General features: G+C 46.1%; 4 protein-coding genes across 7 annotated transcripts; 2 read left to right on the top strand and 2 right to left on the bottom strand.

The window, feature by feature from the left end:
• The first annotated feature begins 54,550 nt into the window (after positions 1-54,550).
• GPM6B (glycoprotein M6B) lies at positions 54,551-208,748 on the top strand. 3 transcript variants are annotated; one of them, XM_075539129.1, is made up of 7 exons: positions 54,551-54,673; positions 195,917-196,103; positions 197,241-197,397; positions 202,459-202,630; positions 203,207-203,280; positions 204,342-204,407; positions 205,133-206,713. In XM_075539129.1, the coding sequence occupies exons 1-7, from the start codon at positions 54,670-54,672 to the stop codon at positions 205,211-205,213; spliced, it is 741 nt and encodes a 246-aa protein (XP_075395244.1). In that variant the 5' UTR covers positions 54,551-54,669; the 3' UTR covers positions 205,214-206,713. The 3 variants fall into 3 exon arrangements, with proteins under 3 accessions (XP_075395244.1, XP_075395245.1, XP_075395243.1); XM_075539130.1 differs by lacking the exons at positions 54,551-54,673; positions 205,133-206,713 and adding exons at positions 164,500-164,920; positions 206,742-208,748; XM_075539128.1 differs by lacking the exon at positions 54,551-54,673 and adding an exon at positions 164,500-164,920.
• A 2,358-nt stretch (positions 208,749-211,106) lies between these two features.
• OFD1 (OFD1 centriole and centriolar satellite protein) lies at positions 211,107-243,069 on the bottom strand. Its single transcript, XM_075538195.1, has 23 exons — positions 242,726-243,069; positions 242,460-242,558; positions 239,919-240,119; positions 237,897-237,965; positions 237,780-237,810; positions 232,481-232,588; positions 230,505-230,641; positions 230,000-230,173; positions 227,193-227,299; positions 224,128-224,247; positions 221,806-221,879; positions 219,827-219,918; positions 218,769-218,958; positions 217,902-218,032; positions 217,308-217,419; positions 216,329-216,925; positions 215,776-215,902; positions 215,497-215,597; positions 214,292-214,393; positions 213,084-213,238; positions 212,274-212,429; positions 211,553-211,623; positions 211,107-211,249 (listed from the first exon to the last, which is right to left on the bottom strand). Exons 1-23 carry the CDS (start codon positions 242,834-242,836, stop codon positions 211,207-211,209), a joined length of 3,108 nt encoding a protein of 1,035 aa, XP_075394310.1. The 5' UTR covers positions 242,837-243,069; the 3' UTR covers positions 211,107-211,206.
• Positions 243,070-243,133: 64 nt separating this feature from the next.
• On the top strand, positions 243,134-259,560 carry TRAPPC2 (trafficking protein particle complex subunit 2). Its single transcript, XM_075538196.1, has 5 exons — positions 243,134-243,289; positions 253,283-253,394; positions 256,195-256,343; positions 256,683-256,764; positions 259,360-259,560. Exons 2-5 carry the CDS (start codon positions 253,302-253,304, stop codon positions 259,456-259,458), a joined length of 423 nt encoding a protein of 140 aa, XP_075394311.1. The 5' UTR covers positions 243,134-243,289; positions 253,283-253,301; the 3' UTR covers positions 259,459-259,560.
• A 3,807-nt stretch (positions 259,561-263,367) lies between these two features.
• Positions 263,368-286,874, bottom strand: RAB9A (RAB9A, member RAS oncogene family). Of its 2 annotated transcripts, XM_075539137.1 has the most exons (3): positions 286,706-286,874; positions 267,434-267,535; positions 263,368-264,478 (listed from the first exon to the last, which is right to left on the bottom strand). In XM_075539137.1, the coding sequence occupies exon 3, from the start codon at positions 264,453-264,455 to the stop codon at positions 263,850-263,852; it is 606 nt and encodes a 201-aa protein (XP_075395252.1). In that variant the 5' UTR covers positions 264,456-264,478; positions 267,434-267,535; positions 286,706-286,874; the 3' UTR covers positions 263,368-263,849. The 2 variants fall into 2 exon arrangements, with proteins under 2 accessions (XP_075395252.1, XP_075395251.1); XM_075539136.1 differs by lacking the exon at positions 267,434-267,535.
• Positions 286,875-287,392: the final 518 nt, after the last annotated feature.

The following is a 287,392-nucleotide window of genomic DNA, read 5'->3' as shown; positions in this document are numbered from 1 at the left end:
AGGTTCCCTACAACCTATGCATCATAGGTCACTCTGCTGGTATATTGCAGTTTCAGCACCCCAGCAACACACAAGCCACCATAGCACAGCTAACAGATATACAGGTGGAGGCGGAATGCCTCGAACTTGCAAATCTACTGAGACAGAAAGTACATTTGTGGTTGCCAGAAACCAGGGATGGAGGGGGAAATTGGGCTTTCCTTCTGGAGGAGTGAGATGATTTTGGAATTGAATAGAGGTGATGCTCATACAACATTTCAAATGTACACAATGCTACAGAATTGCTTGCTTTGAAATGGTTGCTTTTAAGTAAGGCGAACTTCAACTCTACAGGGAAAATGAGTAATAATGAAAGAGAGACTAACGCAGTGGTCTAGGGATAGGAGGGGGACCTAGGGAGTGGGGGCAGACGCCATGGAAGGTTTCCCAGTCTTTTTGTTGTTGTTCTGGGTCATAGAACAGTTTTCCCACAGGCTTAGCATTAATATATGACAAAATGCTAGTGCTTTGTAGAACACACCTGGGGAATCACTGCTTTATTGCCCAGTGCCCCATATTAACAAAGAGAACAATGCCAGGGTCTCAACTGGCCACTTGCTCTACAGTAGTCACCCATTTGGCTTCTATAAAAAGCAAAATATTGCTCAGGCTACATCAATCTCCCCTACATATAAACGGATTTGTAACATTCACCATTTTCTAGGTCCCTGGAAGACAAAACGGACCTGAAATGGATACTATAACAAACACCATGCAGTTAAGAGAGAGAATAAAGAAACTTAATGGCTGGAGAGCTCTGGTGGAAGAGTGGTTACGCATTGGGCTGTGAACCAAAAGATCAGCAATTTGAAACCACCAGCCACTCTGAGGGAGGAAGATGAGGCTTTCTACTCTAAAGAATTACAGTCTCAGAAATCCACAGGGGCAGTTCTATTCTACCTTATAGGGTCACTATGAGACAGAATTGACTCATTGGGAGTGGGCTGAGTTGAATTGATGAAAAAAAAGTATGAAAGAATCTGTAGAGAGAAAGATGTAGAGATGGAGTGAGAACACAGCGGAGAACACAGCGGAGCAGCGTGAGAGTGTATTTCTGGGGCCCAGAGTGAAAGGGCTGGACTTAGACATTAAAAGATGCCTGACACCCAATCCCATCAACACCTCATGATCACACAAGCTGATGTGCTTCGTCCATGTGGGCTTATTGCTTCTCTGCTACATGGCCGCTTATTTAGCTTCAAGCTTTTAAGACCCCAGACACTATATCTTTTGATAGCTGGCCACCACCCATTTTCTTCACCACATTTGCTTATGTACCCATTTTTTCCTCAGTGATTGTGTCGGGAAGTTGAGCATCACAGAATGCCAGGTGTTGATGGGGTCAGATAACTGGAACCAGAAGACCCCAAACAAACAAACTAACAAAAAAACATATTTTTGAGAATGAGGGGGTCAGAGCAGAGACCCTAAAACCATCTGTAGACAATGGGACATCCCTTCACAGAAGAGTCACACAGATGGCATGAATCAACCAAGGTGCAGAATAGCACCAATGAAACACACAGTATTCCTCTGATTCCTTGAGGCTTCCTCACATCCCACTATCATGACCCCAGTTCTGCCTTTCACTTCGGGCCAGACCAGAGCATGAACCCAGGTATAGATAAGGGATAAGATCTCACGACACAGGGAATCCAGGAACATGAATGAGCGTAGCGATACCAGGAGGGTAGGGAGAAGGTGGGGAGAGGAGGGGAGGAAGGGAAAACTGGTCACAATGATCGACACATAACCACACACACACACCCCTCCAGGGGAATGAACAACAGAAAACATGTGGGAAGGGAGAGAGTGGTCAGTGTAGGAGATGAAAATAATAATAATAATAATAATAATATAATTTATCAAGGGGCCATGGGGGTGGGGGCAGCTGACACCAAGTGCTCAATAGAAAATAAATGTTTAGAAAATAATGATGGCAACATATGTACAAATGTGCTTGATATAATTGATGTATGGATTATTATAAGAGCTGTAAGAGTCCCTAGTAAAATTATCTTTTAATAAAAAAATATTTTAAAATGATGTATGGATGAGAGCATCAGGTAGAGAGACCAGCTCAAAGAAAAAAGAATACAGTTGTGCTAGGGAAACAGAGCATGAAAACATCTGTCGGATGCTGATGCCATTGGTCAGAACCCCACAATAAGTAACTGATATAAGTAATTTGATATAACAATAATGGGGGGTGTGAATAGTTTCTAAAGACCTCTCATATAACAAAAATGAATTAAAGTTCTTGCGTAGGAAAGTGGCATTTGGGATTTATGAATACCCCCACGGCTCTAGAAATGGCCAGTACGTGAGAACAGCCTTCTTCATATCACGCTTATCACGGTTTGTGGAAGGGGAGAAGCCCTGAGCAATGGGTTCATAAAGGGGCTGATCACATCGAAAGAGACAGTTGACAAATGGTCTGCCATCTAGACTATGGATTGTGTCAGCAATGGCAAGTTCTTTACCAGGGCCTGCACTGAACCCAGCCATTTCTCAAGAAGAAGTGTATGTTTTCTATATGTGAGAAGGCGATTACAATAATGAGAATGAATGGGACCTGAACTCTCAAAGCTGGTGGTGGAGCTGGAGTGAGGATGAATGGGAGTGATGGCACAGGAGTGGCAGCTCCATCCTTTCAGGTGCTCCAGCAACTCTGCCCGCTCAGTCCTCACAGCACTCCATCAGGAAATCCTACTGGCTCTGCTTTCTGCTCCATTCCACTGCCCTCTCCCTGTCAAACCACCACCATCCCTCACCTAGATTTGTTGGGGAGCACCCTAATCCCCCTTGCCCTCCTATGATCAATGGCTAGACAATGGTTTTCAACCTTCCCAATGCCGTGACCCTTTAATACAGTTCCTCATGTTGTGGTGAACCCCCAAACCATAAATTATTTTTGTTGCTACTTCATAACTGTTATTTTGCTACTGCTATGAATCATCATGTAAATATCTGATAGGCAGGATGTATTTTCATTGTTACAAATGGAACATCATTAAAGCATGGTGATGAATCACAAAAACAATATATAAGTTACATATTGTGAAATATTTATTTCTAATGACAAATAAATGAATTTTTGTCTTGAAGTATGGGGTAGCATGGGTAACAGTCTTCACGCCAGGTACTCATAGGTGGTATATCTATGGAAACACAGCGGGAAAATGTGTTTTGTGATGGTATTGGGCAACCTCTGTGAAAGGGTCGTTTGACACCCCCAAAGGGGTCGCAAGCCACAGGTTGAGAACCGCTGCTCTAGAGATGCTTCTAACACATAAGCCAGCTCCCATCACTTTTCTGCTCCCACTGAGTTTACAAGAAAAGCTTGAGACCTATGGTGGCCTATAGGCATGGCAGAATCCGGTCCCTTCTTGACCAGCAGTCATTCTCCTTGCCCACTCATTGAATCGCCTACTCTTGCTTATTGTTATCATGTGCTGTCCAATCAATTTCAGTGCAGAGAGACCCTGTAGAACAAAGGAGGATGGTCTCAAAGATTTTCAAGCTAGTAATCTTAAGGAGCCTTGGTGGTGCAGTGGTTAGCACTCTGCTGAGCACTGAAAGATTGGTGGCTGGAATCCCCCAGTGGCCCATGAGAGAAAGGAAGGCACACAGAGTCCAGCTAAGGATGCCAGGTTCCTGAAGAGACTGAAAAAAGCAACTGGCCCAGCCTGAGGCAGCTCAGCCTTGCTACACACAAGTCCAGCGCCAATACCTTCCCCTTACTCTGAGGTACCAAGCCAAGGGGACTAACCCCTTGAACAAACAGACTGAAGGAAGACACATGGAGTTTCCCCTCCTTCCACACCTACAGGGGCTGGGGGAGGGACTTGTCTGCCCCTTGAGGTAACTCCAGCCATGGGGCTGCTTGGCTAGTACATTATGTCCCTCCCCATGTGTCCTGAGTCCCAAGGTGTGAAGACACGGAGCACCACCCTGACTGCAGGAGCAATGGACCCGAAGTCTGAAAGCCTGAACAAGACATCCTCTGCTGCTGACATGACTGTTGTGAAGCGATTCCTACAGCCCAGGCTAGCTTTTCCCAGTGGATACGGGGATGCCGCCCAAGGGGGGAGCGCATCATGTGGCATCTGCAAGAGATGAGAAGGAGCCTCAGTGGACTCTCTCTCCAGTGCCACCTCCTCACTGTGAGGGTCCTTGCACAAATATGTAGGACACAGGTGACCTACAAATGAGATTTGTTTGACCAAGGCAATATACCTGTTTAAACATGGAAGATGGTGGGTGCACATGCATGCTGGTGTGTGTGAGAGATATCTATCTGTATAGATAGATAGATAGATGATAGATAGATAGATAGATAGAGAGAGAGATAGAGAGATAGAGAGAGAGATTTATCCTTTCTTAGTTAATCTCCACTATTCCCTATACTTCCAAAGAGCCTCTCTTGGCTTAAGTACTTGCTTGATTGGCTCCTAAAGGCATTTGGGTTCACAGCCCAATGGTATTATCATGTTCACCAAATAGGCAGGAAAAAAAAAGGAAGACCTGAGAATGAAGAGACTTTGATGATGTAGAAAGTTTCAAACCTGGGTGCCCTAGTTCCTCCATGTACGACCAACTGCTGCCATCGTAGAAGAAGAATCCATTGACTGCATGCTCTATTGTCTAATCAGCCTCTTCCCCACCACCCTAACACACACACACACACACACACACACACACACACAGAGTTTATCACTAGGAAATTCCCATTGCTTTTAACAGGAAAATCCCGCCATCCTGAAAAACAGTCCTAACAGAGCTTGCTCTTTACATCCCTAAACAAAACACAAATCTCGCTGCATTCGTTTAGCCAAGCCATTGCAGCTCTTTTTGCCTTTCGTCTTGACCTTGTTCTTGACAAAGACAAGCAAGTGGAGGAAATGAAAGAAGTGACCCCAGTGAGATATCTCCAGCATCGCTTATTTTTAATACAGAAAGCCAAGGCAGAAGGGCATGTGTGGCATGGCCCCATTTGAAGAATTAAAATGAAGAAGGAGAAATGCCTATAGCTTTGCTTATACTGATGTCAAAAATGTCTCTAAGGAGGTGCGGGGAAACAAGATGGTTGTATCTGGAGAGTGGGTTGAGGGCTAAGAGTATGAGGGGCCAGATGCTGTGCCCCACCAATATTTCCACAACCCCGTCTAGAATTTTCATACTCTCTGGCTGTGCCACCTCACAACTATCCTCTCTGTGACTCTGCCTGAAGTCTCTCTGGCCACCTAGAGCCTTGCGTACCCATGCTCTGGATGGATGGAAGTGTTGTGGTGGCACTGCCAGGTAACATTGGACTGTTCACGAGATCAGTGGTTCAAACTCACCATCTGCTCTGTAGGAGCCAGGTGAGGTTGTCTGCTCCCATCAAGATGTACTACCTCCTAAACCCTATACAGGGCTGCTGTGTGTCACAATGAATTTGGTGGGAGGTTTGACTTGGTTGGTTAGGAGCCATCATCAGTCAATGAGTGATGGGAATTGATGAATAAATACACTGACTTCTTCACCTCTCACGTGGGCAGTTCCGGGGATGTGCTTGACCTCTTGCATGGGGTGGCTTTGGGGGTGTGCTTGACACTGGTTCCTTAAACTCCCTGCTATTCCGAGTTGCATGAACTGCAGACACGCTCCATCACATACCCTTTATTTTGCTAATTGTTCCAGTAGCTTGTCCTTGCACAAATGTCTCAGGGCCTGTCTCTGGAGGAACACCACTGTCCAATATAACTTTCTTCAGTGATGGGGACGTCTAGGGCCTGCACTGCCTAGGACACTCTCCACCACCCATGGCTTGTGAAAGGTCAAGGTCAGGACTAGTTTCTTTGTAGTTCTGCTTTCTGCATGTCACACTCTTCCTTGGCCATGAAAATAGAAGGACAAGGCTTGAATTGATAACTTATGAGGCGGTCCCAAGGAGGGTCTGGTCTACCAGGAATATCCATTAAAAAATCTCAAAAAACCTACACACCAATTGTGTTAGCCTGGGTACTTTAGAGAAACAAATCCACATAAACCCATGTATAAGAGAGGGTTTCATATAAAGGTTAAGTGCACATCAAGAAAGCATCCCAACCCAGTGCTGCCCAAGCCCACAAGTCTAACATTAACCCATATGTCCAACACCAATCCACAAAGTCCTCCTCCATCTCACAAAACAGACGCAATGATGCTGACTAGAGGAGGAAAGCCGAGTCAGTGAATGTGTCAACATCTCAGCGCTGGCAGGGGTCTCCACACGGCTGCTCCAGCACCCAGGCCTGCATCGGGGTAGGTCCATGTGGCTTCTCCTCAGGGATGTCTTGCAGGAAGTGAGCCTTGCCAGCTAAAGCAGGGAACTGGCTAAGGCAGCAGCACCCTTGTCTGACCATCAGAAAGCAAGAGACCGGAGAACTAGAAAGACTAGGCTCACGGGGCTATTTATCCCTCCACCTTTCAATTAACCCCACATGTGTTTATCGGCCAGGTTGGCACAATAACCTAACTACCTCACCAATGTAGGTAGTTAGGTAGATTGGTAGATAGAACATCTACCACAGTAGTACTGATTTCCAAATAACTTCCATATTCCACTAGGTAAATTAGTGATCAAATGTCACCTGTCTCTTTATCTATAACAGGATAATGACATGGCTACATGATGTTGTCCATTTAAATGACAAATACGAATCCCCCGGAGTCTGTTTAACTCCCACTTGTCACTGCGGGGGCTTGCATGTTGCTGTGATGCTGCGAGCTGTGATGCGTGTACTTCAAATACCAGCAGGGTCACAATGTTTCAGTGGAGCTTCCAGACTATGAAGAGACTATGAAGAAGGATTAGGTGGTCCATGCCTCAGGGATTAAAAAAAATGTCTTCTAGTTCTATTCTGACTCATACTAATTCTTTATAGGGTTTCAGGGATGTAAATCTTTATGGAAGCAGACAGCCTCATCTTTTGCTTGTGCAGCAACTGGTGCTTTTGAACTGCTGACTTTGAGATTAGCAGTGCAATACTTACCCAATAGTGGGTTAGCCAGGAAGAGCAGCACAGCAAAGCACTGACTGGTATAATACTGGAAGATAAGCCCTCAAGTTGTAAGACACTCAAATACAACTAGGGAAGAGCTGCTTCCTCAAAATAGAGTTGACCTTAATCACACAGATGGGGGAAAGTTTGGGGGACCTCCCCCTGATGATGGGGTACGACTCAAAATGAAAATAAATAGCTGCAAACATCCATTACTAATCAGAATGTGAAACATGCAGAGTATGAACCTAGGGAAATTGCAAGTTATAAAACATGAACCGGAATGCATAAAGATGGGTAGTGAGTGGCAATCGACAAGTATGGGCCATGTTGAATCAGATCATCATGGTGTACTGTGGCGGTCTCGATGAATTCCAGAGGAATGACATAGCATCCATTGTTAAAAAGAACCTTTCAAGATCTATCTAGAAAAACAATGCTTTATGTTATAGCATAGTATCTTTACTCCTACCAGTTACTACAACTTTTATTTAAATGTGTGACTCAATCACTAAAACCAATGATGAAGAAACTTCTTCAGTCTGAATTGACTAAGCAGTTAATATAGTTGCATCGATAATTACAGATGACTAAACTGGAACTCACTCTCACTGCCAGTGAGATGGTGCTGACTCATTGTGACCCCCCGTGGGTTTCTAAGACTGTAACTGTTTATGGCAGTAGAAAGTCCAATCTTTACCCCACAGAGCTGCTGGTGGTTTAAAATGGCTGGCTAAGTAGATCACAGTCCACAGCCGGACTACTATACCATCAGGACCCCAGAACTAAACAGTAGTTGGAAAATATGACCTGCATGATAGAAATGTACCTGGAATTCATAAGACAGAGTTTTGCAAGACCAAGGACTTCTTTGTTGTCAATATCTTTTGTTAGCAACATAAACAGTGATTAAACACATGGAACTTACCAGATGGAATATTTAGGAATTAAATGAGCGAAATCTGTGGGAACAGCTGATGGTAAAGCTCAAAATCATCAACCAAAACTGGGCCAGGGGCCAACTATGAAACAGATAATTAGTGACTCATATGTAAATTCAGGTTGAAGCTGAAGAAAATTTAAACAAGCGCATAAGAGCCAAAATACAACCTTGTTTGTGACCTATCTGAATTTTGGGAACATTTCAGAAACAAATTTGACACACTGAACACAAAAGACAGAAGACCTAAGAAGCTGTGGGGTGGCGTTAAGAACAAAATAAAAGTCATCAAAAAGAAATGAAAGAAAGGTCCAAAGTGGAGGTCAGGAGAGGCCCTGAAAGTTGCTTTTGAACATAGAGTAGCTGAAAGGATAAAGGAGCTGAACAGAACATTTTAAAAGACAGTTTGAGAAGGCAGAGTTAAGTATTATAATAAAATGTGCTAAAACCTTGAGTTAGAAAACCAAAAAGGAACTATGCACTCGGCATATCTTAAGCTGAAAGAACTGAAGAAAAAATGCAAACCTCGAGTTGAAATACTAAAGAACTCTCTAGGCAAAATGTTGAATGAAGCACAAAGCCTCAAAAGAAGATGGAAATGATACACAGAGTCACGCTACTAAAAAGAATTGGTTGACAAGGTAGCATACAATAAAGAAGTGATGCTATCGAAGGTAAAAAGTCTAATGAAAGCACAAAGCTCCAGGAATTGACAGAAAGACAATTGAAATGTTTCAATAAACTGATGCAAGGCTGGACGTACTTACTAGATAGTGTCAAGAAGTTTGGAAGACAAGTACCTGGAAAATTGACTGAAAGAGATGTATATGCATGCCCATTATACTTCATTCTTTTGTACAAAAGGCGTGGAAATTATCTACCAATACCACATACAAGCGGACATTTTCCTGGAGATAATTAAAAAATAGTTGCAATAGTTCATCGACAGGAATGCCAGATATTAAAAAGAGAGCATGAAACAAAGAATATCATTGCTGACGTCTGATGTTTCTCGACCAAAAGCAGAGAATGCCAGAAAGATGTGTACTTGTGTTTTACTGAGTGTGCAAAGGCATTCGACTGGGTGGATCACAACATGAACAAATTATGCATATCCTTGTGAAGAATGGAAATTTCACAACATTCATTGTGATACTGTGGAACCAGAGAGAAGAGGCACTTGTTGAAACAAACCAATGGGATACTAGCTGATTGAAAACCAGGATTGGTTTCTGTACCATATTTATTCAATTTATATGCTAAGCAAATAATCTGAGAAACTGGTCTATATGAATCAGGATTGGAGGAAGATTCATGAACAAACACCTTCTGATAAAGAAAACAGTAATTCTCACCAGTGGACCAATAAACAACCTCATGATAGATGGAGAAAATATTAAAGGTGTCAAGGTTTTCAGGTTGCTTGGATCCAGAACAAATGCTCCTGCAAGCAGCTGTCAAGAAATCAAATGAAGTGTTACATTGGGAAAATCTGCTACAAGAGACCCCTTTACAATGTTAAAGAGCAAAGGTGTCTCTTTGAGGATTAAGGTGCACCTGACCCAAGCCAGGGCATTTTCAATGACCTCATGTGCATGTGACAGCTGGGCAAGGAAGGAGGAGGACCAGAGAAGACTGGATGCCTTTGCTTTATGGTGTTGGGGAAGGCTCTTGACATTACCATGGACTATCCGCAGAACCAACAAACTGGTCTTGTAAGAAGCACAGCCAGAATGTTTCTTAGAGGTGAGACAGCAGGACTTCACGTCACTTACTTTGGACATGTTATCAGGAGGGAACAGTCCTTGGAGGAAAGCATCATGCTTGGTAAAGTAGAGCCAGCTGGAAAGAAAAGAAGACACTCAATGAGATGGATTGACCCCGTGGCTGCAACAAGGGGCTCAAACCCAGCTAACTTTGTAAGGATGGTGCAGGATCAGGCTGTGTTTCATTCTGTGGTACATATGTTCACTATGAGGAGGAACTAACTGAACTACACCTCATAAGTCTGATTACCTGTAGTAATGCTGCTGCACATGAAGATGATGAAATGCATGACCCCATACAATACCTGACGGTTGTCTGACTCCATCTATATGAGCCATCCAGAAGAGGGAAATCGATCGAAAGAAAATAGATTAGTGATTGCCCGCAGCTGGAGATATTTGGTAAGAACAGGGGAACAACCCCTAATGAATTCCTTTGGGGATGATGTCTATACGTTAAAATTGCTCGTGGTGAATATACTATGTACCATTGAAGTGTGCATGTTTAACGGATGAAGTGAGTGCCATATGAATTCTCTCTCAATGAAGCGATCATTTTAAAAATTACAAAGAAGACCTTTTCTACATTGAGAAGGAAATGTTAGACTAACTCTCTATCACTCTATCTTTGAGCATCTCAACTCTTTTCAGGTGTCTTCCCGATAGAGACAACTGCCTCTGACTCCTCTATGTTAAGAGTTTTGCATCCTGGGGGTGGACTATCACTCCCTAACTGTTCTCCCTCTCAGAGCGTAACAATGTGCATGGAGACAAGGAACTCTATGACCCGATTCTACCGTTTTCTATTGTAGCAGAACACTGTAGACAACCCCTCCTGTCTTGAACCTTTTCCAACTTGTTGAAATGTTCTTGCCCTGCCCTTTCTTTGATACCGACAGTGTCCTGTTACTCCTCTGTCAACTTAAATGCTCTTCTATTTCCCTTGGTGTCGCCTAGTGAGCCTCACCTTTCTGATCTCAGTGTTCTCTTTCAGGAAGAGTAGAAACGTTTGGGAACCTGAAAGCTGATCTGTCCTGGTTTATGGATGCAAAGGTTAGTGTTCAGACTTCAATGATGCCCTTTCCTGCCTGTGGTCGAGGCCTTTTCGTATGCATTTATTGGTGCCTCTAGTGAATTGCCTGCAAGTCAGCTCCGACTCCTAGGGACCGGATGTATAGCAGAACACAATGGTTTCTGGTTTGTTGCTACCTTCATAATCATTGGAACCCTGGAGTCCACAGTTGGAGCCAGAGTGTACTTTTAGAACTTTCCAGCCTTGGATGGGAATAACCTTCCAGCACTCTATTGGACACTGTTCTGTTCTGTCTGATCCCTAGGGCATTCGTTCATCAACTAACTTTCAGCAGTAGATGGCCAGGTTTTCCTTCCTAGTCTCTCTTAGTCTGGAAGCTCTGCTAAACCCATTCTTCATGGGTGACCCTCATGGCACTTGAAACACTTTCTCCCACGGAGCTGCTGGTGGTTTCCAAATGCTGACCTTGAGGATTGCAACCTGACACAGAACCACTACGCCACCAGGACTCCTCCTCCAGCATCAAAGTAACTAACAAGTCCCCACAGCCTGACAGATGGACAGATGTATGGTGGACGTGTTTGCCAGATGCCCTCACGGAGCTAGGGCCTACTGAGGGGCCAGATGACTATGGGGTGAAATTCTGCTTTGTGGGCCTTCCCCACTCAGTCAGTCAAGGACTCAGGGCGGAGCTAGAGGGTGGGGAAGAAATCCACAAAAACTGGAAGTCATCATTACTTTGGGCTGTTTTTGTTTTGTTTTGTTTTTTAAGGAGCCCTGGTGGTGCAGTGCAAACCCACCAGATGCCCCAGGGAAGAAAGCTGAGACAGTTTGTTCCCGTGAAGATGTACAGTCTCCGAAATCCGACGGAGCACTTCCATTCCACTCTGGCATGTCGGGTTGCCGTGAGTTAGAATGGGCCTGACCACAGGGCACTGGTGGGGTTTGGGTTTCTGAGGTCCAAAAGCCTAGCACTCAGGGGGGGATAACTACCATGGAGACTAGAGCAATTAAAACCCTGCTTTGGTGTCCCCTCGCAGAAGCTCTGTAACAGACACCATTGATTATCCTGAGCCCTAAGATGCTTCAGCTACTGGGGGGACAACGGGTTCAGTCCTAGGGAATGAATCAGGCTGATTCAAAGCCAGCCCTGGTAATCCTGCTAAATGATTTTGGCACTTCTTTGGAAAGACCTAGAAAATGCACGGCATGCGATTCTCTTTTATATTGCGTTCTCTTCTTGCTGCTTGGAACTCAGAGATAGTGGCTAAGTGGGGGTGGGGGTGGGGGGCAGGTTCCCCTTGTTGTGAAATCATAGATGGAAGGTAACATCCTGGGCCTGGAGGAGCAGCAAGATGAAAGAAGCCCAAGCCCTGGAGGACTTTCTGAAGCACAACGTCAGCACCAGCTCTGGACTGCTCCCTCCCGGCTTGGACACAAGAGAGAAATACATTGCTGTCTTGTGGATTCACTCAGATTGGGAGCTTCTTTTACCCACAGCTGCTACCTGCAGCCACCGCCATTCCATGAGAGAGCCAAGTATCTTGCTGGCCATCTCCCATCATCATGCACACCTCGACTACCCACCATCTTCCTCCCCAGCTTCTCCACTGCTCTCCGTGGAATGATTTCTCTTTCTGTTCTCTGTGAGGGACGTTTCAGGGGATGGCCCCAGCTATGTTTATTTTTAACCAAGTGGAAGCAGAAGAAACAACCGGATGGAAACAACACAAGGAGCAGAGTGAAAAGCGAACGACTCCAAGGACTAAATTGCTAAACTGAAGGTGTAAAAGGCATCGCTGTTCTCTCTGTTTGGGTTGCCCCCTCTCCTCCCCTCCCCTTTCTTTTAGAAAGACATGCACATCTGTTCTTTCGGGTTTTGCATTTAGCATGTCTCTTGAGGTCACAAAAGGTCATTGTTGCCCAAGTGACGAAGCCTATTAATCCATCAAGAACATTTTCCCATACACAGCACTTTTCTGTCTTTTTTGCAGGAAAACAGCTGTGTGGACTATTGCACAAGCAGAGCTTTGGGACAATATTCCATATTCTGCACCTAACCTTCTTTTAATAAGAAAACCAGTGTATGGAGCAAATACAACCACAGACAGCCATTCCACCAATTGACCCTTGTCCCAGCCTGTCACGAGACTTATGCTAAGGATATCTGTCCGTCCATAGAAAGAAGAAAGGTCATTATGAGTTGGAATCGACTCAATAGCAATTAATTTAAGGAGCCGTGATGGTGCCATGCTTAAGTGCTCGACTGCTAACCGAGAGCAACCCCATGGGAGAAAGATGTGTCAGTCTGATTCTGTAAGGACGCCTCACCTTAGACACACACTGAGGCCGCCCTACTAGGTCCTGCGGGGGTCCTTATGAGTCAAGATGGGCTGGATGGCAATGGACCAGGTTGGATTTAAATGCCCCGTGAAAGAGCCTTCTTTCCCACTCTAGTTCAAGACCAATTGAAAAATACATTCAGGAGTTCAACCAATGGAGATGGATACATCAACTTTGCTGCGGATAAGCTGGTTGAAGAATGGGGCTGTAACATCAAGACCCACTGGGCTTCTCTATACACCCCCGCCAACGGAACTTCACGCAAGCTCCCCTGTTTCTGGAGGCTGACCTCACCTGGAGCACCTCTCCTGGTGGAGAGCAAAGCAGATGTGCTAGGTGAGCAGGTAGATATGCAAAAGAAATATCCCTAGGAACAGAGCATGCATCCAGCATGTCCATCTACCAGATTCGCATAGTGTATGTGCCATGCTTTCTCCCAGAGAGGGATTCCTAAGGTGCAGGGTGAGCAGGGAAGCTAGACCCAATTGGAAGTACACGAAGCACACGATGTTCTCTCCTAGCATTGACCATAATCTTTCAGGTCTTTGCACAGAACCACACAGAAAACCCATAGATCATTTATAAAATGGCGATCGAGTATGCCATGGGATGAGGGCAGTAGAATTTATTGATCCACTGTTGCCTCACTGTGGAAAAATTTTGTTTTTATTTTCTTATTAAAACAATGCCACATGGGACATTTTGGAACAAAACTCCTTTCTCCTCTCTTTTGTTGCTGTAGGGTTAATGACTAGGACTGAAATTGGCAGGGCCATGGGTGTCTGGTTTAAATTTCCAAAGGACTCTCCAGAGTGTGCGCAGTGACACTCCCCGCAGCTAGTCCTCTTCCTCGCCAGTATTAGCCACTTTCAAATCTTTGGCTCTTTCCCAAGCTGATATTGGGAAAATGTCTTTTCCTGCTATTTTAATTTGCATTTTTAAAAGTATAAATGAGAGTAAGCATTTTTCCCTCAATATTTATTGACCATTGGGATTGCTTCTTTGGAGACTTGCTTATTCATATCCTGCCCTATTTTTCTGCTGGGCTCTTAATGTGTTTCATAGTGATTTATAGGAGCTATGGGTAATTTAATAAAATTAATCCTATGTCATATGTTGCCAAGTTTTCACTAGTGCATGTTTTTCTCGCAACTCTTTCTGTTTAAGGTCATTTTCCTTGCAAGAGAGTTATAAAGTTTAGTGAAAATTATGCCGTCTTTTTTCTAGCTATCTTCTTAGTTTTCCATTCCTAATCAAAAGGCTGTCTCCATGATTACAAATTAGACCCCTCAGTTTTAATCTTGCATATTTGTGCTTCCTATTTTACATCTATGCCTTTAGTCCATTTGATATAAAGGGAGATATTGTGTTGCTCTTGTGTTTTTCTTCAAAATGGTCCAAACTTGTTTCTTGTTGTACTTTTTGATATGTAACATTGACCATATAGTAAATTCTCATGTTTATCTGGGTCTATTTCAGAAATCTTTTTTTCTGTCCTTCAGCCTAATTGATTCCAGAAACTAAACTGCTTTCATTATTTCTTTCCTATAACATCTTTTACTATCTGATGAAGCAAGATGATGACCCCCCTCTCATCCATTAATCTTTCTTGTCCAGAGTTCTCCAAGTCATTCTATGTATGGATCTCAATCAATAAATGTTGAGTGAACACATGCTGAGGGTCAGTATTCAGAGCATTGTGGGGAGATCGCAGTAAACAGAAGGGTGGAAAATCTATCTCTGCCCACCTGATGCTGCCATTCTAGTTGTGAGAGAAAGACACGAGCAAAATGTGACATGAGTTAAAAATACACAATGTTAAAGGATGGTAAAAGAGATGGGGAAAGACAGACTATGGAAGGAAGATGGGGGGTAGGGTCATTTCCATTACCATCGAGTCATTACTGACTCATGCAGGACAGAATAGAACTGCCTTTGTGACTTTTCAAGGCAGTAAAAAAAATTAACAGTTTTATTGACAAACAAATCATATATCATAAAATTAAATAATTCAGTCATACTTAAAAAGAGTTGCGCAACTATTACCACAATCAATTTTAGTGCATTTTCTTCTTTCTTGTATTCACTGTGTTAGCTCCTCAATTCTCCTCCACCTCCCCTGCCATCCTTTCACTCACTACCATCAAGTTGGTGCCGAGACGGTAATCCTTTTCATGAGGATAAAGCCCCATCTTTCTCCTGTGGAGTCTCTGGTGGCTTCCAGCTGCAGACCTTGTGGATTACAGTGCAGCGCATAACCACTACACCACCCGGACTCTAGATAACAATCCAGGTGCTCTACCTATAGATGTACCTACCCTGGATTTCTAATACAGGAAAACATACAAAACAAAACAAAAAAAAACCACATAAATGACAAGATAAAACACAGAAAAACCTCACTAGAAAAGAAAGCAGAAAATATTAGAAACTGAAACAAATATAAAGTAAGCCAAATGGGGAGAACCAATGACAAAGTATGGTATTTTAACCTAACTATAACTGCAATAACCCTACAATGCACTCTGTCTGATCCCAATGCCATTCACATCCCGGCCCATAGGGGGAGTCACTGGAGGCTTAATCCCCATTGGAAGCCTGCAAAAGGATGTTGAGCTTTCACTGTGATCCATAGCCTGCTGCCAAACTGGGTGTTGAGTTTAAGCTCTAATACTGTTCCCATGTTCAGACTGAGGTTTTATTATTTACAGTCCTTGGATCACACAAGCTAGTGTGCATTTTCCGTGTGGACTTAGCTGACTCCTCACTCAGATGGCTGCTGCTGCTTCTTTTTTAATTAAAAGATCATTTGATTAGGGGCGCTTACAAGTCCTATAACAATCCATACATCCATTGTATCAAGCATATTTGTACATGTCTTGCTATCATTCTTTTCTAGAAACTTACTTTCTATTGAGCCCTTGGTATCCACTCCTCTTTTTCCCTCCATCCCCCACTCTCCCACCCTTGTGTCCCTTTGAAAAATTATAAATTATTATTATTTTCATCTCTTACACCAACCACTATTTCACTCCCCCCATGGTTTCTGTTATTCATCACATCCTAGAGGGGGATGTGTGGTTATTTGTCAATCATTTTGATTGGTTCCCCTTTCCTCCCCTCTTCTCTACATCTTTCCTCTACCCTTCGGCTATTGCTATTCCCATTCCTGTGTTTCGTGTGTTGTGAGCTCTTATCTCTTATCTGTACCTGTGTAACATGCTCTGGTGTAGCCCGAAGTGAGAGGCAACACTGGGGTCAAGATGGTGAGGAGTGAGGAAGCATCAAGGAACCAGAGGAATATTATGTGCTTCTTTTAAGAGAAGCCTTTAATACCCAGAAACTATTCTTTCGATAGCCGGGCACCACCTGCTTTCTCCACCACACTTTACTATTGCATCTATGTCTTCAGTGATCTCTTCATAAAGGCAAGCATCAACAAGGACTGTGTCAAAAGAATTCATTGTTCTTAGATTAGGCCTACAAGTAAGTATGAGATCAAATTCCACTCATATAGCTTTGCTTTCTAGATGGGTAGTAAATCTTTATGGAAACTAACTGCCCTCTCTTTCTGTCACAGAGCCATTGGTGGATTTGATTAACAGTCACAATTGAGCACTAAACCGGTGTAGCAAAAACTCCTTGTATTTATGAGAGGACTTCAGAAAGTTCATGGAAAATGGAATTTCAAAAATCAAGGAATGTTTCAGTGAAATTTTAAAACCCCTTCAGAAAATTACTCCGGCTGCTATTTTGAGAACAGGCTGTCAGGTATCAAGAGCAGAAGGAGGAACATGAGTGACAAAAAGATTCCCACTCATTCCTGAAGCTCATTCTGAGAACTACTCAAAGTAGTCCTGGAGGAAAGCCTTACAGTTAGTACACAAGCCAAGTCTTTATTTAAAAAGTGCTTTCTTTAAATAATAAAAATAACACACACTTGCTGTAGAAAATATGGATGAGAGAAAAATATATATATATCAATATAATTAGCTCCCAGATAAAATGACCACTGACATTTTGGGGGTATTTTTCTCTCAGCTATGTTATTTTACATAGCTAGGTTTATCACACATAGATAATTTGGTATTCCACTTTATCACAAAACCTGAAATAATAAGCACTTTACCTCTAAAAGAAATCTTTGTTCTAATGGAAGCATAATATTCCATTTTATGACTCTACAAAAGGCAACTCAAGTGGTGCACTAAATTATTTGCTTGGTGGATTAATTCCTGGTTTGGGCTATGATAAACGGCATGGCAATGAAGACTTTATTGCAGGCATTTTGGTCTACATTTTTTATTTGTTTTCCTTAGGACAGAGTCCAGATATATAATTAGTAAATTAGAGAACATATTTTAGGTTTTTGATGCTCACTTTCAAATTGCACTCTGAAGAGGCTGTGCCAAGGTTTACATTCCCATAAGTTTACTAAAGTCATAAACCACCTTTTAGAAGAAAAAAATTCCTTATTACCATCATCCTCTTATTATTTTTTCCTTTAAAATGAGAAGGTGCCAAAAGCTCACACATGACATGCATACCATCGAAGGGAAAAATAAGATTGTGGGGATGAGAGTCATTAGAGGGCTTAGAATTTAAATCAAAGTTACAGTTAATTTATGATCCAGCTCCGGGAATACATATGACACCCAGCGCACAGTGGAATACTTTATGGGAATGGAAGTAGTCACCACTAAATAAATGTGGTTGCTAAGATACTCAACGGGAGGCTAAGAATTAAATTTAACATCTTCCCCTCAAACTGAGCTATTCCAGGACTAGCCTTCTTTTCTCTTTCAGTAGGAAATCTCGGATCCATTTATTGCAAATTGGCACATGGCCAAAGGAAATAAATATGCAGAAAGAGGATGAGATGAGGTGTGGATTCTAGAACAATTACTTCCTCCCTTACTCTGGGTCAATCACTTGGCCTTTTGATTCAAATAAAGTGGGACTAAGAGTGTCTGCTGTGTCTTATCTACTTCACAAAGCGTTTATGCGCATCAAACCCAGGAAGTCCACAGATTACAAAGGAGTTCTGTTCCTAAACCAGTCTTGAAGACAGATTTGCAAATCTGACCTTGAGGGACAGTTTGTATCTACTTTCAGTTAGTCAAATGTTTGTCTGAGGATATCATGTACCTTTTAATGTATCAAAACTGTTAAAGAATCACTTCCATCTACACAAAGGATCTTTAACACAGCAATACAGGAATGCTTTGACACATATCACAAGGCATCTCACAAAGTAGCAACTGTTTGTTATTATGCATCATTGTCTGTACCTCCTATTTTTAATATAAAAAATGGGCTTTATTGGTTTTGGTTCACAAATACGGGTTGTCAGTAAGTCGCTGGAACCCTGGTGGCACAGTGGTTGTGCATTGGGCTGTGATCCACAAGGTCACCAGTTCGAAACCACCAACCACTCTGTGAGGGAAAAAGAAAGGGTTTGCTACCAGTTCTACCCTGTCCTATCGGGCCGCTATGAGTCAACATCAGTTCTATGGCAGTAAGTTTGGATTGAGTTTTTAAGTAGGTTCCACGTTAATTAGCTGTTCATACTCTGGGAAATGCCTGTAAACTCATTATGTTAGACTGGGTTGACTAGAGAAACAAATCCAGGGATACTCATATATGTGTAAGGAAGAGCTTTGTATCAAGAAATAATTGTATGTCTGGAAAACATCCCAGCCCAATCCAACTCAAGTCCCTAAGTCCCATAAGTCCCTCTTTAGGTTAACAAAGCCACATGTAATGATGCAGAATGCAGGAACATCACCGGCTGTCAGGTGCAAAGTCTTGTGGATCCCAATGGTGGTGGACGCATCTCTAGGACTAAAGCAGGTCTCCATGTAGGGTCAACAGGAAGGTGAAGGCAGAGGGAGAGAGAGAGAGTGACCAGCCTCCAAAGAGTTATTTATCTCGGTGGCACCTCAAAAATGAGGTCATCATGCTGCGACCTGACTGACAGGCTAAACTCCACCCATGTCTTCATATGGGTAGCTGTTAGCACACACACAAAAATAACCCTACCTATCACACTAATAAATGGTAAAGAAATAAACAACTGTAAGTTGTTATTGCCATAGTAAAGTCTCAGCCCTACTGTTATGGATGCTCATATATAATCAAATTCTTTTATTCCTCTCCTTGGGGGATATCTTGTACTCAATTGTATCAGATTCAATTCTGCTTTGGGAGCTATGGTAATACAAGTTGTAGTTCGAAGCCTGGCTATATATTTTTCTCATGAGGCTGAAATTTCCTAGAGGGCAAGGGTCATTTCTTATTTGCCCATGTGAGCCACAGTTCAAAATTTAGAAAAAGTTTGTTCCAACAGGTTTCTAATAGCCTGAAGAGAACACCTGTCCCCACACCACCGGGGAGAATAGTCCCTCCAAGGCCAATACCAGACCCAAGGTGAATGGGGCTGGGCATGGAGTGGAGTCCCAGTGCCCATCTGTAGACAACAGAGTGTCACAGGGAAGAGGTGAGCCAGGCAGGGTGCAGTATAACACCAATAAAACACACAACTTTCTTCTAGCTCTTTGGTGCATCCTTCTCCCCCACTATTATGACCTCCATTCTACCTTACAAATCCAGCTAGACCAGAGCATGCACATCCCTACAGATAAGAGCCTGCAACACAGGGAATCCAGCTTCCTTTGAGGCAATAGTTTTCAACTGGTTGTAATTTTGCTCCCAGAAGATATTTTTCTTGCATATATAATTTGCTTTTGTTTTTTAATTGATTAGTAATTGGGAGTCAAAACATATATCATATCATTCCATAGTTAAATCACATCTAACAGCATTGTACAATTGCTCCCACAATCAGTTACCAAACATTCATTTTTCCTTCCTGGACTCCTTGACTTCATCTCCCTTTATCCCTCCCCACCACTTACACCCCCCACCCCAAAACACTTATTCTACTTTCTCTCCCTATGGGCTCATCAACCCTAGGTTTCATATACTGAAAAACATATGACATAACTTCAAGAGGGTGACCCCGATAACATAAAACCTCTGAGATAAACCCTAATATTAAGAAAGAAAAATCAAAACAAAAATACAGAAGCTGTAACGAACCATATCAGGTCTAGTGTGCATCAAAGAAGGGATTAACTTACAAAGTTTTAACCGTTCAAGTCAGGTTGATCCCATCTGCTATACTCATCTCTCCCATGCACTCTGTTTAATAATCACTTTCATCCCATCCCTCAATAGTGGATACGGGGAGAGCACCGGAGGCATGTTTCCTGTGTGGTTTCCACAAGTGAATCTGGGGCTCCCACTGTCATCATAGCCTTCTGCAAACCAGATCCTCACACTTTAGGCTCTGATACTAATCCCTCCTTTGATCTTGGATTATGTGCTTTACAATCCTTTGGTGGCTGATGATGGTGTGCTTCCTCCATGTTGATCCCAGAAGATATTTGGTAATATCTCGAGACAATTTTGGTGGTCACAGCTGAGGGAAGGGTGCTTCTGGTATCTTATGGGTAAAGACCAGTGATGATAATAAATACCCTACAGTACAAACAACAGCCCATATAACAAAGAATAGTCTGTCCCCAAATGTCAGCAGTGCTGAGGGTGAAAACTCTCTCTCAAGAAACTGTGAGGAATGGTGGTTCTCCAAGGAATTGCGCCATACCCCAGCTCCTTACCAAGAAGCCCCAGGGCTTGGAGCCTCACGCCCAATCTATACAATCCATCTTCCACTCTGCCCTTAAACCCATCAGCCCACTTTGTCTGAACACTCCACCTTCCTAAATAGGAGTCCAGACATGGTTCTCGGTTTAGGGGACACAGGCCAAAAGCAAGGGGCCAGCAGGACTGCAGTTCTTTCTAGAGGCTCTGGGGAAGAATTGAGTTTTGCTTATAGAACTTAGGATATTATTCCTATACTGATCGCTAGCTAGGGGCTGCTTTCCTTTCCTACAGATCATTAGCATTCCTTACCACAGGGCTCCCTCCATTTACGAGACAACCATGGCATGTGGATGACTTTGGGGGCTATGAATTCTCTCTGTGTTAGGCTGGATTCTCCAGAAAAGGAAAACCAGAGATACATGTATCGATATCAAGGAAGTACCTCACTCAATTGTTGAAATAAGCCCAGTCCAATCAAGTCTATGGTCAGATGTTAAGTTGGGGGGGGCTTTTTCTGACTTACAAAACTGGAAGGGCTGATTAACCAGGAAGCAGAAAGATGAAGGAGGAAATCCACAGGTGGTGAATGCAGAGGCAAATGAGTCCAAGATCAGCAGGTTATACGTTAGGTTGAGGATCCCAGGGTTGGAAGACAATATGGCGCGTCATTGGCTCAAGTCCCAAGGACCTGAGGTCTATAAGCCAGACTCAGGTCCCAGACCAACAAGAAGTACAGTTTTCCAAAGTGGCAACTTAGATAGCTAAAATAGGCCAAACCCTCAAGGAAACATGGCTAGGGTTGTAACTTGAGTACGGGGTTGTCCTCCACCCAAATCTTCCCCCAGCTGCTTGAGTGCTCACAACAGATCCTGTCATGGAGTTACTTACATTGTGTTAGGTCACATCATGGGGAAGGACTCCATCACCAATCTACTGAGAATCCTGACCAAGTTGACATAAAAGTTAATTATCACACCCTGACTGCCCCTTCCACTAACAGAGAAAACTTTTTTATTCTTTTAAAAATAACTTTAAAATTGTGTTTGAGGAAAGAACTTGAAGAGCAGATTAGTTTCCCGTTTATATAAGTTGTTCTGTGACATCAGTTACCATTTTCACTATGTGTCAGCATTCTCCTTATCTCCATTCCATTCTGTATGCATTATTCTAGATCCTTTACCCGTCCTTGCCTTTCCGTCGTTGCTTTTAAGTAAATGCTGATGGTTTGGGCTCATAAAGTTGACTGCTTAAAGGAGAATGTTTTGTTGTTCACTGTGATATTATTTATTTTATAAGCCAATTTATTACTTGACTGAAAGGTAACTTCTGGACCTGACTTCAGGTCCAAGTTCCAAAGGCATCATAGGGTGAGAGTCTCAGGGTTACCTCATATCTCTGGCAGTCCAATAAGTATATTTTTTCTTTTTAGGCATTTCACTTTGTTCTATATTTTTTCCATTCTTTTTTAAAATCGTTGTATTAGGGGCTCATACAACTCTTATTGCAATCCATGCATACATCAATTGTGTAAAGCACATTTGTACATTCATTGCCCTCATCATTCTCAAAACATTTGCTCTCCACCTAAGCCCCTGGCATCAGGTCCTCATTTTTCCCCTCCCTCCCCACTCGGCCCTCCTCGATAATTTATAAATTAGTATTTTGTCATATCTTACCCTGTCCAACGTCTCCCTTCACCCACTTTTCTGCTGTCCGTCCCCCAGGGCGGAGGTCACATGTAGATTATTGTCATTGGTTCCCCCTTTCCAACCCACCTTCCCTCTAACCTCCTAGTATCGCCACTCTCACCACTGCTCCTGAAGGGATAATCCTCCCTGGATTCCCTGTGTTTCCAGTTCCTATCTGTACCAGAGTACATCCTCTAGTCTAGCCAGACTTGCAAGGTAGAATTGGGATCATCATAGTGGAGCGGGAGTATTTAGGAATTAGAGGAAAGTTGTATTTTTCATTGTTGCTACATAGTACCCTGACTGGCTCATCTGCTCCCCGACACCCCTCTGTAAGGGGATGTCCAGTGACCTACGAATGGGCTTTGGGTATCCGCCCTGCACTCCCCCTCATTCACTATGATAAGATTTTTTGTTTTGATGATGCCTGATCCCTGATCCCTTCGAAACCTCATGATCGCACAGGTTGGTGTGCTTCTTCTGTGTGGGTTTTGTTGCTTCTGAGCTAGATGGCCACTTGTTTATCTTCCAGCCTTTAAGACCTCAAAAGCTATATCTTTTGATAGCTGGGCACCATCAGCTTTCTTCACCACATTTGCTTATGCACACGTGTGTCTTCATTGATTGTCTCAGGGAGGTGGGCACCCATTGATATGAATTTTAGTTCTTTGATATCTGATAACTGGGCCCTTCTGCACCTTGTGGTCAGACAGGCTGGTGTGCTTCTTCCCTGTGGGCTTTGATGCTTCTCAGCTAGATGGCCGCTTTTTATCTTCAAGCCTCTAAGACTCTAGATGCTATATCTTTTGGTAGCCGGGCACCATTAGCTTTCTTCACCACATTTGCTTATCCACACATTTTTCTTCAGCAATCATGTCTGGAAGGTGTGCATCCTGGAATGAGACTAGGGATCATCTTAAGGCCTATAGTGCCATATAACATCACCTAATTTGGGGAGGATACTCTATCATAATCATAGTTTTGGGTTATGCAGAGCATATACAGAGGGGTGGGAAATCTTATAGCTCATCTTAGAATTCTGCCCACTACATTCTCCTTACAGAAGTATCAAACACTTTCCATATTAGAAATGATCTTTCTACATTAGAAAACAAAGAAGCAAATCATAATATGGTGGAAAATAAAAAAAGAGAAAGTACAGAAATAGCAAAAATAAACTATCTCAATGGAACCCTTACTATAGAACAGACACAATATCATGACATTTAATCTTAACATTCATTTCATAAAGCAGACATTTTGCAGAGATGGAAAGCTCTGAGGCCAAGACACACTAGGAACATTCTCTAGGACAAAGCCATAGCATGACTTCATACAGCTTAGTATCAGAGTCCGTAGTTTAACTTCTTTGTTAAGGAGAAACAAGGATTCAAAACCCCTGCATTGCCTGGCTATTCAATGGTACATTGTAGATAAGGACAAGAAAGAGGTATAGGTAAAGCAGTCCTTTTCTGCCTGTGCTTCATTGAACTCCTTCTTGCTTTTCTATCTCTACCATGAGTTCTCAGGCAAACTCTTTCTCAAGTCTCAGGAAAGTCAGATCGTCAGACTCTTTCCCTGACCCTATTATCAAGCTTCATGCTCTTCAGTGCCAGTGCTCCTCATTGGATCCGAAAACGTTCTTCTCCCCCTTGAACTTTCCCTGATGACTTACTCCCAGTCTGCTTCAGCACCTAGCACAGATTTGACACTTAGATCAATGGATGGAATTTCAACGGTCCAGGGCACAAAAGGAAGCAAATGCCCACCTGTAGAGAATGAAGTCATTGTTTACACTGGTTCCAGAAACTGCATCATACACCAATCTATGGTGGTACAAATCGTTGATGTACTCTGTTGCTAACTGAAAGGTTGAGTCCATTCCAGAGACATCTCTGAAGAAAGACCTGGTGATTTATTTCCCAAATATCAGCCATTTAACACTTTACAGAGCCACAGGTCTACTCTGGCACAAGTGGATCACTGGGAGTCTGAGTGGACTCGATGGCCACTGGCAATAAATTCAAGGTATTTCTAAGGCTGGTTCCTTCTGTCCGCACTAGAGGAAAATTCATTTCCTTTTTTCAGCTTCCAGTGGCCACTTGGATTTCTTAGATGTGGCCCTTTCTGCCATCCTCCATCTTTATATCACATCCTTCTAAGCTCTACTACTGACATTATAATAGCCCCTCCACCTTCCCTTCCAAGCATGTCATTCTTAAAATGACACTTGCGATTTTATGAGGCCTGTCTAGATAATCCAAGTTCAACTCAACAGCAACGAGTGTGCATCTATCTATACAAGGGCCCTTAATTGCCTCTGAGAAGAAGAAACTGAACTTCTTGAGAATCTGTAAAGTCAGCCTTGCTGGCTCCCTTCATCTGCTAAATTTTCAATCCAAGCAGGTTAAGGACCCAGAAACTGTGGTTCAAATGGTGGTATAAATCATGGCCTATGAGAGGATGAGACAAAACTCTTTTTGTTTAAACATTTTATTAGGGGCTCATACAACTCTTATCACAATCCATACATATACATACATCAATTGTATAAAGCACATCTGTACATTCTTTTCCCTCATCATTTTCAAAGCATTTGCTCTCCACTTAAGCCCTTTGCATCAGCTCCTCTTTTTCCCTCCTCCCTCCACGCCCCCTCCCTCATGAGCCCTTGATAATTTATAGATTATTATTTTGCAATATCTTGCCCTATCCGGCATCTCCCTTCACCCCCTTCTCTGTTGTCTGTCCCCAGGGAGGAGGTCACATGTAGACCCCTTGTAATCAGTTCCCCCTTTCGAAACCACTCACCCTCTACTCTCCCAGTATCGCCCCTCACCCCCTGGTTCTGAAGGTATCATCCACCCTGGATTCCCTGTGCCTCCAGCTCCTATATGCACCAGTGCACAACCTCTGCTCTATTCAGGCTTGCAAGGTAGAATTTGGATCATGGTAGATGGGGGGGAGGAAGCATCCAGGATCTGGGGGAAAGCTGTATTCTTCATTGGTGCCACATCGCACTCTGACTCATCTCCTCCCCTAGACCCCTCTGTGAGGGGGTCTCCAGTGGCCAACAAATGGGCTTTGGGTCTCCACTCTGCACTTCCCCCTTCATTCACTATGGTAAGATTTTAATTTTTTTGATGATGCCTTATCCCTGATCCCGTTGGCACCTCGTGATCGCACAGGCTGGTGTGCTTCTTCCATGTGGGCTTTGCTGCTTCTGAGCAAGATGGCCACTTGTTCACCTTCAAGCCTTTAAGACCCCAGACACTATCTCTTTTGATAGCCGGGCACCATCAGCTTTCTTCACCACATTTACTTGTTCACCCGCTTTGCCTTCAGCAGTTGTGTCAGGAGGGTGAGCTTCATAGAATGCCAATTTAATAGAAGAAAGTATTCATGCGCTGAGGGAGTGCTTGAGTAGAGTCCCAAGGTCCTTCCGCCACCTTAATACTAAACATATAAATATAGACACATAGATCTATTTCCCCATCCTCATACATAAATGTATTTGCATATGTACATGTCTTTGTCTAGACCTCTATAAATACCCTTTGCCTCCTAGCTCTTTGCTCTATTTCCCTTGACTTTCCTCCTGCCCCACTATCATGCTCCGTCCCCACCTGAGTTACAGCTATAACTCTTCTTTACGTAACCTTACCCTTGTTCATTCCCTACCAGGCCTGCCACTCCCCCCTCACCACCAGTTTGGATCCCATGTTGTTCCCTTGTCCCTGGGTTTGTTAACACCACTTCCTTAGCCCCCACCCCACCTCCCCCTATCCCAAGTCCCCCCAAAACTGTTGGTCCCGTTGTTTTTCCTCCAGTTAGTTCATCCAGCCTGTCTTATTTAGACAGACCTGTGGAGATAATAACATGCACAAAAACAAGACAGAGGAAAACAAAGCAACAGTATACAACCAGACAATAAAACAACAACAACAAACCACTGACAAAGAACAAAACATAACACATCAAGAAAGAAAAGCTTGTAGCTAGTTCAAGGATCGTTTGTTGGACATTGGGGGTGTTTTCCAGTCCAGTCTGTCGGGGCACCACGCGTTGGCCCCAAAGTCCACCTTCAGCATTCCCTGGGGACTTTGCCGCTCCATTCCCTTGCTGTTCCGCTGCACTCCCCCTGTGCTTTGCCTCGGTGTGGTGGGATCAGGTCAGGTGCAATTCGCACACTGTGAGACAAAATTCTTAATACTTACATCTATTTCAATTTGTATTATGTGTGGGGTTTCATAGATAGAAGGAGACAGGCAACACCTAGAGAATATACTAATGTACCAGGACTGGTAAAAAAATCTTTGTAATATTTCACTCTTGGACTCAGATTGAGACTGAGATAATACCTGACTCCCGTGTAGTAGTGCCTTAGGACAAATAAATATCCCAAGATTCTTTGAACCACATAATTTCTGCCTTTTTGTTATAAGTCTCAGGAGACTAAAGAGCCATGACTCTTGGAAGTGGTGGGATACCCTAAGATGTGTCTCAGTATGGGTGATTAAAAGGGGTAGCTCATGTGAGATCATCCTTTCTTGAGATGAGTTCATCACAGCCCCTCAAGAACCAACCTTTGAATATTCTTTTTGGAAGGCTGAGTCCCAGTTTCCCCTAGTCCTGATCATCACTGTACTTCTCAGGGAAATGATTAGTCACTAGATGCTCAACAACTCTCAATGTAACAAATGCCAGCCAATTTCTCCATTTTACAACAAATGATGGAACTTGCATGTTTCTCTCTTTTCCACAGGACCTCTTTAAAGTGTTGAAGAGCAATGATCATGTTGAAGACTACATTGCACCTGACCCAGGCAAGCCTTTTATGAATGCGAATGTTAAACAATGAATAAGGAAGACCACAGAATAATTTGAATTATAGTACTGGTGAAGAATATTGAAAGTACCATGAACTTCCAGACGAACAAGCAAATGTGTTTTGGAAGAAGTATAGCCAGAATGCTAATTTAGAAGGGTGGTTGATGGGATAGGTCTCACATCCTTTGGTCATGTTGTCAGGAGAGAGCAGCCTCTGGAAAAGGAATGATACTTAGTAGAGGATCAGCGAAAACAATGAGTTGACATAATGGCTGCAACAGTGGGCTCTGACATAACAATTGTGAGGATGGCACAGTGTTTGTTCCTTCGGTTACACAAAGGGTCACTATGAGTGAGAAGCGACTCAATGGCACCTAACAACAACCACCATCAGGAATGTTCCACCTGGAGACACACAGAACTGACATTTGTCCTTTTGGCTTTCTTGTTGTAGTTAGGTGCCATTGAGTCAGTTTGGACTCATAGCGACCACCCTATGCACAATAAAACAAAACACTGCCCGGTCCTGCACCATCCTCACAATCGTTCCCATGCCTGAGCCCATGTTGCAGCTACTGTGTCCATCCACCTTATTGAGGGTCTTCCTCTTTTTCACCGCCCCTCCACTTTAGCAAGCATGATGTCCTTCTTAGAACCATAAAATATGACCCACGAGGGGAGGCACCAGGAAAGCACTGAAGGTCACTGTGGGTCTGAGAAGAGACTGCCCTATTCCGGGCATATTGATGGACCAGGCTGTAGGCTCACTGGCAGCTGCTTGGCTGGCTCCTTCTCAGGATCCCTTCATAGTTCGTCTTCCTGACTACTAGCATCTCTGTAGGATTCTGATGAACATTACTTCTAAAGCTCAGACATGATAATTCTCCCTATTCTGGGAGCACATTCAATGGTAAGGCCACTTGAATCTGAGGGCTGCAACCATCTTGAGGTTGAGAGCATTAAAATTCCAGATAATCCTGCTACTTTTCTGACACATCACATGGTGAGGTTGTACCATGTCTGTCTTATCTGGGGCGTCTTAGGTTCCAATTTCTCCCCATTGATTTCTTTTGTCATCTTTATGTGCATAATACCAATAAAATCTTTTATGCTAAATGGAAGGACAAAAAAGGGTACAATTTCCACTGCCTATGAAAGCAGAAGGACCTAGGCCTAAGGCTTTTGCTGGAAGAAAGCCCTAGTTCTCTTTTCATTGGAAGGTTCCCCAAGAGCCTTGGGGAGACTCCCTCAAGGCTGTGATGCCAGCCTTCTCTCCCCCTCATAACACCAGCTGATGTGCAGGCAGATACATTGCATGGGAGCTGTGAAATAGATACATTTCTCGGGGTCTTTTTCTTTAGCTTCATTTCTTGCTACTTTAGGAACATGCTGTTCTCCCAACAGATAGCAAGGCTTCTAATTGCTCCAGACAGCCTAACTCAGAGACACGTGTGCAGGCTAAGCAGGGAGCTCGCCAGCCAGGTCCCTTCCAACCACACTCACGTGTGAACTTGATTATTGCACCAGCTTCTCAGCCCCCCAAACCTGTATCAGCATCTGATTGGGTTTTAATCGTCTGCCATATATAGGCAAGTGTTCCCACGGGGGAGACAGCTTTCTGCCATGAAGAGTTTTAGGAAAACTGTCAGAGCGAAACTTTATCGTTTGTTTGTTTTTTTTCTGTCTGTTAACTGAAAACACTTCCTGGCTGTATAGACTATTGAGTCTGCCTGAATTAAATTGAGACCTATGTAGGTTTGCTCAAGGTGATCATGTTAATGGCATTTATTAAATGTCCTTCCCTTATGAAAGAGATAGTCATTTGCATGACACATCTATCCCATGGCCAGGGGCAAGATTCCTGAACAGAGAGTCAAGAGACTCAGTTCTAGTGCAGACCCTGGCACTCACAAGCTGCCCTAGGCTGGGCAGACACTTTTGAACTTCCTTTTCTCTTCCTTCTTCTTTTAAACAACATTGATTGCGCTTTAGGTGTACATTTACAGAACAAACTGGTTGTTGTTGTTGTTGTTGTTGTTGTTATTCTTCATTTTTCTCCTGCTCTGACTAGGCCCCTCTGTTGTGATCCTCATCAGTCATCAGCTGTGGTAGCCAGGCACCATCTAGTTCTGGTCTTACTTGAGAGAAGCCACTGGTGGGTGGGAACCACCGACATTGCAGCCCAGTGTCTAACCCCCAGCTCTACACCAACCAAACTCACTGCCATTGAGTCCATCCTGACTCATAGCAACACTATATAATGGCATTTTATTCTTGGGTTCCTCTCAGTGTCTCCCTTTGCTTTGCTCAAGCTGTGCTGACTTGCCCCATAGTGTGCATGGCCTAGCCCTTAATCATTATGAGCACTTGTCTTCTATCTAGTTGGTGATTTTCCCTCCCTCCCTCTCCCATTCCTAGCAACTATCAAAGAACCCACCCCCCATGTGTAGGCAGATTCTTCGTTGAAAATAGCAGTGGTCTCATACACTCTTTGTCCTTTTGTGATTGACTTATTTCATTTAGCATAATGTCTTCTGTTCTGCTGGTCCATGTTTCTGCCATTGTTCCAATATCAAACTCCCATAGCTGTAGAGTAAGTTCTGAGATCAGATAGTATTGGGCCTCCTTTGTTCTTCCAAAATGCTTTACTTAGCTGGAGTCTCTTTCCTTGACATAAAAAGTCAGTGATTATCCTCCCCCACCCCAACTCTTTAAAGAATACTGTGGAAGCTTGGCTCAGAATTGCATTTTATTCATAGATCCCTTTGTGTAGTGTTAGCATTTTCTCAATGTTGTCTTTCCTGTCCATAAGTATGGTATGTTTAGCCATTCAGGTAGCTCTTTGGGGTTCTTTCAGGAGCCCTGGTAGCAGAGTGGATTACATGTTGGGCTGCTAAAGGCAAAGTCAGCAGTTTGAAATCACCAGCCTCTCAGTGCGAGAATGATGAGGCTTTCTACTTTCATTAAGAGTTATAGTCTCCAAGGACTCCCTTAACACAGGAACACTTTGTTCTAACAATCTGGCATTCTGTGATGTTCACCTTCCCGACACAATCACTGAAGACAAAGTGGGTGCATAAGCAAATGTGGTGAAGAAAGCTGATGGTGCCCAGCTATCAAAAGATATAGCATCTGGGGTCTTAAAGGCTTGAAGATAAACAAGTGGCCATCTAGCTCAGAAGTAACGAAGCCCACATGGAAGACGCACACCAGCCTGTGTGACCATGAGGTGTCGATGGGATCAGGTATCAGGCATCTAAAACCCAGAATAAAACCCTACCCAAGGTGAATGGGGGCATGGGTGGGGCATGGAGTGGAGACCCAAAGCCCATCTCTAGACAATTGGACATTCCCTCACAGAGGGGTTACAGGGAAGAGATGAGCTAGTCAGGGTGCAGTATAGCACTGATGAGACACGCAACTTTCCTCGAGTTCTTTGGTGCTTCCTTCCTCCACTAACTTGATCTCAATTCTTCATTACAAATTACATTAGACTAGAACATGCACACTGCTGCAGATACGAACCTACAGCACAGGGAATCCAGGATAGATAGACCCCCTCAGGGCCAAAAAGGAGAGTAGAGATACTAGGAGAATTAGGGGAGGGTGGGAGGAGAAAGGGGAACCGATCACAAGGATCAACCTAGGACCCCCTTCCAGGGGAACAAATAATGGAAAAGTGGGTGAGGGGCAACGGAGAACGATGTAAGATATGGAAAAACATAATCTATAATTTATCAAGGGTTTGTGGGGAGGTGGGCAGGGAAGAGAGGGGAAAGAAATGGGAAGCTGACATCAGGGGCTTGAGTGGGAAGAGAATGTTTTGAAAATGATGATGGTGGCATATGTGCAAATATGCTTGACACACTGGTTGAATGTATGGATTGTGATAAGAGATGTAAGAGCCCCCAATAAAAGTATTTTAAAACAGAGTTGCAGTATCAGAAATCCACAGATGCAATTTGATCTTGTCCCCAAAGGGTTGTTATGAGTCAGAACAAATTCAGAAACAGTGAGTTTTTTGAGTTTTGTTCTCTTGAAGTAGTGCTTTGTAATTTTCTTTGTTTAGGTCTTTCATATTCCTATTTAGAGTTATTCCTACATATTTTATATTTGGGGAGAGGCTATTGGAAAAAACATCATTTTCCTGATTTCCTTCTCAAAGTTCTCTTAATTGGTGTCGAGAAATTTAATTAATTTTTGTATGTGGATCTTGTATCCGGCTGCATTTAAAAATCCTTCTATTATTTCCAGTAGCTTTTTGGTGAAATATTTGGGATTTTCTATGCATAGGATCACATCATCTGTAAATACAGATAATTTTACTCCTCCATTAATAATCTGGATGCCCTTTCTTTCCTTATTTTGCTAGCTAAGAATTCCTGTACAATATTGAATAAGAGCGGTGATACAAAGAATCCTTGTCTGGTTCCCATTGTCAAAAGAATGATTTCAGTCTCTCTCCATTGAAAGCAATGTTGGTGACTGGTTTTGTATAAATGCCTTTTACTATGCTGAATAATTTGCATTCTATTACTATTTTGCTGCGAGTTTATATCAGGACTAAGTGTTGAAATTTATCAAATGCCTTTTTCTTCATCAATTGAGATGACCATGCGATTCTTTTATTTATGTGGAGGGTTATATTGATTGATTTTCTAATGTTGAAACATTGTTACATACCTGGTATAAATCCCACTTGGTCACAATGCATTGTTTGGTTTGATATGCTGTTAAGTTCTATTGGCTAGAATTTTGTTGAGAATTTTTGCATCTAAATTCATGAGGGATGTTGGTTGATTTAGCCTGAGTTTACTATCAGGGTTATCTTAGTTTCATAGAATAAATTTCTATTATTTTCACCCGAATTGGATAGCAGAGTTATGCTGGTTTCATAAAATAAGTTCAGGAGTATTCCTTCCTTTTCTATCCTCTGATACAGTTTGAGTAACATTGGTGTGAAATCCCTTCTGAACGGTTGGGAAAATTCTCTGGTGCGGCTGTCTGGGGTAGGGCTTTTTTTCTTGCTGGTGGGAGGTTTCTTGTTGTTTACTCTCTTTGCTTCTTCTTTTATGATGCATTCGTTCAGTTTTTCTACCATGGTTGTTATAGTGTGGATAGGTAATGTGTTTCCAGAGTTGTATCTGTTTGCTCTAGAGTTTCAAGTTTGTTCATGTATAATTTTTTTATCGTATTCTCTTATGATACTCTCTATTTCAGTTGGTTTTGTTGTAATGTCACTCATCTTGTCTCCTATTTGGATTATTTGCTTCTTCCCCTGCTTTTCTGCTGTCAATTTGGCCAGTGGTTTGTTGACTTTTATTGGTCTTTTCAAAGAAACAATTTCTGGCCTTGTTTCTTTCTACTGTTTTTCTGTTCTCTGTTTCATTGATTTCTGCTCTAATGTTTACCATTTCTATTCTTTTGGCTGTGTGCTTGTTTTGTTGCTCTCTTGTTATTTGTTCAAATTGTAAGATTAATGTTTTGATTTTGGCCTTTCTTTTCCTAGTGGATGCATTTGTTGCTATAAATTGACTTCAGAGTCATTTTATGGTTCTGCTGTTGCTGTGTCCCAACGGTCTTGGGATGTTATATTTTCTTTGTCATGTGACTTTAGAAAAATTTTTAAAGTGTTATCTTTGATTTATTCTATCAGCCATGGGTTTTCAAGCAAGGTGCTATTCAATTTCCAGGGATGTGAAGTAGACATGCTTTCAGATATAACTCAATCTTCTGAAGCAAAGATTAGAGCTCTAGTTAGTGAGTCAGGACCAGGAAGACCCAGGGCAGGCAGGCAGGAAGTACTTGGATCTGTATGGGCCTGCAGGGTCCTGGAAGGTGCAGGGAAAAGGTGGTGACTTGATTGACCTCAAGGACTGGGTAATGAGAATGTTTGCAAAGAAGAACAGGAGGGAAGGACTTTCTACATTTTCTCTTGACCTTATTCCATTCCATGGCAGGGATCATTGGGGAGAAAAACCCTCCATTTTGCTTCGGACGCTTGAAAACCCCTTGCTGTTGCCTTGATTTTGACTCCTGCTGACCCCCTGTGTGTCACAGTAGAACCATGTCCTATAAGGTTGTCACCAGTATAGACACTCAGAGGAGAGCATTTCCCATAGTCCACTTGGTCACAGGGTGATGATGATGATGATGATGATGATGGGAGTTTATGTTTGGGAGCCGGCAGCCCTTCATGCAACATCAGTGCACACCTCATAGGTGGAAACCTGGCAGGCATGGGTCATTTAGGAGCTCTGTTTTAGACTCTAGAATTCAGTGGTTTTCAACCTTCCTAATGCCATGACCCATTCATACAGTTCCTCGTGTGGTGGTGAGCCACCCCCCACCATAGAATTATTTTAGTAGCTACTTCATTACTGTCATTTTGCTACTGTTATAAATTTGGCGACGCCTGTGAATGGGTTGTTCAACCCCCAAAGGGGTCATGACGCACAGGTTAAGAACCGCTGCTCTAGTGGGAAATGATTCAAGTCTGTGGTTGCAAAACAAGTTCTTGGTATTTACACACTTTCACCCACAGCGATTCACACCAATGCTGTAACCTGTGCTTCTCTGCGTGCTTATTACCAAGCCCCCAGAGTTATCCATTCTACAGAGAGAAACTGGGCTTCAGAAGACAAGGATGATGCACTAGGCCTTTCTCATGATTGTGCTTGTTGTGAGAAGCCACTGAGTGGGTTCCCACTCCCAGCAGCGGCCCTGGGTGAGAGACAGAAGAAACGAAACGCTGTCCGTTGCTCTGCGCCCACTGCTCCATTTTGTTGCAGGTCTTCCCCTTTTGTGCTGCCCTGCTACCTTACCAAGCCTGATGTCCCTCTCCATGGACAGGTCCCGCCTAGCACGCCCAAAGTGCAGGGATACTTTGGGTGTCGAACTCCATTCGTTCCAAAGTCGTGATCACCCATTGGAAAATTTGAGTGCTGAACGTATTTTTCCATAAGACATAATGGAAAATCAAATGATTGGTTCAGAGACCCCCAAATGACGCCTATAAATTCAATTTTCCAGAACGTTAACACAAAATGAACAGGCTGTAGAAATAACCCCTAAAACATTGAAACAATAAGTACAGGATGGCAAATACCAAAATACCATATGACAAATAAAATTATGATATTTTATGCAAATAAAGTACCCAAAAAAAGGCACAGGGACGAACGTTCATACTCACTAACACAGGCACTCTGGTGGCTGAGCGACAGTGGCGCTCTCACTGAAGCGTTCCCCTTGGTGTCTCAGGTGAGCCGAGATGCGTGACTCACTCTCAGCCCAGATTGATTTTTCAAGTTGGTAATCTCGGTCGACTCTCAAGGGAACTTTTGAACAATGAGCAGATTTTTCTCCAATATAGCTGGGCCAGTACTGGCAAGTTCGAGCTTGGAGCTGTTCATCAACTGAGGTGTCACAGATATGAGATGAAGGTTCACCTACCGCATTCTGGCCCTACTTCTTTCAAGAAAACTTTGATTTCTCACATCTTGTATGTATGGATTGTGATAAGAATTGTATGGGCCCCCAATAAAATGATTTTTTTTAAAGAAAATGTGATTTAGGTTAAGTCCTGACTCCAGGCTTGCTGTTCCTGTTATTGCTATTATGGGTTGAATGAACGTCCTCTCTCTCTCTCTCTCTCTCTCTCTCTCTCTCTCTCTCTCTCTCTCTCTCTCTCTTGTTTCCGTCCTCTCTTCTGCCAAAACTGTGACTATTGGTTCAGTACCTTTTGTCATCCATGGCCCAAAGGACCTGCATTCAAATCGACAAAGGTCAAAGTCTAATTGCATGTTAAAGGAATTAGTGGTATTCATTCCCAGCTTGGAGGTTCCCTAGGCTGGGTGGTACTGTAAAACCCTAAAAGTGGGTACAATATCATGTGGTGCTTTAGCATCTAATAAAATTTGGAGCACCTCAAATGGTCTAATATAAATTCCATTTTATGCTTCCTTGGATAAATTCTTGCAACTGAATAACCTTATCAACGAGGCCTGGGGGCACATGTCTGCTTATTTCTAAGTAGTGTGTTTCAGTTCTTTGCCAACTCAAGAAATCATTCAGAGTAGCCAATGACATTCTACCACAGGATCCAGAAGGAATTCCACCCTCTTGTTACTAGCAAGCCTGACTCCCATTGCCTCTGTTTAGTCACTCTCTTTCCAAGCACATGGCCCTGCATGGGAGGTGGTATTCTTTTCTGGGCTGTGGGTATATGTGACTAATAATAAATAGCTATCATCTCATTTGTCCAGTGCAGGGTGTCTGTGTTAGTGTGGGTAACCAAGAGAAATAAAATTCATGGACACTTATATGCATATAAGAGAGTTGATATAAAAGGCAAGTGTACATTCAGAAAGCATCCCAACCCAGTGTTGTCAATGCCCATAAGTCCAACATTAACCCATATGTCCAACACCGATCTAAAAAGTCCTCCTCGATATCACAAAACACACAATGATGCCAACTGCAAGAGGAAAGCCGAGTCAGTGAATGTGTAAGCATCTCAGCGCTGGCAGGGGTCTCCACATGGCTGCTCCAGCACCCAGGGGTGCATCGGGGTAGGTCCATGTGGCTTTTCCTCAGGTATGTCTCGCAGAAAGTGGGCCTTGCCAGCTAAGGCAGCTGCACACTGGTCCGACCATCAGAGACTAAGAGGCAAGAAAGGCAAAGCTCGTCAAGCCATTTATCTCTCCGCCCTTCAATTAATCCCACATGTGTTCATTGGCCAGTTTGGCACAGTAAACCTTCACTATCACAGGTGTCATATGTTCAGACATTCTCATAACCTTAGGATAAAGATCAATAGAGTGACTAGGATGCGAGAAAGATTGGGCTAGATCCCTTATTCTTTATGTTCTCAGTCCCTACTGAATAATTGTTGAATGAACACTTGAATAGGAAAAATCAGGCAGAACTGAGTGCACACCTTACTTTGAGTCCTTATTAGTTGAGCTTCCATTTCCTGAACTAGGAGACCTGGTGGCGAGGGGTCAGGGGTTGGGCTGCGATCTGCAAGGTCAGTCGTTTGAAACCACCAGCTGCTCCTTGGGAGAAAGATGGGGTTTTCTACTCCTAGAAAGAATCATAGTCTCAGAAACCCACAGGGCCAATCTTATAGGGTCCTACAGAGTTGCTATTCATCACTATTGACTCAATGGCAGTGAGTTTGGTTTGGGTCCATTTCCTGATTTTTGCACTGAGGATGATAATGAAAATTGAAATTGCTGCTACTGGGCTATTTTTCACTTTCCCACATTCAATTTCATCGCCTCACTTCCCTCTTTCATGGTGTACCCATTCTACAGCATGCTCTTCTTCCTTTGCAATATTTGCTCCTTCTCTGGCATTTCATCTTCCCCAAGCGCTGGCTATTTGTCCTTCCTCTGTCTAGTCAGGGCTTTACAAATATCTTTTGTGCTTCATGGGTCACAAAGAAAAGGATAAAATAATAGCAAATCAATCAACCTACATAAGATTTTTTAAAAGGTAATCAAAAGCCACCATTCCAATTTTTAAAAAAACAACCTGTTTCCATCCCCTTTGAGTTCTTCAAATACAATTGAACTGGAGAGAAAGAATCAGATCAGAATGCTTGAAAAGAATTATGCAGAAGTCCAAATGGGTTATATTGGGGGCACAGTGTCCCAGTATGTAAATGAATAATGATTGCTTTAGAATAATCATAATTACACCCTGCAAAGAGAATTGCATCTTAGTTAATGTTTTTTTCTTCCCCTCTTCCTCTGTACTGGCAAATGACTGCTTCCCGCAGCAATTAGAGAGCACTGCATTCGTTTTTTACCACTGAAGGGCACACCCATTCCCCTTCACAGGTCCCTGTTGTTCTCAGCTATGCACACATTTGACAATGGCAGACTTGTGATTTAAACTTGTCAAGCAAAATAACCATTTAGGAAGCCAATTTGCTAATTGGCCTGTCAGTAGGCATGTCCTTTGTGCCACAGCAAAGGGCCAGGCATACATGTGTAGGCAGATGGTTGCTGAGGGGCAATTCATCCGCTCTCTCCATTTGGTTGCCACTTCCCTCCAGAGTTCTGCGTGGGTAGTAAGAACAGATTGGCGGTGGTGGAGAGCCAGGCTCCTCATCCCGTGCGGAAGAGCTGCCCTTCTCAAGGGCTGTGCACAGGGCTGTGCCGCTCCTGGGTAGGCCTTGGCATTCTGGGCCCACCTTCAGGGCCAAGTCTCTGAGGATGCTGTTCCTAATGCCTTCCCCACCATGTCTCACCTCCCAATTGGTCCACTTGAACCTGGCCACCTCGCTGAGAGACCTCTTCTTCTCTGATCTGAGCAAGAATGGCCGATGGCTCTGCTGGAGGAGCTGCCTGCCCCAGCCAAATTCCAGGACTTGAGAGTACAGCGAAGCAGGAACACCTGGCAATTCAGCTAAGTACGTGGTCTTTGAATACAGGTGGGCCTGGATTCGAGTCCTAGTCCTGGCTTCACGTGCATTTCAGGATTTGGGTCGTACCTGAGGATACTTCCTCCCTTATAGAATGGGGCACAGAACTGTGCCTCTCTCCAAAGTTCATTAGGAAGATGAAATGAGTCGATGCATCTGAAGCATAAAGCATCACTCTGGGAAAGTGTTCAGCAAGCAGCAGTGGTGATGGAGGCCCCGGCAGGATGGCGAGGGCTAGACATCCCTTCTTCACTCCTGTGCTTCCCTTCTTCAGAAGGCCACTTTCTTGGCTTATTCATAGTTGGTGTATGAATATGTGTGTGTGTCCATCCCAAAATATACCTTTCTACTGTACAGTGACCTCAGTTATCAACTTTATAAATAAAATCATAGAAATCTTGACTAAATGAAAATATCAAGATGTGAAGCTTTTGTTTCTCGACAGGGCTCTCCCCTTCTGAAGGTGGCATTCCCATCTCTCTAACCGTGCCTTGAAGAATTCTGAATTCTTATATTGGCACCACAGCAATGGAGTTTTCCAGAGCTTCTCCGCTCATCCCATTTCCTCCCTGTGTTTCCGGGCTCCACTCCTCCTTTCCTAGCCCTCACGAACTGTGTCCTAGGGTCAGTGCTGCCTTTTGATCTCAAATGGCTGATGATTCTAAGGTGTGGGTGCCTCACTAGTGGGATTGTTCCCCTTACAGACCTGTCTATTGTTTGGCTGAAAACTGAAACACTGGTGTGCGTTCCCAAGTTTGTTTCCAGACATGAAGGGGGACCATGGGCCTCAGTCTTAGGGGTTCCACCAGTCTTTGTCTCACCAGTAAATTTCCCATAAGATCAAACCACTTAGCAGCTTGTTGCTTCTCTCAGCAGGTAATACCCACGTGTGTGTAAAGGGAGAGGTGGGGGACAAGCAACAGGGTACAGCCCCAAATGCTGTGATGAGAGTCACCGGCTGCACAAACCACGTTCCTCCACCCGCACCCTGTCCTTGGCTTGGACCACACAACAGTTGTCTCCAGCACTGTTCCCAAGTCTTACTCATCGTCACTGACTGTTCTCAATCTGTCCTTTTCTGATTTTCTAATTCCGCCCCCTCCTCCTCATTTTTCTCCCCCATTTCTTCTTCCGATTTCCACCAGTTCTGGGCCCCCAACTTGCACTGCTTATTAAGACTGTGCATCTGCTTCTTCGGTCATCCTTGATGTTGGCCAGTGGCTAGGCTGGCCACACCACACAGTGCTGGTAGCCCTGAAGGTCTCTTTATTGAAACAAAGCCAACAGGTAGTGTTGCCTTGGGAAGAATTTATCCAGCCATTTGTTTTCAGTAGGTGGAAGCCAACTGATGTAATGTGCCTCTTGGGCTTTATTGCATGGTCAGCTGCCATTGTGTTGCCCCTCAATTCATGGTGACCCCATGTAACAAAATGAAATGCTGGCCAGTTGTGTGCCATCCCCATGATCCATTTCAGATTGGGTGGCTGTGATCCATAAGGTTTTCATTGACCGGTTTTTTGGAAGTCGACCTCTTGGCCTTTCTTCCTGGTCTATCTTAGTCTGGAAGCTCTGCTGCAACTTGTCCAGCATCAAAGCTACATGTAAGCCTCCACTGGCAGATAGGCAGTAGATGCATGTGAGGTACTTGTCAGAAATTACATGTGGGTTTCCCGCATAGAAAGCAAGCATTCTATCATGGGGAACACCAATGGGCCTAGACATTTCTATTGTCAAGTTTCTCTTGGTTCTAGAAATCCATGCTTTGCATGAACATCTCTGGGTTCCCAGTGTGTGGAGCTTCAAACATACAAACCAAGATGGCAAGACTATGTGTTTTCTCATTTTAAGGTTCCCGCAGCACCGCATAACCTCTCTGGGGATCCACGGAGTGAGAGGCAGGCCATGAATGGCACAGCCCAAGGAAGAGAGGACACGGCGGCCCTGGTGACTTTTATGATGAACATTTAGGTTCCCTGAACCAGAAATACAGTGAGTGTCCCCTCCTTAGAGATGAATGGAGAAGTGAGTTGGGGCCTCGACACCCCTCTGCCACTGGGCTGCCAAAAATCCGATACTCCCGCGCTCAGAGCAGCTGAGGTTTCCGTGCTACTAGCCAAGGCTTGGGGATGGATGGATGCCTGTGAAAAGGCAGGCTCCTGGTCTTCGGAATCAAAAGAGGCTACTCCAGAGTTTATCAGATGCCTCAAGTTACTGCTGTTCTACGCAGCAGCTGAGCCTTGTTAGAAGTGCAGATCCCCATGAAGGGCCTCACCCCAAACCTCCAGCAGGAGAGACTCTGGAGGTGGGGCCTGCCTCGTGGATTTTTTCACGCATGCTAATATGGGTCTCAATTAGAAGTGAGTCTTGATTTCCAACTGCAGCTGTAACACATTGAAAAACCTTTAGACTCTGTTAAAAGGGAGATCAAGGGTTCAACAACCTGGTTCTGACGACTCTGTAGAAAGAGTGAAAGTCCAATGTTAAATGGAGTGGGGCAATTAGGAAGAACTCAATGCTGCGCTCAAACACGTGTAGATGATAGATCCCGCGATTCGGGTTTCTTAGCCCGTGCCCTGCCCTCCATCCTAAAGCGCATCACTCTTAATCTCTGCCTCTGGCTTCATCTCCAACCTGTGTTTGACCTCACATCAAAGGATCTATTGCATTGAGCCAGTCTGCTGCACAAGCATCATAATGAAAAAGCAGAGGTGTTGCCCTGAGGACAAAGATGCCCCTGGTTCAATCTCATGTACATGTGCAAACTGGACAATGGATAAAGAAGACCAAAGAAGTACCGAAGTATTGGAATCATGGTGTTGGTGAAAAATCTTGACTAGACCACGGCCTGCCAGCAGAACCACATTTGCTTATGCACACATTTGTCTTCAGTGATCATATAGGGAAGGTGGACAGCCATTGATATGATTTTTTGTTCTTTGATGTCTGATACCTGGTCCCTTCTACACCTCGTGATCACACAGGCTGATGTGCTTCTTCCATGTGGGCTTTGATGCTTCTGAGCTAGAAGACCGCTTGTTTATCTGCAAGCCTTTAAGATCCCAGATGCTATAAATTTTGATAGCCGGGAACCATCAGCTTTCTTCACTACTTTTGCTTATGCACATATTTGTCTTCAGAGATCACGTCAGGAAGGTGTGCATCATGGAATGCCAAATTAATAGAACATCGTGTTCTTGCATTGAGGAAATACTTGATTGTAGGTCCAGTGTCCATCTGCTTCCTTGATACTAAACCTGTAAACATATGCACGTAGACTTATTTCCCCACCATCCTATATAAATATATTTACGTATGTACATTCCTGTATTTAGACCTCTATAAATACCCTTTGCCTCCTAGTTCTTTCCTCTATTTCCTTTTATTTTCCTCTTGTCCCACTATCATGCTCAGCCTTCATTTGGGTTTCAGTAATTTCTCTCAGTTACATTGCCCTTGCTGAATCCCAACCAGACCTCTCACATCCTCCTTGCCACTAGTTTTGGATCACTTGTTGCTCCCCTGTCCCTGAGCTGGTCAACACCACCTCCTTACCCCCGCCTCCCCCTCTCCCATATCCCCCCAGAACCATTGGTCCCATTGTTTTCTCCTCCAAACTGTTCATCCAGCCTAAATCATTTTCAAACACTCTCTCCCGGGCCTCCTTTAATATCTGGGATGTCCTATGGGCCAGTAGTAGTCCATCCTGCTTTTCAAAGATGTGAAAGCAGAATAAAAGGGGTTAGATAATTTCAGATGCTGACATGGCAGATGGGAAGGCAAATTGACTAGCAATAATTTTGATTAAATAATTTTGAGATAAGTTCTAGTTCTGCAACACATGTGACTTCATACTAAGTGATGCTAAGGCATCCCTTTCAGTACCAAAAATAATATTTCAAGACCCATTTTGAAGTACAATGATGTGTGTGATAGGCTAACATTTACACACCTACAAATAAGACCAGTTAATAAAACTAGTATTCAAATGTGCCCACCAACCAGTAAGCTGATGATGAAGAAATTGAAGAATTCTACCAACTTTTTCAGTCTGAAACTGATCACACATGTAATCAAGATGAATTTCAAAAGTTAGAAACAAAGCATGGATCAGTAATTGCAAAATATGGACTCATTGTTAGAAACAAAAAAGGAAGCCATGTGATAGACTTTTGCAAGGGTAACAACTCCTTCAGGAGCCCTGATAGCTTAGTAGGTACATATTGGGCTGCTAACTGCAAGGCTCTGCAGTTTAAAACCGCCAGCTGCTCTGAGGGGGCTTTCTACCCTATAAACAGTTTTAGTCTCAGAAACTCACATGGGCAGGTCTACCCAATGGCAGTGTGTTTAGGGTTTTGTTGAAACTACTTCATCATTCCACATACCTTTATTTCAGCAATTGTACATGTAGAGTTTACTATGTGGAATACATAGGAATCAAATAGACTACATCTGTGGAAAGGGACAATGGGCAAGCTCAATATGCTTCGCCAAGTCAAGGTCATGCGATGACTGAACAGACCATCAATTCACTCACTGCCATCAAGTCAATACCAACTTATAGAGACCCTTCAGGGTAGAACTGCTCTTGTAAGTTTCGGAGACTGTTAACTGTTTATAGGAATAGAAAGTCCCATATTTCTCCCAAGAAGCTTGCTGGTGGTTTCAAACTCCAGACCTTGTGGATTTCAGTCCTATATGTCTCACTATGCCACCAAAGTTCTTAGGTTGTAGCTGGGGAAAAAATGGAAACAAGTCCATGAGAGCCCAAATACAACCTTGCATATAGCACATCTGAATGTAGACACCATCTTAAGAACATATTTGAAGCATCTAACATTAATGACCCAGACCCAGAAGAGTTGTGGGATGGCATTAAGAATATCATATCTGCAAAAGGTTATTGAAAAGACTGGAAAGAAAGAAAAATCCAAAGTGGATGTCAGAAGGCATTCTGAAGCTTGCTCTTGAACAAATGGGATGGAATAAAAGAGCTGAACAGAACATCTCAAAGGGCAGCTGGAGAAGACAAATTCTTGTGATGAACTATTTGAACATGGGTTGTTCAAAATAAAAGGGTAAGAACACGCTCAGTATTTCTCAAGCTGAAAACAACTGAAGAAAAAAAAATCAAGCCTCTCCTTGCCATATTGAAGGTTTCAAAATCTGTCTCAGGGTAAGTGTGACTAGAAGGCTCCTGAGAAACAAGGATAGCAACACGGCAGCTCATGTATTGGGGGCATCTAATTAGGAGAGCCAGCTCCTAGAAAAAGACAGCACGTTTGGTAAAAGTAGAGTCTGCCGAAAAGAGGAAGGTCCTCAAAAGATGGAGCAGTGGCTGCAGCAATGGACTCCAACAGCACTGTGCAGGCCTGGGCAGTGTGTCCCATTGTGCAGAGTCGTGGTGAGTTGGAAGGGGCTGTCCAGCGACACCTAACAACAAGGGACTGTACCCTTCTGAGTTTTAATGCTCTCTTCTGCCGAATCTAGACAATACTGTTCTTGCCTACCTCTATTACACGAGTCCATTGGGGAACAACTCAGGGCTGTGTATACAGCCTAGTAGCTCTGGTGGCATGGGGGTTACGTGTTGGGTTGCTAATTGCAAAGTGGGCAGTTCAAAACCACCATCAGCTCTGGAGAAAGGCAAGCCTTTCTACTCCCATAAAGAGTTTGTCTCAGAAACTCACAGGTTATGCTATCAGTCAGTATCAACTCAGTAGCAGTCAGTTTAGTGTATACCAGCACTGCACATGACTAGTAGAGTCACAACTAGGTCTCTGAGTGGTTTGAAAAGAAAGCGTTGGTACATGAACCAGCATGTATGAAGCCACAACAGTTGGCCTTTGTCTTTGACTTTATTGATTTTTCTGGATAAGGTGTCTGGAGGGGAAAGAGACATGGGTTCCACATCCTGTCTGGCCTTCAGGAAGCACTGAAGCAGAAAGAGTCACTCATGTGTGTGTGTGTGTGTGTGTGTGTGTGTGTGTGTATGATATTCTGAACCCATGTCTTAAGCAGAAATTACCCCACTGCAGATATTGATTGATCTTGGTTTCGATGTGGTATAAGAACTGGTTCCTTCTCTATGAGGAATAATCCAGGGTTTGCAGAATTGTGCTACCTGTTCCTGTCTGGAGTTTAAATGGGTCAATCTCATGACGCCTTTTGGAAATCACCCTGTTGCCAGGTGGCTGCCCCAGCTGAGCAGCTGAATAAAGCTCAAGGTTAGTGTGTGCTAAACAGACAATGGTCTTTTTTCCACAACAAGTTATTTCCTTGTGTATAGCATACAGCGATGTGTGCTAGGTGTCAGCACAACTCGGGGATTACTGAAAACAGTCATACTCACGGAATCTTCAGCAATGCATCGAGGTCAACCTGTAGAAGAAAATCAACAGAATCAATACTTTTATCCACAAGGTAGATGCAGAGTTTGAAGGCTTTTTCACAAAAATCGGATGGGTTAGCTAAGTTGGTAGGGAGAGGAATCAAAATTCAGAATGGCACTTATAAGGTACAATGATATTTTTTATACAAAGGAGAATTTAAAAGAGCTTTAATGAGAAGATCTTTATATCAATTCGAATGGAGGAATTATTCATTCACTCAACAAAGATTTGAGCATATGATATGTTGGCTGCCCAGTCTTACTTCGTCTATGGCTCCCTTTTCAGAAAAAAAAAAAAAAAAGAAAAGGACTCAGCACTCCCCTGACATTTAAAAGCCCACAATCCAGGAGAAAGTGTAGGCATTTTCTTTTGCAGCTCCAACCCCACCCCTGCCAGATCATTCCAGCATCCCTCAGGAGGCAGTATTGACAAATACCAGTATAGACAAACAGTATGGATAAACAAGGTCCCTGCCCTCATGGTGTTTCCAATTGACTGAAGCTTTTAAGATGCCAACCACTACTCACAAAACTTCTGAATGGTTTTTAACATGTCGATTTTTCTAAGAGTGCAATTACCATGCAAATTGAGAGAAAGACTGCACTTTGTTCCACTTGGGAACTGTAACCAGTTGTTCATTATTTTGAAAAATCATGCCTGCGACGATGAAGCTGATCTTGATGTTTGATTTCCCAACACAACACACGGCAACCATTGTGCCTCTGCATTTACACATTGGAGTGATACTCTTCATTGTGAATGACTCTCAGTTCTCTTTTTAAAAAAAATCATTTTATTGAGGGCTCTTACAGGTCTTACAACATTCCATACAGCAATTGTATCAAGCATATTTGTACATATGTTGCCATGACCATTTTGTAAAAATATACTTTCTATTTGAGCCCTTGGTATCAGCTCCTCTTTTTCCCTCCCTCCCTGCCCTCACTCTCGTGACCCCTTGAAAAATTATAAATTATTATTGTTTTCTTATCTTACACTGACCACTGTCCCCCTTCACCCATGTTTCTGTTGTTCATCCCACCCACCCCTGCCCCTGGGAGTGGTGGTAGTTATGTGTCAATCATTGTGATTGGTTCTCCCATCCTCCTCCCCCCACCTTCCCCCAAACCTCATGGTATCCCTACTCCAATTTCTGTTCCTGAGGGGTTTATCTGACTTGGATTCCATTTGTCATGAGCTCTTATCTCTTATGTGTACTGTGTACATGCTCCGGTCTAGCCTGCAGTGAAAAGCAGGACTGGGATCATGATAGTGGGGGGTGAGGAAGCCTCAAGCAACCAAAGGAATATTGTGTGTTTCATGGGTGCTATCCTGTGCCATGGTTGACTCATCCCTTCCTTGTGACCCTTCTGTGAGGGGATGCCCCATTGTTTGCAGATGGGTTTGGAGTCTCTGCTCCGACCCCCCTCGTTCTCAACAATGCTTGTTTGTTTGTTTGGAGTCTTGTGATACCTGTTACCTGATCCTGTTGACACTTCATGATTGCACAGGCTGGTGTGCTTCTTCCATGTGGTCTTGTTGCTTCTCTGCTAGATGGCCGCTTGTTTAACTTCAAGCCTTTAAGACCCCAGATGTTATATTTTTTGATAGGCAGGCACTATCAGCTTTCTTCAACACATTTATTGATGCACATATTTTGTCTTCAGTGATCTTGTGGGTAGGGTAAGCATCTCAGAGTGCCAGGTTGTTAAAACAAAGTGTTCTTGCATTGAGGAAGAACTTGAGCAGAGGCCCAAAGTCCATTCATTTCCTCAATGTGTTGTCACATAAATATACAATATGTATATAGGCCAATACCTCTATTTTTAATGGATTAATATATTTACATAAGTGCACACCTATAGTTATACCTCTATCCATAGCTTTGTTTCCTAGATCTTTCCTCTGTTTCCTTTTACCTTCCTCTTGCCCCACCATCACACTCACCCTTCTTCTGCCTCTTAGCAATTCCCCCTCAGCTACATTGGCTGTTGCTCCAACACCACCGGAATCTCTATGTCCTCTTTGTTGTTGCTTTTAATTCCCTAGTTGTTCCCCTGTCTATGGTGTTGTTTGCTCACTGCCTGCTTATCCTGCTACGTCCCTCCAGAAAACTGTCAGTTCCATTGCTTTTTCCTCATGCTTGCTTCCTATACCTATCTAATATTTGGTAGGCAAATCAACAATAACAGAGACAAAACAAAAAGAAAACAAAAGATTGAATAAAAAGAGAGAAAAACAAAGCAAAACAACAAAACTAGCCCCCAAATGAAAAAGCATACATAATTCGAGGTCTGTCCACTGATCTTTAAGACTATCGCCTCACTGGGTTTTGGGGGTTTCCTGGGAACTGTCCTTCCTCGTTTGAAGTCTATTTCGGAGGCTCCTCAGGTGGGGGTTGTGGTTTTGCTTTGCTCCCGTGGCTGACCTGTTATGTTCCCTTCTTGATTTTCCCCACTGTGGGAATGGTCAGATGAACTCACTGCCCACCATGTATCCACAGTATTGTCCTCTGTCGAGGTGTGTCCTCCAGTAGGCAGACATCATATTTCAAGTAGTTGTCGGCTCTTCCGTTCTCTTTGTGTCTTAGTAGCTCCATGCAGGGCTGTCTTCCCGAGGGCTTGGTGTGCCGATATGGAGTCTAGTCTCTCACTCTCTCTTTTGCCTTCTTGGTTTGCTTCTCAGTTCTCGTTTATGCTGGGCTTGGGGAAGTATACTGAATTTTCTCTTACTTGGATAAGCGGGCTGAAGTCTAATGGCACTCATCTACACATATGCACCACTCTCTCTTTCTTGATTTATCAACATTTGATAATACCTAGCAACATCTTGATATTAAAAAATAAGGATTTAAGACCCTTATAGTATCCCTCTCCCCAAATCATAATTATGTTTTCCATAAAACCTTGATGATGTTGTCTGATCCCTACCAAAGAAGCTGAGTTGATTATTAAAGGTCCTTTTGCACTCCCACTTTGGGCCTAGTGTGTTTTCTTTTCTTTTTACATTTCAAAGTTTGCTCACATTTCCATCAGTTCTCCAAATAGAACTACGGGGTTTCTGTTATTGTTGTTTTCTTCTTTGTGTTGTTGTTGTTGTTAGGTGACATTAAATTGATTCTAACTCAGAGCAACCCGATGTACAATGAAAGGAAATGCTGCTTAGTTCTGTGCCATCCTAACCATTGTTCATAGGTCTGAGCCCATTTTTGTAGCCAAAAAAAGGCTTCTTCTTTTCCCACTGCCCTTCTACTTCACCAAGCAGGATGTTCCTCCTCCAGAGACTTGTCTCTCCTGACGACATGTCCAAAGTAAGTTCAAACCAAGTTGGGGACTTCCTAGTAGTTTCATTAAGCAAATATCTTTCTTAGGGATAGGAGAGAAAGCTGAGATAGAAATCGTGCTCACGGACCTGAGAAAACCCTCAGACCCAGAGAAAGCAAGAGGCAGAGGTGAAATTGCAAGCATCGAGCATCAAGCCAGTTTCCTACCCATAAGGAGATCTCACTTGACTCTTGAAGGCTTTTGACATAAGAGGGACTGAGGTTTATTCATGCGACACATGCTGATCCCACGTATAGAGAATAATCCTGCTCCATAGGGTTTGCAAGGCTATGACCTGCTCCTTAGTAATCAAGCGCTTAAACATGTATGTGACACCCAGAACTCCATACATGTGATTAAATGCCTCCAAATGTCTGGAACAGGGAATCATGCATCACATGATGGTTTATAATTTTTTGTACTTCTGGATGAGATGTTTAAGGTCAGTGAGAGCCCATGTACACTTCACAAAAGCCCATTGTAAAACATGATTTTTTAAAAAAAACAGTTTAAAATAGAATTATTTAGAAAATGTCTCTTTAATTGAGTTAGGACAATTCTATATATTTTTTCTGATTATAAAAGTAATTATCACTCATTGTAGATGCCTTAGAAAATCAGAAGGGCATAACAATAAAATTCCAAACAAATAATGGAATATCCTAGAGACAAACCATGTTAATATTTAGGTGTATATATTAGAAAAGGTAGAAAGATGTATTGCCATCAAGTCGTTTGTCACTCACAGCAGCACTGTAGGACAGGGTAGAACTGCCCCAGTGACTTTCCCACACTGTAACTCTTTGTTGTTTTTAACATATAATTCATATATCATACAATTTAATAGTTCAATCACATCAAGAAGAGAGTCATAAAAGAATCACCAGTATCAGTTTTAGAATATTTTCTTCATTCTTATCTTTATCGTTATTAGCTAACCATTTCCCTTCAATCTTCCCTGGCATACTCACAAGGAACCACAAATCCCATTACCGTCTGTATAGATTGACCTATCCTGGATTTCAGATACAGAAAAAAAAAACACATTTTAACAAAACTAACAGAATAACAAAGTAAAACAGGTAAAAAAAACCCTCAATAGAAAAGAAAGCAGAAAATAATAAAAACCTAGAACAAATTTAAATGGATCTTAAGGGAGATCAAATGATAGGGTGCTAAATTTTAACCTAACTTCATCGACCACAATCCACTTTGCAATGCAGTCTGCATGCTGGCATGGTTATCCACATCCCTGGCCCATGGTCAGAGGGGACACGCTAGGAGCTTAATATGTATATGTTCCCTTCACTTAAAACAAAACTAAACTAAAACAGCTTTCAAATGGGTCAAAAGAGAGATCAAATGATAAGATCATTTTGACCTAACTACATCGGCCATAATCACTTTATAATGTTCTCGGTAATTTTATGATTTGTTGTACTCCTGCATGAGACACTGAAGGTCAGTGATAGCTCATGCGAATTTCACAATGTTCTCTGTCTGACAGAAGAGCTATTCATACCCCTCAGCCATGATCACAGGGCATTCACTGGAGATTTAATCCATGTGTGGACCCTGCAAATGGACTTTGGCCTTCCACTGTCATCCATAGTCTTTTGCAAACCAGGTGTTGACAATTTAAATTCTGATACCATTCCCTCCTTTAGATTTGGATTGCCGTCTATTATTGAACAGTCTTGGATCATACAGGCTGGTGTGCTTCTTCTATGTGGACTTAGTTGATGTCTCACTTAGGTGGCTGCTTGTTTGAAGACAAGCCTTTAAGACCCAAATATTATACTTTCTGATAGTTGGGGCACCATCTAGTTTCTTCAGCACACTTTACAATAGCACCCATATCTTCAATGATCTCTTCATGAGGGTGAGCATCAAGCATGGCCATGTCATAAGAAGCAATTGTTCTTAGATTGAGGCTAGAATGAAGTGCAAGTCCAAAATGCATTCATGCATCCATGATTTATGTATGTCTCTGGTTCATCTTATCAACATCATTGCTATTTTATGTTAGAGAACATTATCAATCATCCCCCCTGGAACATCATTTCCACTGCCATCAAGTCAATGCTGACTCACAGTGACTCTATGGGGAAGGGTAGAACTGCCCCTGTGAGTCTTCAAGCATACAAATCTTCACAGTAGCAGAAAGCCTCATCCTCTCCCTGTGGAGCTGGCTGTGGTTTTGAACTGCTAACTTTCTGGTGAGCAGCCCAATGTGTAACCACTATGCATTATTAGTCTCATTAGTTTTGCCAATGGTAGAGAATTTAAAACGCTGTTGAGAAAAGGAAATTACATGCGTATATGCCAGCCATGAACCACAAGACATGAATTATTGACTTGTACAAGTTAAACTCTTAAGTGCTTGGACACTATTAACACAAACAACGGGGGTCAGTGATAGGGCAAATATTGCAATAATATTCATTCACAACAGCAAAACCACACCTACAAGATTAATACATGCCATAATGAAGCACGGCAGGCATTAAGTATATGGGTCAGCATCCATTGGGCACCCTCAAGGCAAAAGATTCAACCCAATGTCCAATGTATATATACCAATTCTATTCTCTTCTCACACTGAGGAGTTTCAGCCGTAAGTACAAGGGCTACATTGAACGGGTAAAACCCAGTTCACTTAGTAAGGTTTCCACATTGAATCTTTCTGGTGTGGCCTATGAAGAATGTGTGTACCTCTAAAGAACAGAGTCTAAATCCCAGTACATGGACTGAATCATCAAAGGCAGGATAGAAACTAGGTCAAAAGGGTCCAATTAGGAACCTAGTATCAGACATATTCCCCTCTGAGTTCCACATAAGTATTGCTAAAAAAAAATTTTTTTTAATTCTGCTGGAAGGTTGCTCCTCCCCGTTTTCCTACCAACAGAGATGTAATTGCCTTCTCCAAGACATATATGCCCCTCCCCATCTTGACTTGAATTTCCAAAAAAGTTTCCTTATCACTCTGATAGGAGGGTTTGTTGGTTTGGGGTGACCTTAGCAGAATGTGAGACTGTAATCAAACTGCTGAACTTGCAGCGAGGAGCCCAAGGTACAGTCACTGCTATAACAAATAGGCCCCCAAATACATCAGGGCTCAAATATTACAGCCATTTATTTCCAGCTCACACAAGAACACGGCAATCATGGCCACGCCTACCAATTAAGGAGGCTGGGAAACGTAGTCTGACTATGCCATGGCGGGTAAGGAGGCTTCTGATACAGTCCTCCTTACCTTGTGGAAGAAGAAGGGGTAAAGCTTTCTTTCTTCATGGTTATATTTGGAGAAAACTAATAGTCTTCACTACCGTGCAGTCTTTCTCTCTCTCTCTCTCTCTCTCTCTCTCTCTCTCTATATATATATATATATATATATATATATATATATATATATATATATATATATATATATATATATATATATATATATATATATATATATGTAAATTATTGTCAGCTCAGCTTAAAAATTTTTTAACTCTCCAAGCAATTTCCTAAACAGATATTTGCAAATCAGACTGCATGATATATGATCATCTTCAAAACTTCTGGAACTGTGGGCTTGACCCCATATAGGATCATGTAACTGAATTGGGGGTCATGAAAAATGTGGTAAACAGTAAAAGGTTTCTGAATGTGCAACGACCAAAAATTAATGCAAAACAAACACAGAAAACATGTCATGATTCCGAGGTGTTTCCGGCAGTGTTTTGCATGTGTTGCAAACTTCTCAGGCGAAAAGAGGTCGAGAATGTAAAAGGTTTAAGAAGCCCTGTAGGGATTCACACCCTTGCCACTTGGGCCTGAGTAATGTTCTGTGGTGGGGGCTGGCCTGTTGATTGTAGGATGTGTAGCAGCACCCCTGCCCTCCACCCGCTGGAAGCCACTAGCACCTCCCCACCTCTCGATGTGACAGTCAACACTGTCTCCAGATATTGCTTGAATGTTCCCAAAGGGCAAAATCATTCCCACTTCAGGACTAGCTGCATTAACATGAATGTATTTACCGGAAACTCCTCCTCCTCTGTTGAGCAGTTGTTTCCTTTTCTGTTAGTAGTTTTGTTTGCTAGTACAACTAGCTTGATGATAAACTTTCATGTATATTAGTTTTGACTGAAATAGTCATTATTTACATAGGAAAGAGTCCTAGAAAAGCTATTAGACCTAAGGCTATAACTACTTTTAAAAAGTCTCCTGAAACATACTGCCAAATGGCTTTCTGGAAAGGGCCCCCTGCAGTGTCATACACTCTCTTCTCTACTCTATTGCACACCCTTTAAAATATTTTAGTTCTGTAACATGTGAACAAGTGGTTGCCCTAGTAGCATTGTGCTGCAGCAACACAGATACCACAGGTGGGTGGCGTTACAGAACAGAAACTAATTTCCTCACATTTCCAGAGGCTAAGTCTCACTCAGGGTCTGGTCCAGGTTGTCCGTACCTCCAAGCGTCCTATGGTTCCTTGGGGCTCCTTGGTTTGTAGTTGGTCCTCAGATGCCATCTGATTATCTTCCTCCAGATGCATGTGTCTCTGTTACGTTTTTAACTCAGAAGTGATTAGGTTTAGAATCCATTTTACACAGCTACAACCTCATTCACATACAAAAGAAAATCCTATTTCAAACAGGGTCAAACCCCCCAGGGACAAGGGCCAAACCAAACTCATTGCCATGCAGTCAGTTGTGGCTACTGGCAATCCTCTAAAAACAGGGCAGAACTGCCCCTAAGGCTCTTTCTGGGAGCAGAATGCCTCAGCAATCTCCCAAGGAGTGGCTGGTGGGTTGGAACTGCTGGCCTTGTGGTTAGCAGCCCAATGTATAACCCACTACACCACCAGGGACAAGGGCCAGGATTTCATATTTCAGAGGGCCACAATGCACTCCCTCACATTGATTTAGCCTTAGTTTAAAACACCAATTCTTAGAATAGTCCAGGTGAATCTATTTAATAGCCATCTGCACATGGCCTTTGCTGATTTCCCAACTGTCGTCTTGTTTTCTGAAGGGTTTTATGAGCAATCGTTTTTGAAAATCAATCCATGACATCTCCAAAGTAACAATTTCTATTAAAATGAGACTTTCCTTCAACGTAGTTCACACAATTGTTCTTTTTTTTTTTTTTAATCACAAGCATCCCATTGTGACTAGCTCCAATATTTGGACAGCTGGTCTTTCTTTTCTTTAGTTAAAACAACAGCAAACACACACACATTGAAAAAACCTCCACCAAGTCTACTAGGGAATGACAGAAAGTGGGCCACAAGACTTGCTTTTTTTATCTCAACGGATAAAACCTCCCAATCCTTGCTCCTGGTGTGATAGATTGAGGTCCTATCTTGCCAAAATACCTTTGCAGATCGTCAAACTCCCAATCCCATCGCTGTTTTCCTCTCCTAGGAGTCCCCCCAAATGCTGTACAAACCGACCAAATGTGCTCTCCTCAACTAGGACTTGAAGGGAACTTCCCTGGCCAAACCCCACCTTTGCCTTTCTTAAAGGTCTCTGCTAGGGACATGCTTACTATTGCCTGCGTGTGGAATCCGGAATGCCAAGGCATACACGAATAGTTCAAGTGGATTATTTTCCCGGAACAGGAGGACAAGCTGTTAAACCCCTGAGCTCCCTCCCTGCTGTTTGATTTCTGCGGGAACACTGGGCTATTCCCGTGGGATTGTGAAAACGTGCCCGCGGTCCAGCCACTCAGCAGAAGTGTCTTTTGTGCAAAAGTTTATTAGGCTTTGCTAGAGCAGTCTTGATCAAGTCTTTCATAATCCAATACATTTCAATAGATGAAATATTCGCCTTCACCCTTCCGCAGTCCCTAAGCCTCTCTTCTAGCTTGAATGTCCCTTTAAGTGTACTATCTATTGTTACTGTTTATGTAACCCTGCGTTCAAGTAACATGACGTATTTTCAAAAACAAAGGCAACATAAAATATCAGGGGGGGGGCTGTGGCGTTTAGAAATGCCAACTAAAGCATTAATGGTACAAAATTTGCAAGGGTCTCATAGCTTTCCTAATACCTTTGGAGGTAGGAACATTTTTCTCAAAGGAGACAGGAGGAATTTAAACCTCAGTATCAGTTAAGCCCTTACTTTCCACGCACACAGGCTCAAGCGCAGGGCTTGCGTCACGCCGCGAGGAGTGGGAGCCTCTTGGGATTTTATAAAGCCTCAGTCTGTTTAGAGGTGGGCTTCGAGGGCTCTGACGCACACCACGTAATCTAGCATCACCCCAGGTTGCTCCCTATGTTCTTCTAGGCCATGTGTAACCCCAAAGTAACGGAAGGCATTGGTTTTCAACCTAAGAGTCACCTGTGACGTTCCTAGGAGCCTCCTTGGTGCAGTGGTTTCAGCGCTGGGCTGCTTTGAAAGATGTGACTACCGGCTTTCCTATAGATTCCATACACCCTTGGCAACCCTCTGGGGCAGTTCTGTTCTGTCTTTATAGGGTCACTGTGAGTTGGAATCCACTGGATGGGCAGTCGTTTTGATGTAGGTGGTTTTTTCCATCTCGGATGCCCTTTGAGACCCTGATGAAATCCCTCTGTGGCGCAGGCCAAAAGCCTCCCAGTTGATTCTAAAGTACTGGCAGGTGTGCAAAATCCAAATGAAAGCACCACGCCCCGAACAACACAAGGATCCAGCCCTGCAGACAGAGGCAATACTGCCCAAATCCCGAATGCCCTTGAGCCTCAGTTTCGGAATCTGTACAATGGGCGTGATCTCCCAGCTTCCCTCTCAAGTCCCTCCAGCTAACTCAAATCTCTGCATGGACTCGGCGGGGCGCCTCTGACTCGCAGCTCCCCCGGTCCCTACTCTGTCTGACCGCTCAGGTCTCCGCACCTCTCTTTGCCACCAGCTCCGGGGGGTGGGGGTGCAGGAGGAAGCAGAGAACATTGCTGGCAGCCTGGTGCGCCAGTGCCCCCGTTCGGCCCCTTGCTCCAGGCGCACAAAGCCCCCGCCGCTGACGTCAGGGCCCCTCTCGGTGTGGCCGGCCCCCAGTGCAGGCGGAGCCCCGCGCGTTCCCCTCCCCGCCGGCCAGCAGCAGCGAGCGGCCACCCATCCCAGCACAGCCCTGAGCCCCACCGCGCACGTGCCGCCCGACCTGCAAACTTGTGTCACCATCGCTGCCAGTCCCCGGGGAGCCCTCCCGCTGTCTCAGCCATGGGTAAGCGAGCGCGCTGGCCTCGCGCCACCGCCACGGCCGGCGCCCCAACCCGGAGGCGCGCGCCCCACTGGGCCCGCCCCAGCCCGCTCAGGTGTCGCCGCCTCGGCCCCGTTGTCTGAGCTCTGCAGACGGCAGGTGGCCCGGCCGCCCAGGTGCTCTGCCGGCCCAGCTGAGGGCTCCTCCAAGCCTGCTGCCTTTCTGGGAGGGAAGGGGTGGCGGGCGGAGACGATGCGGTGCTGGGCCACTAACCCGGGATGCCCGCCCGGAACCTGGTGGGTTCGGGGCTCACCGCCGCCGGGTGCAGCCGCCATCCTCAGAACCTGTTACCCACTCTTTTTAAAGAGGTCACCCATTTCCCGGGACGTTCGCCCGGTCGTTTGAGTTCCCAATAGGGAGTCCGTCTTGTCCCGCCCTGCAGTCCTCCCAGGCGCCTGAGACACCCCCACCCCAGGAAATGAATGCTTGGACCCCTGGCCTGTGCCCTCTGAGAGTCATTTGAGAATCATGCCCCCTTGATCCCCGGGAAGTGGAGGAAAGAAAGGGAACCTCCTGGTGTTTCTCCCCCATTGGCACTCTCAAAGAGCTGGCCCTGGCGCAGGTGGAGGCTAGTGAGCGGGTCCTCTAACCCTGGGCACTTTCCACCTCTGCCAGCCGCGGCGAAAGCCTCAGCTCTGGGCAGTGCCAGCTGGAGGATTCTTGTGGTCACTTCCTAACACCTCGAAATGCTGCCGTCAGCCACGCGTCTTTAAATGAGGACTCCGTCGGAGAAAAAGTCGGTCCGAATTCCGTTGTACTCCTGGAAAAGTCTGGAAGCGGTGTCTTGGAATGGCTTTCCCCTCTGGGCTCCAGCAGCCCTTCTCTGGGGACAGACAGGCTCCAGCCACTACCCCCCCAAAAGCCACAAAGACAGCAGAGGCAGAGCCCTGGCGAAGCTTTTGTCAGGGAAAGTCGGCGAGGGCTGGCCTACCCGCCCCCCTTCCTCGCTGGCAGTGGAGGTGTGTGAGGGAAGCTCCGGAAATCTTTGCATATCCACCTCAAGTCTGGTGAGAATAAGGAGAGCATCCTAGTTCCCATTTAAAGAAAGCTCAAAGAATTATACAGTTGGAAAAATTTTTTCACTTTACTGGATGATCAAAATAGGAAAGGAAATCAGGTCCCAGAATCCAACAAGAAAACTTTAACCAAAAAGTTAGTGAGGGGGTGGTGGTGGGGGGGAGGAGTGAAGGGTTGTTCTATTCCCTTAATCCTCCAGGGGGGGTTGTCATTGCCCAGTTGCAAATGAGGTTCACAAATCTGAGGCTGGCTCAGCGGGTGACTACAGTGGCGAACTGTGCGGCCCAAGGTGTTAGAGTGACGCAAGCGCGCAGCATTAAGGAAAAGCATAACGAACTCTGTCGAAATCAACTTTTTTTGGTTTGTTTTTAATGCCAGGCAGACCGGTGGCAATCGGCCGACCTCAGACCCGTTAGAAATTGAGCATCCGATTACCGCATGGGGACCTTTTCCAAAGCGGCTTTCACAAAACTCTGGGCTTAATCGGGCGGCTTCATTTTTCAATACGTGTGGAACTTAGAGGCCGCTCTCATGAGGCAAATGCCCAAATCAGAGGCCTGTTCTCAAGGAAGTACTTTGTGTCTGAGACAATCACTGTGTCTCCATGTCGGCTGCCAATTTATGTTAATTTGTGCATACTTCACTGAGTCAGCAGTATCCTTGGTTTGAGTTTTGACATTAAAAAAAATAAGTTCCCTTCATGCCAGAAAGGAAACATACTGATTTCTTTCAGTAGATTGTTAGTAAATACACCACAGGACCATGAACTGCTTTTATTTTTCCAGATGTATTTAATTACCGAACATACCATGATGAATGTGTGAATGGAACTGATTTGAGCTTGGGAACCTTTCTGACTGTGGGGACCATTGAGAGCAGACTGTGGTCCCATACAAGTTACTTCCTTTTCCTCTTGTCAATTCCTTCATAAGAGGGAGGTTTGTGGAAATAAAACCCCCTTCAGAGCCTGGTTCTAAGGCTGTCAGAACCTTTCAGCTGAGAAATAAAATATAATGAGCAGTATGGATGCTTTCATCTTCCAATGCATCTTGAAAGAAAACATGGGCTTTGGGCCGTTGAGCCATTTTTAAAGTCTTATTGAGATATGATTCACGTACCATATATCTACCCATTTAAAGTGTGCCTATCAGTCGATTTTAGAATATTCAACTACCACCACAATCTAGTGTCAGCATATTGTGAACTCAAAAAAATCCCCCAAAACAAACCCCAAACCTCGCTGCCATCAAGTCGATGCCAACTCATAGAAACCCTACAGGACAGGGTAGAACTGCGCCCCCCCCCCCCAGGTTCCGAGACTGTGGGTATTTGCGGGAATGCAAATCCCCATCTTCAGAGGAGCAGCAGGTGGTTTTAAACTGCCCACCTTGAAGATGGCAAACCAGTGTTAAAGCTAGACATGCCCCCCCCCAAAAAAAACCACAACAAAACTATAGTTTTCCTCATACCTCTGGAAGACCCTAGTAACTAGGTTTGCTTCCTCTCTAGGCTGGCCCAGCAAGGAAGTTCAGATAAGTGGTATCATATGAGCCGATTGATGTGCATGTGACTAACAAGTGGTTGGTTTGTGCAATGGGAAGATGTTGATGTATCATGTTAGTCTGCGGTGAAACCCAAACCAGACCCATTGCTGGTAAGCCAATTTGGACTCAAAATGACTCTATAGGAGAGAAGTGCTGACTCATGAAGTTTCTTAGGCTGTAATCTTTACAGAAGCAGACTATCAGATCTTTCTCCCTCAGAGTGGCTGGCGGGTTTAAGAACCTGTGACCGTTCAGTTAAGAGCTGAGCTGCTTACCATTTGAGTCAGAGGGCTCTTTTCACATGCAATAACCACAGACATGAGTGATTACAATTTTCCTGGCTGAAATTTCATAGTTGGCACACACATGCACACACACACACACATTCTCAGTGTTACTCTAGTTTTAGCTGATGTGAGTTCACATTGCCCCAAAGAATTGTCATGCCTTCAAAGGCAGAATGGAGACATCCTCTCGTGTACTTGAGATGTGTTATCGGGAGGAACCAGACCCTGCAGAAGGACCTCATACTTGGTAAAGTCTCAAGTCAGCGAAAATGAAAGAAAAACTTTCAACAAGAGGGCTTGTCAGAGTGGGGACAGCCATGGCCTCGAGCATCACCACTAGGAGGATGGTACAGTGGACATGTAGGGTCTCTGAGTGGGAACCCACTAGACTAGGTGGCACTGAACAACCACCTTCTTCATAGGCCTGAAGATGTCACAACTAAGTGGGTTCAATATGAGAACCTCAGCTAAAGTGTTTGTAGGCCCTGCAGCCAGATTGAAGGCGGCTCATGTACCCTGATAGAAATGCTGACTTTGTGTCTGTTTGCTCATCTTGTACCTGTAATTGGAAATGAAAGTTGTAGGCGAAATGACTGTTTTGACCCAGTTGGTGTAGAGGAGTTTCTATAAACATTGTCAACTTTTTTAATGGAATGGGAAAAAATGGATTTAGAGCAGTTGTCAAACTTATGTGCACAGGAATCACATGGGGATTTTGCTAAAGTAGCAGATGCTGATGCAATGGGCCTGGCTGACACCCAGAAGGTCCCAGGTGCCACTGATGCAGCTGGTCCCAGGACCCCACTTGAAGCAGCAAAGCTTTAGAGCTAAATAGCAAAGTGGTAACCAGAAACTCTGGAGCTGGCCCCAACTCTTCCACCAACTCTCTATTTGAGCCTGGCGAAATCATTGTCTTAATCTCAGTTCATTATCAAATGAAGGATTTGAGGAAATTTGGGGCGGGAGGGGGGCGCTAAGAGATCCTCTCAGTATGTAGTTTAGAAAAGAGGAATGAAAGGGTAATGTTAGGCTTGAAGGACATGAGAAAACAACTCCTTAATTGTTTAACCTCTTTAGTTCCCTGCAGGAAGCACTATAGGCACCAGTGGTAGTTGTGTTAAACCCTGGCATCTCTCAAGCGCCCGCCTACAGGACAATTGGCCCTTCTCCAAGGAAACTGGTGGTGGAAACCATAATGTTCACCCCCTTTAATGCTTCCAGCTTTTGGCTGCTCCTGCCCATTTCTCAGGAAAGTCGACAGTTCCGGGAAGCCTTCCCAAATCCCACACCCAGGGCTCAAGTTGTCTTCAGAGGCTGAACTCAAAAAGGAAGCCCATTGAAGGCGCACAGATGCAAAGGTTCCTTGGTTGCGTTGCTCATTCAAATGCAATTGAAGACAAAGGAGGGGTTGCCTGATGAACAGCAGGGGAACACTTAGCCGTCAGAGAGGAGCAAGTTAGGAATAAAAGCCACCATGTGATCTTGGAGAGACAAGACTTCAAGACTTTGGTCCAGTACCTGCCTCATTTAAGAATTCTCCAAATACTTGTTGAGTGAGCCTTGGTCTTATATTCCCTGGAGACCCTTCATGGTGCTTGACATGTAATAGGGATCCCCAGGCTTAAGAGGTGGGCACAGAAGGTGGCAGAGCATTTTGCTGGGTGCTCATTTAACCCCAGCACCGATGGTAGAAATGGAGTGCAGTTGTCTTTTGACCCTTAGGGACAGAATGGATTTCACTAAGAGTGTTCCTAGCTTCCAAAGTCTTAGCGAGAAGGACCACTCTTTCACTGGAAAGAAGAAAATATTTTTATTGTGATCAGAAGATAAAGGCTAAAGGCAACAAAAGTAATGAAAGAACATTCTGACTGATTTTCAAATGGCTCTTTGGGTCTGTGTGGGCCCGTTGCCGCCGGATCTCTTCTAAAGTGACTTTTGGCTCTGAACATTCTGTCATTCCATGACAATCAGAGCTGAACGTCTTCATACCATTACAAATGATGCCATTTGCCTTATTTAATTTAGTAGAGTTGATCCTAGGGTTTGAAATACCTAAACAAACATCATGCTACATACTTTTAAATCTTCATATTTACAATGTGATGCTGCTTTGTGACACTGAGTCAATTGCAATTCATAGTGACCTTGTATGACACAGTCTCTGCTCATTGCCATTGAGTCAGTGCCAACTCACAGCGACCCTATAGGTAGAACAGTCCCTGTGAGTTTCTGAGACTGTTCACTCTTTATGGGAGTAGAAAGCCCTGTGTTTCTCTCTTGGAGTGGCTGGTGGTTTTGAACTACTGACCTTACAGTTAGCAGCCTAATGTATAACCACTACTCCACCACGGCTCTTTGTATGACAGAGTAGAAGCTGCTGGTAGAGTTCTGAGGCTGTGATCTTTACAGGAGAAGATTGATAGATTTTGTTCCTCAGATCTGCTGATGGGTTCAAACCACCAGCCAAGTGCTAAATGCCCATGCCACCAGGCTTATGAGGATAAACAAAAACTCACCGCCATCGAGTTGATTCCGACTGAGAAGGACCCTATTATGGGTATAATAGGGTTTCTGAGGCTGTAAATCTTTGTGGGAGCAGATAGCCTCATCTTTCTCTTAGGAAGCAGCTAGTGGATTTGAACCACTGAACTTGTAGTTAGCAGTCCAACATTTACCTGACAGTGCCACCAGGGTACCTTTTAATGGGTAGACCCTTACATTGTATTTCATATGTATAAACTTTCATTCGTCCAGCACATAATTGTTGTGCATTTACTGTACACCAGTCAGTCATATAAACATTGAATAAAGCTCCGTCCCTGCTCAGGAGATATCTGATACTTGAGTAGAAAAGGAAATATATTAAATACATGAACAAACCACCTAATTGTAACCAGAAAAAAAAATCATGTTAAAATTATTAAGTGAATAATGTTGGCTTAGAACCATAGGAGGCTTCAAAAAATGGCGGAAAACTGGAATTAAAAGATAATGGCACACCAGCCTGTGTGATTATGAGGTGCCGAAGGGATCAGGTATCAGGCATCAAAGAGCAAAAAATCATACCATTGTGTGCTCATCTCCCCGATATGATTGCTGAAGACAAATGGGTGCATAGCCAAATGTGGTGAAGAAAGCTGATGGTGCCTGGCTATCAAAAGATATAGCCTCTGGGGGTCTTAAAGCTTGAAGGTAAACAAGCGGCCATCTAGCTCAGAAGAAACAAAGCCCGCATGGAAGAAGCACACCAGTCTGTGTGATCACGAGGTGTCAAAGGGATGAGGTATTAAGCATCAAAGAACAAAAAATCATATTGTGAATGAGGGGAAGTGCGGAGTGGGGACACAAAGCCCATCTGCAGGCAACTGGACAGAGGAGAGGAGCCAGTCAGGGTTCAGTGTAGCAACGATGAAACATACAACTTTCCTCTAGTTCCTAAATGCTTCTTCCCCACCTACTATCATGATCCCAGTTCTACCTTACAAATCTGGCTGGACCAGAGCATGTACACTGGTACAGAGAGGAACCGGAAACACAGGGAATCTAGGACAGATGATCCCTTCAGGACCAGTGGTGAGAGTGGCTGTACCAGGAGGGTAGAGGGAGGGCGGGGTAGAGAGGGGGAACCGATTACAAGGATCTACATGTTACCTCTTGAGAATGATGAGGGTAACGAATGTACACATGTGCTTTATACAATTGATGTATGTATGGATTGTGATAAGAGTAGTATGAGCCCCCAATAAAATGATTTTTTTAAAAGATCCAAAAAAAGATAATGCCCCTTTCTCCAGTAGCAGCTCTCTTCCCAATCTTCCCCTACCGACCCCACCCAATTTTAGAGAGGTAGCTATCCTAATGTGACAGAGAGGGAGAGGTTACCCTTACGCTTATGCGGAGCATTGAAGGATGAACACTCAGGATAAGGACAGTCAGGATGTCTGAGAGAGGACGATCGAGACCCTGGGTACGGATGTGCAAAGGCCGAAGAAAGTGCAGAGGCTGCTGTAAAGACGTGGCTGTGAGTGGAGAGTAGACTGAAGGCAGAGAGAGCTGAGGCTCTGAGAGAGGTTTGGATCAGAAGGCAAAGACCTAGGTTATTACCAGATTCTTCCCAGAGCAGCAGGAAGACCCTTTGGGGGTTGAATGACCCTTCACAGCAGTCGCCTGATTCATCACAGTAGCAAAATGACAGTGATGAAATAGCAACGAAAATAATTTTATGGCTGGTTGTTGGGGGTGGGGCGGGGGGGGGGTGGTCACCACACCATGAGAAACTGTATTAAAAGGTAAGAAAGTTGAGAACCACTGTCCTAGAGAATTATAATGGGGTTTTCAGCAAGGAGGTGAAACCTGAAAGGATATGATACTTGATTTGAGATAAATGAAGCCCACTGAATGTCATTAAGTAAAATTCTGAATAAAAGTCAGTTGGAGTTTAGAGAAGGGTGAGGCTTTGTGGTTTTATATGGTGCTTCGGTTGGAGTTCTGAATTTGAGGTGTATTGAAAAGGGTGGACAAGACAATGGTAACCCATGGAGGCTAAGTAGGAGCTATCAAGGTTTCTTGGTGGGATCCTGAAAAAATTGGTCAGGCCGGAGCAGATAGTAGGTGTTAGGGAGAATAGAAAGTAAGATTGGGAGAGGACATTTTGACTGATAGCCAAATGGGGATTAGCACGTTCGTGGATTATAAATGAACAAATATATGTCAGGGAATTTCACACGCAAAAAAAAAAACATTTTCAAACTTGTGCTTTGCTTCCTCCTTTATAATTTTTGTGGTCAGGTAAAATAGAGAAGGAGGGGAAATCTCTTTGTGGGATGGCAGGAGATAGGTGACGTTTTGGTGTGACTCCATGGAGAGAGGGAGGCTGAAACAGAACCTGGTCCTTGGTTATTTACTATTAGTTTAAAAAGTGGTATGATTTTGACCTTAAATATTGGAAAGAATACACCGCTCCCATACAATCTATTTATCTCTGTTGTCTATATGATCTGTAGCGGTGTTCCTTTGTTCAACCCTAGTGATACAGGTAATTTATGTTCTCTGTATTTCCCTTAAGGAGCTCTGATGATGCTGTGAGTTAGGCATTGGGCTCGTAACAGCAAGGTGGGTTGTTCAAATCCACCAGCCACTCTGTGGGAGAAAGACAGCTATCTGCTCCTGTAAAGATTTACGGTCTCTGAAACTCTACATAGGGTCGATGTGAGTCAGAATGGACTCAATGAGTTTTATTCCTCTTGACGAATCTGGGACAGTTCTTCTTAAAAAAAAAACACATTTATTTGAATAGCTTGATACTTAATAGTTGACAATTACATCTGATAAGATGAGTTGATGAATAAAGAAAAGCAATACATATTTTCACAGTAGAAAATAGGATTTGACTTGATAAACATTGCTTTAGGGAAAAATAAAATAAGGGGAAAATTAAACCTCATCTTGGAATTTGACTTTTAGTAAATATAATTCCATATATTTCAAATTGTTGTAACAAAATCTATTGTTACTGACTTATTGTTACAGTTAGTGTGTAGTATTTGTATAGTATTCATTTGTTTTTGTAGGACTGTTATAGTTCATTTTCTTCTTTGGAGCCATGAGAGACATTTGGAAATAAAAGAAATTCCTCTTCCTTTTTAAGTGCCCTTTTAGAGCAGGGCTTCTCAAGGGCAGCACTTAGGGCAGTTGGGGCAGTTTATGGTGTGTTGGGGATAAAGGCCTGCCCTGTACATTGGAAAATGTTTAGCAGCATCCCTGGCCTCTACTTACTAGATACCAGTACCACTGGTCTCACTGCCCTGGGTTGCAATAACCAAAAATGTCTCTCGATCTTACCCTGTTGAAAACAGGTACTTTAGACTAACTCCAAACCAAAACCCACGTCGAGTCATTTCCAACTGACAGTGACCCTGTAGGACAGAGTCGAGCTACCCAAGAGGATTTCCGAGGCTGTGAATCAGACTGCCATGACTTTCTTTCACTGTACCACCCAGGTTCCCACTGTGGATGAAGAGGGATTAAAATGCCTTTATGCTTTATAAGGGTATAAAATCTGAATAGTAGCGGTCGTTCCAGATTTGGCTGATTGTATCCTTAGAATGAGAGGGTCTCTGGCTAAAGTGCTTCTCCTCCTAAAATGGCAGACGGCGTTTGTGTGTGCATGCATGCTGAGTCTTTTCCATCATAACCATGGAATCTGCAAGTCGAATGGGGAGCCCTGTGGACCACCCAATTCACTCTTTCTGTTGAGTAAAGTGGTACCTAAACCATTTCAATAATGAGGCCACCCTCTCCTGGGAGCTGAGTGCGTGGCTTGCCTTGGTGATTTATTCTGATGCTAAATGCGCTGACTGAGAAGGCGGAATCTATGAAGTCCCTCTTTGCTTTACTAAAATCGTTTTCATTATCTCCGTTCTTCATTAAGTAGGAAGGGATGAAGGATCTCCTCACATTTCTGAACATCCTTAATTACTTTGATGGCCTTTCCAAATTTAGAATTCATCTCCTTAGTCATAATCAAATCTACCCAGATGAAGCCTTGAAGGCAGCCTTTCAGCAAGTTCCATCCTTTGAGCCTATAGTCAGATCTGCATTACCTGCCTCCGCTGCCTCCACCCCCACTCCCTCCCTCCATGTTGGAGAGAAGTGGGAGCTGGAAGAGACAGGGCTCATTTCCCCCCTTAGTCACAGCTCCTCCACCCCATCCTTAAGCCCCCCGCCCCCCACCAGATGGAGAGCAGAAGTCGGTGTTTTCTGAGTGCTCTGAGCATATTTAAAAGCTCGGAAGGTTGGAAGTAGCCTAGAGACTCTGCTGTACTGCATGAGCATCCCGTTTAGGGATGCGCCGCTGCACAGTCGCCCAGAAAAGGACGTTTCCGGGATGGTGGAAAAAAAGGCTGCGGCGCTTCAGGCCTGTTGCTTCCCACAACAAGCCAAAGGATGAAGATGTAATTAGCAGAGATCCAAGCCCTTCAGAGAACGTGATTTGATGCAACACCTGTTTTAGTTCCCTTTGAGTTTTCTCATTTGGCATATTTTGGCAAGTTCCCAGGGGCCGTGAAACAGAATTCAGAGCCTAAATGAGAGGCATTGCTGTTCCATGAATTATTACTTTTTTGCAAACCTATTGTGCTGGATCACCAGCAAACTGATCTGCTATGCAATGATGTCTTGTCACAAATATTTGTAGATGTTTTGCAAGAGCCATTGCTGTTGTAAAATCATTTTGAGTTTGTTATTGGTGTGTAGTATACATACAAAAGAGGAGACAAATCACGAGGGTACCATTTGAAAAAGCTTTCCTCATGTAACCAGGCCTCAGATTTAAAAGCAGACCAGCTCCATCTCCTAGGAAGCCCCTTCAACTTCCCTGCTAGCTACCCCTCTGTCCATCCCCACCCCACCCGAAGGACAGCCACTCTCTTAATTTCTGCCAGATTTTCCTGTTTTTGTAATTGATATACACAGAATCATATAGTATAGTGTGCACTCATGTCTGATGGCTTTTGCTTACCATTCATAATATTATTTTACAACATGGTGAGGTTTTCTGCCCAGAAAATAGATCTGCTTCTAAATTCATTATTGCTAAAAAGCATTTGTGAAACAGAGATATATGAAGCATCAGACTAGGAAGTACATAAATGTCCAGTTCCTACCCTTGATTTTAAATGTGGAACATGGACACCATGTGTTTGAGAAGGGCTTTGAAGATCAAGGATGAGTGAGGAGATAGCCACGTGACAAACGCACAGAGCACTGAAGAGATTACCAAAATAATGTGTCCTCGTTATCCACCTCAGAGATGCAAAGTGTTTTCTTAGGGTTGTGACTGGAGGAAGTGTGATGTATTTAGGCTGGATAAGATCAACATCAATACTTTCTGCCTCTAGGATTGAGCCCATGTTGGGGTACCTCCCATTGGTTCCCTGAAGAATGGGGAATTGTAGTAAGTGGAGCTTGGGCACTGTTGGCTAGTGGGTGTCCCAGGTGGACTGCAGTGAGCCTTGGAAAGAGGTTCAAGGAGGCTGTAAGGATTTTGTGCTTTCATCCTGAACATGTGTGGAAATAGAACTTAAGTTGTTTTGGGGGTTTTATTTGTGCCAGATTCACTTTTCTCACACTGTCTGGATAGATGAGGCTTTCTACTCCGCTCAAGAGTCACAGTCTCAGAAACTCACAGGGCTAGTACTACTCTGGCCTGTAGGGTTGCTATGAGTTCGACCAGACTCGATGGCAGTGAGGTTTTGAGTGTTATTCTCTCTTCAGGATCACTGGTGGTGAGGTGGTTAAAGCACTTGGCTGAGAATTAAAAAATCAGTACTTCGATCCCACCAGCCCACCAGCTGCTCCTCAGGAGACATAAGTGGCAGTCCGCCTCCACAAGGATTCCAACCTTGGAAACTCTAAGGGGCCAGTTTTCTTCTATCTTATGGAGTCGCTATGAGTCCAAAGCAGCTGCAGGGGGTGGTTGGGTAATCTCCCCTTACTGCTTTAGTGACGAATTTGGCCTTCTCTTATTGTTTGAAGGAATGATGTCGTCAGCAGAATGACTACTTTGTCATCACACAGAACTAGCTTTACATCACAGTGTTACCAACAGCTTTCCAAATAGGGGCATCAATCTGTCCTCTCACCAGGAGAAAAGGAGCTCTTCCTTTTCACTGTATCAGCACCAGCATCTGGTTATGATTACTACAGTTTCTAATTTAAAAAAATCTGATAGCTGTAAAATGGTTGCTGTGGGGGAGGGGTGGGAGTGGATTGTGTGTGGAAAGTTCCTAGAGATGTTAAAGATTTTTCATAGATTACTAACCATTTTGGAGTTCCTGGGTGGTGTAAATGGTTAAATGCTCAACTACCAACCAAAAGGTAGGTGGTTCAATCCTACACGGAGGCACCCCAGAAGACAGGTCTCTGCACACATAGGGTCTTCATGAGTCAGGATCATCTCCCTGGCAACTGACAACAGCAACAATGGACAACTTGGGTTTTATCTTCCATTCATATTTGTGCCTTTCCCTGATTGATTTGTGGCATTTTCTCACAGGTTGTGGATACTAATCAATTAAGTCTATGCCTAATATAATTTTCTTCTCTGTGACTTATCTTTTAACTTTTCAGATGAGATCTTCTCTATTTCTCTGTTTTTTATGGTTCATAAAGTCTTAGTTACCAATATTTAAAATTCATGCTTATTATTTTTACTTTGCTTAAAAACTCTGTGCCTATTCCCAAAGTCATAAAGATGGTCTTCTATTCCCCTGGTTTTCCTTCTAAATTTTCATTTAAAAAATGTAGAGTGGCGACACGGGGAGGGAAAGGGGGTAGAAAGGGGCAACCGAACTCGAGGATCTACATGTAACCTCCTTTCTGGGGGATGGACAACAGGAAAGTAGGTGAGAGGAGACGCTGGGCAGTGTAAGATAGGATAGAGTAATAATTTATAAGTCATTAAGGGTTCGTGAGGGAGCAGGGAGCGGGGAGGAAGGGCAAGAGAAAAAAGGAAAATGAGCTGATTCCAGGAACCCAAAATAGAAGCTGAATTTAGAGAATGATGAGGGCAACAAAGGTATAAGGGTGCTTTACTCAATTGATGTTTGTATAGATAGTGATAAGAGTTGTATGAGCCCCAATAAAATTATTTATAAAAATGTAGACATTATTCCATCTGGATTTTGTGATTGGGTATAATATAAGGTAGAAATCTATTTTTATTACATTTTCTATATGTAAGCCACTGCGTAGTTAATCGTTCATTCTTTTTCCCACTGTTTTTAACCTAATACCTCCTCCCCATATGAAGTATCCCTATGTAAGTGGACACAACTCTGGACTCTACTCTGGTCCAGTCGCCCATGTTAACACCTTCCTGCTAAGGCGGCACTGTTGTTAGGTTTCTAATAAGCCAGATTATCTCTTAAGCGAAGTCTCTTCATGTTCTTCTTTAAACAGCTGAGAGATAATTGAACCTTTCAAAATCAACTTTCTACTTTTTATGATTTTGAGTGGGATTGTCATGAATTTACTGGCTGGTTTCACGAGAATCAATGCATTTATGACAACCGTGGAATCTTCCCATTTTTACATGTTATATCTCTTTATCTGCTGAGCTGTTCTTCATATCTCCCAATAAACTTTTTGAACATCTTTAAAAAATGCATTTCAAGGTCTCTTAACAGTGTTTTTTAACAGTTGTCTTGTTTGTTTTTAAGATAAAATGTAAACTGACCAAACAATCCCCACTGCTGTTGAATCGGTTCTGACTTGGTCCCATAGGACCAAGGAGAACTGCCCCCATACAGTTTCCAAGTCTGTAAATCTTTAGGGAAGCAGACTATCACATCTCCCTCGCATGGAGTGGGTGGCAGGTTAGGGCTGCAAATCTTTTGGTTAGCATTCAAGTGCTTAACTGATCCTGTACCACTATAACTCTTCTAAAAAGTAAACTTCATGAGGGTTATTTAAAATTCCATGCGCTAGCATGGTTTCCTTCCATAAACCTATGACTTCTGGAAGTCCAGATGGATGGACAAATTTGTTCTGCTTTATTTAGAAGCTGTATGGGGAAGTTGATTCGAAATGATCACATACCAGCCCACCAGCCTGTTGTAGGTGCTATACATGGTAGAGCCATCGCAATGTGCCAAATGCTATAAGTAGCAAACTTATAGGATATTTATGTGCAAAAGTTTTCAGGACAATTTCATCCCTTCTTGGAGAAAATGAAATTTACCATTCCCAAAGAACTAAAACTACTGCTGTTGGTTCAATTCTGATTCATGACATCCCTGAACAGGGCTTTTGAGACTATAAATCTTTACTGAAGCGGACAGCCTCATCTTTCTCCCATGGAGCAGGTGATAGATTTGAACTACTGACTTTGTGCTTAAGCAGTGTAATGCCTAGCCCACAGTGCCAACAGGCCTCCTGGCAATCCACCATTACTGAGGGGAAAGCCAAGTTCTAAACAGAGTGAGTTTTTTTTGTTGTTGTTGTTTTTTTTCTACTTACCTATGCCATACCTCCCAAGTGTATTTTAATGAAAAATATTGGTTTCGTGGTTATTGTGATGCACAATGAGAAGCTGAATAGTCTCTTTTGTTAATACATGAATAATATCTGTTTGTAAGGGGAAGACAGAATCAGCAGATGTCCGTGAATTATTTTTTCACTTTCCTGATATTTTCTCCCAGACTGTGGAGCCTGTTGAATGTTAAAACATCTACACAATCAGCAAGTTCACCACTTAGTCAAGAGGGGACCTCGCCCAGGTCCACAGGGAATGCCACAGACGGGACTGTCCTCTTTCGATATTTGTATAGAATATAAGCAAGGGGGAAATCACATTTGACATTCTCTAGAACCTTTTCTCCCAGGGAAAATGGGTGGGCAGTGAGGGAGACTGCCACTGTGGTGTGGAGTCCAGTAAAGATGGGCTTGCTTCTGACTCTGGTCACCACATATGTACTGGGCTGGGTGTGACGCTACTGAAAGGAGGGTAATTCAGACCTGATTTTCACCCTCAGCAAGTCACTCATTGACAAGTTTTTGAACTAAATAGTTGTGTGTGTGTGTGTGTGTGTGTGTGAGAGAGAAAGAGAGAGAGAGAGAGAGAGAGAGAGAGAGAGAGAGAGAGAGAGAGAGCAAACAAACAGATGCGAGTGCCCACTGTGTGGCCAGGCAATGTAGTACCAATGTTAGTAAATGCTTTCTCCTTTCCAGTTGCTTTGCCAGCACTGAGGCTATTCAACAGGGAAGCAGCCTGTTGTAAACTCGTGTGATAAGTGGTATGGGGATGCACGGGCACTCTTGGAAGATGAGTTGAAGTGAGCACAGGGATCCTGATGGAAACCAATCTTTAACAGATTGCAATGAAATAAGCAAACATCTTCAATAGGTCAAAATGTAGATGTCTTCTGAAAAAGAAACATGCCCCATCTGGGGTCAAGAGGCATAGTCTTAATTGAAAGGGAAAGACACAAAGGACAATCTTCCATCCCTTCCTATCTGGACTGATGATGCAATGCAGGTAACCCCAGAAAGTGAAAGGAAGCGCTGCCATGTGTGATGATAGGATTTGTGCAAAGAAAGTTTTCTTAGTTGATTCAGGATGACCTAGTTTCCCAAAGCAGTTGAATGGAAAACTTTGCCTGGCTGCTTGACATCGCTGCTCACCCCTGGAAGAGGCCAGCCCAGGGGCTGGAGTGTGAGGGTGATTGATTCCAGAAGGCGACTTAGTCAGCCGTCAGCTGAGATGATGCAGGCAGCTGTGATCCATTGCTTCACAGAAAGAGGCTTGTTTCTCAACAGGCCCTCAAACTTGTGTTTATTTATTGGAAGGCAACAGAAATCACGAATGTAAATTCTCTGAAAACATATCCCTGCAAAAGCTATTTTTAATCAGGGATTACTGCTACCTTAACTGGCGATGACGGTCAGAGCCCACCTGGTGCGTTTATGCTGTTCTCTCCCTACTGGGCGTTCCGTCCTTCTGACCACCCTCACGCGTGGGCCTACACCCCCACTTGCCACTGTCTGCATTGTCTCCAGCCATTTCTCTTTCTGAAGTGCTCCTTGCAACTAGCCCACACTCAAATGCATCTCTAGTGCCTGCTTCAGGAACCCGGTCGAGCTCCTGCTCTGAATCTCGCAGGATGGCAACCCTCAGTCCGTTTCATTCCTGGAGTAGTTTGTAGCCCGCCCTTCCATGGCATCGATTGGAAGCCACTTTGTATTGTAGGTATTGGTATAGTTCTAGAGTTGTCATGTCCATGTACTAAATGACGGGGATAAAACTCACTGCCATCGCGGACATTCCCGTGCCAAGCGACCCTATAGGACAGACCGGAATGGCCCCTGGGGGTTTCTAGACTGTAAAAATATGATGGGAGGAACATTTTTTTCTCCCACAGAGCGACTGGTGGTTTCGAACTATTGACCTTTTTGTTAACAGGCCAACGCTGACTCATGACACCAAGATGATGAGTCTCTTATCTCTTTGAACCATGATATTCCCTGCCAACACTGCCTTATACAGAACAGATTATACACATATGTGTGTGTGTCAAACACGTACACCAGTATAAAGTAAGTTTTAAAAAGCTAATGGGAGAGTGGGTTGGAAAGAGGGGACCGATTACAAGGATCTACATGTGACCTCCTCCCTGGGGGACAGACAATGGAAGAGGGGGTGAAGGGAGACGTCGGACAGGGCAAGATGTGACAAAATAATAATTTAGAAATTATCAAGGGCCCATGAGGGAGGGGGGAGCGGGAGGGATGGGGAAAAAAGAGGACCTGATGCAAAGGGCTTAAGTGCAAATGCCTTGAAACTGATGAAGGCCAAGAATGTACAGATGTGCTTTATACAATTGATGTACGTATGGATTGTGATAAGAGTTGTGTGAGTCTCTAACAAAATGTTTTTTTAAAAAAGCTAATTACCATTGAGTCCATTCGGACTCACTGGTGACTTTGTGCATGTCAACGTAGAACTATGCTCCACAGACTTTTTAGAAGTAGATCGCCAGTCCTTTCTGGTGGGCCTTTGAGTGGCTGCCCATCTCCTTCCTTTCAGCCGAGTGGGTTACCTGTTTACACCACATAAGGACTCTAATGTAAACATAGAGATTTGAATGATACTAAAGAGCCTGCCCTGGTCACAAAGTGCAGTCTTAAAGTAGACTTCTCTTGGTTAGATGTTTTTCTTCTCTTGGGATGGTCTTTCAGTGTAGAATTCTGAATTACAGAGTTAGAAAATTTGGATGTAAAAGTTAACTCCTTAATTTTTTGTATTACTCATCCTAATTTGGCATGTAGAGATTGAAAGTAATGTGGTGTTAAGTCAACTTTCCAAAAACCAAACCAGACTCACTGCCCTCTAGTTGATCCTGACTCATAGCAATCCCATAGGACAGGGTAAAAGGACTCCCGTGGGTTTCTGAGACTGTAACTCTTTATAGGAGTAGAAAGTCTCCTCTTTCTCTTGAGGAGTGACTAGTGGTTTCAAATACTGTCCTTGAGGTTAGCAACCCAGCGTGTAACTACTAAGCCACCAGTGCTTGATTAGTCACTGTTTCCTCAATCCCTCATGACAAGTGGGCTAGAATTGAAAAGAAAAATAAGACAATACCAAAGTGGCATGAAGGTGTTTGACTTTCACCCTAAGCAATCTTTTCCTCAGGCTCCCAGAGGCAGTCTTTAGAAAGCCAACACACACACACACACACACACAGACACACACACACACACACACACACACACACACACACACACACACCCCAAACTCACTGCCATCAACTCAAAGCCAACTCATAGCACTCTATAGGGCAGAGTACAACTGTCCCTTTGAATTTCGGAGACTGTAACTTCATGGGAATAGAAAGCTCTGTCTGTATCTCATAGAGCAACTGATGGTTTCAAACTGCTGAATCTGTGGAACACAGCCCAACCCGTAACTGTTACGCCACCAGGGCTAATTTTGGAAAGTCAGCCATCGGTTTTTCAGGGCCTGCCAAGAAATTGAGAACTCAGATACCTTTAAAAGCAGCAAGGATTTCTGTTTGCTTCAAGAACAGTTTGTCACTTAGCGCAGTGGTTTTCAACCATGGCCAATTTTGCCACCTCTTAAAAGGGAACTTTGAAAAAACCCTAGTGCCACAGTGGTTAAGCACTTGGCTGTTAACCAAAAGGTCAGTGGTTCAAACCCACCAACTGTTCTGTAGGCAAATGATGTGGCTATCTGCTTTTATAAAAATTTCTAGTTCTGGCACTACTGTGTCCTGTAGGCCACCAATGAGTCAGCAGTCCCTCCATAGCACCGGTCACCAACAGCGGTTTTAATGACAGTGTTGACTCGTTTCAGATTTTAGCACCCGAATGTTGTTTCTTGTGCAATGAATTCCCTGCTGAAACCTGGTCAATTAGAGACTCTTTGAAAGGGGACCTTTTTTTTAATATAGCAAATTATAGGTGGTAGTTTAATACATTCCAGAAAAGATAAATGGTTGCTAATAAAACTGATCAAAAATACAAGTTGTGTCACAGAATCATCCCTAAATGACTTTGATTCCTAAATGACAGAGAACACCATGATCATGGGATGAGTCCTTAGACACCTGGCAGCTGCCATGCAAAAGCCAAACCAAACCCACAGCCGTTGAGTTGCTCCTGACACACAGCAAACCTCAAGGGAGGGCCCAATGACTCCAGAGGGGTTCCGAGCCTCACAATCAGTGCTCCTCAACCTTCCTCATGCCACGACCCTTGAATACAATTCCTCATGTGGTGGTGACCCCCAACCATCAAATGATTTTCATTGATACTTCATCACTGTCATTTTACTACTGTGATGAACAGGGTAACCCCCCACAAAGGGGTCGCGACCCACGGGTTGAGACCCGCTGCTCTAAATCTTCATGGAATCAGACTGCTATATCTTTCTCTGGGGCCTCTGGGTGGGTTGGAACTGCTGACCTTGCAGTGAGCAGTGGAGTGCTCAGCTACTCTATCACTACTGCAGGGTCCAGACACAGAACCGAGGCATTAGTTCGGATTTCCTGACAAAATCTGGCCTCATTTATTTGAGTCTTAACTAGAAGGCTTCATTTCATTGTTTTCATCATTTTATTGTCCATGAAAAATTATCGTTGGGGTAGAATGAAATGAGCTGGCTGTTCTGGTTCCCATGGAAACTTTGTACTTAATATGGCATGCAGTGCTCCCTCGCCTCTGAAATGTATATGGGCGCCGTGCACAAGTCACTCCTCATTTGCCCAGCATCTTAGTGTACGGCCTGAGCAATCACAGGAAGTTATTGCTTTAAAGCACCGAGGAACAGTTGAAAGGTTGAATATCTTTAAAATAGGGTGCATATGTTCTGGCCGGGTTCCACCAAGCATGTAACAACCTTAATGGGATATGTCCCAAGAATTCGGGGAGATGGGGATGAATTGCACTGGAGCATGATAGTGGGTGTCTGCCATCAGCCACAATTATGGAAGCCAGTGTGCCCACCCGCTTTGCAGTTGAGGCCCACCGAGGCTGGCCCTAAATATCTGCCTTTCTCTCTGTCCTCGGCTGCCAGGGGGTTCCATAAGAACCAATGTGTGGCCTTGTTGGTTTAGATTCTGTCTTGTCTGGCTTTTCTTTTGAAAACGAGGCCTCCCTTAACACACTGACACACATGAGGTCATGGCCTTTGTAAAGTGGATTTTTTTCAGTAGCCTGGCGGGGGTGCCCAGGAGGAGGACCCTCCATGGGCTTGGTGGTTCCTGTTGTTCAGCCGCTCAAGAGTCTTTTCAGAAGTGGCGGTTTTGCAGACAAGAGAGATCTTCCGGCACATTCTCAGCTGTGGACACGTGGGGCATCACAAGTTGTCACGATGCATGTGCATCACTTGCTAGGTGTGAGGAGTCAGCCTCACTCTGGGGAACATGTGACAGCGACAACTCTGATGGTTTTACATATTCATTTCAAAAATTGGGGGGGGGGGGGGTGCCGTTGCAGAGGTCGTGTGCCATTTGGAAATTTCTGGAAATTCATTATTTTGCTTGAGTTTGTTTGTTTTTTGTGTGTGGGAAGGATGACTTGGACAAGTTGCCTTGGTTACTGAGAAAAGAAAATGGGAGTCAAAGCCGCCTCAGGCAGGGTCATCTCGTCCTCACTGTGCTGAGCCTGATTGCCACAGCCCTTCCTGAGGCCAGGTTAGTGCAGCTGAAATCCTGCCAGGTCTTTCAGGATCCAAAGGGGACATTCAAGTGGCAGGTGTGCCTAATTATTAGATGCATGAGAGGACTTCAAAAAGTCCATGGAAAAATAAAATTTTCACCAATTTTTGAAGGCCTTTGTATTACAAGTGCAGGAGGAAAAGGGCTGATAATTTGAACTGAAGGCATAAGGCCATTTTGGCTTTCATGAAACAATTTGGTTTCCACAAAAATCAGTATACATGTGTATATATAGATATATATATTTAAAAGAAAAATGACATATATATAGACATATGTGTTAGTCTGGGTTGACTAGAGAAGCAAATCCAGAGACACTCATATGTGTATAAGAGCTTTATATAAAACAGCAATTGTTTATTGAGGAAACACCCCAGCCCTGTCCAGATAAAATTCCGAAGTCTGATATTAACCCATATGTCTGATACCAGTCTCTAAAGTCCTCTTCAGACTCACACAACACATGCAATGATGCCAAATGCAGGAGGATCACAGGCCTGTGGGTGAGAAGTCTTGTGGCTCCAGTGGTAGTGGAAGCATCTCAGCACTGGTAGGGGTCTCCACATGGCTCCTCCAGCTTCCGGGCTCTAGCATAAGTCCATGTGTCTCATCAGCAGCAAGACAAAGCAGAGAGTCTGGGTCTAGCCGCCAGTGAGCTGTTTATCTCTGTAGTACCCCCAAATGAGGTCATCAAGCTGAGACCTGATTGATAGTTTAACACCACCCCTTCACTCTTCATAGTCTCAAGTTTACACCAGATTACATAATTACCACAACATATATCTAACATGTACACATAATACATGTATCTTGTAACCTACCAGGAGCCGGTTCCTGGTAACCCCATGCACAGAGAACAAAACACTGCCTGGTGCTGTGTCATCCCCATGATAGGTTGTGCATCAAACCATTATAATCCATAAGGTTTTCACTGGTAAATATTCGGTTTGCTAGGCCTTTCTTCCTAGTCTGTCTTCGTCTGGGAGCTTTCTTGGAAGCTGCTCAGCCTCATAGCAACACACCAACCTCTCCTGCCTGGTGCTACACATGAGGTGTATTGACTGGAATCCAACTCAGGGCTCCCCCATGGAAGGTAAGAATTCTACCCCTGAAAGAACTTGCCTCTTAAATATAAAAACAAAAACAAATGAACCCATGCTATTGAGTCAATTTTGACTCATAATAATCCTATAGGACAGAGTAGAACTGTCCCTTGTGGGTTTATGAGACTGTGGTGAGTTGTTGTTGTGAGGTTGGTGCTGACCCATAGCGACCCTATGCACAACCAAACGGAACACTGCCCAGCCTGGTTCCATCAGCTACCCATGTCAGAGGAAGCAGCCACTGAAACATTATGTGTTACGTGAATAGAACACTTCATCTTTCTCCCATGGAGTGGCTGATGGTTTTATGGTTGGCAGCTCAACACGTAACTCACTAAACACATCATGTATGTTTCATGTACCATATACATACAAATTTGTGATTATAAATATTTATTACTTTTTCTTTCAATTTTAAGAAATGTAAGAGAGGAAAGAGAAAAGTAAAAAGAGTCCGGTGAATCTATGGAGTTGTTGGGTAAGTCTGAGCCTCTTAACTATAAGGTTATCAGTTCAAACCCACAAGTCACTTTGAGGGAAAATGTTGAGACTGTCTCCATAAAGACTTACAGCCTTGGAAATCCTATATAGGGTCGATATGACTCGGAACTGACTTGATGGCAGTGGGGGTTTTGACTTTAACATGTATGCTATATTTCCCTCACAAGGATGTAATAATATGTGCTTTTGCTCATTCCATGTGGAGTAATCTTCAGGCCAAGATGTAGAAACAAAATCAATAGATTAAATTGGAAATGTTCCATCTTTTCCTTATGACCTTTGGGTTAGCAACCCAACACATAACCCACTACCCTACCAGGGCTTCTTTGGAGCTCCTTAAGCTGGGTGTTCCTCACAAGAACATGCAAATCCTAGCTTCACGCTCTCTCCAGAAAGGTCAGGCTGGGTTTGCCACAATAGCGACGGCCAATGGACTCGGACGCATCCCATTCATGAATTCAAGAAGAGGGCGCGGGCGGGACAGCATTTGAAGCCACTGTGAATCCGAGGTAGCTCGGCAGCAGTGAATAGCAGCAGAGACTCGGAAACAGGCTTGGAAGATGCAAGTGGGGCAGCATCCGGAGCTCAAACAACTCAAATCATGAATCCTTTCAAACGCACCCATCTCGGGAGAGGGGAGAGCTGAGCTCCGCGAGGAATGGTTGATTGTTAGCATGCCTCACATCTTCCCAACACAGCGGCCAGCCCAATCAAATGAAGCTCTTGTCCCCACTGCCCCGGGGACATGGTGTCCCCGAAACGGGCAGCCCTATACTGTATTCCATTTAAGTCCCAAGCCTCCAAAATGGGTCTTTAGAATTAACTTTGGCCATTAGCCCAGGTTGACTCAATTTTTTTAAAACAAGCACGGCTTTGTACTTCAGCATCCCACCCCACCCCCAACTTTGTTCCCCTGGAAGGGGGGGAAAGTGGGAGGAGGCACCCGAACAAAAAACAGAAGCCGCTGCTGAAGAGAAAGCCCGGGCGAAAAGGGGGAAGAAAAACACTTCTGCCGCCGCAGCTGCTCACATTCGCTCTCCATGTGATCACGCTTAACATTTCCGAAGGCTGAGGGTGCGTGCCTGTGTGGAGGAGACACAAAATGGAGTGCGGGTGCGAGGTTGGTGATGGATGCAGGGGTGGAACTAGTTTACAGACACCAGCGACCTTTGAATCAACGCCACCCTGGATCATGTCCTTTTAAAGCTGGGAACGTAAAATTCTGCCTCATGATGGGTCCCCAGTTTGGTTTGCTCTCTCTCTCTCTCTCTCTCTCTCTCTCTCTCTCTCTCTCTCTCTCTCTCTCTCTCTCTCTCTCTCTCTCTCATCTTAAATTCCATTGTTTCCTGAATGAAGGACCTCTCTGGTGGGCCCAGGCCAAAGCAAAGAGAGGGCTGTGAATAGCTCCCAAACAGCAGGCATGCCAGGGACTCATGCTAGGAAGCTGGGCAGGCCTGGAAGGCAGGCTTTCTGATAACGGATGGGGCACGTTGCTGCTATGAGAAATCAGAATTACCCAGGCAACATGGACAAGGCTGAAGGGTAGCTAGCCTCAAAAATGTCTCTTGAGGTGATCATTTCCACATTGCACAGATGGTGTATGCATATGCAGTGTTGATTTCATTGCACTTCTTAGGACCATGGGTGAGAGTATTCAGGAAGTGGGTACTGCAAGCTAGCAGGTTCAAGAAACTCTGTTATTGGGAACTGCTGGTGAATCCCCCCCCCAGCTCATGACACCCCCAGGTACAACAGAGTGAATTTCTACCTGGTCCTGTACCAGCCCCATGATCCGTTGTGGTTTTCATTGGCTGATTATGTACAGTAGATCATCAGGCCTTTCTTCCTCGTCTGCCTGAGTCCGGAAGCTCCACTGAAACCTATTCAGCATCATAGCAACACATGAGCTTCCACTGACAGAGGAGTGGTGGCTGCACGGGGGATGGATTGGCTAGGCATCAAACTCAGGCCTCTCACATAAGAGGTGCGAATTCTACCAGTGAACCCCCCATTGCCCCAAGGAAACGATAGAAAACTGCAATGCGCTCATAAGAGAGTCGCATTTCAGCCTGCAGTGGGGCAGCGTCCAGTACTTCTCCAGGGTGGATGAAGGATGCGTGACACGCAAAAGGGTCTGCTTGAGTCCTTGCTCTCTCTACCCCATTGTTAGGCTTGATCCCCAGCTCAGGGCCGGATAAAATGTCTAATGCATCAAGTCTCTCCAAAGCAGGTGTCATACAACGGTTTCTGAAGAAGGCCACAGTCAACTTATGACACTGATGCTACCCGGGCTTAGCCCCACACGAGTAGACCTACTCATGACATGACTGAGCCAATAAAACTTTATTGACAGAGACAAGCTGTACCATTTGTCGCTCACACTGTAGTTTGCTGACTCTGGCTCCAAAGCCAGAGCTTCTAAATTGGTGCCCATGCCACTCCAGGGAATGTGGGGTTTGATAAGAACACATCTTTGCACTAGACTTGAGTCAACATTGAGCATGTGCTCGGGGGGAACGGGACAGCCACGGTCCTGGGAGCAGGACCTGTGAGGAAGCGCTGGATAGAAATCACAGGTGGTTTCATTTCTCAGTGTAGCTGTTGCAATTCTCGCCAAATACCATTATGCGCATCAGGATGTGGAAATTGTACCAGCAGACCTCAGAGAGATGGGATCGGGACCTGGCTGCTGCCAGTATCGAAATGCAGCAAGCCTCACCCATGTCTTGGTTTCCTAGACCTAGAGAAGTTATGTGGACACTCTCCTGGCATCTGCACAGTGTGCCAGATATGATGGAGAAGTGAGCAACACTGTGAGAAATTGGACACCAAAATATGTAGTGAGCCTGTGTTGTTAGAAAAATGGCAGCCATGCGGGTTGCCACAAACTTTTAATTCATTTTTAAAAAAAGCAGTATTGAGGAAGCACAATAAAGCTAAGCACATTAAAATTAGGCATGTCTATATTTTTTATATTACTACTAACATGAATAAAGAACATATGCATGAAATATATTTATAACAGAACATATTATTATATAATACTATATATTATACAACAGGGCTTAAAAGAGTTTGTAAGTATTTGCCATTATCTTTTCAAAATTGTAACAGTCTTATTGACGTATAATTCACATATCATACAATTTTGATGGCTTAAGCATATTTTTTAAAGTTGTGCAATTCTTACCACTATCAACTTTAGAACATTTTCTTCATTTATGTACTCATTATTATTAGCTCCCCATCCCCCTCCACCTTTGCAGCCATAACCCTAAGAAACTATTAATCCGGTTACATTCTCTAAAGAATTATTGATACTGAATGCCATATAAAGGAAACAAAGCAAAACAACAACGATGATAACAAATAGAGAAAAACTCAAGCAAAAAAAAAACAGAAAATAAAAACTCCAACAAATTTGAAATGGGTCGAAAGGGGGAATAAGCGATAGGGTGTGAAAGTTGAACTTGACCACATTTCCAATGCCCTCTGTCTCATGGCATGGCTTTGCACACCCGTAGCCAATGGGCAGAGGGGATTTACGGGAGGCGTAATCCATATGAGGACCCTACAAATGGATTGTGAGATTTCTTTGTCATCCACCGGCTTCTGAAATCTCATTATTTTTTCATTCCATTTTCCCAGGAAGTTCCCTTGTATATGCAGACTGGAGGCAGTAGTGGGTGGGCAGTAGAATGATGGCCTCCTCTGCAGGAGCCCCAAGTTTGATTCCAGCCAGTGCATCTCATGTTCAGTTGAGGCTTGTGTGTTGTGAAGTTGCTAAAGAGGTTTCAGTGGAACTTCCAGACTAAGATGTGCAAGGAAGAAAGGACTGGTGATCTATTTCTGAAAAATCAACTCATGAAAATCCAGTGGGCCACAGTGGTTCTTTCTGTAACTCATTATGGGACTGGCTTGAGAGCAGGCAGGATTTTGTTCCGTTGTGTTTGGATTTGCTATGAGTTTGGGCTTACTGGACAGCGGTTAATGACCACCATGTGTATACAAATAGATTATAAATCAGTTTTGTCAATGTTGACAGTTGTATTTTAATTTCATTAATTTTCTTCCTAACTCTTGGTATTTTCAGCACACACCTAGAGACATTTTTCTTAGAAGGGCATCCAGAGGCTCCAGGAGATATGCCCACAGTGGGAAGAAACCCTGTCATGCTGTTTTGTTCACCTTGGGGAAAGCCACAGCTTTCTGGAATGTCCCTGCCCCTCTTCTCCCCTCTGTTGGAGAGCGCTTGTTCCAAACTCAGCCCAAGAAGGTGTCGCCCCATTTCCCCATGTTGAGACTCCACAAGCCTTCAGAATCAGATGTGGCTCCTTCTGGTTCTTCCCTCCTCCAGCACTTCTGGTGCGTATCCCTGGAGCTGGTGGCAGTCTTATTTGTCTGTGTCTATGCCTGTGCCCTATAGGAACCTTTGTGGCATAGTGGTTACACGTTGACCATAAAGTCAGCAGTTCAAAATCACCAGCTGCTCTTCAGGGAAAAGACAGGGCTTTCTACTCCTGTAAAGAGTTATAGTCTCAGAAACTCACAGGGTCAATTCTACCCTATCCTATTGAGTCGCTAATGAGTCGGCCTCTATGGCAGTGAGTTTGGTTCTTTGGAATTTTTATTGCCCTGTCCCTGGTGATATATTCAGTTATGAGGCTCAGTGAGTCTGAAACACCTTACAGGAAAGAGTTTTTTCTCGCACCTCATAGCCAGGCCTGCTGTACAGGCAGAAGATGCATTGGTTAGGTGACAGTGACCATGAGGATGACCTTGCACCATCCTGGACATCCCAGCATCTCCCCTGCCTGGAAGCTGGCTCTGCAGTGGCAAAGGGCCAAGAGAAGCATGGCCAGATGATGACACCAGCTCAGGGACGGAATGCTAATGCCTGCCATTTGCCCACTACTGGCTTGGTACAAGGGCTGAAATTTCACATCTCGGACTTTCCAATTCCTCTCTGGGAAACAGGGCCTTCTACTTAGCTGATTGGGATGTTGCGAAGCACAAAGAAAGCCCTCACCCCAAGGCAAGTTATGCTAATCTGCAGTAAATAGGATGGAGAGGCTGCCAGGGCTGCCTGCGGTTAGTCTGGGGCACACCCCGATTTTGAAGGTGAATCTATGAACTCCAGGAATGTCTTGAGATCCGGGATGGAGATGCCTGATGCCTGCTCCCATGGGGCTGTGACCTTGACCAGGACAATAAGTATGAGAGGGAGTCCATCTCTTTAAGTCCATCCCTTAAAGAGATGTGATTCCGGCGGGTGGGGTGGGAGGGGGAAATGAGGAGCTGATACCAGGGGCTTGGGTGGAGAGCAAATGTTTTGAGAATGATGAGGGCAACGAATATACAGATGTGCTTGACACAATTGATGTATTTATGGATTGTGATAAGAGTTGTATGAGCCCCTAATAAAATGATTAAAGAGAGAGAAAGATGTGATTCCTTAATGTTGAAGCTTTGACTCCCACACCCAGGTCAAGTTGCAGCCACTTTTATAACACTGATTCCAGCCACAATGGGTCCTGGATTGGTCCCAGGACCTCTTGGAGGAGTCAGACCACTGAGACACCCATAAGAGTTAAACTGGATGTGTCTGACTCCAGCCTCCTCCTATCTTGATGGTACCTGACCCTCAGTAGCCTCACTATGGGACTGGAGTCAGTCACCTGGGCTTCCTGTGTCAGGCTGGGGTTCTGCAGGTCATGCGCTAAGGAGCAAGGGACACCAATAACTGTCAGCGGGAGTACCCCGGCTGTCGGGATAAAGAGGAGTGACGACGGTTCTGTGTGCTGGAATTGGCATTGGCTTGTGAGTGGGAGTCTTGAGCTCCCTTTCATTGGGCTGGAAAATAAAAGCTGGTGGATCTTCTCCAGACCTTCCTGAATTTCTGCGGCTCTGTGGACAGCTGTTTTGGGTGGGGCTGGGGTGGGAGAGGAGAAGGAGCACTGGACAGTGAGTCTGAGACCTGGGACTTTCTCTAATGGACTCCGGGATCTTTAGTGAGCCACTTAACCTCAGTGCTTAAGCGACCCCCCCCCAGGAGACAGTGAGGCAATGTGTAGAACTCACTTGGTGGGAAGGCTATTTGCATTCAGGCAATGGGGGATGCATGCTGTCTCCCTCCAAGTGGCTGAAGTGACCCAATGAGAGAAGCCAGCTACACATGAAAATCAGTTCAATCCAAATTTACAGAGTCAACTTTAATAACGACTTAAATGAAGAGAAACCTCCCTGTGTGAGGCTTAGAAGATTCCCCCCTGGGATTTAAAGGGCCTCATTGTCAGCCTTCATTAAGCAGGGTCCTATTTGTAGTTCTACCACAAAGGACATTCATTAAGGAAGCTTTCACCTCAGTATCGACAGTGGAGCAGTGGACAGGGGAAAACACACACAATTCAGCCCCTTGTTACCCGGCCAACACATTTCCTGCTGGCATGAAGAGTGTGAAGATAATATAAGAATTCTCACCTGGGACCAACAAATGATGAATCTTGATACTAGAATGTGACATTTAACAATTCTTCTTTTATAAATAAAACTAACAACCAGGATGTTGTATAATTCCTTTGTAATGAAAAAATAAAAGCATTAGGCAGACTCAGGCCCTCTTAGCAGATTGGTTGGGAGTGCCGGCAGGGGGTCTTAATGCAGTTAGTGACTTGTTGTTAGGTGCCCTAGTACAAGAGCAGAAAGCACTTCCGGTCCTGCGCCTTCCTCACAATGCTTCTGATGGCTGAGCCTATTGTTGCAGCTACTGGATCCATCTACCTTGTCGAAGGCTTTCCTCTTTTTCACTGCCCCTCGACTTGACCGAGCATGATGTTCGTAACTAGGGAGCGGAATACACTAGAGCAGCGGTTCTCCACCTGTGGGTCGCCACCCCTTTGGGGGCTCAAATGACCCTTTCATTCACAGGGGTTGCCGATTCATCACAGTCGCAAAATGACAGTGATGAAATAGCAACAAAAATAATTTTATGGTTGGGGGGGGTCACACCACATGAGGAACTGTATTCAAGGGTTGCAGCAAGAGGAAGGTAGAGAAATACTGCACTAAAGGGTCTCCATGATCAAGTTCACAGCTTGGTCTTTGTCCGTAGCTATTTCCAAGTCCAAGTGCATGGTGTCTGCTCCAGAAGCAGCTTTGAACTTGGACTCCCTCCAAACAAGCAAGCACACCTCTTTGGATGGTGCAGGCTGACGGCTTGGGCTTCCAAAACCAAGTGTTCCTCCTTCCAGGCCAACTTAGAAGAAGAGAGAAACCAAGACAAATGATTCTGAAGTTCATTCAAGTGCCACCTGTAGGATGGATGGGTGAAGCTGGACGACTTTTTTAGAAGTGAGAAGATTGACTCTTCTTCACGCCAGGATGCAGTACATTCCAGACAGTAACAGTAGAAACCAGGGTAACCAAACCCCATCAAACCTGGAGGGAGGAAATGATGTTCCCTCTGGGTTGGTAGAAGCAACTGCTTCCCTTACAGGTCTCCTGTCTACTTAGTGTCAGGAGATGTTTCTGTCCTATTCTGACTGCATTTTTCTAGCCTACCTGCTGGTACCACTATGCCAAGGCAGGAAAGGAGGTTTCAAAGCCAGTCCTCCTTACCTCACGGAAGGAGAAGGGGTTAAGCTTCCTTCGTGGTTATGATTCCGTCTCATAACTTCTTGCAAAAGCAGATTCCTATTCTTTATTCTTGATTATGGGCAATAGAGTACAAATGTTTGTAATTACCAGAGGAGCGCTGAGTAATTTTCTTTCTGAAAATGGGGTGCTGGGTCAAATCAGTTTGGGAACCTATGATCGAGGTAATGGGTCTCAGAAAGGACATTGCAAATCACCTGGTCTAGAACCCTCTTCACAGTTGTCTCCAGAGCTAGCACCTTGTGGAATTGGGTCATTAGTGGACTCTGTGGGAACTCCAGAATGGTGTGAAATGCTATTAGTTGGAAGCTTTGTCTTGGGGAAGAAGAGGCTATAAGGCTAGGTCTGGAGGCCTCAGGCTGTACTCAATGGATCTGGCATTGAATGAACAAGCCCTTTAGAAAAATAACCACTTTCAACATTATGTTCTGCTTATAAGGCTTGTTTTGAAACCAACACTTTGCTCCAACCTGATTGATAAATTAGGAAGCAATTGGAGTTCGCTGAGAATTTCCCCTTTGCTTGTGGAGCCACTTCCACCTGGTGAAGCACTGGGTGAGAACACCAAGAACTATACCCAGTCTTGTCACGGTTCACTGCCATAGGGCCATCATCGTGTTTATGTGTTTTTAACCAGTTTGTTTCCAACTCTGCTATTGTTTGATTCGTCTTCTTGTTGTTGCACCATGTTGTTTAGTAATCAAATTCTTATCCTCCATGTGGGAGACCACAGTTTGATCCTTGGCCAGTGCCCTTCATGTGCCTGCACAGCCACCACCCATCTGTCACGAAGCTTAGGGGTTGCTCTGATGCTGACCACCTTTCTGCAGAGCTTGCAGACTGAGAAGAGTAGAAAGAAAGGCCTGGCGAGCAGTTCCCAAACTCATCCAATAAGAAACCCTGTAGATCGCAATGATCTAATCCACAAGGGATCCTGGAGATGACAGTTTCCAAGTGGCTAATCAATCTAAAGTGCAGAAGTCAATGTTTGTAAACAGAATAAATGTAGTTACATATATTAAAGAAAGTCGCAGAATTAGAAAATAAATACCAAAGGAATTGAGGCTGGCAGGGGGGAAAGCAGGCTGCGGGGGGAGGGGCAGGTGGTGTCATCTGCCTTCAGGGACATGCTAGCCACCAGGCTGAGCACACTGTTTATCGGAGTGCTGTGTGAACGAACCCGTATTTCCAGATCAACCAGGACATTCTTTTGGGTTTTTGAATGTGACTGCAGCTAGGTTGGAAAGTGGTGCGATGCTCTAATCCAGGACTTGAGGATACTCTTTGACAGAATTAGTCCAGAATTGACTGAGGAACCCGCACCCTCCCCTCCCCCCGCTTAAGTAGGAGCAAATATAGATTGATATAAATCTGTTTTCTTAATCAAAAGTCTCTAAAGTTATTTGGCCTACTACCCCCCCACCCTCCTTTTAGAAAAAGGATTACTCAAAGTCCCGCTGGCAACTAAAAGCTATTGCAGGATAGCCCTTACTCCAAGATACTGTGCAGAGATCTGCGTTTGCAGGCCTCCCGGACCATTCCAGTGCCCCTCCGGGAGCGGTATTCCCCAGTTTGGCAAACACAGATAATGCAGATGGTGGACCTCAAATGAAGAATGATAGCCTCTAGTGCAGACTCCCAGTAGCCCTGGTGGCATAGTGGTTCTGTGTCGGGCTGCAATTTTCATGGTCAGCATTTCGAAACCACCAGCAGCTCTGAGGGAGAAAGACTGTAAACAGTTACAGTCTCAGGCACCCACAGGGGGTCGCTATGAGTCAGTCGGCACTGACTCAATGGCAGTGAGCGTGTAGGCTTCCAAGGGCCCTTGGGAGACACAGAACAAAGGCTCTTCTTTGTCCTCAGCCTTCTTTCCAACGGACTACTTCCCTCGCTCAGGTTGGATCCGGGGGTCTTCTCCATCATCTTCTGTCTGTACCAAGGGGAAAGAGGGGCCCCCTCCAGAGTGGTGCTAAGTCCCCCAGGAACTTTCTAGGTAGGGAGTCTGTAGTTCGTTGACCAGTGGTGCTGTCAGTGCACTGGTACCAGCAGTTTGAATTCAAATAGTTTACACCAGCCGCAAATGATTCCAGAAGCTCCCTCGAGGATGCCTGCTTTGAACGCTCTTTGCTTTCCACGATCATTGTCCATTTGGAGTAAAAGACTTTCACTATTACACCATTTGCTCCCGAGAGGTCTCTGTGACTTCGCTTGAAGGTCATTCTTGGGAGATCTCATGCGGATATAGCAAAATCCACTGGGTAACTGGGATCCACTTATGGAGGGGAGAAAAAGCGATGGCCCCTGTTGAGACACTCCGGGAGAGTTTCAGAATGTGCAGACAGGAGAGAAGCCTCTAAAGAAAGCACAGGTCTAACAAACCGCGCAAGGTCCGCGGGTGTTGGCAGACTGCTCGGAGCTCTTGGGCATCGATGTGTTGAGTCTGTGTGTTCTATATACTTCGATCAAGAAAGATCGAGATTTTTTTTCCCCCTCCTACACATAAAAACATATCTGCAAAACAGTGGGCTCTGTCATCTGGAAAAAGTTCTCTATTTTCTGTTCCCCCTAGTAAGACCAAAGAAATCAGTGGAGCTATCGCAATTTCTCTTATGTCGTTTGGAGGCTGCTGAGCTGACCGGAGCCTCTCTCCCAGTGGTTCATCTTCTGGAGGGAGACCATTGTCAGCACGTTACTATTTTCACTAGGAACCTGGCAATTTCCTCTGAGTCAACTGAGTAGGACCTAGTGGTGGGTGGAATTCTGGTCAGAAAGAACAGTTTGCGACTCATCAGGGGCAAGAGTTGGGTCCGATGTGTGTTCGAATACTGCACACCTTACACGTCAGGCCGTGCGTGCGTCATCAATTTGTTCATTTCTAACCACCCAGACATCTCACGTCTCCTATTGAATGTCTGAAATGATGGGCTAAATATGAGATGGAGACCAGGACCTTTGGTGGGAGATGATTCTGCGACATACGGTCAATGGATGCATGGCCTTCTAAACCTGTCCTAAGCCACAGGACTACACAACAAAAAAGGGTGAAGCAACAGTTACAGTGTGGGTGGTCGTTCATGATATCGTATCAATATTGGCTCATCCACTGTATGCAGCATACCACAGGGGCTCTAGACGTGACTGACAGGAGAGCAGCTATGTGGGAAATCAGTCCTTTCTGCGTACTTTTTCTGTTGATCTAAAACTGCTATAAAATCGGGTCTGTTAAATTGGTAGACTACTTACCTTCTAGCAATGTATTTTTAGATGTTTGTTTGTAAACACTGTGTTAAAGAATTTTTAAAACCCCAAACCATAATTCTAGCCCTCAACTCAAAACTCACTGCCAGCAGGTTGATTCCAACTCATACTGACCCCAAAAGACAGAGTAGAACTTCCCCTGTGGGTTTCCAAGGTGATGGTCCTTTATAGGAGTAGAAAGTCTCGTCTTTCTCCCATGGAGGGGCTAGTGACTTCAAAATGCTGACCTGGAAGTTAGCAGCTCAACACATAACCCACTACAGGGCTCCTCTATGTGTAGCCTAGTATGATCAAATGTTGTTCAACCAGACATCTGTATTTCAAAATATTGACAAGTCATCTGTGTGAGTCTGAGTACTTTAGAGAAACAAATCCACAGAAACTCATGTATGAGAGAGAGTTTTATATATAGGTTAAGTGTGCATCAAGAAAACATCCCAACCCAGTGCTGCCCAAACCCATAAGTCCAACATTAACTCATTAGCCCATATGTCCAACACCAGTCCACAAAATCCTCCTCCATCTCACAAAACACACACAACAATGCTGACTGCAGGAGGAAAGCCGAGTCAGTGAAAGCGTAAACATCTCAGCGCTGGCAGGGGTCTCCACACGGGTGCTCCAGCACCCAGGGCTGCATCAGGGTAGTTCCATGTGGCTTCTCCTTGGGGATGTCTTGCAGGAAGTGAGCCTTGCCAGCTGAAGCAGGGAACTGCTAAGGCAGCTGCACCCTGATGCGACCATGACAAAGCAAGAGACTCGAGAACTAGAAAGGAGAGGCTCACTGAACCATGTATCCCTCTGCCTTTCAATTAACCTCACATATGTTTATAGGCCAGGTTGGCACAATAAACTAACTCATCATCCTTGGGCGTAATAAATGGATTTTGAGGTCACAGCTAACTAAAGTCCACCGCTACTCCCAGGCTGGAGGTGCAGGCCGTATCAGTTTGCAAGCTCATTTGACTGTAGAATGGTCACATGTATAAATATTTCATGGGGAGCCCTGGTGGTGTAGTGGTTATATGTTGGGCTGCTAACCACATGTTCAGCAGTTCAAATCCACCAGCCACTCTGCAAGAGAAAGACAAGGCTTTCTACTCCTGTAAAGAGTTCCAGTTTCAGAAACCAACAGGGGACAGTTTTACTCTGTTCTCTAGGGTGGCTGTGAGCCAGAATGTATTCAAGGGCAGGGAGTTTAGTATAAACATCTTCTGGAGTGAGGAGTCCTCGGTTTGTGTTCTGGAAAATCCTGCTGCACACTAATTACCATTCAGAAAGATTTGTTACGAGTTGGCTATGGCTGTTTTTCTCAGTCCCTCCAGATGATAGGTGTTATTCCCCCCCCCCAGCTTTTTGTCCAGTCCAAGATACACATGGGCTTGACCTAAGAATTTTGCTAAAGGATTTTATTCCCCTCAAGGGAAATGAAAGCAGCATGTTTCAACACCAGTTTAGAAATCTTAGAACAACTGAAAAAGGAAGGGAGAAAAATAGTGGCTTATGGTCATGCCTATTGCAACTAGTAGACTCCCGGGTTTGATTGTGGCTGCTACGTGTCCAGGGCCTGATGGCAGAGCAGGGGCAGGGGCAGGGGCAGGGCACAGACATGCTAAGTAGCTTACTGTCCTCTCTGGGCTGCTGCGATTATGAGAGTATATTTAGAAACTGTAAAGAAAACAAAGCAACAGCCACAATGCCCCCACTGGATCCTCTCAAGGGCAAGTGTCTCTCACTCTAAGAAGGGCCCCTTCACGGGAGAAAATATTTGCATGGTCACCAAGGCAGAGCTCTTTTTGCATCAAAATGATGTGGTAACATTTCGGGGAAAACAGCAACTGTGGATTTTTTATTTTCTGTACTCTCCTAAGGCTGAGCAGTTCCATAGAGAGGCTGAGATTAAGAGAGGGGCTGTGGATATAGAAAGTGGCACATCTTAGTAAGTGGCTAGGCTTTCTCCCAACTCCTGGTGGCCTGTAGACAATAGATTGACCTGTTCCAAGTTCACAATGTTTGAGAGGCTCGAGGCCATGGCTGTGACCCCTGAGTATTTTGAGTGCCTTTCAGTCGAGGGCTGAAAGGGGAGGAGAAGGAGGGTTCATCTTCCAGCATGACAAGCAGCCCGTCTCTTCTGTTGCAATCGAAACTTTTCATGGGCTGATATATCAGACATAGATCGCCAGATCTTTCCTCTTAGTCTTAGTCTGGAAGCTGGAATGGGACCTGTTCACCATGGGGGATCCTGCTGCTACATGGAATACCAATGGCATGGCTTCCAGCATTGCAGCCACACACCGCCACGGGATGACAAACTTGACAAGGGGTGTGTGAGGGGGTAGGTGGGGGGAAGGGAGTGGGTATGCTTCACATAGGAAGTGCAGCAGTCCCTTGTATTACAGATGGCAGATAGAAGACATCAAGGGACTCTAATTTTTCCCCTTCAGTTTTCACTGTCATTGAGTCAGTTCCTACTTATCACGACCCTATAGGACAGGGTGGAACTAGCCCTGAGACCGAATCTTGACAAGAGTAGAAAGTCTCCTCTTTCTTCTGAGGAGTGGCTGGTGGTTTCCAACTTCTGACCTTGCGGTGAGCAACCCAACGTGTCATCACTGTGCCACCAGGGCCCCTTAGGGGACTCTGGCAAAACCGTATTCAGAACAGAACCCAGCATTCATGGTCTGCATTCTTTCCTCATGTGTGGGTTTGCAAAGTTTTGTTCCATATACATCATAGGTGACCATGAAGCTGTCTCTGATTTCATTTGTGACCGAAAGCCCCAATCTCACACATCAGTGCACCACTCAATCATCACGAGAGGACAGACGACTATATGAAACAGTATCATTTCCAAGCTCCAGGGCCCCGGCTGGAAAGAACTGCCACATGCAAAATCACAGAGAGCAATCCAGTGACAGGCATAGTGGTTACATGATCCATAGGCTTTTACTGCCCAGCTTGTCTGAAGAGCTAGCTCTCAGGGCCTTCGGTCCGGATTTACTAGCATAACCCAGTGTCACTTTCTGCTGTGAAGCTTTTGTTGGGAGATCAGAGGATCTGGGTCATGCATGCACCCAGTGGCTATGATGTGTGCTCATTTAATCCCTGGGCTGGGGAATGGCTTAGTGGCTGAGAGGTTTTAGGTCACCTGGAGGGATGAGCATGACCGTGCCCCTCTCCTTTGTCTCTGCACTGTGGGAACACTGCCTGGGTCTGGGGCTGTCTGGAAGAGGGAACCATTTCCTACTTCCTTCCCATCTTTGAAACAGCTTGGCTAAACCCTGGGGAGACCCCTGGTCTTGTGCCAGCAAGTTCTTCCAGAAGGCCTCTGAAGATACTGAGAGACGGAACACCCTGCTGAGTTGGAGCCTGTTATGCTAAATCTCCTGGCACATTTAAGACCCTGGGGAGCCGAGGAGAGAAATTAAGTCAGCCAGCTCATGGCTCCGCACAGCCCGCCAGCTAGCTCTCTTCTCCCTGTCCCAGCTTCATAGATTCAGCAAATGAAAGCAGTTGGGCTACTGGAGGACTTCCTTTCCCTGGGACCCTGGTGGCGTAGTGGGCTACAAATGGAGCTGCTAACCATAGGATCATCGGTTCAAACCCACCAGGTGCTCTGAGGGAGAAAGATGAGGCTGCTTGCTCCCATATAAAGAGTTGCAGTCTCAGAAACCCACAGGGGTAGTTCTACTCTCCCCTATAGGGCTACTATGAGTCAGAGTTGACTTGATGCGAGTGAGTTTGGTTGATCCTTTCTCTGAATTGGAGAACCTCTAGTTCTTGAGGAAAAACGAAGCTACCAGTTAACTAATTGCTATTAAGTCAGTTCCAAGTTATGGGAACCCAAGGGTCTGAGTTCCTCCAGGCTCCATAGGGTGGTCATTGCTGTGACTTTTCAGGAAAAGATGGCCGACTTTGGGTGGATTCAAATCACCAACTCTTGGGTTAGTGACTGAGTGCTTAACAAATGAGCAAAGTGTTGGAATGTGCGGTCTCTCCCACGCCCAGGGTCCCATGGTGGGGCATTTTGTGATTCCTGATCACCTTTACTCCTCTCCTGGCCCACTTGGTCAAATATGACCACTGATTTGTTTTTATTTATATGGGCTCCTAGACACAGAGCAAGGAACAGACGCCAGAACCTGCCCAGGACCACTACATAAATAACAACCAAAAGCAAACCCACTTCCGTGTAGTCCATTACGACGAGCGGCCCTGTGGAACTCAGCAGAAGGGGTCCATTTGGTTGCCAAGGGTGTCATCAGAAACAACTGCCCCGAGTTTATATTTGGGCCACCAACAGGGCCTGTGATCTCGATACCTCTCCTTCTGTCTGACTCTGGGCTCCCAAGGTTCCTGGGTTTCCCTTCTGGGCTGTCCGAAGTTCAGGCATAAACTCAAGTGGTTTAGGGAATGCTTGTGTTCTCCTGACCAGCCTGGAGGCTCTTGAAGATGGATTCTGCCTCTTCCTTTTCTTGTACTAATAGCTTCGAGTGGAGACTTTGTTCATCTCAACACTCAAGAAACATTGTGCGTGCACGTGTGTGCGCGCACACCGACAGGGGTGCAGGAGTGGTTCATAAACCCATTTCACAATGTTAGTTATAGATGAGGTCTGGTGGCCTGTGTGCGGAGAACGGTGTTTCCAGAGACAGAGAAGTTTCTTGGCAATCTCACTCATCTTAGTCATCAGGGGCTGAGGGCTTCATACTGCAACATATCTCTCACTCTGGGAGGAAAGTTTGTTTCTTAATTGGAATACCATCCTGTTTAATTAGTCATATTGACCCTGCCTGGAAGAGATCACTCCTGGTAAAAAGTAGAAGCAGGGTCTTGGCGGGAATGCTTCCCTGAAGTGTATGCGGAAGAAACACTCAAAGTCACCCTGTCTGTGTGACCATCTCAGGTTGGAAAATCTTTAGAAGGAGTGTTGAAACGCTTGTATTCTTTCACCAGCCTCACTCTTGGGTTCGCTCAACCCTCTCTTGTGCTCTGGATCTATTTCACCCAATCCTGCAGTCCACTGAGGTGATAGAAAGGAGACTGTTCTAGATTCATAACACGTAATACTATTTGCTTCCAAAGGAGATCGTTTGCTCAAGACCCCAAAATGAATGGACTTATTGAGAAAGGTGATATAGATACATCATTTGCAAGCCTTAACTAGATGACTTAGCCTGGCCCCATCCCCCATCATATTCCCACATGCATATTTTTGCTTCTTCGTGCTAACCCACCCATGTCTCCACAGATTCGCCATACTCTTCAGAATGCTCTGTTTCCATATCCCATTCTCATGCCCTCGCCTGTCTATCTAACCCCTCCCCTTCCTTCCTTCCATCCTCCTCTCAGAGCCCTTCCTTTCTTGTGGTGTCAATTTTGTGACCCTCTCCACCTGTGCAACCATCCAGACTGGGACACTGTCCTCTTACCCATCTGATCACATGGTATCACCAAGATTTGGTTACATATCAGTGTCTCTCACAAGCATATATAAGCACTTTGAGGAGAAGGATCATGACCTATTCAATGTGACACCAAGTCCGACACTGGAGAAGTTGCTCAGTAAACCTTGGTCTAATGGACAAATGGCCCCATATATTTTTACTACTTGTTCTGTGCTCAGGATAGAAAATGATACTCATCTCCTATTTGTAGAAGGTCAGTCTTGAAACTCTCTCCTCCAAAATAAGACAAGCTAATACCGCCTTTGTATTTTTCCACCTTGTTGAAAGTTCTCTCCAGAAGCCTCTCCCTGGCTTTCTGCTTTAGCGATAATGCCAAACTTTGGAGCTAGGAATGAAGGGAGGTCAACCGCTTACCCAGTATTGGTAACAACGAGTTCCCACAACACCCAACAAAGGGCTGTAAAGATAAAGCAAGTGGACTTCCACACCAGGACAGTCTGTCAAGGAAACCCTCAGCAGAGCATTGCAGCTTGAGAACAAAGTTTTATACCATAAATCAGAGCAGAGCAGATTCATACTCTCCATCACTTTCATTCTCGCTGCCTCTTGTTGAGTCAGTGGGGCCCCACTTAAGCCTACTGTGGGAGCATGGAGTGGGAGGCACCAGATGGTGCATTGGGCATGGGGAGAAAACACTGACATCTCTTTATTTCTGTACATATTAAGAATTACACTTAAAAGTTTGACTTCTATTTAACATACCTATAGATTCATCACACATATATATTCGGGACCTAAATTGATTTGCATGGGGAATAGATGAGTGAAATAGTAAAGATGTATCACCAAAAAATGGGGGAGATTGGTGACAAACAAGGTCAAAGTGTTTCCCTCCTAGCCCTTAGATCCTACCTATGGGATGATTTATTGTGGATAGAAGCTTCAGGAAAGGGACCTCCAGCTCTTTGTGGAACCAGTTGGTACTCCATGGTGGGCTGCCTGAAACCATGAAGGGAGAGAGAGAGAAAGGCACATGCCCCAAGATGGCAGTGGCTTCCAGGAAATTGGATGAATCAGAACTCTTCTTTCTTAGAACTGGGAATGAACAGGCTGTTTGAAGAGGATAGGCATGTTCCCTTGGCATGTCTTCATGGGGTGGGGGTGGGGGGTCTCTCGTCACAGTTGCAGAACCACTGGTCTCTTTTGAGCTGGATGTGGTCCCAGCTGTTACACAGTATAGCCACCATCCAACAAACCAGCATTCCGTTGAGGAGAAAGCACACTAGCATGCCCCTCAGCACAGTGTTCACACTCAGGGGGGCGGCCCGCCATTGATACTGGCATAGGTGAATCTGTGACCAGGGAAGTAAACTCGATTTTGTTCTTTGGAAGGAGGTTGACAGAGAAGGACTCTTGGTTATTGTCAGGTGTCTTCAAACTGATTTTTCACCAAGGATTAGGTGAGATCAAGTCATGGGTTGGAAAGCCTGCACAGCAACCACCAGGCAGAAAGCGTAAATGCTTGGCTAAAGCGGGTGATTAAGCAAATGTGGTGAAGAAAGCTGATGGCACCCAGCTATCAAAAGATAAAGTGTCTGGGTTCTTAAAGGCTTGAAGATAAACAAGCGGCCATCTAGCTCAAAAGCAACAAAGCCCACATGGAAGAACACGTCAACCTGTGTGATCACGAGGTGCTGAAGGGATCAGTTATCAGTCATCAAAGAACAAAAATCATATCATTGGGTGCACACCTCCATGAAACGATCGCTGAGGACCAATAGGTGCATAAGCAAATGTGGCAAAAAAAAAAAAGCTGATGGTGCCCGGCTATCAAAAGGTATAGCTTCTGGGGTCTTAAAGGCTTGAAGGTAAACAAGTGGCCATCTAACTCAGAAGCAACAAAGCCCACATGGAAGAAGCACACCAGCCTGTATAATCACGAGGTGTCGAAGGGATCAGGGATCAGGTATCAGGCATCATCAGAACAAAATAATTCCTACCATAGTGAATGAAGGGGGTGTGTGCAGCGTGGAGACCCAAAACCCATTCGTCGGCCACTAGAGATCCCCTTGCAGAGGGGTCTAGGGGAAGGTGCGATGTAGCAACGATGAAAAATACAGCTTTCCTCTAGTTCCTAAATGCTTCCTCCCCCCACCCACTGTCATGATCCAAATTATACCTTGCAAGTCTGGCTAGACCAGAGGATGTATACTGGTACAGATAGGAACTGGAAACACAGGGAATCCAGGGCAGATGATACCTTCGGGACCAGGCGTGTGAGTGGCAATACTGGGAGGGTAGAGAGAGAGTGAGTTGGAAAGAGGGAACCAATTACAAGGATCTACATGTGACCTCCTCCCTGGGGGGACGGACAACAGAAAAGTGGGTGAAGTGAGACTTTGGACAGGGCAAGAAATGACAAAATAATGATTTGTAAATTATCAAGGGCTCATGAGGGAGGGGTAGCAGGGAGGGAGGAGAAAAATGAGGACCTGATGCCAAGGGCTTAAGTGGAGAGCAAATGTTTTGAGAATGATGAGGGCAATGACTGTACAGATGTGCTTTACACAATTGATATATGTATAGATTGTGATAAGAGTTGTATGAGCCCCTGATAAAAAATTTTTCAAAAAAAGAAGACACAGCCAATGAAGCCACAGTATGTCAGACATTGGGCTGCAACTACATGGCCAGTGATTCAAACCCATCGGGTCCTCTGGGGGAGAAAACTGAGACCCTCTCTTTCCATAAAGATGCCTTCTCAGAAATCCTAGTTAAGGACGTTATGAGTTGGGATAGACTCAATGACCATGGGTCTTTTGTTTTTTAGTCTGATGACAGAGAAGGGACTTAAGTGGAAGTTCACCCAGTACTTACCAGATATGAACTGAGACCCTAGCTTTTGGTCTGAAGAAGTGAACATGCCTGAACTTTGGAAAATGCCAACTGGGGGAGCGTTTGGATAGGCCACCTGGTACATAAAGCAGCCACAGAAACTGATGCAGTAGATCATGCATTATCATGAGCTACTTTAGGGCTGTCAGGATTATTGATGGAGGAGGCAGACATGAATTTCAAGTGAGTTAACAAATAATGACTGTGAACATTGAAAGGCAGCATAATTATACCCAAGCTGTGCCTTTGAGGTCGTTGAGTTGGCAAGGAGATTTTTGAGACCCTTCTGGTATGTCAATATCCCGCTAACCAGGCAACTGTGACTGACTTGCAATTCAAAGCAGGCTTTTTTGTTCTGATTTGCTTTGTTTCTTCTTCTTCTTCTTCTTCTTCTTCTTCTTCTTCTTCTTCTTCTTCTTCTTCTTCTTCTTCTTCTTCTTCTTCTTAAGATGAGAGTTTCTAGAGTAAGAAATTCTGTCGTATCCAAGGGCTACATTGGACAGGAGGTTCACATGTTTCTGTGCCTTGCCCCAAAATGCGATGCGTATGCAACTTGCTGTCCAGGTCGAGAGCATAGCCCAGAAGGAAAATTGCCCAGTGCCTGGTAGGCAAAATGTTCTGCCTGGACATTCACAAGGCCCCATTGTGGAAACAGAAGCCATGCCAATTGTTCATTGTTCTGGGGCTCCGACTCTGGCAGCCAGAAGTGAACTCATTAGGCGGTGATGGGCATACTTTTCTTCTGTTTGTTTCGGGCCACGAGCACAGTAATGTCTTCTGTGCGCCTGCAACCTCTCGCTCTACCTCTTCGCTTCAGAGCCTTTGTTCCCCCTCCCTCATGCCTTAACAGAGCCTGGAGCCTGAGCTGGTCTGACAGGGCTAGGTGGATCCATTTCCCCCAACTCCCAGCAAAACACACTATGTCCTCACATCTGGCTGGTCAGCCTGCCACCAGATACTTATGCACCTCTCCAAGTTGCAGGCTCAGACAGATCCCCACAAGGGCAGCCATGCCACACTCCTCCCTTGGGGATCCTGCCCACTTCGCACCCCCCCCCCCACCAGGCTGGCCTCTTGGGCTTAGAGGAGGGAAATTGAGAAGCAGCTCTTTCAAAATGACCCATTCCGAGTGCTTTGGGAGCTTTATTGGAATTGCTTTGTGCAGCTGAGGGAAAGAAAAGAGGTGTGTGTGGCTCCAGGCAAGGGCAAAGACTATTCTTTATGAATTCCAAAGCAGCGCTGCTTCTCAAGCTAGGCTGTACATTTGCACCAGCCAGAAAGCTGGTTAAAACACAGAGCCAGATTCAGGAGGTTAAAGGTGGGGCCGGAGATTCGGCGTAGCTAACCAGCTCCCAGAGACCTGTGCAATTGGATCACACTGGCATAGTGAGCACTAGATCCCCGAGGAGCTTGAAAAAATACTAATGCCTGGATCCCACTTCCAAAATGAGGTATTGAGTCTGGGGGGAGGCCCGGGCGTGGGGGTGCTCTGCAATCTCCCCAGGCAGGCTTTGTGTGCAAGGTGGTGGAGGCCCTGTCGCATGGATTGGTACTATTGGGAAGCTGCTTGTTAGTTGTCTGTGGAGTCGATTCTGACTCAGGGCAACCCCATCTGGGCAGAGGAGACTTTTTGGAAGCAGGTTGCCTGGCTTGTCTCCAGAGATGCCTCTGAGTGAATTCAAACTGCTAACCTTTGGGCTAGGCAGGTGAGCACTGGGACTCTTCTTGGAAGGCTACAATCTCCTTTTGGGGCCTGCATCAAACTGGCCTACATTCTTCACTCCCTGGAGAGGGGGTATTTGCAAAAATCCAAGCTTCCTCTAACTCACTGGTTCTCAAAGAGGAGCGACTGTGCTCCCCAAAGAATACTTGGCAAGGTCTGGAGACACAACTGGGAGTGGGGGTGGAGTGCTACTGGCATCTGGTGGGTAGAGACCAAGGATGCTGCCAAACACCCTAAAAGGCACAGGACAGTTCTGCTCCCCCAGAGACTGATCCGGCCCCAACAGCCACGGTGCTGAGCTTGAAGAAGCCTAATATAACCAGGGCTTCCAACGGGTTCACTCCAGTCCGACCCCTTGCTGAGAATTGGTCTCTCCACTGCCGAGCTACTGGATCAAAATCTACAGCTTCATAAGATCTCCAGGTGATTCTTACAGATCTGGGGGAGCCTGGTAAGATACAGATGGTTTCATTATCTCTGGAGTAGAAAGGCATTCTGCAAGGAATAAGACTGGAATGAACTGGTTCCTATGCCCTGGAGTATAACTAACCTAACGCCTGCCCTCAACTGACCGAGGAGGGTCACTTTCCTTTCTTGAGTGACTGTTGAAATTAATGAATACCCCAAACCACACCCACAGCCATCATGCGAATTCCTATTCATAGGTACCCTACAGAAGGGTTTCTGAGGCTGTAGATTTTCATAGGAGCAAACAGCCTCACCTTTCTCCTGAAGAGTGGTGGGCGGGTTTGAACCATTGACCTTGCAAAGCGTGGCTCAACCCTTAACCCACCACACTACTAGCAGGTGTCTAATAGCTTGTCGTATGTGTCAGATCCAATAATATTAGATGACACTGTAGCAAATATTCCGAACTGGAAATTCAGTTTTCCTCTTCAGTAAGATGAAGCTCCAGAAGTTCAAGTTCACAAAGACCCTTTCAGTTTAAAAACAAACACAAAACAACAACCTTTGTGATCCTGTGATTATTGGTTGGACCAATGAACAAACCGTGTTTTCCCAGCTCTCTATGGAAAGAGCCACGTCACTCTAAGTTCTCATTTTACTCAGCACTCTTCCTCGTTTCATGGCTTGAAATGGGTAATGCCTTTCTCCTGGTAAATTAGGCAGCTTCACGCAGAAGAACCCATGCCTGTTTCGTTCAGCATTGTGACCTAATGCCCAGCAGCGGGTTTCTCGGATGGAGTTCATTTTCCACAAGGCTTTGGTGGATGGATGAATTTGCTAGTAGGATAACAGATCGATGAATTTACTAGTATGATAACAGATCAGCAGCTGAAGTTTTAGGAATTGGACCCTTAGCCACACGTTCGTGTTTAAGAACTTTAGTCTCCCAGCCCTCTGCTACCAGAGAAGGGACAGGACGTAGAGAGAATGGCTGAGCACACTTTTCCTGGTGCGATTCTCTGGGGATTGCCTGTACGTTAGAGTCATCCGGAGTTGCTTCAGACTATTGGTACCCATGGATTCCATTGGTCTGGGGAGCAGTCGGACCAGTTTTCAAAGGTCTCCAGGCAACTCCAGTGTGCAGCCCACGTTGAAAACTGCTATCTAGCTCGCTGGTTCTCTCTGAAGGCTCAGGGTGTGGCACCATCAGCCTCACCTGGGAGCCTATGAGAAATTCAGATGCTCAGGCCCTCCCCTAGCCCAGTAGAGTCCAAATTTGCCTCCAAACAAAGTCTTCAGGGCATTCGCGTGCCCAGTACAGTCCGAGGAGCCTGCAGGCTCCTTTGCTGGTGAGCATGCCTGAAGCTTGGTGGGCAGCCGTGTTGCTGACACCACCACCCTCTGTCCCCCAAGTCAAGTATTTGGGTCCTTCTGGAGGCTGGGGAAAAGTTTGCAGTCCAAAAATATTTTGCAGAGAAAGAGGTATTGTTGCCCTCAGAGTTCGTTGTAATGCTATTTTCGGTCGGGGGAGGGGGGCGGCCACACAGGGTAAAAAACATTTTTTATTGGTTGTTTTTTTTCCCTCCCAACTTCATTTCTAGTCTGGCTTTGGAAAACCACTAGCAAGCAAACCACAAGAGGAAAACGTGTGTGGGGCTGGGGGCTGCAGGAGCCGAGTGGAAGAGTAAAAATAAGCTCGCCTCATGTCCAAGGAAAAGAAAAGGCAGCGAGTTATATCTTTTTCCTTCCAGAGAAAAGAATGCGTTTCCTGTTTGCCCTCCCTGGGAGCCGGAGCATAATGCTACAGTGTGTGTGCAGCTGAGGAACAAACAATATAGAAATGGCTCCGAGGACAGCGTTTGACCTGCCAAATATTAGCTCATTTAGAAACCATGTGACAAATGTAACTCCTGATTTCATGGCCCCCGGCGGAAGCGACCGAGATGTGTCCGGGTGGCTCACTAGCCCTTGAGAGCTTCCCAGGAAAGAAAATTGAAGGTTATTCATTTTGCCTTCACCAGTGGGTGTGGCCGTGTGCAGTGCTGAGTTCAGTACCTCAACTGTGAGCTCAGTACCTCAACTGTAACCAAATGGCTTTCGGCAAGAAGGTAGACCTGACCAAAATCCACAGCTGCAGGAAGACGGTTAAAGCAGCGTCTAAAGCAGCGGTTCTCAACCTGTGGGTGGCGACCCCTATGGGGGCCAAACGACCCTTTCACAGGGGTCACCCGATTCATAATAGTAGAAAAATGACAGTGATTAAGTAGCAACGAAAATAATTTGATGGTTGGCGGGGGGAGAGCACCACAACATGAGGAACTGTATTCAAAGGTCGTGGCATTAGCAAGGCTAAGAACCACTGGTCGAAAGCATGCTCTTCTACATCAGGGTTTATCACATCCCCTGGAGGATGTCAGATGCTGCTGGAGTTACAGAAAAATGGACCAAGAGTAATGAAAGGGTCTTGGTGGGATCATTGAATTCAGTAGCTCACAGTGGGGTTTTCTCCTCCCAATCCAGTTGTAGCAATCCAGTTGTAGAACAGAAGACCCTCCCTTAAGAGCATTGAGTCCGAGGGGGGCTACCAAAAGTGCCTAGAAGAATAGAATGAAAAGATAAGGGAGTTTTTTTTTGTTTTTTTATGAACGCTCCGAAGCCCTCTCATGGTTTCAAGCAGTGTGGGATGGAGCGGAGAGCTTCGGCCGTGTGGCGAGGGCCTGTGCACCCCGGGCCTCAGACCTCTGGCTCGCCTTCCCTCGGATCCCAATTTCATTGGTCTGGGGTGCACAGTGAGTTGAGCCTCGCGGTGCTAATGAGCTAGCTGTCTGATCCCGCACAGATGTGAAGTCTCAGAAAGCTTAAGGAGTGCCTTCCCTGTCCTGGAGGGTCACTAGGAGCTGGAATCGACTCAAGGTTGTGTGTGGGTCGTGGCGGCTGTTGCGGCCTGGTGTGGGACTGGTAAACTCTGCACAGGTGACTCACAGGAGCCGCTTGCGTGGATCCTGGTGCTTGCATCTCCGATGCAAATCTCGGACTCCATCTTTTGACTTTAGCCAAAGGTCAGGCTAGGGCTCAATTCAAGTCCCTGGTGCTTCATTGACAGACAGGGGCTGGTGGGCTTCGGAGGCTTTCCCTGCGGACACTGCCGCTCTCGTGCCGCCCTGCTACTCAACCCTGCATCCTTAGGAGTCACCCAAAGTAATAAAACCAGCTTTCATGTGGACGATCATTCATTTCTGTTAGCTTGTATTGTTGGAGTGCTTCTGGTTATCAGCGGTGGAAGCGCAGAGCTTTTATCGGTGGACAAAGCGAGCTCAGTTAATGGGCTCAAGGCCGCTGGCAGAGGGAGAACTTCCGCACCGCACGTTTGTCGCTAAATCAGAACATGTGCATATGACTCTTACTTAGGCTGACTTTAGTGGCAGCAAAGGAGGCTGCTGAAAACCTCGGTTTTGTTGTTGTTATTCGTTTTGGGAGTAGTTGTCCCTCAAATGGCTTTAGGCCAGGTCTCTCTGTGCAGTGCTGGGGCCATCGAGATGTAGGGATGCAGGATTTCAGGGGACATGCCTGAGGAGTTTGCTGCAGGAAAGGAACATAAAGCTGGGATAGCCTGCAAAGATATCAATTGAGTTCCTAAAGGCACTGCATTCAATTCAACATGGATTAGATGTGAAACCTCCTGGTAACTTTGCTTTCCAATTCATTCGTTTACCAGTTGCATGCATTTGCATCAACGCAGCTGCAGAATACTAATTTGGCGAAGCCTTTTTCTCAGCGCTGGAGAACACAATAAACGTTTTATGGTGGCGAGTGGTAGAATCGGAGGCAAGGGATAGGTAAGAAGGTCTAACTGCATTTCTGTTACCAGTTTAGCACATTACAAGTGAGTCACATGGGTGCACAGTTGTAAGTCTTTGTGCTTCGATTTGGATTCACAAGTCCTGCATGTTTGAGCTTCAGTGTTAGCTTTTCATCTGGGGCCATGATGGTGACGTTTAGAAGCCCTGGGAGTTAAAAACAAAAGCAAACCACTCCAACATCAGACAGCATGGACAGCATACGTGTTGCTACTTTCCTGGCTCAGGCAAGCTTCGTGTGTCTGTCACCCACATGCCACCGTGGTCAGATTAATACCTGGACTTCCCTCCCATAATGCATGGCCCTCTTGCCTGCAACAGTGACAGGTGATGGGAGGCAGAACCCAGAGGTAGTCCTGGTCCAGGGTTGGTTTCTCCTGCGGGTCGTCACACCTGTCTAAGGAGAGGGACCACCCCTCATGAGGTTGTGGCTGAAACAGTAAAGGGCATGATTGATGGCAGGTTAATTTAAGAGCCCTCCTTGCCAGCTAGTTTCACCACCCAGCCTTCATGCCCCCTCACTGTTGAGATGAAAACTCACTGCTGCCCAGTTGATTCGGACTCAGAGCGGCCCTTCAGAACAGGGGTTGCCTTAGCAGGAACAGACTGCCACCTCTTGCTCTCTCTGAGCAGCTGGGGGGTGCCAGCCGTGCAACTCCATTTAGAGACAAGATTTTTCATTTCAGGGGTGTGTGTGTGTGTGTGTGTGTGTGTGTGTGTGTGTGTGTGTGTGTGTTCTGAATACCTCGGTTAGAGGGAACTTACTGAAAGGAAACAAACCATTTAGCATACACTTCGTGGACATCACCTTGAATAGCCAGGAATCCTTTCTAAGGCAATGGGCAGGATGATGAATGCAATGTTTAGTGGGCATGTGGTCAGGAGAGACCAGTCCCTTGGAAAGAACATCATGCTTGGCCAAGTGGAGGAGCAGCAAAAAAGAGCGAGACCCTGGGCAAGCGGCTGCTACCATGGGCTGAAAGAGAATGAGCGTGGCCCTGGACCAGGCAGGGCTCTGTTCTCTGGTGCAAAGGGTCCCTGTGAGCTGGAACCAACTCAGTGGCACCCACAGCAGCGGCAGCAGCTAACAAAAACTAATAGTAGCCTGGTGGTTAAAGCGCTCATCAACTGACCAACAAGTTGGGCACAAGATGACAATCTCGGAACTTCATGGGGCCGTCCTGTTCTGTCCTACAGGGTCACCGGGACTCAGAGTGGACTTCCAGACCCAAGCTCTGGTATCATGGGCCTCTGCAGAGGGTGCGTTAAGTGCGGATGAAATCAAGCCGGGTGACATTGCAGCTTGTGTCTGTCTGGGCATGTTCTCATAATCCAGCCCCCCCCCACACACACACACAGCTGTAGTTTCCTTCTGCGCTTTATAGACTTTGTAAGGGAAGCCGAACAGAATGATATTTAAAAAAATAAATAAACTAAACTAAAAGCCTTGGGATGGGAACCCAGAGGTAGGGAACAAGACTTCTTCCGTCCTTTAGGAAAGGTCTGGATTGCCCCTATGTGAGCTATGTGTACATTAGATGCACAGGGAATGGGAATGGCAAGCCTCTTCTCTCGGTTCATTTCCTCTTTCATAAAGTTTGGGCAGGCCAGATGACCTGGGGGGTCCTTCCCTTGGGAATCTGAAGCTGTAGGCTTGCAGGAGGCAGACTATTTCCTTCCATCTTTATTGACAGTTTTGTTCTGGCATCCTCGGTGCAGGCTCAGCCTCAATTTTCCCAAGGCTCTGGGAATGCTCAGCCCACTTAATGACAGGCTGCAGTAGTTGCTAGTTCTCAGGGGAAAAACTGTGGCGAGAAAAAGGAGACTTGTCATTTCTTCTTACAGGATGTTTCCAGAACCCAGAGTAAATAGAAATGATCTCAGATGGGCAAAATCTTTAGATTAGCAGGTTTGAATTTTCAGTTGATAGGTTCTTGAGAAACATCTTCCCCTATTTTAGAAAAATGTCAAATTGCCTCCTGGTCACCAGAGGAACTCCTTAGCAAAGAGAACATATGGAACATCAGGTTAGTTCGGTATGCTTCTCGAGATAAGGGCAGCTTAATGAATTTGTTGCCAATTAAAACCTAGAAGAATCTGATATTTCTCTTCAGCTAAAAATCTGATTAAGAAAGTATGCCTAGCTAATAGACCCATTTTAGATTGTTTTTAGTATTCAAGGGACTGTAGAGCAGTCTAGATTGATACTGTCACATAGAAATGTAATACGTAGCACATATATGATTAAAATGTCTCTAGTAACAAACAGAACAAAACTGTCTCTAGTAACAACATTAAAGAAGAGGTTAAATTGGTTTCCTTTCTGGAACCCAGTATATCCAAAGTGTTAACGATTTCAACGCATGATATATATATATATATATATAAAGATTTTTTGGCCTTTTCCTTGGGCCTGGTGGGGAGCAATGGGAACGGCCTCTGCCTCACAGGTATTTCCTCTATGGAGGACCCAGTGGTGACTGTGCCCCATGCTATTGCACACCTGACGGCATCGCCCACAGGAGTGAATGCCACCTGTGTGCTGAGCACTTACAAGAAGTGGAAAAATGGTTTCCCCAGGAAGAACACATGCTAGCTTCCCTGTTCTAGCATCCTGGTGGTCATCTTCCTCATCCTCAGGCTCTGCCTCCCTCTATCCTCCTCTTCGCGGATGTGTCAGGTGAGATTCAGAACCAGATTCAAATTTGGCATTGAGAGGAAACCATTGTGCCACCCCCTAGTCTACACACACACACACACACACACACACACACACTCCCTTTAAAACTCATGTCTCATTGTTTAGCTGGCTTCAATTCAATAAAAGAATCTCCTGGGAGTGTTTTGTTTTCAAATAAAAAGATTCACACGTGCGCGCACCATCATACCACCATTGTACATGAGCAGTGAGGATTGTGGTGGCCTCGGCAGCTCTAGATACTCAATTATACACTTAGACCTTGAGAGACCGACAACTAATCAAGGCCATCAACCCAATTTAGAAAGGCAAAAGAGTGTTACAGAAAGCCTGAGATGACTTGAAGGAATGTTAAGGAAACCTTTAGACAACTTGAAAGGACTTTGAGGAAAGCCCCACTTTTGAAAAGGAATGTAGTGTAAATGGCTTTGCACAGGAGCTCTTTTTTCTCCAAGGACCCCGGTTGGAGGGGGTCTCGGCATCTCTCAACCATTCCTTGTGGCCAAGAAGGGCAGCCTCGCTTCAGGCTGCACCTCTGCAAGCATGACTTCTGAAAGGCCCGGTTTAAGAGATGGCCTTTTCAGCTCCATCCACCTGGGTTCGAATCCCAGCTTTGTTACTTGCTTGATAGCTTTGTGGTCTGGGGCAGATGTCCTTTTTCTGTGCCTCGGTTTCCTCATCTGAAGGTTCAATATCATATCAGGAACTACCTCATAAGGTGGTGAGGATTCAATCAGCTAAAAGACAGGAAAGATTGTAAATAGTACTAAGCACTGCACTCTTACATGCAAGCATTCACTGTTAAACTGTCAGCATCCTCATTGAAAATGAGCTCTGGTGACCTGTGCCTCCAGAACTTTCGGGATCTGCTGAGGGCTTTCTGAGTACCAGTTCATGTTTTAGTTGTGGGGGACCTGGTGGGGTGATACCATCCAGAAATGATCCCTGCCCACACAGCATTCACAGTGAGAAAGGGAGATGACCAATCAATAAGGAAACCAGCAAATGTCCAAGCCCCAGTCAGCAGGTGCTTTGGAGTCTGGATCTGGTGGGCTGTGAGGAACTGGTTCAAGCACCCTCTGAACACTCCAGGGGAGGGGAGGTTTGCTCTAAGACTCTCATGGCCAGAAGCAGCCAGCCAGGGAGTGCCCATTGCTAAGGCCCATGCAGAAGCCAGAGGCGCATTCTTGAAGAAGGAAAAACTGGCCCCAGGGTTTGAGGTTGAGTCTGGCAGAAGCAGGGACCTTTAAGCCCTTGCTGAGCTGGGTGGAATGTGAACTTTTATGCTGGCAACAATGAACGCATCAGCTAGTGTCTGGTAAATGCCACGCCGTGGATGGCTTAACAACAACAAACTTTGTCTCGCCATTCTGGAGGCCAGAAGTCTGAATTTGGGGTATCAAGAGGGCCGTGGGCCTGCTGAAGGCTCTAGGGGAGGATCTTTCCTTATCTCTCCAGGTTCTGATGGCCCTAGACATTCCTTGGCTTGTGGCAGCATCACTCCAATCTCTTCCCTGTCTTTACTTGGCTGTTTGTCCTCTGTCTCTTCTAAGGAAACAAGTCAAAGAGATTCCGGCCCACCCCTAATGGCTTGTTTTCATTACATCAGCACAGAACCTATTTGCAAACAAGGTGGCTGTGCCAGGTATGGGGCTCAGGACTTGAGCCTACCTTTTTAAGGGCTGCAGTTCAACTTGTAACCATAACTGCGTAAGGATTTTCAGAGGAGAACCGAGAGGGCCACCAGCATCTTATCACAAGAACATTGGACACTGACCTCCATCACTTGCTGTCAGCATAGTCTACAGCAGCTGCCTCTGCCAGCCCTGGCTTCTGTAAAGCATCATTCTGTGTGTATAGGCGTGTGCTGAAGCCGTCTCCCTAACGTGATCCAGCCTGCGGTGACATAGCCACATATGTTTGCACGTATGCAGGAGAATCAGTGGGTGTGTTCACCATCTTTTTTTATTCCTTGCCGAGAAGAAAAAAAGAAATCCACGGATAATGGAAACTGTCATGAATCATTCAAGTGGCTGAGGGAGCTGGTCCCCCTTCCACCATGTGAAGCTAGTTCACAGGCCATCCTAACGGGGTCCAGCTCATGGCCGTGGAGTTCCTTCACTGCCATCCAGTCGATGCTGACTCACAGCAACCCTCGAGGCCAGGGTAGAACAAACTCTCGGAGTGACTGAGGCTGTTACTCTTTATGGGAGGAGAAACCTCAAAGCAGCTGGTGACTCAGAGATGTCAGCGTTATGGGTAACCACTAGGCCAACCTACTACTGCTCCCCAAAGTGTGCTCCCAAGCCTAACAGCATTAGCATCACCTGGGAACTTGCCGGAAATGGAAGCCCTGCTGAATCATATTCTGTGGGCGGGCCCCACTGTTGCTTTTAACAAGACCTCCAGGTGATGTCGGCAAAGCCGGGGCATAAGGACCTTCGCTGATAGGCCATTGTTGAGAGGAAAGGTGCTGCAAAGCATGGCTGAGGGCCGAGCCAAGTGCCATTCATCATCACCATCACCATCACCATCATCTGTCTGTGTTGAGTGTGTGGGGAACCTTTGGCACCAACTGTTTAAATCAAGCTCTTTGTGTTGGTGGCTGTTTATGTTGGGGGTGGCGGGAGAGGCATCATGTTGGATGCTACCATAAGGTGTGATTGTTACCAGGTGTGTGGGTTGGCTTCTCAGAATTATTCAGAGTTGGGAAACTGATAGAATGATGTCTTCCCTGAGTTCATTGTAGCCATTGGACTCAGACAACGCCTCTGGTCCTCCTAATGAAAAGTTCCAAGGGAGAAGCTGGGGCCGCACTGGTTTTGAGTGCAAAAGCCCATCGGCGGCAAAGCCAGTTCTCAAACTGCCCGCACTGGCAGTGCCTGCACAGTGAATTTTTAATCCGTCTACCAGTCAATCTGCCTGTGTGTGGCTCTTTGGCCACGGGCCCTTAGCCACTGAAGACAAGATTGGCTTTTAGCTTAGATACATTCCAAAAACTATTGAAAAAGCACAACTCGAAACTCACCCCACTGCCCTGGTGTCAGTACCAACTCAGGGAACCCCTGGAGGGAGGACGGTACTGCCCTGCAGGGTTTCCAAAGTTGCCATCTTTGTAGAAGACTCGTTGTCACAAGGTGTGCGCTGGTGGGTTCAAACCCCCAACCTTCCAGTTACCAGCAGCGGACTATGACTGTTGCACCACCAGGACTCCTTTGTACACCTCAGGATGTTGTCAAATCAAAAGCTAGCTGGCCCTTATATCCTTGCTCCATCATTTTCCTGTGGCTGCTGGAACAGCTCATCATAAATGTATTGTCTTCCACTTTGAGGGGCTGAAATCCCATGGATCTCCTGGGACTAAAATCAAGGTGTCAGCAGGGCTCCAGCTGGGCAACCTCCAGCTCCTAAAGGCCTCTACCTCCCTTGTGTAAAAAGGGTGTAGAGAGCGGCATCTGAGCGCTGGACTTCACAAAGGGGAAGCAGAATCACCATCTGCCTCCCAAGGCCGATTCCTAAGACTTGGAGGTCAAACCCTCCAGTCTTCTTTGTCAGTTCTGACACCTCCCATTTCTCCCACAGCACTCTCCATTCAGCTGGGTTTGATCATTCATTGCAATGGCCACACAGAGCTCATAGGACATATGATTATGGGGTTTATTAGGGAGGCTAATAGGTGATAATTCAGGATAAAAAATGGTCAGGACAGCCTCCTCTCTGCTTTTCCCATTGGCAGGCCTCTCTCTGGCTCTTAGCCTGGCTTCTGTCCTGCTTGAGCAGTGTTACAGAGCTCCTTTAGCATTGCTGGTAAGTGCCCAAAGGCACTCCACTCTGCCATAAGCCTCGGCCCAATTAAGTGCCTAGAAGCACCTCACTCTACAAGTAAGCCTCCTGCCTCAAGGCACTCGACTTTATTTGTTCTACATGCTGAGAAACCCCCAAAAGTCTCCTTCTCCAGTCCTCTGGTGTCACAACTTCCTGTCCCTGGATTTAGGAGGGTCTCTGTGCAGGAATCTCTGAGTCCAAACCAGGTGTTTCATTCTTGGCTCTTCTTTCTTGGTGGCAGTGAACCCCTCCCTGCCTGCTGCTGGGGAGGCTCGTTTTGTACCAAGCATTACGGCAAAACTGACCAATCCCATGTTAGAGTTCCATGTTCTGGCAATCACAACCAGCTGGTAATCAGCACGCACCACTGAATTCAATAGTCCTAGCAGCATCTTCTCCCACTTTCTCCTACTGAGACTCATCGGGAAAAATTGCTTGATGGGCGTTACAAAGACCGGCTAGAAGAGCCACAATAAGTAAGTTACTGCATTGCACCGTGGGTGGCTACCTCCATCTTCAGACTCGCAAGAGCAGGCCGAGTTTCTCACACTGCGTGAGAGTGGAGGGGGCTGACTTCTCCCCTGCCCCCTTCTTCCACTTTTAAGGACTCTAGTGGTCACATTAAAGAGCCCTGCTGGTGTGAAAGCACTCAGTCTCTGGGTGAAAGGGCACCCATTGAATGAACGATGGAATGGTGATGGCACCAGGCCTCCGTAGATCCTAGGCTTGGAAACACTATTGGGGAGGGGTTGGGGCAGTTCCACTCTGTCCTATGGGCCATTGTAAGTGGGAATGAACTCAGGAACAATGGGACTTGAAGGTGGGTGATCGCACTAGCCTGCTTGAACACCCCAGGCTATTCCCCCTAGGTTAAGGTCAGCTGATGAGTAACTTCAATTCCATCTGTCACCTTAATCCCCATTGCCATGTGAGGACGCACAGTCACAGGCTCTGGAGATTCAGACATGGACATCATTGAGACCCACTACTTTGTCATCCACAGCAGGCCACTGATGTGCAGCCTCCGGTTCCATAGCTATAGCAAGAAGGAGAGCAAGACATTCTTGATGGGTTTCTTTGAGGAATAAAGGAGAGATTGATGTGAAAACATCTGCCACATAGCTGTTCCTCAGGAAGTTCAAGGATCAGACACTTGCCATTTTTGCTCCATTTGGGATTGATTTAAACGCCCCCTTCTCACCTCCAGAATTCTGCTCTGGTCTTTGATACCTCTGTCAATGGACCCACATTGTTAGGAAGGTCAAGGAAGTCCAGCCTTCTTGCTCCAGACAATGTCTTCCCTCCTTTTCTTTCAGGAGGCCATGGGTGGTGAAAAAGGTTAACACACGACTGCTAACCAAAAGGTTGGTGGTTCGAGTCCACGCAGAAGTACCTTGGAAGAAAGGCCAGGCAATCTACTTCCCAAAAATCAGTCACTGAAAACCCATGGGAGCTTAATCAGAATCAATCATGTTTTGTTTTGTTTTTCTATTCTGAGGGGTTGGGGGAGGAATAACCAATTGCCACAAAGTTGATTCTGACTCATGGCAACCCTAGAGAAGGACTGCATTCCCCATGGGTTTTCAGTGACTGGTTTTTAAGAAACAGATCGCCTGGCCTTTCTTCCAAGGTTCGTCTGAGTGGATTCGGACTTTGGATTTTTTTCCCCTGAAGTCAAACACAGCCCTCCTGACATGTCACCCCCTCTGTAGTCGGTATGTAGTATTGGGGAGGGGTGGGGGCAATTTCACTCCGTCTTGTAGGGTCACTGGAAGTCGCAATGCAAAAAAGATGATGCAAAAGGGGTGAAATAATTCTTTGTTAAAGCACCAGGTTGGCCAGGTACTGCATTTTGGAAATAATTGGGGGGTTTCCTTAACCCTGCTCTGGAGAAGTCACAGTTCCTTGAGACCTTGACACATGACATGCCTCCTACTCCCAAACTCCTCTTTGCTGCAATGGCTCACAAGTCCACTGGGGCATTAAGGAAGCTCTCCTCCTCCCCTTCCCGCCCCAGAATCTTGGTCCAGTTGCTTTGATCAGGTCTGGGCTCTCTCTGTGGGAACATAACGGATGTTGCACATGGTGCTGGGATCTTGTTACATTTGTTTCCCTTGTCCCCCACCCACCCCCGTATCACAGTCCCCCCTCCCACTTCCCAAGGTCACCTCCCACTTCTAGATGGACAGCATTGCTTATTTGGGCAGGAAGTGGCTCCAATCATTGCCGGGTCTATGGAGTACGGGTTTGCCAGTTGTTTTTCAACCATCTGGGCTTGGAGGTGAGGTGAGGTCATGGCAGTGCCCTCCCTTGCCCTATGACCCAGGCTTTGCCATGCCTCTGAGTGGCGTAGCTTGTGTGCCCCCATCCTGTTGAGAGACTGCTCCCAAATTACCCTAATGGCTTGTCCATTATTCTGGGGACTGCATAGGGGTGACACAACATCATGGTATGTGTATGACATCACCTCCAACAGCGCCAGACAACAGACCCACTGAAGGCTGACTTATAGCACTCGATAGCGGATTTGCCGAGTTCCACTGGGAAACAGCCATTCTCTTGTCCCCTGTCCCCGGAAAGGACAGATGGATGTGATTTGAGCCTGCAGAGGCTTGGCCTTTCTTTTTGCCTTCAGAGTCAGCAGGAGGCCATCTTCATAAATGGTAGATTGTTCCAGAACCCCCACAACCACAAGAGCATCCTGGATCCATCCTGTGGACTTCCCCGAACATCAGCTGCTCATCCCCTGATGCTTCTGATGAATAGCATCTGGGTGGCCAGTTGGGCCATGGACGCACGGCCTGCAATTGCTCATCAGAAAGCATATCGTTATAGAAAAGCTTGACAAAAGAAACTCCTAACAACTTGAAGGCGAAAATGCTACTGCCGTTGTGACTTCTTCGAATAATGAATCCATGACCCTTGGTCAACGGCCTGCCTCGGAGGCCAGAGTCATGTTTATGGGTGACATAGAAGTGTGGGAACCAATCTGTGTTCTGGAGCTACTTAGAGCCCAGGAATCCTTGGTCCCTGGTAGTTTCTTCCTTGATCACTGATCAAAGAGGGACTGCTTTATGGGTTCTAAACTGGAGGGACAGGTAGACCCCGTTGCCTCCTTTGTTCCGACTTTCACCCGCACTTGGCTTGAAAGGGCTTCTGCTCACTGAGCACTAGCTCCATACTGCCCAGCAGGGCTTTCTGTGATCATGGGGATTTTGGTAAGAGTAAATTAATATGGCCCTTTGAGCCACACCTGGTCCTGTAACTTGCACACAATGGTGTAGTGGTTTCGAACTGCTACCTTTGCAGTTAGGCACCCCGTGTGTAATCCTCTAGGCCATGTCCCCTTGGTCTTGAAAAGCGCCATCTCAACCCTGGATCGGAAGGTATGGGAAAGGACTGGAGAATGCACACACACCTTGCCCCCGCAGGCTCCCAGCTGATGCCGCCACTGCAGATCTGGGCCCATGCCCTGAGGAGCCAGGCTGTCCTCTAAAGTAATGATTTCCCACTCCTGACATGGGAGCAGGTTTGAAAAGCAGCCAGCTGTCCAGCTCCTGTTCCAAATGGGTTCCATCTGAATTCGAGAGAGCGCACCTGGGCACAAGCATGCTGTCAGCATGCAGCAGGTGAGCCTACTTAGAGATGTGCAGGGCGAGAGCTGCTCCCCAGCCCTAGCTAGAGTACTGGCCCTGAGAAGATGGATCGAGGCAGTGAGTGCATTGGAATTGTAGAGCACTGGGGCTTCAGGAGAAATCACCACTCGATGGCAGTGAGTTTGGTTTGGTTTGGGTGAGTTCTCTGTGGTGCCCACGCACCTTCAGCCTGGAGTCCCAGATGGGGCCTCTTATCCCCGCCTCCTCCCCCAAATCTCCTGACACTGCCTGAGGTTGAGGCTGCTCTTACTTCTTCAAACAGATTTGGAAGCTGTCCAACAGCCTTAGCCTCGCAGTTGTAAAAGCCTGGTCTTTTTTCAAAGGACTGTGGCAGACAATGTGGCTTTGTCGACCAAAAATGCCTACTCTGTACTTTTCTCTGCACACATTATATCCATTGTGGAGTTTAAAAAAACAAATCCAGAGACCAGAGCTCTTGAGGAGTTGGGTACCTCTGAGGATGTCTTGGACCCCATCCGGGAGGCAGAATCGCCCACAGCCGGCCAGGCTGGACTGTTTTCTCTCCTTCCGCTGCTGCCCAATCCTGTCTCCTTTGAGTGTTTGCTTAGCTGTGCTTTGTGATTTCTCAGCCTGGATGCCCTCCTGCCTTCTGAGCTGGGAACTTCTCCAAAGCTGGGCCACTGCTCCGTCGCTCTCTGCCTCACAATCCAAATCCAGGCCCAGTCTCCTTCAGGAGCCTCACTCAGATCTACAGGTTCTGAATCTTGTGAGGTGAGGCGGGAGACTGTTCATTTAAAGGGTTTCTTGAGTGATCCTGACTTTCAGACAGACCAACCCCGTCCCTACTGCCCCAGGGCCCAAACCAAACCCACTGTCATCAAGTCCTTTCCAACTTTGAGTCACCTGATGGGACTGGCGAGCTTCATGGGAGCAGCCCACCTCACCGTTCTCCCACAGAGCAGATGGTGGATTTGAACCACTGCTCTTGCAGTTAGCAGTCAGATGCTTAACCCACATTGCCATCGGGGCACTGATTTCTTCCATGTGGTACACATTGAGTAATTCTTTGCCCCCAAAGGGGGTTTTACATTATGCTCATCACTGGAGTCTCCTGGCAGATGCAAGGGATCAAGGTCATGACCAGCAGGCACACATACACACCCTAGACGGCCCAATCCCCGGAAAAGGCACACGTCGTTTCTCTGGTAACTCACCTCAGAAGGTGTCTGGTAACTCACCTCAGAAGGTGTCTGGTAACTCACCTCAGAAGGTGGAAACTCACCCAAATCATGAGCCACACCCAAACTGAAGGACGGTCTACTAAATAGTCAAGGTCATGAGAGATCAGGGAAAGCTGAGGAACAGCCATGGACTGGAGACACTACCGAGATGTGACAACAGCTGAGTCCTCGAAGCCCTCCTGTATCGGACCCAGAGACAGAAAAAGGACGCGAATGGGACACCTGGTGAAATCCAAGTCACTTCTGGACTTCAAGTCACAGCACTGAACCAAAGTAATTTTTTCTCTAAAATGTTGGTAAATATCTTGTGATTATATAAGAAGCTAATTGGAGAGAAGCCGGTGAAGGTTATGTGGGAATTCTCTGAAGTATTTTTGTAACTCTTAAAGTCTAAAGTTATATCAACACACCCCCCCCAAAAAAAAATAAAATTCTGGTAAAAAATTAACTGAACGGAACATTGAAATGTCACTAAATAGGATGTTCAGGAGACAGAGGAAAACGATTGGTGCAACATGGAAGCTAAAGTGGATGAACATAGATCGCAGCCAATGGTCCATGGCTTCCAGATGTTTTCTCACAGTTTGATTGAGAGAGAGCCCACAATCCATACAATCCACTCCCTTAAAGCGGATGATTCAGTGGATCGGGGTGTCTTCACAGGGTTGTGTGACCGTCACCACACTCTACTTTTAGGACATTTTAATCCCCACAAACCGCCCATACGTATTAATTGTTACTTTCCATGCTTCTCCAACCCACTCCCCTAGCTCTAAGCAACCCCGAATCTCAATTCCAGCTCTCTTGACTGACTATCTAGACATTTCCTTTAAATTGAGTGAAAATGGGATATTTTGTGGTTAGTTTCTTAGCAGTGTTTCTGAGGTCCATGCATGTTGTAGCAAGCGCTTGCATTCCCGTTGTTTGGTGGATATGGGCCACATTTGGTTTATACTTCTTCTGAGAACTCTGGGTCCAATGCTCAGGTAGTATTCTCACCTAGCCTCCAGTTTTCCCATGCCTCGGTTTTTCCAGAAGGTGGGATCGCCATGTGTTCCAAGTGATATTGTTGACTTACATACATAGTTAACCACATTGGAATGCCTTCAGAATTGAGTCAAGAAATGACCCCAGAGCCCCAGAAAGGAGAAAAATGTAGGTTATGTTATATTCTGATCAAGACCCACTATTTGCGGGGAGCTGTGCAGTGAATTGCTTTATTGAGTAAGTATGAGAAAGGAAAGCTATCCGTTGTCCAAGAATGCTATTGCCAAACTTTGTGGAAATGGAATCTTTTCTGTGGAAACAGCATACATTTTATTCTGTGCCATGGAATTTCCCCTCATTTGACCCAACGGGTAAAGGAAAACTCTTATGCAACGATCACATTTTTTAAAGTTATTCTTTTATATGTAGGCTGGTTAATAACAAGCAACAGACCATTTTTATCTAAGAAAAGATGACTAAGATCCTGTATTTTGCTTTTAGTGAGAGCTGATTTGCATATCTAATTCCTGCTCTATTAGTAGAAGTTATGGGAAATAAAGACATGTTAGGAAAGCCCAAGATTTGCCCTGGAACTGATTTAGGTTCACTGGTAAGGATTACCTTCAAAACTGAGAAACCAAATGAACTCTGTCAGCTCACTCTTGGCTAAAATGTTTAGCCTTTTATTTTTGAAATCAAGTAGGTTTCAGTTACTAATCTCAAAGTTATTTTAATATGAAGCATTCCCTCTCCCATCATTTAAACAACTTTCCAGGGGTATATATATATATATACATATATATATATATATATATACATGTACACACACACACACAACTCTGAAGGACTTTTTGCTTTCTGGAACATTCTTTACCCAACTTGAATCTTCTTTGATTTTCTGCTGCCACAGCTGGAAGCAGAATGTAAACATTGTGTAGAATCAAAAGAATTTAGAGAGAGGTCCTATACTAGGCACTTACATGCATAATTTCTGTTCTTCCATCCAGCCCTTCAATCGTTACTAGACCCCCTTATGGCTTTTCTAGAAGGGCCACATCTGGACCTGAACTTCAACCAACAGATGTCTTATGCATTCCATATTTTTGATCATTCCTTGACTTTTTTGGGTGAACAAACATTTGGTCTCAAATTGATCTTCATGTCACCTAGTCCCTTCAGTTTCTTTCTGTGGTGCCTCCCCCAAACCCCAACACTGGCCTCACCCCTATATAGAGCCCAGGCATTTTGGTTCTTAAGGCCTACAATTTAGAATACAACCTTTATCTCCATGACTTTTGACCTTTTCAGATTCTTCTTTTTTTCAATTTTGTCACATTTATTGTGGCTTCTGAATATGAGCTCATCTAATGGGTAAGCCAGACTCGATGCCGCTTGCAGACTTGATCAAGAAGATGACAGGAAGATCCTCGAGGTGCGGCAATCAGGAAAGAGCAAGCCTAGATCACTCCAAATGCCAGACTGCCCAGCAGCTTAACACTTTCATCACTCCTTTTGTTAACAGGCTTGAAATTGGTTGGGAATCATCTTAGCGAGGCTTACTCTTCCACGTTTCCTTGTGGGCAAGGAGACCATGAAAGTCCTAAACAACTGTCTTGCTATAATTCACATCGTAGGTGTCTGAAGAAGTCTCTCAGCCTAACAATCAAATAACTCTACCAGCACAAAAGCAAGGGAGGTTGACCTTAACACCACGAAACACTGCATCCTCTCCAAAGGATATGTGGGAAGATGCTCTTTAATACTCAATTCTAGAATCTCAACTAGGGTTTACATGAAATGCACCAATTCATGTCTTGTAAGGATTGTGTCTCCTGTTCTCTTTTGAAAATTATAAATTGTATTTCTGAAATCCATAAAGGGGAACAGGGAGCTTTTAGCTCTTTTGTCTCCAAATTCCTTCAATTACCGGGTGGTATAGTTCATCCTCACTAATGTTTACAGCCTGGAAAACCCTATAGCAGAGGTTCTCAACCTGTGGTTCGTGACCCCTTTTGGGGTCAAATGATTCTTTCACAGGGATCGCCTGATTCATAAGAGTAGCAAAATTACAGTAATAAAGTAGCAACAAAAATAATTTTATGGTGGGGGGGTCACCACAACATGAGGAACTTCCTCTTTTTTGCTGCCCCTCCACGATACCAATGGCAGTGGGTAGAAATGCTTAAATTCATTTTGAGTAACCACTAATCATTTGGGGCTCCCTCGCATTTTTCCCCTACTCTCTTCTTGCTGCAGGTCATTGTTCTTGTGCAAGAAGTCAGACACTAAATGAGATCACCGGGTTTTCTTTCACCTGCTAAAATGAAGGCATCAGCCCATGGAATTAGGCCATGTCCTCATATCCCTCTTCTCCTTGTTCGTACCGTGCCCTGAAGTGCTTGACGATCTCAAGAGCTCTCTCACGGGCATTGGATCTTTACAACCACCCCACGACCTGCTGTTTTTACTCATGTGCATTGTGGAAGCTCGGAAAATGAGGAAATAGAATCCATCTGTCTTAGTTCCTCAGGGCTGCAGTCATCAAACTCACAGCCATCCCATCAAAGCTGACTGAATTCAGGCTGTGGCTCTAGGGGGTGGTCCTTCCTTGTGTGTTTCAGCTTCTAGTAGTTTCCAGACATCCTTGTAGATGAGTGTCACTGTGGTCTGCCCTCCTCTCTATGGGTGTGTCTGTGGCCATTCTGTGATTTTTATAATTCAGAAGAGATTAGACTTTGAACCCAACCTCCTTCCTTATAGTGTGATGAACATAACAAAGACAACCCTGTTTCCAAAGAGGATCAGATTTACATGTCTCAGGGAGACTTCCATGCATATTTGGGGGAGGGGTGGGCACAATTCAAACGGAAGGGTTTGAGCAACTTTTGGAGTTGCAAAGCCTGTTGGTGGCTGAGCTGGAGGTCTCTGGCCCTTTTCCCTACACAAGCTTTGCTGCACTTATTACACTTCACTATACTTTGGGTAGGAACCCCGGTATCACAGTGGTCATGAGTTAAGCTGTGCTCTGCAAGGTCAGCAGTTCAAAATCACCAACTGCTCTACAGGAAAAAGAAGAGGCTTTCTGTTCCCATAAAGAGTTATAGCCTCAGAAACACACAGAGGCAGTTCTAGTCCACCCTATAGGGTCACTATTAGTCGGTATGACTTCCATGGCAAGGAGTTACTTTATACTTTGGGTGGAGCCCTGGTGGCACAGTGGTTAAGCATTGAGCTACTAGTTGAATGGTTGGAAGTTTGAGCCCACAGAGAAATGCATTCCACTGGAGAAAGATGTGGCTGCTTCCGAAAAGATGTAGTCTTCAAAGGCCTGTGGGGCCGTTCTAATCACTCTGACAGGTTTATTCTGAAACGGAGTCCACTCGATGTTAATGAAAGTTTTGAGCGAATCAAACTGTTAGCACACTCAGTTGCTAATGGGAAAATCAGAGGTTTGAGTGCATGCACCCAGAGGCACCACAGAAAAAAGGTCTAGCCACCTACTATAAACAACAACAACAAATGGCCATTGGAAGCCCCACATAACACCCTTCTACTCTGACACATGGGGGCGCTATGAGTCAGAATCAATTTGACTTGACAGCAGCTAGTAACCAACAGGTATTCTCTGCGCGCTCACCTTTATGCATTTATCCTCTGGTGTCCTTGAGTGTCCTTTAAGACGGACCTTCTCTCTGCCTTTGTCTGGGCTGTGTTAGAAGGAGGCTTAAGTATACTGCTCCAACTTCCTGGGTCTCCCCTTTCCCTTCTGGGCTGGGCTCACTCAGGACTAGATTCCCAGAATATCATTTCTGAGATCTTCTCACGCCCTTCAAGCAGTTTTTCTGTCAAAACGCTGAGCCTGGAACCAGATTTGCAGCTTTTCTAAATCTTTCAAGAATACTAAACTTTGGGACTACCTATTTCACAGGGCTCCCTGACCCCCACCCCTCAATGTAAGGAGCCAGGGCCGTCTCCTTGCATGAGTCCCTTCATGTCACCAGTTTCGTTCTGAAGGGCCAGCACTTGCTCTGGTGTGTGGTCAGTTGCATCAGGCAAAGTGATTCTGAAGCTCTCAGATGCTCTGCGTCTTGACTGACTGACAGAGCTCCAGAGATCTGCTTCACTGACTTAGTGACATTACCATGCATGTCCTTGGAGAGCTGGGCTGAAGGTTAAAGGTCAGCATCCATTCTTTTTTAAAATAATTTTATTGGGGGCTCGTACAATTCTTATCACAATCCATCCATACATCCATTGTGTCAAGCACATTTGTACATTTGTTGCCATCATCATTCTCAAAACATCTGCTTTCTACTTGAGCCCTTAATATCAGCTCCTCATTTTCCCCTCCCTCCCCACTCCCCCCTCCCTCACGAACCCTTCATCATTCATAAATTGTTATTATTTTGTCATATGTTACACTGTCCGGCATCTCCCCCCACCCTCTTCTCTGTTGTCCACCCCCCAGGGAGGAGGCTATACATAGGTTCTTGTAATCGGTTCCCCCTTTCCACCCCACATTCCCTCCATCCTCCAGGTATCACCACTCTCACCACTGGTCCTAAAGATGTCATCTGTCCTGGATTCCCTGTGTTTCCAGTTGCCATCTGTACCAATGTACATCTTCTGGTCAAGCCAGATTTGTAAGGTAGAATTGGGATCATGATAGTGGGGGGGCAGGGGGAGCATCTAAGAACTAGAGCAAAGCTATATGTTTCATTGTTGCTACCCTGCACCCTGACTGGCTCATCTCCTCCCCACAACCCTTCAGTAAGCGGTGTCCAGTTGCCCACAGATGGCCTTTGAGTCTCCACTCTGCGCTCACCCTCTTTTACAAGGATATGATATTTTGTTCTTTGGTGCTTGATACCTGATCCCTTCAACAGCTCGTGGTCACACAAGCTGGTATGCTTCTTCCATGTGGACTTTGTTGCTTCTGAGGTAGATGGCCACTTGTTTATCTTCAAGCCTTTAAGACTCCAGATGCTACATCTTTTGATAGCCGGGAACCATAAACTTTCTTCACCACATTTTCTTATGCACACATTTGTCTTCAATGATCATAATGGGAAGGTGGGCACCCACTGATATGATTTTTTTGTTCTATGATGGCTGATAACTGGTCCCTTCTACACCTCGTGGTCAGACAGGCTGGTGTGCTTCTTCCATGTGGGTTTTGATGGTTCAGCATACATTCTTTCAAATTTGTGAGTGGTCTTAGCGATTTCCCATGAGTCTTGATACCACAGAGTAAGACAGTAAGCAACAGATGATCTTTAAAATATAACTTTATTGATAGCGCATGGTGTTGGCAAAGAGGGTTGACTCTGTTATGGGCTGTTATGAACAAATTAGTCGTCGAAGAGAGACAACCTGAATATTCCTTTGACTCACTTCCTTGTGGCATGTGAGCAGGAAAGACCAGTCACTAGAAAAGGACACTGGGGTTGGTAAAAGGTCTGTGAAAATGAGACAGATGCTCCATAACTTGGAGTGAGACAATAGCTATAAGCATGGGCTCAAACCATCACAAAGATGGGGCAGGAGCAGACACTCTTTCATTATAGTTAGTACATATAGAGAAGGGTAACATGAGGCCGAGTCTACTGGATGGCAACCAAAACAAACAACAAATCAATGACTGTTTCTCTTGGGTTCCTTAGCCTCTCATGACTTTCCAGAGAGAAATGGGACCACATCTTGCTATCAGGTATGAATCAGTTCAAATAGAACGAGATGCCACAAAGCACAGCTTCCATCAAATACTGATTTGGTTCTCTCACAGGCTCCAAACTATGACACGGCAACCTGAGTATTTCTCTCAAACAGACAAACGACAAGGGTGGACTAAAGGGAATTTTTTATTTTCTCTGTTGTTTTGCCAAAGACCCCGTCGGTCTCTTCCCTTTGAAAACCGCACATCCTGCAGTTGTAAAAACTGCTATAATTACCACAAGGGCAGCTCTTTCTCCAGGAAGAAAGTGGGGAGTTCTCCCTTAGGAGAGCCTAGTTCGAAGAATCAGTCAGCACTGGGATCAAATGTAACCCAAAAGTGTGCTCAAAAGCAGCATTCATCGGGGAGGGAGGAAGAGGAGCCTGTCTCATAATGAGCCCTGGGCAGCAGCCAGTGCAGAGAAAGGGGGCACACAATTGCCATTTTGGCAGCTGGGTAACTCCTTTAGCTGATGTTTGCTTGTGGTGATCTAGCTTTTATGGTTTTCTCTGGGGCTGACTTCCTGGTCTCTTTAAGCAAAGTTTCCACTGAGTCTGCCGGATTTGCAGCCACAGCTCGGTGGAATTGTGTCCTCTGAGTTGGTATAGGAGAGGGAAACAGCTACCATAGCATGAAAGAGCCCACTGGGGCATTGGGAATGTTCTGTTTCAAGTGACTAGAGCATGTGGATAGGAAGTATGATTGCGGGGCGGTGGGGCGGGGGGTGGAGGAATCCAGAAATGGCATGTACTAAGCTCACTGTCATCCAGTTGATTCTGATTCATAGGGACCCTACAAGACCGGGTGGACACGATCCTGTGAGTTCCAGAGACTAAGCGTCTGGTGGTTTTCAACTGCTGGCTTATAATCCACAGGAAAAGTGGGAAGTGTGTATTTATTAATCTAGAAAGATGTTAATGTCGATGTTACAAAAGGGTCGAAACAAATGAGAGAAAGCCGTTTTATAAGGACATGGCCATGAAGGAAAAAAGGATGGACACTCTGGAAGTTGGCATCACAAATAAAACTCCATATGAGGTTAACAAGCTACGATGGAATGAGGTCTGATTTTCTAGCTTCTTCCTTGACCAATCGATGAGCGTCTTCGTGGCCTCAAAGGCTAGGAACGTGCTTCCGCTGACTCTCCGGGCCTTGGGAAGCTTGATCAATCCTCTCAAAAGCACTTCTGTTGACAGCATCTCTCCCAGAGACTGTTTTCCATCCATTTTGTTTCCAGTGAACAACCCATTCTGTCACGCCTTGGAGGGCAAGCTTGCTATCAGTTTTAGTGATGAGTTGATCCATATTGTGGTTTTTTGTTGTCGTTCAAGTGTCTGGTGTTCTGCGGTTTGAGGTGCCTGAGCCCACTTAGGTTCCATGGGTTGCCAGGTAGGTCCCCAGTAAATGTCCCCTCCAGCATGCGCACCACTTCTCCCATTTTTGCTGCAGCCACCATCGACATACACTGTTGGTCGGTGTTTTCCACGGGCCAAAGTCCTGTCCTTGTTGGTCCCTGAAACTCAGGTCGGATTTTCCACCAAGGTCAAAGACTTCCTCAGTCCCTGTGATCGTCAGTCTGAAATGCTATATCTTTTGCTACTCAAACTCAAAGGGCTAGCGTGGGAAGAGGTTTTGGTGAAATTATTATGTAACAGATTTTAAAAGTATAAGAGCTAGTGTTGTCCAAGCATACCTGAATAGAATACTCTTCCTGACAATTCTGGTTATTGCTACTTCCCCAGAAACAAGATGTTGGTGGGGTTGAGGAGGAAGGGGAGGAGATTAAGATTTCATGACTACATGTGACTCTACCCATTTTTAAGTCTATTTTTACAAACTAGGTCAGAAGTGAAAGAGTGAGTCTTGCAAGGAGGGGGCTATTCATAATAATTTTCTCATGGGGTATTTTTAAGAAACCCAAAATACAATTTGGTTCATGCTTGTTACTTTAAGTGATTTCTACTGCCGACCTACCCACCAGGTTGCATCGCTCATTGAGTGTTGTAAAGATCGTCATGGCAGGGATTGAAAGCAGAAACCCTGGGTGAGTTTTTAAGAAAACAAAGAAGTTCCACGCATGGAACCCTGTTAGCTTCATCAGAAGAAACAGGTCCCTGACTCCTGTGGGGGCCATGACAGGGTGGTTTATCCTATTTCTTTCCCCATTTACAACCTGGGGCTTGACTACCCTCCATCAAAGAAGGGAGGCCACAGTTGAAACGCTAAGCCAAGAAAAGTTTCTTTGGGGGCCTTTGAGCTTTCAAAGACAAAGCTTGTTTGTCTTGCCTTTGTGGCATTGTTGTTGTTGTTGGTCTAGTGGTTACACACTGGGCTGCTAACTGCAAGGTTATAGGTTCAAAACCAGCCAATTATCTGAGAGAGAAAGATGGGGCTCTCTACTCCCATAAAGAGTTGTCTTCTCAGGAAGCACAGAGGCAGTTCTACTCTGTTCTATAAGGTTGCTATGAGTTGGCATCAATTTGATGGCGTTGAGTTTGGTTTTGGGTTTATAGACTAAGAACTTAATCCATGACCTCTCTCTCTCTCTCTCTCTCTCTCTCTCTCTCTCTCTCTCTCTCTCACACACACACACACACACACACACACACACACACAACCCCCCCAAGATCCTTATCCATTTCTCTGTTCTAAGCAAAATGAAACAGACTTTTAGGTCTTACTATTTCATGGATGCTAGAAGAATCTGTTGAAAGCTTATGAACCCTTCCCCACAAAAAAAATGCCAGTCAAAGTACACAAATTCTGTCTACAAATTCACAGGGGTTCTTAGCTCCCATGAAGTCCTCACAGAGGGGGATTTCCTTTCTTCTAGAAGCCCTTTCTTCTTGTTTTGAGTTCAGAACCATCTGCATAGATGACTTTTGTTCATTGAATCTGTCTCCTTTTACTTCTTTACTTAGAAGACCAATTCAATAGGAAAATAAGCCAAGAGCCCCAAACAGATTTTTCTCGTTTGATTAAGTAAAATATTGAGGCCTAAGAGTCTGTTTAAAGGCACAGCGTTCATTATTGACTTTTTGAAATACCCAAATATATCATTGCAATTGCCAATTTTTTTTAAAGAAAATGGTTGTGAGCCAAAAGACTATTAGAGCAAACGATCAACAGTTGAATTGTAAGCTGCATTATTTCTGAACATAAATATGAGACTATGAGAGGAGAAAATGTCTGTGTTGCTGGTCTCACAGTCACATGGTGGGGGAGGAGGTTTGAACAATCATCTTACTGTTGTCAGAAAGCTTACCTGGCAGCGTGACAAGGATAAGAGTGGATGATTCTCCTAACAGAGACAAAGACTCAGGCACTTCCCTCCATGGTGTCCAACTAAGCTTATTATCCATGCTCTTTTCCCAGTACTATCTTTGGGATTATAACGACTACCTTGGCCTGGCTGGGCTCCTCCCAGGAGCCATCTTTGATACACAATCTTTCTCTATACCCAGAGAGCATTCTGAGATCCCAGTGTCTTTTCATGGCAGTCCCTAGTCCCCTCTTCCCAGCAAGGTTTATGTGATGTGTTTTGTGCTCTTGTCTTAAACTCATAAAATGGAAATGGCTGGAGGGAGATGGCTCATGATGAACACCAAACAAAAGCCTCTAGTGAGGCTTGTCTTGCCTTCTAGAATTCCTTCCTGTCTAAACATCACCTGGCAAACAGATGTGGTTTCTCTTTCAAGGTCCCCTAGGAGCGTGTGCTCGAGCACACTGAGCGGCCCATCAGCTGCTGCTTGGAGGTGGAAGCAGTCCCTGCAGGGCAAAGGCAAGAGTTCTGCTTTGAGGCTGGGACTGGAATGAAGGGTGGGGAAGAGAAGAGGGGCGAGCCAAGAAAAGGGTGATGCAACCAACATGCATACATTAGTGAGGTGTGCTATTCATTTATGTCAGCAGCTCTGCCTCCTGACTTTCAATTGCTGCTGAATACGCTGTGGGTGGTAGAATGGTGTGTGGGAAAGAGCTAGTTATAGCGGCGAACTTTTATTGAGGGCTTGCTATTTTCAGCACATTACGTGTATTAACTCACTGGATCACCATGACAACCGTATAGCATAGCAGGGTTCAAATCCTGATTTCTTTGCTTCCTACTTGTGTCCACTTGTGTGAATTTGGTGTTTTTAAAAAACTTTTTAATTAATCATTTTATTAGGGACTCATACAACTCTTATCACAATCCATACATACATCAATTGTATAAAGCACATTTTTTCACCACATTTGCTTATTCACCCGCTTTGTCTTCAGAGGTTGTGTCGGGAAGGTGAGCATCACAGAATGCCAATTTAATAGAAGAAAGTGAAAGTATTCTTGCATTGAGGGAGTACTTGAGTGGAGGCCCAATGTCCTTCTGCTACCTTAATACTAAACCTATAAATATAGGCACATAGATCTCTTTCCCCATCCTCATATACAAATATATTTGCATATTTAAATGTCTTTATCTAGACCTCTATTAATGCCTTTTGCCTCCCAGCTCTTTCCTCTATTTCCCTTGACTTTCCTCCTGTCCCACTATCATGCTCCGTCCCCACCTGGGTTTCAGCAATACCTCTTCATTACAATACCCTTAATTATGCCCTACCAGGCCTCCCACACCCTCCTCACCACCAATTTGGATCATTTGTTGTTCCCTTGTCCCTGGGTTCCTTAACACCGCTTCCTTACCCCACCTCCCGCTATCCCATGTCCCCCTGAGACTGTCGGTCCCATTGTTTTCTCCTCCAGATTGTTCATCCAGCCTATCTTATTTAGACAGACTTGCTGAGATGTGCTTTGCACAATTGATGTATGTATGCATTGTGATAAGAGTTGTATGAGCCCCTAATAAAACGATAAAAAAAAGGAAAATGTTTGGGTGTTTTTTTCCCCAGAACAATAAAGCTGTAAGAAAACAAAATTCACAAGTGAAATTATGTCCTGTCACAAAGAATTGTCAGAAATGACTCAGGGGAAGTGAGTTTGGTTTAGTTTCTGTTGTTGTTGTTGTAATGATAATAAATAAGAATGGTAATGGCAAAAAAAATAAAAGCACACTTGTACATTCATTGCCCTCATCATTCTCAAAACATTTGCTCTCCACTTAAGCCCCTGGCATCAGCTCCTCATTTTTTACCCTCCCTCATGAGCCCTTGATAATTTATAAATTATTATTTTGTCATATATTAGCCTGTCCAACGTCTCGCTTCCCCCACTTTTCTGTTGTCTGTCCCCCAAGGAGAACGTCACATGTAGATCCTTGTAATCGGTTCCCCCTTTCCAACCCACCCTCCCTCTACCCTCCCAGTATCGCCACTCAAACCACTGGTCCTGAAGGGATCATGCACCCTGGATTCCCTGTGTTTCCAGTTCCTATCTGTACTAGTGTACAGTACATCCTCTGGTCTAGCCAGACTTGCAAGGTAGAATTGGGACCATGATAGTGAGGTTTGGGAGGGGAAGCATTTAGGAACTACAGGAAAGTTGTATGTTTCATCGTTGCTACATCACTCCCTGACTGGCTCGTCTCCTCCCTGAGACTCTTCTGTAAGGGGATGTCCAGTGGCCTACACATGGGCTTTGGGTCTCCACTCCATACACCCCCCTCATTCACAATAATAATTTTTTTTTGTTCTGATGATGCCTTATACCAGAACCCTTTAACACCTTGTGATAGCACAGGCTGGTGTGCTTCTTCCATGTGGGTTTTTTTTTTGCTTTTGAGCTAGATGGCCGCTTGTTTACCTTCAAGCCTTTAAGACCCCAGACACTATATCTTTTGATAGCCGGGCACCATCAGCTTTCTTCACCACATTTGCTTATGCACCCATTTGTCTTCAGCGATCGTATCATGGAGGTGAGCACACAATGATGATTTTTTGTTCTTTGATGCCTGATAATTGATCCCTTTGGCACCTCAAATTCTGTGTTTTAGATGAACTAAAATGCCCCATCCTTCAGCCATGGGCTCAGCATTAATTGAGATGGTAGATGTGAAGTATTCGAGTGTCAACCCACTACCAGCTAGTTGATTCTGATACAGGTTGTTTGTTAGGTGCCATTGAGGCTGTTCTGGCTCAGCGCCATGCTATAGACAACAGAAGGAAACCCCACCCGGGCCTTCCCCCTCCTCACACTCATGCTTATGTTGGACCTCATAGTGGCAGCCACCCAATCAAGCGATCTTGTCAAAGGTCTTCCTCCTTCTCCCAGCCCCTACACTTTTTCAAGCCTGGCTGATTCATAGGGATACTGTGGGTCTCTGAGGCAGTACATCTTTACCGGAGGAGAAAGCGTCTGGCAGAACAGCTGGTGGACTTGAACTACTTGACAATGCCCCCAGAGCTTCTTATTAAAGAGAAAACAGTAAATAGCACAGAAAATAAGCCATCAAAATAATCTTATTCACAAAAGAACTTGCCACCAAATGCCTGTGGCAGCCTTATTCACAAGAGCCCCGCACTGGAAACATCATAAATGTCCTTCAGTGGATGAAGAGCTCACCTGTGGTAATGCTGTGCCCTAGAATACTAGTCAGCAATGAAGAAGAAAGAAATTTAGATGCGCCCAACAGGAGGGAAGACTCTCAAACATGATGCTAAGTGAAAGAACTTTCACCCAAGTTGACTATAGGAGTCTGTCTGTGTGAGATTGTAGAAAATCCAAGCCCCACAGACAAAAAGCTGGTCAGTGGTAGCCATGAGTTGGTGAAGCTCAGCTGTGACTGGGCACCCTGGAGGTCGAACGACCCTTTCACAGGGCTTGCCCAATGCATCACAGTAGCAAAATGACAGGGATGAAGTAGCAACAAGAATCATTTGATGGTTGGGGATATCACCACCACATGAGGAACTGTAGGAAAGGGTCGCGGCATGAGGAAGGTTGAGAACCACTGCCCTAGAGGATGGGTCTTCACAGGGTTGCGTGGCCATGATCCCCCTGCAGCAGATTACTCATACTCTTCAGATAGGCCACTCAGAGTTGAGTGAAGTGTAACCTATAAAGATTATACCTCAAAACTTCACACGCACACACACGCACACACGCTGGGCATTGTAAGGCTGCATGCTCTTCTGACTTCCCTGCTTTTTAGGCATTTCTCCTTTTAGGAACGCTAGAGATGATTTTGTCGGCGAGTTCTGCTGCTGACACCCACAATGCACCCTGCACCCCTGTGATGTGAAGGGTGCGAAGACTGATCTAGAAGGGACCAGGGATAAGCCTTGTTACAGGAAATGAAGAAATCCTGTAAACATGGGCCGTGGAAAGGATGTGCTGTCGGTGAGTACAGACAGACCTTGGAGACAGCGCTGGGGCAGCTCCAGACCGCTGCAGTCCAGCAGAGCCCAGACATTGTGTGACTTTGCCGTGCACCTCAAAGGTTCGTGGAAGCCATCCTGCAGTCGACAGATGGTGCAGTAACACTCTGCGAAGGAGTTTGAAATACCGTGAGATTAACCAACAGGTGACATGGAGTCACAAAGGGTTGGGCAAATGGTGGCCATCGACTGGTTGGACACAGGGTTACCACGCATCTTCAATTTATAAAACCTCTGTGACGTGCAGTCTGGCAAAGGACATTAAGACAAAGGAAATGTGTATGCAGAACAAGCAGGAAGAACATTTATGGCGGGACAGGATGGAGCTGAATGGAGGTAACCCTGGAAAGGGTTGGCTAGACTGTGATGGGAATCCTTTGAGCCAAGGTATGGAACTCACGATGTGTGTGTACTGGAAACTGGCTCCCTGGGAGCATGTCGAGAAGACCCAGAAGGTGGAGGACTTGGGTGGGGGGGGTTCAGCTTCACACACGGGTTCATTTTCCCCAGAAAGCCAGATTTTAAGCCCGCCCCAAGACTTTATAGAGTGTAATCCTAAATAATTAGGAACTTAGGGGACGTGGAGAAAACAGACAGGGTGAACTATCCTTGAGAGGATGTAGAAAGAGAGTAAAATTCACACATAGTCAATGGTGAAGGTGAAGTGGTTGGGGGTAATTTCCAAGAGAGTGTAAGCAGTTAAGTGCCTTAGAAGTATAGATGCAGTAAACATCACTTACACAAACCGAATACAGCCACGTGCTCCGTAGAAACAAGGCTGGCCAGACTTTGCCTCCTATCCATTGGATATGTTATCAGGAGGGACTAGCCCCTGGGGAAGGACGGGGCCAGGGAAACACACAGTGGCTCCAACAGGGGGCTGAACTATAGGAAAAACTGTTCAAGTGACCCAGGTCCAGGCAGTGTTCTGGTGTGTGAGTCAGAACTCACTCTGTGACACCCGAGAACCCCATGCACAATAGAAATTATCAGGTCATCCATAAATGAAGCCCACACTCACTTCAACATCTAAGACATCGATGCAGCCCTCACTTATCCATGTACCCCATGCAGAATTGGTCCCCTCCTCCCAGTTCTTTCTGCCACATACTGTATCAAGCATACAGTCTGGGGATCTTGCCTTCCTGTTTATCTACCTCACTATGGTGGGCGCTCTTGAGAGCCCAGGTTTGTGTATGTATACCTGTCTCAGCAACTCCTGCCGTACAATACATGCTTCTCTGAGGCAATGAATTTAGGCAACCTCCCTGTTAGATAACATATAGTCTTCTAAAGGTCACCCAGAATTCTTCCCCCAGAAAAGAAACCCCACGTTTTTCTTAAAACATTGTAAAGAGGCGACATGGGGTTGACATGGGCACCAATCCTGGCCTTTATTTTTGGAGCACCATGAGTCAGTCTGCCAACAGCTCAGTTGCTTTGTGCCACATGAAAATTGAAGCAATTTCTTTTTGAGGCTCCTTCCAAGTTTAAATTACAGTGATTGGAAGGAAGAAACGAACACACCAAGCCCGTTGGGCTTCAAACCAGTGGTCCTTGAACGCTAGCAGTCTCTAAGGCGGCAGGCTGGGTGCCACAGAGCAGCATGCTTATGTTTGACTTCATTACACCAGTTCGACCATCTATCGAAGTGCTACTTGTTCAGAGATGTTGCTTAATGATTACTGCCTCATGCCGTTCTATTTCTCTTCTGAGCCAACTGTGGTTCCTAAAGCCAAACCGATGACTGGAGATGATTTCGGCTCCCAGTGACCCTATAGGACAGAGGAGATTCAAGCTGTTATCTCTACAGGAGCAGACCCACAGTTTTCTCTCATGGAACAGCTAGTGGGTTGGAACCACCCCGACCTTTCTGTTAGCAGCCAAGCACTTAACTACTGTGCCACCAGGCCTCCAAGTGAGTGGGGGCAAACAAAACAAACAAAAACAGATTCACTGCCATGGGGTTGATGCTGACGCATTGGTGACCCCATAGGACAGGGCAGAATTGCCCCGGTGGGTTTCTGAAACTGTAACTCTTGACAGGAGGCGAAAGCCCTGTCTTTCTCTCAGGGAGTGGCTGATGGTTTTGGATTGCTGAGCTTTTGCATTGCAGCCAAATCCATAACCACTACTCTTCCAGGGCCCCTGGGGTGGCCATATCCTGGCATCTGTGAATGTGCTATTCCCATAGGCAGAAGGGTCTTAGCAGCTGTGGCTAAATGAAGGCTCTTGAAATGGGCAACTGATTCTGGACTATCCAGGTGGACTCATTGTAATCACGGGGCCGGACAATTTGAAGATGTTACACTCCTGGCTTTGAAGATGGAAGAAGGGGCCACGAGCAAGGAAATACAGGCAGCTATGAGCAACTAACAAAGGCCAAATCCAACAAAGGCCAGGAAGCAGAATTTTCCCTCGAGCCTCTGGAAGCAACCAGCCCTGCCGAATGCCTTGCCTTTGGCCCAGTGAGACCGATTTCAGACTTCGAACCTCTAGAGCCCTAAAAAACAAACAAACAAAAACCTGTGGGTTTAAGCCACCACGTTTGTGGTAGTTTATGCCAGAAGCCAGTGGAAAGTAGTACACCATCTCTTCTAAAAATTTACTTTGAAACACAGAATCCTCTGCTTTCCAAAGGAAAGACGGTGTGCATAGGGATCTCATGGGAATCTTGTGCTCTGATCCCCAGTGCTGTAAGGTTCCAGAGGGAGGACTTGCTTGTGCAGAGTCCTCGGCCCTGATACCAAATGGCCAGCAAGGCTGCACTAGGAAAGCCTGTTGGGACTCTTTCGTTTCTTGAGGCGTGTTAAGAATTGGAAAATGGACCAAGAGGAACCACAAAGGCTTGGAGCAGAGCCAATTTGGGAAGACTGAGAAGGCTGCAATTATTCAGCCTGATTGGGGAGTGGGGGCTGGGGATACGATTGTGTAATGGTCTGTCAAGAACATGGAGAGTGACAAAGTGGGACGTGGGGGATTCACTGCTCCCTGTCTTGAAGCAGCCACCTGCAGGATCCAACTGCAGCCAGAAGAATGTCAGCTGAGGAGAGTGGTCCTGGGCGGACTGCTTGTGGTTTCCCTGGGCTGATAGAATGCCACAGCTGCAGAGGAAGCCATCTAGCTCCACCCCTTCATATTCTAGAAGATGAAATAGAGGCTCACAGTGGCCTCTGTAAGGTCACAGTGATATGAAAGAGCCTAGAGCAGAGAACTTGTGGCCCACGCCAGTGCAGATACTGGCTGTAGGTTTATGTACTTGAAGTGACTATCTCTTTGAAGGGATGTCAAATTGGGGCTGTCTTTGGTGGGGGCTTCTGGAGTGATTCAGATATTCCCTATCTTGGTTTTGGTTGCACGTGTGTGTGCGTGCTGGCGCAGACAAAAGATAGCACGTCCTATGCATTCCAATGATGGGTCTGGTGAAGAATCTAGAAAGTACCATGGACTGCCAAAAGAACAAACAGATCCATCGTGGAAGAAGTACAGCCAGCATGCTACTTAGAAGCAAAGGTGGCCAAACTTCATCCCACGTCCTTTGGACATCTTATAAGGAAAGGCTCGTGCCTGTGAAAGGACATCCTTCTTGGTAAAGTAGAGCGATAGTGAAAAGCAGGAAGACCCTTGACAACCTGGACTGTCACAGTGGCTCAAACATAACTACAATTGTGAGGACAGTGCAGGACCAGACAGTGTCCTTTGTAGGACGACACCTAACAACAACAGCAGCAGCAGCAGCAGCAGCAGCAGCAGCAGCAACAACTATGTTTACTAATCTTCCATTTCAAATTGATTTAGGGGCATTTCAAACAGGAACCTGCTGAACTCTTCAGGACCCCTATAAACTGAAAGTAATCTCAATTTCTTTCAATAGTCAAATACATTAATTTTCCTGGGCATGTTCAGAGAGTGTCTTTCCGTCCACCTTTGGGAATGAGCACGTACGTGTCATGTTCAGCCACATTGCCAACTCTTGCAAGTATGGGTTGTGCACGAAGCCACCAGAAAGAACCAAGAGAGGACATTCCATCTGATTGCATTGGCATCAATGTCCCAAGTGAACACACTTTTCAGTGGTGTTAAGTCAGGGCAGGACTCTTGGGGTGAGTGAATGTGTGTGTGTGTGTGTGTGTGTGTGAGAGAGAGAGAGAGAGAGAGAGAGAGAGACAGAGAGAGAGAGAGAGAGAGAGAGAGAGAGAGAGAGAGAGAGAGAGAGAGAGAGAGAGAGAGAGAGATCTGGGATCTGATTGCAAGTGTACATCTACTTTGTGCAAATGGCACCACTGTAATATTTTCCTTTGTACATTTTCGGTGGGTCTCTTTCATGTCGGTAAAGCGTGAACTGTCAAATGGAGCTATCAGAAGAATGGGAAAGGATCTCTTCAGTAGCCTGTCTCTCTTGGAAAGATTGCGTTTTATGATTTCTATGGGAGGTGCACGGGCAGAGGTAATTGTATTGGGGAAGACACGTCTTTTCAGAAACTCACTAGGAAATGCTTGCTGCGGAGAGAAACCTGTTCAGGAGTGAGTATATTTAAATCTCAGCTCTAAACCCAAAGAAACTCCTTCTGTAGCCTGCTTTTGCACCAAGCAAGGACAGTCTTTCTTTCATGGAAATCTGTGAAGCCAGCCCAGCCCTTGGTTCCCTTTTGGCTCTTTGTAGTTTTCAGAGAATGAAAGAATGGGGTCATTTGTACAAAAGCAGCAGCTTGAAATCAATAGTAATTTTGTTAGGAGGGGATTTTGTCATGCCAGGCACACATTGTCCTGCCACAGCGCCTGGAGTGCTACTGTTGAGTTCCAATGATGTGAAGTAGCGCATAGCAGACCAATCAGGAGTCGCCACCCTAAGCCTCAGTTTGCCAAATGCCACATTCACTTCCTGCCATTGGCCGCATCCTTCTCAAGTCGCTGGCTTGCTTACGTGAAGTAATGCCAGCTTGTGATACTGTGTCAAAAAAGAGAATAAATGGCAAGCTTGGGCTGCTAGTTTGAAGAAGGCCTGCTCACAAGGCTGGTCCTTGGATGGCAGCTAGAACCTTGACTGAGGCACCGTTTCCTACAAAGATTGAGAATGTTTCCTGATTAATGAAGCTGGTTCGTGGGACCTAGGTTGCTTGTGAAAGCAATATGGTTTTGAAGACCACCTACTTTCTTCTCACAAATCTCGACTTTGCCCCTGGGAAGCTCGGTTAAGCATGTGACTCCACCCAGAGGCAACTCCAAGGAAAAACCTGGCAATCTAATTCAGAAAATTAACTCACTCATCGAACTGCGATCCAGTGGATTCCAACTCCTGTTGACCTTAGAGGACAGGGTAGAACTGCTCCTGTGGGTTGCTGAGACTGTAATTCTGATTTTTAATTTGAGACTGTTGTTCTTTATGGGAGTAGGAAGCCTCATCTTTTCCCACTGAGGTGGTTTCAAACTGTTGACCTTATGATTAGCAGCCCAATCAGTCACCACTATGCCACCAGGGCTCCTGTTCATTTTACTTGTTGTCCCCTGCCCTTGCAAAAGTAGCCATTGAAAACCATATGGCGCACAGGCCAAATCTGACACACGTGGATGGTGTCACCACTGGTTAGAGTGCATGTGAGCATAACCCAGCCACAAAACCCATCGTGACCCTCTAGGACCCAGTAAAATTGTCCCCAGGGGTTTTCAAAACTATCATCTTTCTCTTACTGGTGGGTTTGAACCACGGATTTTTTTGGTTACCAGACAAGCACTCAGCCACTGCACCATCAGGATTCTTCCTCATGTGACCAGACTCCAGTATCAACCCTGGGCATTGCATGTGTTGCCAGTGGGGCAGAGCTCGCATGGGAGTAAGAGCATGGAGGGGCTCTGGACTCGCGAGTTTGCTCACGATTCCACTGTAAGCCACCATAGGTAGGAGTACATCGAAGCCTTCTACCAAATTTGAATTGAAGTGTGCTCTTGGGGAGACTCCCTCAAAATATACATCTATTAAGTGACTAGATTTTCCCAATCAAAATACGGTTAGAAGAGACTGTCGAGTGCTGTTAGTGGAGCTGCAGGCACAGAAGGACTGGTGCCCATTTCTATCTCAATTAAAAAAAATTCATTGATTTAGGAATTGTACTTTTAGAAAGGTTCAAAGAAGGCTTCAAAAGATTTGCGGAGGGTGGGGGGAATGGAATTAAGCAGTAATGGATCTTCCCCCGGAACCCATTGAAGGCCCCTCTATTATGTACAAAATGACTTACATAAAAGGTTTTGTTGCACCCACCTACCCCTACCCCTGCAATTATTTTTACAAGTCAAGTGCCCCCCTGTAGCAGGCAGGCTAGATCCCCTAGGGACCACTCATTGGCATTAGAAATCACTATGTGGTTGGAAAAGAAGATGGGGGCTAATGGAAAACCAAAGACAGGCCTTTGCATCCGAGTCGATTTGGACTCAGAATGACCTTCCATGAAATCTCCATAGGGTTTGGCTTGTGACATGAGCAGTGGGTGGGGTGTGCAATGGAGGGTGCAGTTCCATGTTCCATTAATCCATTGGTAAAACCTGCCTAGAGAGCTTTTAAGAAGCAAAGTAGTGAGTGATCTCTTTTCTAAAACTATGTGTGCTTCCAAGTTTGAAAAGTCTGCCTTCCCTGGCAATGGTCACTTAGCTAGATGTTGTCTTTGAGGGTTTATCTCACTGCAAACTCTAAACCTACACATCTCCAGGCCAGACGAAGCCCCCTTGCAACATATTGCAACATGGACTAGTTCTCTCTCTTGGTGCTTAGCATTGAACTTAGACTAATATTACCACTCATGCTTTACAGGTGAGGAAGCCATGCCTGTACCTGCCCATTGGTCATCCAGCTGGGAGTAGTGGAGCCGAAGTTAGAACCTAGGTCTGGCTCAAACTCTACATTCTGCTCCCTGTCTTTCTATGACTTGGGAACAGAATTTGCCACTAGATAAAGCCCTCCCCAAACTAACTTAGCTTTTTCAAAGTGAGGAAATCAATATGGCTTTAGCTAGTTGGCAAACTGGGTCAGTACAAATATTTAAAATAATTACAATAAAAAATAATAGCTTCTTCATGGCATGACCTAATTTGATTGATCTCATCCATCGGATTTGTGAAAGCTGTTTAGGGTTCTCATTGTTGCAAGGAGAGAATAAGAATGTTGCCCAAGTGGACTTAGTCTAGTGGCTCTACCAAGGTCCAGACTCCCACCTCTTGGACCCTAAATCTCGTGCTCTGTTCATTGGGCTTTGCAGGCTTGAGATTTGAATTAGTAACTAAAAAGACGCTCTATATGGAAGACAAATGCTGTTCATAGTGACCTTATATTTGTATTTGATATCTCATCCCACGCTCGAATCAACATAGAAGCAAGGATGATGAGTTTCACGTTCTTTGAACCTGTTATCAAGGAGAAATCAGTCCCTGGAAAATGACATCATGGTTAGTAAAATAGAAGGTGCAGTGAAAAAGAGAAAACCCCCCAACAAGATTGATTGAAGCTGTGGCTTCAGCAATGGGCTCATCCATGACAACCGCCGAGGATGGCATAGGACTGGGCAGTCTTTCGTTCCATTTTGACTGGCTCCTTGATTCTGTTTTCTGTCCCCATGTGCTATCAATTATGGTCGTTATTATCTAACAAAATGATTTTTACTCTGTTATTATGTAGATACCTTTAGCAATCCCTAGGTGAAGGTAATTGCTAGTTTTATCGTCTTGGCATTATAAGGACTGGGAGGGTAATCCAGAATTATCAATGATATTCAGCCCGGGGGTGATGATGGTCAATTGTTTCACTATCCATTTGCTTACGAATCTTGATAGTGCCACCATGTACACACCCAGCAGTACACAAAAAACTACCAACCTGTGATGCAAGGCAGTGTGATTCCATCCAAATGAATGGGGACCAAACTTGGGTACTTTCAGAGTTCAGAGAATGTAAATGTCTGAGATAAAAGCCTTGTAAAATCCACACAGTGCTAACTTTTCAATCAGCTCTTCCATTCCCACCTAGTCCAAGTCGCCATCATCTCTGACCTGGGCAATTCCATCTGCTTCCTAACAATTTCTCCCATATTTATCATATTAAAAGCAATTATTTAAAGTTTTTTAACAGTCTCATTTACATATCATACAGGTCAATCGTTTTAAAGGGGTTGTATAATCATCACCACAATCGACTTTAGAATATGTTCTTCTTTCTTATGCTTATTAGCTCCCCATTTCCCCACAACCTCCCCTGCCATAATGCTTCTGGCTCCATATATCACCACCATATTTGGATATCTTAATGACCACTTCAACAGAGGAGGCCTTACCTCAGCTGGGGTCTATTTCTCATGTTGGGGTAGGGAGAAGACCAATCAGTTGCTGCCATATAACAGTTCACAGTCACCCCAAATCAATAGGTATTCCTACAAGGATACTCAAAGAACCTTAATGGAAATTCAAGCCCAAAGGGGGGGCAGGATGTGGGGGTGGGGTCATGTGTGTCTCAGAGAAGGTTATTTCACTTCTGTTAGGGGTTAAACCAGATGGGGCAACCTGCCATTGAGAAAAGGAATTTTATTGAAATATTAATTACATACTGTAGATTTCACCAGTTTGAGGTACACAATGAAATGAATTTCAGCAAATATACCAAGTTGGGCATCCATCACCACTACCCAGGTTTAGAATATTTCTACCACCCTGATTCCATCCCTCAAGTCACTCCTGTTCCCACTACCAGCCCAAGCCCCAAAGAACCCTTAATCACTTCTCTGGCTCCATCGTTTGCCGTTTCAGGACATCTCTTTTGGGTGTTATCATAGAAAAGGTTCTTTTGGGCCCATAGCCCTCTGTCTGTCCCCAGTTTCTTCCTGGTCCTTCCAGTATTTTCATTGAATATATATGTTTTATTCATAAAACAATGGCATATGAAAATACTGGATTCAAATTTGTATATATGAGTATGTAAATTAATACGAGATTTGAAAAAGTTCAAGGAAATTTGTCATTATCTTTTTATTTCATTGTCCTCAAACCTTTTGAACCCCCCTTTTGTGTACATACACACACACACACACACACACACACGAGCAGATACCACACAAAAAAACTGGAATTTTTTTTCAAAGGTATGTATTTACATTTTTTTCAAATGACCCTATCACCTTAAAAGTACTCTCCATTACAGTTAATACATTTGTCAAATCTGCAATTCGATTCTTGGAAACATTTTTCAAACTCAACTGTTTAGATGGCTGACAGCACTTCCTTTGTTTCTTTCTTCACCGCTTCTATTTCATCAACTCACTGTCATTACATGTCCCTCTGCATTTGTGGAAGCAAAACAAAGTCACACATAGTAAGACGAGTATGGTGCATGGGGCAAGAGAGGCATGCTGTGTTTTTGCCAAAAACTGGTACACCAAGATGGCTATGTGAGCAGGTGTACTGTTGTGGTGGAAAAACCAGTCACCTGTCTGCCACAGGCCTTTTTTGGTCACACACTATTATGCATTCTTCTCAGAAACTCGAAATAGAAAACTTGACTAACAGTCTGACCTAGTGGAATGAACTCCAAATACACTATGAGTTGATATGTTCAGGAAGTTGATGGACATCCAGAATGAGGTTTGTCAGCCATCAACATTTCACCTTTTTTGAAACATGAAAACCACTCATACACTTGAGTTTTTCCCATAGCACTGTCTTTGTAAGCTATGTTCAACACAACAGTTTCTGTGGCATTTTTCCTGAGCAAGAAACAAAATTTCACAGTTACCTTCCCAAGTAACATCAATGGGTGCACTAACTCAGAGCAAGTTGCTCAATGCTATCCTAGTAGACCTTTTATTTTTTGGCGGGGGTGGTGTTGCTCCCTTGTGTGTGTGTGTGTGTGTGTGTGTGTGTTGTTATTATGTACCATTGAGTCAGTTCCAACTCGTAGCAACCCTATATACAATGGAACAAAATATGGCCCGGTCTTGCACAATCCTCTCAACGGTTATCTTCTGAGCCCATTATTGCAACCACTGTGTCAACCCATCTTATTGAAGGCATTCATCTTTTTCATTCTCTTCCTCTTTACCAAGCATGAGGTCCTTCTCCAGGGTCTAGTCTCCACTGATAACATATCCAAAGTACATCAGACAAAGTCTTGCCGTTCTTGCTTCGAAGGAGCATTCTGGTTGTACATCTTCCAAGACAATTTTTGTTGTTCTTTTGGCAGTCTATGGGATTTTCAATATTCTTGACCAGCACCATAATTCAAAGTCATTATTCTTCGGTGTTCCTTATTCATTATCCAACTTTCATATGCATATGAGGTGATTGAAAATTGGGTCATGGCTTGGGTCAGGCTCATCTTAGTCTTCAAAGTAACATCCTTGCTTTTCTATACTTGAAAGTGGTCTTGTACAACAGATGTATCCAACCCAATGTGTCATTTGATCGCTTGACTGCTCTTTCCACAAACATTGATTGTGGGTCCAAGCAAGATGAAATCCATAACAACTTAAATCATTTCTCCATTTACCTGTTGGTCTAGCTTTGAAGATTTTTGTTTCCTCTACACTAAGTTGTAATCCATATTGAATGTTGCAGTCTTTGAACTTCATCAGCAAATGCTTCATGTCCTCTTCACTTTCAGCAAACAAGGTGGTGTCATCTGCATATCGCGGGTTGTTGATAAATCTTCTTGTAACCCTGATGCTGCACTGCTCTTCATTTAAGTATATATTAAATATATATAAACAATATCAATATGTTCTAATTAGCTCAAAAGAGTAATAATGGTGGTGGGCTGGGCTTGAGTTTTCTTTTTTCTATATTTCACGACCTTCCCTTCTTTTTTAATAAGATCATTTGCAAATTGCCTTTGGGTTCCTTGCCAGCCCTAATCCTTCTCTTAAGCCATTTTGCACACTCAAGTGAAGCTTGTTTGTGTACTGGATGGTTGAAACTTGGACTATACTCACCAAGACCCTCGTCATCTGGAGCAGACTCCACCGTGGGGGCATGGGACAAGGGTGAGGCCTATTTGGTATGTGGACCGTTTCAAGTATTCAGCTGATTTTTGGATAGTTCCCTTAGCATCTTCATAATGCCCTGTGATGTGCCAACTCAACTGGTATCCAGTTGTTTGGTCAAACACTAGTTTAGTTGATTTTATTAAATAGTTCTATGTGATTATATTGGTTGGCCTTAAGTAGATTACTTTCTAAAATGGGGTGTGGGCCTCAACCAGTCAGTTCAAGATTTTAGGAGCAAAACGGGCATTTCCTCTAGGATGTATTCTGCCTCCAGACTGTAAGTAGACATTTTGTTAGAATTCTTTGTGGATTTGAAAACATAACACCACAGGAATTTTCAGCCTAATGCCTGACGTACAGAGTTTGAACTTGCCAGCCTCCTACATCTGTGTGAGCCACTACTTTAAAACAGAAAGATTGGTAGACAGAAAATTTTATCTTCTGAGCTTTATTTCTCTCGAGAACCTTAAGATGTGGCCGTTGACTATTCCATGTTGTTTCAGGCTTAAGCTATGGAAAGAAAATGCAGGTGTTTATTCTCTACTTCACCTTTTATTTCTTGAAACAAAGGTGATTTAAAGACTGACAGAGAATAAGAAAAAGGTGCAATTAATAGTTAAACAGCTGTAGTAACAAAGTTACTTTAAAAAAGACCCCTGCGATATGCAAGTGTTCAGCCTGTAATTTCGAAGACCTTTTTGGCTTTATTATAGAGTCTAATTATTAGGAATTACTCATTTGACATGATGGATGGGGGCCATTTTCTCCCCCAGTTACATTAATCCACTTGCAGCTGATTGGCTAAAGGATTAGAAAACGCTTCCATTTTTCTATAAAACAACGAGGCCCAAGTAAAGGCAAGAAGGATGCAGAATAGAATAATAATTCATGTTTGGGAATTATGTAACTATATACGTGGGATTACCATTGTGTTATATTTTAGATGGGGTATTTAGGCACGACATCAATAATATGCTTTTTATTAAAAACTACAAAGGGCAAAATTCTTATTTGTTTAAGGTATACTTTGAGAGAGAAACTCACGAGTAAATATTGAAATTGTGTCTCTGAATACTTCATTATATTAAAAATTGTTTGGGATTAAAAGGAAATAATTGCAATACTGTTCTCCTCTATGATTCCCTGCCGGTTTTTTGTTTGTTTTGCTTTGCTTTTTCTGCTCACCACGCTTAGAAATTTGGCAACAGTTCACCTATCGGGATGTGTGCCAAGGTGTGTCAGTTCGCCTATAGGGATGTGTGTCAATCAGTGTGCGTGTGTTGTCAGGTGGCTGTCGAGTTCGGTTCCGACTCCTAACGACCCTCTGCACAACCCTGCTTGATCCTGCACCATCTGCACCATCGTCGTTGTTTGAGCAGATTGTTGCAGCCATTGCGTCCATCCATCTCCTTGAGGGTTTCCCTCTTTTTCCCATTCCCTCTACTTTACCAAGCATGATGTCCTTTTCCAGGGACTGATCTCTCCAGATAACAATTCCAAAGCATGTGAAATCAAGTCTTACCATACTCATTTCTAAGGAGCATTCTGGCTAGATAGTGATCTCTCAGTTGTCAAACCGCTCCAAGCTCAACCTTTCCACAGCTCAGGAGTCATAACTTTCCTAAATAATCAAACTGAAACCCCAATTGAAACGCCCTGACCTGGCTGAGAGTGAGTCATGTGTCATGTCGTGTCTCACCATGGACATAAAGGGGTGACTCTTCAGTCTAAGTGCCGCTTTCACTCAGACAACATACAGTTCTTGTGTTAGTGCATGAAAACTTTCGTCATTATGACGTTGTTGGGCATTTTTTGGAATTTTATCTTCCTAAAACACTGTAGCCATGGCTCTAAAGAAAGGTAGGGACCCCAGCAGTAAAGCTAAGAGGAAAAGTGTGAGAACCACGGCAGCGTTCAAGAAATCATAAAGAAATTGGAATCAGATCACCGCTTGTCTGACTTGGCAGCTGAATACAACGTGGCTAAGTTGACATTATCAACAATTTTGAGGGAAAAATAATTACAGTGGCTAATATGGTGAAAGCTGTGAAATCATTAATTATGAAACAAAGAACCCAGACCATCAAAGAGGTTGACAAGTTACTGTTAATTTGGATAAATCAGAACTCGATGGGGATAGCATATCTCAGACAGTGATATGTGAGAAGGCTAAAAGTTTCCAAAGTGATTTAAAGTCCTGGTAAATGAATGTAAAAGTGCAAGTTTGGGGCCACAGAAAAATATGTTCAGTCCTCCAACATTTCAGTGTTCGAACATGAGTCAGGAAGGAATTCCGTTTCACCACCAAGGTATCAATGTACTTCTTCCAAAACAAATTTGTTCGTTCTTCTAGAAGTCCATAGCATATTTAATATTCCCTTGCCAACACCATAATTCAATCACATCAAGTCTTTGAGCATCGTCCTTCTTTATTTCCCAGATTTCGCCTGCATTGAGGCAATTAAAGATATTATGTATGCCACAGTGCTCAAGGTGACATCTTTGTTTTAGATTACTTTAAAGTCATATAAGATGGTTTTCCCCATCACCTCAGATGCTTTCACAGTGGGTCCTTCTTATATTGTACGTTTGGGGAGGTGAGATTTATACTATCATGTCGATATAGTTGACATATGGAAAGATAAAAAATCCTGGAGGGAAGACTCAAATAAAGGACATATTGAATGAGCACTCGCACCATCTGCCCGTCTCTGTCCATTTGTAGCAGCTTCGTTGGTGTAGTGCACGGAAAATGTTCACCCTATTCACAACAAACATCAGGTTAGGCTAAATGGGAACCATCGCTAAATGTGTAGATGGACCACGACAATCTGGCCATTGCTTAAAATGCATAATTCAGAATTAAGAATGATGATGGGGCACAGAAGGAAAAAGAGGAAGAGGAGAAAAATCCCTATTTAATCTCGTTGTTTATGTTCAACTCCTTCACACTTCACTGTGGGCGTATTTCCCTTATACAGTGTCTAGCAAGGCTTTTACTGGTGCCTCCCAGTTCAGTCATGGCTGATGAATTGAATCTTGAACGGACCCAACATGGGAAACATGTGGGTGTACTGGAACAATAACCAGAAGGGGAAAAAATTAAGGGCTGGAAGCTTTGCGAGAAACTTGATTTCCTTCTTAGAAAACAAGAGCCCTTTGCGCATTGCATAGTAACCAAATCTGCCACAGCATAGTCAGAAACAACAGTGCCCTGCTCAGAGATGGCAGTGATCAGATCACTTTGCATGTGTGTCACTCTCCAAGGTTCTGACAAAGATCCAATCTTTTACATGGGACTCTTGAAAGAGTTTACTTACAAGTCTCCCATCCAAGATCTCAATTTGTAATTTTTCCTGCTCCAGTCATTGTTCCACTTCATCCAAAATTTGCAGATTTGGCCCATTACAATTTTACTGTATCAGGCAGGACTGAAATGGGTCAAACCGGTGTGAAGCCCTGCAGAAAATTCAAGCCTGCTAAAGAGAAGATTCCCTGCAAAGTCTTCTGTCTTGAGACATTCAAGCCCTCATAGAAATGGAATACAAAAAATTTAAACAAAGCTCTGTGAAAGGATTTCTAAATATACAACCAGCAGTAAGCTGAAATCTAAATAACTTTCAGTTGGGTAGGGATGTGGAAAAAAAATAAATGGGAGAGTTTGACTAGCAACTTACTCTTGCAAGGAAAAAGAAAATCTGTCTTCTATGTATGTTGGGATAATTTTGGTTTTGGAATAGGTTAGACGGAAGGCCATTTCATACTCAAGAACAAAAATTCTGTGAGATGGAAATTGGCAGCTCTTCTTAAATAAATACCGAATGAGCTGGACAGCTTTCAGGTGCTTAAATTTCCCACTGTGGAAAAGAAAACATTTTGCCATATTATAAGATATCCAAGTAAGTGAGGCAAGATAAATCCAAGTTTTCTTGTTCTTTCTTCATATAAAAAGTCTCTTTTTGTTCTATTTTTTACAGTATCACAAAACTTAACTACCATCAAGTCATTTTGACTCTTAGTGACCCTGTAGGATAGGGTAAAACTGCCTCCTGTGGGTTCCTGAGGCTGGAAGTCTTAATTGGAACAGAGAGTCTCAACTTTCTCCCTTGGAGCAGCTGGCAGTTTCAAACTGCTGATCTTGTGGGTAGAAGTCCAATTCGTAACCCACTATACTACCAAGGACCCATTTATTCATACTATGGCCAATGGTCCAAGGATGGTAAGCATACACTAGGGGATATGTTGACATTTCTGAGGCAGTGAAGGGCACTTTTAATCATAGACAACAGAAAGTGCTTGGGGGGGCACCGGGAGGTACTTTGGCTTTCCTAAGTTTGAAGTTCCTCTTAGATCCCAACATTGACCTGCAAGCTGACATTTTCCGGTTACTTGGGCTCCAAGTCTTTTTGTGTCCAAGGTGTGGCAATCATTTTATTGTCTCCAGCTGGAAGTTCTGGTGCTATGTGCTCAAATAATTCTGAATGTATTAGGTTGCTGAAAAAGTGAAATGGGACCTTTGGACGTCATAGAGTCTGGGTATGTGTTTGTCTTCAGCTCATTTTGACCATCAGAAGATAAAGGCACTGAAAGTTCTCACCATCTAATGAGCATCTCTCAGTCAGACTGGAAGTTAGGGGGTTCCAGTTACTTTTAACATAACCAATATTTCTATTAAGGTAGAGTTCTATCAAAGTTGAATTTTATTGCTGTTGTTAGTTAGTTACCATCAAGTCAATTCCAACTCATGGTAAATTCATGAGTACAGAGTTGAACTGTACACCATAGAGTTTTCAGGGCTGTGACTTTTCAGCTTTCAGAAGCAGATCACTAGACTTTTCTTCCAAGGCACCGCTTGGCAGATTCAAACCCCCCAATCTTTACACCACCTAGGATCTAAAACAGCCAAAACAATCTTGGAAAAGCAGGATAAAATTAGGGGACTCACACTTCCCAATTAAAAAAGAATAATGTGACAGTAATCAAAACAGTGTGATACTGGCATAAGGATAAACATGTATGTAAAGAAAATAGAATAGAGAGTTCAGAAACAAACCTGTGTTAGTCCGGGTTGACTAGAGAAACAAATCCAGAGACACTCATATGTGTGTAAGAAAGAACTTTATATGAAAGAGCTATTGTACATTAAGAAAACATCCCAGCCCAGTCCAGGTCAAATCCATAAGTCCGATATTACCCCTTTTGTCGATACTAGCCCATAAATTCCCCTTTAGACCCATGCAGCCATGTAATGACCCCCCAAATGCAGGAAGATCACAGGCCAGTGAGTGGAAATGCAGGAAGATCACAGGCCAGTTAGTGGAAAGTCTTGTGGATCCAGTGGTGGTAGAAGCAGCTAAGCACTGGCATGGGTCTCCACATGGCTCCTCCAGCTCTAGCTTTCTGGCTCTATCAGTGTAGCCCCATGTGGCTAGTCAAGAGGAATGCCTCACAGGAAGTGAGTATATAGGCCTCCAGTGAACTATTTATCTCCTTAGTGCCTCTAAACTAGGTCAGCAAGCTGCGACCTGATTGACAGGCTAAACTCCACCCCTTCATGCTTTTTTTAATAGTCTCAAGTTGATACCAGATTATGTAACTATCACAAAATCCTTACATTATGATCGATTGATTTTTGGCAAGGGCACCAACACAATTAAATGGGAAAAGTAATTTCAATAAATAATATTGGGACAGTCAAATCTTCCCAGGAAGCAGGACTTTTATACACACCATATGCAAAAAAAAATCCCAGTTATTCAAAATGAATTGTAGGAGCTATCGCAACTAAAATAGAATTATAAAACTCTTTTAAGAAAACCTGAAAATCAATCTTCATGAACTTTATTTTGGCTAAGGTTTCTTAGGTCTTAAAACACCAAATGTTCAAGAAACAAAATATAAGATAGATTGGATTTCATGAAGATTCAACACTTTTGTGCTGCAAAGGACACTATGTAAAAGTAAAACCTTCAGAATGGGAGAAAATATTAGAAAATCACATCTCTGATAAGGTCTTGTATTCAGAGTCCTCTTAAAACTCAGTAAGAAAAAACAATGCGATTTTTTTAAGTGGGCAAAGGACTTCTCCACAAAAGATGCACATGGCCAGTAAGCACATGAAAAACTATTGACCATCACTGGTCATATGGAATACCACTTTGCATCCAGTAAGATGGCTACAATCAGAAAGACAGATAACAGGTGTGAAGCTATCAGAACCATCACACCTGATGGCAGTGTGTGTGTGTGTGTGTGTGTGTGAGTGGGGCTGCTGCTTTAGAAAACAACTTGACAGTCCCTCAAACCATTAACCATAGAGTCACCACGTGCTCCAGCAGTTCCACCCCTAGGTCTATACTCAAGACAAGCGAAAAATTTCCATGCAAAAATGTGTGCAGGAGTGCTCACTGAGGCATTAACCAAAATTCCCAACTGCTGATGAATGGATAAACAGATTGAAGTATATTCTACAATGAAGTACTATTTGGTAATAAAAATAGATGATATAACTGGTACATGCTATCCCATGGATGACCCTTAAAATCGTTACATCAGGGGAAAGGAGGCACTCATCGAGAGGCAAATGTTTGGAGACAGAAAGGCAATGAATGGTTGCTGAGGGCAGGAGGCTGGGGCGAGTTAGTGAGAAATACGGATCGACTGCTAATGGGCTGAGGGTTTCTTTTAGAGAACATGAAAATATTCACAATTAGATTGTGGTGAGGGTTGCCACCGGAGAATTTGAAAAGTTGAAAGGGGGCAATATACTGGAAAACATTGGCTTTTACATTTAAGTGAGTGAATGGTGTGGCATGTCAGTTACATCTCAGTAACACTGCCTGTTTGTTTGTTTGTTTGTAAGGGTTCGGGCTGTAGAATCAGTGAAAAAGAAATCAATGTTAGCGATACATTATTTCGTGGTCTGCCCATAGACTCATGTTTTAACTAGGGCATCATGCATCTCTGAATACTGCCAGTGGGTGCCCAGGGCTGATGTGTTTGGATAGATCTTTCTGCCCCTGAAAATGGTGGTTCTTTAATCGGGTCAATCAAACATTTGCGACAGACACATTGAGGTCAGTGTCGGCCTCTGGGCTTCAGCAGTCACAGGTGGAAACTAGAGCCCTTTGCTCTTTCCAAACATTGAGCTCTAGCAATGCAATTTCTTAGATATGGCATTTTTATAAGTTATAATTGACCTTGCCAAATAGACTTTCTCCCTGGTAATCAAGTGCTCTTTCCAAACCAAACCCACTGCCTTCAAGTCAACTCAGCTTCACTGACCCTGTAGGACAGACTAGAATGGCTTCACTTGGGTCTTTGAAACTCTCAGTTTTCACAGAAACAAAAAGCTCATCTTTCTTCCATGGAGTGACTGGTGGGTTTGAACTGAGGACCTTGTGTTTAGCAGCTGAGTGCTTTAACCACCATGCCTCCAGGCTCCCTAGCATGCTATTTACATGACAATTTTCTTAAGAAGACAGTGCTGTGTGATCCATTTTTATTTGCTTAACTAAGATAGAAAATGGATAGTAATATTTTAAAAGCCACATGGTATGAGCATATAGCTGATGGTCTACTAATTATAGTTGTGATCTGAAACCTGAGCAAGTTCTCTGTGAATAGCCCCAGAGTTTTTTAACTGTTTGTGGATAGGATGGGTGAGTCTGGGTCTGGGTTTTGAGGTGGGTGAATGTTGAGGCTGATAACCAGCTAGATAGCCATTGCCACCATTGAAACTCAAGAGCAGAAGAGGCCAGAGAAAAGAGAAAGGATGAATTGGAGACACTGAACACATACACACACACACACACACACACACACTCATGCATGCACCTTATGTACAACAAAATGAAATACCATCCTCATAATTTGTGTTCTTTTGGAGCCCATTGTTGGCAACCACTGTGTCCATCGACCCTTCCTTCTTTGTGTTGCCCCTGCATTTTACCACACCATGGTCGCTTCTACGGAGCATTCTGGCTGTTCTTTGTCCAAGACAGATTGGTTGGTTCTTCTGTCAGTCTGTAATGCTTTCAGTATTCCTCACCTGCACCGTGATTCAAATGCATCGATGCTTCCCTATGCACTGTCCAATGTTTACAAGTCAAAATACAACCTTGGGTGTATCCCACCTGAATTTCGAGACCATCTCAAGAATAGATTTACCTCATTAAACACGAAGGCCCAAAGATCGGATGAGCTGTCGGATGACCACAAGAACATCACCCATCTCCATGATGCAGATGTGGAAATGAGGTGCAGAGAAGCAGAAGTTAGCTAACGTCCCCCAAGCGCCTTTGCTGGTGGTACCTGGCACAGCGGCAAGTCGTGGGAGGAAGCCGTTGGGAGGACAGAAATGCTTTTGACAGGAAAGGGGAGAGCATTGGGGCGGATGAAGGGAAGGCAGTGCTTGTGGGAACAGGTGGAGGAATTCAGCCTGGCTCCTCTGAGTAGAGATGGGTGGGAACTACCAGAAGGTGGCAGGGACAGCATTACAGATGAGGGCATAGGACGGGTCTGCTCCTGGCCAACCTCCAGGTCCTGGAGGCTTCCTTGTAGCCCTTCAAGATTTTGCTTTTTCACTTGAGGACTAGAAATAGGAAGTGCATACACAAGTGGTTTCCCTCGGAGGAAACCTTCTAAGTCTTGACAATTCCCAGATTTCTCCACCTTGTCAATTTCTCCAGGAGGCAAGACCGAGAGGCCCTATGACCAAAGTCCTATGCACACTGCACATATCTTATTTTGAAGGAAAAATAAAATGGTGTGAAAAAACCACGGCGAGCTGGATAAATGTCCTAGGCAGGCCACATGTGGCCTGCGGGCCTTAGTTTGAGGATGCCTGGATTAGAGAAAAGATTTGGGGTTTGTAAATGCTTTATCTAATCAAGGAATGTAATTGTCATTTAATGACCAAAGGGAGGATGCTTCTTCCGCAGTGGCCACATCACTCTTCGAATAAGTTTTATGTCAGCTGAGAAGGTGGCTGCTTTAAGAAAATGGAAAAGCACCACCCACTGCTTGGAAGGAGGCAAAGGGTGACATTTCAGACACAGTTCCTCAGAGCAGCTCTGCATAGCCTCTCCGCCCCCCCTCTCTGCTTTTCAACCGCAGAAGCTGAAAAGCAGCTATTGTGTGGAGGGGGAGTATGCTAATGAGAGGCGCGCTTCCCATCTGCATCCTGGTTGGTCGGTTGGGCTGTCATCCTGGCTATAGGAAGGAATGATGCTATAGGGAAGAGACTTGGTATTGAGGAGGGTGGCACCGTTGGGTATTGTGCAGGGTAAGCGGATGAATAGGGTGGCAGCGTCAGTCACCCGTGCAGCCTGGGACCTCTGGGCTGCCAGGAAATGAGTGGGTTCTCTTGGATCAGCTCTGCCTCCCCACCCCCCACTCCTAGGTGCCGCCTCCTGTCATCTGTGCTAGACAGCCACTTGCCACAGAGGACTCCAACCACCCTCTCTCCAAAGGGCTGTATAATTAAAAGAAATCAGTCTGCTTTGGGGGGGGGGTACACAGAGCCCTCCCACCTCTTAGCCAAAGCCTGGCCAGGGACACAAAAACACCGGGATGATGCAAAAGAGCATCAAGCTTGCCCGTGCCAAGGTCAGGACTAAAGAGCTAGGTTGGGCATGCACAGCATGGTTTCTCCAAATGATGCCTGCCATGTTTCCAACTCATTCACTTACCTCAATCACTGGATAATAGAGGTGTGTGTGTGTGTGTGTGTGTGTGTGTGTGTGTGTGTGTGTGTGTGTGTGTGTGTGTGAAGCACTTGTTTCTATGGCATACATTTCACCAAACTTTCCAAGGAATTGAGATGGCAAGGTTGGAAGGAGAAGGCCGCAGTGAATAATAGGAGTGAGATTCAACCACCTTGCTGGAGATGGAGTGTATTTTTTATGCAGGAAAATATATAGTTGGAATTCCTGGTGGGTCTATTTTGGCTCCATTCCTTCTTCTTCTCCTTTTTCTTCTTTTTCTTTGAAATGTGTGAGTTTCCTAACGGAACAATACTGTACGCATTACCAAATAGCCATGGAAACCTGGAAAAAAATGCTTCCAAATTGAAATTCCACGTGACTCATTGGATGCAATTTGTATATTGGTCATGTATCCATGTAGTGGATTCTACATAGCTCATGGGAGAGAATTTTATAAAGCTAGAAAAGAAATGAGCTTTGAATTCTGGGTGTGATTAGTACTGAGTAAATCTGGGTTTCACCACGCTCTAGGAAGTGACCCCAAAGCTAGAAGCTATGTGTATCGCATTGGTCTACAATGTGGTTTTGTTTTTAATCACACAGTTTATCTCTGCTTCTCTGTATTCTCAGTTCTGAAAGGCTCAAATCTTATAAGGGACGGTCATGAAGTCCCTATGGAGCAGTTCCATACCCTTCTCTTTACCTTTCCCTCCCCCATCAAAAGGGAGTCCTGGTGGCCTCGTGGGTTACACATCAGGTCGCTAACCACAGAGTCTGCATTTCGAAAACCACCCAGCCTCTCTGAGGGAGAAAGATGAAGCCTTTTACTCCCGTCAAGAATTACAGGCTGAGAAACCCACAGGGGCAGTTTTACCCTGACCAATAGGGTCGTTGTGAGTTGGCATTGACTTGAGTTGTTTGGTTCTGTCTTTATCCATGCCAAACCTCACTATCTCGTCCTTTCTGGGTTCAGAAAGGTACCAAAGGCATAGGGCTTTTCATAAAGAGCTACCTTGTACTGTTGAATGTTGTCGAGCACCCGTCTTCTGTGACCTTTTGGAAGCAGATCACCAGGATTTCTTCCACGTTGCTTCTAAATAGGTTCAAAGCCACCTAATGTTTTGGTTTCTACCTCGGTGTCTAACAACTTATGGCACCAGGGACCTTAGAAAGCACACTTACCAGGCCTTCATTTGAGGGTGAAACAGCTCTACACAGTCTCCACTAAGTCCCTGCATGTAGGAAGATACACTCCAGTTTCTGGCAGGCAGCAGGATGGAGATGCCTTACAGCGAATAGACTAACCCTTGTCTTATTATTCTGGAGGAGGTAAATAATCACAGGTGATTTTAATGGAAATAAACTCTGTCTTTAACCCCCTACCAAATGTATTAAAACAAAGAAGGCGATGCCAAGTTTCAAATTCACCTCTCATTTGTTTTGAATGCTTCCACTAGGGCTAGCAGTAATTAGCCAAGAAGAATCAAATGACTTTTTAAAAGGGATAATTAGCATATTGACTGATCAACTCTTTGACAGGAACTGGCCAAATTACCTGTCACTTTCACCTGTGCAGCTGACAAAGCTTCTCAGGTGGCTACCCAGTGAACCGCCACCCCCATCCCCTGCGTTACATTTTTGACATTTTTCAACATACTAATGATCAGAATTGGCCAATTAGAAAGAAAAGGGCTTGCCTTCTCTAACTATATTTCAGTTTCATTTTAAATCCCAGCATCCTGCCCAATTTATCCTTTCTATGCCCCATCTTTGGATCAAGCATTGTGTTTTGTGTAGGGGGGGGCGTGTTTTAATACTACGACTCTATAGTTGGCTTTCTCCCTCCCATCCAGTTGAAGCTGACTCATAGCGACCCTGTAGGACAGGGTGGAACTGGACCTGTGAGTTTCTGAGACTACAACTCTTTACAGAAGTAGAAAGCTTCACCTTTCTTACGTGAAGCGACTGGTGGCTAAGTCCATAATGTGCTTTGTGGTTCTCTGGCGTTTCTTCTTTAGTAATAGAATAGCAATGACGAGAATGATAAAACAAACCAATTCTTTGAATGCCTGGTGCTCTTAAGTACTTCAACACATTTCACACCCCCACTCGAGCAACCACTCTCGGCCAGAGAAGGGCTCAGCTCGCCCTCGTGCTACAACTCTCAGGGAGCGTGTCCAACCCTGGCTTAGTAATTCCAAAGCATGGAGGTGTGCCTTGATCTGCTTCACAATGTAAGCATAAGCATGCATTCCTCTTCTAACGCTGCACATTGTCAAGGCTGGTCGTTGGGCCCTGTCTGGGGAGTTGGGAATTACATAGAAGCCAAGGTGCGCCACCCGGAGAGATGCTGGGGCTGGTGATCATTAAAAACTGCAGTGCCCCTAGTTGGTTCTGACTTTCAGGACCCTGTAGATCAGGGTAGAACTGCCTGTAGGGCTTCCAGGGCTGTGAATCCTAACAGTCGCAGGCTGCCTCGTCTTGCTCCTTCAGAGCAATGGCAGGTACAAATCAATGACTGTAACCATCGCACCACCAAGACTGCCTAGGTGGTCATTAGCTACCCATTGGGGGTGGGGGTGGGGGGTCCGGGAGTCTGATAAGCCCAACCTGTAGTGTTCTCGCCTTCCCTGAAAAGCATTTCAAGAACGAACTCTGCTTCCCCCGAGGATTGCTAACAGCTGCTTTTTCTAGCGCGTCCTCGGGTCCTAGGCAAAGCCCACAACATACATTAGCTGCCTTAATCCTCTGACATGGGATCTCCGTGGCTTTTCATTAAGAAGACGAAGTGACATTAACGAGCATTGATGTCCAAAGATTTATGTCGTCGTCTCCAGAAGACGCTGGCTCGGCCCAGGAAGATTTTCCTTTTAGAAGGCTTTTGGTTGGAGACATCACAGAGACCGAGTGTGTTTTCTTTGGGAAGTCTTCGCTTGGCGGAGTGTCCACCTCATTGGGGTGGCCCTATCCTAACAGAAGGTGGACTTGGATGACTGCAGAAGGGGGCAGCAAGAGCGTGTTTGGCTGGGAGTTGAGAGAGCAGGATTCTTCAGCCTGGCTCTGCTGATTACAGACTGAAAAAGGAGCCAGTGTCTGTGTATATGTGTAACAGCTATTTTAAGGGAGACCAGAAAATCAGAAAAGAATTGAAGCCAATTCTTCTCTCTGTGGTTGCTGCCGAGAATGTCTAGCTTGTTCGACTACAGGAACTTCAGGTGGCGGTGCCATCTCTGTAGTGCAGATCTCGGTGGCATAGAGTTAGCCTCTGTCTCTCTGAGGCCACTTTCACCTTTCTGATACCACTTTTCTGATCCACGGTCGCCAATTCTGAATCCACTAGAGTGTTTGACTAAGTGGCCAGAAATGGTTGAGAGCGCAGAAGGGACCCAACTTTCAGGACAGTCATGGATCGTGATGTGGCTGAGTCGGCTGAGGTTCTCCTTTGACACGTTCTTCCCATTCTTCACAAGCTGAAGAGTCTACATGGTTTGTAATTCATCTTTGCTTTACGATAATTGTCAACCATGTGGGCACAACCTGATGATTTGTGGGTGATACTCATTGGTGATCTTCGATGTTTTGTGCCTGTTTGTTATGTAGCTCAAAAGTGAGCTCAGACTAGTTTTGACTCAAGGCCTAAAGAGTACCTCAGGGAGAGAGTTTCTGGGGAGTTGTCTAGTCTCAACCATTCCAGTAAGTTTGTATTTTTTAAGAATATGAGATTCTGTTGCACATTTTTCTCCTGTTCTAACAGTATCCATCTATTATAGGCTGGCTTAAAATTGTTGCTGTCGTAGCTGGGCACCATCTGGTTCTTCTGGTCTCAGAATAAGTGAGATGATAGTTCATGTCGACTGTTCATCTTGTAGACATGTTTCTTCTTTGAGTTGATAATTTTCTTCTTTCTCTCAGTTGATAATTTTCTTCTTTCTCTTTTGCCCCAGATGAATAAAGGTTACTCATTGTACTTTACGTGGTCCTAAATTTAAAAAGCATGCTATCTTAGAGGAAGTAGAAGCAGAATGCCCCTTAGAAGTGAAGAGGTGGTGCGTTGTCTTGTGCTCTGGACATGTTGCCAGGAGGGGCCAGTCTCCGAATAGGCCATCATGCTTTGGGAAAGGAGAGGGTCAGAGAAAGACCCTCACTGAAATCGGTTGATGCAGTGCCTGCAACAATGGGCTCCAGCAGAGCAGTTATGAGGATGGTGCAGGACCAGTCAGGGTTTTATTCGCTTGTACATGGTATGGGTGAGTCGGAACGGACTTGCAAACACCCAACGGCAATAACAAAAGCACCAAGAATATTACGTAAGTTCTCCAATTAACTTCTTCAGTCAGAACAAACAGCAGGTCCGTTGGCTGTGCTATTACTTACCGAGGAGGCAGTTCCAACTCATGGTGGCCGCCAGGTACAAAAGGATAAAATGTCCGGCCCTGGGCCATCTTCCTGGTCGCTGGGATGCTCTGGTTTATTGTTGCCGCCAGTAGACCAAGAATTTTGAGTGACTTTCATCCTAGAAGGCTTGTCTTTGGGGGCCTCAAATTCCAGCACTCTATTGGTGTGTGAGTCTGGGTAGACTAATGAAACAAAGTCATAGAGATTCATATGTGAACAGAAAGGAGCTTTATTGACAAGAGCAGTTGAATATTGAGAAAACATCCCAGCCCAGTCTGGAGCAAGTCCATAAATCCAATATTAGCCCATATGTCTGACACCAATCTATAAATTCCTCTTCAGACTCACAAAACGCATGCAATGATGCCAAATGCAGGAAGCTCACAGGTCAGTGGGTAGGAAGTCTTGTGGATGCAGTGATAGTGTAAGCATCTCAGTGCTGGCAGGGGTCTCCACGTGGCTTCTCTGGGTCCAGTGTCCTGGCTGCATCAGGGTAAGTCCATGTGGTTTCTCCTCAGGGATGCCTTGAAGGGAGTCAGCCTTGTCAGTAGAGAGTCTCCAATGAAGTGAGCCAAGAGAGAGTCTGTCTTCCGCCTCCCAGGAGGAAAAATAGCAGTTCCCATAATTCTCAGGAGAAGGCCATGCCCACACAGAGGTCTCATTGACTAGCTCCAGATTGATAGGCACCCCTACACTCTTAATCCTCAAATTGACACCAGATTATGTAACAACCACAGTTAGATGATAGTCCGTTATAATCCAAAGGGTTTTCACTGGCTAATTGTTGGAGGTCAGTCACTAGGCCTTTCTTCCTCTAGGTCAGTGGTTCTCAACCTTCCTAATGCCGTGACCCTTTAATACAGTCCCTCGTGTTGTGGTGACCCCGCAACCATAACCTTATTTTCATTGCTACTTCATAACTGTTACGTTGCTACTGTGATGAATCGGACGACCCCTGTGAAAGGGTCATTCGACCCCCAAAGGGGTTGCGACCCACAGATAGAGAACCACTGCTCAAGGTAGCCTCAAATCACCAACCTATTGATGAGCACCTAAGCATGTGAACTGTGTTACATGCTCCCTTTCCTTGCTATATATTTAACAGTAAGCCTTGGCTGCCTTTCTGTACATTCTTCATACTTTTGACTCTCCATGTAGTGTAATTGAGCCAGTAAGGGCAGGGGACCATTTAACTGCCCTCCAGCAGCAGTGTTGCCCAGCCATTGGCCAAAAGGTCCCTTTATTCTTCCTCAGTGTGGCCATCGTGGCCCCTGCCCCCTTCTATTTACAATGACAGTGGACTGGATTGGGCCTTGTGGACAGGCCTGGCTACACAATTTGCAAGCCCAGGTTCAAAACAAAATTGCAGGATCCCTTGTTCAAAACAGCAGGGAGAAAGGGTCATTAAAGGTATGAAAATACAAAGCTAGCTTCTCTCTTCCATGCTGTCTCTCCACTTGTCAGGCTATTTTTGTTTTCTACCGAGTCATTCTAAGCAAAGAAACATTCAGATGTTTAAAGGCCTTATTTGAACATCTTAGCATGATTTTCACAGTTCATCTGTATGCTGTGCAATGGCAGTTTTAAATGCAAACCCCCATATGAAGAGTTAGCTCACACGCTTACGCCATTCATAGTCCGCAGCTCGCACGTCCACAGGCCTTGCGTTCTTACCAGCCCATTGGAAATGCTACATGAAAGTAACTCAACTGATTTCACTCTTTGACATGTGCATGCGCCACCACATGATGAGTCAGAGAAAACTAAAAGGAAAAGGGAGTGTGGGTTGCCCGGTTCTCTCTCCTTCTTTGTCATCCTGTTCAGCATAAGTAGCTGGCCAATGTGGGAAAGTAGCAAAAGTCAGAAAGAATAGGATCCGTGTCCTTGGTCTTTTAACCATGTTTTGTGCAAATATCATGCATATCAGATTCTTTATGCAAACTATGCTTAACTGTTAGCTTCCTGTGAGTGCTCTGTGCATTCTGAGTGCTCAAAGGAGTGATTCCTATGAATGGTTCCTAGGAGTGCTCTGTGCAATATTTGTGTGATATTTGCAGCAGGATGGGAAGGGAGCGGGGTGAGGTATGCCTGTGTGCAACAATACCGCATGTGTCATGGAACACCATGGCTGCCATTTTGCATTCCAAGGTACTTTTGGGTCATGAATGAGCATGCCCTCTCGAGGCTGTCACAGTCCCTGCTCACTCCATTCAAATGTACCATGTTGGCCTTGGAATTCTGTTGGAAGTTGGGGTGCAGATGTGGAGGCCTGGAGCACACCATGCCCACTGCTCACAGATGTGCCCGTTGTCCACTCTAATTTCACTTACAGCACGCAAGGTCAAAGGGAAAATGATTCAGAATTTCAAGGCAGCGACAGCAGAGCATTACATTAATAATGCTTGCTCCAGTATCAAATTAAGTATTTAATAGTAGTAAGAAGCATGAGGTCATTTTTTGGGTGGAATTGGCTCTGCTCGACATGAAGGAAGAACGTGTGTGTGTGTGTGTGTGTGTGTGTGTGTGTGTGTGTGTGTGTGTAAATCAGAGAAATCTAATTTGGTTTTGAGTACCCAGGTGTTAGCAACCTCCACCAGAAACCAATTTTGCTCATGTGTTCAGAGTGCCCCCGGAGGCTCGTCTTGTTGAAGCCCATTGATTGACTCAGTTGAGCTCCATTTGCAGTGTAGTTAATTGCAGCAATTGGATCCAAGCCGGACGTTTCCTGAGAGGGCTCTGGGGGGTTTTGCAGACAGTCCATTGTGTGATCTGGGACCAAGGAGTTGGGACCAGCAGTGCCCCTCGAAATGCAGCCAGGCTAGATGAGCGTCCAGAAATTAAGCCCCCGGAGCAGGGAGAGGCCGGAAATGGATGTGGAACTCTCATCTGTTCTTTCTTCTTTCTCATCCTCCTCCTTGGACCTCCCACCTGGTACTGGTGGGAGCCATGGAGACCTGATTTACACCAAAGCAATTCTAGCTTTGCCTCAGGACTGAACCCAAATGAGAGACAGGTGAAGAAAGTTCTTTTATGAGCTTCATTTTACAGATGACCAAGTGGAACCTCAGGAAAGTCAAGTATTGTCTGAGAGCTGACCGCAAGGGAGACCAAGGGTCACTGTTGTGCTGGCAGCTGGTGGTGCTGGGCTGGACAGGATGGCGGTCCTGGTCGGAATCTGGATATGGGCGCTGGGCTGGCAGTGGGGGGGATTTGGTTTGGGGGAAGAGTGCTTTGGTGGGGAGAGTGCCGCTCCAGGCCAGGACTAGCTGAGTTCTCCATCATTATGATCGTCAGCTGTTAGATATGACATAGCAACCTCTGGTGAACATACAGGGAAGGTGGCAGCCTCTCCCTGACACCTAGTCTGGTTGACCTTCATTGAACTTTGGCTCCTGTCACCATCGTGGCCTCACTCCAGACTTCCTAACTCTGGTATCTTCCTGTGACCCAGTCACTTTAGCTTCAGGAGGCCCACTGGCCCTAAGGTACCTGCACCCCTGATCGCATCACAGAGGCTGTATCCTGGGGCAAATGGAGCAGAGCCCTTAGGAGCAGCTGGCTTGTGTAGCTGGAAGCCTGCATTTCTGACTTTTTTGTGATGACTTGTTGGTACAAAGCCTGGGGGATACCCTGGGGCAGTTGAATGCTTTACGTTCAGTTCACTGTGAAGTTGGGCTAAGAAGGCTCCTGTTTCCCAGGAATCCATTTGGCCATGTGCCTACCCGTGGAGGCACCTGGCAACCCGTCCACTGCCAGCTCGGGCATTGTGACTGACCCCTAGGGACCCAATAGGGCAGAGTAGACCTTCCCCCATAGAGTTTCCAAGACTGTAAATCCCTCTAAAGGGTGATCACCTCCTCACCCTTCTCCCACAGTGTGCTTGGTGGATTTGAAGTGCCAACCTATGGATAGCATCCTACTACTTAACCCATTGCATCCAGCACCAGGACACCTACCTGCCAGGCAGACGGGGAGAAACTCATTGATCTGTGCTTTGACCTCATTTCAGAAAAGGTGACTGCGGCTCCTGCCTGTGAAGGGCAGGGCCGGCTGAAAGAAATCACAGCCAGGGGAGAGCCAGGCCTTCTTGGCATGGACCCTGCACTTTCTGAGGCCAAGAGTGGCCCATTACCTTCAGCCCTGCCCAGCCAGGCCCCTTCCCTGACTTTCAGCCACCCTCGTAGGAATTGTCACAACCCTGTGTCCTGTGGTGCTACCTTTACTTCGAACATGTCTGGCTTCCTCTAGCAAAACAGGTCCAAGAGATGGAGACACCCTTGCCCCCTGACCTCAGGAAGCCTTTCCTGGGGCCACAGCATCAACAGAGGAAGGGTTGGACACTTGTCTCTGTGCTGTGCAGGAGGCAGGTAACCAAACCCAACTAACTGCCGGCAAGTCAGCTCCTACCCGTGTATCTGAGTAGAACTGTGCTCTGTGGGGTTTGTAGTAGCTGGATGTGGGGAAGGGGGTTGTCCAACCTTTCATCCCAAACGCCCCTGGATGGACTTGAACCTTCACCCTTTGGCTTAGCAGCTGAGCTCATTAACTCTTTGCACCTCCAGGGCCTCCGGCTTGAATTCCAGTTTCCTTACTGTCCAAAAGAAAGGTGGCACCCAGAGGCAGGGCGCAGGGCTATGGGAGGCTGGGGCAAGTGAACAGGTGTGCCTCTGAGAGAAATCACTTCCCCTGGGAGAGACCCGGGCTTAGAATCAGGAGACTGGCACGTTACGGAGAGACGGCTTAGAAGGAGGAAGATGGTGGAGTTAACTGAGGGTGGGAGGGTTCTCCAAGAGGTGGGCTTCAGGCTGTGCCTTGCAGGGAGGTGGGCGGAGCAGGTAGTCTGAGTTGGGGTTTGGGCAGGTGATGTGAAGAAAAACCACTGCAGAAGACCCCACCCACCCAGATTTACCCACCTTTGTAGCTGAGCCACCGACTTGCTTCCAGTAAGAGAATACTCGAGTCCCTGTGGTTTCTGGGAACCCAGTAGGAATCGCTATAGAAACCAGAGCAGGAGCCCAAAAACCGAGATAGACAGCGGACAAAGGGGCTTCGGAGGCCTGCCGTGGTTGGCGTTGGCCTGATACATGTGGTAGACGAGTTAATTGGGAGCCCTCGAGGGGTGCAACCCATTGATGGTATGGCACTCTTAATGAGGGACTCTGAGTGCCACACAAGATGTGCTAATTAATCACGAAGCGCTGTCAGCGGATCAGCTGTCAGCCTTCTGATGTCTGTCTTGTATACACAGGAAGATGCTGAAACCTCCGTTTTTTTCATCGAAATCCTTTTTTAAACCAAAAAAAGCATCTATTTTCTTGGGGTCTTGGTTCCATTACACTGGGGAGGAATGAGTGAGGCCCACATTGAGAGGACCACTTGACTCCCTGGGGTCTCCAATCCCCTAGAGATTCAGCCCCATCTATCAACCCTGCCCCCCACCTGGCCCCCAAGCAATTGGGGCTGAGCACAAGTGCCCTCTCGACTAAGTCCCAGACACCAGGTCTCCCATTCATCCTTCCCAGAAGATGGGACTGTGAGAGAGACAAGATTGAATCCGTTTCTGGGTGCTTTAGAGGCTACCTGTTGGAGCTCTGTCACCTACCACCCCTGGTAAGATGGCATTCCTTCAAGTTGGGAATGGAAGCAACTCTTCCCTTTCCATTCATTCTCTCTGACCTCACTCTTGTTTCAGAAGCAGAAGCATTCCCCGGCAGGGCCAAGCCCCAGCTGGGCCCTCATCTCTCTCACCACCTTGGTTCCTCCTGTGCCCACCTTCAACAGAAGCTCATTCTCCCTAACCCCTCCCTGCCCGTCTCCTTTTTAGCCTAAGAGATGGTTGGTTCTTTTTTCCTGAAGTGTGTTTCTGCCTTCATCTCACCACACCTTTATCTCGCCTTCCCTTCATTTCTAATGCTTCTTAGACAGCTGGCTGCTCCTTGCTTCTCCTTCTTGCCCCAGATCCTTGCCAACTCCTTTCTAAATCTTGGCTTTCCACTGGCCCAGGGACACAGCTTGCTATTTTTTATTCCAGTGATCTTTGCCAAGTCCCCACCTTCTGGTTGTCTTGTGGACCTCCGCTGCCTCCTCTGGGGTAGGGCTTCTCTGGGGACTTTTCCACCCCCCCTTCAAGGGCTGCTCTTCCACTGGATCTCGGTGGCTCACTGTTCACCTCTGTACCATCTTCCCCCAACCCGCCCAATCCGCCCCCCTTGCCTTGTGGTCCATTGTTACCCTGGGCTTCAATGGGATGTAGAGTCCCCATTGGCCAACAGACTATCCCAGTAAGCTAAAATAAATAACTGGAGAAAGAGGGGGAGAGAGAGAGAGAGAGAGAGAAGTCACTGCCATTGAGTCCATTCTTGAACTGCCCTTGAGGGTTCCTGAGACTGTTACTCTTCACAGGAGTAGACAGGCTCAGCCTTCTCCCATTGACCAGGCTAGTGGTTTTAAACCGTTGACTCCTGGAATACCCAAATAGCCAGAGGAAATGGAGGTGGAGCAGGAAAGATGCACTGAAGGCAGTAGTTCCCTACCGAGGAACATTTAAGGATATTTTTAGATGTCACAGCTGGGGGTGAGTGATACTGCTGGCATCTAGTGGGTAGAAACCAGACATGCTGCTAACAACCCTGCAGGGCTTTGGACAGCCCCACAGGAGCGAATGTTCCAGACCCAAGTTACACTGCTACCCAGGCTGAGCAGGCCTCATGTAAAAGGCAGAAGGAAGTGGCAGTGCTGACCTGGACATTGGCCCAGCCCAGTGGTTCTCCACCTTCCCAAGGCCTTGACCCTTTCATACAGTTCTTCATGTTGTGGTGACCCCTCAACCATCAAATTATTTTCGTTGTTACTTCATAATTGACATTTTGGTACTGTTATGCATCATCCTGTAAATGTCTGATATGCAGGATTCATTTTCATTGTTACAAATTGAACATCATTGAATCGTAGTGATTCATCACAAAAAATGTCATTCTGTATTGTGAAATATTTATTTCTAATGCCAAATAAATGAAATGTTGTCTTGAAGCATGATATAGCATGGGTAACCATCTTAATATAACAGCGGCCAACTACACTGCAACAGTTTGCGACAGTATGTGTAAAAAAGCCAATGTCAGTGCAAAGGTTGAAATAGCATTTTTTTTTCTCACCAGATCAGCATATTTGCATATGGGTGGACCCGCTTGGAGACAGATAGAGGAGCGGTGTCTCAGTTCCTAAGACCATCCGAAATATGTGTTTTCAGATGGTCTTAGTCGACCCCTGTGAAAGGTTGTTCAACCCCCAAAGGGGGCGTGAGCCACAGGTTGAGAACCACTGCTCTAGGCCATTCTTATCTAGACTGTTGGGGGATGCCTACCAGTGATGAACATCCCCTCTCCGTGCTTCCTGTGAGGTGCCTGTTGATCAGCCTGCTCTGTTGAAACTTCACAACACAGCTCTTCCCACCATGCAAGGTGTCAGCCCGCTCCTGACCAGTTAACTCTTGCTCTGCTTTCGAAAATGAGGTTCTGTGGAATGGCTGCCAGGAGTGAGAGGCCCTTCACACTTGAAGCTGCCTTTTGCCAAACTTGATAGTCAACTATTTTGGCGACTGACCGTTCTTAATGAAGACACTGCCTTGTCAATCCTTAAACAGCCAGTTGGATTGAGAAGGGAATGAAGACCTCATATGGTCAATTACGGACATTAGCGACGGCAGCATGCCCAGGGACCGCCTCTCCCAGGAAAGAGTAACACCAATGGCGATTGCTGATACTTACAGAGCTTTACCCTTTGGTAAGGCAATTTTATATGCATTGTCCAGTGTGATTGCTCATGTCTCCTCTTAGCTTTCTTCACTGTCATTTCATATCAAGGGAAACCCAATGAATACAGAGGCGTTACTGAGGAAATTGGGAAAGAGCCTACGAGGAGTACGAGATGAAAAGACATTGAAAAAATGAAACCCACATTGAATGTAAAAGTAGAAATGTAATACTGTTAATGGAGCGGAAATCTTTGCCAAATTGATTAAACTTTAGGAAGGTCTAATGATGGCATAGGACAGGGGTGACTCTCCACGCGAGACATTCCACTTCCGGTTCTATGTATATTGCTGGTTTTAAATGTTACATGGCATTCTGCATGTAGCACAGAAGTAATCGTATGGTGGATGTCGTTGCTACTTTATATAAAAGGAGCGCTTCTGCCTAAAATAAAACGTTGCAGGATTCTTGCCACCAAAGACACTGGTGCTTTCCTCCTTGGGTGTCACATCCCAGAGATCCCCCAGAAGCTCCCAAACTCCTGGCCTGTGTGTGTAGTCCAACTCACAGAGACCCCATGCGTTACAAGGTAGAACTGCTCCGGAGGGTTTTCTTGGCTGTGACCTTCATGCAGCCGTCAGGCCTTTCTTCCGCAGACCACTGGGTGGGTTTAAACCTCCCACCTGTAGGTTGGTAGTCAAACAGAAGCCATTTGCACCATCCAGGGACCAGGATGGCCTCGGTGCACCTTAACCTTTACGTGCCCATCTTCCCCAGCCAACTTTTCCCTCCTCCTTTGGTTCCCCATTTGGGTTCTGGACGCGGCCTTATCTTCACTCCCTCCCTTCCTTCCTCTGGAGCCCCTTTCTGAAACCACACCCAGTCTCCTGGCCCCTGGCATCCTCCCCAGGCCCCTGTCCAAACCCTCCCTTGAGTTCACCTGTACTGACTGTTTCAGGAGATTCTCAACTAGCGTTCCAGCCTCTCTTCATGCACCCCTCCCCCATCCCCACCTACCATGTTTCCAGTATCTTTCCATCTCTACCCATGGCCTCCGGCATCCACATTTCAACACAGGGTTCAAGCACTCTGCCCCCACTCCAACTGATGGGTTCAGCCATTTCCCACTAGTCTCCTCCCACCTCCGCCCAACCCAAGCCGACTGCCTGCCCCATCAGAAAAGGCATGCCCAGACACTTGGACACCTCCTTTGTGTCTGCTTGCTTTTTTGTTGGCTTCTGCCACACACACTCGTGCCCTTTCCTCCATGGTGCCTTTCTCACCACCCTGCAGTGGCTCCTCCCCAATTCACATCCCCCACCCCAGCTGCTTCTCTTTCAGGATCCCTTGGTGCCTATTGGTGGGTACCCTGCAATTATCTCCATCTCATAGCACCCCTGTGGGACACATTAGAACTGCCCCATATGGCTTGCCAAATTATCATCTTTTAAAAAAATCATTTTATTGGGGGCTCGTACAACTCCTATCGCAATCCATATATACATCCATTGTGTCAAGCACAGCTGTATATTTATTGCCATGATCATTGTCAAAACATTTGCTTTCCACTTGAGCCCTTGGAATCAGCTCCTCATTTTTCCCCTCCCTCTCCACTCCACCCCTTCCTCATGAACCCTTGATAACTTATAAATTATTATTTTGTCATATCTTACACTGCTCAACGTCTCCCTTCACCCACTTTACTTTTGTCCATCCCCCAGGGAGGAGGTTATATGTAGATCCTTTTAATCAGTTCCCCCTTTCTACCTCACCTTCCCTCCACTCTCCCAGTATCACCACTCTCACCACTGGACCTGAAGGGTTCATCTGTCCTGGATTCCCTGTATTTCCACTTTCTATCTGTACCAGTGTACATCCTCTGGTCTATCCAGGTTTTTAAAGTAGAATTGGAATCATGATAGTGGGGTGGGGGAGGAGCATTAAAGAGCTAGAGGAAAGTTGTATGTTTCATCATTGCTACACTGCATTCTGACTGGCTAATCTCCTCCCCACAACCCTTCTGTAAGGGGATGTCCAGTTGCCTACAGATGGGCCTTGGGTCCCCACCCCACACTCACCCTCATTCACAATGGTATGTTTTTTTGTTCTTTGGTGCTTGATAACTGATCCTATGGACACCTCATGATCACACAGGCTGATGTCCTTCTTCCATATGGGCTTTGTTGCTTCTCAGCTAGATGGCCGCTTGTTTATCTTCAAGCCTTTAAGATCCCAGATGCTATATCTTTTGATAGCCAGGCACCATGAGCCTTCTTCACCACACTTGCTTATGCACACATTTGTCTTCAGCATTTGTTAAGTATTAAGATAGCAGATGGACATTGGGCCTCCACTCAAGTACTCCCTCAATACAAGAACACTTTACTCAATTAAACAGACATTCCATGATACCCCCGTTCCCAACACGATTGCTGAAGACAAAGGTGTGCATAAGCAAATGTGGTGAAGAAAGCTGATGGTGCCCGGCTATCAAAAGATACAGTGCCTGGGGTCTTAAAGGCTTGAAAGTAACAAGTGGTCATCGAGCTGAGAAGCAACAAAGTCCACGAGGAAGAAGCACACCAGCCTGTGAGATAACAAGGTGTTGAAGGGATCAGGTAGCAGACACCAAAGAACAACAACAACAACAACAAATCATCATTGTGTGCCAAGCGATCATCTTTATGAAAACAGACTACCACTCCTTTCACCTACCCAACGACTGGTGGATTGGTTAGCAGTGGAGCCACTGTGCCACCAGGGGTCCTCACAGTCCTTGCAGGTGCTAGGATTACCCTGGCCCCAGAGAGTTCTTTGTGTCCCATCTGCCTGTGGGCATCCTGGAGACAGGTAGCACCTCTTGTGCGTTCATGCCTCCTACAGATACATATTGGCACTTAGAGATCATGCAGGACATGTTGACTGGGCTGACTTGAATTCTGCAGGAGATATCAGCTGTATGGAGCTGATATTTTCATTGGTCAAGATCAGCAATTTTGTAAGGCTCAACCTAATTGAGCCACTTTGTAATAATAGTTATTATTCCTTCGTGGGCTTTTCAGAGCATTCTTACTCAGCCAGACTGCTTTAAAGCTCTAAGAATTATTCCTGCACCCTGAGAGACATTGCTGATTGGATTCTTTCTCCATCTCCAGTTTACCTCGCCCACAGTGAATGCCGGTGTCAGAAATTTTCAAATGGCATTGCTCTTGTTTTCTTCTGTGCTGCTGACACTTTCTCATCCCACTTTTTCCTGATTCAAATGTTATCATAAATATAAATCATAAGTGGTACAATGGTAACTGGCAGCATTATCGTGTTTTGTCTGCCTGTTGGGGGGAAAAGACGTTCGCACACAAAAGGCAAGAGATGATTTTCTTTGCAGGTCGTTTTTCAGGGTGCCAGTAGACTACAGTGTTCGCTGGAGGGTTTGTGAGTTTTTCCCAACAGCTTTAGCTTCACTGATGACGCTGTAGAACGATGGTCGGTCTCCCTACTTTTATTAACATGCAAGTCGAATACTCTAGAACAGTCTCCAAAACGAGCACGTGGTTTTAGGCACCATCACCAAAAAGAGTTAGTCGTTTTAGGCTTGTCCTGCTTTTCAGTTCCTCAGCAGGAGACAATCCTATTGGCAGGGCTCCAAGCTTAAGGGAATAGGGCATTGTGGCCATGGTCTTCAAGGACAATGGCTAAAAGGAAAGGTGAGCTGAGAAATAGAAAGAAAATATCAAAACAGGCCAAACTGGTTTTTAAAATCTTTTCACGTTTGACAAGGCCAGAGGTATTAAATGTAGAAGGCTTTGGGGATTATCTCAAACTAATGCAGTAAAAGATTGGGCGGTTAGAGGATTTTTGATTCAGGATCTTATATACTTTGCTCTTTTATTTTCCTATTGTAAATCGTGAACAGCAAACAAACCCTCAAAACTTGGGAGATTATTTTTCCCCAAGAGAGGGTGGTCTCCATTTTATCATTCGGCTTGTTTCTAGAAGGTTCCATTCATAGTCAGGAGATCCTTCACCCCGTGGTTCTCCGCAGCCATCACTGTACTTGCCTGTGCCTCTTTAAATTTTCTTCATTTCTGATCGTGAAGGCAAATGACGGGTGAGCTAGTGAAGCTTGGAAATACATGGCTCATAAACATGATGGAGATGCATCTGCCTTTATGTCTTGAGAACACTAGTTCCTTAAGAATCTCGCCATCCAAGGTGGCTTGTCAAACCTCCTGTTATTGATCTAATAGCCTTTATGGCGAACATTGAGGATGCTCCTGAAAGCACTCTTTTGAACTTGAGTAAGCTGTTCTAATGAGTCAGAAAACGCCACATCCAGGTGATCACACCCAACAAGAAACCCCCTCGTATTTTGATTTCCTTCTAAGAGCCCATCAAAGTGCCAGCAAGTTAAGGCTGTTAAGGCTAATTCGAAATCAGGAGGAGCGACTTTGGAGAAATCAGAGTTTGAGGTGCCAAGGGTGAGAGGGCGGGTTCTGATGTGGCATTTTTGCCCCACCCCACCCCCACCCCCTGTTGTTAACCCCTGTCAGGGGCTTTTCTTGCATCTTCTGTCTGGCTTTTCTACCCTTTTTCGACTGCTAACTGGAAGGTCAATAGTCTGAAACCACCAGCCAATCTGTGCGAAAAAGATGACCCTTTCTACTCCCACAAAGAATTGCCATTTTGGAAACCCACAGGACCACTTCCACCCTGTCCTCTGAGATCGCTCTGAGTCGGAATTGACTCCATGGCTTTGGTTTGTTGTTTTGTTTTTAACTCTGCTAGAGGGCTTCACATTGGTGCTGGGGAAATGTCATGATCTTGTCGGTGCATTTTTCCACGAACTTTGTGAAGCCCCTTTTCGAAAATCAACTCTCCCAACGGAGGGGTTGATTGTGTGCAGGACAAATAGTACAGAAAGCACAGAAACCAGGACTTTTGGCCGGCCCCGTGTAGGGGCCAGTGAACAAAGTCCCAAGGCTGAGCTGCATGGAGGGGTGGGGGGGGGGGGCCTTGTCCGGAGAGGAGGCAGGCCCTGTGGCGACCAGTGCAGTCACGTGGTGGGAGGGGGCTCTTGTCTTCCACCTCCACAACTCCTCCTCTGATGTCACAGTGTTCTCTCCATCCCTGGGAGAGTTCATTAACATTCCCGGGGTGCCTTGGCGCGGGAAGGAGGGGAGCCAGCAGCGCGCACAGCGGGAGCTCGCAGCGAGTCCCAGTCCGCCCAGCAGGGCGACATTCGAAGTGGGATCCTGGGTGCCGTCTGGCGGCCGGCTCCCTGGTAGCTGTCTCTGGGCCAGTAGGCAGAGGCACATTGCATTGTCGCGGACGAGACTCGCATCTTGGAAGGGCGCGGACTCGACCGGAGGGAGGAAGTGAGCAGAGCGTCTCCATCACTCGGGTGTCAATAGCAGTCGGAGGGGCGCCCGAGAGAAAAGGAAGAGGAGGGGAGAGGAGTGCGTGCCGGGGGGAGCCGGGGCAGAGCATTTTTGGTGCATGCTATGAAACCAGCCATGGAAACTGCCGCCGAGGAAAATCCTGAACAAAGCCAAGAGAGAAAAGGTACCCAGCTTCTGACAATAGCCTGTTTCCAGCTCTGCACTGGGGGGTCTTTGAAAGGCTCGAGCCAGGGTGTTTTTGTCTCTTTGAAAATGGCTCTGGAACCACCTGAGTGGCAGGGCTCTGCTTTCTTCCTCCGGGCGGCTTTTGCATGTGGACAGATGCTAAATTGCGAGAGCAGCCGCCTCGCTTCAACTCAATGCCTTTTCCAAAACCTTCTCCCCAATGTGGTATTGCATAAAAGGAGCCCTTGGCGCTTGCCACCTTGGGGAGCTGGCTTGGGAAAGCGGTACTGATTTTTCTTAAATAGCATTAGTGGTCACTCCACTCCTGTGTTCTGCACCTTACTCCGGCTTTAGAAGCCTTGGGCATGGTCCAGGGATCTGGAATGTAGGGCTTTCTGCTCATGCCGTGGGACTGTGGGGCACGCGTGTGCAATGTGTTTTGGCACCACGAATGCGCTAGCGATTGGGACCTCCATGCTTCCTCCTCTAACATAAGGGCGATCTCTGCCGGTGGCATGGTGGAGCTGGAGGGGGTTGTCAACTCTTGCCACCCAGTGCTGATGGAAGAGGGCAGCAGGGGTAAGGGGGAAGTCCCCGGGAGGGTATCCCTCTGCTATTTATGACTCAGAGATTTGGAGAAGGAACAAAATGATAAAGGTTCTGTTTCTTGAAAGGAATTTTAGAACATCTCGGGATGCTGACCCTCAGCATGGCTTTTGGGGAAGAAGTGAAATGTTTTGCGGTAAGATCATGGCAGGAAAGACCAGTTAGCGGGAAACCTCTTTTCCTATATAACGGACTGGTTACAAGTTGGACAGCCCATCGCAGGAGCGCAGCCTCTGCTGGGTCAGTGGCATCTCGCTGCATTGTCATTGATCTCTTTCGCCCCAAGTGATAGACGACCGTGAACACACACCAGCACGGTCTATAACCACGCCGGCCATCCGGCTGGAGGATTTCTCACGGCCCTGGCGTCCGCTGACAGCCCCTAAATAATAGCCATTCTCCAGGACACAGCCATAACACAGCTGGGGTTGGCTTGTGAATGAATATATGGGTTCAACCGATATGAAATTTCTGCTCCCCCAACCATTTGTCACCCGCAGCAACAATTTCATGGAGTTCCATTTAACACCTTCCCAGCGAGGAGGCGGCTTGGTTTTCCCAGAGGAAATTTCTTTGGCCCACAGTACTTTTAGTAACATTGCATCAGCGACAGAAGCAATTTTATATTTTCAAATGGGAGCTTAGTGCAATCGCTACTCAAAGCCATCTTCCTCCTCCTTTCACCCACCCAGAAAACCCATCCGACTTTTCTGATGTGTGTGTGTTTGTGTGTCTTTTAATCTACGTTAAAGTGACTAAACAGCATTAAGAGAAACTTGGGAATATTCATCAAGCTGAGGAACAGAGAGAAAAGCTTAAAGCTTTATGCCCGTGATGATTAGAGACTAATTTGATTGTATACTTGGGAATTTCATATTAGTCTAGCATGGTTTCTATCAGTGCTTTCTTAGAACAGATGATTTTGTTGAGTGTGTAATTTCATAGTTGTTAATATGGTATTGGTCAGCCAAGTGGGGTTAAAACCATTTGGTCTCTGTAAAAATACGCCATCTGTTTTTCTGTCCACAAGCAAGCAAGGGTCAGTAAAGCTCCATAAAGTCCTTATTCCACAACCAGGTAGCTCGTCATCATGCGGTTTTATGGACTGTTAGAGCTGGATGTCAGGGAAATATTATTGAAACAAATCTGCAGAGTGCCATCACATCCGTGGCAAGCTGCATCTAAAAACTGCTCTGCCTCTGGGTGGAGAGGCAACATTAGAATCAAAAGTAATTCTGAGGGGGTTATTAAACATTATCCATATTCTTAAACAAACACTAGTTTTTTATGAATAATTGAAAAATACCACATTACCCAAAGCCCCCATCCTATGTGTCCTAAACACCTGAATGAGAATATGGGCCAGGCCATTGATTTTTATTGATCTCTAGCAACGGGAGTCCTGAGTGCTATGTGACCTGCCATAAATGTTGATCTAGGTGACCAGCTGATTACTCCCCACCTTTGAAATGAGCAAGTTCATAAGCCAGCTGCCCCCACTCAAAACGCACCAAGTGCCTTCTTTGCCCAGTTTTATCCCCTGTTGGCATTGAAGGCATATATGGAAACATCGGAGGCCAGCCACCTATGTCCCCGGACATCTTTATCATTCCATTATTTCTCCCAATTGAATTTTATACTTGATAAACTGTGTTTATTCCATTGAAATACATATTGAGCAATTGGACGTAATTACTTAGACAATATGTTCTGTAATTCCTGCATGGGTGGATCTGGACTCTTTTAAAATTACATTTCATTCTATGCAATCAGTCACTTTTCAAGTGTGTGTGTGTGTGTGTGTGTGTGTGTACACCTTACCCACTTCTGTTCCTACCCTCCATTGTTGACTAGACGGGTCAATGCTTGTCTCTTCATTTGGAGTGTTATTGCCCAAAGGTGAGAGTTACCCTTTAGCGTGTGAAGAAATACTTTGGATGTCAGGTCTATAAATCAAGAGAGGCTTTATAAACCAACCTCAGCTTTTACAGCCAGTAGCCACTGGGGCCTAATGTCAGGGTGACATAGCCCAGGCTGTGGGTGTTTGCCAACTCTCACACAGAGCGCCATGTCTCTCAAACTCAATCAGGATGAATTCGCTCTGATTTTCAACCAAAATGAATTCAAGCCATTAACAAATAAAGTCTATGGATTTTGAAACAGTCTTACAGCCTTTGTCATAGGACATGACACTGTAGTTGGGTCCCATTGAGTCAATTCTGACTTCTCAAGACCCTGTGTACAATGGAAGGAAACACTGCCTGGTCCTGCACCGTCCACGGCATCATTGATGTGGCCGAGTCCCCTTATGGCAGGATACTGCTAAGGACCAAAATTCACAAGAAGGATTTGGGCCAATGGTTCCCAACCTTCCTTATGCCGTGACCCTTTCATACATTGTGGTGACCCCCAACCAGAACATTATTTTCATTGCTACTTCATCATTGTCATTTTGCTACTGTGATGCATGGGGCGACCCCTGTGAAAGGGTCATTTGACCCCCAAAGGGGTCACAACCCACAGGTTGAGATCTGCTGATTTAGTAGCTCTTCGAAGATTTTCAAGGGAAGCATGCAGGTTTTCTCAGATGGCTGTCAGAAATGTCACATTGGTGACCAAGTGGCACATTTTAAATGGTAAGCCTTAGGTGAAACAAAAGGAGAGAACAGAGTAAGCAGAGGCAGTGCAGTGTAGGCAATGGAAGAAATGAACAGAACCATCAGAATCCAAGGAAATTGACCTCAGGACCCAGGTAAAGACATAGCAAGTTGGGTTTCCATGGATTTCTTTGCAGTGTTACTTGACGGTGAACCATTTGTTAAAAAAAAACACTGCAGAAATTGCTTGGGAGTGACTAACCGGAGTAGAGAAAGAATTGGATCACAAGAACAATTTTGTATGCTCTATTACCGTACATACTCGTGTATAAGCCGAGTTCTTCATCACAATTTTTATGCTGTTTTATGGTAAAATTAGGTGTCTCTGATGATATTCGGATTGACTTATACTCGAGCATATATGGTACATGAAATAAACCTCTAAATATCTGGGATTAAAATTAGTTTTCTATCAGAAGAGTGAGCATCAGCTGAAACAACTAGATGAGGAGGCTTCCGAAAGTGTGTGGAAAGTGAAATTCTAAGATAATGGCATATTTTTCCCCCACACACTTTTCACAATCTCCTTGTACCCAGGCTGGTGGAACCCCTGTGAATCATTGTTGAAATAAATTCCAGTGTCCCAGGCAGTCAATGTTAAATTCCTTAACCGCATAGGAAGAAAAACGTAGCCCACTGGAAACAATTTGTAATTGGAAATAGATGGCAGGACGTTGTCCACCGAGTTTTTTTCTTTTTTTTAAGATTAACACATCCATTTCAATCTGTTTCAACTGGATATTTTTCTTACTTTCTTCCATTATTTTTTATCTTAGCAAAATGCATTCCCTGTTGGCTTTCTACTCCCTGCGTTTTTGTTGCTGTTGTTCTGGGAGAAAGCTACCCTTCTAGGAGGCCTGTGTAGCTGGCAAATCAACCAACCAAAGAGACCCATTAAAAAGGGAACATTCTTCTTGCTGATGGTCCATGAATTCTTTGATTTTGAGAACTTGAAGGCCCTTTTCTAACTTCATTGTGTGCCGGCAGCACAAAGAAAGTTCTAGAGGCAGGTTTTCTGTGTAAATATCTGCCAGAGAGGACATCTGAAGAGAGGGTATCTGGGGACTGGGCTGTAGGGGGAAAGATGGCCAGCCAGATGGTCCTGGACATATGTGGTAGGGATGATCCAACCTTCTTTGTGTTTTTTTCCTTTTTAAGGAAATGCAAATGTGGGAAGGCTCATGAGGAGCCACGTGGTATGCCTCCTTTTCTTCCTGACATTGCCATCAGCCTCCTCGCTAAGACTCCGCCTTGCTAGTTCATGGATTCACATTGGAATAAGCATTCTGGCTTGCTTCTGGAATTTTGATTTGCCTTTCCTGAAACGGGTCGAACCTGAATTTTTATAACTGTCCTTAAATATGTCCCATTTCTCCGTAATTTTGGATGTACAGGTAAATTGACGGCCAACAACCTCAATTAGGTGATGCACCTGAAAACATGGGACATAGGCTGTGTCCCTTGATGTAAGCACCCCCGTACACACACACACACACACACACACACACACACAGTGGGACTTGTGTGTTGAATGAGAACTGTTCCAGAAATGCCCTCTGGCCTTTGCATGTACTGTGTGGAGGGTTGCCTGTGGGAGCAGATGAGCTTTTAAGAGATTGAAGTGTCGATTCTGGCCTCAGATGCCTTTGCTTGGTTGTTCACTCATTTATTCACTTTATAATCTTTTCCTTTGAAGTGCTAGCCTTCCTCCACCCTCTCAGCTCATGTTAGACTCCTCTGACAGACTAAGACTAAACCACTGCCAACAAATCGATTATAACTCATGGTGACCAACTCATATATTTCCTCCTTCTGTGTAGCCACTGGCGGGTGTGATTTGCTGATCTTGTTGTCGGCAGCCCAGTGCCTTAGCCCACAGTGCCACCTGAGCTTTTGTAGGGACCATGAGGTGTTGCTTGATGTGGGTTTGGAATCACAATCATGCTGGTTGCTGGGAAATTAAAAAGCAGGATACTCTTCAGGGAATCGAGTAGAGGAACATAAAAGATTTTCCCGTCTCATAGGCTGCCTATCACTTGCATGAATTGTTTTATTCTTTGGTGGGAGGCATTGTTCTTCTTCTGGAAAGGGTCAAATCATCAAAAATTTTAGTCTGGGCAGAGCATGCTGTCCCTCCTGGACCTACTCAGCCAGAGCCATTACTTACATCAGTGAATGTGGCCTTTTTTGAGAAAACTTGACTTACAAAAGCAGGTGGCCATAGCTGGCCAACCTCTCCTCCAAACTACAGTGTTATTCTGGTGGTCATTTAATATTTTAAATCACTGCCCCAAATGAAGGATAATAAACCTACATCTCATGAATAGGGGCTCTCCAGGAAGCCTAGCCCCTGTCATTTTCGTTGCTTCAGATTTTTTAAAGATGAGAAAGGATACCAGTCTGTATTTCAGCTGCCCAGCCTTCAGCATAGAATCACCTTGTCTGTGTAAAAGAGAAGACATGGACCAGACCTTGTTTGCATTTTATTTATTTTTATCCTGCTCAAAAATCTCAGCTAACTGTGCATTTACCCATCTAACCCCTTTCACGGGTACAAAATGTCAAATTAACATTTACCGCGTGAAACGTAGAACCATGTACACGCTGGAAATGTGAGTGACACTGTGACACGCACCGTGTCAGGCAGTAGCCACCTCCTATCCTTTTCCAAATGCTTCCACTCCCATGAACAGTCACTCCATGACCTAAGCCAGGGCCCGCACCCCCTTCCCTCCACTTCCCAGTGATTTTTTATGGGTGCCCCTGGAGATGAGCCCCTCACCGTTGTCTCTCTTCCTAAGCCACACAGCTCACTTCAGCTCCAACTGGAAATCCTGTCCTGGATTGTCACGGTCTCTTGCTTTTCTCTGAGTGCCCTGTCTTCCGCTCTCTGAGCTCCGCAGGACAGCAACATGGTCATCGTCCCTGCTGCCAAGTCCAGACAGGGTGTTTGGAATACACACTTCAAGATGAGGCGGCACCTCAGTGCCAGGTGGCTCCCCTCTAAGGGTTGCGACCTTGCCCATAGGGTTAAAAAAATACATTTTGCTCTTTGAAAGTATTCCAATCGTTTTAGATTTTGTGCCTATTTAGTGTTGGCTCCGAAAGCTCAAAGGAGCATAGTTTACTTTTCCTTTATATCTAAAGATTCACGGTAGTCAAAACGTCTCAGTAGCATGTACCCAGGGGGGTCAGAAACAGCAGGTGCGGTTACTGACCTTTCCCCATGGCTGCTGGAGTTTCTTGTTCTCCTGCTGGTGGTGTGTTTGTTGTAGGTGCCTGCAGCTGGTACCGGAAGGTTTGCAGACACCCTCCCCCATGCCCACCAGGAGATGTGGACAAACAGGCAGGAGGAGATCAATATGCCCTGGTGGAGCCCCCAGACTCACATGAATTAACTTGGGTAGAGGTTAGGTGTGGCAGGGGACCTAGAAGGCCATTTCCTGGCCCAAAGCTTTCACGGTTGTTCTCCTGTTTACAGGCAAATACTTATTTGGCAAGCATTTAGTGGGCACCTAAAGGAAGATTACCGTTTTCAGACAAAATGGACTACTTGTCTGAGTTTGATATGGAGGGCTTCCGCGACCTTTTCATTATTATCATTATTATTCCATTATACAATGAAGTGACAGTGACGTCGCCATCTTCTGGCTCTTTCCACAAGCGATGTCTGAGCAGACTCTCCACAATCAAACAGTCTTGCTTCGGTGTAAGGCCCCTGAAATAACATTCGTGGCCCCGGACCGGGAACGTTTCGGTAGGAGGCACAGAAGTAAAGCTGACCTCCAGAGGGCCTTCAGAAAAATATGGTTAACTACTCCCTTAGCTAAAGAGTGGAAAACCGGAGTAAATCTACAGGTCACAAGAAGTCAACTTGTTAGGTGCTGGGCAGTCAGTTCTGACTCACAGCGACCCTGCTATGCACAACAGAATGAAACACGGCCTGGTCCTGTGCCAGCCTCACCATTGCTGCCAGGGGCACCCGGTGTTGCAGCCACTGTCAGTTCCAACATGGTGGCGTCTAGTGGCCCCAGCTCCCACCAAGCCTCTGGCTGAAGCATCTTGGTCAATTGATTTCCTGTCACCTTGCCTTGAGTTCCCTCATCAGTGAAGACAAATAGTTATAGTAGCTGTTTCATAAGGTGGTTGTAACAATTGAGGTGGACCAGGTGCAGTGTGCTTCCTGCCCCACCTCCCACCCCCAGCATAGTTCTTGACGTTAAAAACAAATACTCTTTTGTTGTCCCAACCTTATCCTGGCTTTTTTTTAAAGTAAGATGTTTTTATCCTACCTTGAAGTACAAAAAGGTTTTCCCTGGATAACTGCCAAGGAAATGGTGTCTGTACTTCCCAAGCTGGAATGTTCTGAGTGTGTGGAGACGCGGTGGAGAGCGGAGCACATGCCCATCAGTCTCATAGGCCTGCTTACTTGGTCCTTGTCTTAAGTAATTAGAGGTGCTTGAGCTGCTAATGGAATAATTGCCCACAGCAGCAACAGAACCATTAAAAAAACTCTTTTAATATTTGTGGCATCACAGAAGGACCTATCTCAAACACCACCACCACCCCTGCCAACTTATTTTTAGTGTGTGTGTGTGTGTGTGTGTTGTTTCATGTGATTCTCAGACATGAATCAGACAAAGTGATCTTATGGGCTCTACGGGATTTCAAGATTCAGGTTCAACTTCTTTATGCCAGGCAAATTGATCGGTTTTCCCCTCCTCAAGGCCCTCCATGCTAGCAAGGCAAATCTGACTTGCAGCCACCCTATACCCCTGAGAAGTGGCAAATACAACCAGAATTCCACCCCCACCCCCGCTCCTAGAACCCAGCTATCCCCAGGTGTGTAAGTAAGCAGTGGTGCTAGACTTACAGCCCGTTCTCTCTGTCATATGAGGAGATCATGAGAATAGGTAGGGTTCAATCCAGAATATTCTGGATTCTGAAGCACCGAGCTTAAGAGTAGGTGACAGAGACTGTTGCAGATGAGAGTGGAAGGGCAGGTGCTTCATCCAAGATTTGGCAGACCGTGGCCTATCTGCCAGATTTCCCAGATGAGGGTTTGGGTACTGATGTGTAAGTGGGCACTGGTATGCACCTCTGCTTGGGCAGCTGGTAATGATGGTATTGCTCTCTTGGTCTGAAAGCGAAATAGAAAGGAAAATATTTTGAGAAGCTATATTCCCATTCTAAACTGGTGTCCGCCCCAAATGAGCCTCCTAAGGAGTGGGAGGGAGTGGGATGGGGGAAAGCAGCACAAATAAGGAAAGAAGATCATCGGGGAGGGGGGGGTGTCTATGTTCCCTCACATGCAAGCCCAGAGGGGACTGGTGCAAAGCAGTGTCATTTGCTCATGCTGACTGATGAAGCTGCTACTTACAGAGGAGTCGCGTTGCAATCATGGTTGTATGTGGGTAATGCCCCAGCTGCCTGTAAGTCTGTGTTAAAAGAATAACTAGAAATGCTAATGTGGACTCTTTGCTGGGGATGGAGACACTGACTCTTTGCCACCTGAAATTGGCAGTGAACAGCAGAGCTGAAATGGAAATTGGCAGGTACCACTGGATGTACCCAGGCTCAAAGAACCACCAGTACCATCCTGTGCCAACCCAGGGGGACAGGGCTGGCCCCTTGAGCAGTCCAGGTAAATACAGCCTCGGGATGCATTCTCATAGCAAGTCACTCTTCTCTTTACTATGATTTGTAATGGCTTTATCAGTTTGGAGACATTTTCTGTTTTGCTTTGATGCATTCATTGGCTCACATGGGTGTGGGTGGAATTGGCCTGTTGACAGGTTGGAATCATCTTTCTTTTTCTCCCCCCTCCCTCCATTCCATCCCCCATCACTTCCCCTCCCTTCTACCCTGTCCTGCCCCTTACCCCCCTCCTCAAAGGGAGCAGTACCCAGTGAGTTGTGCCATTGGCTAAACCATGACATGTCCACTGGCAGAACCAGTAATGGGGGAGGGGGGAGGGCGTGGGCATCTCGTCGTACATCCTGCCACAGGGTTCCCACATGTGCCCCAAGTGTCTTCCCAGCCCCGCCGCCTGGCACCAACTCTCTTTCCATCTCAGTTATTGCCTTTGAGAAAGAGAAAAGCAAAAAGCAAAGTCCAGGAAATTAGGATTGAATAACTGTGGGCTCCGCCCCCACCAGGTAGGTTCCTGAGATCCACTTTCCGGTTTCCTTGCTTAAGAAGGATGCTGATCTCTCCAAACTGCCAGGTGCTATTTGTGGGAGGAGCACGCGCCTGCCAACTTGGGGTGGAGGTGGGGGTAGTGAGAGGGAAGAACTGCCAACTGCCCTGACAGTCTTCCCTCCCCCTCCCCCATGCCACAATCCAGTCCCAGCGGGTCTCAATGATCCATGGGACAGAACGGTGAACCTAAAGGGATGGTGGGCCAGATAAGCTCTGCCACTACTAAAGGAGGGCCATGACATCATGTCCTTGCTCCCACGTAGGCCACTTGCCTTTTCAAAAACCAACCAGCTACCATCACGTAGCACCACCTACAACCCAGCTGAGAGCACACCTGTAGCCCAGGCCTGCAGCCCCATCAAATGGCAGGGGCTGAAAACCCATAACTAACCCAATAGTGAAGCTTTTCCATTTTCCTTTTAAACTTGCGCTGTAGCTTCAGGTTACCATGTCATCTCACTGTGGATTTATTTCTCGATCTTGAGGGACCAGCTCGGCCTGCATCTCTGTTATGTGATGGTTATAAAAAAGGGAGCAAGAGGTTATGATGACATTTGTTCTCATAGAGCCTTTACATTAATGGTAGGTTCTGGAATCTTGATAACAAATCTGTCATGAACACCCCCCTCCCAACACACACACATGCACACACATATAACAACAATACAAACAAACCCACTTCCGTCAAGTCGATTCTGACCCTATAGGAGAGAGGCGAACTGGCCCCTAAGATTCCAAGGCCATTTTTCTTTCTAGATGCAGACTGCCACATCTTTCTCCAATCTGCCGTTAGGAGGGATTAAGCCACACGAAGAAATGTGGTGGGGTCATAAAGCAGACTGAAATCCTGGTACATGCTACAGAAGAGAAGAAATCCTGATACACCCCTACAGAAGAGTTCTGGGATGTCCTCTAGGGTCCCTGTGAGTCAGAATCGAGTCGAAGGCAGTGCGTTTGTTTTAGGGCATGTGTATGAAATGACTAGAACCGGCATATCTTTAGAGACAGAAAATAGAGTGGTGGTTGTCAGGGGCGGGGCATGTGTGTGGGGCAAGGTGGGGGGAGTGACAGCAAGCGAGCTCTCTGTTTCTTTGGGGATGCTGGGCCTGTTGTAAAATTAGATTGTGGTGGGGATGGCCCAACTCTAGAAATGTCTGAAAAAGCGTTGCATGGTACAGTTGAAACAGGTGCACTTTATGATATTTGAATCAGGCCTCAGAACAACTGCAATGTAACAACAAGGAAGGTGCCATTTGATGGGCACAACCAATGGCCCAGAAAGAAGGCATTTTGTGAAGAGGACAAAAGTGCGCGCACACACACACACACACACACACACACACACAGCTGTCAGAAACGAGGGCGGAAGGAGAGGTGGTTTCCTTTGCAGAGTAAGCACTGGGGGACTCCCGGCCCCCTGGAGATCCGGGGGTGGGGTTGAAAACTAAGAGGGATTGGTCTTTCTGGCAAGCTCCCGTCGAGGAAACGAAGACTACACAGCCACGAGTCTAGATGGGTTGGGTTTGAGCAGCATGTATATTCAGGTCATGACAGAGTTTGCTGCCACATGAGTTCGCTTTTTTCTTACAACAAACAAATAACCTTGGGCTTTTTTTTGAGTCATCTGGAATTCTCACATGGCGTGATGACAGATTGTGCAACTAATAGAATCGGGTTGCTGGTGATAGTGCAAGTGAGAAGTCCATGAGCAAGCAGCAGAGACCGAAGTTCAGAACTTGATTTCTAGCATCCATATCCCTAAAGGGTCTCTACCCACGTTGTTTACACGTCTCATGTGGATTGGCTGAACTTGTGGGAGAAAATTTACCCCAGTGGCATCCACACTACAACATTTGTGTCAGGAGCTCGCCTTCTGGACCTTCCTGGTGGCGGTGCAAAGATGCCAAAGGCCCAGTCATTGCCCTTCCGTTGCTTGGAGCTGTTCTTGGCTCCAAATCAAAGCCATTGCCATTCTGCACTTGGATTCCAAAGCAGATGGTGGGAGGTGAAAAATGGAGACTTCCATATGGCTCTGAAATCCCTCTTTCTTTTTCTCTTTTTTCAGAGTTCTCTGTTTTCTTCCCTGGGTGGGGGCTGGAGGTGGGAGGTTTTCATACAGGGTGACCAGAAAATGTTTTCCAAAAGAAAATGCCTCCCCTTTCCTAACCCCACAGTTAGGAAAGTAAACATTCTTACTCGCTGTGAGAAAAGTCAGCGTAGCTCCAGGCCCCTTTGCCTTGACCTTGCTGTGGGTTTGCTTGTTTGGTCCAACTTCCCAGTGTGATGTTTTTTGACAGGATTTTGATAGTCACTCCTCCATCCTCTGTATCTTTTGCTGGTGGTTTTAATGTCCTTGGGCCAGCCACGTCCACACCATCTCCTGTAGACCCAAGTCAGTGGCCCAGGAGTTGATTTTGACTCAGGGCCCGGGCATGTCAGAGTAGAGGTGTGCTCCAGAAGGCTCTCAGTAACTGATTTGTGGCCAGGCCTTTATTCTGAGATACCTCTGGGTGGACTTGAACCTCCAATCTTCCGCTTAGTAAGCAAACACTTAATCATTTACACCACCCAGTGATCCCCTCTGGGTCTATATGAAATGACAAGATGGATGGTCACTTGAGAATTCATTGCTGGGCAATGTTGCCTCTGGGTCTGGGACTCGTGGGGAATGAAATAAGTAATATATATATTTTAAACCCCACTGTTATTGAGTCAATTCTGACTCAGCCAATTTGTGGAGGGTTTTGGAGACAGTCTGGTCTTTCTCTTTTGGAGTGGTTGGTGGATTTAAAATCCCCACCTTGTGGTTAGCAGCCCCATCCCTAAGACACAGCACCTCTAGGACTCCTGGAAAGAAGGAGTGCCCACTGCCATCCAGTGGGTTTCGACTCACAGTGGCCCTATTGGGCAGAGTAGAACTGCTCCATCAGGTTTCCAAGGCTGGACATCTTTATGGGTGCCCACGGCCTCGTTTACCTCCGGCTGGCTGGTGGGCTTGAACTGTTGATCTTTCCATTAGCAGCCCAATTCGTAGACCATGGCACCCCCAGGGAGCCTTGAAAAAAAGAATTGTTCATGACAAAGCAACCTGTTATTTGTTGCAATAGTGTGATTGCCTGTGTTTGAGTTACTCTAGTTTGGATTACCCAAGGCTTCCAAAAATTTAGATCTACTACTCAAAATGGGCTTCTCGGGCCAACGGGCCCAGCAGTATCCAGAAATCCATTCTAAATGCAGAGGCTCAGGCACACCCCTCCCAGACCTGGGGCACCAGGGTCTGTATTTGATCATGATCTCCAGGCGGTCCCTGCACAGTTGCAGGTTTGAGGACCAGCCTTGCTGAACAAGTTCCAAGAGCGCGAAGGACCGAAACCAGAAGGAATTAAAGTGCATTTACCATCATGAGATAGAGCCATCTCTTTATTTTTGCAAAAGATGTGTCTACCCCACGAAATGGTTACCTGTCCTCATTCTTTGTTCTTTCTGGGGAAGGATGGTGGGGAATGACCACAGTCTTTGTCCATGCACTGAGCCCCGAGTGGCTTGAAGGCCGCTGAGTCGGACCTTGATTCTCTCTGCTCCTTATTTGAAGGCCTGCTTCGCCTCCCCCTGCACCCCCCCTCCCTGCCTTGGGTAAGAAGATTGAGGAAGGGACAATGAGGGTGGGAAGTGTGTTTCCTGTGGCAAAGAAAGGTCCAGAGGAGAAAGTAGTTGATGGGAGCATAGCAGACATTCTCAAGTGTCCCCTTTCTTGTCTATCAATAGAATTCACTGACATGTAAGATGCTGTTATTTAATATGGGCTGCACTTTCGTGGACCAAGGATGACTGGCCCTATGTCCGTATGCCTGTAAGTCAGAGTTCAGTCTTAACAGGAAAGGAAAAGATAGAGTAGCTATAGTCAGTCCCCCTTCATCTCCCAAACGGCATCATCCCTGATGCCTGGGTGAAGATGTGCCCAGTCCGGAACAGGAGAATAGGGGCTGTGGGGAGTGTCGAGGTGTGCATTGAGCAGGAAGCCCAAGTATCATGATTTGTGTCTGAATTCCTACGCACACTGGAGGGAGGGACCCCAGGATCGCATTTCCTGTTGGCACTGCTCAGGTGGACTGAGTGCCAAGTGCCTCCTGGCCTCCTCCTGGGTCGCTGTGTCAGGTGACACTTGCAGACATAAAAATCCTGGGAAATGGTATCCATTTGTTGGCCTTCTTTAGAAAAAGAATGGGAGAAACATCTCTGAACAGTTTTCCTGTTACTCTTGCAGCAATGTGTTAAGGTGGCAGGGCCACTACGTGTTTGGTCTTTTCCTCAAACACTTGAATTTATTTCAAGGGAAACCACCTTAATCCAGTCCCATACGTCATTGGACCTCCCGTGTGGCGATGGGTGTCAACTACAACCAATGAACTAATCCTTTTCCGTGAGTTCTGAAGGTGGTGCCCCCAGTTCCCAGGAGCCTGGTTGGAGGATGGGTGGGTCATAGCTAATACAGCTTAAGTCCCCGAGAGGCTGAGAATGGGCCTGAAGGCTTCCGGTTAAATGCCGGGAAAGGGCTGATCACAGCTTGAGTTTATGCTATAAAGTTTCTGCACTTGATAGTTTTTAGCATGTGCTTGTTGATGTGTATCAATTATTTCAGTTTAGAGTCGTCACCTCCTATTCCCACTCCCCCCTCCCCCACCCCAGCAAATGTGCCCTGTAGAGCAGTTAACTAATTGCATAGCTACAAGCAGTGACCACAACTCAGCAGAAATTCAGGGCAATATATTTCCCAAGTCCCATGCCTCGAAAACCCCTTGGAGCTCACTCCCACCCTGGCACACAGCGTTGCCATGGGTCAGAATCGACTTGACAGCAACTGGTGTTATTTACCAGAGACTGACTGACTGTGGCTGGCTGTGATAGAGATCTGAGGGGCAGCAAAAAGGCTGTGGGCAAAGTCCATGATCTTGTCATTACATTTTTTCCACCAACTTTTTGAAACTCCGTGGTAATGGAGGTCAGGTGTTGGGCTCTTAACCTCAAGGTCAGTGGTTCAAATCCACCTGTCACTCCATGGGAGAAAGATGAAGTTGCCTGCTCCCATAAAGACTTACGGGGTTGGAAGCCCTGCATACATAGGGTCGATATGAGTTGGAATCAATTAGCTGACAGTGAGTTTGAGTACAGTAAATACACTGATAAGGAATTTTTTGGATTGTGTGTGAACGTTCAGTTTTTTATCAGACATTTTTAATGTGTGATGGACCCTTGATTGGGTAGTAATGCCTTGCTGGAACTATGATCTATAGAACTCCCTTTGTTTTGTTGTCTGTGCCTGCTCCTCAGCTTAGAGTAGCAAAAACAGCAGAGCAAAGAGCAACAGTAAATGGACCACGTCTGGGGGAGAGGGTCAGTTGATCTGGAACTTTGTATCAGGCACAACATCTGATTTGAGGGACACCAGCTTGAATTACTCAAAGCTGTGATTCACAACCTTTTAGACCAGCGACACATGGTCTGCACTTCATTTTTGATACCTCTTGCATTTGAAGCTACAGAGAATTAGAATCCATTTTGTCGTGGAAGTTTTAGGCCATGTTTTGAGATCACCGACGACACTTTGAAGTGACTTGGAGGTAGCTGATGTCAGCCACAAGAATCTTTTCAGCTCCCCCTTTGGGTGCACAATTCCCACCCAAACAAGCCCCCCCCCCTAATGTTACCATAGCTGAAGAAGCCTGATATAAAAAATGACTTTTTATGCTAAATGGAATGTTCTTGGTGTCAGAGTGTCACTTAGGTTTCCATGGACAGTGTATGAAATGCCTGGCTGGGAAGGAGGGTAACTGGTAGGAAACAAGTCTTTCTGTGGAATGCCTATGTAGACTTTGCTATATCAGGTTGTTTGTATAAATAAGATTTTATTGGAAATGACCAAGGAGTCAGTAAACCAATGCACATGACTTGCCCATTGGTTTACTGACTGTCCTGGGCTGCTGTCTCCCGGCAGTGGCTGAGTTAGAGTTGCCACAGTGTCCCTGTGACTTCCAAAGCCTGGGATACTTCACATCTGGCCCTTCACAGGACAAAAATGGGCAACCCCTACCCTATAACTTGCAAAGTGTGTAAGTAATGCCTTACTCTATCTCTTCCTGTTAGGCAACCCTGATGAACACTGCTAATCATTCCATGTCCTTCCCTGGTCTCTGTCAAGGAGCCATCACCTTTCCCCTCCAAGGCTCCCAAATCCTTGTTCCCCATGTTTCAAACATTGTATTACAGGCAGTATGGAGGTTGTTTCTTTAAGCGATTTTTCCAAGTAGTTCAATACCTTCCATCAGATTTGCTAACGATGATGTCTACCTTCAGATTCCCGGGGCCCACCCACTAATTGGCAAGTTTCCATAAGCTCCCCAGCTGATCCAGAGATGTGCTAACATCTAACCACCTTCATGAGATATACACAGAGCAGCAGAACCTTAGTGAAGGAAATAACCACTCATGCTAACATCCTTGACAAAGTCTTATTTCCATCCAGACTGCCTTTCTAAAGAGCACACACGTCTTGAAATTCAAAGTCAGTCTGTAGACATAGCATCCAAGGCCAAATCCCCACGCATCTGCATCTTCAGCAGTGTGGTTGACTTTGAAGCAATCGGCTCTTGAAATGATGCTTTTATATTGTCACTGCACCTTGATGTGTTTTTTCAATATAAAAATAGTCTCCAGTACGGCTTCAGGCAAACACGGGACTGAGGCTGTGAGTGAGTCATCTGTTGCTGCATAAATCACTCCTGAATTCAGTTACAGGAACCAAGAGCAAATGTGACCTAGGTTTCCATACGTCAGGAGTCTGGGCGCAGCATAGCTGGGTCCCATGTATCATAGTTTCTCAGGAAGGGACTCACCGAAGCAGGGTCTCATCTGAAGCTCCAACTGGGAAAGGACCCACTTCTAAGCTAGCTGCTCACTCACCTGGTTGTTGCCAAGAGTCAGTCCCTGCAGGGCAAACTGTTGAGCTGAGGTCTTCTATTGTTCACAAGCTATTGGCTGGAAGCTTCCATGAGTCTTTGCCACATAAGCCTCTCAACTGCCTCAGAAGATGACTGCTGACTTCATCAGTAAAGGGCAAGCAAGAAGACAAAGAGAAAGAGTGCTAAGAAGACAGAAGGCCACCGTTTGCAAACGTATGGAAATGACACCCATGACCCTCCCTTTAACTTTTGACAAATCTGCATTAAAAGACCTGGCAGTCTATTTCAAAATCAGCCATTGAAAGCGCTGAGGAGCCTAGTTCAGCTCAGACACTGAGATAGTTAATGTTTGTTGTACTAACATGCCAGTGAACACATGTAGGATTAATTGAAGGACAGAGAGATAAATGGCTCAGCGAGCCTCACGTCTCTTGTCTCTTGCTCTTGGATCACCAGACCAATGTGTGGCTGACTTGCTTATTCTGTGCCTCGATTTGCAAGCTACACTACCTGTGGGACACCTAACCCATGGACTGTGTCACTGTAATTTGAGGTTCCTTGAAGACCTGCTTCACACTATTGGAAGTTACATCTCTTGAGCTGGGAACTGTCGGACCCTGTCGTCTGGCTGACTGTTGGTGACCTTCCTTGCTGTTTGCTTCCTGTGCCCGGATAGCCTGAATTGCTCTACAGAGGACTGCCCAGCGGCCCTCAAGACTTGAAGGACTGCCAGTGTCTCACAACTGTCTCACAGGAGTGAGTTGCACTAAGCCATTTATACTGCTTTATAATTTAATTAACTGTTCATTTCATATGTTATAGATCTATCAATCTGTGTATATATATATATATATATATATAATTAATTATTAGCATTCTGGTTTTGTTTCTCTAGAAAACCCTGTGTAACACAGACACCCATGGGTCACAGCAACCAATGGATTGATTGATTGGATGGATGGATGGTTGGTTGGTTGAGTTCTCTCCAAGATCACCTGCAAATGATCCTAAATTAAGAGAAAGGGCCTAAAAGTGGGGTAGCTATTTTGCAAGAATTGAATTGTCACTCATCAGAAGTTCTTAACTTAGCCAATTCAGTAGAATCCCCTGGGGTGGTGGGTAGGGTGGTATGTGGATCTCTGAAATTCAGGGTCACACCCAAACCAAGGCACTAAGAATTTCAGGAGTTGGCCCCAGGCATCAGTATTTTGAAAGCACCCAGGCAATTCCTCTGTGCAACCAAGGTGGAGAACCAGTGCTCTGGGCCAGTGGTTCTCTGTCAGTGACAGTTTTGCCTCAGAGCTCTCGTGCTACGGTTAACAAACCTCACAAATGGGTGCCTTTCTCTCTCCTGGTATGGAGGAAGGAACTTGTCATCACTCTTCCCCTGAGACTAGGAGTTTCTCAGCACAGGGACCCCAGGTCCAAAGGATTTTCTCTGTTTCCAGCTCTTCTCTTTAGTGGGAGGACGTCTCCCTCCCTTTCTACTTGTTTCCCTCTCCTTTGAGCTCATCAGGTAAAGGGGGAAGCTCCCTTTACAATGCTCAGGACTCAACTTGAGAAAAGGTGTCGCAGACCACTCTAATTCCCTGACAACTAAGTGGCTGATCACATCAGATGGCATCATGGGGATGAGCGCATCCTTGCGTGACCACCAAAAGGCATCTTTACATAACTACCAAACCATAGGGAATCAGGACCCAGCCAAGTTGACTCATATTTTAGGGGGACACACACCAGACCTTGGACAATATTTGGCTGTCACATCTGGAGGAGTAAAGGGAGATGCTACTGGCATCTCATAAGTAGAGACCTGGGACATACAGGGCAGCCTGTCTCACTGTGTCATGGTGGAGATACCCTGGGCTAGATCCAGTACTCGGGTCTGGAAACTGGCACTGACTGGACAAAATAGTGCCTCCTTGGACTACCTTTGTCCCCAATGGCACCTGTAGTCCTGGCATGGAAAGCTCAGGATGTGTAGAATGTGATACACCATCTTCTTAGCTATGCTTTCTAAAGAAAAAACCTTTTTACAAGACACATAAGCTGATAAACAACAAATAGGCCACTGAGTATAAGTGATAACCATCACAGACTTGCGAGATGAGAAACAGCCTCTATTTTCAGTGCCGTGGTCCTGTAGACATCTTTCTCCAAAGTTTCCTTGTGCCTCTTTGGGATCCTCCCCGCAACACCTCAGTCCCGAGCATGCCCTGCTCTGCTTTTTGTTTCGCGGGATTAGTGTGCCTTGTCACAAATCGCCCTTATAAAGATGTGTTTGAGTAAACACTCTCACAGCTGCACGTCTATGGTTCCGATCGCATGTTGGGTGGCGTTAATTGCTTACTAAACTCCCTGGCTTTATCTGGTTTTCATCCTTCCTGCTCCCACCACCTATACCCTGCCCCCTATGAATCAAGCCAAAAAAAGACCCATTCTGCCACCACCCACAGTCAAAGACTTGAGTTTGCACCCACTCCAACACAGCCTACACACCGCTGCCAGAACCATCCTGTAGCGGGGGCCTCCCTACTTACAGCCTGTCAAAAGCAGCCCAGCAGGCTTCTGGCTGGTTTCAAAGCTCCCACATCTCTCCCCCGACACTGCCTCCTGAAGTGGAGCCACACCCTGAATTCTCCCAAAGTCCCCCTCACCAACTGGGTAACGGGAACCCTTCTGTCCATGAGGCCTGTCTTCCATACTCTGCCATCCATAAACATCTCTTGTGTTTCATCGTGTGGCACACGTTTTAGTCTACTTTTAATTATATTTATCTGGTTAGGTGTCTACCTATCCATCACCCCTCTCCCCTGCCCAAGTGTCAGTGCTGGAAGGGCAAACCCAACGCCACCAGCCCCTAGTGCAAGGCCTGGCACACAGACACTCGTGGGATGGAGCGGCATCCTGGAAAGCACAGGCTCCAGCCCCCAGGTGGTCGGAGGGGGTGGGGTGCTGCTAAAGCTTCACTCTGCAATGGGGCCACCTGACATCTCCAGGCTCTGACAATCCCTGTCTTTGGCGCTTAGAGGCAGCATCACTTCACCGTGTCACTGCTCTCTCTGATTTATCACCCCCACCCCTTGCACTAGGCTTAGAGCCTATGTGTGGCCTGTAATAAAACCAAAAGCAGTTCCCACAAAAGGCCCAGAGGGGACTCACAAGTGGCTTCTTCCCTGTGTTTGTTCCCAGCCCCTAGGCTGTATCTTCATTTGAATGGCCTGGCTGATCTCCCTGCTCATGCCACACTGAACATGTTAAAGGTTAATCTATTCTGAGACTTCCACGGCGTGTCACCAAATGGAAAATTCCTCGTGTAATAATTGTCTGGCATGCTTTGAAAAGAATCTGCTGCACAGCTCTTCCCGTTAGACTGTTAGAAATAGTTTCCACATTCATAGCATTAATAGAGTTAAGCTTTTAGGTCGAGGACCACAAGGAAGCCAAGAGAGAGCTTGGAAGCAACTTATTTATTGTCTAAGATAAATCTGCTCTTGCAGAGAAAGCCAAATGGGATCACGGTGCCATGCTGCTGCTTGAAGGTGCGATATATGGGCCCGACTTTTGGTCTTCAAAAATAATTGAGCCCCCTAAGCGCCCCCCCCAAAAGCTTAAATCCACGTCTGCTTGCGCTCTCCATATTTTCTGTAATAGAAATTACCATCAGAAATCGTATTCTTCACTATGGAATCATAAATGCATTATTTAAAGTACCAATAATGTACCCATAGTATGTTACCATGCATAATATTATGTTCTTTCCTAGGCAGAAAGAGCAGTCATTTCCCCAACAAAAGAGAACTGTAGTGAGAAGGATGACATTGTGTGAAGTTTTTGCACATCTCTTTGCCAGCTGGCTTCATTTTAGCTCGATTCATCCACCTGCTTCTACATTTTATCCGAGGCACTGAGAGGTATCTTGTTGGTGCTGAAACATATGGAGACTCGACCTTGCATGCATTGGTAGATGGAGAAGGATGGAATGTTTTAAAGGCATTTTCAGATCGTGGTGAAGTTCTTAAAGGTTACATGTAGTTCAGAATCAGATACCATATTGATAACATACCACAATTCAAAACATAGAGATGTCTTAAATGTTATGTGTAATGTGAAATCAAAAGCCATTATCAGTGAACTTTATAAACTCCATTCCATTGACACTCACTGCTCTAGCTTATAGTTTAGTTGGATCTATGGTCAAGGATGGTTTGACTATTTGGAAAATAATTGATACTCTGAGTTGTTCAGATGTTCAAGATGGTGATACATTTCATTCTACAATATCAAAAATAAATTAATTTCATCAAGCAGTCTGTTAAATATTGGGAAGCTGTCCATCTCACTGTGGCAAGTACAAGTCAGGTTTTCTTTTCCAGAAAGTTTCTGCCAAATACCCAAGTCTGAAGAATTCTACTGTGTCCATCATTCTTTCAAGAGAATGCTAACCCATGGAGTGGGTTGGGGTAGGCATGCAGGGGGAAGATGCTAGTTTAGCTTGTAACTCAAACAATTACACCAGGACTTGGCAATAGGAGTGCCTTGTACATACTTTGTATGTCATCACATAGAATATTGAAAGACATGTATATCCTTGTGGACTGAGATTTAATCAAATTGATTTTCTGTCCTGCATCACAAAAGTCATTCTTAAAGGAAACTGGGTTTTTTTTTAATGTTTTAATTACAAGGGTGATATGGTGCAGAAGGCACTCGATCCATGTTAAGACACCTGCAGTTTGGTCAAATATCAGCACAGTGAGGAAAAGCATGTGAGATCTTAATGATGATAGGCAAATAGTTTGACCTCAACTTTGCCATCGTAGCAGCCGCAGGCATTATGTAAATGAATAAGTATAGCTGCTTAAATTCCATATGCATTTCATGTGTCATAAATATCTTTGTGTGTGTGTGTGTAGAAACCTTTTCTTGACTTTTTAATAAGGATAATATTTTTCCTTTGGTGATTGTCTGGTTTCACTCAGCATAATGTCTTTCAGGTTTATCCATGTCATAAGATGTTTCATAGATTCATCATTGTTCTTTAACATTGCCTTGAGCACTTTCACTCTTAAATTTTAGAGCCCGGCAGTATGACGGAGTCTCAGGCCAGGATTGTGTCTCGTAACCTCAGCACAGGGTTTCCCCCACCTCGAACTAGTGCCATTTGGAGATGGAGCATTCCTTTGTTGGAGAGTGGGAGGGTGTCCTGTGCATCTTAGGATCTTTAGCCAAATCCATCACCTCTTCCTCTTACATGTCAGTAGCACTCCAACTGGTTGTAACCGTGCCAATAGTCTGCTGGGGCGCACATTTGAGAGGCCCTGTAATGCACTGACAATCACCGCCCCTTCACTGACATTCTGCCTCTCCTCACGGTATGCTCTCCACCTCCATTTCCTTGTGGCTGGTTGGAAGTTGCAGAACATGGTCCCCACTCCTTTGCTTTTTAATTTTGTGGCTCATTAGTGAGGAAGGCTGCACAGATAACGTCGTGTGTGTGTGTGTGTGTGTGTGTGTGTGTGTGTGTGTGTCATAGACATTCATTCCCTGGGGAAGAATCTGAGCTCTTGTTCCGGGCCCTCCTTTGGGGCAGTGTTAAATCTGCAGCCAGGATCACAGGCAACTGGGGGCACATCACTGGGCTGTTAGCAACGTACAGCCATGGCAACGGCCAGCCCAAGCCCTGGGACAAAAGGGGGTTTATTCTGTTGTTCTGCACAAAAGGTTCTAGGGATGCTGGAGACAAAATGTCCATTGAGAGTTAGAGGCTTTGAAGCATGTTTTTTTTCTCCCTGCTATGTGGTTTATACTTAAATCATCTTGTGTGGATGCACGCTGGAGTTTTTGTGTGAATCAAAACAAAAATAAAGCCTCTCCTTTAGTCAGAGGACCAACAGAGTGAAGGCATAACACATTATTAGCCCACCAGAGGTCTCTGGAGATTGGTGAGAGGGATTGAGAATTCTTGGCAAAATATGCCAGAACGCCTGGCATCAAATATCCAAGAAGCGCCAGAGGCCATGGCCATGAGTCAATCACAGTTATCCAAAAATAAATAGATAATTGAAATGCGCTCCATCCTTTCCTGGTTCATGTCAGTCCTTATCCTTTGCTGCTTTTAAGCTTGGGGGAAACTCAGCCTGTGTGCTTATAAGTATGTCTAAGAAAAGCCTTGGTCTGGGACCTGGTCTGTGGCGTGACGCTAAAGCGTCGTTTGCTATGACAACCACAGAGGTGAATACTGTTGGCTTGGCTGCGTCAAAGCATTCTCGTTGCGGTCTTTTCAAGAGAGTTGAACAACTTGGCACATTTCTTTGTCTTTATTGCAGCCCTGGAACTGGCCATTGGATTGGCAGCTGGCTAGGCATAGGTTCCCAAATGTACTGGGGCCACCACCCCCTTTTCAGAAAAAAAAAATTACCCAGCAACCCTCTGGGAATGTAGACTTGTTTTATATTATAGCCCATCATTCAGGAGAAACAGTAGAGAGCTGCTTTTGTAGTCTCCCTGGATGGTTTCAGCATACACTCCCTGGGGGGCAGGGTGGTGGTATCTCCCACTGTGGGAAACACTGGGCTAGAGTGTTAGGGCTGAACCCAGTGGACCACCTCATAGGGTGGAAAATCCAAGTTTTCCTGTTGAGCACAAGAATAGCCATTTCCAAGCTCCTCGGGACACCAAGCTGGAGGCTGGGCAGGTGGAATTGTTGGCTAGAAATGAACTGCTTCAGCACTGATGGGTGTGTGTATCACTTGAACATTTGGTTAAAAAACAGCTTCTGATTCAGTCGGTCTGGAGGGGTGGGGGGCTGGAACTGTACCTTTTCCACTGTGAAGTGTGGATGCGACTGATTCCGTGACCACACATTGCAAAGCACTGTCATTCCCATCAAAGATCCACTCACATCTTTTCTTGATCTTGCCACATTTCCACAGGTATCTAGGAGAAGCTGGTGAGACACAGGGCCCCACACATAGACCAGAAATCTCGCTAGAATCTCTCCCAATCACTGCAAACCCAGCATGTCTAAGACCCAGCGCAATAGCTTTGTACTCAGTGGTCAACAGTTTAGAATTTCGATCAACTGTATCTCAGCAAGCCAGGAAGGTGGGAGTTGTTCTTGGTGCTCAGCAATCCAGGCCCACACCGCCCCCATCAAGTCCACACCAACATGTGTCCGTGTGGCATTCTAATCCTCCCTCAGTTTTTCTTTATGTCCACTGCTTCGACCTGAGTCCAAGTTTCCATTGTCTTTGCTTTGAGAGATTGTAATGTGCTTCTAATCATCAGCACCTCTATCTTGTTCTCTCCCCATCCAACAGTATTGTCCTTCAAATGCCCAGTCTATTCCCCAGGCTCAGACATCCTCAGTGGCTTCCAGGGATTCCGCCCCAAATCCTTAAAGAAGCCTAGGAAATTCCATGTGGCCCATCCCTCATAGGCTGTACCCTCACTGTGGACTCTTCTGCCTTCGGACTTCCCCCCAGACCCATGAGTGCACTCTGTGTTTCCCAGGACACCTCCCCAGCCCAGACTCTTGTCTTTTTCCGAAACCAAGCCCAGCTGCCATGGAGTCATTTCTGGTCATTCCTAGAACAGAGTCAAGCTGCCCCCACAGGGTTTCCAAGGTACACAAGAGCAGATTGCCACATCTTTCTATCGCTGAGTGGCTGGCAGGTTCTATTAGCAGCTGAGCAATGTAATCACTGGGCCACTTTTACTTAGCAATCAGACTCACTGCCGTCAAGTCGATTCCAACTCATAGCGATGTGAATCGTCCACTATAGGGCAGAGGGCAACTGCTCCTTTGGATTTCTGAACCTGTTCATCTTTCCAGGAATAGAGAGCCTTGCTTTTCTCAGTCAGTTCAGATTTACCCTTCAGATTTGGGCTCCAGCTGCCTTCCCTGGCTGTCCCCCATCCCCCGAAAACGTCAGCTAGGCCCCACTGTTTGCCTCATAGCACTTTCTCAGCTGAACTCATTCGGTTAATGTCTGTTTTCTCCATAGATTCTAAGTCCATTAGGGTGTAGACAGGTCCTCTCTCAGGTCGCCATAAAATCCCTAGCTTGGAATATCATGAACCCTTTAGTACGATATATATATATATGTCTCTGTGTGTGTGAGTCTACACACAAAGTTTTTGTGATATATATATATATATAGATATAGATATAGATATAGATATAGATATATATATATATATATATATATATATATATATATATATCTTTGTGATGTATCACAAAGCTTTGGCCAGTTAACCAGTTTTTGCATGTACAATTCAGTGACATTGATTATGTTTATCATGTTCTGCAACCATCAGCAGGCTTCATCTCCAAACTTTTCCTCCACTGTTAGCAGAAATTCAAGGAGCCACGGTAGCACAGTGATTAAGCATTGCGCTGCTAACTTCAAGGCAAGCAGTCTGAAACTAGGAACCACTCTGTGGGAGGAAGAGGAGGCTGTCTACTCCTGTAAAGAGTCACAGTCCTGGAAACCCACAGGGGCAGTGCTGCCCTGCCCTGTAGTCAAGTCAGTGTTGACATAATGGCAGTGAGTTTGGTTTATTACCTTCTTCTCCCTCCTCCATCCGGTGACCCTTTTTGATGGAATAAAATGGAATGCATGGTCCCTCCCTCCCAATGCTGTCATCCCACTGAAGCCCAGCACTCTTCTTGATGGACAACTTCACGGAATCAAGACTCTGAAGGGATCCCCCAAGCCGCAAGGAGCCCACTCCCCACTCCGCGATAGATGTGGCAACCTGCTTCAGTGAGGGACACAGCTCTGCCTTTCCTGGCATCTGCCACCTGCTGCTTCCGAACGGCTTACAAGTCTTCTACAGTTGGTGCTTTTTTTCCTATTGATCATTGATTTACATAATGGACTCCTTAGTCCCAGGTGGGTCTTCAGAACCTGAATGCCCAGTATTTCAAAAGCGACAGTTTCCGGTCTTCGGTCTAGTTTTTCAGTTGTCGTAGTGAAGAGGATATATTCTGTCCTGGTGACTCTCCATCTTGGCCAAGAGACAGGATCATTTATTTTATTTTTGTGAAATTGTATTTTAGTGGACTTTGACGGACAATTAAATGAAGCTGGTAGAACTAAGAGGTGAAGAATTTAGAGGATTCTTGGGGACAGCCATTCACATATGTGAGTGTATGCCAGAATCACCGACAAGACATGAAACACAGGGTTTCCAAGTCCCTTGGTCTGGGGTGGGGCCCTGGAATGTGCATTTGAACTATGTCCTCAGGTGATACTGATGTTCTGGGTCTAGAATCCAGTGCTTCCGGGTATGCACCAGCAGACTTTCCATAAGGAGTTAGAGTCCCTAAGGCCGTCCTATCTCTGTTGCAGCAACCTATTTGGTAATCAGTGGGTGTGGCTGTGTGCCAATAAAACTTTATGGGCTAAGAAGTATAGGACATTGTTTTCCAACCTCCAGGAGAAGGTGAGCTCAGACATGGGATAGCGACTACAGGAGATACTTTCCACTTCCTGCCAAGGTGAAGGGACAGCCCTGAATTCTGAGGAGACAGTGTGGCACACACAGCTAGTCCTTTGATGTGGCATTTGATGGCCACTGTCCTCAGGGTGACATGACAGGCAAGCCAATGCCTACTTTGCTAGCCTGTACATGATGCTTCAAAACCTTTGTGGGGAAATTCCATTGTCTCTGCATTCGATTTTTCCACCAACGTTTTGAAGGCCCTTTGGCATTTATGTTTAATGCCATGAAATATAACGACAGAATGCTACTGTGGGCAGACAGCGTGCGAAGAATCTTCTCCTCCTGCCTCCCACCCCAATACACGTGGGACTGGTTGCAGAATATTCAGGCCCAGTATACAATGAGAGTTCAAGTGCCCTTGTTCTAAAATTCTTAAGTATTTTCAAGATGGCAGCAGCAGGCATTCAAAGGACAGTGGGGCCCTGCATGCTCACACAGGTTACTTACAGACGGCCCCCGTACACACCACCAAGATCACCACCACCACTGCTCCCACCAACCCCTCTGGCACATAGGCACCTCGGTGTATTTCAGGCCAGACATGTTGTGAGTTGGAGGAGCTAGCAGTATTGCTATCCAGTTTTAGGAAGGCTGTGTTTAGCTTTTCCTGAGCAACTTTGGGTGGCAGTGTGGATTTCTCTGGCAGGCGTGTGTGGCACGCCACCAGGTCGCCCACGCGCCAGACATCTTGTACACACTGCAGTAGAGATGGCTTCTAGACTGACACAGAGCACACTGGGTCATGATCCATTTATATAGGTAGCTAGATCCACACCACTCTTACATTGTTAGCCATGGAGATGACAGGTCAACAAAGCCGGGAATAAGTTCTGTATCCTGCTGTATTCATTCCTCTCAGTGTTAACCCATGTTGTATGCCACCAACTTTTAGCCTTGCTGGGCTGACCGTGCCTGTGGGCGTTTGGTCTGTGTGTGGAGCGAAGGCAATTTCTGTTCTGGAGGAGCCCGGGTTCCTGCGGCCACCGAGAAAGCCATCTGCTGAATGCGTAGGCGCATCGGATGTGGCACGCATCTGCCGAGAGGTTTGATTGATGTGATTCCCCCAAGTCCTGGAGTCCCTGGTTTCCCCTGCTGTTCGAAAACTTGGTCCACAGCACCGGGCATTAGAGAGACAAACTGGAGGGAATCTGGTGGCAAATTTGGGATTACAACACCCCAGTCTTCTAACCCTGCTGGATCAGGAGAAGCCAGGAGCAGCTGTGGTTGTTCCTTGGAACAGAGTAGAACACTATACCCCTTTGGGTGAAAGACTGCTTTGAAGTGGCAACTGGATTTGCAAGGATGGGTTCTATTATTAAGGGGCTAATTGCCTCACCTCCCAACACTAGATCCAAACTCCAAATAACAGGAAGGGACTTGGATTTATTGAAATATGTATATTCACAGTCGAACGTTTTCAGAAAGAAATGATCATCTGAGGAGATTATCCTCAACGTCCCCATGGCAATTGATTGTACACTCTTCATCCTAGCCCCTGCTGGAGGGAGCCTTTTCAAACCCCTCCTCAATTGGAATCCTATCCTCTGCTCCTCTCCCTCTCCCTGTCCTCTCTTCCCACCACCCTGGAAGTCTGTGACTAGACTCGTGTCACAAGGCACTAAAACCATAAAGGATTTTGCCTGTCTGCAACATTAAAACGATCTCCTTGAAGGGCAGCGAGAGTGGCTACAAAGAATAGAGTGGGAGGGCTCACACTTTCGGATTTTAAAACATATTATACAGCTACGCAAGTCAAAATAGCCTGGTACTGCTATAACAATAGACACATCGACCAATGGAATAGGATTGAGAGCCCCCAAATAAACCCAAGCATCAATGGTCAACAGATTTTTGACTGGGTGCTAAGCCTATTCGAAGGGGTAAGGAGAGTCTCTTCAGTAGTTGGAGCTTCACCATCTCTCTGGTCACATCTCTTCAGTGTTTGAATTTCCACAGGCAGAAAAACGAAACAAGATCCATCCCTCACACCCTACTCACACACAAAACAAAAAACAAATCAAAGACGGATTTAGGAGCTAACTTGTGCAAACTCTCACCATAAAATGCGTAGAGGAACAAGCAAGGGCAACACTACTTCTGCTGGGCCTGCCTGTCACACTAGATTAGCAAATAACTAAAGTGTAAACCGCCAAAGATAAGATAAATATGAATAGGACGTCATAAAAATGAAACATTTTTGTTCATCAAAAAACTTCACAAAAAAGAGAAGCTACTGGCAAAATAGCTTCAGAAACCATCCATCCGGCAAGAACTTGATAACCAGAATAGACATAAAACCCTGTCAACCTAATAAAAGGACACACAACCCAATTAAAAAATGGGCAAAGGACTGGAATAGCTATTTCACCCAAGAGCACATTCAAGTGACCACTGACCAAGCACATGAAAAGATGCTGGTCAGTGTCATTTGCCACCAGAGAGATACAAATCAAACCACAATAGGAGATGCCATTCCACTCCCCCTAGGATGGCTAAGATTAAAATAAAAATAATAACGAACATCAGCAAGGATGAGGGGAAACGAACTCTTATCCATTGCTGGTGGGAATGGAAAAGCGGCAATTGTTCCTCCAAAAACTAGAAAGAGAACTACCAAGTGACCCATTATCATGATGGGAAACATCATGATAGATGGAGAAAAGATTGAAGTTGTTAAGGATTTCATCTTGCTTGGTTCCACAATCAATGTTCATGAAGGCAGTAACCAAGAGATTAAATGACATTGCACTGGGGAAATCTGCATAAGACCTCCTTAAAGTGTTGAAAGCAAGGATGTTACTTTGAGGACTAAGGTGCCCCTGACCCAAGCTGTGGGATTTCTGATAGCGTCGTGTGTGCATGTCAAAATGGGGCATTGCATAAAGAAAACCGAAGAACTGATGCATTTGAATCATAGTGCTGGTGAAGAATAGAGAAAGGACCCTGAATTGCCAGAAGAACAAGGGTGTCTTTAAATCATACATGTACAGACTGCTGAATTGTTGTATGTTTTCCTGTGTATCTTCCTAGCAACAAAATAAAATTTAGAAGAAGTGGGAAAATGTTTACGATGATGTCTGATTTCAAATTTTTAGCCTCAGTGCTGAGTGCAGTACTTGGTGCCCAGCAGGACTTCAAAAATTACGGAACTAGTGGAACCAAAGGGCGGACCCAGTTAGAGAATCAAACATGCTGCAAGTCGGAATATATTCTGTGATCGTGGAGTGTGTTGTACAGTAATGCAGATCCTGGCCACAGGTTTCTAGTGAGCCTGTGGGACGGGACTCGTGAGAATAAAGACCAAATTTTACAGTGTTTTTCATTCTGAAGACTTTAAAAAAAATTAAATCATTTTAATGGGGGTTCATACAAATCTTACCACAATCCACACATAAATCTATTGTGTCAAGCACAGATTTTGAAGACTTTCAATGTCAATGTCCACATGTGGTAGTGCAGAGTCTGTTGGACATCATAATTCCAAAGCTATGTGTCTCAATCCAGTAAGGAGTAGATTCAAGTGCATTAGCCAAGGAGACATGGACTGTCACCTACTTAGCATCCTTATCAAACTCTGAGCTTGGAGGAGGTTGCAAACGATGAAACACACAAACAGCTCTCTTTTCTCTTTATCAGTGAGCCCAAGGACGTTAGTTTCTCTTGGTGTGGGAGCCTGGCATGAGAGAATCTGGACTTTTTGTTATCTTGTTTACAGACACACACACACACACACACACACACGCACACACGTCTCTGGAACACTATATTGACAGATAAGGATGGAGCTTCACCATCTCTCTGGTCACATCTCTTCAGTGTTTGAAGCTCTTGATTATATTGACTTGCTCGTGAACTTGAACTGGATCCATTTTATGTCGTTTCCTAAATATCTCCTATTGAAGGAGAAGGAAGCAGGGCTTTCTTAGGAAGTTTTGCCACTTTCTATTGTGCACCAAAGAAAAATCGGGTCGTGGTGTCCTTGGTTACTGTCCAGGTTTGGTTTAAGCAAATCCCCATTGAGGTTGGAATCTTCATCCAGATGGGAAAGGGGGCCTGGTGGGTTTGGTCTGGTTTCCTCCTGGCGGGTCTTTCCAAGCCTCCTCTGCAGACCATTTGGAGGAAAGACATTGAGCTGCCTTAATGTTCTTGGCCTGACGTAATGAAGTGCCTTCTTTCTTTTTCTTTTTGAAACAGTTTTATTAGCACTTTATATGAAATGCTCTTGATTACTATGTAGCATCAGAATGCATTTAAAGGTCGATATCCCTGACAACCCATTTACTTAAGCATCTGGATCATATAAACAGGGATGGGCGGGTAGGAGTGATCCCAGCGGCAGCCCACGGCCAGCATTGCCACCTGGCTCTGCCAAGAACATCGGCTGGACATCTCAAGTCAAGGTTGATTTGAAAAATGAACCCCAAACCTCATGCTTCTCAAGCTGAAGAGGGAATTGGGACTCTCTCCTTCACTTCCCTTCATGGCTGCTCATTTTTTTCCTTTGGTTTGGTTTGGTTTTGTCATTGTTTCTTTCCCTTGTCCAATATTGAAAGCTCACCCACCAGCTCTCAGCTCTTTCGCTGAAGGTGTGTTGGGAATGGGGCAGGTGGGAGCCAGGAGGCGGAGGGGGCAGGTCTGGGCATCAACTGCTTAGCCCGGACTGAGGAGCATTTTTTATTAATGGAGATGAACTTGACTGGATCAAGGTGACTTTGACCTTGGTTAGTAGAAGGAGTACTCTTCGTGGTCCCTAGAGCACCCCCCCCCCCCACGGGTCTGGGAGCCCTAACATCATGGCTGATACCGTGACAATTTGCCGATTGACTGCTCTGCCACTGAGCACCCTTCTGGGCCCTGGGCAAGTTACATTCCATGCCCTCTGGGAGCTCAGGGCCCTCTCACTGAAGGCGAGGTCACTACCCCAACACTGCAATTCAGGAGCCGCTGCCCAGGAGCAGGGAAGGGGGGAAGCCGAAACATCTCCACTGGTGTGGGGTGGTCCTGCAGCACGGAGGCCTCTTGCCCCTAATGACTGCCTTTTCTCTCCTTTGGGCCCAGGCTGCTTCGAATGCTGCATCAAGTGTCTGGGAGGAGTCCCCTACGCCTCCCTGGTGGCCACCATCCTCTGCTTCTCTGGGGTCGCCTTGTTCTGCGGCTGCGGGCACGTGGCTCTCGCTGGCACGGTGGCGATTCTGGAGCAGCACTTCTCCACCAACGCCAGTGACCATGCCCTGCTGAGTGAGGTGTAAGTATCCGCTGCCTTGGAAGAAGCAACCTGAGCACTTCCAAAAATTCCGTGGGGTCTCTTTCAAGCTCCCCCTCTTAGTTCAAAAGGAACCAGCTGGTGACGTTCTCCAAAGGCAACAATGTATTCTCCTAGCAGGGAAGGCCAAAGAAGGGCCCCAGGTGCAGTACCCCTCCCCCACACCTAGGATGGGCACAGATGCTCTGCACGCCGTCACTGTGGACTTGGGGCACTGTGGCAAGGCCGTAGGTTGCTGTGGCTGACCACCTCCTCAGAAAGTCAGCATGGCTCCTGAGCGGCGAGATGCTCATGGTGCACATGATGGTATGTCAAGATACAGGAAGCAGCTGCCTTTGTTCTATAGAAAGCTCTAATAGCCGTGGCGTGCCCGAATGCGAAGTTCAGTGCAAACTCTTCTGCCCGAGTTACCCCTTAAGGAAGCCCTGGGTGCGCATTTTGGAGGATTAGTAAGACAACCTTCCTTACTGGGCCTGGTTGGCAGTATTTTGATAGGGTGGAAAGGATAGTTACGCATTGGGCTGCGATCCACAAGATTGGCAGTTCGAAACCACCAGTGGCTCCTCGGGAGTAAAATGAGACTTTCTACTCCCGGAAACAATTACAGTCTCTGAAACTCACAGGGCAGTTCAACCCTGTCTTATAGGGTCACTGTGAGTTGGCATTGACTCGATGGCAGTGATTTGGGTTTGGGGTTTTGGGGAGGTAGGGTTCATCCTGGCCTGACTCCCTTCTCCAGGCTTCAGAAACCCACAGGGGCAGTTCTACTCTGCCCTCTGGAGTGGCTATGAGTCCCAGTTGACTGGAAGGGGGTGGTAATCGGTTAACTTCTATGCAAAATGGGGCTTCTGACCCTCACCTCCTAGGACAGGAGCCAATGACAAGATTGTGAGTGGACCCCTGCCCTTGCCCCTGACCAGGGGCAACATCTTGGTGCCCTGGAAGATTATCCACTTGAACCACCGTGGGTACCACTTGGAAAAAAGCCCACATCACTGAGGGGTGGACAGGGATGCCTACCCAGAGAGCCATGGGCACTGACCGCAGCCCCCAGAGGCTGGGAGATGGCCCAGGAGCTCAACGGAGTTCCCATTTCCAGATCGCTTATTCTTTTCCTAGGATCCAACTGATGCAGTACGTCATCTATGGAATCGCGTCCTTTTTCTTCCTGTATGGCATCATCCTGCTGGCCGAGGGGTTTTACACCACCAGTGCCGTGAAGGAACTACATGGGGAGTTTAAAACCACCGCCTGTGGCCGATGCATCAGCGGCATGGTGAGTACGCTTAGCTCAGCTCAGCAGCAGCAGCCTCGGTCCCTCGGGCTTCCTTGTCCCTGCTGAACCCACAGTCCAATCCAGGGGGAGTGGATGGCCCATGACCGGAGGCTTGCTTTGCCAGTGTAGAACTAGAAATCGGAACACCTTCAACCCGCTGGTCCTATGGTTTCCTCAACACAGTATAGGACTGAAGTTTCTTGTTAACTTCTTTCCCCCCAAATAACGCAGTTTCCACTATGGTTGTTTTCCTGTTGTCCCAATCCTCCTTTTTGGGTTTTGAATCATTGTGGCCAGAGAGACTTCAGTGGCAGTAGAAATCGCCGCAGCCCTTCTGCAAGTTGTTGCCCAGGACCTACTGTGTGGGTGCTGGAGCCTTTATCAGAGAGGCAGTTCCAACCCACCAGCCTCACTCTTTGGGAGAAAGATAAGACTATCTGCTCCCGGCAAGATTTATGGCCTTGAAAACGCTAGGGAACAGTTATCCTCTGTCCTGTAGCATCCTTATGAGCCAGGCTGTGCAGGTTGGCAGTAGCTGCTGGTGGTGGTGGTGCTGGTGTTTAGTGGTGTTATTGGGAGCACAAAGATTGAAACCCTGGCTCCTCTCCCAAGAGGCTTGTAGTCTAAGACAAAGGTTGGCCAACCACTCCAGTGGGGCCAAATCAGGCCTGTAACCTGGTTTTCTTTTGTATGGCCTTTGAGCTAAGAACGGAGTTTCCATTTTGAAATGGTGAAACAACAGAGCATTTGACCATGTGAGGAAATTAGAACCTGCTAGGCAGTCAGGGGTGTGTGGGAAGGCTCAGACAGTGTGGGACGTGGACACGGACAGTGGGGGGGGGGGGCTGGAGAAAGAGAGGAGAGGTAAAGACTGACTCTGCTTGGGTAACCTGCTGAGGGTACATGGCATTCAGGCAAGGTCTTGGGGGCATGGCGGGGCGGGGGAGGATGGAGGCCTTGGTGCGGAAAGCAGTTGACTGAACAGCTTCACAGGGAGGCGTGGGTGGAGAGAAAGAGCCCGAGGCAGGAACTTCTCCAGATAATAGACCAACAACACAGGGGCCTGGGAGGTTAAGGAAGAACGCTCTGGGAGGTAAGCCATGTCCCTGTGATCAAAGGAGAGGTGGCAAGGGACATGCTGCCAAAGGGCCCAGAGAAATTTGATGAGGTCACCTCAGGTCCTGCCTACAATGCTGAAGCCACCAGTGGAACCAGGCCTGGGGCTCATCCCCGAAGGGGCGGGGGGGGGGGCTCTCTGTCCTCCATCCCCGGGGGGCTATCTCTTGCCATCTTGAGCTGCTTTCCTCTCAGGCAGGTGCTGGGGCCTGGGCCACTGTGTTCCAACACTGATGGGGCTGCTGTTCAGTGACCTTCATGCCAGCCTCTATGCAGGACAACTCTTCCCACGCCACCCCACCCCCCAACGCTCCACCGCCACCACCACACACAGCTGCCCAGCCCAGCCCAGCCCCATGGTCAGTGGCACATGGGACCATTGTGGTCGTGGGGGGTTCACTGGCTGAACTGGAGGCGTAGATCACTCAATTTTGCTTCCTGGTTCATCTTCATCCAGAAGCTCTGCTGAAATCTGTTCCGCAGCCTAGCTGCACGCGAGCCTCCACAGATAGGTGGCTGGGTGGGTGACGCATGCATCAGGAGCTCTAGTCAAGAAATGGTGACTGGGTCTCCGGCATGAAGGTCAGCATTCTACCACTAGAGCAGACGTGGCCCATCCGGAACCCCCCACCACACCACCCAGGGGCAGGTAATCCATGTCACCTGCAGGAGTCCACAGGAAGGCGCCTCCTCGGACCTTCACGCTTTCTCACATCAGCGGGGCCTGGCGGCATGTGTGGGCCCAGCTTAAGTTTTCCTTTTCCACCCCAGAGCCCCTGGACAAGAAATGTATCTTCAGACAGTTCCCCCCCCAGGATACCGGGCACAGCGAGATCTGCGGCCACAGTCGCTTAGGTCCTGAAGGCCCATCCCATTATATACAGGACTTCAGAGCCAGCCAGTGTGGAGTTGGGACCCTCTCTGATCTCTCTGCCTTCTCTCTCACGTACAGAGAGCGCCATTTGGTGCTCTTTCAGGGAGGCCTGTTCCTGACAGGAGCGCAGATGGCCGCAGAACCTCGTCAGCTGATCACTGAACACCTCCATGCTTGGCTTCAGGAATCCTCATGACTCCCAATTACAAACGGGAGCCTCCAGGCACCGGGGCCCTTTCCGTTCACAAGCCAGCAAAGTGAATGAAGGCTAGCCAGTCAGTTTGGCGACAGTGATGCTGCCATTAAAGAGAACAAGGACACACAGAACTTTTGCGGGGTGCAGTTGTCTTCTGGGGAAAGGAGATGGCTGGCAACAGAAGGAGAACAGCAACGACCAGGGAGAAGACCCTGACAGCTGGGAAACAACCACTTCCCACCTCACTTGTCCTCATTAATTTTGAAACAAAAAGGTGTCTTTCTGCCAGCTCCCTGATGGCATTCATTTGGGGACACTTCATAACATGCTCGGTCAATCGAAGGGTAGTGAAAAAGAAGAAGGCCCTCTGTGAGCTGGATGGATGCAGGGGCTGCCGGGATTGACTCAGCTGTAGCAAAGATGGGGAGGATGGTGCGGGACTGGCCAGAGTTGGAACCAACTTGATGGCACTGCCAACAGTATCACACTTTAGCAACTCACATGCAGTAGGTGGGACCACCACCCACCACCTGCCTGTCAGGGGAGGCTTGTTTGTTGCTATGATACTGAGCCGGTTTCAGAGAAGCTTCCAAACCAAGACGGTCCAAGAGGAAAGGCTTGGAGATGAATTTTTGAAAAGCAGCCCCTGTCAACCCCATGGCTCCCAAGGATACCACCCATAACCTGTCACGGGGCTGGCGCAGGCCTGGGCAGCTTTTTGTTGGGTTGCCTGTGGAGTTGCTGAGTCCAGGGATGATTTGTTGGCAGCTCATATTTGCCCCTGAGGGTGCTGGGCCCTGGTGATGGGGGTGGTGGGTAGGGGAGGGCCTGTGGGCATAGGCATGTGTTTTAGAGCTGTAATTGAGGAAAAAGGGGTAGGGGTGTCCTTGTGGGGCTGTGGGAAGGAATCCCCCACCCTTCTGCTGGTGTACGACGCATTTGGTTCCGTGTCTGGGAAGGTCTGTTTGAAAAGGCTGGGAAGCCATGGTCACATGAGAGGGCCTGTGTCATTGTCCCCGTCATCCTTGGTGAGTCCTGCACCATCTGGGTCCCTGGTTCCTTCTGCCTCACCCACTCCGGAACCCTGGCACGAACTTGCCTGACAGCATATTCAGAAGATGGAGGTGGCTGAGGAGGGCTGAGGATGGGCTGGCACAACAGACTTACGACTGCTGGGGCACAGTTGTGTGGATGGGCCCTTCCTCAGCAGGCAGAGCACAGCGCCCCCTGGAGGTCTCCCCATTACTTCTGTATGGAAGGCCTTCCCCCAGCCCAGCTGGCTGCCTGGATGGGGGAGGCCAGCCCAGTCAGGTTGATGCCCCAAAGCAAGCGCTCCTCTAGCACTGGTCTTCCTCTGGAACCCAGAGCACTGTGGGCCGAGAAGGCTTGCCAAGGCCAAGAACCCCCCTTTGGCAAGTCTTTGTGGTGGTAATAAAAAGAAAGTCTTGTTTTCTTTTGAAGGGACCAGAAAGGCAGCCTACTTCTGGAGTGGTGGCCTGAAGGCATCAGGGAGGAAGGAGAGGGAGACAGCCCAGATGGGCTTCTTTGACTTCAAGGAGGCTTGAGAGAGTTCTTGGAAAAAATGCCATTATCTCTTCATTCCATCTTTCCACTGGCATTTTGAAGCCCCTCTCATATTTGAAAAACACCAATACTTCCCAAAATGCCCGGATGGAAAAGTGGCCTATTCCTACTGTTTCCTGGGATGACCAAGCAGGTCTTGTCCCTCTGGCGGACCACCCATCACGCCTTGGGGAGAGTTAGGTAGAATGTTCAGGCGCTCACCCTCAGCTTCAAAAACTCAAGAGAGCCCCACACCCGAGCCCACATGCCCTGTGGGTGCAGTCTGAATATATAAACACCAGGATGTTGTTTTTTTTCCCTCTACTTTTTTGGAAGCTGCCTTTCAGACCTCGAGAATTGGTAGTCAAGACAGCAGGCTCTGAGGAAAAGAAAGCAACATGACTATCTTCTTCCTGAGCTTGCCCACAGCAATGTGTGGGTGAACGTAGGATTTGTATTTCTTCTCCTTAGCCATGGCTTTGCTGACAAGCTGTTGAGACTCTTGAGGACTACAGAAAGCCAGAGAGAAATGAGAACGGTATCAGATGTGCTGTGCCTTCGGCTTGGTGTTCCAGGCCACCTTGAACTGTTAATAAAGACCCCAGTATCCAATGCTGTTAATTATGCCACAGGATCAGCCGATGACCCATGCTCCTTTGAAGAGCATTTCCCATAGTTCTTCCCATTCCCTGAGATACCACCCGCTCAGCATGGGTAGTCAGGGCGATTTGAGAGACATTGCTCTGAAGCTGGGCTTCAGTGGTATGGGAACAGGGCACCCAGTGGGAGGCCCTGGTCCTAATTCGCTTTGTGACCTTAGGTGAGTACTATCACCTCGTGGGGTCTTGTGTCCTTAGTAGTTTGGAGAAGACTTCCCATGTCTAAGAAATAGCTTACACCATGAACATTCTCAATCCTATAGTTAGACTCAATGAGTTACCATGGAATCCAGTCTAATGCCTGGCAACTCTGCAAGGTCAGAGTAGAGGTGGCTGGATTGGTTTTTTTGTATTGTTTTGTTGTCAAAGGGGTTTGCCTGACCTTTCTTCCAAGGTACCACTGGGTGGAATCAAACCACCAACCTTTGAGTTATGAGCCAAGTATGTGAACAGTTTACACCTCCTTGGTGCACCTCCCATGGTCCCCAGCTGTGGTTCTGCCTGCAGCAGATCAGCCTTCCTTCTGGCCCCAGGGAGCCCATCCTCGGGGCACGGGGTCGCTGTGGGACCCAGAAACACAGCACTGTTGTTCTGGGGGATTGTGTCTTGCCAGTTTGGATGATGATTCACTCTTCCTCTCCTTCTCGACTTAGTTCATTTTCCTCACCTATGTGCTCGGAGTGGCCTGGCTGGGTGTCTTTGGTTTCTCTGCGGTGCCAGTGTTCATGTTCTATAACATATGGTCTACCTGCGAAGTCATCAAGGCCCCTCAGACCAATGGGACGGCAGGCGTGGAGCAGATCTGTGTGGACGTCCGACAATACGGTACTGCTTTAGTCTCCTGTGTGCATCTGCCCGGGCTTTGGTCAGTACATGGTGTGCTTCTGGCTCCTCAGTTAGACGAGCTCCTGCTCTTTCCTGACAGTAAAGGGAGTCGAGTTAACACAAAGCTCTTTAGTGTGCAGTTCAATCAAAAACGACTTCTGGAATGCCTTTTTGAATTTTTCATTTTTAAAACAAGAGTATATCCTTTGGGCCTCCATTTCTTTTCAGCTTTCCATCCCCAAGAACGTTGGGTTAACTGTGGAAGTGAAGTGACTTGCACAGCCACCTCTTTGAGTCAGTTTTTGGTCCATTGCTTGAACATGATGTCTCCTGTGCTATATGCATGTGCACAATATGTATGTAGGCACCCATGTGCCACGAACAAACGGCAGCTGGCTATGCCCTGCCCTGTTTTCCAACGGGGCTTACTATTGATTTCCAAGAACCTGTTCTGCAGGAGGCTATAATGACAGCCTATAATTATATTCAAAGTGTGGGGCTGGTGGGGGGGTGGCGCGGGAAGAGCAGGGAGCACTGTGGTTGGTGCAAACATTCTACCTGGGGTTCTCTTTGCAGGAATCATTCCTTGGAATGCTTTCCCTGGGAAAATCTGTGGCTCTGCCCTGGAGAACATCTGCAATACAAATGAGGTAACCACGCTGCCCCCCGCCCCAGAGGCCCGAGAACCCTGTAAAGTAGGCCCAGAGAGCAATGCAGGAGAGCAGGTTAGCATGCAGTGAAGGGCGGCTCTTTGGAGAATCTTGAGGACTCAGCTCGATATAATCCTCGCAATTCAGCCATCTTCAGCCTACAGAAATGCCCATTTCATATGGGCCAACCCACCAGTTGAGTTTTTAGGCGTTGGTGAGCTTCTCTTTGGGGCAAGAATTCAGAAGTGATCCCAAGCCCACAAGCCTGGAACTAGATCTAGATAGATTCCTCTCTTTCCCCTTCAAAGGGCTTCTCAAAGTAGAACATTCATTATAGAACACATGGACTTTATTGACAGAAAAGGCTCCCTTGAATGTAAATCTTAACACTCTGGCTTAAAACCCCTCAGTCCTAGAACGGTCTTTAGTCATTGGCTTCATTCTGAGAATGAAGTCTCAGGCGGACTGTGGGAGTTGGCATAGTTAAGATCCTAAGATGCTTTGGGAAAGCTTTGAAGAGAAGAAATCATCAGTCCCTACGCGGACTGACTACAGGGCTCCCACCATTTGCTCCCCAATGCTGTCGTGGACAGGAGTAATGTAGTGGCTACGCTTTGGGCTGCTAACTGCAAGGTCAATAGCTCAAAACCAGCATCTGCTCTGCAGGAGAAAGATGAGACTTTCTATTCCCATAAAGAAATTACAGTCTCAGAAACTCACAGGGACCAGTTCTAACTACCCTGTTCTGTAAGGCCGCTATGAGTCGGCATCAACGTGGTAGCAGTGCATACAGTTTGGTTTTTCAGCCATGGAGGGTGCATGACAATGCACTGGTGGCTCGGACCCAGCCCCTGGGATTCAGATTTGATGGGCCTGGGTGCAGGCTGCCCGGGTAACCCAGGACGCAAACAGGTTTGAGAAGCAGGCTTGCCAAGAGAACACACCCGCAGTCAGTTTGGCTGAGAAGCGCTACAGGAAGCTGCAGCCTTCAGGACAGGCTCAGCAAGGCATTTCTCTCCATGTCCCATCAATGCTCATGTTACTGCCCGGTTCCTTCCTAGTTCTACATGTCCTATCACCTGTTCATTGTGGCCTGTGCCGGAGCTGGTGCCACCGTCATTGCCCTGGTGAGTAATGGCCCCAGCTTGGTCCTAGTCTAGTGCCCCCCTCCCACCCGTCTCTATAATGACAGATTTCCCTTTCAGCTCTTCCCAGCTGCCCGAAACCAACCGTCCAGGCCCCCGGCGGTGTAGCACCTGCTGGCCGCCTCCGCTGGCTGGGGTTTTGCCTGGTTGCATTCAGCCCTTAGTTCTAGAACTTCAGAAATGGACGAATGCCCATTTCCTTGCCAGGAATTCCTAGCTGCTAAGTAGAAGTATTCAACCGTAGCAGAAATCCACCCAAGATGGGGAGAGCATAAGGCAAAATGTTGGCTGCCCACGAAGGCGACAGTCACCAATTTTTAAATCATCAAGTAATTTCTTTTCCGGACGGTTCATGAAAACCCCCAACCAGCCAACCCAGCCCTGTTGCATCTCAACACCTGGCGGGAAGGGGGTTCACCCAGTAGATTGGACTGCTGGGAAAGGTGGGTGGGCAGTGGCTGTGGATAAAGAATCTAATGGCCCTGCCTCCAGCTCTCCACCTGGGTCAACCGTGACCGAGGCTTTTGGTAAAACTCCCACTAATTTTCCCACGGTAGAACTGAGGAGGAAGGGCGTTTGTGTATGTGTTAAAGATAAGTTACCTTTTGTTGTGTGGATCGTGGGGGGAAGACCCCCTCACCCCTCAGGGGGCCCCAGCCCAGGCCTCCCCGCCTATCTCACTGCCCTGTTTTGTTCTCTTCCACCAGCTGATCTACATGATGGCTACTACCTATAACTATGCGGTTTTGAAGTTTAAGAGTCGGGAAGACTGCTGCACTAAGTTCTAAATCGCATAAGGCTGATAAGGCGTGGTAGAGCCGTACTCTAGTCCCCCATCCCACTGGTCCCCAGCCCGGCAGCTGCCATTTTGTCACATAGCTTGTAGTAACCTCATTCCGCGCAGTAGAGTTAATACAATACACACGACTGACTGTACCCGAGGTACACGATACTGAGACCTGGCTATTTCCCCGTTTTTCAAAAGGACCAGTTCTTACTGACCCTGGCGAGCAGCCGCGGCATAAACGATTTTTGCTTGAACGGAATCTCTGAGTGGTAGCTCTAAGTGCAGTATTAAAATTTCTGATGTGCCCGCACCTTCCGTTGATTTTGCTTGCTCAATAACCAGTTTCAGCTTTGGGAATGAACACGCTCACTGCCAACAACCCGGAGAGCCATGGATTTTGTTGTGTCAGACTACACATACACACGCGCACGCGCGCGTGCGCGCACACACACACACACACACACACACACACACACACACCAGGAAGCCTTTGGCAAAAATACTTTAAATTTGATTTTTTTTCTTTACTGAACATGGGTGATCCTCCAGTTCATTATCAAATAGAGGCTGTTTAAAATGAGCCACATGACTATTTGAAGACCCAAACACAGGAAAGCCACCCCATTGGTTGTGGATTTTGTGCACAACACAATCACCCCCGTTTGAGCCCCTTAAGGCTTGTTTTGGAACGTAGGGACTGAGCCCTTGTCCTTCTAGCCGGTTCTCAACCCGCACGTCAGATTGTAATGGGAAGAGATGGGCCTGGATCGGAATGCTCAGCTCTCTTGAGAAGGAAATGTGAACGGTCAGGAGCTGGAGACATAGCTTTACTTTTGCAGGAAACACTGAGGAACGTGAATGAGAACGAAGCGTTGGCCACAGCAACTATAAAGAATAAGGATGTTTACAATTGGGGAAGTGCAGTACCAACAGTTATCTGAGGAAAACTAGTTTCACTACTAAAAATGTGTTAACCTCCAAACTGCATGCTTGCCTTTCTAGTTCTTCATTTTGATTTTCACATCCATTTAATTTTCCCATGTTAAAGATGTAGTCTTTTTTTCTCTAATGATTATTATTTCCCCAGAATAAAGCGTGTTCACACTTGTAGGCCTCCGGGGGAAATTTGTCTTTTCATCCACAGGTATAAAAGCTCTATTGCATTCCACTTGTTTCAAAATAAAACCGTGCGTTTTGGAAACTTCTGCCCTAGTCTTTGAAATTACTCTCAAATGGTAAAAAGCACCCTCTCGTATTCCATTTTGGCTTTTTCCTAACCGTGCCTTCAGCCACCACCCCACCCCTTTAAAAAAGCCCACTGTATTCGTATACTAACTTTTCTTTGGCTTCTTAATATAAAGCAGAGGAGTAGCGCATGCTTTGAGTATCCGGGCCCTCTGATGGCAGAATGAGTATTAATACAGAATAACCTCCCGTCCCCTTTCAAGTGCAAACTGTCTAATCTGACTAGCAGCTTGCTTTGTCTTCTGACATGCTCACTAGCCATCATGCTCACCCTTCTTTTCCAGATCCACTTCCTCATGATTCTGTCTTCTAACTGGGCTTACTTAAAGGATGCAAGCAAAATGCAGGCTTACCAAGAGATCAAAGCAAAGGAAGAGCAGGAACTGCAAGATATCCAGTCTCGGTCAAAAGAACAACTCAATTCGTACACTTAAGTGTTGGCCAGAGGGTTTCCGTCGACGAATCCACAGCTCTGACAAATCACCAGACAGCTGCTCAACAGTACAGATGTGTGTGCCCTCCCAACAGATGCCTGTAGAAGTCCACACACGTCACTGTCTGTCTCCAGCTGCTGGGCTGCGTTTTCTAGAACAGCCTTCCCATGGGTAAATCTTTCCCTTTAGATCAGGTCTTGGAGGTTTCATGTCAGCCATTTTAAAAGGCAACACTGTGACAAAATGACAGGGTTCATCCTTTTGAAATGTGTGCACGGTCACACTGTGGCTAGAGCACGCCCACCCAGGCGGGCCATGGCGTGTGACCGTGCACACACATATGCCCCCCGTCCTCGCATCAGTCCATCAAGACAGTAAAATTAAATCAAAAGGAACTTTCATTCCTGACCGCTGACATTTATGACATTTTGGGTCATCAAAGATAACGTGAATCGTATAATTCACAACCCCTCCACCCCACCCACCCCCACCCTCAAAATAAGGCCGGGGCCCGTTCATTTGCTGAGCAGACCCCACAATTCACTCCAGTGAGGTGCCCAGATCCCGCTGTCCCCAGTGTGTGAGCTGGGCTCAGAGTCATGCACGAGCCTTCCAGAAGCAATTTTCTGATGATTTCCTTTGCCTAAAAGGGCATTGTCGTTCTTTTAGGAACATAAATGTCAGCTCTGCCTTAATGGATATTTGCTTTCAATTTCTACGAATTTCTATTACGGGAGCAGACCTCCCCTCCCCCCGCACCCAAAAGTCCTTCACAGAATTTTGTTCCATCGGTGTTTTTAATAAAGAAGTGTTACCTTATTAAAATGACCACCGTCTGACCCCGTCCATCCGTGGTCTGGATTTCGAATTTTACCGTTCCATACCACCTCTCTGAAAGTGAATTACAAATAAGACCACAGACCTCCTCCTCTTCTAGACTTGAATCCTTCTGTAAGTTCAAGTAGGGTTTTTATTTCCTTTTTTCCCCTCATCACTCAGTCTCCATTTCCTGGCCTAACAAAGCTCTGTGTTCTGCGAGAAAACTGCTTGAGTTTAAGCCATTTGCAATAGAAACTTGCCTTCTGAATCCTGTGTTTCCCACCATGCGGTGACTCTAGGTATTGGGTGTTAGTGATGGTCCACTTTTGTGTTGTTCTTTATGAAATGATACACATAACCGTCGGGTGCATCAGCGCTTTTCCAAGGGGCTGCATTATATAGTTAACTATGTATATTCATGTTAAGGGTTAACTTTGTGGTTTGGCTGTTTCCTGGATTTTCAAACTTATCTGTGTGCAGAAATGTATTCAAATGAAAGGAAGCATACCTTCATTATCAAGATGCTATTAAAATTGAACCTTAAGAATGATGCTTTCATTTGGATTTTTTTCCCTCCTTTTTGTTTTGGTTAATGCCTACATGCCTATTTGGAACGTTCTGGTTTTCGAATTGGGGGAAGCCCTCCTCTGGGGAGAGCCGGCCTCCCGGAGTAGCTTACTGTGCCCTCTTCCCATTGCATGACCGACTCCCATGTTCTTTCCAGCACTGGAGGTGCTGTGAGCGTCCCGTGTTCTCCTCAGAGAGACAGTATCGAAAGCCTGTTTCCTTTTCTAATTCCGGTAGCTCTTACCAGGAACTTTGGGAAGTTTTGTTTAAGTAGTCTAATATTTTTTATGTAAAGAGCATTAAATTTTGCTATGTATAAATTTTTGTAACCTAACAGTGAATCAATATTTTCTATCAGTGCCAAGGGCTTCCTGTAGTACGATTCAAGTGTTACAATAAATATTTGTAGATAATAGTCAAATACTTGTGTATGCTTATTTTAAAGATGTCGGTGGAAACAGTTGTGGATGTACTGAGAGTCATGAAATAAAATCATAGCTTCACTCGCTTGCCTTCGTCCCCTGTAGACCTCTGATCTTTGTCCTCCGTGTGGTGTTGCTTCTAAATATTGTGCCTAATTGCGGTCTTATATTTGTGTGCCAACCAAGTCTGTAAGAGGGTACTGTGTTTCTCGGCCAGGCAAAAGGAGCAAAACAACGAAACAGAGAGCAATTGGAGGAGAAATTGGGGACTTTTTGCACAAAGTACTCTGTGAGCGCTCTAAAGTTCTAGGGGAAAGTCTCGTATGGGCCAGCTGCTTCCACAGAGAAAAGAGCCACAGAGATGCGCGCCAGGCTCACCCTGTCCCGCTGGGGGGTGGGCGTGGGGGCATGGCGAAGCATCAGTGGGGAGAGTGAAATATGTTCCTGGCTATTGAACCAGCCCTGTCAAAACCTTGTCAGAAAGGTGTTGCGCGTACTTAAAAAAAATCAAGAACTAGCAGTGACCTCCATGCAGAAGCGACCAACTTGGGATTTCATTTTCTGTACAAGTTGCTTGCTTGGCAGCATGACTACACATGAGGCTTATCTGTGCACCCCACTCCCACCCCCTGTGCACCTTTCTTGGGAAGCAGCAGCCTCTTCCATGGCAGAACCATCGAGACAAGCCACCCATTTATGTAGCATTTTGAACCTTAACACGTCACCTAAACACCTAAAAAGCCATTCATGGAAAAATGCAGGATACTAGATTTTTCACAAGTTTTCTGCAGCCCCAATAAAAAGGAGTATCAAATGCTAAATCATCTGCCATCTCCCAATTGGCAGAGATCATGTCACACGCACACACAAATACAGATGAATTATTTTCATTTCCAGAAATATACCTTGTGCCACTGGACTTTGAATCAGAGATGAAAAGTTGGCCCATATGGGAAGGGTTGGCTGAGTTGAAAACTATTCCATTAATGATCGAGAGAGGCCACTGTGATACATCTGAAAACAGCCTTTTAAGGCTTGAGGTTCAACATAACATTATAGGCCTGCCGAGATGCCCCACCTTGTGACAGGGACCTTTTCCTAAGCACTGGTGTCTTTCTCTAGCTCATGCAGGGTTAACTGAGCCTCACATGTTGAAAATGTACACATTATGCTTAAGGGAACCTTTTCAAAATGAATACTGGTACAAATCCACTTAGAAGCTTTCAGGGAACAAACAGGACAGGGCTACAGGGAAAGGCTGAGTATTCTGTATCCGTGCCTCCATCTCAGATATGAGAGCCCAAAATGAGCACTCTGCCCTACAATGGTCCAGGAAGAACTGTGCTTGATCAGGATTTTCTTAGTTTCTTCTTAGTGGGGAATGGATGCTTTTCAAAACCCTAGCTAGAAAGGAGATTTAAATTGAGGTACTTAGACAAAGGCTTTCAAAACACAAAATGGGGGTGTATGTGAGCTGAAGAATATTCGAAACAGTTACTTGACATGTTACAGAAACAAACAAGGCCAAATTCTGGGTAGCAATAAGGTACCTAGATAACCCAGGCTAGAGGAAGTGCTCAATACACAGCATCACCATCTAAGAAGAGTTCACGGAGCCCTGGTGGTACAGTAGGTTAAGCATTGGGCCACTAACCACATGGTTGGCCACTCAAAGCCATGGGAGAAAAACTCGACAGTCAACTTTTATAAAGGTGATGGCCTGGGAAATCCTAGGAACCAGATCTTACTGGGTCTCTCTGATGACCAATCAAGTGACGACAGTGAGTTCGAGAAGGCCTGGTGCACAGCGGGTTAACTGAACTGATGGACGGCTAACAGAAGGATCTGTGATTCAAACCCACGAGCTGCTTATTCTGCGAGAGAGATGAGGGAGTCTGCTCCTGTCAAGATAGCGTCTTAGAAACCCAAAGGAGTTTTTTGGGTTTTTTTTTTTTTGCCCTACAAGGCAGGTAGATAGCAGTCAGAATGAATGCCATGGCAGTGGGCAAGGATATGGATCCTCGGAAACAGCTCAAGTAAAGACCAGAGGTGACGTGGTACTACTTGTTGATCCCAGAATGGACACACCAAGTCTGTCCAGGCTGGGCCCAGGAGTGCACGCTGGGCAAGCAGGCTATATCCCAGGGTGGTCTGATGCGAGGGAACAAGAGACACACGTCAAACTCCCACAGTGTAGGTCTGAAATGTGACCCACAAGATAAGGTTTCACGTGAGTATACCCTGAGACAAAAAGGTACAGGAGAAGGCAACTCATCCTAGTGTAAGGAAGGCCTACCTCAGAATGAGAAAATGTCTGACTGGAGTTGGGGTGGGGGGAAGGAATACTATTCTTGGTTTATAAACTCTGGTTCCACATAGAATTATGGAAGGGGGGGATCAGACGAGATGAGAGCACACAGATCTTTATTCATAATGTTGTCTTATAGGCTTAGAACATTTTAGAACTTCTGTTGTTATCTGGGGAAAGCTGGGCAGCAAACATTTTGTCACCAAAAGTCATCTTCTTCATGATGCAAGCTGCCTTGGGAACTAGATGAGGGAAAGACAAAAAGGGAAAGAAGTGTCAGGCTTCCTCAGGGCCCTTCAAGGGCCACCTCTCCCTCCTTCCTGCCCTGAGGGGACTTTTGGCCTAGCTTACACATTTACATCAGGACGGATTTTTCACAAGGCATAAAATGCAACTGATTTTTAAAGTCAGGTTTCTGAACGATTCAGTGGATTTCCTACAGGCAAACCCCTATACTTGCAAGTGTCCCTCGCCTGCCACCACCAGCAGCAGCAACAATATGTGCACCGTGGGTGTGAGCCCCAGAGCATGAGGGAAAACCGTACCTTTTGTCTTGGTCACTAGATGGCAGTGTGTCCGCCTGTGAGCTTTCTTGGATGATTAACTTTTTTGAGCTCTGCTCCAGAGGGGGACAGAATCAAAAAAGGAAATTAGATAAGCACTACTATTATAAAACATTTTATGATTTCTCTCAAAAATCCATTTTGAAGGCTACATGGCACTTAGAAGGAGCTGAGGGTGCAGTGTTCACGTGGTCAGCTGCCAGCCCACCAGCTGTGCAGAAGGCCAACGAAGGAGCTGCCTGCGTCCATGAAGATGTACAGCCTTGGAACCCTCTAGGGCAGCTCAAATTGGTCCTATAGGGTCACTATGGCTTGGGACCCACCCAATGGCAGTGGGGTTGATTTCCTATGTAATGTGAATCTAGCAGTGGTAACCCGTCAGCTCTACATTTGACTAGCACAGGAGAGTAAGTTCCAGGACGCTTCCAGCTTTCTAGACACACACAGCATTATCGCAGTGTCTGGTCACAGAGAGAGCGTGCACTGTTTCTCTTGTTCTTTAAATAAGAGACATCCGAAAGGATTACAAATCAGGATCGAGGAATCATTTGCCTGAGGGCAAAGTATGAAATGCTATCATTTGACACATGGGGACCCCTGCGAGCCTGGGGCTGTTGAGGAGCCAATTCTGATCCCAAGGGTTGGCGACACTCCACAATCAGGCCCCGAGTCCCGCCCTGCCTGCCCTCCGAAGCCTCCACACCTTGTCCGCCGAGTTCTGGTCTCCCCCGTCCTGAATGACCTTCATGTACTTCTCCAAAGGGTTTTCGCTACAAGCAGCTCTGTCTTTCATTTCTTGAATACTCTTGTCTAGTTTTTCCTCCTCCATCTCCATCTTTAATGATTCTTCAATAATTTTCTGGGAAGGAGATGGGCAACAAAAACACTGAATCAAACACTGGGGACTTTGTTTAAAAGCTTCCAGTAACTGACCCTGATCCTCTGACGCCAACCTGTAGACCAGAGGACCAAGTTAATTAAAAAAAATTAAAGTCACTTCTATCATTCAGGGGAAATAAGCTACCAAAGGTGGGTATCCCGGGCTTTGGACTCAAGGTAACTGGAACTCGAAGAGGCAGCCACCTAGGAAATTCCTTCAACAAAGAGTCAGCAGGTTTGTAAAGTGACCAGAGCCATCGCTCGGTCAGGAGCCAGGGTCAGGGCCCAGAGGCAGGACGAGAACGGAGAGGCAGGCAGCATGCACCAGGAAACAGCCGGAACCCACCAGCAGCCCCCCCTCGGAGTCACTCTCATGCTGGCTCTTGTCCCCTTTTGTTGCCTTTGGCAAAGTCTCTTCCTCAAGCTCCACTTAGGAAGTCAGTGCCGGCAGCAAAGCAGAGCCCACCTTCTTGGTGGGTTTGTTTTAAGGCTCAAGTGCAGGTGTGCTTCCGACTCAAAGGAATTCCACAGTTGGCCACTCCACTTCTATGTTAGGACACATGAATAAGGAGATCAAGGTAGGGCAGGCGCAGAAGGGAGAAACTAGTACCGAGAATTAAGCCACACAAATTACCCTTTCTTGATCTAATTTCCCCAGCTCTCTCTGCTCCTTCTCGAAAGGTTCTTGCTCACTCTGCCTTTTGTCTTCAGTTGGCATTGCTGCTCTGGGATGTTGTGCCCATGCGTTTTCTTCTTCTTTGGACTCGCCAACTTGCTCCTGATCTATGGCTGACGGGAAGGAAAGCACGGGCAGATTTTCACATCCCATTTCTCAACCAACAGTTCCGAGAAATAAGGGGCGGGTGGATGGAGTCACTCCTCTCTGCCAGGAATTCCTCACCACCCTAACACTGTGAATTAAACCCAAAGGAGACCCTGGCCCTATGGAGGGGATGATCTTCGCCAACGTTCAGGAGCAAGTGCGAGGCTGAAACTCTAGGGGGCGGGGTCATGAGAGCGTCCCAACCCTGCCTCTGCACAGAGGCGAAGACGAAAGGGGGTGGGGGCAAAACAGGGATGGGGGAGAACGATTTTCCTCTGGCGACAAACGATCCTGGCATGGCCAGTTTCTCCAATGACTGGAAGGGTTTTTCTCTGCCCTCATTTTTTAGGGGCACGGAGGACTCAAACAGAGAAAAGTGTTATAACCACACAAATTCACCTTCAAGAGAGGTAGCAGGAATGAACCCTAAGGAGAACCCATTATAGCCATTGTTCCGCCAGGCTTTCCCAAGAAGCTAAAGGTCCTGAGAATTGGATCTTACGGTGCGGTAAAGAACCGTGGAGCTGCTGCGTCCCAGGGGCCGGTGTGAAGCATGAAACGAGAACCCTGCCCTCCCCAGAGGGCTTTCCTCAGCACTGTCCTCACACGTCCACACCGAACAGCTGCGTTCAGCTGTCAGCTGAGCAGGTGGCCTACAAGGGGCCCACCCCAAGGAGGAAGGCGCTCTTTTGGCTGCCCAACCACAGATCAACAGGGCAGCGTGTGCCCAAGAAGAAAGCTCAGAAGGCCAGCCGGGAAACATGGGGACAATGTGGCAAGAGGGCTGTGACGCTGTGGGGATGGCATACCTGTTACAAACCAAACTGTGTGTGAGTTTGCTCTGTATACTTTCACTCCGCTCCCAATAAAAAGTTAAAAATAATAATCATCATAACAGAGGGAAAGAGAACACTGGTGAACACTAGCCAGCGCTGCGGGCGAGTGCAGAAGGCCTTTCGACAGCACCTGCAGTCATTCGCAAAGCACATCTAGTGGGGTAAAGACCAATCCCAGCTTACCAGGACTGCTAGGCACGGGGGCAGAGATGGAGTCCACGTGAAGCATGTCGCCTGCAGGGAGGAACCCATCCACTTCAATCGATCTTGGTATGTCCCCTGCACCTACACAAGGGCAAAGAATTGTCCCATGAGTCCTGGATAGCAGCACTCAGAGAAGCCAAAGCAACTAGATGAGCCCCTTCTTCCCAGGCGCCTCAGACATTCCCAACACAGCCAGTTGCCAGTGCACGTACTTCTCAACATGACCTCAAATTCAAAAGAGTCGGATTTGTTCCCAGCATTTGATTGGCTACCCAATAGGAGGTACACTGACAATGGCAGAGAAGATTTGCTTTGGAGTACTGGTAAACATTTGACTTCCCTTTTAATGGAAAACAATTTCGCAAAATTTCCCCTTTTTAGCAAGCTGAAAATAATAGGTTGCAATTACTACACCCTTTCATTTAAGTGATCTAAACTGTACGGCCTCAGACCTAACAGGTCATAGACAAATACAGATTTCTCGAGTGGTGAGCCATCCAGACCCAATCAGGAGGGCCAGCGCCAGACTCCTTTGCTGCTGTTTTTCCACTTCCTTTCTTTCTCCAAGTGCAGGGCTTGCTAAGACTGAGGAAGCGAACAGCACCAGTATTAAGATAAAAGAAAAAAAATCAAAACAATTCCATATTCCACAAAGAGGGACAAAATGTTCAAATCGTTACTTTAAAGCAAGGGTGGGAATGTCTGGCCCGTGGGTCATAGAAGGCCCTCAAAAATCAATCCCAACTAATGTCACATTGCTCATCAGAGGCAGTTCCAGCCATCACGTTAGGGGTGAGTGAATTACATGTTTGACCAAATACAGCAGGCTCATTTTTAAGGTGATACTTTTGTATGGCCTGCAAATGTCATCAATATCCAAATAGCCCTAGGCAGAAAAAGTGTTACCTGGCCCTGCTTTTTTAAAGAATTATTTAGGAGGTTATTTCTAACTTTACAATGATTGGTTATCCTAAAATTGTCTGAAGAAATGGGACTTGGATGCATCCGGAAGGCTTCATGATATAAAACAGGTACTCTATTGGTATCTGTGGTTTTATCCCAACGTGAAAAGATCCCAACTCTAATTTCTTTGTTTGTTTGTTACAACAAAGGATAAGTCGCCCCCAAACCATGCTTTCTCCCATTTCAATTTCTAAAAACTTGATCCTTATATTTAAACTTACACTCCAAAGAAGAATCTGGTTCTTCATTCTCCTTAGGCAATTGCTTGTCCAGATTTGACAATTTACATCTGTCTAGATGTTCGGCATCTTTCTGAGAAAGGCTAGATTGGAGAAATAAAATCCGGGAGTGCGACATTTTAATCACGCCACACTCCGCAGCACAAGAGCCCAGTACGCCTTACCCTCAGCTTGCAAAGAGCAGCGGCTGCATGTGTCGCTGGCTCACTATGCACGCAGGGGACGGGGCTCAGCTGCCACCATGGCGAGAGTGGAGTTTACCTGGCCTGCTGCTCCGGAGGGCTGGTGAGGGATGCACTGGACAAGGTGTGCTGCGACTCCTCAGCCAAGGCCTGGGGTGTTCTGTCAGGGCAGACACTGGGCGAAACCACGGAGGGTCTAGCCAAACCTAAGGGGCAGAAGGCACCCAGGGTAAGACTAGGACCACCTGGATGGAACACAAACATGGTTCTAGAGAATTTCTCTCTGCAGATAGGCAAGCTGAGCTTCACACTAATTGCCCGGGCACCCGTAGAACACAAAAACATATAACCCAACTCCAGAGACGTCAAGGAAAGGACACTGGTCCTCCCTGAGCCCTTCTGCCTGCTGAGCCACAGGTCAGTCCCAGCTGCTCTTTCGTCCAGGGAGCCCCCCCGCCAAGCCCATGGAGGAGGGGAGATGGAAAATGCAGGTTCAGAGAGGCCCCCACTGCTCGGGCCCAGACCTGGCTCCTCCAGGTTGGCTCGAGTTCTTAGTCAATGGGCACAACTGGTGAAGGCAGGGGCCAGGCAGAGGCTGAATGTTCCGGAAAGCCTTTTGTGTGGCAGCTTACCTTCCAGGTACAGTTTGCTGTCCAGGCTCTTTGTGCTCTGGGGGAGGGGAGTGGAGGACAGGCATCTTGGGGAGGAGCCTCTCCTTCGGCGGGAAGCATCACTGCCTGACAACGCTGCTGCCTCTTCACTCTGCTCTGCTTTCAGACTGCTCGCCTGAGGGTGCGCGCAGAACATTCTGCTCTCCACAGAACCTCTCTTTGGGGAACTCGCAGGGACACGTGTTAGCTTTTCCAGCAAGTGCAAGGACAGCGGGGTCTTGGAGGGTGGCGGGCTGTGAGTTGGAGTCTGCATGACTCTCTGGTGGTATTCTCGGTAGGCCTTTTCTAAGCGTTCAGCCTCTTCCTCAAGCACCTCCATCTTGACTTTCGTGCTCGACACAAACTCAAGGTCCGACTCGGGGGACTTGTCATTTGGGTTACTCAGGACCCTGGGTGTTATGGCACCCTTCACAGGATCCTCATCTTCCTCCGGGGGGCTCTCTAAGAAATCCCCACTTATATCTTCATCTTGAGGCACCGACTGGTTGCTAGGGGCTCTGCCCTGGGGCCGCCCAACCAGAGAGGGCTTCGGGTTGCGGTACACTTCATGCTGGAGAACTGCAAGCACAAAGGGGCAGAGACGGAGAGCACCGTTCAATGGCACATCTGCGCAAAGACCAGGGCGGGGCGCCTGACACAACACATCTAACCAAAGGGCAAGCTGGCCCACGGAGCAGCTTCTTCAGTAGTGCTAATAAGAATTATGAATATTTACTAAAGCTCGAAGGGAGCCCCGAGGGCCCCATGGTGACGCGGTGTGGACACCAAGAAATAAGAGCTTCGCATGTTCATGGTTTTGCTTAGGCAAGATCTCTTTGGTTTGGTAACAATACTTTACCTTAACCTCATACTGAAAATTCCACTGGTAACACTTCCACAACATGTCAACAGCCCTACACAGATACACACATTCACAGGGTTGCTTTTGAACATCTCCTACCTGTCTGAGTCTGCATTAGCTGCAATTTTAAATCGGTAACCTGTGACGTCAACTTCTTCACCGATCCCTTGTGCTCCAATAGCTGGGCCTTCAGCTGGGCTGAATGGTCCATCTGAAAGGATACAATGCGAAGAACCAGAAATCAAGTTCACACAAAAAGAAAAACTTTTCTAATGTGACCTGTTTCCATTTTGTTTTTCCAACTCTGAGAAGGCTTACCCCAGGAAGCAGCAGGGCCTCTGGGAACTGAACTAACCCAACCCAACCCCGCCAACAAGGTCTTCACCACCCTTTTCACTGTGACCACAGGAGAGTGCCTGCAGGGTACATAGGCAACAATCAGAAAGAGTCGGTAAGTCTACCAGCTACCAGTAGCAGGAGCAGGAAGAGGCACTTCCTGGCGGGGGGGGGGGGGGGCAGCGTCAGAAAGGCACGTCACCACTAGAGAATGTTCTCAAATGAGAAGGAGCAGACCTTCAGCATATTCGGGACCCTCATTTATGTTACAGTGTATGGTGTGCGAGTGTGTGAGTGAGAGATTGACGCCAAGGTCGTACTGCCTAGTATCAAACAAGGCGAGAGCGCAAGACTCACTTCACTCTGCAGCCGTCGTCCCAGAGCTTGTTGCTGACCTTCAAACTCTTTCCGCTCGTTCGCTAGCACGTTTTCTGCTTTCATCAATTCCTTCTGCAGCACCAGAAGCTCAGGAGAAGGCTGAGTTATGCCTAGAGGAGAAAACCCAGGGGATTACCAATCTAGTTTTCCTCTTTCACTAAACAAAACCAGCTAAGAAGGGTTCTTGTTTTTTATAAATCTTTCCCGTTTCTTTGTACTCAGTTTATAGTACCATATATACTAGAGTATAAGCCAATCTGAATTATCAGTCGAGGCACCTAGTTTTACTGCAAAAACTGGATTAAAAATGTCCTGAAAAACTAGGCTTATACACAAGTATATATGGTGTATAAATTTGGTGAAATGGGCAAAAAAGAGGACGCCCCAATTCACAAATTTCAGGAAGAACCTTCTATGAGAACACAAATGCCGGGGGATGGGAGGGGGGAGGCTCCTATCAAGATCCGGGCCTCGACTCTAGGCAGGTGCTCCCATGAATCTGGTCGTGTCGGAATCATTGGTACAGGGTGACTACAAAAGGCCATCTTCTCAGGTTGTAACTCACCACAGTGCTGCTCTCAACCCCGGGCCGCTGTCCTGGAGGGAGCGGGAGAAGCCCCCTCCCCCATCCCTGCTGCCTTCCAACCATGAATCAAAGGGCTTGCTAAAATGCAGAGAGGTAGATTTGTCATCTACACAGACCATGTCTTACACAGACACTATGGGTTCTCTAATAGCAAGCAACCAGGAAGTCCTACTTTCTAAAAGGTTCCCAATGGAAATCTCCCTTCTAGGTACGAATGTAACTGTGATGACATAATGGCGGGCAGCTGAGGAAAGACCTACGGTTCAGGAGAACTAAGTTTTCACTCTTGCTCTCTTCCAATTGTTGTTTAAGCACTTTATTTTGTGCCTGCAGCTCCAGCCTCACTTCTTTCAGTTGGAAATAATCACTCATTTCTTTAATCTTCTCACTGAGCAGGTGGTTTTGTTTTGTTTGAACCATGGACTGGGCATTCACCGCGTCTATCTCTAGCTGAAATCAGAACAGGAGAAATCACACTGGTATGGGAGGCACTCGGCTGACCTCAGCTGGCTAACAATGGTCACAGGACAGACCCGTGGTGGGGGAGTGGGGGTATCAAACTTGAATTATGTGGAGCTCTGTCCTAAGGAGCTCGTGCTTCTAGCGAAGACTACCACCCCACTTTCCAGATGCAGTGAAGGGCCCAATCACGGAGGGAACATCTGTGGTTTTCAACAGGAACAGGTACGAAGGAAAGGATCCCTAATAGACTGTGAGGCGCTTGCCTCTTCTTAGCAGACTCTATTTGGTAGTTGGAGGTAAAACCGGACCCATTCTCATGAGCATCTGTCGTCCCAGGGGCAACACGAACTGGGTCTAGAGATTATATCTGAAGAACCTAGAGTTTCCACCCTGTCCCTCAGCACACTGAGGAACAGAAACCAGGCAGGCATGAGTGGTATGGGAAAGTGCATCTCCACTGGTTCCCATCGGCCGGGCACCCGTGGAAGGATCTGTGCTGCTAAGTTCAAGGAAGGGGCTGAGGTACAATGTGGCCTGTACTGACCACGATGTCCATTAGGTTCTCTGAAGCCCCCCAACCGCCCTTTGGTAGAGGCAGGATTCCAAATGTTATGGCTCGGGAAGCTGAGGAGGACAGGCAGAATTCAAGGTCTCCAAAATGCACGCCTTTACCACGCGCCCCTGCGACTTAGACTGTTTCATCAGGAGACCTTCAGCCACCACCTTCTCAGTCACGTAATAAGCAGTCCCAATGTGCCCGGAGGGTGACTTTCGATGAATGACATATGATGGAAAGGAATGTCTCACATACTTCCTAACATATATTTTGGAGAAAAACACATGAGTTCATGATTACCTCAAGTTCTCTCACACGATTAACATACTGACTGAATTCATGCTTTTTGGAACTAATAGCTGTGAGCTCTTCCTCCAAACGCTTGGCTAATTCTAAAAGAAAAGGCAACCAATTAGTCATAATGCTTTCAGGGAGAATACAAATGCCATTTCAGCATTTCTGACCAATACCTAGGACAGAAACAAGCCATCACTCATAATCTGAATAGCAAATGCCCCCAAAACCCACTGTCGCCAAGTCGGTTCCAATCCATAGTAGCCCTGCCGGGTAGAAAAGTGCCCTGTAGCATTGCCAAGGCTGGAACCATCGTAGAAAGCAGACTGTCACATCTGTCTCCCACGGACCAGCTGGGGGGTTCAAATATCTGTCCTTTCAGTTCGCAGGCAAGCGATTAACTATGGTGCCACCATGGATCACACATTCAGTAGGCAAGGAGGAAATAAAGCTTGTTACCCAACAGGTGACAGGAAATTGTAAGTCCTATGTTGAAGGGGCTTCAAGAAGTTTGTGGGAACATTTCATTCTCTTTTAATCTCATTTACCCACAACCTGTCCAGAACCTCTTCGTAAGCGGGGACACCTACTACATACTTAAATCCAAGTTATACCATCTGCACAGGGCCTTCAGCTAACAGACTTGAATTTCCTTCAAGACAAAGATTTGGCTATTACTGTTCTGTAGTTTTCACCCCCCCCCCAACATAAGACAATGTAAACATGTAGTCAAAAGACCATTTCCTCCCCCCGGGAATATAGCCCTTAACACATCTTCGGGACTTTCGTCCTTAAGATGTTCTTTGGTGGCCAACTTTCAGCCTAGACGGCAAACAGTCACACCCGGGGTCAGAAGGGGAGCATTTGCCCAGAGCGAAAGCTCCAAAGGCCGAAAGGGATGGGAAAGAAGGATGGGCCCGGGACACGCTGGCAGGAAGTGAAGGAGGTGCTGCGTAGGATTGTAGTCCAAGGCATACAACGAAGTGCATAGGAATTGTTGAGTGGAAATAAAACTTCCACTTTGGATCACAATGTGTGTTGACTGCACACTCATATTAATGCCTAAAGACATCCTAGTTTCCGCAAGTTAGTAGTAAAAGGAACAACACCAAGTTGGGTGTCTCATCAAATTCCAACTCTTGTCACGGACAATTTCCTTGAAATAACTGGCATGTAACATTCCCAAAGGCCTGGCAACATCATTCACGTTTCCCAATCTCCGCCGAATGGACACGAGAATCTAGGAGGTGACCTGGCAAGTCAAAACCTGATAAAAGCACAAAAATATACACAGGGTGTTCCCCTTGCTCGCAGCAACCTGGCATGAAAATGCAATTCTTCCAATGAACTTTTTGAAGACCCCCTCATAGAAGTCAAGGAAATGGGAAATTAGTACAGAGGGTATGAATGAAGAAGTCAAAAGACCATTCTCCCACAGTAAACAAGTCTCTCTTGGTTAGAAGCAGGAAAGAAATCTACTGGGTGACAATTAGCTGTCGCTGCTGCCAAACTGCCTTCCTGACCCACCCACCTTTACATAAACTATACTGAAAGGACAAAGAACCAAAAACTCACTGCCATCAAGCTGACTCCAACTCATAGTGACCCTATCAGGACAAGCTGCTCTTGTGAGTTTCCTAGACTATACACTCTTTTTGGGAGTAGAAAGCCCAGTCTTTCCCCAGAGGAGCAACTGGTGGTTTCAGTGTGCTGACCTTGCGTAGAAATAAAGGTGGGACAAAATAGCGACAAAAACCCACAGACCCACCTAGACATACGTGCACACTGACAAAAGGTAGCACAAAGGCCATGCTAATCTTGGCATTTTGTAAAATAAGACTTCGTTGTGAAACGCTGAGCTACAAGGTTTCTTAGAATATAGACCAGATCCAGCTCCTCGCAACTTCCATCAGAACTGCGAAACCTACCTCAGGACTGAGAACGCCAGATGCCCACCCCCACACTACCTCCCAGCCAAGAATCACCTTTACTTCTTCTTTCCTCTTCAGCCAGCTTATTAGTTCTACAGATGTAGTCGTCCTTTAGTTCAAGTTGATACCTGAGGATCAGAGATCAAAACTGAGTTTCTCGGTCACTTTCCGGGGCATGCTGCCACCAACAGGTAAATTGATGCATGGCACCGGGGTGCCCTAAGAGACTCAGGAAAAGGTGTGACAATTGGGCTCCTGGGGCCCCAGACCAGGGGACTAGATTCTTACCAGGAAAGGGTCTGCCCCCTCCCAAAACTGGTCTCCCAAACCTCAGCCCGACAAAAACCAAGGGCCGTGTTATTGTGACGTTGCTGAGAGTCATTATCGTTCAGTCGGTGTCAGCGGATACACAATAAACAAGTAGAAACGTGAGCCGCTCTAGTGAGGAACACAGCCTGAAAGCAAACAGGTCAACAGCAGCATCTGCAGAGCAGTGAGCCCCACTGTGACTGTCTTTGGCAGCTTCCAGGTTCAAAGCTGGGCGGAAGGGCAGCAGGCTGTGCCTTCCTGGGGTGAGTAGCCTCCCAACAGCACACCTTGCCCAAGATACAGACAGTGATCCTAGGCATCTTCCAGGCCATGGAAAAGGTCCAACGGTACAGAATCCTGCCCAGTCTGTAGGGATACACATAATGAACATGCCCCCTTCTCATCCTTGCCTCCCGGAAGTTTAATGTGGACAGATGCTTCAGCGCTGGCTGTCCCTGGGCTAACATCAAACTTGTGAATAAAAGCCACCATTTCAAAACTGACCAGTGGAAGAGCCGCTGTGTGTCTGTAACACGAGACTCATATAAGCCTTCTGGCCTCCACATTTGTTTAAGTACAGACCGGCTCAAGGAGCTGCCTGGCTCACTGCGTCTGCATGGGCTGATGTTCAGCAGTGGATGGTGAGCCCTTTCTTCCTAGTCCTCCTTAGTCCAGAAGCTCCACTGAAGCGGTGAATAGACTCATTTATAAATTGTCCATCTGCTCTTAATGACTGTAGTGGGGCTGAGCTTCAGAGTCACTCCAAATGCTATAGCTTAGCAGCTGTGTTCTAAAAACTGAAACGGACCACGGCTGCCAGTAAACAGCAGAGAAGCTGCGCTTAGCCATGAGCACACGGTGCTCGTCTCTTTCCACGGTCGTAGGTAAGCTGTTGCTGTTGAGTCGACTCTGACTCATAGCACCCTGTGGACCAGAAAATTCTGGTCCAGTCCGGCACCATCCTCACAGCTGCTGTTATTGGGGTTCATTGTTGCATTCACTGCGTCAGTCCAGCTACTGTAGGGTCTTTGTTACTGACCCTCCACATTACCAAGCCCGTGCAAAGTGCCTGAAACAGTCTCCCGAGCCTCCCTTCTAAGAAGCATCCTGACTGTGCATCAGTCAGTCCATGATAGATTCAACATTCTTCACCAACACCAGAAGTCAAAGGCATCATTTCTTCTTTTTAAAACTACCCAGATCCAACAAAAAATCAAATCATTGTGAATGAGGGGAAGTGCAGATTAGGAACCCAAGACCCATCTGTAGGCAACTGGACACCCCCTTACAGAAGGGTTGTGGGGAGGAGACAAGCCCGTCAGGGTGCAGTATAGCAATGATGAAACATACAACTTTCCTCTAGTTTCTAAATGCTTCCTCTTCCCTGCCCCACTATCATGATCCCAAGTATATCTTACAAGTCTGGCTAGACCAGAGGATGTACACTGGTACAGATAGGAACTGGAAACACAAGTAATCCAGGACAGATGATCCCTTCAGAACCAGTGGTGAGAGTGGCAATGCCGGGAGGGTATAGAGAGGGTGCGGTGGAAAGGGGGAACTGATTACAAGGATCTACATATAACCTCCTCCCTGGGGAATGGACAACAGAAAAGTGGGTGAAGGGAGACATCGGACAGTGTAAGACATGACAAAATAATAGAATTTATAAATTATCAAGGGTTCATGAGGGAGTAGGGAGCCGGGAAGGGAAAAATGAGGAGCCAATACCAGGGGCTCAATTAGAAAGCAAATATTTTGAGAATGATGATGGCAACAAATGTACAAATGTGCTGGACACAACGGACATATGTGTGGATTGTGATAAGAGCTGTATGAGCCCCCAATAAAATGACTAAAAAAAACCTACCCAGATCCAAATATGCTTTTGAAACTGCCCCAATGCAAATACTCATGGGAAAGGCTTGAGTGACTATGAAAAATAAATCTATATACTTTCAAGCACTAAATGCTGTTATAAAATGTTAATCTTCGCTACTGGTTCGGTTTTTAGCATGGTTTTGTCCCTGGATTGAAATGCACTACCCCTATGTAACACACACTTACCTGAGAAGTTCTGTCTGGAACTTCTGGTCATAGGTCTCCTCAAATGTCTTCAGGCCCAGCTCCCTTCTCCGCAGTGCATCATCCACACTTTTGTTTTTCTCCTCCTGCATTCTCTGGGCTCTGAAATGGGCACAAAACCGGGGGCGGTGGGAGTGAGTCAACATCAGAATATATTGGAGCGAACTCATTTAAAAAGAGAGTAGCACTGGTTTTTCGCGCAAGAGATCAACAGTCAGCTGTGTTTCACTGTCTCTGCTGGCTGGAGAAGAAAAGGAGAGAAAGATCCAGAAGCCCCGCTTCCCACCTGGTTTAGGAACTGACTCAGCAAGTTGGCGCCAGTAGACGGAGCTGTTCCAGGGCACTGGGGCTGAGGAGTCTGAAGGTTTCAGCCCAGAGTGCTTTTCCAAGGAGGATGATTAAACAAGTGTCTGGTGAGTGCTGCCGATCAATTAGGGGTGGAAGAGTCACATTACAAATAAAGGTTGCACGTGTAAATGAAGTACTTGTTTCTTGAAAGTGATTGTCTCTAAGTGTAGAATCTACAAGCATCGTTTTTGTTACAGAATAGCCCACTAATTGAGTAATGATGGTAGGCATGGTCTCCAGGGTGAGCCTTTAATCAACCACACAAACAGTTCCAGAGCGAGGGCCTTTGGGCTTACAGGGACTCCTCAAATTCCCAGGGATAGCCTAAAGGCTCTGTGTATGCAGTGTATTATCGCCCTCTGCTGGCTGATCTGTAGAGTAGCAGAGCAATAAACCAAAAAAGCCAAACCCATGACTGGTAATCAGATCCAATCTGAATCAGTCACCCTATCTATGTAGGGTTTCGGAGGCTGTCAATCTTTATGGGAGCAGACAGACTCATCTTTCTCCCTTGAAGCATCTAGTGAATTTGAACCGCTTACCCTTCAGTTAGCAGTCCAATGCTTATAAGCAGAGCAATATGCTAGGGGAAGTGGGGGCAAAAAAGTGATCATATAATGACTATCCAAAATCTATACCTTTTCTCTCAGGAACCCTGGTGGCGTAATGGTTACACATCACATTGAGTTTCTACAACTACAAGTTCAGCAATTCAAAACAACCAGCCACTCCGAGGGGGGAAGATGAGACGGTCTGCTGTCATAAAGAGTTACAGTCTCAGAAACCCACAGGGCCAGTTCTACCCTGTCCTCTAGGGGTGATATGAATTGCCATCGACTCAATGGCAATGAGTTTGGAGTTTCGGGGTGGTCCCTTTTCTTTACTCTCTCAGTCAATTGACCTTTTTAGGACTGCCAAAGACAGAGTGAGAGAGATCAAAGAAATCAAATCGATTGCATCTGTCAAATAAATGATACCTGGATGGGGATGAAACGAATAAAGTCAGTAAGATTCGGGGATGGAACTAGATAGTGATGCATAGCACATGCACATCATGAAAAGGTTATTCCACAAACTGTGTAAATTGGCTAGCTAAGATCTGAAAGGGGAAACAAGTGCCACACACCGCGAGCCACAGCCCACCTAGACCAGCATCCCTGTACTTCCCTCCCAGAGTGGGGCAGATCTGGTCCCTAGAGTCAGCTCGTCCCTGGAGCCAGGCTCTGGACACTGGCAACAGCAAGGCCCCAGTTTTGCTTTGCTCGTGCCGTGACCAGAGGATGGCTTCTCATCTTACTGCCTAATACTGCCAAAGCAAGAACCCAAGCCTTTCTTTCTGGTACCTTTCAGGAAGGGGCTTTAAAAAAAGTCCCTAGAAACATAGAATTAAAACAACATGGAGTTTCCTGACAAACTTTTTGAAACTCCCCCAGATGATCATCCGAAACCACCAAATCCTCTGTTCTGTTGATTCTCTCTGCTGGCTCCGCGAGCCCAGAGGACAGAGTCGAACTGCCCCCATGGGTTTCCCAGGGCAACGATCCTTATAGAAGCAGCCAGCCACATCTTTTTCCTGTGGAACAGTTGGTGGATTGGAACAGAAGACTCTACCGGATGTTTAACTTTGACTTTTTAAAAACTCAGTAATAGCACTGGGTACAACCAAAGAGCTTAAGTAATAATTACCATGTGAATATTTAAACATATGAGGGGATACCCCCTCAAAAAATGGAATATTTTTCCAAAACTATGTATGTAAATTTTCTTACAAAAAAACTTTATCACCTTCAAAGTACTCTCCATTACACTTAATACATTGGTCAAATCTGCGATTCCATTCTTGGAAGCAGTTTTCAAACTCAAGTGTTGGGATGCCTGATAACACCTCTCCCCTCTTTTTTTTTCTTCACCTCTTCTATGTGTCAAATAGCTGTGTTGCATGTCCCTTGTCATTCACAGTCACAAAAAGAAGTCACATGGAGCAAGGTCAGGTGAGTAAGATGTGTGGAACAAGAAAGGCATGCTGATTTTTGCCCCAGACTGGGGCACTGAGATGGCTGCATGAGCAGGTGCATTATCATGGTGGCAAAACCAGTCCCCTGTCTGCCACAAATCAGGCCTTTTATGGCACACCCTGTTAGGCAATCTTTTCAGAACTTCCAAATAGAAAGCTTGGTTAACAGTCAGACCTGGTGGAACAAACTCCAAATGCACTATGAGTTGACATTTTTGTCCATTCGAGAAGTTGGCGAACATCCAGAATGAAGTTTCTCATCAATTGACATTTCACCTTTTTTGAAAGGAGAAACCCATTCATACACTTGAGTTTTCCCATAGTGCTGTCCTTGTAAGCTGTATTCACCATCATAACAGCTTCTGCAGCATTTTTCCCAAGCAAGAAAACAAAATTTCACAGCCACACGCTGTTCTCCGAAATCAGCCATTACAAAAAAAGAAGGTTCGAGCAAAACTGCTTTTACAAAAGATTCGCTGTAACCAGAGAGAACCTTCCCAGGCAACACCACTGGGTGCACTAGCTCAGAGTGAGTTGCTCGGTGCTTGCCTACTGGGGAAAATGCTTACTGCGAACGCTCTGCCCAGGGCAATTCAATTCTGATTTGGGGGGTACCCCCTCGGATATTCAGAAAAAGGCTGTTTCACCTCATTCTGAATACCTAAAATGGACATGTACTACTTACAATTCAAAAGTGTCCACTCTTTGCTTCAGCTCTGCTTCTCGGCCTCTTAACAGATCTATATCTTTCAGTAGAATTTGCCTTTGGGCATAGATCTCTCTTGTTTCAATCTGTACAGGAAGGCATTAGTGTTTAGCAAGCTAGCAAAGGAAACCCAAACAGGTTTAAACTAATATCTTACCTCCAAAATCCCTCTCCCACCATTAATAATAATAATAATAATAATAATAATAATAATCAAAGCATGGGCCATTAGGGTAACAATTAAACTCTCATCAGAAGAGTCCATTTCAAGATATATTTTTGGCTTGATCTATTTTCAGAAAAATGTACCCCCTTCCCCAATGACGGTTCCACTAACTGCAAGAAAATTCCAAAAAGAATAGAACCACCTTGTTGGCATTGTGGTTGTGCATTGGGCTGTGATCCAGAGGGTAAGCAGTTTGAAACCACCAGCCGCTCCACGGGAGAAAGACAGGCTTTTCGTACTGCTCTAAAGAGTTACAATCTCCTCACTATGCGTCAGTATCGACTCAGTGAGTTTGATTTGGTTTCTGGCTCTGCTGGGTGTGTGTGTGTGTGTGTGTGTGTGTGTGTGTGTGTGTGTGTGTGTGTGTGTGTGTGCGCGCGCGCGCGCGCGCGCGCTGCAGGCCATGCCTGGCTCAGAAAGTGAATCTGAATTCTGAGTGAAGGAGCCACACTTCCATTATTGTGTGCACGCAGGTAGGCTCTGCCTAGATACATATGAAAAGATGAGCAGACACAATCGCCCAAACCAAACCCACTGCCATCAGGTCAATTCGGGCGCAAAGCAGCCCTATGTGGGGGTTGAGACTGTCAATCTTTACCAGAGCAGACAGCCTCATCTTTCTTCCTCAGTGCAGCTGGTGGGTTTGAACCTCAACTGTGTGGTTAGCAGCCCAATGCTTAACCCACAGAGCCACCAGAGTCCCTTGAGCAGATGAGTCCCTCCCTTTAAGGGAAACCTAGTGGTGTGGTGACTATCCACTGGGTTGCTGGCTGCAAGGTCAGCAGTTTGAAACCACCTCCTGAGAAAGATGGGTCTTTGTATTCCAATAAAGAGTTACTGTCAGAAATTCATGGGGAAGTTTTACCTTGCCCTATACCATAGGCCTGGGGCCTATAGGGTCACTCTGAATCTGTATCGACTTGCTGGCTGTAAGTTTGATTTGTCTGTTTTTTCTTTTAAGGGAGACAACAAACATGCACATTCAAATGTGCTAACAGACAACCTGACAAACACCTGACAGGGTTAACCAGGGAGTCAGAGACGGTGTCACCAGGAGGTAACATTTAAGGTAGATCTAGGAGGACAATTCTGATTTCTTCAAGAGAGGAGGGAAGGGCATTCCAGGCAGAGGAATACAGGCTGAGGGCTTTCTATGAGAGTTTTACTAAGAATCCCCTCATGGGCTCTTCTCCAGATGGGAACTCCAAGTCGTCTGCTGGCTGGTCTGACCTAACCAGTAACCTAGCTTGAAGGGGAAGCTGTTACTGTCTGTATACCATAGCTGGTCATCTCAGAGACGTGTGTGTCACATAGCTTCACAATGGAAAGGATCCCATCTGCCAGAAATTACATGACATTGTAGAGGGGGAGCAATTCTCATCAAACTATAAGATCTTTTTGAGAAGGCCCAAACAAGTGGGGGGGGGCAGGAAGCTTAGGAGAGTGCCCTTGCCATCCATAGACTGGAACTAGAAACAGAACCACAACATCAGTCTGAGCTGAGCTAAAGCCATGATCCTTGGAAAAGGCTGGGTGACCCCACTATGCCTGCCCACCTTGACCTCTCCACCTCTTGTGCCATCATGCTCCACGCAGCCACGTGGGTGGACCCCTCTGCTCCAAGGACCACACCTTGGCCCCACTTCAGCATCCTGAAAAGGTGCTTTGTGGCTCCGCCTTCTATGGAGATCTGTCTATAAAGCTGCACCCTCGAGCCACTCTCTTCTCCCACCCACGCTCTCCCCAGACCCTTCTCTGATCTCTCCCAGTCTGCCTTGTACTAGCCCCCTTCCTGCTCTTCTATTTACCAACCACTGACCCTCTCTTCCGACTCCCTTCAGCACTTGGCCGAAGCCCAGTGTCTTCTTCAACGAAAAAGAAGTGACCTTCTTCATAAAAAGAAATCAGGCAGTATGAAGCTCCAGGCCCCGAGCAAATGGCTCTCTGCCTCCTCACTGGCCTTACAACCTGGCTCTCCACCCCACTCCCAGGGGTGAGCACCACAAAGTCATCTTGTAAACACTTGGTTCAGCCAAGTGCAACCCCAGGTGCTCCATCTCTGCTAGGCCCTTAGCCAGGCTGAATAGGGTCTCTCTGCCCCCAAGCAGCCACTCTACACCTAGAATCCTCTCTTCAAACCCTTGGCTCGCCCCACCCCTCTAATCTGCCCATGGTGGAGTTGGTTGGGTATGAACCTTTCATAACCTCAACCTTGACATTCCTGTCAACCATCCTTCCCCCTATTGGTTGGAAGAAGGACATCTGTTTCCCCTTTTGACAGCAGCACCCACTGCTTCCTGGGGGCCTTGCTCTATCAGTCACTCCCTGGGCTCCTCAACTTAGCTGTTCAATACAGATCCCAGGGCTCCACTTACAAGAGAATCAGAATCTCCAGGCTGGGGTGTGGGGGGAGATGAGTGAGTCACTGCATCCCCCAGGTGAGTATAATGACCAGTCCCGTGTGGGAACCTGGGACTTGCCCCTCTCCCTCCCACACCTTCAGTGCATGTACTTGCAGCCGCAGGGAAGAACTACTTATTAGTTGGCTTCTAAATCTTACCTCCTGGTACTTCCGAAGCCTCTCAACGGTATTCTTTTCTCGCAAACTGAGGGCTTCGGATTTTGCTTGACAAACTTTCTCAAATTCCGTCTGGAACTCAGCCAGTTCTTTCTCATACTTTCTTTTCTCTTCCATTCTCACTTTCCCCAATTCCGTGTCTTTAAAATATTTCAACTGTCAAATGAGCACAACCCGTAAGGACAAATTACTCCTGAAATAGTAACTCTTCTTCCACAGCTGGGCTTCGGATTAACACTCTGCCCAAATGTATGATGACCTGCTTGAATTTACCTTTGGTTTTAGCTCATTCACCCAACTTGTGAGATTGGTGCGAAGGCAAACAGAAATGACATCTGGTGGAAATGAAAATAATATGCACCACAGGAGAGTAGCCCAATCACTATCAAAAGGTCTAGGTCTTTCCCCATATCCTTAGGATTAAGACATTGAAAGACCAACAAGGCCAAGAATCGCTCGTGGGGAACAGAGTTGAGAGAAAGCCTACCTTTTGCACCATTTCTGCCCGCAGCTGCTTTTCTATCTCTCTCTTATATTCATTTAACTTTGCTTCTAAAGACTCCAACTTCGGGCGCTGAGAATAAGCATCTGCAAACTGATCGTCGATGAGGCGAAGCTTCTCAGCTGGAAAGAAGCAGCAGCTGTGATTACGGTACAGAGACAGGGCCAGGCCCCTATTCCAAGCAGAGGTGCTGTGGCCAAGGGCAGGGATGGCTGCCATTTACTTTGAGGGACAGCTCGAACGCAAAATGGGTGAGTGAAGAAGCAAGTCTAACCACAATCTAATCGTTGTGACTGCAGGTGGTGGCCTGGTAAGTGCTCACTGTCAAATCCCTTCACCTTTGCTGTATGTCGGAAAATGTTCACCATTCAGGGGGAGCGCAGGGTGCAAAGAGTACAATGACGTCAATACCATCGAAGCCCCACCCAGTCTTTCAGGCCAGGGCAGGGCGCTCTTTGACTGGACTCTGATGAAAAGTGACTCTCAGGCTCACTGCCCTGATCTGAACATGAACTCCATTGCTGTACAGATGTGGGAACAGATGGCCATGTGCCTTGGGTTTCTCAGCTCTACTTGAGCACAAGGCTAAAGGGAAGGGTGTACTTGAGAAAGGATGTCCCATGGAAAGGCTCTGTGCCTTGGACCAGAAAAGATGGTGTCCAGCATTGTTCCTGGCACAGATTGGGTGCTTCTACTCTTCCACTAGGACCTCAGTTTCCTCAAACCTGCCATGACGTGATGGGCCAGCGATGGCTCTTGCTCTGGCTGCGTCTATGGCTCAGTGGTTGCGAAATGAATTTAGAGGAGGCATAAAGAACAACTCCCTAGTTAGGAGAGGCTGAATACAACGAAGTGGGAAGAATGTGGGTCCTTGCTCTGGGAAATGCACGAGCCCCGAGGGGGATAGTAAGCTACACTGAAGAGTCGCCGTGGTGAGTTCCTTTCGCCTTTGGTCTGGGCTCTTTAGAAAAAGCAGCTCCAGTGATTGCATTTTCCCCACAACTCTGAGGAGTTACCTTTTAACCCGGAGGGTTTGCTGTTCTTCTCCAGGTTGGCTGACGTGCCCTGGGTCTGTTCTAAAACATGCTTTGGATATTTGTTTGGTATTGGACTACAACCTGTCCAGTGATCGGTATGCACCTTGCAGGGATTGGTCAATAGACTATGCAAATGGGGTGTGCTGTAGTGCAGCCATGCACACTATGCAAACGAAGGATCTAAGCCCTACCTAGCGGAGACTGAGACTGGTCCTGGTTTGGTCCATTTGAAAAGGCATGGATCTGTTTGTGGCGTTGGTGAGAGGGCCAGGCCTTGCAATTTGCCAGGCCTTGTGTATTTAAGCAGCCTGTTTCAGTGAGGGGTTGTGAGAAATGGGGAGGAGGAGAAAGGGGAGGAGCACTGAGGGAAGAGCTAGAACACTGGTTACAGGCTGAAGCATTGAGGAGGGCAGGGGCCCAGGGGCAGAGACCAGGGATGGGCCCCAGGAGGGGCTGAGCAGCAGAACCAGTGTTGATAGTTAGGAGGGCAGAAAAGAGCTGAGAGCTGCCCTGCACTGAAGAAGGGAGACTGGGCCTCCATGCTTCTTGAGCCTGAGCCCGAGGTGGAGCCTGTCCCTTACTAAGCCACCTAACTGTGGGCATGGTCTGGGAGGTTTGTGTGGCCCCTGCAATGGGTCCTCCAGGCTGGCAGCGAGGTGGAGAGTGCCGAGGAAGGGAGGGCCAGCTGGGGTCAGAATGGATGAGGTTGGGAGTGAGGATCTCATTTAAGTCAGTCGAAGTTCTGGTGACCCTACTATTAGCACTCCGACTACCATTTCCCAGCAATTCCTGCTTCCTTCCGGTGATAGGATTCTGAACAAAACAGACCCCTGCAGGTGGCAATCCCCCATAACAGGGTAAGTCAGGTAAACTCTTCACAGCCAAAACAGAAGGGCTGGACTGAGGAAAGTGGCCCCAATTTACCGAGCGAGTCTTTGTGTGGAAAAGTAGAGATGGTTTGAGTTTGGGCATCACAGCTTTCTTTAGCTTGGTGATATTCTGCCAACTCCTTCAGAAACAGCATAAGAAAACCTACAACACACAATGTACACAATTGGGCTTCAGAAGATTGTCCCACAGCCATTGTATTGTGTATATAACCAGAGTCTTACAGCACCCAGGTTTACATTAAAAATAATAGTCATCTCTGAGGGAAGGCCTGTCCAAATGTGGCAACATGAAACCTAGAAGCAGTGAGGGGTACTTATCAATCAATCCTCATAAGCACTACATACAGCATGGCGGAGTCTAGACAGAATCAACAGACAAATGAGACGAAGCAATGCAATAACAAGGAGACAGAGATAACGCATTGTCCTAGTATCAGAGAGCTCTTGCAAATCAGTTATGAAAATAAGAAAAGAGACAGGTAGTTCAAAGAAAACAGAAACGTATCATGTCAAAGATGAAGAAACATAAATCAGTGCAAATTACTACTACAATGAAGAGACCCCCTTTTCCCTATCAGATTGCAACTTTTATGTTGGCCAGGCATTTGGCACTCTCATTCACCGGGGAAGGAACTGTATCAGTTTATTCAAAGTGCAGATGCTCCTTGAACCTGGTCACTCTACTTTCATGAATCTACACAGGTATTATTGCCATGACACCAAACTATAGGAAGTGCCCATCTCTGTTAACAGTCAAGCATTTAACCACTGCCAGCCAGGACGTTGACTAGCAGACAACCAATTTTGTTTGTTCTTGTTTTTAATGGCAAGACTTGCAGAAGGCCTCCACTCACTCGCTGCCATAGAGTCTGACTCCTAGTGCCCCTTATAGGGCAGGGTCTAATTGCCCTGTGAGTTGTCAGGACTATAACTATTTTTACCAGAGTAGAAAGCCCTGGCTCTCTCCGGAGGTGCAGTGGTGGTTTCGAAGTGCTGACCTTGCAGGTAGCCGCCCAACTCGTAACCACTACATAACCAGGGCTCCTCACAAGGGCACAGAAGTGAGAATATTGCACGCAGATTTGAATGGCAACCAAACAAAATCATCAAAAGGGGGCTGATTAAGTGCATTCCTTAAAAGGCCTGAGACAATCTAAATATACTACTGGAGGAGGAGATATGGGGAACAACCACAACTAAAAGCACACCTATGGTAAGATCTCACGGGTGAGTATGTGTGCTTTAAATACAGTCTTTTATTCGTAAACAAAACTGAAAGGGAAAACAAGGAACTATTCCTGCTGGTTATCAGTGAGCTTAGAGAATATGGGTAGATTTTCTTTTTCTTTCCTTTAAACCCTTCTGAATTGTTTGACCCTTTAAAATAAAAGCCTTTCCTGTCCTTTTCTGTAGAAGATTTCAAATTTCTCTTCTGTCTTCACTTCTTTTACACACAAAGACTCACATGGACACCACACAACTCCCCCTTATACAGACAGTAGGTCCCTATTTGATGACCACCTAAGAGCTAACTGGTGATGCGGCAAAAACCACCACGGGCAGTCTGATATAGCCTTCTCTGGTGATTTCTTTCCATAATGCGAGTCAAACTTTGCAAATTATCTGGCTCTTGTTATTACCGAAGTTTAAGAATGTGTCTACATTCATTGATTTTGGCCTAAGGCCAAAGGAACCACCACCACCACCCTCTAATCCATAATTATACATCTCTTTTCAGCTTGAGAAACTGCCATGGATTGTGGGGGGAGGGTCTGCTCTATCTGTACCGGTTTGCCTTTCATAACAATTACCATCTGTTAGATCTTTGCCTGGCTCATCTCCTCTCGTTCTTTCTCTTTATATCCTTTCCTTCTGCATGCTGAAAGAACTGCTCCTGTTGCTGCTACAAGCCTTTAATCAATTTGGCATCATTTCAATAATCTTTTTGCTTCCCAGTGTGCATGTGGAGGAACCCTGGTGGGTCAGCAGCTTGAATCCAGCAGCTGCCAGGAGACAGATGAGACGACCTGCTCCTGTAAAATGTACTCACTGCCTCAGAAGCCCTAGTCAGGGTTACCAGGAGTCGGGATGAGTCGATGGCAGGGGGATCGGATGGGTGAATATCCCTGTGGGGGAGCCCTGGTGGCACAGTGGCTATGTCTCCAGCAGGCAGGCTGACTGAACTCACTAGCTGCTGCATGTGACAAAGATGTGGCCGCCCATTCCCTTAAAGATGGCAGCCTGGGACACCTTATGAGGCAGTTCTACTCTGTCTTATAGGGTAGCTAAGAATTAAAATACTATCAACAGCCAAAGTGGTTTTGGTTGTCTGTATTGATTTTGCTCTGCTTGCAAATTTTTGTCTCATATATTCCTCAAGCTCATCTTCCCCATATGACCTTTCAGTTCAGTCTGCTTGGGTCTGCTAGCGGTTTGGTGAGGCCAAGTCTACCTCACTCTATGGCAGCAGTTCTCAACCTATGGGTCGCAACCCCTTTGGGGGTTGAACGACCCCTTCACAGGGGTCACCTGATTCATTAACAGTAGCAAAACGACAGTGATAAAGTAGGAACGAAAATCATTTTATGGTTGGGGGTCACTACAACATAAGGAACTATTTTAAAGGGTCGCAGCACATGCAAGGTTGAGAACCACTGCTCTAATGGGAAAGACCAGGCATTTTGCAAATGCCTCTACAAAGGATAACCTTCCAGGAACCCTGGTGGCTCAGTGAGTTACTCCTTATGCTAACCACAAGGCCAGCCCTTTGAACCCACCGGCCACTTTACTTGAGGAAGCTGAGGCCTTCCACTCCCATAGAGATTTACTGTCTCAGAAACGCACATGGGCAGTCCTATTCTTCCTAAAGGGAATCGACTCAGTGGCCATGAGTTCGGTCTTTGGTTTAGGTAATCTTCCAGATGTGCTCTGCCGCCTCAGTATTTCTAGTGCTACCAGTCATCAGCTCTCTGAGACTTCGCCCAAGGGGTTCCACTTACCCTTCTGATACTCCCTGCACACACACTCACGCACACCTCCTCAGGAGGAGGTTGAATTTTCCATTTATTTATTGAATTAAACAGTCCCATCACTTTGGACTCATCGTTATTTTAGCCTCACACTCTAATACTTTTTTATTGTCTTGCTCAAATTGTGTGTGTGTGTATGATATTTGCCCTAGACGCAGCCATTTCTCCCTGAGGCCCTGAGTCTCTTGCTGTGATTAACAGGATTAGAGACCAAGATCTGGGCACTGGGTGTGCTCACTGCTTCTTGGGAAGTCTGCACAGCTGACAGAGCAAGAACACTGACATGCATACATAACCTATATATTATAAGCACACCTATCTATAAATATTTCTCTAAGTACCTTTCTGTATCTCTGTGAGGCTAAGCATGGGTTCATAATGATGAACTCGAATCCATTACCACATGACTCATGCTAGCTTCTTCTCCTTATAGGACATTCCCCTGCCAACAGAGGGGAACATGGCTCCCCTCACCACCTGTCTCTGTACTACAATTGTTCAATGCCAGGCCCACGCACAGGGTTTTCAGATGGTTAACCGCTTTACCACCTTGACCACCATGCATATATACAGACTTCAGAGCATCCGCTCATTCCCAAGTAGTTAGCGGAGTGCTTGTCCCCCTGCCTCTTCAGTGAGGTTATTTCATACATTGCTATCAAGGCTAAACTGCTTTGGCAAAGTTTGTACCCCAGCCCAGAATCACCCGACCACCTACATTTACATCCAGGAACTTGTGTTTTTTTGTGCTGTAAAATTCTATGGGTGCTGGCAAATGTATAGTGACACGTATCCCAACATCACAGAGTCATACCGAATTCCCTATAAAAACCTCCTCATGAGACTGTTCATCCAACCACTGATGTGTGCTTTTTCTCTATAGTTTAGGCCTTTTCAGAATATCACATAAATCTTTCACTTAGCAATATGAATTTAAGACTCACTTGTATATACACAGGAAGCCCTGGTGGCATGGGGAGTTACGGGTTGGGTTGCTAACTCCAAAATCAACTATTCAAATCCACTAGCTACTCTAGGGGGCAAGGTGAGGCTTTCTACTCTCATAAAAATGTAGTCTTGGACACCCACATGGGGAAGTTCTATTTTGTCCTTTAGGGTTGCTATGTGTCAGAATCAACTTAATGGCAGCGAGAGTTTTTATCATTTTGCATGCCTTGCTAGCACATTCCTTTTTATTGCTAAGAAGCATTCCATTGCATGGCTATATCATACTTTAGCCATTCACGGAATAATGGGCATCATGTTGGCTTATCATTTCAGCCATTGTCAAGTCTGCCCCATAGCAGTTACCCACAGTAGTTATGGACTCTGGAGAGCTTACCATCAGAGCCAACATTAAGGAATTCATCAGGCCCGTATAAACACTTCAGAATAAGATCCCAATTCTACCTTATAAATCTGGCTGGACCGGAGGATGTACACTGGTACAGATAGGAACTGGAAACACAGGGAATCCAGGAAAGATGAACCCCTCAGGACAAGTGGTGAGAGTGGCGATACCGGGAGGGTGGAAGGAAGTTGAGAGAAAAAGCGGGGACAGATTACAAGGATCTACATATAACCTCCTCCCTATGGGATGGACAGCAGAGAAGTGGGTAAAGGGCAATGTCGGACAGTGTAAGATAAGACAAAATAATAATAATTTATAAATTATCAAGGGTTCATGGGGGAGTGAGGAGCGGAGAGGGAGGTGAAAAAATGAGGAGCTGATATCAAGGGTTCAAGTAGAAAGCAAATATTTTGAGAATGATGAGGGAAACAAATGTACAAAAGTGGATGGATGGATGGATTGTGAGAAGAGTTGTACGAGCCCCCAATAAAATGATTTAAAAAAAAAACACTTCAGAATAAAAACAGTAACAGTAGCACTTATAACAACAGCTATTTCACCCTTTCAACATATATTAATACAATGTATCATACTGGAGGGCTTTATATATTATACTTAGGTGTTCTTTAGAGTAGGGATTCTAAACTGTGGGGATTGTTACAAAGAGTTGGTAGGAGTCCTGATGCTGTCTACAGTTGTATCTGCATCATCTAGGGATTGTTTAAAAGACGGAAATTTAGCAGAAATGGCTTCCATCTGCCAGAATAGCAGCAGAATGGGTGTGATTTAAAAAGTAAAGTGTTATTGGGCTGGAGACCAGATGATTTCATTCAAATTGAATTTCCTGTGCTTTCCCTGAAAAACGTTCCTTTCATACATTTATAGGAATGAGTATACAACCATGTGTACACAACCACAACAAAACTGTTGCTCTTCTCCACACAGGTGCCTACCTTTTTGGTTTTCTTGTTCGAATCCAGATATCTGTTAAAGGAAAAGATTTCATCTTTAGTCAACAATTTGGTTACAATGAACAAATCAGGCAGGTTACAAAAATGAAACAGTCCTACCAGAGATTTGTAGAGACTGGAGGAAGGGTTGATTTTAATGAGCTGTAATAGGTCTTGCATAGTAAATATCTGATGGCATTAAAAAAACAAAAGGATTCATTAAGCAAAGTTTTACAGCAAGGTTAAAGTAAAAAATTAGGAAATGTTTCTAATATGTTTCTACATGCTTCAGATTAAATAAGAAATAAGATGATAGCAATGCTGAGAATGCCAATTGAAGTCCTTTTTATTACTGCCAGAGAAGTTAAATTAAGCACAGGGAGGCCAAAAAGATGAATCTTTTTCTTGATCATACAATAAAGCCATTGCTGGCAAGTTGATCCCCACTCACAGTGACCCTATAGGACAGAGAAGTGCCCCAGAGGGCCTCCAAGCAACTGTAGTGGAGCTGACGCCCAGAGCCTTACCTGAGGAGATGGTGCATTCAAACTACCTACTGGTCAGTTGGCAGCCCAGCACTTCAACCACTGTGTTACCACAGCTCCCCGATCACACCATTAACCTCCAAATAACGAGGTGGTTTCAAATGTTGAAGAAAAAATGGAATTAAAAGATAATGGCTGTTTTCCACAAACTTTCTGAAGGGTTCCTTGTCACAAAGATGATATGCCCAATAGAAATGACAGATATGTCTAATATTTCCAATGCCAGCAAGGTCACCCAACAGGTGAACAGGGTTCAGTGGAGCTTCCAGTGTAAGAATAGACAACCAAGAAGGAATTGGCTGCCCACTTCCAAGGAAGTAGCCACTGAAAGCCTTTGCAAAGCTCTGAAACATTGTCAGCTATTAAAGGAGAATACTGTCAGAGATACTGCCAAACTATTGGCCCCTTGCTTCAGAAGGGACTTGAAAGGAGCTGTCTTCTCAAAATAGTGTCAGCCACGGTGATGCGAATGGAATAAACCGTGTGGGAGTAAAGCCTTAGGGGTCTTTATTTGCTCAAAACAGCTGCAAAAATCGACTAATAACCGCACCTTAGAATGTATGCCGAGTGAGTCTAGGAAAAGCGGAAGACATAAAAAAATGAAATGTAATGGATCCAGATGAATGTAAAACTGCGCCTGGCCATTCCATGATTCTCCCATGATTTTTTCCCCCATGATTTTCTCCCATGATTCTTGCTCACAAACTCTCTCCACCCCAACACCAACACCTTCCCGAGTTGAGTGCCCAAAGACTCACCCCCTTCATTCAAACTTGCCAATGAGGAGGATGCATGATACTCTCCCAACCCTAGTTACCAGTCTGCACCCTCGAGGTTGGATCTGTGAGTGCATTCTAGTGTCGGGGCTACTCTGCCCATCCCTGGAGCAGCCCTGCAGGCTGCAATTCCCAATAAAGCCTGTTACTTGATAAAACACTCCCCCCCCCCAAAAAAAAAATAAATGACAGACCTGATGAACGAGAAAGACGTGAATGACTTCTGGAGCCTTTTCAATTACAATGAGATTTGTCAAATACTGACTGTCTTAAAATGCAAACAAATTAAATGTTCACTGGGGCTCTCATGGAAGTGGTGGACTGCTAACCACAAGGTCTGTGGTTCAAACCCATCAGAAAGTTGAGGCTTTCTGCTCCCGTAAAGAGTTACAGCCTCAGAGACCCTATATAAGGTCTCTGTACATCAGAATTGACTTCATGGCAGAAGGTTTGGTATTTCGGTTGTGGCCTTTACAACTATCAATGACAAAACCAAAAATAACAAACGCATTGCCATCAAGTCAATTCCAGCTCAAAGTACCCACAAAATATTTTTAAACAGGCATTTGAAGTACCAATCACTTACTTCATCTACCTTAAGGGCCATGATATAATTTGTTTGCAACTGGTTCCCTTTACAGAAAATACTCTGCGTGGCCTTTCTAGTATGTGAAGCAGGTCCGACATGAAGTAAAAAAGAAATCAAAAACACACCTAGCCAGTTCAGGAGCACTGGGCTATTATTATGCAGCATACTTTTCCATGATCAGAGAGAGAAGCAGTTAAGAGCAAATGCCAAAAGAGAAAAGGGATGCCTTTACCTTTTCCTTTGCCAAACCACTTTCGGGAAAGAAAACAGAAAGGGAATACTCATAGCCACATCTTTGTAAGTGATTCGCCACCAGAGAGTTGGAAGCACCAATTAAGAGGGCACTCCCTTCCACCGGGATTGCCTGGGGCTTCAGTTCCCCACTCACGACAGGGTGCATCAATTCATGAATCAGCTGGTTTCTGAGCTGTGCCTAACTCCAGCAAAAAAAAAAAAAAAAAGAAAGAAACGAGGAAACATTTTTAGCAAGATTATCATATGTGATACATTGTTGCTCTGTCCCATTTATCCCTTCTTTTGATCTCCAGGTGGGATACAGTCCCCCCACACACTGCCTCAGCCTGGGAGCCCAGCAGCCCTGTGTATTCCTGACAAAGCTCCCAGTGAACTGGTGATCAGCCAGGACCCTTGTGGACTTCACTTTCCTCAGAGCCCATTTCGGTCACTTCTGACCAGCAGATCAAGTCTAGGAGAGAAATCTATCCTTGCATCTGACTTAGAAAGTTCCTGGATCAAAGTGGTTTGTCATGTAACCCACTGCCATTGAGTTGATTTGGACTTACAGTGTCCCTGAGGGACAGAGTAGAGCTGCCCCATAGCGTTTCCAAGGCTCTCTGTGCTTGGCTGGTGGATAAGAAAATAACAGCCTCTTGGACATATTCAGGAGTCCTGGTGGTGCAGTAGTTACTTGTTGGGTGGCTACCTGCAAGGTCAATAGTGAAAACTACCAGCCACTCCTTAAGAGAAAAAGGAGGCTTTCTATTCCTATAAAGAATTAGTCTTAAAAACCCGCAGGAGCAGTTCTAATCTGTCCAATTGAGTTGGAATAGACTCAATGGCAGTAAGTTTGGTTTTTGTTTCGCATATTGGGTGTATGGATCAAAATAAAGCTGAGCTCCAAAAAGGGGAATAACACTAGCAAAAGCACAATTAACAAACCCAAAGGAGGCTGATTAAGATGCCCCATTTATACGTGGTATCACAAAACAAAGGAGCTCCATGGCACAGGAGATTAAGCACTGGGCTGTTAACTGAAAGGTCGGAAGTTTGAAGCCATCAGCTCCTTGGACAGAGAAAAATGAGGCTATCTGCTTCCACACAGGTTTACAGCCTTGGCAACCCTGTGGGGCAGCTCTACTCTGTCCCACAAGGGGCACTGTGAGTCCAAATCAATTCAACACCACTGAGCTCCATTACAAACCACCTTGGTTCAGGAACTTTTTAAAGTCAGGTGAGTATAAATCTGCAATTCAAACCCACCAGCCACTCCAAGGGGGAAAGATGAGGCTGGCTGCTCTCATAAAGATGTACAGCCTCAGGTATCAGACATCAAAGAACAAAAATATCATATCATTGTGAATGAGGGAGAGTGCAGAGTGGAGACCCAAAACCCATCTGTAGGCAACTGGACATCTCTTTACAGAAGGGGTATGGGGAGGAGATGAGCCAGTCAGGGTACAGTGTAGCAATGATGAAACTTACAACTTTCCTCAAGTTCTTTAATGCTCCCCCCCCCCCGCCCCACTATCATGATCCCAATTCTACCTTACAAACGGGGTTGGACCAGACGATGTACACTGGTACAGATAAGAGCTGGAGACACAGGGAATCCAGGACAGACAAACCCCTCAGGGCCAATAATGAGATTAGCAATACCAGGAGGGGAAGGGGAAGGTGGGGGAGAAAGGGAGAGCGCATCACAATAATCTACATATAACCCCCTCCCTGGGGGACAGACAACAGAAAAGTGGATGAAGGGAGACATCAGACAGTATAAGACATGACAAAATAACAACAAATTATAAATTATCAAGGGTTCGATGGGGAGGGAGGGAGGGGGGAAATGAGGAGCTGATATTAAGGGCTCGATTAGAAAAATATTTTAAGAATGATGATGGCAAAAATGTACAAATGTGCTTGATACAATGGATGTATATATAGATTGTGATAAGAGTTGTACGAGCCCCCAATAAAAGGCTTTATAACATTTAAAAAAAAGATTTACAGCCTCAGAAATCCTAGAGTCGCTGAGAGTTGAAATGGACTCAGCAGCAGTGGGTTTGAATCTTACTGGAATCACTGCCATCGGGTCCATGCCGTCTCAATAGTGACCCTATAGGACAGGCTAGAACTGCTCTCTGGGTTTCTGAGACCATTAACTGTTAACCTGAATAGAAAGCCCCATCTTTCCCGTGGAACGGCTGGGTTTAGTAATCCTAACCTTTCTGACCAGGGACCGCAGCCCAACTAGAAATCACTATGGCACAAGGACTGATTTTATAAACTGTACCCTCGCCTATCTTCACGCCAGTTCAATAAATCTGTACTTTGAATGTACTCCTTTTAAAAGTCTCAATCTCTTCCAGTTACTCAAACAAACATACGTTAAAAACACCAAACTTTATTATTCCAGGAGCATCTATCACACAGGGTCATCAAACGGTAACTCACTAGGACAAGCTGCCTATGAAACGGCCTTCAATATCCAAGACCAGAGGCTACCCCCCCACCCCCACCCCACCAAAGCTGATACCTTGAGGGAATCCAGGATACCCCGATCCTTAAACGTCTGATACAGCCTTTTCCGCAGTTCATTTTGACTCAACGTGTCCGGTTTAGAGGGCATCTGGGCCTGGAAGAGAAAACACGGCGCGGGTTACTGGCGGCAGGCTGGGGGATTTGGCATCTTGGGTCCTGGTCTCTAGGGAAATGAGAGGCGGCCTGCGGGCAAAGGCGGTTAACGGACGTAACAAAGGCTTCACGTCCCCACCGCGTCTGCAGGAGGGGCGCGGTATCTACCTGAGCCATCAGGTGTATACTTCCGCTAGCGCCGGCCCTCTGAGACTCAAATGTGAGACCCAGGTCCAGGCCCAAGTCACGGGGGGCGTTTCGGCCTTCAAGGTCCTCCATTGTCCCGTGGACGCGGAAGGAACGAGGGAGCCCAATGCTCTGCCGCGAGCTTCGAACTAAGAACTCCGACAAGGGTGCGCATTTCCTCTCTCCGCGGTTTTCTCGGACGGGCGGGGTGGTGAGCCACGCGCGACCCTCAAAAACAGCTGGAGGGTGGACTGAGAGGCTGGGCGAAGCGGCAGGCGGGCCGGCAGGGGGCGTTCCCACCGCGCACACGGTGGCCCGCCCCTTGAAACTGACAGCCCCGCCACAGGGAGAGCCCAGGCGGACAGAATTACTGCGCATGCGCCGAGCGACTCAAGGCGGGCCGGAAGCCCCGCCTTCCTCTCGCGAGACCGCAGCGGCCAATGCTCCTGAGGACTGCCCTGCGAGTTTTCCCTGCAGCTGTGCACTCCAAGGCTCAGCGGCGGCAGAATCTCAGTGGGTACCGTCGCTGTTCCCGTGTTGCTGCAGGTAGGACTGGAACGAGTGGGGGGCAGACGCTTCAGGTTCGGGGGCATGTCTAACTCCGTTTAATGAAAGTGGCAGATTTGTCTGGCCAGACCCACCCAGCGGAGCCTAGCTTGTTCAGCCGGTCTGTGCTGCACTTCGCCCTGCAAGCCCTCCCGGGTTCAGGGGACTAGGCTCAACCCGCCACTATTGCCAGATGAGTCTTCGTCCTGGGCGCGGGCTGATCTGTGCATGTTAAGCTGCTTAGCAACATCTCTTGAGTCTCTGCTAGAGGAGAGTCATATTTCCCAGATGTGCCATCCTTAAGCGCCCGCCCCCACCCCCATCATTGTCAGCCACTCTTTTGGAGAGCAAAATCCTCCCACCCCACCCCCACACACACCCTGGCCCCGATTGACAACCACTGAGCGACACTTACCGAGTTACCCACCCTTTGTTCATGCTGTAGAGAAGGGTGAGCCCGGTCCCGGGGAGGTAAACAGCCCATCTCGCGCGAAGTAGCATTATTACATGGCAGCCAGGGGTGCAGAAAAGAACCAAGATGCATTCTAGATTGAGTAAAGAATTTGGGGGAAAGGTGAAGTACTTGAAGACAACGGCGTTCTGGGGCATCTCTATGGAAAAGACGTGGGAGTAGGATGTGCACAGTGCGCAGAAAGAAATCGCAGAAGAGGGGAGAGGGGGGATTAAGGAAAGGAGTAAGAAATGTAGGCTCTTCTGGAGGCATTGACTCCACAGTGGTGTGCTGTAGGGAGAAGGTTTGCAAGTCCTAAGTGGACAGGACTGGGTTCGTGTCTGCCTTGTGCACAGCCCCAGAGAAGTGTCCAAAGGATTTTAATCTGTGGCCATGAAACTCATAAAGTCTTTAAGAGGCTTCTTGAGTAACCAGACTCCATAGGTGGAGAGAAGTGTAGGTTGGTGGGGGTAGTGTTAGGTGCCCTTGAGTCAGCTCCGATGCATAGTAACTCCATGTGCAACAGAAGGCACTGCCTAGCCCTGTGCCATCAACAGTCATTTCTGTTGGAGCCCAATGTTGCAGCCACAGTGTCAGTCCAGCTCCCTGAGGGTCTTCCTCATTTTGGCCAACCCTCTACTTTGCCAAGCATGATATCTTTTTCCAAGGACTGATATTTCCTGATAACATACCCAAAATATGTGGGACCAAAATTTGACATCTTCTCTTCTAAGAAATATTCTGGCTGTACTTCTTCAAAGACAGATTTGTTTGTTCTGCCGGCAGTCCATGATACTTTCAATATTCATTGCCAGGACCATAATTCAAATGCACCCATTCTTCTTAGGTCTTAGTTCAGCTTTTTCACGTTGGTATTGGGAAATACTTATGAAAGAGGGAGCACTTGATGAGGCTTGGAAGGATGGGTGGGTAATGTGGTACACATGGAGTTAGGATGAGGATTGAAATTAGAACAGTACTTCTGTTATGGACATAAGTAAGTTTGGGAGGGGGAGAAACAAGGACTCAAGTAATTTTTAGCAGAACTGGAACAATAAATGTGGAGAAACAGAGGTATGGAGCGATGGAAAGATGGTTACCACACCTCCACAGAATCCTGTAGCTGGAGAAGCTTGAAGGCTTTGGAGCAAAATAGTGAATTGATGAAAGGTTGCAGCTACTGTTAATCAGTAGCATCACTTTACCCACTGTTTCGAAGTTGTCGGGCCCATTGAGCAGCTTTGGATGCCAAAGTTACATAGATTTAGATGAAATTTCCTCCAAAGCAAGCATAATCTCACTTGGGGGTAGACAACTTGTTTATACTATGAATGACTTTTTAAAAATAAATCCTTTCATTGGGGGTTCATTCAACTCTTATCACAATCCATACATTCCATCCATTTGTGTCAAGCATATTTGGACATTGGTTGCCATCATCATTCTCAAATCATTTGCTTTCTACTTGACCCCTTGATATCAGCTCCTCATTTTCCCCCTCCCTCCATGCCCCCATTCCTCATGAACCCTTGATAGCTTTTTTTTACATGAGAGAAATATTAATGATATTCAGATTGTTCTTCATCGTTGCAAAAGGCATTATTATACTTAGTATTGCAGCCCTACGTCTATAGAACAAATTAAAGCATTGATGTCAACAGCACAAAGACATTTCCTGGCCATTCCTCTCTAGAAGATATAAAGAGATTGCTATAAAAATAGATGACTCAGGAAGGGAGTCCATGAGCTACAACTTGTGTATGCCTAAAACTGGAACTTCTTAGGAGTTTGAGGAACTTCTACCAGATTCATCGAGTCTTCCAGCCTCAACTCATAGTGCTTCTAGTGATGGGGAGGTTGGCTGGAGCTAACCATTCAACAAGGCAGTCTGATACTTCTTTCATTGTTATACATTTTTTTTGTTAGAGTGATCCAAGTGGTTTTTCTTGTAACTTCATAGCCCATAGGTCTCAGTTGGTATAAGGCTAGACCAGAGACACCAAATACTTGACACTCTTGTAGGCACTGCCCCTCCCCAACTCTGTAGCAGGCATGCATAATTGATCACAGCAGTTTTTGCTGCTCAGGGCACTTAGTCCCAGACTCATCCTCAGCACTGGCTCCTGGCGGTCACTACCAATTGATTAGGAGTCACTCAAGAAAGAAAATCCATTTGCCATCCCAGTCCGATCCCATTTCTATTAGACGGTGTATCATCTTGAAAAAGAGATCATTCCGTACCCTGCTCCCTGACCACCCCAAACAAGGCCTCCCCACCCTACCCCACCCGACCCCCACACACTACCCGACCAAGTAAACATCCTCAGTTCCTTCAGTTTCTCAGTTTGTTTCCAGAATATTCTAGAAATAGCCTAGATCTTGCCCTTTCCTGCAACACACACAGTTCAGAGTTATTGATCCTTTCAAAATGATGCCCTAAGATGTTATTAGTGAAGAGGCTATTGAAGCTCTCTGCCTTGTATTAACATCAATTGTTCTCGGTGCAGCCTTAAGCTCTTTGCACCACCATAGCAGACAGCTGCTTCTTGCTGAGCTCACACATGCTCCGCCATGGGGCCTTTAGAGGTGAACTCTGTGTGAACTACATTTTCCTCATCCTGCTGTTGTGCAGTCGATTTTTGTAAAGACCAGGTACAGGGCATACTTTTTCTTTCTCTTAGAAACTCTGAGGAATTCAACCTAATTCTCCTAGCTATGGGCATCTTTTTTGAACTCTAATTTTTGTCCTCTAATAAATTAGCTGCCCTACCCATAGTGCTGAGGCTAGTTAACCCTCTCATGCCTTCGGTTTCCACATTCCAGCAGCATCGTGCTTGACACTGTCCAATTTGCAAGCTTCCTTCCATCTGCAAGCCTTAGACACCTATTCTCGTACCAGACTCTGTATTCAGTTTGGGGGCTAATTTTCTAAAATCATTTTATTGAGGGCTCTTACAGTTCTTAAAACATTGCATACATCACTGTAACAGGTGATTGCAAAATGAATGGCTTGCAGTAGCCGGCAATCCCCATCCTATTCCACTTTGATGGCTTTCCAGGTCTGTGCTCAAGAAGGGCTGAACTCCGGGGGTCAGTAGGGGCTAATATACCTCTTTTTACAATCTGTACATACATCATTTGTGGCCAGCACTTGAGACCTTGGTATCAGCTCCTCATTTTCCCCTCCCTGCTTGATAATTTATAAATAATTATTTATTTTATCATATATCACACCATCCGACGTCTCCCTCACCCAGTTCTCTGCTGTCCCTCCACCCTCCCGATATCACCACTCTCACCACTGAAGGGTTCATTTGTCCTAGATTCCCTGTATTTCCAGTTCCTATCTGTGCCAGTGTACATCTTCTGGTCCAGCTGGTTATGTCAGGTAGAATTGGGATCATGATAGTGGGGGGGAGGAAGCATTTAAGAACTAGAGGAAAATTGTATGTTTCATCGTTGCTACACTGCACTCTGACTGGCTCATCACATCCCCACAGCCCTTTGGCAAGGGGATGTCCAATTTCCCCCAGATGGGCCCTGGGTCCCCACTCTGCACTCCCCGCCATCCACAATGCTATGATTTTTTTTCTTTTTGGTCTTTGATGCCTGATACCTGATCCCTTCGACACCTTGTCATCTCACAGGTTGGTGTACATTTTCCATGTGGGCTTTGTTGTTTCTCAGTTAGATGGCCCCTTGTTTACCTTCCAGCCTATGGGACCACAGATTCTATATATTTTGACAGCTGGGCACCATCAGCTTTCTTCACCACATTTGCCTATGCACCCACTTTGTCTTCAGCGTTCATGTTAGGGTAGGCTGATGTGCTTCCATGTGTGCTTTGTTATTTCTTAGCTAGATGGCCGCCTGATTGTCTTCAAGCCTTTAAGACCCCTGATGCTATATCATTTGATAGCCGGGCACCATCAGCTTTGTTCACAACTTTTGCTTATGCACCCACTTTGTGCTCACTGATAGAGTCATGACAGACCAGTGTGCTTCTTCCATGTGGGTTTTATTGTCTCTCAGCTAGATGGAAGCTTGTTTATCTTCAGGTCTTTAAGACTTCAGGTGCTATATCTTTTGATAACTGGGCACTATCAGCTTTCTTCACCACATTTGCTTGTGCACCCATTGTCATCAGCGATCGTGCCAGGCAGGTGAGCATCTCACACTGCCGAATTGTTACAACAAAGTGTTCTTGTATTGAGCGAGTACTTGAGCAGCGGCCCACTGTTCATCTGTTTCCTTAATACTTGATCTATAAATATATGTACATAGATCTATTTCCCCCTCATTGTATATAAATATATTTACATCTTTATATGCCTGTGTTTAAATCTCTATGACTACCCTTTGCTTCCTAGTTCTTTCCTCTGTTTCTTTGTACTTCCTCTTGTCCCACTATATGTTCTGCCTTCATTTGGGCTTTAGTAATTCCTCTCGGTTACATTGCCCTTGATCCAGCCCTGCCAGACCTCTCACACCCTCCTTGACATTGATTTTGGATCCCTTGTTATTCCCTTTTCCCTGGGCTTGCTAACACACTTTTCCTTTCCCCCGCCTCCCCTACCCCCATGTCCCCCCGAATTGTCATCCCGTTGTTCTCTCTTCTGGCTTGTTTGTTCCGCCTCTCCTTTCCAGGTAGACATGCTATGTATTATCACAAGAATGAGTACCACAAAGCAACAACAGAAGGTAAAACAATAGCTACAACAACAACAATAACACACATACACACATGAATGTATGAATAGTTCAGGGTCTGTTTGTTTTCCTTCACAGGTGTTTTCCAGTCAAGTCTGATGGGGCGCCATGGCCTGGCACCACCTCTATCCCTGGGGACTTTATTGCTCTGCTTCCCTCGCTGCTCTGTTGCATGCCCCCAGAGCTTGGCTTCAGCGTGGTGAGCTCATGGCAGGCACAATTCCCGCTGTGTGTCTCTAGTGCTGTCCCCAATGGTGCTATGGGTCAATGAGGAACACTGTGACTCGTGGTGGGGCCGGCCCTGTGATCATCTCTGTGCATTGCTTTTCTGAGCAAGAACATTGTCCTCAGGGCTTGGTGAGCCAGGATGTGCGTCACTCTTTTCTTTCCTGCCCCCCCCCCCCAATCCCCCTTGTTGGCTCCTGTGTGCTCTGAACAGACCAGTCCTCTTCCCCTCTTCTTGAGCTGTAGCGTCAGTGCTGTCCTCTGAAGTGAATTCTTCTTGGGGAGAGGATGGTGCTGTCCACTTAGTTAGTAATGGGGCCGGCCCCTCAGGCCTCTCTATTGGTTCCCTGCTTCATGTCACTGTGTTGTGTTCTTGTCTTGGAGCTCCGGGTTGAAGTCTTGTCTCTCCCTGTGGAAACACAATCAACACCCTCCCCCTGTGTGGGTTAGTGCCCTGTTCCCCCAGCTACCCATACCTTTTTCTCCAGTGCCTCACTCCTCTCAGTTCATCTCACTGTGCCCGTCTCACTTACCTAGTGCTGCTTGAACCAAAATACCACCAGTGGCTGGTGCCAGCAAACACGTTTATTTTTTCACAATTCCATAGCTAGAAGTCAAATTTCAGGGCATTCTGGGGGAAGTCAGTCTCCTCAATCCCTCTTTCTCTGCTTCACTGGCAATCTCCCTGTGTCTTGGTATCTCTCTTTCCCCTCTCTCTCTGTGCCTACCTGTTTAATCTCTTATAGCACAAAAGAAGTCCAATCAAGATACAAAAAACAAACAACTCACTGCCATCGAGTGGATTCTGGTTTATAGTGATCCTACAGGACTGGGTAAAACTGTCCCTGAGGGTTTCTGAGACTGTCACTCTTAATAAGAGTAGAAAGTCTCATCTTTCTACCAGGGGTTAGTGTAACCAGTTTACACTATTCCTACTTCATTTACTTCACAAAGACAGCCCATTCCCTTTGCCTGGGGCATGATTCAATTTATAATAACCTTCTCACCCCCCACACCCCACCCAGCCAGCCCATCTGTGGGATAGAGTAACAACTGTCCAGTTGGTTTCCGGAAGAACATTTTGATTTGTTTGTTTTTAAAATCATTTTATATGGGACTCGTACAACTCTTATCACAATTCATCCATCCATTCATTGTGTTAAGCACATTTGTACATTTGTTGCCAACATCATTTTCAAAACATTTTCTTTGTACTTGAACCCTTGGTATCAGTTCCTCATTTCCCCCCCTCCCTCATCCGCCATCTCTCCCTTCTGAACCCTTGGTAATTTATAAATTATTACTATTTTTTTCATGTCTTACACTGACCGATGTCTCCCTTCACCCACTTTTCCGTTGTCTGTACCCTGGGAGGGGATTATATGTAGATCATTGGTTATCATTTCCCCCTTTCTCCGCCCACCTTCCCCTTTCCCTCCTGGTATCGCTACAGTCAGTATCGGTCCTGAGGGTTTTATCTGTCCTGGGTTCCCTGTGTATCCAGCTCAGGAAGAACATTTTGTAAAAGAATGGAGTACTCAAGAGTAACAGTCTTTACTTTTTGAGCTAACCTCCTAGTTACTTAAAAGGTGACCTCAGTGAAACAATATTTATTTTACGTGACTTCAGAGGGTGGTTGGACTTCAGGTTTAAGTGTATCTCAGGGTAATAATCTTAGGGAGTCCTCCAGTCTCAGTGAGTCCAGTAGGTCTGGATTCTTTTAAGAATGTGAGGTTCAGTCCTACATTTTTATAAGGGAGAATTCTTAGTCATTTTCAGCTTCCAGACGTTGCCCTCACGACGTTGCCTCAAAGGCACCTGGTTGCATTTCCAGACTATTCTTCCCTGGTTCCTTCACCCTCTGACACCTCTTCTGCCTCACTCCTCCGCTTCTAAGGACCCTGTGAAGTGACATTGGATCCCCACAAAATCCATGATCTTCTCCCTATTTCAGGGTCAGCTGATTTCTAGCGACCAAATTCGACCCGCAAGCTGAATTTCCTGTATCTAAGGTAATGCATGGACAGGTTCCTAAGTGATGACAGGGACATTTTCAAAGAGCTGTTATTCTGCCACCCACAGTGGTATATTTTCAAAATTGGCATGTTCGTGTCCATAATTCTTCCACTCCTTCCTTGTTTCATACCTTGCTAAATAATGTCAGCATCTGAATATGCTGCCAGGTCACCTTGGCCAGGCTTGGGGCAGCTATCATAGGTTCCTCCCTCTCTCAGTGTCCCAGTTTAATCTGTGGGCAAGGTCTTTGTGCCTGCCTCTGCAAACATCTGCACCTAGTCTTCCTTGGATAAAGGTCTAAGTTTTGTGTCTACTTAGAGGTGACTGGGAAGAAAGGCCTGGCAATCAACGTACAAAGCATTAGCCCTTGGATACCCTGTGAAGTAGAGTTTGGCTTTGACACCTGTAGGGTTTCCACACATCAAAATCAACTCAGCAGCAACAGTTCTCGGTTTTATTTTTGTTTGGGAGATTTGCTACTCTACTTCTTTTTCATTCTACACTTCCCTCTAGAGGATGTGTGTGTGTGTGTGTGTGTGTGTGTGTGTGTGTGTGTGTGTGTGTGTTGTCAGGGGTTATCTTATACATATATTTTCTGCTTCTTAAGTGTTGGGGGTGAGGTGGCGGGGAGAGCTAAAGCCTCCTTATATGCATTTTAACTACTGTGTTTTCAATGTTGGAGCCCAGACCAGCAAGAGCGGATGATCATTGCCACTGTTGGGGCTCAGGATCCACACGCCCAGCCTGCTTCCTGTCCTGAGATTTGTGCTGCAGTCTCCTAGTTTCACATAGCTTTTGTATCAGTCCTGTTGTCCCTCCGATCCCATTTTTCTATGTGGGCTTTTGTTCCGATCTTTTCCCTAGAACAGAGGTTAGCGAACTTAGTCTGGAAAGGGCCAACCTGTGACTATTCTACACTCTGTGGGCCACATGACCTCCCTGGCAGCTGCTGGCTCTGCTGTGGGAGCAGGACTGTGTCCACAGACAACAGTGACAGGATGGGCGAGGCCAGGCTTGGGCTGCATGCTGGGACATGCGGCTGTATACCTCCAAATAACATTGTAATTCCCATCTGACTGGGGTGCAGGAGGTCTCGGACCCACCTTCTTCATGGGGAGAGGTCACCTTCCTGTTCTCAAGACCCCTGCTCCCACTAGAATTGTCTCCTTTCTCAAGGAGGCTCTCTCCCAACTTTGACCTCACAGCATGCGCCCGGCAAAGCAGCAGAAGCACCTTTGGGACTGGGTGAGCCCAAAGTGCTCTGACACACCTCCTACAAATGGCCTGGGAGACTGCCTATCCCCAGGGAGCCAGATTCACACCACACACAGAGACACAGCTTGTCCCCATGCCCCCCGAGTGCAGGAGCTGCTCTGCGTGGATTCTAGAGAACATTGATGGCACAGCACAGGGTGCCTCATCTGTCCTTGCATGTGCCTCTCTTCAGCATGCTGTCAGGCGCTGCCGTTTATCTGCTTGCCAGATGACGACTTGGATACTCAGAGATCAAGGACCTTGCCTGTGGTCACATTGCTAGTAAGTAGCTGAGCTACACTTGAACCTTGAGCTAAAAATACATACATACCAATGTCCATCTCCCCATCCACCCATTATCAATGGCAAAAAAAGCCCTTGGCATTATTTAATTTTACACCTCTTCTGCTTCTCGAGGAGCCCTGGTGGTGTCGTGGTTATGCATTGGGCTGCAATCACCAGCAGCGCCGAGGGAGAAAGAGAGGGCTTTCTACTCCCATAAAGAGTTACCATGTCAGAAACTCACAGGGGCCGTTCTACCCTATCCCACAGGGTCGCCGTAAGTCAGTATTGACCTGATAGCAGAGAGTTTTGGTTTTCTTCTTTCTTGGCTACTTGTGCCTTCCATCTTGTCTAGAAGACAAATACGTTTCTTCCTTTCTTAGAGCTTGGCGCGTGAAGAGGTGTAGCGGGAGCTCTTGGGTTTGCTGACCCTGGGGGTGGGGCGCACACTCTGGTCAGAAGAAGGCAAGTGTAGCACTCGCCTGTAGCTCCATGGTACTGGCTCTCTCCTCTCTGCAAGTGGCACGAAGGAGTGTTGTTTTCTTCCTCAGATCACTCTGGGAAACATCTGAGCTCCTTTTTGGACCCTGTGTCACTCTCACTTATCCCTTATTAACAGCCCACTGTTGACTGGGCCAGTCCCAGTTCAGCCCAGTGGACTCCACCAAGCATGCTGGGACCTTGGACTCCAATGATGCAGACTCTTTGGACTCTCTTTCTCAGGACTCATAAAACAGTTCTTCTGGTGGTTTCAGATTAGAGATCTTTCCATGTCTCCATGAAAATTTAGTGTGGGGGATTTAAGAGAACATGCCACAGCTGCATAATTTGAGGCGTCCCACTAGTCATGTATCCATGTTCATCTTTTTGGAAGGCACACCAAGCTCAGTGGCATCTGCTTCTACACTGTGAAGGTTAAAGACTTTCTTCTTCTTTTTTTTTTTTTGCTGTGAAGAATTTTTTTAAAAAATTTAATCGGTTAAAGACTTTCTGTCCACTCTCTTTGGTGTTCCTGATGGAGTGCTAAAAATGTCTATTATTCTTTGTTTCCTTAGGGGCCATACATTGAAGACCATGTCTGGAAGCTTCTATTTCGTAATCGTTGGCCACCATGATAATCCAGTTTTCGAAATGGAGTTTTTGCCAGCAGGAAAAGCAGAAACTAAAGTGCGTACGGAATCTTCCATACTGCCCAAGTATCTTCGTCTGATAACGGTGTCCCATGACCATCTAAGAGTAGCGGCAGACCTAGACTATCAACTGAGTCCTCTCCCAGGTCCCACAGGGTGCTAGAAGCCAGCCAGGGTACTTCTTTGAGTTGCTGACTCAGTGCACACTTACTGAGAGCATACAAGCATGATGCTCAAGTTCTCTCATCCCTTCTCTGCCGTTTGCTGGGCCACCCACTCTGAAATGCTCCTGCGTACACACTGATAGTGGAGCTAGAAGAGCAGTCATGGCTGCCTTGAGATGTCAGGCTAGCCCATTCGGCCCCAGCAGCATGGCCCCAGAGGCTTCCAAGGCTGTCAGTCTTTACTGAACAGACTGCCATGCTGTTCTCCCCTGGGACAGCTGGGACATTCAGACCACCCAAATTGCTGGTTGGCAGTCAAGTGCTGTAATCACTGTGCCTCCAGGTGTCCTCAGTCAGCATGCGGGAGGGTGAAAAGCAGCCGGTAGCTCCGTGCCATCCTGCTGGCACCGAGGCTCCAGCACCGGGCCTGGGGAGCTCTCACAGCACTGGCTGGCTGTCCTCCCACATCGCCCAGCGGTGTCCCAGAAATTCAGCAACAATCCGCACCAAAGGTGATGCCCCCAGCTTTGTTATAAAGACTGGGTCCAGAAAGACACACTTGATGCAAGAACACTCTGCCATTCCAAGTGGCCAGAAGCCGTAGATTCTGGGCAGGAGACCAACCAGACCCCCCATCTTTTCGTACTCATCCTTGTTCCCATGAAAACTGGGGGAAAAGTTAGATTGTGTTTCTCCCAACCATTAGAAATAGGCTGGAACGACTTTGAGATCAAAACTCACTGCCATTGAGCCAACGCTGACTGTAGGGCAGGATAGAATTTACCTGTGTGGGTTTCTAAGACTAACTCTTTATAAGAGTAGAAAGCCCCATCTTTCTCCCGAGAAGTGGCTGGTGGTTTTGAACTGTTCACCTTGCAGTTAGCAGCTCAACTTGTAATCACTGCGCCACCAGGGCCCCTTTTGAGATAAGAACTGCCTTTTAAAAATTCATTTTAATGTATCGTTTCCAGTGTAGGAGGTTTTTAAATATTCAGCAAAACAGGATAGACTGTTTGTTAAGCTTTTAACTGTGAGTTAGGTGAAGATTCAAAGAGCAGGTACTCAGTAGTATAGCAACAGTTCCCTCCAGCCATGGCACGCCCCTCCACGGATCAGCGAGCATCCCCTTCCTCCCGTGCCTTCCGTCTCCGTGCCTCCTCGTTGCCTAAGCCTCTGAACACTTTCCTTAGGTGAGTGTGCCCTTGTGAACTTCAGCGGTTGATTATTCTCACACGGCAGAGAGTTCCGTTCCAGCCTGAATGGTGGTGCCATGCCATAGGCCTAGGGGTCCCACCCGTCTTTGGAAGAGATTTCCTTGGCATACCCTCCACTAGATGGTGCCAACCACTGCTCCTTGAATCCTGGTTTGGGGCAATCACGGGCAGTGGCTGCTTCCTGGCACATGGCCACTGTGTTAGCAAGGCAGTGCCCACGATGAGGTTGCCAAACATTTGTTGGAAATTCCAGTATCTTTCCATTCCACTTTTCCAAGAACATTTGGAAGCCCCCTGGTAGGGAAATAGTTTGCCAGCTGACTTAATCTTAGTTCTCTCTCCCGCTGCCCCTCAGCTCCTCCAGAAAGTGAAGTTTGCCCCGAGTTCCTCCAAATCACTCATCAGGGGAGAGCCATGGCAGATGGTGTCTAGAGCCACATACCCCACCCATTTCGCTAAGGAGTCACTGAGTGTTGTCATGGCAACCCGAGTGCCATCAACATCCTTCCGCTGGGCCTTGCTACAGCCCTGTCCTATGAGCTGCCGCCTCAGCCAGGAGTGAGTGGGCGAGAGCAGAGCCCAGGAGGGGGCGTGCAGCCCATGACAGGGTCGCTCCAGCTCTTACAGGATGGCCTCCTGTAGTTACAAGTGACAAGGTGACTGCTCATAGCTGGAGCATCCACTTCCCCCTTGCCGTGTGGGCCTTGTTCACCTGAACAAGACCTGAGCCATTAGAAATGGCACCTCCTCAACTGTCTCTACTTGCTCACCTGGTGCCACTGCCCAGGAACTCCAGCCGACTCCTTGGGGGTCCTTTCTCTTTCTCTTGGGGATGGGTTTCCCGCCTCAATCATTTGCCTCTAGTAAGATGTAACAGAGTATTTTCTTTTTCCTCCCACATACTTGAAATGATTAGAGGAGCAGTAAACTTCTGTCTGGCAACATTGTAGACAAAGAGCCGACCAATTTCTACTTAGTTTCTTGAACAAAACCCATTGAATTAGGTGGCTGTTTCTCTTCTTTCAATTGGGATTTAGACATCAAATTTGAAAAGCGAGCACTATATGAAAACAACAGCTTGTCGCCTGGCAATTAGGAGCCCTGTTGTTACAGTGATTAAAGCACTCGACTGCTAACTGCAAGGTTGGCAGTTCAAACCCACTAGTTACTCCATGGGAGACATAGCCACTCCATAGGAGGCAGCTGTGACCGTTCTGTGTCTGTAAAGATTTCCAGTCCCAGAAACCCTATGGGCCAGTTCTACTCTGTCCGAGCGGCCTGCTCGGAGTCCGAATCAACTGGACACCGTGGGTTTGGTTTATTTTGACAATAATAAAGGAAATCCAAGCAGAAAAATGTTTCTCCCTACAAGAAAATCATCTGTAGCAATGGAGAGGGGGTTGGCGTCCTTGGTGCAGCATGCGGGTGCTAATCTGTGGCTGCCCCCGATGTCATCCAGGATGATCACCGTCACCTGAACCAGTTCATCGCCCACGCCGCTCTCGACCTCGTCGATGAGAACATGTGGCTGTCTAACAACATGTACCTGAAGACAGTGGACAAATTCAATGAGTGGTTCGTCTCGGCATTTGTGACTGCTGGCCATATCCTTATCAGCCGGTTCCGTGGAGCCCTGTGACGGAATGGTGGGTGACACAACTAGGAGCATGGGGATGGCCCCTAAGTGCCAGGCTCTGAATCCTGGGGCTGCAGGGTCCGGTAACCATGTAAACGCTGCTGTTTATGGGGACACACACAAGGGCATCATGTTTCAGGCTTAATTTTAAAACCACGTTGCATGTATAAAACTAAGGGTCATCTGATGCAATCCAAGAGAAATTTATTTTGTAGTTTATCTTGTATGTTTTAAAACATACACACACAGTGTTCTCTGTAAGCTCAAGCTAACCTAACTGTAAACCCATATACCTTAACTGTTGCACATATGAGATTTATCATGCTCCATGATGTAAGGCAAGAAGATGGAATTAAGAACTTCTTCACTGATGTGTATGACTTGTACATTAAGGTATGGCATGTTCTAGATTTTCTAAATCTGAACTATTTCACACAAAGCTGGCCTGTTGGAATTGCCTCACATTCCATTGCAGATTTCATCTCGAGACTAAATGTCCCCAAGTCTGAGCTCTCCCTAGCTACTCCCTCAGCAGGCCCGCCCTCACCCTCAGGTGGAGATATTTCTGGAAAACAACCAGAGATGAAACAACTTCATTTCCCCCCTGTTGCTGCATATAACTGGATTTACTAGGAAAATGTAAAGAAAGACAAAGAGAAATGGCTTTACACTTCTAATGCAGAATAGTTCCCAACAATTTTATAAATAGGTTGCAGTGTAATAATTATCATAAAGTGTCAGGAAACGACTCCAATGAGCTAATTCAATAGCTGCTCAGGGAGAATGGCGCCATCTACGTGCAATTCAGGATATTTCATTGAGCAACTAGAATAGCGACAGGATCTCAGTGGTTAGACAACTGTGCCGACAAAAGTATGTTTGTAATCATTGAAATGTCTTCTGAATTTGGATGTGATTTCCGGTGTATTAGCACAGTTATCGAATTTACCATTCAGTATTCCTAGTCAGAAGTAGCCAATAAGATTATCCTGCTCTGGTGGCAAAAAAAGTTTAAGCCCACCTATTGCTCTGCAGGAGAAAAGCCCTGCCATTTGCTCCTGTGAAGGTGACCTCTGGGGGCAGTTCTCCCCAGTCCTACAGGGTCTCCCGGAATCGAAATCAATACAGCACCACCAACAGTCCTCATCAAAACGGCACTACCTCATAAAGATGGTGTAAAGAAGATCAGTAGCCCCTTTCCTCAGTAATATTCTTATATAAGGAGGGCCCCGGGTAGTGTAATGGTTGCGAATTGGGCTGCTAACCACACAGACAGCAGTTTGAAACTACCAGCTGCCCCCTCAGGAGAAAAGATGAGGCTTTTTTCACCCATAAAGAATTAGTCTTGGAAGCCCACAGGGGCAGTTCTACTGTCAACTCCCTGACAGTGATATAAGGAAGCTTCAAAAGGCTCGTGGAAAATCCCCCACAATCTTTTAATTCCATTTTTTCATGAACTTGTGCAACACCCCCCTCATATGTTGGAATATACTTACTATTTTATTTAAGAAACTGGTCATTTACACACACACACAATGTAAAAGCAGCGTGGCATAACTTTTTCATACTTCTGAGTATATTATATAGCTTATGTGACAGTAGTCCAAAACTATTGCTACTAGGACTCCAGTTCACACAGGTACAGGTTAATTACAAACAAACAAAACGTGTGTAAAGACATCTCTGCGACCAGTGGATGGCTGTAGACAAGTTCTCTCCGCCACACACTTGTCTTAGTCTCCTTAGGCAGCCTTCACAAAAGAGGGTTGAGCTAAAACAGTAGCGTCTGAAGTCCAAGGGGATCTGCAAGGTAGAGTAGTCAGCTCGCAAGGTTCTGGTTCTGGGGGCAATTCCAATGGGTAACTAGATAGGAATTCTCTGGAAGGCCACAGGGTGATCACAATGGCCTATTAGGAAGATGTTTGAAGAACATTGCAAATTGCATTAGTGAAGACAAGGCCAGGAAAGTTGCCCCAAAGAAATTTTTCCCATCACAACCAGGTACCTGCTCCTTATATAAGGGTTAGGAGGGCTGTACGGATGATTTTCTGTGGAAAGCTATCCCATCCTCCTCCTATCCCTGGCCTTTCCCCTTCGGATATCTTTTTGTTCTTAAAACTCAAACATTTTAAAGGAACACAAATTGGACCCCTCCAAGGCATCCATGGTGGAAATGGGAGAGTACAGACTTCTCCAGGGAATGGTGGTGGTGGTGGTAGTTAGGTGGCATCAAGTCCATTCCGACCTATAGCAACCCTACATACAACAGAATGAAACAACTCCCAGGCCTGTGACATCCTCCCAGTTTTTGTTGTGTGTGAGCCCATCGTAACAGCCACGGTGTCAATCCATCTTGTCAAGGGCCTTCCTCTTTTTCACTGCTCCTCCTCTTTCCCAGGCACAGTGGCCTTTTCCAGGGACTGGTCTCTCCTGATACCATGTCCAAAGGATGTAAGACAAAGGATTAGAGAGATGACAACTTTGTCTTCAGAAGTGTCTAGACCTAGATGGAAGACCTGTCTGGAAACAATAGCTTCACATCGATGTCCATGTTTACCAGTTTCTGGGATTTTGATGTGGTACTTTTTGACTTGCCCTTACATTTATGTAGCAAAGGGCTTTACAAGCTGTCTACATATTTATAACGAAGCTCAGGCAGTGAGTGTCTGCTGAAAGTGAATGTAACTTACTGAAGGGGGGAGCTACAAAAAATTCATGGAAAAATGAAATTGAAAGTGGAATTCTTCCCCACTTTTTGAAGCTCCCTTGGCAACACTCGTCTTACTCCTAGTTTGCCAGTGAAAACACAAACTCCAAAGCACAACGTCCCTTACACGAGGGGAGCTTTTGTAGATGACATTGCAAAAGGGTCTCCAGCCTTAGGTTTTGAATGCCTTTGATGAGTTCTTTTCAAATCTTTAAAACCATGACCCCTTGATGCGTCTGCCTTTTTCACCTCAGGCTCGCTAATACCTCCTTCTTTCCTAGTTTGCAATGAATCCATTTTACGAACCCAACTCTCCTATCCGATCAAGTGCATTCGACAGAAAAGTTCAATTTCTTGGGAAGAAGCACCTTTTAAGCTGAATCGGGGAGCCATCTGGCATAAGCCAGCAGCGTCACCACCCTGGGGGGGAGACTCTGGAACATGGGTGTAATCAGTAACTTGATTAAATTGCTCAGAAAACATTTTATTTGTGGTAGTCTCTATTTATCCAAACCTCATGACATTCATTTTCTATTTGAAAAAATAGTGCATTTCATGTCACATAGCAGATCAGGAGTTATTTGCTAGTGAATGATGTTTTAGAGAGTGCTTATCAATCATGCTAAAATGTTTGAAAATTGAGAGTTACGCTTTAAGACTAAACTTTCTTTTTGACTTATGGAAAGCAAATAGCTTCATCTTGATTTAGCAACCCCAGAGACAAGATTTGGTCTGGAGTCTCAGGGAGAACGTTCCCCAGAGGGAGGAAGCAGCCACCCAGGCTCCCGTGGGCTTCTGTGCACCTGGAGTGATGATGTGGCAGTGTGGTGGCCATAATACCCAAGCAATACCCAAGAAGCCAATGTCAAAGGCTTTCGTGACAGTCACTGTCCAATGTCACCAGCCTGCCTGTGCTTGTACGTGAGGGTCCTGTGAAAATTCTAGAATCCTCGGTTCTTGTTTGTGGACTGAAATCATCTCTTGTATTCTCTCTCCCACAGCCAGTAAGCTAAGGATTAGTGAGTCCATTAATCACTGTACCAGTTAATATCTGCAGCCATTTCTGAATAGCAGTCAGATTAGATTCAATTTGCATAGGCACTGTGAGCCTTCCATGAAGCCCTGCCTTGATTTTTATTATTATTGGCCCTGAGTTTACATGACGCCCTAAAGTGATTGAAATAAAATACAGATTGGGTTTTGTCCCCTTTCCGTAGCCGGTAACGTTTCCCAAGAAGCTTCACTGGGTGTCCATATGAGACAGGAGTATAGAGCCTGGCACCACTGCTCTGCCCAGTCCACCCATGTCGTGTCCTCTCTAGTCTCGGAAGGCTGACCTTCCGAGTGTTATCAGAAGCCATCGGACTCCACCCTCCAGCAGACACACCCGGTGCATTCTTTTCGTCTGAGTATTTTACTGCCCTCCGGGACACACTGCACTCATCATGGGTCTCGAATATTAAAGTGAAAATGTTTTTTCTAGAAATGTTTACAAATGTCAAAGCACTCTGAAGCCAAGGGGCATTTGGGATATTTTAACTGCAGATAGGCACTTTTCACAAGGACAAAGTGACACACTCAGATGGAGAGCCACCCATGCCTGGGCTGGTTTCCCACCACACACAGCAGAAGCTGCGTCGATTGTCAGATGGACATCTGGCTATTCCCCAAGTCTGCTTTTTCCTGTCTTAAAACTGAACTCCAAGATGCTTGACATGGTTGGACAGCATGGGGCTAGCAGGCTATCTGGTCAGGTCCTATATGGAAAGCCCCAGCACTAGCATTGGGGATCCTTCCTTATCCCCTAACTGGAATATGATCTCCTTCCCTTCCCTGGAGGCTCCAGTTCCTTCTCCCCACCCTTGCTTTGCAGTCACCACCTGTTCTTGCCCCACCCCCTAGTACTTTCCCCAGTTTCTCATTGTGCTGGTGACATCAGCCCAAAGGAACACCTTGTGCTTGCTTCAAACAAAAGAATGATTCGGCTTTCACCACTTGCTGTTGGTTCATGAGGTTTTCCCATGAACTCATTGCTGTTTGTTTGAAGCCTGAAAATTCAGTAGGCTTTGTTCCTGTATTTCTGATTGTTTCCATAGCCCCGGAGGTAAATTAGCCCAAGTTCTTGGTATCCATCTGAGACCCAGGGGTAAGGTGGCAAACGTTCCCTTTGTACCCCCTTTTTCTTGTACACACAGTCTGTTCCTAGGGACATTGCTGCTCAGTTCTAGCTCTTTTGATAGCCAGCTAATTGAGTCCCTAGGAGCCCTGGTGGCTTAGTGGTTACACATTGAACTGCAAACCACAAGGTCAGCAGTTCGAACCCATTAACCACTCCTCCAGAGGAAGATGTTATCTTCTCCCCAAAATCTTACAGCTACAGAAACCCAAAGGGGAAGTTTCACTCTGCCCTATAGGGTGGCTATGAGTCAAGAATCAACTCAATGACAGTTTGGGTTTGGGTTTTGAATATAATCCCAAGATTTTTAGAACAAACAATGAAGTACTGACACATAGACATACATGTTTGTGTATCTGCTATGTATCTAGATGGATACCCCCAAAGTTTAACTGGGTGACGGAGGTAGAGATCTCCCCTGTGTTTTTTGTGATGTCGAACCACATGGCTCTTATTTATTCTAAAAATTGACTTTTAAAATATGACTCATAAGACCCACTGATGACCAAGGTGTGGACACTGGCACTTTGACACCCTACGGTTGGGAGAAATGTCAATAGGCCCTGTCTTCTGGGAGGGGAACGCCACAGCACATTTTCAATCCAAATGACTCTTGCAAAGAGAAGAGTTGGCGTAAATTGTGAGACCTCCACACCGCTTGCAAAAGAAATAAGGGATGTCTTTTAGGACGGTCTTCTGTCCACAGATTTAGAGAAATGGGCAAATCACCAAAGAACGGGTACTCTTCTCCGTGTGAAAAGGTCCTTAGAGCAAGGCTACTAAAGGAGAAAATGCTAACAGCAGCTTCCTGCTTTGTTTTTTCGAGGACTCGGGGGTAGGGAAGACATTCGTGAGATGAGGGTGATTATCAATAATGAGAGCTACGGCTCTGAAACCCGCAGATAGGAAGATGTCTCCTGGTGGCAGATCTGTCCATGACGTTACTGCGAGAATCATCTGTATCAGTGGTCCCCAAGGAGGTGGGTTTAAGGAAGTCTGGCCAACGTGCTGTCCCCGAAGCATGGCCTTTGCCAACAGCACCTAGCCCCAGGTGAGCAGCTCTGTCCACACTGACCCTGGCCTAGGCTCTGATTCACATCTGTAGGGGCACTGTGCGCAAACCTGTCCTATTGAGAACACCCCATCTTTCTGGGAGCAAATCACTAGTGTTTTCTTAGCTTGCTAAAACACCAAAACCTGGCAGGGATTGGATGTGGGTCGCTGGCCAGAGTTTGCCAGTTCTAAGGAATGAACTGTTTCCTTTTAAGCAACAATCAGCCCGGTTCTATTCAGAACAGGGTTCGCTGATAGGAAAGGCACTAAAAGTAAATGTCTGACCCAATGAAACCCAAACCAAACTTACTGCCACCCATTCTGACTCAAAACGACCTGAACAGGACAGAGTTGAACTGCCCCCCGTGGGTTTCCAAAGCTGTAAATGTTTACAAGAGAAAAAAGTCTCACCTTTCTCCTGTGGGGCTACTGGTAGGTTTGAACAGCTGACCTTGTGGTCAGCAGCCCCCCCCCCCCACACACACGACACACTACATTCACTAGAACTCCTCCAAATAAATTTGTTTTCATTTACCCTCAAGCAAAGTATGCTTCTTTTTCTTTAGCTTCTGAATTCAGGTGGGGGAGGGGCACACGGGCCACAATGGCTGGACATTTCTAGTGGCACCAAACCCACTGCCATGCATTCCAAGAGGCTTTATGGCAGCAGACTGCCACATCTTTCTCCAACGGAGTGGCTGGTGGGTTCAAACCACTGACTTTTCAGTTAGCAGCCAGGTGCTTCACCACTGTACTCCACCCAAAACTCACATTGAATCCATTCAGACTCATAGAGACCCTATAGGATAGAGGCGATCTGGCCCCCCAGTGGGTTTCTGAGACTGTAACTTTTTATGGGTGGAAAAAGCCTTATCTTCCACCCAAGGAGCAGCTGGTAGTTTCACATTGCTGGCCTTGCAGTTAGCAGCCCAATGTGTAACCACTGTCCCACCAGGGCTCCTTAATTCTATTGATACTGCCCATCAATTCCGTGAAAACAGTAACTGTTAAATCACAGTAGGGAGAGAAACGAAGTACAAAATTCAATAACACACGGTACTGCACTCGATTTGAATCTTTTAATACCTAACGTTATTGCTTTAGGAAACACCCCCCACCCCAACACCTTTCAACCAAGAATGGGACACTAATTACATAAAAATATACATGTATAAAAAGTAGTTCTCCATTTTCCTGGAAAAAAATAATCCTAGGATAACTTGTAGAATATTCAAGTGGTGGGGATTTTGTTGTTGTCATTTTGTTTTTGTTTTGAATTACAATTAAATTCTTGGTCATCTCACGTATTAGCTCTGTAATACACTTAAATTAAAGGAACATTAATAGATAACCGTTAACAATTTGTAAATGCCAGGGGCAGTTATTCAATAAATCGATTCCTCTGTGGGTGACGGTGTCCCTTCAGCCACCCGCTACCAGCACAGCAGTATACATGTGTTTAATGGTATTAGGAGGTGCTGCCAACCCTAAAATGCACCCACCCACATTCGGACTGATGTTGTGGGCCAGTGTGGACTGCGCTCAGCAGCACGAGGAGCTGGGCTTGGGCTTCCGGTGCAGATTGACCATGTCTGTCTGAATCAAATGATCCGACCGATCCTCTGTGGCCAGGACTCTTCGCACGGCCTCCTCAAAGGCAGCGGCGACATTGGTGGCATCTTTTGCGCTGGTTTCAAAGTAAGGATGGTCGCCGTTGTCCCTGCACCAGGCTTGCGCTTCTTCGGCAGACACTTGCCGTTCACAGATGTCGATCTTGTTCCCCAGAATGACAAAAGGAAAACTTTCCGGCTCTTTCACGTCAGCGTAATAGAGGAACTCTTTCTTCCAGTTGCTCAAATTCTGGAAGCTTTGGGAGTCGTCAACGCTAAAAGTGAGCAGGCAGCAGTCCGAACCTCGGTAGAACGGCGTCCTCAGGCTCCTGAAGCGCTCCTGCCCGGCCGTGTCCCAAATCTGCATGGTGACATAATGGCCGTCCACCTCCAGTTCTTTATTTAAAAACTCCACACCTATTGTGTGGAAGAGCTGAGTATCAAACTTATTGGTGACATATCTGTTCATGAGTGAGCTTTTCCCAACGCCGCCATCTCCAAGGAGAATTACTTTAAAAAGCGAGGATCGGCCTGCCATTGTTTATCTTTGACTTCAGAACTCTGTAAAATAAAAAGGAGCTGTTACATTACTCTCCATGACCAACGCTTAGCACCCTTGAAAAGGAAGTCACACAGACAACTGCTGGGCACAGTCAAGAACAGGGCCGGCTCTCCCCCTTTCGCCAGTGGGTTTGCTCCGAAACTGGCACTCACTCAAAGCTCAAGTCTGAGCCTGCAAACTGTGTCCCTGGTCACCACGCTGCACGATAATCACTCTTTCCTCCCAATAAGCCCCATCACCATTTATAACCGGTTAGTTAGGACCAACGCTTTCTATTAAAAGTTCCAAAAGGCTCGTTGGGGTCGCAGGGGGCACTGTTCACTGCCAGCTTTCTCCTCATGCCTGAGTTTTCTTTACTCTTTTCTTACAAACTAATAACCTAAACCAAACAAGCCCACCCCACCATTTCTGAGTCAAATTTGGAATCGCAATACAGGGATGCTATGAGTCGAACTCATACAGGAGCTGTTAAACGGGAAGGCCAGAGACAGGAGCTGACTGACCGGGCTATGAAAAAAAGCCAGGCACTGAGCGCGTGGGTGCTGGTCTGTTGAGGGAGCGACCCCATGTGCAATAGAACCCACACTGGCTGGCCCTGCACCAGTCTTATAATCATTGCTATGTTTGAGCCCACGGGTGCAGCCACTGTCTCAATTAGGAACAACATTCTTGAATTTGCTAAAATTACTTGTAACAGCAATATATTGTTTTTACCAGAATGCCATCATCTAGAACATTCTGTCTACACGATCCATTTGAGCAGTTCTATCCGCAAATTTGAGGCTGTGTTGTTACTTGGGCATTCTGAGGTGGAACGAAATAAACTGGAAGCGAGGACATGGTACCATACTGACCCTTCAGGAGAGTTCCTGGGGCAGGGGGGCACACATCCTACATTACAGGGACCACCCAGGGGGAGCGATCCCATCTGCATATCCATGACGGTGGCTACTTCTTATTCTAAGTGCTGGTGGAAGTGCTGTTTCTATTTAATGCTCCTGATTTAAATATTCAAGCCAACACATTTCCAAATAAAGACAACAATGTAATCAACCATGAATCCTAAACTCATCTTTAGCAAGTACGGCAAATCTGGGTTCCTTCAGAATCCCTTACTTGCTCTTCTCCAAAGGTAGTTTCAATCAAATCGTACCCACTCATCTGTAAACATTTAGTATTAAGAGGCTTGTAAGTTATGCTAAGAGCCAACAGAGGAAACTATGCTGCCCAATAAATAGAAATTTCTGCACTGCTGGCAATGCCACAAGCCACATGTGGCCACTGAGCACTTGGTGTTTGGCAGTGAGGAACTGAGCTTAGAGCTCCATTTAATTGGAATTGGAAGAGCCATATTGAAAGCGCCAATCGGGATGTTAAACAGAGCAAAGGTGGTGAATCCTTGAATAGGCTAGTGACAGACTAGTTGTACTGATGATGATGAATTCGCAAAACCAATGCAATAAGCAGTATCTGGCTCTATGCAAATGTGACCCGGTATAAAGTAATTGAACAGTTCCTGTAATGGCCAATAATTACGCATGCTACACTCTTCCGGTAAAAAGCTGCAGCAATGGATTCTTTAGGGAGAAATCAAGTCAAAGGGAATGTGCGACTTTCAAATGGGGGTGGGTGGGGGTCATAATCCCTAAATCCTACTGATCCTTCTACGTGACTGCTATAATTACCACAGAAAGTCACAGACTTGAAATCAGCCAACCAAAGTGTGATGCTATCCAGGTGCATACCTCTTGGGTGACACGCACACCCTCCACCTCCCACCCCCGTTTAAATGAATGACTCTGCTCAAGGCCCAGCCTAAACCGATGCTGGAGCGGAATTCAGAACAACTCACAGCCCCACTTCCTAACACAGGTAAGGGCGCACTCGGACAGCTGCTTTTCTTTCCTAAACACCACCAAGCCTGGTGCCATTGAGTAGATGCTGACTCTATTCAGGGCTTCTGATGCTGTGAATCTTTCCAGCACCTGACAGCCTCATCCTGTGGAGGACCTGGTGGGTTTGAACCACTGGCCTTGCAGTTTCCAGCCCGACACTTAACCCACAGTGACACAAACCATCGGGATGGCTCACGGGCCATGTCCCCTCTCCTCCCCATCCCCAATTCTGAAACGCACAAAGTGGAACTAGAATTCAATTCCCACCAGCTTGTCTCTATTCGTCCTTGCCTTCAGGCTGGACTTGCAACTCGATGGCCAACTCAACTAACAACTGCAGGACAAGACCATCAGGTCTTTGAGGACCAAACCCCCACCTCCCCAGGAGCCCCCAGTATTTTCTGTCTTTATTACACCAACTGCCTCACGTCAGACAAAATTGTGTTGTAGGTGGCACTGAGTTTCTAGAATCCTTAAATAAAATTCTTAAGATAGATTACGCCATATAGCATCTAATGAACACCCTTTGTCCCCCTCTCTCTGAGCTGAATACACATTCCAAATGAACTCTTAAATATTCCTTGAGCTCCTAATTTATACATTCATCGGCATACTTTGACAGTTGGCTTCCCCCCCCCCAATAGTGTAAGATTTCCTCATAGCTTATTCTGATCAAGCAAATTTGTGGTGTGGTAAAGCCACACACTAGAAAACAGACAATTTTTTCCGTTTCCCACCTACAATTTGGGGCCATTCAGATATGTGTATCTGGGAATGTGGTTGCATCTGTGAATGCAATATATGCATGAACCTCTCTCAAAATCTACCTACCTATAGAGTTGTGTATAAACACAAATGTTAATCTAGTTACACAAATAATCTTTCCAATTGACAACAAAAGCAATCATCATTCAACCTTCAATATTAACCTCACCATAATCAGTTTATAGACATTAACTGATTAAAACATCTTTTCTTAAAAAACAGTAAAAGCACTGGAAATTTCTGTAGCACGAATTGAATGAATGGCATTATCTGACTGTTCTTTTCAAAATTTACCTTCAAATGTCAAGTCTCTTGTCTCCTAGAGTATGGGCCAACTGCCCAAAGTCAATGATCTGGGTCAATGTGAAACATTCCTTCAGCAATTCAGCTCAATTCCTACAGAGAAACACACGTGGATAAGACAGGCGCAGTGCACAGAATAGTCCTGCCTCATTGTGCAGCTTAAGCTTCATCATCACCGGCAGGGGAAAAAAAAATGAGAAAGTTCACTTTAGCCACGTGTCTTTGATTTGTTTTAACCATGTAACAAGAATTTTTAAAATGAAAGACATCACTCGCCTTGTACTAGCAACAACACTAAAACCAGCTGGCGTCCTGCCTAAAAAGAAAACCCCATCCGCAAGCTGCGGCTCCCCTTTCTAGCCTACGTGATGCCCTATGCGTCAAATGTCAGGCTTTAGTCTTCGTGTTTTCCAAACCCAGCTTTTCACCTGCCTGCCTAAATCTCACTGAGACAAAACGAGGGCAATCCTACAGTGTAAGAGCATATACATTATGAAATCTATGGTAAGCCGAGGCGTAACTGAAAGCTGTCTTGTGACGGACTGGCAGGGTCCTGGCAGAAAGGAGAGCCTGTTCCTGGACCAAAGGCCTGTTGAGCAGCAGTAGCAGCTCACGGGTGGGGACTGCCCTAGCTACCCCTCCGGAGGCTGGTTGCCCGAGTTCTCTCGGTGAGTACGAATTGTCTCACCACAATGCCAGGCTCACAACAGGCGGGCAGGAAGCATCTGTGGAGTGAAGAAAGGCCTCTTTTCTGATGTTACAACATATTCCTATACCGGGGCCTGCTTCCGTGCGGGGAACTGGACAGGGGCGCACGGAAAGTCCTGGATACTAGTCCTAGAGACCAACCTCAACTTGGGGCATCTCAGCGACGCTGTGTACTGACCTCAAACCAAAGGCTTCAAACTTCCATTTAAAAAAATAAGGCGAAGGATATTTGTACGCGATTTACTCAGCTATGTGTCAAATTATATACATCAGCTGAAGTCACTGATTCAGAAAGGTTAAGTACGTTGCTCAAGTTCACTCAGCTAGCAAAAGGTAAATATAAGGTATGAATGTAGCAGACTCAACTGCCGCTGCATTGGTTTCTGAGAGTTTTAATATAATTGTCGCGGGTGTAAAGAAAATCAGCAGTTTTAGAAGTTATAAGTCTGCACAGCATGCATTTCAAGATCTGCGCAAAACCAAGTTACTCTGACAACACATTTGAGAGCGCATATCTTTTGTTAAAGGAGCCCTGGTGGCTCAGTAGGTTAAGCGTTGGGCTACGAACAGCAAGGTCGGTGGCTTAAACCTGCCAGGAACTCCTCAGGAGAAAGAAGAAGCTGTCTGTTCCTATAAAGATTTAGTCTCATAAACCCCATAGAGGGTCACGATGAGTCGGAATCGACTCGATGGCAGTGGGTTTGTTTGGGGGGAGGATGTTTTATTCAAGAGTTTAAACCCTTTGTTAAAAGGAAGGATGAATCAACATTCACAGCAGCTTTTAGACAGAAGTCCAGTCAGCGCTTTATGGAAGGAGCTGGAAATGTTTGCCAACAAGGATTTACCGAGTGGCTACTGGGTGCCAGGCACCGAGGCTGTGGAACAGATACAGCCGCTGCTTGTGGAGCCGGCCGTTTGGTGGGTGCTAACAATCCTCACACTGACACATTTTAAGTGACACAACTGTGTCCAATAAGGCGAGGTCCGGGTGGAAGAGATTAAGAGATCAGTCAGTCGTATAAAATTAATAATTAAAAGGTGGACGAACTCTCTCTGACTTGTTTATACCTTGATCATAACAATTGCTAGATTTGTCATCAAAAAGAACTCTCCTAACTGTGCAGGTGGGAGGCAGGGACCTGAGCCGGGGACTCCCTTGGCAGACCCAAGCTACCTGCAGGCTGTCACCCACCTCAGTTATGATTCCAACATGCAAGAATACTTTGTTTTCAACAACAAAATGCTCAAGTATATTTATTACCTCAGTTGCCTAATATCTCTGTATCGTTCCCAAAGTACAAACTACAGAACACCAACACTTTACCTAATTCGCACAGAAGATAAAAAAGTTAATTACATGATCGATGGTGAGCTGTGCATATGTTTGAGAACTTCTGCCAACCAAACAGTAACGTGCGGGTACAGGTGCGGGAAACCAAACCTTTGCCTGGAGACACTTAAAAGGACAACACAGCAGGTCCTTCATTCCCAGCTCACATGAGGGCCCTCACCTGGCACCCAGGTCAAAGCAAAGGCAGCACTTCCTGCATGGAGGAATGCTGGGCTGGGGTGACCACCCTGTGAAACTTCACTGGGGTCCACTGGAGCCGGTGCCTCAACCTTCACCCGGTCCCCTTTCCTGCATGGTGCCTTTGCGTCCAGAACTGAAGGAGGACCGGACCGTGGAAAGGGAATATGACTCCAGGTTTGTACCCGGAAGTGAGGATTAGCTAAGCAGAAGGAAACAGCAGGAAGGGGGGCAGGCCAGGCACTGCCCTGTGTGGCCCAGACCACCCAGCTGTAGTGAGCTGTGGAGATGAGACCCTGAGAGAGAGGCCTGGTGGGGGACAGGGACGAAGTAAGCAGAGGAGGTTCTGCCCAGCATTTAGGAATGATGGGGGCAACTCCTTCCAGCAGTGGAATGACCTGGGCGGATGTGGGCTTCTGCAAGGTAACTGGCAGTGGAAAACCAGCTGCAGGTGAGCACGGGAAGAAGGCTGGGCCGAAGCTGGCCGACTGCAGTCATGCTCCGTCTCAGGTCCTGATGGTATCAGCTGGGGGGATTGACAATGGAGGTCACTGTGCCTCGGTGTGTCATCCTCCAGTGAAATATTCCCGCTGTGATGCCCTGCTTCACTTGCACCTCCCCCTTTGGGTCCCTCCTATGGACCCCTTATCGCCCATGCACATGCAGCTAGGCCCCATCTTCTACTCAACACCACCCAGGCTCCTCCAGCTATGCCCCTGTGGTGCTCCTCACAGACTGGGCCTCCGCCTCTACCCTCTACCGTTACCATGATGCACTGTTTCCCAGGCAGGCCTACTCATATGAGTAAAAACCAAAGTTGATCTCCAAAAAAGGTTACAGGTGCCAGGAAACATATTTTTATCACCATAAAAATGTCATGTCATTTTATAGACGCTACTAAAAACAATACCCCCATCTTACCCTTAAACCACTTCCCTTTCAGATAGAAAATGAAACTTCAACAGAAATGGGTAAAGTGGTGCAACAAGATATGATCAACCAGCCTAACCAGGTGGTGATCTGCAGGGCGCTCAAGAGTGCAGAGAAATGGGGCTATGGGACTGGTTTGGTTAAGGCAGATGCAAGGGAACCAAGATGGGTTGGACACGGCAGAGAGCGGGTGCCTGGAGCAATAGCCTATATGAGGGAATGAGGCACCGGAGGCGCAGGGTGAGAACTCAGCAGGAGCACAGTGTGCCCTTTCAGGAGCATGGTGGGGGACATGGGACTGTTGCCAGGACTATGGAGAGTGACATACATTCAAAGTAGTCAGGTCAGCCACCATCTTTGAATGGGGCAGTCACAGGATCAGGCTGCGACACTGTGCCTCACACTGTCCTCATTGTCCAAGTGTATGTTTCCAGCAGGGCATCAACCTCTAATGTTCCCCCTTTCCATTATTGGTCCAGGTACCCATATTTTGCATATCTGAGTCCCTTCCGGTTTCACTTCCGCCACGACTGACTGGGGAAGAAGTGATCCAACCACCCAGTGAAATGACAGCCATTCAGCAAGCCGTGATCACAGCATGTAGCTGCTTACGTGCTCACATTCACATTGGGATGGGAACTGTTGAGTTCAATGTCCAGAGTTCTGATAGGGTTGCAAAGCCGTGCTTTACCCCTTAATATCAAAAGTATTCTTTCCAAACTTCACTTTCGCTTTAACCCTGTAATGCTGAGCATGGCGTTTTTGTAACATTTAATTACATGTCTATATTAATATAGAGAGATTGATAATTGATAACAATGAAAGTAAAGACTAAAAACTAAAAAATGTTTCCTGAAACTAAAAGTTCTGGCATTATAGGGTTAAAGTCGGGCTCAAATGAATGTTGCCATGGAAATGAAATGGAAAACATTTTCTTTCTCCTTTTCTTCACATACAGCTTCAGTTCAAACCGCAGCTCCTTCCCTCAGTTGTCCCTCTGTTCCTGTGAGAAATGAGACTCAATATGACACCGAAAGCATGCAGCCCCAGGGGAAAATCGACAAATTGGACTTTCTGTGCTTTAATGGACACTCTCAAGCAAATGAAAAGGTGACCCACAGAAGGGGAAGACAATGTGCAAATCACATATCCGGAATAATATGAAAAACTCTTACAACTAAACAATTAAAGGACAAACCAATTAAGTGAGGGAAGGCCTTGAATAGACATTTCTGCAAAGGTGTTACACAAATGGCCAATAAGCACATGCAAAGATGCTCAGCACCTTTAGTCATCACCAAACCCAGTTCCAAGTCCGAGCAACCGTACAGGGCAAAGGAGAACTGCCCACAGGGGTCCTGCAGCTGCCACCTCCTCAGGATCAGGCTGTCTCTCACGGAGCACCAGATGGGCTCAAACTCCTGACCTTTCCATTTGCATCCAAGCGCTCAATCACTGCACCACTATGGCTCCCTCATTAATCAACAGGGAGATGGCAATCAAATACACAAAGTGCTTCCTGACTTCACACTCAAGAAAGATGAGACTCCCGTGAAGAGCTAGTCTCGGGAGGGTGAGGTGGAAAGGGGGAACCGATCACAAGGATCTACATATAACCTCCTCCCTGGGGGACTGACAACAGAAAAGTGGGTGAAGGGAGACGTTGGACAGGGCAAGATGTGACAAAGGAATAATTAATAAATTATCAAGGGTTCATGAGGGAGAGATGAGCGGGAAGGGAAGGGGAAAAAAGAGGAAATGATGCCAGGGGCTTAAGTGGAGAATAATGTTAATGCTTTGAGATTGATGAGGGCAATGAATGAACAAATGTGCTTTACACAATTGATGTAAGTATGGATTGTGATAAGAGTTGTATGAACTGCTAATAAAATGATTTTTTAAAAAGGAGTTAGTCTCAGAAACCCACAGGGGCAGGTCTATCCTGTCCTACAGGGTCAACTGAGTTGGCATCGACTGGATGGCAGTGAGTGAGTAAGTCAGTCTATTAAAAACTGTAATCTTCCAAGTGTGGCCAGGACGTGGAGAAATGGGCACACACTGGAACACGGTGCTAGGGGGAACTGGGGCCAGTGCTTTGGAGAACAGGCTGGCAGTCCCTCCAGTTCAGTGGTTCTCAACCTTCCTAATGCCGCGGCCCTTTAATACAGTTCCTCATGTTGTGGTGAGACACCCCCCCCCCCCGCACCCGCCGCCAACCATCACATTATTTTCGTTGCTACTTCATCACTGGCATTTTACTACTGTGAAGTATTGAGGATCACAGGTTGCAAACCACTGCTCTAGTTAAACTTAGAGTCACCAATATGATGCAGCAAGTCCACCCTAGAACACCAGCCAGGCCCTCCCCAGACCACTGGACTGTGTCCTTTGAAGGGGAGGATTTGATAGTACATAAATTACTGTTTTTATTAAAAAGAGAGAGAGAGACCTGAGAAATAGAAATAAGGTTCCACAATGAGTTGCATACAAAGGTGTACTATCCATTCCAAAGTATCCTTACAAGTACAAAGATCATGACCAAAGGACCACAATTTGATGTGTGGGCATCAGTAGCCCTGGCCTCCATGGCACAGCTCATATGAGTAGGAACTTGGATAAGTAGGTAGGTCACTGGAGGTAAAGAAAAGGAACCACCATTTCAGCAGATAACACAAAACCAAAAGGGGAGGGGGCACAAAATGCCAATCTTCGCTTTGTTAATACCACCATTTCCCTCAACTTTTCTACCAGGTACTTCATCTTGAGCTAGCGTGATCAAATGTTATCACTGTCAGCCACGTGTTTTTCTGGCCTTCTCCAAACCCTTGCTGGTTTCCAAAGCCACACTCACATAGGACAACAGAGTAAGAGGGACTCAGATCTGCACATAGAGAGCAAAAACCTCTGAGTAGGAATGTAGCAGCTCGAACTGCTTCTGCTATTACAGAAGGAAAAGCATTTCTTCCATGTTTTATTATATTTGATTTTGAACACGGCATTCAAACCTCACTTCCTACCGTGTCCTGACACTTTCTATCGCAGAACCTTTCACCTGTTCACTTATCCTTCTGCATCTTACTTCTCTAGTGCTGCTCTAACAGAAATATCACACTGGGTGGCATTAACAAATAGAACTTTATTTTCTCACAGTTGAGGAGACTAGAAGTTCAAATTCAGGGTGCCGGATCTCCAGGAAGACGTTCTCTTTGCTGGCTTTGGAAGAAGGTCCTTGACTCTTTGAGTTTGGGGTCCTGGGCATCTCTTTCCCTAGTTATGTTCTACTTCTGATTTAATCACTTTTATATCAAGACACCTCCAACTATAGATCATTTCTCATTAACAAAGAAAACCCATTCAAGTAGGATTATAACCACAAGCATAGAGGGGAAATTTTTATGGTACTTATGTGGGGGGAACTCAATCCAATCCAATATCCTATCTACCCACCCTCCCCACCCCACCCTCCACACAAACACATTCATCCAATCAATACCAAGTCCAAAATCTCATCTTCTGCATCATCTAAATCAAATTACAGGTGAGAATTTGGGCCTATTTCTCTTAATCAGTGGAACCTTTGGACTCTCAATTTCAAGTTAACTATTTTCAAAGGGCAATGGTGGGACAGGCACAAGTTAGAAATTTCCATTCCAGATGGGAAAGGCTGGAGAGGAAGGAGGAATAACAGCCTCCAAGAAAGTCCAAAGTCCAACAGAATGTCCAACATTCTCTCTCAAGCCTTGAAAATAACCCTCTGTTGTTTGCGATCATCTGGGCAATGGCTACACCCTGCAGACTCTGGGTGTTGGCTGCACCCACGGGTTTGTGGGTGGAAGTCCCTTAGCCCTGACTTCAGCTCTGCCTTCCAGGCCAATGGTACAGCAACTCTGTTCTCTTGACTTCGGGTGACCCCACCCCACCCCACCCCACCCCAGGGCCTGTTCTTCTGCCGCTTGGACATGGCATCCCCACCCACTCAGTCTTGGGGCGGGGGGTGGCCCCATCCCGCTGGAACCTGTGAATGGCAACCCCACCCTCTGGAACCAAGTTGGTGAAGATCTGTTTCTGGCATCTATTAGGCCATGACCGGGGAAGCCCAGCAAATGTGTTGCTGCCAACAGCTCTGCTCATGTCTGAGCTGCTATTCTTGGAGGACAGCAGATGTAGCTACTTGGGCGTTTCCTGTCCAAGGAGAAACAGAATTCCAAAAGGCAGACAGTGTCTTTTCCTTTGGTTCTTTCTCTGTCAGTTTAGACTGTGGGGTTTGGGGCTGCAGCTTGTTGGGTAGAACCACCAGTTGTAGCCTTATTTTTGTATTGTATAAAATAAAAGATTGTATAGCCATGTCCTTGGTGAACAGACTAGGACACAAGTCCTTAGTTTGTACAACAGAATTTTTCACATCTTTGAGTTGTTTTCATTTTATAGAGTTCATATAGGGACTCATGCAACTCTTATCACAATTCATACATACATCAATTGTGTAAAGCACATCTGTACATTCTTTGCCCTCATCATTTTCAAAGCATTTGCTCTCCACTAGAGTTCATTTTTAAGTTCATCTCTTTCCTCTCCTATTGTATTACAAACAGCAAGGAAGCACACTAGCCCTTTAAGATGTTCCTCAGCAATCCCCAAATTCATCACGTACAAGGTCTGTCTTCTGCCAAGCTTCTGAACATTACTCCACCAAATTCTTTGCATACACTGTCCAATGACAGGGTCATCATTTTCATTGAGAGCCTCACCAGACTCCCCAAATACTACCAATATTCTGTTGCTGGTGCCATATATATGAATGAGGGAGCTTCAAGGGGTCAGTGGAAAAATGGAGTCAAAAGATAATGGCCTTTTCCCACAAACTTTATGAAGCTCTCTCATATTCTCTAAGATGATAGAAATTTTCTCGGTACCTTTCCTCACTTTCTTCAGAACCCTGGCCTTTGCTGTCCATCAATCTGCCCAGTCGCTTCAAGATATTCAAGGTTTTAACTGTGTTCACTGCCACGGAGTCAATTCCAACTCACAGCAAGCCTAGAGGACAGAGGAGAATGGCCCCTATGGGTTTCTGAGGCTATAAATCTTTTTAAGAGTAGAAAATTTCATCTTTCTTCCAAGGTGGGGCTTGAACTGCCCACTTTGAGGTTAGCAGCCCAATGTCTAAACCTAATCTCCTTCAGGTGGTGGGTCAAGCACTGGGTTACTAACTACATGGTCAGCAGTTGGAACTCAGCACCCACTCTAAGAGAGAAAGATGAGGCTGTCTCCTCCCATAAGGAGTTACAGCCTTGAAAGCCCTGGGGAGCACTTCTACTCTGTCCTGTAGGGTCACTATGAATCAGAATAGACTGGATGGCAGTTGGCTTTTACTCTTAAGCATCTTCTAACATTTCCATCTGTACTCATTACCCAATTCTAAAGGCCTCTCAGTTTAGGTGCTTGGTAGAGCAGCACCTCACTCTTCCAGAACCAAATTCTGTCTTAGTTCCCTAGTGGGGCTCTAGCAAAAAGACCTCTCAACTTCTTCCCTCCAGTGGTTACCTTGCTCTTCAACAGATAGCCTACCTGACGCCAGGAGCTAGGAAAGTCTTACACATCCAAGGCCTAGTTTGAATGCAACTCACCCACGGAGGCTTCTCTCACGGCCTGTGCAAGCTGTGCCTTCTCTTTGCTTCGCTCTCCAAACAGGCCTCCCTTCTGTTACACTTCCCAGTTGTGTTCCCGTGTTTCCCAATTCCAGGACAAACTCCCTGGGAAGGACACACACCTCGGGCCAGCCATTGGGCTGTCCTTTTATTGCTCTTTAACATCTTGTACATGCTTAGCACATGGTGACGGGGCAAAGGAGGTGAAATTGAACCCAAAAGGTAAGCCCCTTCTTCCCACTCAGCATGCTCTTCTATCTTCTCGAACTTCCGATGCTCTGTATCTTGCTCGTCGCCTCTATCAACTCTTCTTCTGAGGGCTACTAAAACATCTGGGAAACGAGCCCCTGCCCGCCCCCCAAAAAGAAAAAAATGACTCTTACTTGCAGGTTTGAAGCAAAAAGCACTTTCAAAATAAGCACTATTGACTGGAAGCTGGCTGTACCAGGGCAAAAAAAAAAAAAAAAGAGAAGAAGAAGAAGAAAAAGCTACATTCCTTTAATTAGCTGTCAAGCTGAGAGCAGTCTCTGGGTTTATGAACAACCCTTCTCGAACCTTCACTTTCGGAGCCACACATTGTTACCCCTTCACTACTTCTCACTTCTCAGATCCTACATGGAGATCTCCCCTGGTTTAAATTTAGCGACAGATTAAATGAAATTTATACATATACACACATATAAATTAAAACCCAAGTTCCTTTTAGAGCAATCACTGCTGCACTACTTAAAGGTGTACCATTTACGATTTCATTTCATAACTCTAGACGTGGAGGCTCAAAGAAATGAGCCAGGGGGAACTTCGATTGGCCCGTGAGCTGTATTTATCTCCGGTATCTTAATGTAGGCATGTCACCAAGTCATCTAATTAGGCCAAATGTTTGTTCCCATGTCTTCCTTGTTATCTTGCTTGGGTTTGTACACAGGAAATATTCAAGGAAGTCATGAAGTCTAAGTCTCACACCAAAAGAAGGGGGAAGGGATGGAACCAACTAAGCAAAATACCTTGGGAATAGACAAACTGGGAGGCAAGAAGTTGCCAGATGAAATCACTAATCTAGGCAACCACTGAGGTATTGCCTCCCACCAGGGGCAGCTCTGGAGAGGCAGCCATCTGTGGACGACCCCATCCATACCAGGCATCTACAAACCAGCTGTCCCCGTTGCAACAACGTGGTCCCTAAATCATCGCTGTGGACACGGAATAATCTAGTTCCACTTTTAAATCTGCATTTTAACAATTTTGCTTCAAGCAAGGCACCTGTATAGTTAGGCATGTTAATTAACCATTGACAGTAAGGAGGGGTGGCTGAGACTCCGGTGAAGCATAGCGGCACAGGCTCCCATGGGGCAGCCACGTTTGAAATGTGACTGGGGCAACACACACTCACTACCATCGAGTCAGTTCTGGCTCATAGTGACCCCCTAGGACAGGGTAGAATTGCCTCTGTGGGTTTCTGAGCAATGGAATTCTTCATTTTATTCCATTTCAATGCTTCTTAATTTAAACTAATGCATGAGGCTGGTGCAGTACAAGACAGTGCAGGTACAAGCTAAATCCATGCCTACCCCTGTCAAGTCAGTTCTGACGCCTCTTGGACCCAATGGGACAGAGTAGAACTGCCCCCCTATGGTGTTCAAGGGTAACAACCTTGATGGAAGAAGACTGCTTTATCTTTCTCCCACAGAACATATGTTTTGAGAATGATGAGGGTAATAAATGTACAAATGTGCTTTATACAATTGATGTATGTGATACGAGTTGTGATAAGAGTTGTATGAGTCCCAATAAAACGATTTAAAAAGTTAATATACATATCACTTTGCTTATCTATGATACATTTTTATAAATAGAATTACCAATTAAAAAAAAGATGTTGAAGCTGTAAAACACAAACTACAGATGGTCTGCAAAAGGGAAAAATTGGGTCTGATTCCACTCAAGTCTGATCAAAAAGGCAGGAGTCCTTAAGTACACATACACACATATACACACACATACACACACACACACACACACACAGTAGGAGAATGTCCGTGGTCTACACCGCCGTGTGTCTTCTTGGGGTTTTTGCCTGTGTGTATCTGGTCTTTATATTTTTAAAATTTTATCCCCCCTGCCCCCATCTCAGCCTGCCAGTAACCTTTAAAGCAGTGGTTCTCAATCTTCCTAACGCCGCGACCCTTTCATACAGTTTCTCATGTGGTGGTGACCAACACCCATAAAATTATTTTCCTTACTACTGCAGAACTGTAATTTTGCTACTGTTATGAATTGTAATGCAAATATCTGATATGCAGGATGTATTTTCGTTATTACAAATTGAATGTAATTAAAGCATAGTGATTAAGCACAAAACAATATATAATTATAAATTGTGAAATATTTATTTCCAATGATAAATAAATGAAATTTTGTCTTGAAGCATGGTGGAGCATGAGTAACAGTCTTCACACCCGGTACTAGTATGTGGGTGTATCTGCATGTGGACAGACCCACCTGGAGACACAGGAGTGGTGTCTTGGTTCTTAACACCATCAGAAATGTGTATTTTCCAATGGTTTTTGGCAACCCCTGTGAAAGGGTCGTTTGACCCCAGAGGGGTGACCCACAGGTTGAGAACCGCTGCTTTAAAGTATGGTTCTTTTGATGTGAAAACCATTTCTCTTGGTTTCTTTGCTAATAATGGAGTTCACAGTGTCTTTGTGAGATTGACTAACTTTGCTGAGCTGAAGGTCTTCCAAATTCATCCAAGTTATGAGGTGTTTGACAGTTTCATTGATTTTTTAAGAGATGCACAGTATTCATTGTATGTCTGTACCTGAGTTTATGTATCCATTCCTCTCCGTGTGCCTTTAAGTTAAATTTGCAAGTAAAGTTGGAGCTGTAGACTATGTTCTAGTTGAAACCCATCAGCTGCTCCTCTGGAGACAGCTGAGGCTGTCATATCATGATGAATTGGAATTGGCTTGATGCCAATGTGTTTGGAGCCACGGGGGCACAGTGGGCTGCTCCCACAAAGATACAGCCTCAACACCCCTAGGGAACAGGTCTACTGAGTGGGAATCTACACAAGACTGTTTCCCAAAGAAGGTGATATCGTCCCTGGGAGGGACACTGGAATGATGGGGGGTGGGCTAACATGGGGGAGCTACAAAAGCAGACACCTACACTTTATCCGGATGATGGGCTATAATACAAGAGTTTTCAAATGCCAGGGAGGTCCTGAGTAATATTTTTCTTTTTTATCTGGAAAGGGGTAGGCCAGAAAAGTTTATGAACTTATGCACTCAATGGCAGTAGGTTTGAATTTTAGTGCAAGAAAAGGCTCAAAGCCTTCCCAAGCAAGCAAGTGAGAGTATTTGTGATAGAGGATTTGTTGAGTGGGGTGGATTGAATCCTTTCAAAGAGAGCAGGAATTTACATGACACTCTAAAGGAGCCAGGAGAGCGGCCTCCTCAACCAGAGGTTAGTAACCTCCAGGAAGAGGTAGATAGCAGCATTCCCAGGAGGAATGAGATCACAGCAATAGTTCAAGAGGTAGGACAGGGATGGGGATGGGGGGAGGGGAGGGGAATGGCCCCATATATTTCCAGGGGCCAGGAAGCAACCGTCTGCCTAGCCCCCAGATCAGTTCTAATTTGGAGGTTCTCAACATCACTTCAAGGACGCTGCAGCTCCAGACTGCAGGAGTTCCCTTTCGTCCCCATAGCCAAAACAAATTCCAGTGATAAGAGGGGCAAGAGCTGGACGCAGATGTTTCTAGAAAACACCCTCAAGAGTGAGCAATCACCCCAGCTGAGGCCTCTCCAGCAACCCGTGAATTCGCTCCACTCCAGGCACTGCCTGGACACACAAGAGAAATTCTAGGGAGATAAAGCCTTTTAAAGAGAACAAAACAAATTAAAGACGACGTAGGCCCAACTGCAGAGTGTGCTGCACAGTCTCACACCTCTAGCTGGAGGCAGGACGGGACCTCAGAACGTGAGTGCCCTACCAGAGCTAAATTGCCTGGCAGTGATTTGGAAAACGTCCCTTACTTCATCGGCCTTGAAACTATGGAAACAACAGGCTCCCAGGCACTGGCTAGCGCTCCACCTTCCTTTCCTTCAATCCAGCGGGCGCCCTTGTGTGACAAGCCCTATGTCCCCAGGGTGAACTGAAGTTCCTGGGTCCTAACAAATGCTAACTTCCTGGATCAAAGAAAGCAGGGAGTCCCAAACGGCCTGTTTTTCCCTTCCTCTCCCACCAAGCCCAGGTTCCAGCAATTTCTATCTGACAGCAGTTCAAAGGCAGCACATGGCTCCGAAACAAGCCCTTCCTTTGCCCCATTTCCAGTTCAGTTTCTTCTTCTGTCTTAGCCATTGATCTGTTGAGGGATGTGCCGCTTCCCTCCCTTCTTCTCTCAGGCCTTCCTCGGGTTGGCTCAAATAATAAATGCCTACTGTGTGCATGTCATACACCAAAAATAAAAACCCACTCAAACCCAGCTCATAGCGACCTGACCAGGCAGGGTCGCACTGCCCCATCAGGTTTTCAAGGCTATCATTTTGACCAAAACAGACTCCCTCATAGTTCTCCCACTGAGCAGCTGGTGGGCTCGAGCCACTGACCTTTCAGTTCATTGTTGGGCACTTAACCACTGCACCACCAGGGCTCCTTACCTGGCACACATAGCATTTGAAAATTACCAGAAAGTTGGACACCATCACCCCTGTTTTACAGGTCTGAAAACAGACATGCCCAAAGAACAAATAACGCCTAGCCCAGGCTGTTCAAACAGGTGTTAGCTTCATTCCCACCAAGTGAAACGAACGGGATTTAAACATATACAGGCTCCAAAAGACAAACCGAGAGAGAATACTATAGTTGAGGGCCATGGACAAACCTGAGCAGAAGGACTGTGAGCAGCAGGAACAGATGTCCGAGACTGGAAACCAGGCCAGCAGGAGGAGCCCAGGCATGGCTCACAGCAGGTGGGTGCCTCTGCCAGGCTGGCAACCCTGTGACACCCCCCACCTCCCTGAATCCAGGGCTCCTTGCTCCCACCTCCACCGGTCTGCTTTCTACGGACATTTGTGCAGCAGAAAATGGGGAGAAAATGTTACCAACAAATGGAGGGGAGGGCCTGCATAAACTTGAATTGTGCTACCCCTCCTGCTGCCCAAATCTGGTGGTGCCTCAAGCTACTTGGGGCAGTTCTCCAGGGCAGGTCTCCTCTGTCCTCTAGGGCCATTGTGACTTGGAATGGACTATTGGCCACCAGACAAAGCATGGGCTGAGATGCTCAGGATTCACACACAATCCCAGCACACCACACTTTTCACTGGCACGGGAGCTTGGCAAAACAAAGACTCTCCCCTGGTTGCTATGAGAGTAATCAAGAGCTACCCAGAAGCCAAGGCAAACTGGATAGGCGCAGGGGCAAGTGTTTGTCCCAGAACAGCGACTTGAGAAGGTTCATTTAAGAATCCTCAAACTCATTCCAGAGAACTTCTGCATTCACCAATGTGTGACCCTCAAAGAAGGAGCCCTGGTGGTACAGTGGTTAGAACATCGGGCCGGGCTGCAAACCAGGTGGTCAGCAGTTGGAACCCACTGGCTGCTTAGCAGCAGAAAGAAGTGGCAGGCAGCCTGTTTCCATCAGGATCCCGGCCTTGGAAACCCTATGGGGCAATGCTACTCTGTCCGACAGATTGCTATGAGCTGGAACAGGCTTGGTTTCCTTTTGTTATCAATCCCCAAACAGTTGTTGTTCCATCCTGACGTCCAACTCAGTGGTATGTAATTTCTGGAAGGCGCACCCACTCCGTGCAATGAGGAAATGAACCACTGTGCGTGGAGCCACGCTGACTGGAGCCCTCCTGAACCTGTTTGGCTCCTTGCAACACTCCTGGTGCTTCAAGCTCTTCATAGCAAGCTCTGGAAGCAGAATTGCACTGGGAATCGGCCAGGCTTCTCTAACAGTCACTCTTCTGACAGTTCATCTTCTGGCAACGAACAACTTGCGCTTCTGTACACAAAATCTGAATCCAATCTTTCACAAGCACATGAAATAAAAATCACTTCGCTCAGCTCCTTCCTTCCATTCAGCTACGCATCATCACACTGGGGGTATTGGAATGGCTATCACAGGTCGGGCCATACAGCCTCACAATCCCTGGCAAACAATAGCTCCAGGCGGGGGGTGGGGGTGGGCAGGGAGGCCGCCTGCCAGCAGACTTCCCTCGGAGAACTGGGCTGGGTTCAGTGAATGAAGGCTGTCAATGTGAAGCCTCCACCCAAACTCACTTCACTTTGTCTTTTTTATTCTCCAAAACACTTACTCATCTCCCTCTGCAGCTGCTCACGCGATTGCCCTTTTTTGATATGTCTCTCTGAGTTCAGGATCAAAACCCTCATTTCACACCCTGGCACCGCTCGCCATGGTCAAAAATTAGCACAAAGTCATGGAAAAATCCAGAATGTGGAAATACCCAGAGGACAGCTTCACAACACGTATGGTTATCAAGATTCATGTTGGGAAATAAGTGACTTCTCCTCCAAGTTACCCAACTAGCCTGGCGACTCGGCAACTGGAACCTCCAGTCTCCCCAGTGCCCGGCAGCCGGGCTTCCCTCTCCATCTAGCTCATTCTGTGTCACTCAAGGCCTCCCTCCTCAGGTATCTCAATGCAATCGTGTCACAGTTCAGGATCAAACTCCCTGAGGGGTTTGTGAGTACTATAAAAAACAAAACAAAACCCAATCCTTAGTAACTGTTCCCTGTTGATGGCCTGCTTACACACCAGCCCTGGGTTTTGTGGAGGTCATTTACTGTGGGAGCTGGCTTTCAAGTTCGATGAGTTGCCCAAACACTTCCGCCCATTTCTACTTGGTGTATTTCCTCTGGCCGCTTGGCCAACAAAATGCCTGGGGCAGAACCACTTGGAAGCTAATAATGTGCTGCCCCTCCTACGTGTGGTCTGTCTCTCACAGACTATAAAGGCTAACCATCTCATTTTACGAAGAAAGAGATTTGGTGACTTCACTTGGCCAGCGCAGAGAGGCAACTAATGAAAAAGGAAGACTCCACCTAAGTCAGTGAGTTCTGCTCCACCCCATCCCCCCACCCTCTTCCTTTCAACCTTCCAGAATACAACTCTGGTGAGGAAAGAACATGCCTGGCTTTGCTAGATACCAGGCGACCGACAGCAATCGTTTTAGGCATTCACTGTAGCATCCTCCCAACCCCACAGCAACAACTCCTGAGACTAGGCAGAAATGCTTCCAGTCTCGCGGGACTGTCCACTAGCGCAAGCGGAAAACCAAGTCTCCCCATACCCAGGCATCCCAAAAAGAAGACTCAGCCCAGCCACGGCTGCATGAATAACACCTTCCCCAAACCAAAGGCGAAACTCTCAATACCATCGAGTCGTAGAGATGTCACAAGGCAGAGAACTGTCCCGTTGGGTTTCCCAGGCTGGAAATCTTTCCAGGGGCAGCCAGCCTCATCTTCCTTCCCAGGAGCCACTGGCAGATTGGAGCTGCTAACCCTTCTGGAAGCAGCACCCAAAGCGTAACGCACTGCGCCACTGCAAGAACTCCAGACTGCCCCCTCTCAATTGCCTGCTCCCCTAAAGGCACCTAATGGTGACATTCACAGTTGCCTCCGGAATAAAAGCAGACTGTCGTCAGATGGACTGGGGAACACTAGGAAGGAAAAAATGATGCGGAAGTAAGTGTTTTGTGGATCTCATCAGCCAGTGCTCAGTTCTGATGATAAACCGCATGCCCTGTTTACTGGGCTACATTTTGAGACAGAATGCTCAAGAACAAAAGTTCTCAATTCAATTCTTAGACGTGTTTGCACCCGGGTAACTGCACCAAGCCATAAATAAAGATGGCAGCAGCGCTCTAAAAACACACAGACGTGGACCGCATGGGGCATTCTTCCATTGACCTGACTTGTTTCTGAATGGGCGCCTGTGTGGGGCTCCCCCTACTCTCCATCCTCACCCTCACCCCCACCCCCACCCAGCACAGGACTCTGGGGGCTGTGAGTAGACTGTAAGTGGCAGGAAGGCAGGACTTGCTTGTGACAGTTCTTCAGCTCAACAGCACCTCTAGAGGCCTGGCAGGCTGCCCTGAAATTGTTTGCTGGCCTTGGGAAGAGCTAAACGCTCAAGGCCTCCACCAGGCTCTCCAGTTCTTTCAGGCAGTTTTGCCTTATAACAAAACCGGGATTCTGTTCTCTGAACCCAGTTCCCCACGCCACCATCTTTTAAGTGGATGAATCTGCCTCTCAATCAAGAGAAGGGTCTTTTCAATGCTCACATTTGCCTCTGCTTTTCCTTGAAATGCTGAGAAGGCCATGACGCTGCACTTGAGGGGCAAATAAGGCCAGAAATTCTTTACTATGGGGACTGTCCTGAGCCTCATCCAGGCTCCACCTACTAGATGGCAAGCATGCGCTGCCCCCTAGGTGTGACAACCCAACATGTCCCCAGGCCCTGTTAAATGGCTTCAGGGGGCATATTGAAATTGCTCCCAGTTGAGAAGCTGTGCTTTCAAGTCACACAGGCTGGCTTTCAGTCCTGGCTCTGTCCCTCACACCCTGTGTGGGACCCTGAGAAAAGGACCTGTCCTTGTTGCACCCCAGCAAGGTCCTCAGCTGTAAAGGTGGGGGAGGGGTGTGTTCAATAAGCACCCATACATGATGGAGGGCCAGAGCTCACACGGCCCAGAACACCCAAGGCCTGGATGCTGGTAAGTGCCAGTGCTCAGGCCTGGGAGCCCTGGCAGGGGACTTGGCAGTGGTTGAGAATTCAGCTGATCACCAAAGAGTCAGTGATTCGAACCTACCCAGTAACTCCTTGACAGAGAGGCCTGCAGTGACTCCTTGGCAGAAAGCCCTGGAGATCTGCTTCTGGAAAGAGTTACAACCTAGAGAACCCTATAGGACAGTCCTATGTCATTCTGTAAGGTTGTACGAGTCAGAATCAACCCCACGGCAGTTGGTTTTGTTTTTTAATATTTTACTTAAAAGGAGCCCTAGTGCTGCCCTGGATTTAGCAATTGACTGCTAAACACAGGGTAGCAGGTTCAACCCAACGAGCTTCTCCAAGGGAGAAAGCTGAGGCTCTCTGCTTCTGTAAAGTCATAATCCACTCGATGGCAATGGGTCTGGAGTTCGGACAGAAAGAGGGCTGAAGAAAGAGCAAAGAGGGAAAGAAGACAGGGGGGATAGAGCAAAGACTAGCACCATTAGAGGTACTTTCTTTCTCCCTGAGAATGGAGCGTGGAGGTATGGCCAGTGTTCTATTCTGGGTTTGCCAGTCTGCTCTCCCGGCCTAGATACTAAACCAAAAATAGCTCCAGATCACACAACTTACCTCAAATCAGCCAGGCCAGGGACTTTTTAGCATGTGCAAGAATTCCCTCCAATGTCTGTCTACACACCACCACTGAAAGCACCTTCCGCGCCACATCACTGAGTTCGATTTGGGGATCTAAATAAGGTGGCTAAGAGTTCTAGGCAAGTATTTCTAAGTTCGGGGGGCAGCATCTAAAAGAGAGAGCGTCTTCCAAGTCCCTGCCCAGAAGGGTCTCAATTTTCTCCCCGTCTCCCATTCCCTCCACTGGAGCACAGTGGACATTTCAGGCAATTTAGGTATTTTCCACTACAATGGAGTCAGCAACAGAAAGATCCACTGGGCTCACACAGAAAACAAAGGCAAATCAAATTCTGTCCATTCATTGGTATCAGGACGCCACAATGCTCTAAAAAGGCTGGGGTCACGTGCCCACTGGGAACCGAGCAGAAAAGTTATTCCTCCAGAGAAGCCTGGTCACGGGACCAGCCGTGGCTTTTAAACACCCTCTCCCCCTCCCCCCACAGCCCAAGCCAGTCTCTGGCGGGCCTTGGGATAGAAATGTCCTCCATTCGGAAAGTGGAGAGGGCGCCGGAATCAGATAAGGGGCTGACTTCTCCCCGCCTCACCTGAGTGGTCACAAGACCGCAGCGAATGCTCGGCCAGGCAGGGTGTCAGAGGGCACCAGGGCCAGGGTCACGGCGCCGGGCTGGGCGGGGGGGTTTCCAGTGGTGTCTAGGTGCGCACGTCTCTTTTCCCAAGCATTGGAGAAAGGGGGTTGTCACCGGGGTGTGGGTGCGTGTATGGGTGCGTGTGTGTGTGTGTGTGTGTCACCGGGGTGTGGGTGCGTGTATGTGTGCGTGTGTGTGTGTGTGTGTGTCATGGGGAGGTGCAGGCGTCTCTGCGCGCGCGTCCAGGTCCCGGGGTGTGAGATCCCGATTCTCCGGCGGGACCGTGGGAGGTGGGGGGCCTACACGCGGGGGCGTCAGCCTCGCTGCGCCCGCTCCTGGCGCCCCAGGCTGTCCTCGGCCTGCGCGCCGCCCTTTGACACCCCAACGCCAGCGCCCCCCGGTCCCAGGGGAGTCCCGCGCCCGGCTCACCTCGCAGCCACGCGGAGGACGCGCGAGGAGCGCCGAACCGGCCGGTCCGGACGCACCGGGGAAGGAGAGGGTCACGGGCAGGGCGGGCACGACGCGACGGCGACAGCCGGAGTGCTGGGCTCCTGCTGCAGCTGCTCCCATCCAGCGAGCAGGGAACAACATGGCGACGGGCCGGGGCGGGGCCTTGGGCGGAGTCTGGGTGTGGGCGGGGCCTGGGGCGCGGCTCCGCCCCTCCCTCGCCCTCTCGCCTGGCGGCGGTCCTCGCCCACAATCTCGGCTTTTCCTTTGGGTGGGCTGCCGCTCACGCCCCCTGCCCCCTTCTTCATGCTCCCGGGCGAGAGCGGGCGCGAAAGAAGACTGTTTTCGTCAAAAGTCTACGAGAAGTGGAAATAAACAGAGCCCAGGAGCACAATCACAGGATGCTTTGATGACACCGATAAAAACAAATATGTACAGAGACAAAGAGTAACCGGGTGATGAAAAATAAAAATCAGTTGTGATCTTGTGATATGCCATCAGTTTTAGGGGTGCTCCTTTTTCCCCCCAATAATTTTCTGGTTGTGAATTCAGTAGAGGTTTTTATTTCAGATCACCTGTTTCGTATTCACCCCTCAATCGCTTACCCTATCCCCCATCTTTGATTTTGCTTCCCCCTCTTGTGGATTACTTCCCACCATCCCGTTCGCC

Source organism: Tenrec ecaudatus, chromosome X, assembly GCF_050624435.1.
Source record: "Tenrec ecaudatus isolate mTenEca1 chromosome X, mTenEca1.hap1, whole genome shotgun sequence".
Lineage (NCBI taxonomy): Eukaryota > Metazoa > Chordata > Mammalia > Afrosoricida > Tenrecidae > Tenrec > Tenrec ecaudatus.
The sequence above is the reverse complement of the archived record's forward strand: the minus strand, read 5'-3'. Positions and strand labels throughout refer to the sequence as shown.

Excerpts from the sequence above, each read along its gene's own strand:
- GPM6B (XM_075539130.1), top strand. The coding sequence starts at position 164,860 with ATGAAACCAGCCATGGAAACTGCCGCCGAGGAAAATCCTGAACAAAGC. Across the intron at positions 196,104-197,240 it reads CATGCCCTGCTGAGTGAGGT|GATCCAACTGATGCAGTACG; the intron begins GTAAGTATCCGC and ends TTCTTTTCCTAG. Across the intron at positions 203,281-204,341 it reads ACATCTGCAATACAAATGAG|TTCTACATGTCCTATCACCT; the intron begins GTAACCACGCTG and ends GTTCCTTCCTAG.
- OFD1 (XM_075538195.1), bottom strand. The coding sequence starts at position 242,836 with ATGGAGGACCTTGAAGGCCGAAACGCCCCCCGTGACTTGGGCCTGGAC. Across the intron at positions 218,033-218,768 it reads AAACTTAGTTCTCCTGAACC|GCATAACTCAGCCTTCTCCT; the intron begins GTAGGTCTTTCC and ends TTTCTCCTCTAG. Across the intron at positions 212,430-213,083 it reads GGAAATTAGATCAAGAAAGG|AAAATTATTGAAGAATCATT; the intron begins GTAATTTGTGTG and ends TCTCCTTCCCAG.
- TRAPPC2 (XM_075538196.1), top strand. The coding sequence starts at position 253,302 with ATGTCTGGAAGCTTCTATTTCGTAATCGTTGGCCACCATGATAATCCA. Across the intron at positions 256,344-256,682 it reads TTTGTGACTGCTGGCCATAT|GAGATTTATCATGCTCCATG; the intron begins CCTTATCAGCCG and ends TGTTGCACATAT. Across the intron at positions 256,765-259,359 it reads TGTATGACTTGTACATTAAG|TTTGCAATGAATCCATTTTA; the intron begins GTATGGCATGTT and ends CTTCTTTCCTAG.
- RAB9A (XM_075539137.1), bottom strand. The coding sequence starts at position 264,455 with ATGGCAGGCCGATCCTCGCTTTTTAAAGTAATTCTCCTTGGAGATGGC.